General features: G+C 36.3%; 2 protein-coding genes and 1 pseudogene across 2 annotated transcripts; 1 reads left to right on the top strand and 2 right to left on the bottom strand.

The window, feature by feature from the left end:
* The first annotated feature begins 69,741 nt into the window (after positions 1-69,741).
* Positions 69,742-184,684, top strand: LOC131166276 (uncharacterized). The gene is made up of 15 exons (XM_058124678.1): positions 69,742-70,290; positions 87,576-88,097; positions 88,791-88,889; positions 88,997-89,049; positions 108,438-108,495; positions 108,905-108,987; positions 121,899-121,976; positions 145,293-145,372; positions 147,364-147,557; positions 154,728-154,802; positions 160,153-160,193; positions 160,447-160,552; positions 161,604-161,686; positions 184,143-184,216; positions 184,304-184,684. Exons 1-15 carry the CDS (start codon positions 70,102-70,104, stop codon positions 184,411-184,413), a joined length of 1,845 nt encoding a protein of 614 aa, XP_057980661.1. The 5' UTR covers positions 69,742-70,101; the 3' UTR covers positions 184,414-184,684.
* Positions 184,685-241,055: 56,371 nt separating this feature from the next.
* On the bottom strand, positions 241,056-256,003 carry LOC131166226 (YTH domain-containing protein ECT4-like). Its single transcript, XM_058124575.1, has 8 exons — positions 255,496-256,003; positions 252,844-252,881; positions 252,545-252,719; positions 249,588-249,664; positions 248,980-249,495; positions 246,882-247,430; positions 243,271-243,483; positions 241,056-242,003 (listed from the first exon to the last, which is right to left on the bottom strand). The coding sequence occupies exons 1-8, from the start codon at positions 255,539-255,541 to the stop codon at positions 241,731-241,733; spliced, it is 1,887 nt and encodes a 628-aa protein (XP_057980558.1). The 5' UTR covers positions 255,542-256,003; the 3' UTR covers positions 241,056-241,730.
* A 27,584-nt stretch (positions 256,004-283,587) lies between these two features.
* Positions 283,588-288,358, bottom strand: part of LOC131166825 (squamosa promoter-binding-like protein 12) — an 8,172-nt pseudogene continuing 3,401 nt past the window's right edge.

Genomic DNA, 288,358 nt, shown 5'->3' with positions numbered 1-288,358 from the left:
TAATAATTTTTTTTACACTTATATGTATATTATTTTTGGGGTCATTACAAAAGTAACCTCTATTATGTAGATGCATTTATATTGAAACATCAGAGAAGTATGTGTGTGTTGTTTGTGTGAGTTGTTGGAATTGGTGTGATCCCAAGAGAGGGGGGGGGGGGGGAATTGGGTTTTAAAACATTTTTCGCTAATTTAAATAATTACGCTGATTCACCACAGTTCATATCCCATTCAATATTGAAAACATGTACGTACAACGATTAAGATATCAGTGTGTACATACATACACGTATGCTGCATATCTCATTTAAATTGGTTTTGTGTGCATGCAATATGGTTATATCAAAACATGTACAAGCATACACATACTGAAATTTAAGTGCAGAAATTTAAATAAGATAGAGAGAGAATGACATACAGATTTATTAACGAGATTCAGCCAATACAGCCTATGTCCCCGCCTTGAGCATACCCCCCAAGGATTCCACAAAACCTGCTCACTTAACCGGGTGGAGCAAAAGCCTTTTACATCCTTTCCTTATGGGGTAAGGAAAACGTCAGCTCAATTACTAGACTGAGCCAAACTAGTCTCACTTACGGGGCTGAGACTCCTCATTTCAATTTCGGGCTGAACCCAACCATATAATAAAAATATTTTTGTATATAATACAGTGCTTCTAAATACAAGCAGGAATGTACACAATAAAACTCAATACAAGCACTCTAAAATGATATGCAATGATGCTCAGTAGATTAAGGGTGCTTTTCTAAACATAATATTTTCAATCTTTGCAAAGTTGTGTATATGATATGCACAACAAAGATTTGGACTCTAATAAAATATTATCTCTAAAATATTTTTCAAAAAATAATTGGAGAACTTAGGGTTTTGATTTTTCAAATGATTCTTGCAAGATAAACATTTTCTATGAAAGCATGAATACAAGAAGTAAATGCCCAAATAAAATGTATGCTCTCTTTGAAAAAGATTTTCTAAAAAATAATAAAGAGAAATTTGGAGAGTAAAATATTTGCCCCAATGAAAGAGTTTTTGCAATAAAAATGTTTTTGGGGGAACTTTGATTAGGATAAAATTAGAGAGAGAAGTTGGCTAATCAAAGTTACTAATCTTGGCTTATGAAAGGGTATATATAGACTTAGGGAAATTTTTATCTGTTGGGGACACGCTGGGTATTATTAGAAAATTTTAATTAATTTTTAACCCTCATTATCCCAATTAAAAAATTGCAGTCTGAGAGTTTTGGTTGCTCGAGCCATAGGTTCGGTTGCTCGAACACTCATAAAGAGAAAATGCATTTTTGAAGTTCGGGTGCTTGAGTTTGGGTTTGATCGGCTGAACAAAAGACAGAATGTTTCTGTCCGCGATTCGGGTGCCCAAAGCTAAGTTCGGTTTACCGAACTGGCGTGTTCGGTTGCTCAAGGCCATTTTGAACGTGAAGTTCGGTCACCCGAGGAAGGTGAAAAGTGATCGCTCTAAGGTTCGGTCGCCTCGGGATGCTCAGTTCAATTTGGTTTGATTGCCTAAACCAAGTCAAACTTTTGATCGGTTAGTTGTTCGGCTGACTGAGGCAATTTTGCTTGCTTAGGTTCAGTCGCCTAAAACCTCACAAAAATGTCCTATTTGGTATCTTGAACCTATTCAACCATGTGTGAATAAGTTATGGCATTTTGTGCAAAGGGCTAAGGGTCCTAGGGTCAGACTATGATCTAGGTCATTTGATTAACCTACGGTCTGACTACAACATTTCTGAGCATCCAAACATATCATGCAAATGCATGCAATATTACAGACTAGAATAAAAAATAAATGTATTAGAAATGAAATAAAAAATGTCTTCTTCTTCCTTTTGCTCTTCAAGCCTCCATGGAACGCGCTAAAATGATGATAAACTTGAAGTTCCTCTTGTATTCCACTTCCCTTTATATGTGTGTTGAATTATAACCTGTTCAGTCACTAGAATACACACATAAGTAACATGTTTGTTTGTCAGTATCAAAACAGAGATCGACTCAAAAAGCCAACACGAGTAATGATCGACCCAAAGGAAGGTCATTGCTAGGCCAAATAACTTGCACACTTGCGGTGATAAATACGTTACAATTGTTAGGTTATCCATGTGAATAATAAGTCGGTCAAAAGAAAAGCTTGTTGTTTGACAAGACTTATTTTAAGTATTTGATCACTACATGAAGGATACCATTGACAAATTAATATTTTTGTCCAAAGATAGAATATTAATGTTGTACTAGGTATCTTCAGATGGGGCCCACTTTTATTTGTTAATAAACCTATCATTTATATATGGAACTGATTTAGGAATATAATATGACTTGTATATTATGACTGAGCATGTTGTTTAGTTTTTTGTTCTACATTCAATTACTGCATCTGCTACTAGGATTTCTGCCAACATAAATTCCATTCCGATGCTTAACGGCTCCAACTTTAAGAAATGGAAGGAAAACTTCATGATTTTTCTAGGCTGTATGGATCTGGATCTTGCGCTACGGACAAAATGACCTCTCGCTCTTACGGATACAAGCACCTTTGATATAAAGAGGGACTTGGAGAGGTGGGATCGTTATAATCTCATGAGCCTAATGGTCATGAAACGCTTTATTCTAGAAACATTTAGGGGCGTAATGTCCGTTGAGGATGATGCTAAGGTATTCCTTGAGGAACTACAGAAACATTTTGCAAAAAACAAAAAGGCTGAAACAAACAAGTACCTAGATAGCGGAAAACTACAAACTAGTACATCCATAAAACCATACTAGGGTCTATACAAAACAGGATCTAGTCCCATAATACAAAACATAATCCCTGGTGTTGATCTTATAGGTCACACCCTGTAATAACCCGAAAAAAAAAATTAATAAATTAAAATTATTAATCAATTAATTAGTTAAACATTATTAAAATAATGTATTAAATGAACAAGTAAAAAGAAATAGTGTGAAAAAAAAATTGAAATAAAGATATGTATATTAAATTATATATGTACATAAGGTTATAAGTTAAAGTATTACATATATATATATATATATATTTATTTATATATAATATTAATATAATAATAAGTGGATATGTAAGATTGTATTGTAATCTGAAGATCAAATTTAAAAATTGAAATCTAATCTTTCTGGACTTTCGCCCAACGCTTAGTTCTCTCTCAGTCTCCACGTGCTGCCGTCTCGCCTCTCTGTCTCTGTCTCTCCTCAATTTTGTCGGTCTAATGAGCGCCGATCAGAAAACAGAAGGTGTCGTTGGATTCCTAACTTCGCCACCGACATTTCTATTGGAGCGGATTTATTGTGGGAGCGGCATAGGCACCATTCCTGGGGTAAGTTAACTTTCCCCTAATTTCTCAATATCTCATTAAATTTGCTGTTGAATCGACAATCAGGCACCACCATGGGGTCCTAGTTGTGATCGTCGTCATTTTGACATGAGTAAATTTCCAATTGGGGCTTTCTAGGCCCCACTCTAAAGTGAGAGTGGGATTTGGGAAATTTGGTAATTTGACTATATTTAAGGGCTTATTTATTTATTTAGAATTTATGGGTTTATGAAATATTAAAATAATATTTTATTCTGGATTAATTACATGGAACTAGAATTTTTAATTTCAGGGTCCGGGTGAGCGCCGCAGGTATTTTTCGGGGTCCTTGTTGGCGTAGTTCAAGAAACCAGGTAAGGGGAAATTATATATTAAATTAGATTTTATGAAATTAAAGGTAGTAATTTATGTTATATTTTATTTATATGTATATTTTGGTGTGAATTATTAAAATGCCAACCATGTAAAATTGTGATTTTTGAGCTTAGGACCACTTATTTAGTTATGTATTTATGGAAATGAACTGAAAAAAGTGGAAGGAATTTTCTGGATAATTATGTAAGAAATGAAAATTGTATTTTCAGTAATTAAATGCTAAATGTGGGTTGACCTATTTTATAGGAATATGTATGAATTTTACTGTTAAATTATGTGGCATAAGATTCTGTGTCGATACATGTTAAATGTATGAGATGCAGGTTAAGTAAGTAAAGCATTGAGAATAAAATATGAAATGGACCATGTTGCTTGTGTATGTTAAATGCAATGATGTAAACGTAAGTTAACTGAAAGACAACCATGTTAGCAGATCTAGCACACTTCTGTGTAGATTAACTGATGACAGCTAAAAGGAGCTGTAGACTAACTGATGATGGCTAAAGACTAGCTGTAGTACAAAGAAAATAAAATGAAAATGTTATGCAATGACTATGAAATGACCAAGATATGAAATGACAAATGTGAACGATGAAATGTTGAAGATCACGTAAAGTGAAATGCAATAAAATGTAGATGTTATGAACATGAATATATGTGTATGATTGAATAATGACAAAAAGGATAATGTATTATGATACTAGAAGTACCTATGTACATAGAACATATTATGACTGGGTGGGGCGTACTCTTTGCTTGAGGGCTTACTGAGAAAGGCGAGTGCACTAGTAGCTGCATTATGTACTAGGGCAGAGGGAACCTACTTGTGTGGGCGGGTAGATTTCCCTATCCTTAGGGCCTTTTCCGATAAACTATTGTTGAATGCGTGAGTACAAGATCAAGTTAACAGTTGAGGGCTTACTCAGCAAGGTGAGTGCCCTGGTATGATTTAGTTGTGACCTTTAGGTTGCCTAAGTATTAAAGTAGAGGGGTGTTACTTGTATGGGCGGGTAATCACCCCCATCCTCAGGTAATCTCGTGGGTTAAATATTTTGCATGTGTTTGATTAGGATTAGAGAATGATTTCAAAAATTGTGTTAACAATTTTTAAATGTTAAATATTATGTTGTTATATACCTCATGTTAGCCACACGCCACTATATGGTTTCTTCCTTTACTAAGATGTGTCTCACCCGAATATGAATTTATCTTTTTCAGGATTTTCTCGAAATCGAGCTTTGAGAGCTTGAGGTTTTTATAGCATTATTGGGAAATAGAAAAATAAAATGGTATATTTTTATGTTAATTTCAGGGAATGTAAATATTTATGTTTTATGTCTTTATATTTTAAGGCTATTGAGTGAGGAATGATTGTGAAAATACTGAAATGTTTTGGGAGTTATGTAGATTGATGGAAATGCAGGTGGTGGATGATTTATTGTGGATTATAGTTAGAATTAGTAAACTCTGGTATTATGTTATATAAAATTATGTTTATGTTTTTTGCTGCATATATTATGGATTATGGGTTATGGATTATCAGGATTTTATCAGGTATAACGCGCTGAACCCGGGTTTAAGGGTTCGGGGTGTTCACACCCGGTTTTGATAATGACAAATACTCTAGTATTTGATAGTTTTAAAGTTTATGTGCAGGTTTATATTAGCAAATCAATTGTTGGCACACGAAGTAAAGCCTAAAGACTCTGAAAATTATTTCTTGTTGTAATTTATATTATTTGGGTACGTAATAATTTGTATCGGTCTGTAATAATCTTTGCATATCATACATGTAGGTTTTGTAAGCTAAACATGACCATAGACTGACCATAGTGTATCGAATGTCATTAGGGCACCCTTTAGTCGACTGACGCCGAATTTTTGGGACTATCTCAAAACGGCCTTAGAAAAGACTCTAGTAAGACCTTAGGTCCCAAACATTCATGCACAAATATCATTCACAATCACGAGTGTTAAATATGAATTAAATTGAACATTATAGGGAAGTTTGAGAGAGCTCGGGCGATCGAACCCCAGGAGTTCAAAACTCCTCGGGCGCTCGAACTATTGAAAAGTCAATAGTTGACCAAGCTCTCGGGCGACTAAATATGTTTTAAACATTTCTTCCCCGGGCATCCCAACCCTCTGAAAGGGACCGCTTACCAACTTGGGCTGCCAAGGAAAATCATTCAAAATAGGCCCGGGTGACCGAACCTTTGAGTTCGGGCTGCTGACCCACTGACCGGGCACCTGAAACTCCAAATGAATGCTACTAACTTTGGTTCGGGCTATCGAGCTATTATTCAGGCTGCCGAAATGTTTTAAAACATTTTTTTTAAAAAAATGAGTCTGTTTGGGTGACCGAACCTCGGTTCAGCCACCCGAACCTTCTCGGGTTAAATTTATTTTACCCAAGGTAAATAAGGGTTAAAATGGGTTAATTACTCTTTAAGTATTTTTAGACTTTTCTAAGAATACCCAATAGGTCCCAAACAGTTATATTTTTGACATTGTCTATAAATATGGGTTCATTTGTGAAGATTAAGATGAGATTGGCCAAAATCATTAGCAAAAATCCTCTCTATCTCAAAATCTCATTTGGCCCAAAATACTGTCAAATATTCATTCCCTTGATACATCTTGATATTGTGGGAGTTTATTGATTGTTCTTGTGTTTATTAGATAATGCTAACACTCCTATTTGTTTGGTTGATTGTTTGATATTATTTTGGAGAGTTTAGCTAGGTTTATCCCATAGATTTGAATATCATAAAACTTGTGTTGGGATAAACTAACAAGCTTAAGGATCTTTGCATTGTCATTGCAAGATTCCTATAGATTTGATTTTGTTGTGCAAAATATTTTTGTACAAGCTAAAATATTTTCAAACTACTTTTGTACTCATTACAATGAAGGAAAATATTTTGAGTTAAGTTTGAATATTTGATTAAAATCTTTGAAACTCTGATTTGCTATTGAGATTTCATTTAGCATGTTTCAAAGATACAACTTGTTTAGAACACTCTTGAACATTATTGTGATCATATCTTGTTGAGTGTTATTTGCACATATATGCACATCACTGAGCTTACATTACCTATACTGTTGATGTGCATGTGATAGATTATATTGGGTACATATCTGCTTTACTTGATAAGCATAATCACTATACCAGTTATGTTGTGAAAAATACTGTTGTATTCCACGTATGGCCTGAGGGGGCGATAATCCAGCCCAGTAAGGATTATTTGTAAAGGTTGAGGTCAGCCCTGTGTTAATTGACCTAGTTGTTTTGGTGCCACTCCACCCGTTAAGTGAGCCCATAGTGTAATCCTTGTGTGGGTGTGCCAAGGTGGGGACGTAGGCAGTATTGGTCGAACCCCAATAACATATTTGGTGTCAATTTATTTTCTGCAACCAGGTAAAACTTTTAATGTTAATTCTTCTGAAGAACTATAGGTAATTGCGCCAATAACTTCCCATCACACGTTAGTTCGTAAAGAAGCACATTTCCTGGACACGATGTTGAATAAAGACCCTTTCTTGTCCACACACGAGGGTTAACCTGCGCACGTATTGTTTGGAACTTTGACGTGTATTAATTTAGTTGAGGTTGATTTTCGTGCAGGTTTGAAGACTAATCGATTATGGCAGCTCAAATTTGGAGAACCGCAGGTGCATTTTATAGACCTGCGACCACCAGACGAAATTCCTCCAGAGCCTCTGCCAGATAATTGTAATGTTTTTCTTTTCGTTCTTGTCCTTTTATTTTATTTTATTTTATTTTTAGTTAGTTTTCAGGTTTATTTTCTCGTAGTTCAGTTTTTCTTTTCCATTATCCTGTCACTCAGGTACGCTTTACTTTTCCTGTGCACAGTCTTTTCTATTTCCCCTATACTTTCACATTGAGGACAATGTTCCACTTTAGTTAGGGGGGATGAGCATTCGCATGTGACACTATGCAAATACATGTACTGGGTTTTAAAAAAAAAATCCAAAAAATCAAAAAATAAAAATAAAAAGAAATAAAAAAGAAAGAGAGAAATAAAGGAGGAGCACTGAGGAATTACACTGCACTATGCCATGCTTAACACTGACTCATACCTTTCACATAATCGCGTATAATTTAGGAACTACACATTTGAGTCAATCATGCGTAGTTTCTCTTTATATGATCTTTTGACTCCATGAAGATTCGATTGGTAATACATTCGCATTAATTTGGCTATATAATTTCTTATATCTACATGTATCTCATGAGGCTAAATAATCACATTCACGCGATTCATTGCACTTAGGGTTCCTGTGAGCACTAAAAGAACACCCGTGGCGACTATAACACCTTTGTGAGATATCCTTGAGCTATTTATCGTCCTTTTGATTGTTAATATCAAATCAGAGTTCATGAATCTCAATTCTCTTTTTTTGGATGATTTCTTGTACACTAGTCTTTGTTTTTGATTTGCTAGTCTAGAGGTGACACCTAATGGGGAGATAGAAACCTAGGTCTCTTAGCCTACTCAAAATGTGAAGGCTGAGCCACCCCTAGAGATAGACTTAATTCATGGACCCCTATTCGAGCTCAATTCCCATTGATGGTATGAAGATTACAAAAGAAGTGTTATGATTGTCCTAATTGATCAAGAAGAGATAGAAAATGAAGAATGAGCAAAAGGAAGAATAAGCAATACACATGCGCATGAAATGAAATGTCAATGCCGGTCCAAATACATATCACAAGGACACGACACATATTTTCCATGTATGAAGATTCTTCAGCCGATTAATGCCTCAGATGTATTCACGACAAGTTTGTGAGTAAGTTGATCTAGGGTGGTCTCCGTTGGATATGGCGAGTAGGTGAGAAGATGTAAGGATGAAGGACCCGACACCTCATAGATAGGCTAGATCCTTTCCAGACTAGTCCACTCCATATACTTAGCGTTTGTTCCTTTTAATATATGGGATGTTTGATCGCGACACTCCTCCTCACATATGACGAGTGAACCCATCTTCTTTGAGTTTTTTTTTGGATATACCAGTTAGGCCGAGTCAAAGTGACCGTTCTATAGGTATCCATTGGTATCCTAGGTGTATTGAGTCACACACATCACACACACCTCGAGAGTTTACCTGTTTATACTTGAACTTATATGACTGCATTAACTCTGAATAGTGCCACTGGTTAACTTCATGTGAGTACACTGCACATAAATGACATGTAAACAATGAAACTTGCATGAGTGATGTGTTTTGGAGTTGTGTGTACTGAATATGAACAAGCCTGTGTGACATTCAGTTATGTTCTTGTATGTGAAACGGTATACTTGTCTCGCATGTGCATTGATTTCATGATCACTGGAGTTTGTAGTTATAGACACCGCTCCTGAGATTCATTCACGTCATTTGCTAGAGACTAGCAAAATGTTAGTTGGAGGGTGTGATTACGCGCCAAAACTGCGTAATTGGACACTGTAATATGATCTTTGCGGCTTATATTTTTAATTAAGTGTCCAAATTTTTCCAATATTTTAATAAAGTGCCAAAATTATCATTCTTGAGTTTTATTGTGTAACTTATGAATTTTTGGTAATATTTTATCGCAGGAAAATTCTTGATAACCAAAACCGACACCTGTTCGTATTTCGTGTATAACTTTTCCGTCCAAGCTTCGATCAAGATGATTCCAATTTCTAGAAAAAGAGAAAAGGATTATCTACAACTTTTGTGTTTTGAATTTTCAAGAAACCTGCTCCAAAAGGGTCAAAATTGGCGATGAACAGATAACAAAAAAAATGAAATATATATATATATATATATATATATATATATAGGGGTATGTGATGTCACCCGGCCATGCAAGCCGGGTCAGATCCAATTGGGTTATCCAGGTTAGCTCTCTCCAGCGCGGGTCATAGGGTTTCTTTTTCCCCTCCTTTAAATCGTTCTTTCTTATTCTTTTTTTGGTAGTTAGGCACTGCCCCCAGCCAACTCTCTTCTCTTTTCTCTTTCTTCTTCTCTTCTTCTTCTCTTTTCCTTGATTTATTCCCGTCCTCTCTTTCTCTGTTTCAGTTTATCTTTCTTCTTCCCTGTTCTCCCTCTTTTTTTATTCCCTTCCCCCTTTGTTCTTTCATTCTATCCATCTTTTAATCTTCCTATCCTCTTTAGCCTTAGCCAAACCTGCTTCCCCAGCCTCCCAAGTTACAACCACTCCAGCATACTCTCAGCCACAAGCTATTCCAACACAGCAAAGCTCCAACATAGCAGAGCAACTTCTCGATAGCAGCTGCTCCAGTCCAGCCACCATCCTCTGCTCCAGTCTCCATCCCAGCCACAGCGAGAAACAGCAGCACAAGCAGCCTAGCTCTCGGACAGCCACGAGCCACCAGACTTCTCTGCAACTCCAGCCAACAACTAGCTTCCATGGCCAGACCACTCTGCCATGGCTCTCTGCATTTTCTCACTTTATCTCTCTGTTTTCTTTTTTCTTTCTTGTTCTCTCTCTCTCTCTCTCTCTCTCTCTCTCACTTTTATTTATTTTTGTTTAGTCTTTAAATACTGAATAAAGTTTAGTTTTTTTAATGTTATTTGAAATTTCTTTTTAAGTTGGGACATTGTCAAGTGTTTAATTCTTGTTAAAATTATTTATTTGTTTATCTAATTAGTGGGAGTTTTAATTTAGTTTTTTTAATTAAGTCTGGTCTGATTTCTCGTGTTTTTATTATTATTTTTGTTATCGTTTATGGGTTAAATTTTTGTTTGTTTCATGTTTAAATTGTGATTGTGGTTTGAGTTATTGCTTTGGTTAAAGATTTAATTTTTAGTGTGTGTGTGTTAAATCTGATTAAGTTTCCATTGCGTATTTTTAATTCCATGTTTAAAGTTTCCATTTTTAGTTAATGTGCTCTGGTGTTTCCTTGAGTAGCCTAAGGTTTCCCTTATTGTTATTTATTTCTGTGCGTGCTAGTTTTAGGACTTTAATTTGTGTTTTCATTTAAGTCTCCACAATCTTGAAAACCCTTGAATCTGAACTGAGTTCAGTAACTTTTAATTTCGATTGGAAGAACGTAAAATTTGAGATTAAACGCATTCCCTGAGAAGACGATCTAGCCCTTGGGCTTAATATTAAATGACAGAACTCCTATACTTGGGATAGCTTCCGAGTTGCTCATTTTTCAAATAAGTTAACCACCACACTCTCGAACCGCTATGACGCTAGGGTCGGCTACTCGAGGAACTTGAAAAACATTTGTATGATAGGGGTGAGACATTTCTCAGTAAGGGAGAAACAGGTTATATCAGTTCGTGGCATATGAGTGTTTTTTCAAAAGTAAAACATAAACATTTTACAATTCTAGTATTTTCACAAATAGTTCCAGTATACATCTCACAAAACATCTCGGTCTAGTGTCGTCACACTCTTCGGCCTAAGCCGGCCACATGACATGGCGCCCCCGGTAACCTGGCGTAGCCTAAGCCCCACAGCGTTAAACCGGTGCAAACGTGGTACAAACTCATACCCTTCGGTGACCAACCGGTATCATAGGTGGTACTGCACACCATCGGCCTCAAGCCGGATATCGCCGCCTATGGTATTATTCCAGCATGCCTCATATCTCAGCCTTCGGTTGTTAACCAGCACGCTTCGATTGTCGTAGGCTTTCGGTTTTATCCCAACTTGGCATTTTCACAAAACCTGGACAAATTAGAAATCACGTTCCTGTATCTCATTTCAAGTACTCACAGCCTATGGTAGTTAACCGACACGCTTTTCCGCTCATTCCGCACTTATTTGGGTATACAAATAATCTCATATCAGGTATTCCAAAAGTACAATTTAAAATAATCAAAGGTGCGATCATCTCTATATTACAGTCTAACCAAATATATAGTTTTCCAACAGAAATGGAGAAGATACCTGAAACCCTTAATTTTTCCAAAAAAATGTATACCTGAAAATCCCGTCATTTCACCCGATAGATTTTCCCAAATAAGCAGCCAAAACATCCGCTTATTCGTAAAGCATAGTTTTACAGATTCATATTACAAAAATAACTGATATAAACAGAAACCCCTTACCTTTCCCTGAAAACTGAAAGACGAACTATACTGCTCCTAAATAGCGAACCGAGTTCCCAAAACCTAAAAATCGAAGAACACATCTTCAATATAATCCTACCTACTACACATCTACCGAACCAGAAATGAAATCATACCCTTACCTCAATTTTGGAACAAAACCCAAAAATCCTCGAAACGAAATTTCGATTTGCTAAAAACGTAGAGATTCTCCTCATAATCCACATGGTAATGTCGGATTGTTAATTCAGATAATAGACAACCCAAAACCCAAGAGAGAGAGAGAGAGTGGTTTGAGTTCTAGAGAGAGAGAGAGAGAGAGAGAGAGGATTTTTATGTTTCTTAACAATGAAGCAATCAAAAATTCAATTTATAGACCTTTGACCCGGCCAGACTCGTCAACGAGACGATGTCCTTTTCGATGAGCATAAGGAGGGAGTTCATTGACGACGGGGTTGCCTCATTGACGAGCCTGAGATTTCAGAATTTTCCAATTCCCTTGGCATCCTTTCGTCGACGAACCTCTGAATTTTGTTGTCGAGCTGTAGAAGGGACCTCGTCGACGAGAAAAGGAGCCTCGTCAACGAACCCTTTTAGTTTCCCATTTTTAATTTCCTTCCTCTTTTCTTATTTATTTAATTCAAAATTCTTGGGTTGGGTTCTTACCGTCTAGTTGTTAAGGGATTCACTCAGAAGAATGACATTGATTATAAAGAGACTTTCTTTTCAATTTCATCAAAAGACTCTTTCAGGATTATAATGGCGTTGGTGACTCATTTGGACTTAGAGCTTCATCAAATGGATGTAAAGATAACATTTCTCAATAGTGGCATTGATGGAACAATTTATATGGTGCAACCTGAAAATTTTATATCTGGAAATTTAGAAAATATTGTCTGCAAATTAAAGAAATCCACTTATGGGCTCAAGCATGCTTCTCATTGATGGTATCACAAATTTCATCAGGTAATCATGTCGTATGATTTTAAGCTAAATTTGATTGATGATTGTGTGTACCATAAGGTCAGTGGGAGTAACGTTATATTCCTAGTTTTTTATGTCGATGACATATTGTTGACGAGTAGTGATATAGGCTTATTGCGTGAAACCAAGATATTTGTGACAAAAAATTTTGAGATGAAAGATCTCGGGGATGCCTCATTCATATTAGGAATTTAGATACATCGAGATTGCTCTTGAGTTATACTTGGGTTACCACAAAAGAGCTATATTGAAAGGGTACTTGATAGATTTGACATGAAAGACTGTCACCCCAGGAGATACACCCATAGTTAAGAAAGAAAGGTTTAGTCTCAGTCAATGCCCCAAGACTGAGGTTGAAAAGAAGGAAATGCAGAAGTTTCCTTATGCATCAGCTGTAGGAAGTCTTATGTATGCTCAGGTATCCATATGTCCGGATTTGGCGTACATAATTGGAATTTTGGGCAGATATTTGAGTAACCTAGGATTGGATCATTGGAAGGCAGCCATGAGAGTTATAAGGTATCTTTAGAGAGAAAAATACTACATGCTCACCTACAGGAAATCAGATAAACTTGAGATCATTGGGTATTATGATTCTATTTTCACTGGATTCCAAGATAGGAAGAGATCCACTTTAGGCTATATCTACCTGCTGGCTGGAGGTGCTATTTCCTGAAAGAGTGTTAAGCAGTGTAATGACGCAAGGAATAATTGTATTTAAATAATAATTAAGAGAGAGGAAAATGGGAATAGTAAAGAGGCGGCAGCAAACTTAACGTTCGTTGATGACGTTGCACTTTGGGCTCGTCGACGAGGGTGCGCTTCGTCAATGAGAAGGTACCGAGAGGGGGTTTTGGGCAACTCTGAATTTCGTTGATGAAGGGGAGAGTTCATCGATGAATTGCTTCTTGACCTTGTCGACGAGGTGACGTGGCTCGTTGACGAATCCCATAGTATAAATAGCCTAAAACTCGGTTTTTACGCAGGAAAAATCAGAAAAATACCCTCTCTCTTTCCTCTATGGTTTCTCTCTCTTCTCTCTTCGATTTCAGGTCCATCTTTTGGTGAATTGACGATCTGAGGCCACCACGACGCTCCTGAGGAAGTTCTCTCTAAGTCTGCTGGAGCCAATCGTTAGTGGGACTGAGTTGAAATTCATCCCTGGTTTAAGGTAAGACTTTTTATGTAAAATTTGGTCTTGCCGTAGTTATAGGAAATGTTATTCAAGGAAAAATACTGAAGTTTAGTTCTAAGAGTTGTCGTTTTCAGGGTGTTGAACGGGGAACCCTACGGATGCAGGACGAGTGCATTTTAGGGGGTGTCTTTTCAGTTTCTAGGAAGGGAATAAACTAAAGTAGTTTTTTTTAGCACAAATTATTATTATTTATCAGCAAATTAATTTTCAGGAAAACATGTATTATATTTGAATATTATTGAGAAAATGCGTATTTGAGAAAATAATGTTGTTATACAGGAAATATGATTTTAGAATGAAATGTATGATTTTACTCAGCATTGTGTGTCATGAATATTATTTTACATAATAAGTATTATGTTATGGCAATTTTATGAATGAAATATGATTTTCAGTAGTTATGAAATATTGCAGTGCATTATAGTTTTAAAATACATGATAAATAACTTATTTATTTAGAATGATATGTATAAATTATTCCGCGCAAGGTTGTGATTGATAGCCGGCGCAAGGTCGCGTATGATGTATGGTTTCGGAGCAAGGCCATATGTATATGTATGATTTTGGCGCAAGGCCACAGATGTGAAAGTAATCGGCTCAAGGCCGTATGTATTTTGTTCTCACAGAAAATGCTATCAATCTATTTACGCTAAATTGTATATTATCATGTATTATATATTATTAGAACCCGGATGTAAGTTTAGTTCAGTTACAGGAGCACGGTACTGTTGCTATACAGATAAGATATTATGTTCAGACTAGTGCTAACCGCCCCACAAGGGGGTGGGAGATGGATAGTCGATATGACTTTCAGTGTAGAGTTATAGACGTCTACCTTGTAGTCCAGACCAGGGTATGGCGGGCCCATCATACTTACAAACATTTTTGACTTGGCAGTGGTCGGCCAGCCATTGTCGGGTCCCACCTTCGGGTTGCATAACTCGTCATGGGGGTTAATACATGATATTAGCTAACAATAAATCCTGGGTAGATTTCCATATTATCAGTTATATTGGACATTTCATGATTAGTATGACTTATTAGAAATTATGAAAGTATATGATTATTCAGTATGTTATGATGAATGTTTTCAAGTATATGAAATGTATTGTATATGTATTATTGCATCAAATATTCATGTTGCCACACAGTTGTATTTAGTTTATTTTCCCTTACTGAGAAGTGTCTCACCCTTTAACTTAAATAATTTTCAGGAAACCCAAGAGGCGGATCAAGGCCGCTGTTGAGTTTATTGTGCTACCCCATTAGGAGGGTAAGTTTGAACTAGGATCAAGAGATCTTGATGTGGGATCCTAGAGTTATTTTTGTATTTTTAGGAGATTGTATATAAACACAGTGTTTTGGATTATAATTAACTCTGGTATTATGTATTTGTGGTTATGAGAATGTGATTTACATTTACTGCTGCTTAGTTTTCTGTTATGAATGTCAGATGAGTTCCCGTTACCCTCGGGCTCGGGTGACCTTATTATTAAATATATTTTATTATATGATTAGATTAGCAGGTCATTACAAGCAGACTCTCATAGCTCCTTTGACCATGGCAGCAGAATTTATAGCATGCTACGAGACATCTAATCAAGGAATTTGGTTGCGAATATTTGTCATGGGGCTGCATATCTTGGATGGGGTTGAAATATCGCTCAAGATCTATTGTGACAATAAGTCTGCAATGTTGTATTCAAATAACAATAGATGCTTCACCAAGTCAAAGCGTATTGCATCAAGTTTCTGGTGGTTAAGGAAAGGGTTCAAAGTCGTCAAGTGTCGATAAAAGATATTGGGACAAAACTCCATGGTTGCATATCCACTCACCAAAGGTTTATCGCCCGAGGTGTTTCATGAGCACACTGCTCGTATCGGTGTTGTCTTGTTTGATGATGTTGTGGTTTAGTGGGTGTTTGCATTTGTTTTTGATGTTTTTTCTTGAAGACACTTGTTTCGGATTATTTTCTGTAGAAATAAAGTAATAAGGGAATGCATTTTTTATGTATTTGTGACTTTGAATGTTATTTTCTTTTTGGAAGAGCTAAGGACTAAGGAACTAAGGTTGATCTCATAAGGAATAAGGTAAGACCAGTGGGGATCTGCATGTTAAGGTTAGGGAGCATGCATATTACCATGCTACACATCCATACTCGATCTATGTCGTTGAGTGTATTAGTGCGGTGACCATTGAAGGGTTTAGTTACGAATATGAGTGACGAATATCGCTTTGATTCCATGTTAGTATATGAGATGAATTAGATTGAATTAAGGAGATGTTATAAGGATAATAGCCATATCGTGTGCACTTAAGGTTTGTTTAATATAATTGTTTTCGATATTTATGTGTCACTCAAGTGGGAGATTGTTAGGAAATTTAATTTTCCTATTGTGGGCTTACATATTTAAAAGCAATTATGTTACTAGCCTACTAGGTAATATTAACATCTATTAGGTATGGGCTTTGTAATGTGTAGAAACCCAATGCTAAGTTAATTTAGGACTGATGGGCTTCTAAAATAACCTAGCATATAAGGAAAACATAATAGGGTTATGGTCCCCAAGTCAGATCAGAAACAATTTCATGTTCTTTCTTTTCCCTATCTAAAAAGAAGAACACAAGTGAGACACTTAGGGATTTGACCATGGAAGATCAAAATTCTCCGTTAAAGGCCTTTGGACAATCAAATTGGATACATATATGGATCCACGTATTTATTCCATGTTTAGTATGGATCCGGATATTTATTCTGCGTTTAGTTTTTCTTAATTGAATAACATGATAATCTCCGGTTATCATATTTTATGTATTAAAGTTATTTCTAACGAATAGGACTTTAAAAGAATTCAAGTTAGAGAAATGAACAAAGCACTTTAAAAGAATTGAAGTTGAAAAAATGAACAAAACTTGAAGACTTGTTCAAAACTTTTTATTATTTATATATCATTATTATTTTTGTATTTATTGAGTTGTTATTTGTATAAATTTTGAAGAATATCTTGATTGTCAAGTTGAAAAAATGGACAAACTTGAAGATAGTTTCGACCTTTCAGCCTATGGTGGTTGTTAACACTAGTTTTTCTTCCATTGTGCGAAATAACAAGGATGCGATGGAGGGATAAAATGTGACCAAGCAGAGTTGCCACCTTAATTTTTAAGGAAGAGGCAAAATAAGAGAAACCTTAATGATTTATGAGCAAACCCTAATGATGTATGAACTAAGAGATGAGTTCAAGAGTCTAGTTATGCATTATGAAAGTGTTAGGCCCCTTACTACATCTATTCTAAAAATGATTGTCATTATTGATTGAGTGTTCATCCTATTTTTTTTGAAATAAGAAAAAAAATACATTGATGAGATGGAATATCCCTCTTGCATGCCCAAACCAAATACCAAGGATGATATGATTTTGGGAAGGAAGAAAGTGGCCCAAGAGCCTTCCTTGTTTGCCCAAAGGCTTTACATGGAATTTATTCAAAAAGGAGGAAATGAGTCTGCTCTCCTTTGATTACCCTAATCGAACATAAATGACAATGTGATCAGGGATGCAAAGGGCAACTCATGTTTTTATGAAATTTTATATCGTTTAAAAGATTGGATTAAAAAGAATAAAGCACTGGCTAACCTCAAAATCCCAAATGAGAAAGGTAAGAATATGATTTTTGAAAAAGTATTTAAAATTTGAAATGTAATAAAGTTAAAAGTGATTCGAAAAGAAATTTGAATTGGGGTTTTTTTTTTTTTTTTTTAATAAAAAAAGGGGACTTGAGATGTGAATTTAAAATTTTGAATTGGAATTAAGAAATAAGAAGGAAATTCTAATTCAACAATTAAAAATACAGTTTCCTAATTAGGGCAACATTATTAGCCACAGAAAGAAAGAGAAAAAGAAATAAATATAAGAACAAAAACCCCAATTAACATCTAAAGTGAAAACTCTAACCTAGAAAGGTCCTAAAGCTTAATTTTTTTAAAACTTTTTTAATTTTTATTTGTTATAGAATGCTATAGATTTTTCCTATTTTTGGGATTTTAAAAGATCATTTGTATTTTTTTTAGATTTTATAGCAATTTTTATGATGAATAAATAAATAAGAAAAATATATGAAAGAAGAACCTAAAGAAAATGAGTAAAAAATAAAAAATAAAAAACAAAAAACAAGAATGGAAACTTGTAGAGACCCGGAAATGATAATAAGTAAATAATAGAGAGAAAGGAAAATTAAAAGGGGATAAAGTAGGGTTCGTCGACGAACGCCCTGGTTTCGTCAATGAGCTCCCATGTAGTGTTCGTCGACGAGTTTCAGTGCTTTGTCGACAAAGTGATACCGAGAGGGGGTGTTTTAGATCCGTTGGTTCGTCGACGAGCTCTTCATCTTCGTCAACGAACTCCCTTCTTCTGTTTTTCGACGAGTCCACGTGTCTCGTCGACGAAGTCATATTGCTAGCCACCTATAAATTTGGAAAAATCAGATTTTGGGCATGAATTTTAGCTGGGTTCTCTTTCTCTCTCTAGATTTTTGGTTCTCCCACCTTCTCTCTAAGATTCTGGCCCCATTTTTCCACGTTTTGACGATCAGAAGCTACCACGTTGATCTTGGGGAGATTCTCTACAACCTACCCGGAGCAAAATCTTGATTTGAGAAGTTTGGGCACCATCCCAAAATCAGGTAAGTAGATTGTTTTAGGGCTTTGTAGCTATCAAGCTTTTCTGAAGTCAGATTTTGTATAAGATGGAAATATACTGCTGTTTGGGTTGATTAAACTAGGGTGTTGTGATTTCAGGGTTTGGATTTCCAAACACCTCAGGCATGGGTTGAGTATCCCAGCAGGTGTTCCTCAGGAAATCAGGTAACATTGATAAATGATTAGAATTTTATGGATATAATGGGATATGGGAGCCTGGGGAAAATATGAGTATAAGTATTATTTTGAGTTTGGGATAATTGAATTGGGAAATGTATGTTTTTACAGGATTTTGAGTTTGGTATGGTGTGGGTTTTGAGTTTTGAATTGGGTCAGGTTTTTCAGTCAACTAGGTAAGGGAAATATGTTATGCCAGTTAAATTATAAATTTTATTAGTAAAGCATAGTATTTAATTATGAGTTACAGAGCATGATTTTTTAACAAGATCAGATTGTGAAAATTATTCAGTAATACAGATTATATTTAATGAGTTTTATCTGCGTGGCATGAGTAATACTAGTATATTACAAAATTTTATATAGATTACAAAATTACGATTAAACGGTTTTTACAGAATTATGCTATACAGATTGTACAGTTTTATTTACGGAGCTACGACTATATAGTATTTTACAAAACCATGATTATATAGTATTTTGCAGAACCATGACATACATAAATAGAGATTATACAAATTTACAGTTATTACAGTATCATGGTTAATACAGAGAATTACAGAATCATGGTTAATATAGTTTATACAGAATCATGGTAAAACTGATAGATGTTATATAGAAATAGTATTATATAGTATTAGACCCTGATGGAACAGAGCAATTTACAGATCACGGTACCGTAGCTATATAATATAGACAGTGCAACCATACGTCTTAGATAGAGTATGGTATCGCCGATTGTGCCACAGGTATGGCAGAGGGCTCCCTGGCGTTCATACTAGGTGGAGCTGGCCTTTTGAGCTATAGGCATATGCAGACATATGCATACAGTTAGGCTAGCACTGGTAAGCCAACCAGTGTTTAGTCCCCCATGGGCTGCATAACCCTGTCATGAGGGGTTAAATCATGACATACAACCATCTAGGGAAGTTTTCATAATTATATACATATATAGCATGTATCGACCTGCAAATTTTCGCTCAATTTCTCTGATACCACCTGTATTGACCTAAACATTTCATATAAAGGAAGACCTTAATAACCAATTACCAGAGTACTAAATCATCTCAATATAATAATATCATCTATGACATCACAAAACACATCCCTACTGCTCAGAAATCATTAATACATAATAAAATAAAACTATTCTAGATAAAACCTTCTATCTCACCCACGATTCTGCTGTGCTACTTTGATTACTCTTATCCTCCACATGAATCTGTAAAATGTTAAAGTTTTCATGGGGTGAGACACCTCTCAGTAAGTGGTGATAAATTTTTATCAATATGTGGCAGATGAGTTGTCAAGTAAGCAGGATATAACGATTTATTAATGCACTTTTACTGTAATATCATTTATACTATTCTCACACTTATATACATATATCTGAAAATACATATTTCCATTTCAGTACGTATTTTAGTTCACCAAATACTTTATTCTCATAAATCTATATACATGCCTATAGAACTGTAACTTGGTATAAGATCATATTGCTGTACGTATATATAACCTTGTATAGATTCACATTTCTATATAAATAATCATGACTTTATACAACACTGTTGAACCGTATTACTGCATAAAATTATCATAACATAATTCTATAATAATTTGCCATACACATCCTCATGTTGACATGTATACGATGAGGATACAATCTGATGCTGGCCCGTATACAGGGAGGGACTCTAACATACTCATCCTCATGCTAACCCGTATACGAGGAGGATAACCTCACGCTGGCTTGTATACGAGGAGGGACTCTACTATACTTTATACTCATCCTCATGCTGACCTGTATATGAGGCGAATAATCTCATGTTGGCCCATATGTGAGGAGAGACTATACCCTATGCTCTATACTCATCCTCATGCTGACCCGTATACGAGGAGAATAATCTCATGATGGCCCATATGCGAGGAGGGACTATAATCTATACTCTATACTCATCTTCATGCTGACTTGTATACGAGGAGAATAATCTAATGCTCTCCCATATACAGGGAGGCACATTGCTATACTTATCTTCATGCTGACCCGTATACGAGGAGGATAACCTCATGCTGGCCCGTATATAGGGAGGGACACTGCTATACTCATCCTCATGCTGACCCGTATACGAGGAGGATACAACCTCATGCTAGCTCGTATACGAGGAGGGACTATGGTATACTTATCTACATAACTCTGTATACAATCGTATTTCATACTGATCATGGCATAAAGCCAACCATATCATAACTTACTGAATATAAAATTTCTGCTCTATTAACATAATATTTTTAAACCATAGTTCCTGTATTGTTTTACGGTTTTCCTAAAAACTTATTATAACATGCTTATTATGGGAAATCGCAGTATTTTGATATAACATAATTTTCATAGAAAATCATACTCATGCCACACAAGTATAAGTAATATTATAAACATAAAATCTGTACTGATATCATATTCTCTAATAATACATATTAAATCTATTTTCCTGTTCAATAGCAGTATTCCCAAACATTGTACTATAACTTATGTAATTTCTGAAAATAAATGCTATATTATAATTATTTACTCATGCCACACAACTTGAGTGATAATTCAGTTATAATGATCTGCCTAGAATACCTATAAACTTCTCTTGGAAATAATCATATTTAATATTTCCATAATCACATGCTCTATTAAATTAGTTAAACTTCTAAAAATACCTGACATAATTTAATCCGCTTGCCTAACAATTAGGCTCGTCTTCTAAATTTTAACTCATGCCCAAACGCCCATAATACAAAAAATCCTAATATTACACATACAATCTTCCCTTTCAATCAACTAAATTTCCAGAATAGTTCTCAAACTCATATTTCCTAAATTATAAATTATTTATTATTTACTTGGGTTCCTGGAAACACCCACTGGATTCCCCAACCTGCCTGCAATAAAAGCCCCAAAACCTTGAAATCATAACATCCTAATTTTACTCCACAGAACTCCAGTATATTCTCATACAACACAAAATCTGAGCTTAAATAAGTATGATAATACTGAAAATACCTAAATAATCTATTTACCCAGATTTTGGGATGGTGCCCAAGTTGGCCTGACCAACAATCTACTCTAGCAGACTTGAAGAGAATCTTCCTAGGAGTAACGTGGCAGCTTCCGATCATCGAATTGGCAAAGAAAGAAGTCAGAATCATAGAGAGAAGGAGGGGGAGATGAAACTTAGAGAGAGAGAGAGAGAGAGAGAGAGAGAGAGAGAGAGAGAGGATTTTTGCATGCAGGTTCTCGCTGAAGCTCAGATTTGGCATATTTATAAAGTGCAAATTCATCGACGAGGCATGTCACCTCATCGACGAACTTCGGGCCCTAAAATCAGCCTTCTTGGTAATGTCTCATCGATGAGACATGTGTCCACGTCGACGAGCCTAGAAGCCTGTTCATCGACGGAAGCGTTGCGCTCGTCGACGAGTCCCTACTGAAAATTCTTTTTTGAAATTCCCTTTTTCTTGTTCCTTTAATTATATAATTCCTATAATTCTTCGGGTCTCTACATTCTCCCCTCCTTATAAAATTTCATTCTCGAAAATTACTATCTGCATTGAACACCATCCTTTGAGGAAAAATCGACTACTTATTTTGTTACTTACCCTCACTTGTGGCAGAAGAATACCATGATTACATTCAGGGTTCTGAGAGATTACATAATATACATAATATAAAATTTCTCCCAAAATCAAAACACTACCTACTAATAAAAAATTATTACAAGTACTTAACTAACCTGCAGAAAATAAACTTAACATATTTACCTGCATTTTTCCTATTTACTTTTGATCCCCACTAAAATAGATTCAGGTATTTCTGTCGTATTTATTCCTCAAGCTCCCATGAAGCTTCTTCCACTGCATGATCCCTTCATAGAACTTTCACTGATGGAATTCTCTTATTACGCAATTCCTATTCTTTCTTGTCTAAGAACTGTACTGGTATCTCCTCATAAACCAATGAATCTCTGAGCTCTATGTGACGACTTGCTTAACTTAATATAAAATAAAACATAATAAATAAAATAGTCAACCCAAACCCATGGGTAACGGGGACACCTATCATTCACAGCGGAAACCTAAGCAGCAGTAAATATAAATCACATACTCAAAACCATGGAATACATAATACTAGAGTTAACTATAATCCATCACGTTCTATATTTATATACAATCTCCAAAATATCCAAAAACACCAAAAAGTATTTCCTAGGATCCTACAAAAAAAACCATTGATCCTAGCACAACACTTACCCTCTTAGTGGGGTAACTCAGTAAACTCAACGGCGGCCACGACCCACCGGTCCTTCTAGGTTTCCTGAAAATCATTTAATATTTGGGGTGAGACACTTCTCAGTAAGGGAAAATAAATTAAATACAGTTGTGTGGCAACATGAATATTTAGTGATAATATAGATATACAGTACAATCTTCATACTAGAAAACATTCATCATTTAATAACTGTAAAAGCATATACTTTCATATTTCTAATACATCATACTAATCATAACTGTCTGGTATAACTAATAATACTAAAAACATACCCATGATGAATAGCTATCTGATGTCATGTATTACCCCCCATGACGGGTTGTGCAGCCCGGAGGCAGCACCCGACAATGGCTAGCCGACCACTGCCGAGTCAAAAAATGTCTATAAGTATAATTGGCTCGCCACACCCTGGTCCGGGCTGCCAGGTGGACGTCTACACTCTACCTTGAAAGCCACATCGACTATCCATCTCCCACCCCCTCGTGGGGTGGTTAGCACCAATCTGATCATAGATATCTGATCTATAAGCTACGGTACCGAACTCCTGAAACTGAACTAAACTAGCATCCGGGTTCTGATAACATATAATACATGATATTATATAATTTTTCATAATTTCATAAATATGGCCTCGCGCCGAAAATCATTTCTTAAATACAGCCTCGCGCTGAAATGATTTCATATATATATATATATATATATACATACGGCCTCACGCCGAAATCATTTCATACACATCATTCTGAAGATAATCAATTATTATGTACTTATCAAAATCATCATAATATACTGTATCTTTTCACAACTCCTAAAAACATGCTTTATTCGTAAAATTTGTCATATCATTACTTTTTATGAAAAATAACATTCATGCCACGCAAAGTCGAATAATTCCATACATTTCATTCTAAAATCAAATTTTCCGTATAATAGCAGTATTTTCTAAATAACATACATTTTCTCAATAATATTTAAATATCATGCATGCTTTCCTGAAAATTAATTTACTGATAAATAATAATAATATATGTGGAAAATAACTGCTTTAGTTTATTCCCTTACCTGACACTGAAAGAAACCCCTTAAAAATTTCGGTCCTGCAACTCGCAGGGTTCCCCATTCAATTCCATGAAAACAATAACTCGCAAAACTAAAGTTCGATATTTTCGCGTGAATATCATTTTCTATAACTACAGTAAGACCAAATTTGGCATAAAATGCCTTACCTCAACCTAGGGATGAATTTCAACTTGCTTCCACCAACGATCCGTTCTGGCAGATTTGGAGAGAACTTCCCCAGGAGCGTCGTGGTGGCCTTAGATTGTCGATTCGGTGAACAACGGAGCCGAAATCGAAGAGAGAGGTGAGGGAAATCGAAGGGAGAGAGAGAGGGAGATTTTTTCCTTAATTTTTGCATTAAAAATCCGATTTTTTACTATTTATAGGGCCGAATTTGTCAACGAGACACGTCACCTTGTCGACGAGTCCTGTAGAGAGTTCGTCGACGAACCTACACCTTCGTCGACAAATTTCAAATTTCTCAAATCCTCTCTCGGTATCTTCTCATCGACGAAACTTGTCTTCGTCGATGAGACCCTCTTGTACCCTTGTCGACGAATCCCCTATGTTCGTCGACGAGGACCTGATAAGTTTCCTTTAGTTATTTTTCCCAAAATGCAATGTCGTTGACGAACGCTTCGCGTTTGTCGACAAAGTCTGCTGCCTCCTTCTATTTCTGTTTCCATTTCCCTTCCTCTCTATTAAAATACCATTTTTATTATTTGGGTCATTACATCTATCTCTGCATAACTGATCACGTGGGAGAGATCTAGGATGTATTTCCTCAACATAAAAACACGAAATACGTCGTGTATTCTGGAAAAACTTGGTGGTAAATCTAGCCGATAGGCAACTGACCCCAATCTCTTAAGTATCTTGAATGGGCCAATAAATCTAGGGTTCAGTTTACCCTTCCTCCCAAACCTCATAGTACCTTTCAGTGGCACTATTTTCAGAAACACATGGTCCTCCACTTTGAATTCCAACTTTCGGTGGTGATTATCTACGTAACTTTTCTGCTGACTTTGAGTTGCACTGATTCTTTGTCTAATAAGTCGGACTTATTGTATGCTGGTTCCACTATTCTTGGTCCCAAAACTCGCCTTTCACCTATCTCATCCCAGTATAAAGGAGAATGACATCTCCTACCATATAACGCCTCGTCAGGTGTCATGTCGATGCTGGTCTGATGGCTGTTATTGTATGCAAACTTTACCAACGGCAGATACTGGGTCCAGCGACCCCCAAAATCCAGCACACTTGCCTATAGCATATCCTTTAGTATCTGAATCGTACTTTCTGACTGCCCATCCGTCTAAGGATGAAATGCCGTGCTGAATGACAACTAAGACCCCACAGTTTCCTGCAAGCTCCTCTGAAACCGTGACGTGAAACGTGGGCCTCGGTATGAAACTATAGACACTGGCACCTTGTGATCATACTATCACTTAAAATATATATTTTTGCTAGTCTATCCATGGAGTAGTTGACTTTGATAGGGATAAAGTGCGGTCTTTGTCAATCGATCTACGACCACCAAAATAGCATTCTGTCCCTATTGTACCGGCGGTAAACCAGTCACAAAGTCCATAGTATTGTGATCCCACGTCCACTTAGGGATGCAAAGTGGCTGCAACTATCTTGCCGGTCTCTAGTGCTCAACCTTAACCTGTTGGTACATCAAACACTATTACACGAATTCTGCAACCTCCCTTTTCATGCCGCTCCACCAAAGAAACTTCCGAAAATCCCTATAGATTTTAGTATTGCCTGGATGTACTGTGTACAAGGATGTAGTAACTTGCAGGAAAAAAATTAATTAAAAATAATAATAATTAATTAATTAAAATTAAAATAGTTAAATTAATTAATTAAATTAAAGGGTAAAATGAATAGTATGATAAGAAAAAAAAACATATTGAAATAGGATATATATATATATATGTAGGTAAGATATTATAATATATATGTAATATATAAGTTAAAGTGTAATACACACACACACACACACACACACACACACACACATAATGGTATAAGCTTTAGGAAGCTTATTTTCAATTTCACTGTTTCAATCCAATCCGAATTGGATTTCCTGCGTTGCGCCAGTGCTCTCAATTTCTCTCTCAATATCTCTCACTTCTCGTCGTCTTCTTGTCTCTTCTCTCCCACTCTCCTCAATTTCTTCTCCAATAATCGGCCGATCGGAAATCCGAAGATACCGTTAGGTTCCTATCACCTCCATCGACAATCCTACTAGAGCAGATTTGTCATGGGAGTGGCGTAGACATATCTCCTAGGGTAAGGCCAATTCTCAAATTTACCTCAATTTGTATAAAACTATAAGCCCAATTAACAAATGAAAATTTTCAGGAGATTCTTGGGAAGATTCTCTACAATCTAACTGGAGCGGGTTTTCGAATTGAAGTTTCGGGGTACCAATCCTAAATCGGGGGTAAGTTTAATAATTTAGGCTTTATTAGGCTATTTAGGGTATTCAGAGCCTAGGGGAATTTTAGAGAAAGTTTCTCTAGGGATTGTGATGAGTAATGTAATGAAGTTTGAATTTTAGGCTTTCAAGGATTTGGAACGTCGTAGGGTGTAGGCCGGGGTGTTAGTGGGCTTTTTTAGGAATCAGGTAAGGGGATTAAGTTAAGTCAGAAATTTTATTTTATTTGAACTGATTAAATTTATTTATTTATTAGAGAATTTGAAGGTTATTTCAAAAACCAACCGTTCGAAATGGATTTACAAACCTAGGATATATGGTATGGTATTTTGAATAGAAACGAGCGGTGGAAAGTTTGGTTGTTTGTACGGTTATGTTTAAATGTTAAAATCATGTGGGCGATGATTATTTGGTAGGATTTATTGTTTAACTGGATTTGAGTTTGTTTGCGAAATAGTGGAACTATTTGTGAAATATTGGCATTGTTGCGAAAATATTGAAATTGCTTATGAATAATGCAGGAATTTGGTATGACGGCCGAGGGCCAAGTTTTAATTAACGGCTATACACCGGGTTGTATTTTGTGACCGAGGGTCAGGGTTTTAGAATAACAAGGAATATATATGAATTAATGTTTTAAATGACATTTTCTATTATCTAAATTGCATGATATGCTTTAAGAACCCTGGGGACTAATGTATTGTGAGCATGGTACAGTTGCTAGAGATTTGTTATGTGGTCGTGTGCGCCCACACCTGTGCTGAGAGGTGTAGGGTGGTGTTGTTCGATTAGCCTATAAGAGGTGAATGCACCCCCCCTGGGTGAGGGCAATTGGACCAACAGTTGGAGTTGCGTATACCGTGGAGTATGTTAGCGGAGAGTACAAATGACTATTGTCTGGGTTTGTGAATTAATGTTTTAAATGGTATTTTATATTATCTATTGAAGGAATTCTGTGATTTTCTAAATTAGTCATGATTTCAGAAAATCATGGTAAATCCATCGATGGTTTCGTTTTTTGATTGAGGGACTGGAACTCCGAAAATTTAGGGTTGAATGTTAGGATGAGTAGGTATATGTGTAAAGTTAATGTTAGGATGAAGATTTTTACCTCAATGGTTTTGTAATAGAATTAGAATATGAATTATTAAATTAGAACCTATATATTATATCAATTCCATTATTCCATATTTGCATTAATTATGTTAAATGTGAAATTTCTAAGTCAGGTTATATCCTATTTACATGCTGTCAGATAGTTCCATTGTGTTATTTGATTCAGGTGCAGCTCATTCGTTTTTGTCTCGGGGATTTTTTAAATTATGTGGGTTAAAGGTTCAATTGTTAGGGACCGAGTTAGTAGTGGGCACACCGACAGGGTCAGTGTTAGTATATCGCAAGGTGATCAGGGATTATCTGGTAACGATTCAGGGGAGGGCATTGTTTGCTAGTTTGATAGTCCTTAATATGCATGGTTTTGATATTACTTTTGGCATGGACTGGCTAGCATCCATCTACGCGAGCATTGACTATCGCAAGAAGGAGGTGGTATTCAGACCTCCTGGGGAGCTGGAGTTTGTATTTGCTGGGTCGTGTGTGCGTTCGGCACCACTTATAATTTCTACTATCTAGGCGAAGAGGTTACTTTTGGGGGGATGTCAGGGTTACCTTGCAATTGTGAAGGAAGCTTTGAAGGAGAAGCTCAAGTTGGAAGATATCGCAGTGATAAAGGAGTTCTTTGATGTTTTTTTAGAGGATTTACCAGGGTTGCTTCCTGATTGGGAGGTGGAATTTGCAAGTGATCTGATCCCAGGGATAGCACCAATCTATAAAGCCCTATACAGAATGGCTCCAGCTAAACTAAAGGAGTTAGAGGAGCAACTAAGGGAGCTCTAGACAGGGGATTTATCAGACTTGAGTGTATTGCCCTGGGGTGCACCAGTGTTGTTTGTGAAGAAGAAGGATGGGTTGATGAGGATATGTATCGACTACCGAGAGATTTATAAGGTAATGGTGAAGAACAAGTATCCATTACCCTGAATCGACGGCATGTTTGATCAACTTCAGGGTATGCAGATTTTGTCTAAAATCGATCTGCGATCTGGATATCATCAGGTGAATGTTATATAAGATGGTGTATCGAAGACTGCTTTTCGAACTCGGTATGGCCATTAGGAGTTCTTGGTTATGTCGTTCGGGTTGACAAATGCTCCAGTGGTATTTATGGATCTGATGAACAGGGTATTCCATGAGTACTTAGACCAGTTTTTTATTGTGATCATAGATGATATTTTGGTTTACTCAATGAGCCCTGAGGAGCATGAAGCTCATCTGAGACTAGTACTTCAGGTACTTAGGGAAAAGAAGTTATTTTCTAAACTTAAGAAATGTGAATTCTGGCTAGAGCAGGTTGCATTTGTGGGTCATGTGGTATCCAAGGAAGGGATTTTAGTGGATCTAAGCAAAGTGGAGGCTGTAGTTGATTGGGCAAGGCTGAAGAACGTGCTGGAAGTAAGAAATTTTCTAGGTCTTGCAGGATACTACTGCTGATTTGTCAAGGGGTTCTCTAGATTATTAGGGTCTTTGACATGACTCACGAGGAAGAATGTGAAGTTTGACTGGATCGATGAATGTGAGAAGAGCTTTAGGGATTGAAGCAACGTCTAGTCACTGCCCCAGTGTTGAACCTTTCATCAAGTGAGGGTGCATTTATAATTTACAGTGACGTATCGTAGAAGGGACTTGGTTGTGTTCTAATGTAGAAGGGGAATGTCATTGTGTATGTGTCTCTCCAGTTGAAAAAGTGCAAAAAGAACTATCCTACGCATGACTTAGAGCTGGCAGCAGTTGTGTTTGCGTGAAGATCTGGCGACACAACCTTTATGGTAGAAGGGGTAAGATCTTTATTGACCATAAAAGTCTCAAGTACTTCTTCACCTAAAAGGAGTTGAATATGAGGTAGTGCAAATGGCTCGAGTTGATAAAGGATTACGACTGCACCATTAGCTATCACCCAGGAAAGGCAAACATGGTAGCCGATGCATTGAGCCGGAAATTCGGGGGTACGTCAGCCTCAGCAGTTAAGGCTTCGCACCAGATCGTGATGGACTTGGAGAGGTTGGGTGTAGAATTGATAGAAATGAATTATCAGGCGTTCATTTCTAGTCTGGTGGTTCAATTGACTTTACGAGAGAGAATCAAAACAGTTCAGTTGAAAGATGCAGAGTTGATGGAGATTGTAGAGAAAATACAAGATGAGCAACACACAGACTTTAATGTTGCTGAGGATGGATTTATCAAATTTCACACTTGATTGTGTGTGCCAGATGACACAGAGATAAAGAGGACGATTCTGGGGGAAGCTCACCGTTCTCTCTATACTGTTCTGTAATAACTCGAAAAAATATTAATTAAGAGTAATTATTAATTAATTAATTAATTAAACATTATTAAAATAAATAAATAAATAATTTTAAAAAAATTATTATGAATTAATTAAGTATTATTAAATCTGATGTATTAAATAAATAATATGATATATATATATATAAAATATAGTATTATTATATTATATGTAAAGTAAGGGAAAGAAAAAGAAAAGAAAGAAAGATGAAGAAGATTAAAGAAGGTTAGCTGTGAATTCCAGCGCCTCTCTGTTCGCACTCTATCTCTCCGCCGTCTCGAGTCTCTGTCTCCACTTCTCTCTCTGTCCTTAATTTCGTCGGTTTAACAAGCATCGATCGGGAAACAGAAGGTACCGTTGGATTCCTAACTCCACGACCGACATTTCTACTGTAGCGGATTTGTTGTGAGAGCGGCGTAGACACCATTCTTGGGGTAAGACAACTTTCCCCTAATTTCTCAATTTCTCGTTAAATTTGCTGTTAAATTGACGATCAGACACCACCACGGGGTCCTAGTCGTGATCGTCGTTATTTTGACATAAGTAAATTTCCAATTGGGGTTTTCTAGTCCCCACTCCAAAGCGAGAGTGAGATTTGAGAAATTTGGTAATTTGACTATATTTAAGGGCATATTTATTTATTTAGAATTTATGGGTTTAGGAAATATTAAAATAATATTTTATTCAGGATTAATTACATGGAGCTAGAATTTTTTATTTCAGGGTCCGGGTGAGTGTCGTAGGCATCTTTTTGGGGTCCCTGTTGGCGTAGTTCAAGAAACCAAGTAAGGGAAAATATATATATTAAACCAAAATTTTTATGAATTTAATGGAAAAATAAATTGTGTTATATATACATGTATATGTTTCGATATGGGTTTAAAAATGCCAACCATTTAAATTACGTTTTCCAAGCTTATGGTTGTTTATTAGATACGTATATGCGAAAATGAACTAATGAAAATGAAAGATATTTTTGAGATAACTATGTAAGAAATGAAAGGTATATTTTTAGCATATAAATGTTAAATGTGGGTTGACTTTATTTTAGGCAATGTATGAATTTTTCATCTAAATTGTGTGGCATGAGTAGAATTGAATTTTGTGTGGAATTATGTTATATATATGAGATGCAAGATATACAGAAAATGAATTGAGTATGAAAATGATATATGAAATATGTTGCATGTGAGTGTTAATGCAACCATGGAAATAACAACGGCTGAAAGGATGCTGAAGCTAACTAACCACGGCTGAAAAGATACCGACCATGGCTGAAAGGATGTCGAAGCTAACCAATCACGGCTGAAAAGATGCTGACCACGGATGAAAGGATGCTGAAGCTAACTAACCACGGCTGAAAAGATGCTGACCACGGTTGAAAGGATGCCGAAGCTAACCAACCACGACTGAAAAGATGACGAGTATTTATGAATTAAAATAAAAAATGAGTATGAAATGAAAATGAATGAAGTGGAATGAAATGAAAAATGTGAACGATGAAATGTTGACCATTACGTAAAATGAAATGTAATGCAATGTTTAAACTATGAACATGAAGAAATGTGAATGATTGAATAATGACGGAAAGAATAAAGTGTTATGATATTAGAAGCACCTATGTACATAGAACATGATGTGATTGGGCGGGGTGTACTCTTCGCCTGAGGGCTTGCTGAGAAAGGCGAGTGCACTAGTAGCTTCAGATGTGGCAGTAGCCGCATCACATACTAGGGCAGAGGGAACCTACTTGTATGGGCAGGTAGATTTCCCTATCCTTAGGGCCTTTGCCGGTAAGCTATTGTTGAACGGTATAAGTACGAGATCAATCTAACACTTGAGGGCTTGCTGAGTAAGGTGAGTGCTCTGGTATGCTTAAGTAGTGACCTTTGAGTTACCTAAGTATCAGAGCAGAGGGGTGCTACTTGTATGGGCAAGCAATCACCCCTATCCTTGGGTAATCTCGTGGGTTAAACCTTTGTATGTGATTGTTTAGATTCAGAGAATGATTTCAATGTTTATGAAAATGCTTTACAAATGTTTTTAAAATGATATTTATATACCTTATGTTAGCCACACGTTGTTTTTAATATATTTTTTCTTCCCTTACTGAGATGTGTCTCACCCGAATATGAACTAATCTTTTTCAGGGCCCCCACGAGATTGAGCTTAGAGGGCTCGAGCTGTGATAACAATTTTGAGGATAAGGGTATAATTTTGATAATAGTTTTGGATGTAGATATTTTATGTTTTATGTATTATGTTTTAAGTCTGCTGAGAAAGGAATGATTGTGAATACTGAAATGTTTTGGAGATATGTGTATATATGGAAATGCATGTAATGGATGATTTATTATGGATTATAGTTAGAATTAGTAAACTCTGGTATTATGTTATATGGAGATTATGGTGATGTTTTTTGCTGCGTATATTATGGATTATGGATTATGGATTATCAGGATTTTAGCAAGTATAACGCAGGGTTTAGGGCATTACATGTTCACCTGGGTAGCACGAAAATGTAAAAAGACTTGCGTGAAACATTCTGGTGGAGTAACAAGAAGAGGGAAATTGCTAAATTTGTGGATCAGTGCTTGACATGTTAGCAGGTGAAGGCATAACACCAAAGGCCAACGGGACCACTGGACATCCCTACGTGGAAGTGGCAGCATATCTCGATGGACTTTGTATCAGGATTTCCTTTAGCGTTGTATGTGCAGAATGCCATATGGGTAGTGGTTGACAAATTGACGAAGACTGCCTATTTCATTTCAATTAGAACTAGTTATTCGATGGATAAGCTGGCAAAACTCTATGTTTAGGAGATAGTTAGAATACATGGCGTGCCCGTGTTCATTGTTTCAGATCGAGACCCGCAATTCACTTCCCGATTCTAGAAGAGTTTACAGGGAGCATTAGGTTCTCAACTCACTTTCAGTACTGCATTTCACCCTCAGACGGATGGGCAGTCTTAACGAACCATTTAGATTCTTGAGGATATGCTACGGGCATGTGTGTTAGGTTTTGGTGGCAGTTGGACCCGATATCTGCCATTGGTTGAGTTTGCATACAATAACAGTCACCAAGACAGCATTTGAATGGCACCATATGAGGCTTTGTATGGTCGCCGGTGCCGATCTCAGTTGTACTAGGATGAAGTAGGCGAGCGGCAGATTTTGGGGCCAGACTTTGTTCAGCAAGCCTTTGCAAAAGTCGAGCTTATCAGGGAAAGTATTAAAGTAGCCTAGAGTTGACAGAAGAGTTATGTGTATACTCGCCGATGAGAGCTAGAATTCGAGATAGGTGATATGATATTCTTGAGGATTGCTCCGATGAAAGGGGTGATGAGGTGTGGAAAGAAGGGCAAGCTGAACCCTAGACACATTGGGCCGTTCGAGTTTCTGGAGAGGATTAGTTTGACGGCGTATAGGATAGCACTACCCCCAGCGCTGTCTAGGATACACGACATGTTCCACGTATCCATGTTGAGGAGGTACGTTCTAGACCCCTCATATGTGATCAGTTATGAATCGTTGGAGATCGGGATACTCTGGCATACGAGGAGGTACCAGTTCAGACTCTGGATTGAAAAAGAAAGGAACTGCGCACTAAGGATATACCGTTAGTGAAGGTGCTGTGGAGAAATCATGCAGTTGAGGAGGCTTCTTGGGAGTTAGAAACGGAAATAAGCCAGAAGTACCTATAGCTGTTTAGCGAGGGCTAGTGCCAGACGGGTAAGGGTATGGTTGTATATGGATGGATTAGAGTAGGTTGTGTTGTTAGTTGTTGGTAGTTTTAATTGTGGATAGTATTTGGGAAAATTAGTTTTGGTTATTATAATTTCCCAAAGGCAGTATTGTAACTACGGTATTCCTCCGCCATAAGTGAGGGTAGTTAATAAATTTGCGATGGGGCCGTTATATGAGTGGTTATCGACTCTTCTGTAGACAGGGATGGTGAGTTAAGAATGTGATTGGTAATAGTTAACAAATTTCGATGACGAAATTCTTTTAAGCGGGGAGGAATGCAATAACCTGCAGGAAAAAATTAATTAAAAATCATAATAATAAAAAAAATTAATTAAACTTAAAATAATTAAATTAATTAATTAAATTAACGGGTAAAATGAATAGTATGATAAGAAAAAAAATATTGAAATACGATATATATATATATATATATATATAGGTAAAATATTATAATATATATGTAATTTATAAGTTAAAGTTTAATATATATACACATATGATGGTATAAACTTCAGGAAGCTTCTTTTCAATTTCACTGTTTCAATCCAATTTGAATTGGATTTCATGCGTTGTGCCAGTGTTCTTAGTTTCTCTCTCAATCTTTCCCACTTCTTGTCTCCTCTCTCCCTCTCTCCTCAATATCTTCTCCAATATTCGGCCGATTGGAAATCCAAAGATACTGTTGGGTTCCTATCACCGCCACCGACAATCCTACTAGAGCAAATCTGTCATGGGAGTGGTGTAGGCATATCTTCTGGAGTAAGGCTAATTCTCAAACTTACCTCAATTTCTCTTAAACTATGAACCCAATTAACGAACGAAAATTTCCAGGAGATTTGTGGGGAGATTTGCTAAAATCTAGCCGGAGCGGGTTTTCGAATTGAAGCTCCGAGGTATCAATCCTAAATCGGGGGTCAATTTAATAATTTAGGCTTTTTAGGGTATTTTGGGTATTTAGAGCCTTGGGGAATTTTAAAGAAAATTACTCTAGGGATTGTGATGAGTAATGTAGTGAAGTTTGAATTTTAGGCTTTCAAGGATTTGGAACATTCTGGGGCATAGGCCGGGGTGTTAGCGGGCTTTTTCAGGAATCAGGTAAGGGGATTAAGTCAAGTCAGAAATTTTATTTAATTTGAACTGCTTAAATTTATTTATTTATTTATTTGAGAATTTGAAGGTTATTTAGAAAACTAACCGTTCGAAATGGATTTTACAAACTTAGGATATATGGTATGGTATTTTGAATAGTAACGAACGGTGAAAAGTTTGGCTGTTTGTATGGTTATGTTGAAATGTTAAAATTGTGTGGCCGATGATTATTTGGTAGGATTTATTGTTTAACTAGATTTGAGTTTGTTTGCGAAATACTGGAGCTGTTTGTGAAACACTGGCATTGTTGCAAAAATACTGGAATTGCTTGTGAATAATGCAGGAATTTGGTATGACGACTGAGGGCCGAGTTTTAATTGACGGCTATACGTCAGGTTGTATTTTGTGGCCAGGCGTCAGGATTTTTGAATAGCAGGGAATATATGTGAATTAATGTTTTTATGGTATTTTCTATTATCTAAATTGCATGATATGTGTTAAGAACCGTGGGACCAGTGTATTGTGAGCACGGTATCGTTGCTAGAGATTTGTTATGTAGCCGTGTGCCCCCACACCTATGATGAGAGGTGTAGGGTGCCGATTTGGCTACACGAGGTGAATGCACCCCTCCTGGTGAGGGCAATCGGACCAACAGTTGGAGCTGCGTATACTCGCAGATTATGTTAGCAAAGAGTACAGATGACTTTTGTCTAGGTGGATTCCCTAAGACATTAGTCTAGCCTTCGGACCGCACAACCTGTGCCATGGAGGAAGTAAATGGCATGTTTGTTATAGGGATGGTCTTATATGCATATTTGTTAATTTATGTGAATACGAATAATTAATAAGATAATTTCGAGGGCTTACTGAGAAAGGCGAGTGTCTTAGTAGCTATAATGGTATTAGAACAGAGAAAAGCTACTTGTATGAGCAAGTAATCTTCCCTATCCTCAGCTAATTGTGTGTGTGAGTATAAAATAAGAATGTTTTCATAAATGTGTTTATCTACTTAGTGAACTGGCTATTTTCTATACACTGAATGCATGCTGGCCACACACTGACATTAACTTAGTCTTTCCCTTACCAAGTTGTGCCTCACCCCTACTTTACAAACTATCTTTTCAAGAAATCCTAGAGATCAGGTCTAGTGGGCTTGAGGAGTTGGGCCAGAGGTGTAAATTTATGTAGGTAGTGTGTAAATAGAAATTTTATTTTTGTTTAGTTTTATGGGATGTAATTATATGAAAATGGATATATTTGTGTATAAAGATAGTTTGAACTCTGGTAATATAATTTAAGGATTTTGTATTTTATGTCCACTGTATGTATGTATTTTATATATGATGAACAAGGTATTAGGTACACAGACATCACTAAAGTAGCATTCTGGACCCACGTGGCGGGTTAGGGTCGTTATAACGGATTTATAAGCCTCTTCTAGGATCTTCCTTCTGATATCAACTTCTATAGACATACACAGCCTGGTACAGAAACTTAGAGCTCCATCTTCTGAAATGCTAAATTCCTCTCGCTGTCCATCATGCACTTTAACTATTAGCTCTGCTAATTCTGCGTCGTGCATCTGTGTTGCCTTAATTTTCTCTAGCAAAGTTGGTTGAAGTACTAGACTAGAAATAAATGCCTGGTGATCTTCCTTTACTAGCTCTATCCCAATTTTTCCCGATTCCATTTGGATCTATTGCTGTATCACCCCTATTGACATAGAGGCACCCCCTAATTTCTGACCTAACACATCAGCTATCCCATTAGTTTTTCTTGGGTGGTAGTTGATGGTACAGTCATAATCTTTGATCAACCCCAGCTACCTTCTATGCCTTATAAAACCTTCATAACTTACCATCCACCTTTTGAGCCACGTGCTTGGGAAGTTATTCTTTATATTGCTATTCCTACAAACATTTATCCACTGCTAATGGAAGCAAGAATAAGCCTTGCCAAAACTGCTCATACTATATTACTAGATTTCCACAAAATATAGAAGTACATCCAAGTATCATTATTACATCACCTATATGTATATGTACACACACACACACCACTGAGTTACACAAGCCCTCACTTGCAACTATACTTCCTCAGTCTTGCCCTGTAATGCTAGGCTCTATTGTCTGAAGGTTTTGAACATTAAAAAGCTTATTGAGGTGCATTATCCATCAACCCATGACATTCTCATGCAATGTCGTCGAGTCTACCGCACTGATAACAGGTATCTGTTCCAACCTGATATTCCCCCTTATGCCTCTTATTACATTTAGTACAAATAAGGCGTAATGGATTACCCTGTTCAGCTTGGTTTCCATCTCCTGTCTCTGACCTTCACTATTTCTGTTCCTCTGACCTTCACTATTTCACCTTGGAGGTATGGGCCTCTTCCTCTGGCTCCACATTCCAACTCCCCTCTGCCTGCTCTCCTTTATTACAGAAGCCCTATCTACCAGTTCTAAGAAATCCTGTACCTTTAAGACTGCCACCTGTTCATAGATTTCTTAACTCAATCCTATCTCAAACTTATTTGCTTTTTTAGTCTCATCTGAGACAATGTAAGGGGCAAAGCGTGACAGCTCAATAAACTTTGCCGCATATTGCTGCACCGTAAGATGCCCCTGAGTCAAATTTAGAAATTCTTCCACCTTGGTTTCTCTGAGGTGGAAGGAAAGTAACGATCAAAGAAAATTTCTTTAAATTGGTTCTAGGTCATAACTTCTAGTGCCAGCTTCTGTCCCTCCAGTAATCTCATAGCTATCGAGCACCTTTCAGCCTCTTCTGACAACCTATATGTAGCATAGAAGACCCTTTGCTCATCAGTGCAACGTAGTACTGTCATGATCTTTTCAATCTCTTGCATCCAGTTCTCTACCATAATTGGGTCTGCACTTCTTAAAAAGGCCGAAGGATTCATCCTGATAAACTACTTTATAGTGCAGCCCTAGTTCACTGATGGACAATCCTGCTCTCTAGGACTCCGTGCTATCTTAGCCATAACCTGCTGAGCAACACTGCGTAGGACTGTACCAGAATTATGGCCGTCCATACTAGAGGGCCTTGCATCATCACCACCAGCATGAGCATTGTTATTCTTAGGGTCCATCCTGAAAAATAGAACAAAACAATCTTAGAATCTCATTATCATAACACGATCGATACAACCGTTTAACTAAGAAAAAATAAAATGCACTATTTTCTCATGCTCAAATTATTAAGCTTTCTCTTAGAAACTTTCCTCACACAACCAACCAACTTACCTATTAGCTTTGGTGTATTCCTAAGAGGGGGGGGGGGGGTGAATTGAAATTTAAAATTTAATCCTAGGTATAACTAGTTCAACAGTAGTACATTCACAACCTAGGGTCTGTCTATGCAGTTCCAAATGTGCAGATAATATGCAGAAATTTAAATCATGCACAATATTCACACTATAACATACACGTGCGGTAAATATAAAGTGCAAAAATATAAATAAACACACGATATGTTATCGGGGCTCGACCAACTGTACCTACGTCCCCGCCTCTAGATCACAAGCCCGATTATCCCACTAATGGCTCACTTAATGAGTGGAGCGGCACCTAATACAACTAGGTCAATTACCACAGGGTTGACCTCAACCTTGACCAGGTCAATTAAAGGGCTGACCTCAACCAACACGCCTTACTAAGATGGCACACCTAGCTTTCCTAACCGGGTCAAAGCCAATCTGGGATTATTTCAAAGGGCTAGTCTTCCTCTTCAGACCCGTGCCTGGAAATACAACAATGTTTTTCTAAATCAAGTTGGTACAATGATTGTGCTTTCATGTAAAGCAGATATGTACCCAAATACGCGCAGTATACTTAATCAATCATATACACATCAACAATGTAGGTAAATGTAAGCTCAGTGATGTATATTTTTGTGCAAGCTACAGTCAATAAGATATGATCGCTAATATGCTCAAGAGTGTTCTTAAACAAGCAGTATCTTGAAATTTAAGCAATGCACAGCTCAGTAGCAAATTAAAACTAGTTCAATAAGATTTTCCTCAATGAAATACACACAATACTAGTTTGAAAATGTTTTGCTTGTTTGAAAAATATTTGCCCAACAAAAACCAAGCTATTGGACACTTGCAATAATAATGCAAATATCCTAAACTTACTAGGTTTTTCCAACACAAGATTTATAGTATGAAAATCTGTGGGATAAACCTAAGCTAAACTCCCCAAAAATAATATCTCAATCACACAAGCATACTGGGAGTATTAGCAATACTTAATATACACTAACACAACAAATATACTCTCACAATACTAAAATGTATCAAGGGAATAGAAAATTTGAGAGTATTTGGACAAAAAGAGTATTTGAGATAGAGAAGATTTTTACTAATGATTTTTGCTAATCTGTTACTAATCCTCACAAATGAACTTATATTTATAGGCAGGGGTAAAATTATAACCGTTGGGGGACTTGTTAGGAATAATTAGAAAAATTCAAAATGTTAAAAGCTCACTAACCCAACTTAACCCAATTTTACCATAGTTAATTTAATTTTAACCCGCCGAAGTTCGGGTGGCTGAACCGAGGTTCGGTCGCCCGAACAGACACGGGAATAAAAGTGATTTAAATAGGTTTGGTCGCCCATGTCATGTTTCGGCAGCCTGAATCAAAGTAAGAAAGTTTTCTTTGTAACTTCGGGTGCCCAATCCAGGGTTTGGTAGCCCGAACTCATATGTTCAGTCGCCCGAGGTCCTTTTGAACTGTATGGTTTGGTAGCCTGAGTTGGTGAGGAGTCCCTTTGAAGGGATTCAAGTGCCCGAGGACAATAAGGTGAAAATAGGTTCGGTCGCCCGAAGTCTAGTCAAACTGTTGACTCTTCAACAGTTCGGGTGCCCGAGGTGATTTATTCACCTGGGGTTCGGTCGCCCGACCTCACACATTTTATGCCTTTTAAGTTCATTTTCACTTTGATTAATTCCCCTGATATTATAAGTGATATTGGGGACTTTGTGCACTAAGTGTAGGAACCTAAGGTCTTTTCAAGTATGCAAAAAAACCTGGCATCGGTCGACCGAAGGGTGCCCTAAGGTCATTCAGTCTCTATGGTCAATATATGGCATTTCTGAGCTTATAGAAACCTACATGCATGACATGCAAAGATTATTACAGACCTTATCCTAATTACTATTGCAGACCCAATAACATTACAACATTTAATAAACATTCCGGGTCTTCAATTTCTTCAAGTTGCCATGTGCCATGAATATGATCTTCTAATTATATACCTGCACACAAACTCAAAAGTCATCAAATACCAAGAGTATTTATCATTATCAAAACTGGGTGTGACCTATATGGTCAACATTCACCACTCATGCTCCTACTTTATGGTTAAGTCCTACTACTCAGAAACAAAACCGTCAATGGTTTGCCTTGGCTTTTCTGTAACAGTTGACTGTTACAGAAAAATCATAGAAAGTCGTCAATGATTGTTTGCTTCCAAGCTGCGGAACGAAACCCAAAATTTTAACTTGTCTTCAAATAATGATGTAACGACCCCGACTAGCCATGTGGGCCCGGAGTGCTACTTTAGTGATGTCTGTGTACCTAATACCTTGTTCATCATATATAAAACACACATACGCAGCCAAAATAAAATATAAAATCCTCAAATTACATTACCGGAGTTCTAACTATCTTTATGCACAAATATATCCATTTCCACATAATTACATCCCATAAAACTAAATAAAAATAAAATCTCTATCTACACACTACCCATATAAAATTAACAACGCTAGCCCGGCTCCTCTAGCTTGCTAGACTCGATCTCTAGGATTACTTGAAAAGACAGTTTGTAAAGTAGGGGTGAGACACAACTTAGTAAGGAAAAGACTAAGTTAATGTCAATGTGTGACCAGTATGCATTTAGTGTACAGAAAATAACTAGTTCACTAAACAGATAAACACATTTATGAAAACATTTTTATTTTGCACTCACACACACAATTAGCCAAGGATGGGGAAGATTACCTGGCCATACAAGTAGCTTCCCTTTGCTCTAATACCATTACTGCTACTAGGGTACTTGCCTTTCTCTGCAAGCCCTCAAAATTATCTTATTAATTATTCGTATTCACATAAATTAAAAAATATGCATATAAGACACTCCCTGTGACAAACACGCCATTTACTTCCCCCATGGCACGGGTTGTGCGACCCGAAGGCTGGACTAAGCCTAGGTGATCCAGCCCAAACAAAGTAAAAAAAAAAAAAACAACATCCTCTTCAAACACATCTGCAGGCATCCATAACAAAGCTGTAGGTCCGACGCCCTTACTTCAACCTCACGCTGGCAGTTGGCTGGACCCCCTACACTTCTATCCAGAACAGTGTGGGTGCACATGGTCTAACTAGCAACGGTACCGTGCTCACATTACACTAGTTCCTAGGGTTCCTAAAGCATATTATGAAATTTAGATAATAGAAATCATCATTTAAAATATTAATTCACATATATTTTCTGTTATTCCAAAAACTTGGCCCCGGGCGACAAAATACAATCTGACATATAGCCATGAATTAAAACTCGGCCCTCGGCCGTCAAATAATATTCCTGGCCCTTGGCCAATTAAACAATACCCAACCATTGGTCGTGAAATCAAAGTCCTGTATTTTTTTACATGCAGTTCTAGTATTTTCCACAACCATTCCAGTATTTCTTAAATAATTCAGTATCTCACAAACAATTCAGTATTTCAAAATCCCCAAATCTAGATATACAATAATCCATACAAATTAAATCATTTGCCACACAATTTTCCACATTTTAACATATCCATACAAACAACCAAACTTTCCACTGTTCGTTTCAATTCAAAATACCATACCATATATCCTAGGTTCGTAAAATCCATTTCGAATGGTTGGTTTTCGAAATAACCTTCAAATTGTTATATATATATATATATATATATATATTAATTTAATCGGTTCAAATTAAATAAAATTCCTGACTTAACTTAATCCCTTTACCTGATTTCTGAAAAAAGCTCGCTAACACCTCGGCCTACGCCCCATGGCGTTCAAAATCCTTACAACCCTAAAATTCAAACTTGACTACATTATTCATCACAATCCCTTGAGTAACTTTCCCTAAAATTTCCCTAGGCTCTAAATACCCTAAATAGCCTAATAAAACGTAAATTATTAAATTTACCCCCGATTTAGGATTGGTACCCTGGAGCTCTAATTCGAAAACTCACTTCGGCTAGATTGTAGAGAATCTCCCCACGAATCTCCTGGTAATTTTTGTTCGTTAATTGGGCTTATGGTTTGAGAGAAATTTAGGTAAGTTTGAGATTTGACCTTACCCTAGGAGATATGCCTACTCTGCTCCCACGACAAATTCGCTCTAGTAGAAGTGTCGGTGGCGGCGAACAGAGCCCAACGGTGAGACGAAGGGAGACGAAGGGAGCTACGTGCCTCTTCTTTCTACAATCCTGATATTGAAATCTCAGGATTGTTTCCCTTATACATATCCTATATATTATTATAATATTATATTATATTAATTAATTAATAATTATTATTTAATTAATTTCTAATTTTTTAATTAATTTTTTAATTTTATTTTTACTTTTAATTTTAATTATTTTTAAATTTAAATTTAATTTTTTTTAGGATCACTACATTCTCCTCTCCTTACAAAAATTTCGTTCTTGAAATTTGTTAACTATTATCAATCACATTTTTAACTCACTACCCCTATCTACAGAAAAGTCGGTAGCCACCCACATAGCAGCCTCGTCCCACGTTTATTAACTACCCTCACTTATGGCGTAGGAATACCGATGTTACAATATTATCTTTGGGAAATTACAATATCCATAACAAAATTTCCCAAAGACTATCCGTAATTAAAACTATACACAACTAACCACACAACCTACTCCAATTCCTCTATATACAACCATACCCTTACTCGTCTAACACTAGTCCTCGTTGAACAACTGTGGGTACTTCTGGTGTATTTCCGTTTCTAACTCTCACGAAACCTCCTCAACTGCATTATTCCGCCACAAAACCTTTATTAGCGGTATATCCTTGGTGCGCATTTCCTGTATTTTTTGATTCAGAATCTGAACTGGTACCTCCTTGTATGCTAGAGTATCCCCAATCTCTAACGATTCATAACTAATGACATGTGAGGGGCCTGGAACGTACGTCCTCAATGCACAGTTCCTATATTTTCTTATTTATTTTTTCAAGCATTTTAATGGTATACAGATATTCCCAATGCAATTCATCATAAGAAAGCATTATATTTTCATTTTCTGAATCACTTGAATAGTAAGATGAAGCAGAACAAAAAGATTGTACCACATGGTCATCGTGAGCCATTAGCATAGATTCGCAATCTCATCATCACTGGATTCAGATTCTGAACTAGTGGTACTATGAGTATCCCAGCCCACCTTTAGAGCCTTCTTCTTCTTCTTCTTAGACACTTTCTTCAGCTGGGGACAATTCGGCTTGATATGTCCAAATTCTCTATAGTTATAACACATGGGAGGATCATCTTTTTGCTTCCTTCTGCTTGACTCTCCCTTTTTTGTTTTTGAGCCCTTGAATTTTCTAGTGTATTTCTTGTTCTTTCTTATGAACTCTCCAAATTTCTTAGTGATGAGTACCATCTTTTCATCTGATTCTGAATCACTTCCCTCACTGGAGCAGTGAGATAATGTCTTAAATGCTCTTGCTTTCTTTACTTTAATTTGCTCATTCTTCCTCTCATCTATAGCAAGCTTATAGGTGATGAGCAATCCAATTAGTTCATTAACAGACATCTCCTTGAGATTTCTCCCTTCTGCTATTGCAGTGCTTTAGCTTCCCAAATTGGCGGTAGTCCCTTGAGTATTTTCTTGATCAACTCATGAGTAGGGTAAGATTTACCAAGAGCATTTAAAGAATTCGTGATGTGTGTGAATCTAGTGTACATGGATTGAATAGATTCATCAGCAGTCATTTTAAATACTTCATACTCACTAGTGAGCATGTCTATCCTACTATCTTTTACTTCCTTAGTACTTTCATATGTAACTTCTAATTTTTCCTAAATCTCCTTAGCAGTGTTACATGCCATCACCCTATTAAACTCGTTTACATTTAGTGCACAAAATAACAGATTCATTGCAATAGTATTTATTTGCACAGATTTCCAGTCCTCTTTAGTATACTCATCTTCAGTTTTGGGCACATTAACCTTATCATCTACTTTCATAGGGACATGGTTTCCCTTGGAAAAAATTTTTCACACTTTCCAATCCATATTTAAAAGATATATACTCCTCCTGCTTTTACAATGGGTGTAATTTACACCATAAAAAATATGTGGTCTAGTGGATGAGTGTCCCTCACCTAGTGGAGTTGCACCGATGTGTACCATGTGATCTTTTTACAAAATGAACAATTAAATCTATGTAAACCCTCTCTGATACCACATGTTAATTCAGGTGTAATCCCAAAAGGGGGGGGGTGAATTAGGTCTTTTAAAATTCTTTAAGATTATTTACCACTTAATCCCTATTTCTATATTTAACAAATTAATAGCAGGGGTTTGAAATTGATTCAAATTATTATCTCAATAAATTCGATTTTACCCAATTAATTATTAAGTGCGTATGGGGTTATTCAACATATACCCATGCGAGATAGGTAATGAAATGTGTTGGCAAAATTAAAAGGAGTAAAGGGAGAGAGAAGGCAAACACAATTTTTATGAGGTTCAGCCAACCCGGCCTATGTCCTCGCCTTGAGCAACCCACTCAAGGATTCCACTAAATCCCTACTCCTTTAACCAGGACGGAGCTTCCCTTACGTCCCCTGCTTACAAGAGGCACAACTTCCTCCTCACTCGGTTCACAACCTGAACCGTGATTACAATATAGAATTTCAAATCTGTAAAACAACTCAATATTGCTTCTAACAAAGCTAGTAAGTACAATGGAAAACCTAACACATATCCATATGATAAAACTTGAAGCTCAGTATGTATGTAACGATGTAATCGTTATAGGAATGATATGCTTCACAAAATTTCCCTTTACTCAAATCTCCCAAAATAATTACATAAGTAAATACTTTGGAGAACTTAGCGTTTTAGTTCAACTTACTAAATGCAAGAATACCGAATGTGATCTTATTAAAAAATTGGTCTTGAATATTATGAAGATCTAAGTCCTTGGTATCAAATAATTTGTGAAGTTGAATCTTTGAATAAATAAAAGACTTTGAGTATTGTAAAGATTTAAACACTACTTGTCACGACAATATTTCTCACAAATGTATATTGAGAACCTTTATACTTTTCAATTAGGCAGATTTTGCAATGACAAAGTATTGAGTCTTTGAATGAAAATAAGAACTTGAAGATCACCAAATATTCGTTGTTTAGAAAATCCTTTCACAAATATATTTATATCTAATAACACAAGGATTTTTCTTCTTCAATAAGAGTAATAGATGTATGAGTATGAGATATGAAAAATTTTCAAGATATCTATATATTCAAAATGCAAACCAATCCCTTGTTTACCAAACCTCAATCACTAAAGCTTGCTATCAAGTTGTGTAAATGAAATACCTTCGTTTTACTGAGATGATTTGCCCAAACTTGATAAGTATAAGTCGGAGTGTAGGCAATTGTATTGCAGTATGTTTAAAAGTCTCTCAATTCTATTCCAAAAATTGGGGCACTAGGGTTTAGAGATTGATTATATAGGTAAACTTGACCTTAGGATAAGTCTTGACTGTTGGATTAACTTGATTGAAAAAATAACTCACGTGTTCTCTCGTTAAAGGTCTATTTTTTTAAACTTCCCGCAGGTTCATACGATTGAAGATTAGGGTTTAGATGACTAAAGTTTCTTAAAGCTTTGAAAAATTGAACTAGACATAGGGTCAGATATCAAAAGTTGCAGTTCAGACTTTTGAAGTTGCGGGTTCAGACGACTGAAGTCAAGGTTTAGTATTCTGATGTGCTTCTGCTTGATTTTTTGTTTCTCTAATAAATCTTCACATGACTGAACTTAATCTTTGGTCTTCTGAAATAATTCTTCAGACGACTGAGCTTAAACTTCAGTCTTCTGAAGTTGAATCTTCAGATGATTGAGCTTAAACTTCAGTCTTCTAAAGTTGAAACTTCAGACTTCTGGGCAGTGACTTCGGTCTTCTTAACAGTACACTTTCTAGTTTTTTTCATTTTAGTTTCAAAAATCTATTTTGCTATCTTTCTTTGCTCTTTTATAAAAATTTTTCTGAGGTTTTAAAAAAGGTCTCTAAGTCCATAAATATCCCCTAATGATTTTCATGAGATACATGAGTCCTAAGGTCAATCTAGGGTATATTTTGAGCTTCAAATTAAATCATATGAAATATGTAAATACATTTAGTTCTAAATACCCATTCCCATGATGATCTTGAACTTGCCGCTTGCATCTTCATTCTTCTACTCTTTTAGTTCCATGGATTGTGCCAAGATGTATATAATTTAATCTTCATCAATTTCATGACTTTCTAGCCTTCCGTGCATGCTAAATATTGTTCATGTTCACAATCTCAATGCACAGATCATATACCAAGTGATTTGTCATTATCAAAATAGGATTGGATTCATAGAGTCAACATAACAAGTGAATGTTGACAGCAAGAAAGATATAGAGATAAATGATCTCAAAAGTCAAATTGAAGATAAAGAAAAGATCATTAACAACTTACTAAAGGAAAATAAAACTTTGATAGAATGATAGGAGCACAAAGAATGTCTCTAAATAAAGAAGACATAGGATTCAATTGAGTAGAAAATACAACGAAAAAGAACCTCTATATGGGGTACTTTGCAAAGGCCTCTAAAGATTATGTTAGAACTTCCTCTAATGCCTATACTCACACCACATGCTTCCTATGTAAGAAGACGGGACATATAAAGTTTGAATGTCCATTAAAAAGAAAGGGTGTGAAAACTAAACAAGTTTGAAGAGTAAAAGAAACTTCTCTTGTTAAACCGTCTGGACCCAAGAAAATATAGGTACCAAGATGAGATAAGAAAAAATCTCAAAGATGAGTTTTTGACAAATGAAAATAATATTGTTGGCCTCAATCAATGAATGAATCATACAAGGCTTAACTTAGAAAGTATTAAAGATGAATTTTAGGAATTTATATGAAGTCAAAAGTAAGAAAATCTTTGCATGAGTTTTAATTAAGAAAAGATACTTGAGAATGAGAAACACTTGATCAAAATTGTAGTACGATGGAAATGATAATGATATGCTCCCTGCTTATGTGCTATGCTGATATGCTACATGCTTACATGCTGATATCTTGATAATGCCAAAGACATGAAAATGATTTGACTTATATTGATGATTTATGGCTCACTATATATTAAAAATTTGAGCATGACAACATAATTATATCCATGAGCATGTTATGATATTGATAATATTGACATGATATTGGTATTACTCTTGATATTAGTATCCATGAGCACATACATCATATAAATCAAAATTTGAAGCATGAGATAATAAACTTAAAAGCATAATTGGTATCAAATATGAATGTATTAAATTCAGGGGGGGGGGGTGTTATGACTTATTGCTTGTATTATGATTTTCCCTAATTTTCAATTGGTATCATAAAATAAACAAATTGGTATCATGAATTAATGTCAAAGAGGGAAAGAATGTTGAAAGCAAAGATGAACTATAAATGACAAGTATGAAATATGCATGATGAATTTTAGCTAATATGAATGTTGTGCAACATATGCTTGATTGTGAACTTAAAGATGTTACAACACATATGCAATATGAATTACAAATATGAAATATGCATGACTATTTGACTATTGAAGCACACTACATTGCAATATATTGGGAAATGCGTGTTCATGTGATATACTTGTTTATATATTCATATGCTCAAAATGTGATTTTATTTGAACTTAATCATTTTTTATATCTTACTCTTTTTGATTAATGTCAAAAGGGGGAGAAGTTTTAAGCAAAAATTGAGCTTGATATTGTTAAATCAGGGGAGAAGTATTTGAACTTGAATGTTGATATTGATCTTAAATGATGTAATTTTGATATATAAGTATAATACTGAAATTAACATTGAAATTGACCTTGATATTACAAATATTGTTAAGGTGATGCTTATTGTAAGAGGGAGTCTTTTTAAGGCTCACTTAAATTTTTGCTCTTTGTTTGTCATCATCAAAAAGGGGGAGATTATTAGCCTTATAAGGCTTAAAATCTTGTTTTGATGATAACAAACAAGATGAACTTAACATATTTGGTTAAGTGATGACATTTGAGGACTCAACTATGAGGAAGTAAGGTCAAGTGTTCACAAGGATCCATTGAAAGCTTATATTTCAAAGAAGGATAATCAAATGAAGTTTAAGGCATGGATTCCAAGAGGATCTATTAAAACTTGAAGAATATGAGAGCATGGATATTAAAGAGAAAGCTAAAAGTATATTAAAGCTTGAAGACAAGATGGAGCCAAAGCAAGCATGAAGACTTACGTGTTTAGAATGTCAAAGTCTTATGAAGTCTTTATGTAAGTACTTCATGTTTAAATATCTTATGAAATACTTTGAAACTCTTTAGGATGCAATCAAGACTCAGAGACTAGATTGCACTATGGTTCCTCAGCCGATTGACCTTCCACAACCTTTAAAACCTTTAAATTGAACTGTCTAGCCGACTGACAATATTGAACTGAGTTCAGTCAGCCGACTGACAATAATTTTCTAAATTTCTCAGAAAGACAGAATGGTCTCAGCCGACTGTCCTGCCGATGGACCCTATACCAAAATGATCTAGTCGAGTGACCCACCCGACTGACCTTGCGGGAATTTTAAATTTTGAACTTCAACGTAAAAATTCTAAAAATTAGTTTTTCAAATCTAAACATTATAAAAACTTGGGGGACACTCCAAGCAACTTGGGAAACAAGGAAACTCACTTTAAAAACTCTATAAATACTCCTTTAACCCAAGGAATCAAATTACCAAGCATACAAATCAAGCAATCAATCATTCTACTTTCAATCTCTCACAAAGCTTTCTCTTGCTCAAATTCTTGCTGGGAGAATTCTACCGAATTGTTGTTGATAAAAAGCCTATGGTTCTAATTTGCAACTAAGCTTTCTCAATTCCTAAAGAACCTCTAGTGAAATCTAATCTTGAGCTTCATCTTATTTCACTTTGATATTTAAATTTTGAAGTGCATAGTGTTTGAATTTGTACTAATCTGCTTTGTGTGAAAGCATTATTGTACACAACTTTTGTTTCCTGTTTCTTGATGATTCCAAGTTCTTGGATCTTTACCCAAGCGTGGGGAATCGCTTGGAGATGTGATTACTCTAGCTTATTGAAGGGGTGCCCAAGCATGGGGTATTGCTTGGAGAGGTAATTACTCTAGCCTATTGAAGGAGTGTGTAAGGTTTTGTTTCGCCCGGCAAGGAACAGATATAATGGAATCCTTAGGTGTTTTGCCTAAGGCGAGGACGTAGACTGGGGATAAGCCGAACCTTGTAAAAATCTCATTTCACTCTTTTCTCTACTCTCATTTAAATTCCTGCATATATTAACTGTGTGGATGAATTTTAATTCTTAATTATAAATACTACGTGGATTGGAAATTAAATAAACCAAGGTTTAATTTGGTTTTGGGATTGCGGAAACTGAAAGGGAGTATGTTGGTTGATCAATATTAATTGCAAAAAAACCTTAAAGGGAGTACGTTGATTGGTTAACACTCAAAGACAAATTAACTAAGAGTTTATTTAAATTCTGAGTTGTTGGAAATTCGAGTTGTGGTTTGCATTGAGGAATCAAATTTCATTTAATACAAGGCTTGAAACAATTATACACACAGGGCTATCAACAAAAGCTGAAATTACCAAAGTGTTGCAAATTATATTTGCTTGAGTATTTTGTTATTGAATACTTAGATGTTGATGTGGATGTTTAAGTTTTGATTACTTGTGCTTGGTAAATCAATTGGTTGCTCTTCATTACTTTGTATTAATCTTGAAACAATTTCATTAATTGAAGTGTGATTTGTGCTTGGCCTATATAAGCATTGAATATCAAACATTCTTGTGTGAATGTAAAACAAGAGGTTAAGAGTTCATAAAAAAAAGATTTAAAAGAAAATTTTAATAACCCAATTCACCCCCCTCTAAGGACTACACCTCAACTTTCATAGACCAATACTAGAAACAATTATAGCTTTACGTAAATGTATAGATATGCATGAAAGACACTCCCTAGAACTGCTCGCCATGTATAAACCCCCGTGGTCAGGGTTGTGCAGCCTAAAGGCTGGACTAAAACTCGGGGGATTAACGCAAGCCAAGTCAACTCCCTGCTTATACTTCAGCAGGCTTTCGCAAGCTCACTTACGGGTCTGATTGCATCTCGGTCAATCAACTAGGACCACCCAACACCACTCTCTCATAAATGTGGGCGCATGCGGTCAAATGGTGAAACTCTCTCTAGCAACGGTACCGCGCTCACAACAACTAGGTTTTCAAGGATCCTAAAGCATATCATGCAATTTAAGTAATTAAAACTCATTTCATATAATAAACTCTGACCTCGACCGTCCAATACAAACTCGGGCCTTAGCCCCCTCATAAAATACAAACTCAGGCCTTGGCCCCTTTGTTACAACTCGGCTCTCAGCCTCTGAATAAAACTCTGTTATTTTATAATTCAAGGACTCGCGTTGTTAAATACAACCTTGGGCCTCGGCCCCTTTTCGTTACAAACTTGGGCTTCCACCCTCTCACAAAACCCCTACATTTCTCAAAACAGTTCTAGTAAATTTGAAAAACAGTTCAGTATTACACAAACATACCCATTCTGGTATTTCCGTAATTCTCAAAATAATATTCACCTGCCACACAATTTTTCATATTGAAAACATAGCCCGTAGGCAACCATGAAAACATTGTATAAATGGTTTATAGAATCAAACTGAACTTTCCACCTTTCATTTCTACTCAAAATATCATATCATATATCTTAAGTTCAAAAATGAGCCTTTTGAATGGTTGGTTTTCAAAAGAATAATTGAAAACATAACATACTCATTCCAAAACATTTCTATCGGATCAAAATCATTAAAACACTGCATTAAACATAATCCCCTTACCTATTTCCTGAAATAAATTGAAACGCTCAAAAACCTAAATCCTGACTTTTCATGAAAACAAGAATCTGCTCTACTAGTATTGTAGATCTTAGCTCCCTTATCCTTGCAGTAACTTCCGATCATTAGAACAAGCAACAAACGACAAAGAATCGTAAAGAGAGAGAGAGAGAGAGAGAGAGATAGAGAAAATTTTGGGTTTTTTAACCCTTAAGCAATGAAAAATGCTATTTGTAGGCCTTTTGAAACAGTCAAATTCGTCGATGAATTGGTCCCTTGTCGACGAACCATAGAAGACTATTTGTCGACGAACCTCCTCCTTCGTTGACGAACCCAAGCCATATATTTTTCCCTGTCGGTCGGGATCTCTTCGTCGACGAGACTTCGAATTTTGGTGGCAAAGCACTGAAGGGCCTTCGTCGACAAAGCCTACAAAAATTCCCTTTTTACCCTTTTCTTATTTTACGGGTTCGGTTCTCTACAGTAAAGATGTCCGCCAATTGATCATTTGTATTCACAAATTCAATAATTATTTCCTCTTTTTGTACGTGATCTCTCAAGAAATGATGTCTAATATTGATATGCTTTGTTCTTGAATGAGATATTGGATTTTTGGAGATATTTATAGCGTTGGAATGGTGGAATATTCTAAATTGTAGTCCTTTAATAGTTGTTTCATATACATGGTTAGTGCACAACAACTCCCAGTTGCTACATACTCAGCTTCCGCTGTGGATAAGGTTACTGAGTTTTGTTTCTTAGAAAACCAAGACACTAGAGATCATCCTAGAAAATGACAAGTCCCACTTGTACTTTTTCTATCTATTTTACACCTTGCATAATCGGCATTCGAATAGCTAATCATTTCGAATCCGGTATCCTTAGGATACCAATGTCCGGAATCAATTGTTCCTATCAAGTACCTTATGATTCTTTTAATGGCTATTTGGTGTGATTCTTTAGGTGCTGATTGGAAACGTGCACACATGCATACATTCAACATTATATCAGGCCTGCTAGCTGTTAAGTATAGAAAGCTTCCAATCATGCCTCTATAGTATTTCATGTCTACCATTTTCCCTTTTTCATCTTTATCAAGGCTTATTGAAGTACTCATGGGAGTACCTATGGGTTTACTACTTTCCATATCGAATTTTTTAAGCATATCTTTTATGTATTTGGACTGACTTATAAAAGTTTCATTTTTTTCTTGTTTGATTTGTAATCCTAGGAAGTAGTTTAACTCCCCCATCATACTCATTTCAAATTCCTCTTACATACATTTGACAAATTCTTTATATAGATTATCATTAGTGGCACCAAAAATAATATCATCTACATAGATTTGGATTATGAGCATTTCATTTTCTTAGATTTGATAAACAACGTACTATCAACCTTACCTCTAGAAAAACCTTTATTCAGTAGGAATCCATTAAGTCTTTCATACCAAGCCCTAGGGGCTTTTTTTAAACCATATAGGGTCTTAGTTAGTTTGTACACATATTCAGGTTTTTGTGTGTCTTCACAACCTGGTGATTGTTCTACATATACTTTTTCATTAATATAACCATTTAAAAATGCACTCTTTACATCCATTTGATATAATTTAAATTCCTTATGAGATGCATAAGTTAAGAGAATCCTAATTGCTTCCATTCTAGTTATGGGAGCAAATGTTTTATTATAGTCTATCCCTTCTTTTTGGTTATATCCTTTAGCTATAAGTCTTGCTTTATTTCTAACTACAATTCCATTTTCATCCTTGTTTCTAAATACCCATTTAGTTCCTATAATTGAATGATTATTCGGTTTGGGGACTAATTTCCATATTTTTACTTCTCTCAAATTGATTTAATTCTTCTTGCATGGCAATTATCCATGAGTAATCACTTAAGGCTTCTTCTACACTCTTTGGTTCATATTGAGATAAGAAAGCATAGTGATTGCATAAATTTTTCAAAAAGGATCTTGTAGTTACTCCTCTTGATGGTTCTCCTATTATTTGATCTTTTGAGTGATTTCTTATATATTTCCATTCTTTTGATAGTTCAATATTTTCAACAACATCATTTGGTTTTTCTTCATTTTCTTCTTCTTTTGTTTCTACAAACTCATTTGTTTTTGAGTAGCTTGTACTTCTTCAATTTTTATTGGTTTATTGAATAAGCTCTCTTTATCAAAGGTTACATGAACTGATTCCAAGATTGTAAGAGTTCTTTTATTGTATATTCTATAGGCTTTGCTTTTTAATGAATATCCTAGGAATATCCCTTCATCAGCTTTTGCATCAAATTTGCCTAAGTAATTTTTATCATTTAATACATAGCATTTACATCCAAAAACATGAAAATAAGAGATGTTGGGCTTTCTTCCTTTCCAAAGTTCATAGGGAGTTTTATTCAAATTTGATCTTATAGAAACTCTATTTATTATATAGCATACAATATTTATAACTTCAGCCCGAAAGTATTTTTATAGATTATGTTCATTCAACATTGTTCTTGCCATTTCTTGAAGTGTTCTATTCTTTCTTTCAACAAGTCCATTTTGACATGGAGTTCTAGGTGCTGAAAAATTATGATTAATTCCATGTTGATTGCAAAATTTATCAACGTCTTTGTTGTTGAATTCTCTACTTTGATCACTTCTTATCTTTGAAACATTATATCCTTTTTCATTTTGAAGCTTCTTGCATAGATTTATCAACATATTACAAGCTTCATCCTTGGAGGTTAAAAACAATACCCAAGTAAACCTAAAATAGTCATCAACTTTTACAAAGGCATATTGCTTATCCTATGCTTTGGGTTGTAGTAGGACCAAACAAATCTAAATGGATGAGTTCTAAGGGTCTACTGGTAGATATATGTTTCTTCGTTTTAAAACTTATTTTGATTTGTTTTCCAAGTTGGCAAGGATCACAAATTTTATCTTTTATGAACTTTGTATTTGGTAAATCTTTAACTAAGTTCTTTCTAGATAGGATTGATAAAAGGTTCATGCTTGCATGTCCTAGCCTTCTATGCCAAAGCCAACTAACTTCATTTATGGCAGCCAAGCATGTTACATCTTAAGAGACTAAGTTTTCAAGGTTTATGCAATATACATTGTTTACTCCATAAGCTGTGAATAGAATTTTATGATTTCTAGGATTTTGAACTATACACTTATCATGCTTAAAGATTATGTCATGACCTTTATCACTAAGTTGACTAATGCTTAAGAGATTATGTTTTAATTCGTCAACTAGCAAAACATCATCAATAGTAAGTGAAGGTTCTTTACCAATTTTACCTATTCCAACAATTTTACCTTTGGCGTTGTTACCGAAGGTCACATAGCCTCCATATTTTTGAACTAGGGATGTAAACATTGTTCTATCTCTCGTCATATGCCTTGAACACCCGCTATCCAAGTACCATTTTTCCTTTGATGGAGTAGTCCTAAAGCATACCTACAATGAAGGATTCATGATGTTACTTTTGGAACCCAAACCTTCTTAATTCTTTTAAAGTCATTCCTAGTTTTAGTGTTTACTTTCCATTCATTCTTGATTTTTGACATATTTATTTTTAAGTGGGCAATTGAATTTTATGTGTCCCTTATTTCTATACAAGTAGCAAGTAGTGTTTTCATGTATATTTGTAGAAGATGTGCTTGCATAGTATTTAGCTTCTTTTACAAAATATCCCATAAATAATTTTTTCTTCTTTTTATTTTCTATTTCATTGTAGCCTATTCCTTCTTTATTACTTATCATCCTTTGTTGACCAACCATCTTTTCAAAATTCTCTTTAGCTTTAGTAATGTTGTAAATGATTTTATCTTTATCTTCAATTTTGCTTTTAAGATCACTTATCTCTAGATCATTCTTGCTTTCATCATTCACTTTTAGTTTTACTAATTCTTGAGACATATTGTTATTTTTCTTCATTAGATCATCAATATGAGAATCTTTTTCTTTTTCAACCGATTTAGAACTTTCAAGTTGATTTTTAATATTTTCATTTTGTTCTTTTAAGGCTATGTTTCTCTTAGATACCTTGATAAACCTATTGTGTAAGTTGAATAGTTTAGCTTGGATTTCTTTGTAAGAAGGCATACTTTCACATGAATTATTAGTAGATTCTCCACTAGATTCTTTGGATGAACTAAAATAAGAATTTACCTTAGCATTGTGTGCCATAAAGCACATATTGGCAAATTCTTGTTCACTTGAGTCATCCTCCAATTCGTTTGAGCTTGTGTCATCTCACATAGCTTTCATTGCCTTCTTTTTCTTCTTCTTGTCCTTCTTTAGTCGTGGACAATCGGGTTTGATGTGTCCAACCTTCTTACAATTATAACATGTCAATGGATCATTCTTAGTTTGCTTTGTGTTTGTTTCTTCTTTGTTAGTTTTAGATCCTTTAAATTTCCTAGGGAATTTTTTATTTTTCCTGAAAAATTTTCCTAGTCTTTTAGTGATAAAGGCTAATTCTTCATCATCCAAGTCATTATCTTCATCCTCATCACTAGAACTTTCTTTACTAGCCTTAAGCGCTATTTATTTCTTGTTTTTATTATTGTTCTCTGAATTTCTTTCTTTCATTGCCATTTCATATGTGAGTAGAGAACCTATCAATTCATCTAGGGAGGTGTTTTTCAAGTTTCTTCCTTTCGTAATGGTAGTGGCCTTAGGTTCCCAAATTGGTGGTAGACCTCTAAGGATTTTTCGGATCATTTCATAAGTTAAGCAATTTTTCCCTAAGGCATTGAGGGAGTTTGTTATGTGAGTGAACCTAGTGTACATATTAGTGATGGTTTCATCCGGGTTCATCTTTAAAGCCTCATACTCGCTTGTGAACATGTCAATTCTACTATCTCTAACATTTATAGTTCCTTCATAGGTTACTTCTAGTTTGTCCCAAATTTCTTTGGCTGACTTACATGCCATGACCATATTAAATTCATTAACGCCTAAAACACAATATAGTGCATTCATGGCACTAGAGTTTACTTGCATCATTTTATAATCATTGTCCGTCAAGTCTCTTTCTTCTTTAGGAACTTATTTGTCATCTACTAGTTTAGTAGGAATGTAGTCACCATGTGTAACAACCCTTCATGCTTTCCAATCCATGGTTTGAATATATATCCTCATTCTTTATTTTCAAAATGTATAATTTAAAGCATAAAAGATAGGCGGTCAAGTAGATGATTGGCCTTCAATAAAAGGGGAAAGGCCTAGGTGTGCCATTTAGACCTTTATATAGCTTCTAATTAGGATTTGCTATAACTAGGCTTTGATACCAATTGAAAGTCAAGGTGTTATCCCAAAAGGGGTGTGAATTGGGTTTATAAAAATTCTTTTAAGTGTTATTTCAAATTTTCATCTTTTTGTATATTTAAACAAACACACAAGAATTACTTAATTTTAAATCAATCACAGTCCAAACATAAACCAAATACCAATCACAAACACAAATAGTAACCAATCAATCAACCACAATACTTAACCACAATTTGAGAAAGCTTTGCAGCACTTTCTTTATTTTCAGCATTTAGCTTATAGCCCTGAATGTATGATTTTTAAGCACTTCTTTTAATGAAGATTTTCACAAATGGTTAATCAACGTACTCCCTTAAAGGTTTCCGCAAAATATTAACCAACGTACTTTCTTAGATTAAAAGGTCATCTCAATCTCAATTTTCAGCAACCCTACACTTTGAAACACAATTTGTATATATGCTGAAATTTAAATAGAAAAGGGTAGAGAGAGTGAGACCGAGATTTTTTATGAGGTTCGTCTTATCCCCAGCCTATGTCCTTGCCTTAGGCGAGACCACTTAAAGATTCCACTAACTCATTCCTTTCCAGGTAGAACAAACCGATTACCATCCCTCCTTCAATTAGGGTAGAGCCCACTCTCCAAGCGATACCCCACGCTTGGTTACAATGATCCAATAGCCCTGAATCGTTAAGAAAACAAGAGATAAGAAAGAATTCTTGTGTACAAGAAGCACTCTCTAAAAGAGCAAGTTAGTACAAGTTTAAGCACAAAGTATACTTCAAAGTAAATATTAATATGCAATGAAATTGAAGCTCGGAGTAAACTTATCACTGGTATGATCTTTCTATGATTAAAAGATTCCGAATTTATGCTCAATTTCAGTGTGAGAATTTCAGTAAAAATTTAGTAGAGAAAATTAGCAAGATGTGAGCAAGATAGCCTTTAAGAAATGAGAATACTTGAAAGTATTTAATTGCTGAATAATTTCTTGGTATTTTAAAATCTTTGCCTTGTGGGCTATATATAGAGTGTAAAAAGTGTATTCCTTGTTCCTAAAGTTTACTTGAGGTGTTTCCCAAATTTGCACAAAATTTGGAGCCCAAGAAATTAAATTTAGAAACTTTCCCACATTGAACTTTTAAAAAGTTTCAAATGGTAGTTGCCTGTCTTAAAAGGGTTAGGCAACTTTCTAGTACAAATCTAGTTTTATTTAAAAAGTCAATGTATAGTTAGTCACCTGACAAAACAAGGTCAATCTCCTCAATTGTCAAGGTCAGGCACTTGCCAGGGTAAGTTGAGGCGCCTGACACCCTTCTGTCTGTCAATCTTAAAAAAAATAAGAAAGGTTGGTCACCTATCTATTTTAGGTCAGCCGCCTGAGCATTTTAAAAAACTTATTTTTTAAGACTTTTATTTCAAAAACTCTTTTTGCTCTTTGGACCTTTTAATTTATAACTTTGAAAAATATTTTTCAAGGTCTTAAAAATAGGTCTTTAGGTCTTTATTATTATTCCTAAAGAGCTTCAATGCATTCATATTGAACTTTAAATTGAAGTACTTACATAAGACTTCCCCTTAAGACACTAAAACTTTCAATTCTTGAAGTCTTCATGTATGCCATTTTTTTTATTTATTTATCAGTAAAGGGTAAATATATTGCTCAAAATGGAATATGTACAAATCATACACCGATTGAGGAAACAAAGTTCCCCATCCAGATAACATGTAACAAAGAATACATTAAAACTTAGGCATACCCAGGGGCACGAGGCCATTTTACATATAACTCAACAGAGCATCCATACATTCAAATGGAGACCTACTCAACTAGTATATTACATTCAAATCATGTGCAAGTCAAACTTGTCAAACACAACTCTATAAATATGTCTTTGGATAACTTCAATCAATTCCTTAGTTCCAATATCCTTGTGCTCAATCTCTTTTTATTCCTAAAGTGCCATAGGAAGAAAACAATAGTAGCAAGACCAACCCTTTTCCCCACCGCACCAATACCATTTCCTTTTACCTCTTTATGAAGCCTTTTCACTAAAGCTTTTAGTGTAGACATGGATTCTTCTAATCCCAACCACCTCCTAATACCATCTTGGACCTATAAGGAGAAGCTGCAGTTAAATAAAACATGATCAATAGTTTCAGTTTCTTTATTACAAAAAACACAGTTATGATCATCATTTCCCTAACATATCTTATCACTCGTGAGTAGTTTCCTTTTCATCCCCAACCATAGTGTGAAGGCGTATTTTGGAGTGCTACCATTTTTCTAGACTTCTTTCACCCAGTTAACTCTACCCTCCTTTTGCCTCCAAAAGTTGTAGCATTATAATGGTGCCTTGTTATCTAAATCCCACTCCTTCAACATTCTCTTAGCCTCATCAATTTGATTCCCACATTTCAGAAGTAGTTGGTTCTTGATATCAATCATTTTTTTGAGAAGGGGGGCAGTCTTCATGCTTCGAGTTCATCCCCCAAATACTTGAACCTTTTAAATAAAATTGATTAACCCACTTGGTCCATAATGAAACATTTTTGGACTGTATATTCCAAAGGGTTTTCGTAAGGAGAGTCTTATTCCAAGTTCTGAGATCCAAGACTCCCAACCCTCTTTCAGATTTTGGGAAGCAAACCTCCTTCCATGCCACCAATGGTTTTCTCCTTCCACCCCATAGGAAAGCCATGCAGAGTTTCACCACCTGTTCAAGGACATTATATGGGATGGGAAATATAGCCAACCAAAAGCACTATATGCCCTAGATAACAGAATTTATTAATTCCAGCTTACCTGCACAAGATATCGTATGTCTAGGTCAATTCTTAAATAATTTAGCAATTCTGTTTACCAGAGGATGATAATGTGTTTCTTTGAGCCTAGATGAAGCAAAGGGGATGCCAAGATATCAAAGAAAAAAAAAACACCTTCATTAAACCCAATCAATTGTTTGATTTCCCTAAGATTATACTCCTTATTTCTAGCATGGTAAAGATTAGACTTCAGACAATTTGCAGATAGCCCCGAGCATTCAGAGAACCTACCAAGACACTCCATTAGTAGCTTGACTGAATGACAGTCCTCTCTAAAGAAGAGAACTAAGTCATCTACAAAAGCCAAGTGAGTAATTTTCAATTTATCACATTTCGGGTGGTAATTGAAATCTGATTTTTTCTCTGTATCCTTCAACAACCTTGATAGATATTCCAAGCATATCACAAACAACAATGGGTATGGGGGGTCACGCTGTCTTAGGCCTTTCCTTCCCTTAAAGAACCCATGAAAGTTTCCATTTAGGGACAGGGAGAATGACGTGGTAGAAACACACTCCATGATCCAATCAATTATTATATCTGGGAAATTTAAGTACCTCAACATTTCTTTTAAGAAGCTCCAAGAGACTGAGTCATAAGCCTTCTTTAAGTCGATTTTAAGCATGCACCTTGAAGATACCCTTTTTATGGCATACTTCCTCACCAATTCTTGAACCAGATAAATGTTTTCCACCATACTTCTCTGATGTATGAAAGCAGATTGAGCTAGGTTAATGATCCCTTCCAATCTTGGTTTAATTCTGTCAGCTATAATTTTTGCAATCACCTTATATAAAACATTACAACAAGATATCGGTCTATAGTCAGCAACTGATGTAGCATGATCAGATTTAGGAATCAAGGCTAAAACAATGTGGTTGATTTGCTTAAGTAATTTTCCAGTCAAGAACTCCTTGACAGCTCCAGTGAACTCCCTTCTCACAATGCTCCAAGCTTTCTTGAAGAAGCATGCAGAAAAAACCATCGAGGCCTAGTGACTTACTATCCCTAATGCTGAAGAGGGTCTTTTTAATTTTTTCATCTGCTATGAGAGCAATCGTACTCTTTTTTTTTTAGGGCCATTCAACAAAGGACCATTTTCAACAATGTGTTTCTCAACCCCAACCGTACTCACCTCTATCCCTAGAAGTTGGTGTTGTGAAACTTGAGATTGTTCCACCTAACTTTACCACATTTTACTATTGTACAGTATTGACCTTATAGGTCACACCCTGGGTTTGATAATGACAAATACAATTGTATTTAATAAATATCTAGTTCATGTGCAGGTTCATATTAGCATATCTTCAGTGGCACGTGAAAAGCTTAAAGACTTGAAGACAATTTCATACTCTTAATTGTAATAGTTTTTAAATGAAATTTGTCTGTAATAGTAATTAGGGTTTTCGGTTTGTAATAAGCTCACACACATCACATGCATGATTTAATTTGTAAGCTCAAACCGAACCATAGAAAGACCTTAGGGTGAACCATAGGTCGACCTTTGGTCGACCGACACCGGACTTTTCGGTGTTTCCAAATTGGACCCCAAGTGACCTTAGGACACGCACATATGCACATATGTTTATTAGGCACTTGAAATAGACTTATTTGGGTCAATTCGGGACCGAAATGCACACTTGGTGCACTTTCGGTCGACCGGCCAACTCAGTTCAATCTGGCCTGATCGACCGAAACCGGTCTGGGTCAACTGTTTGACCCAGGCCCGGTCGACCGAGCCCTTATAGGTCATTTGACCTCAGTCGACCGAACCTCCTAGGAGTCAACTTTTTGACCTCTCGGTCGACTGACCAGATTTGTACTCCAGCTACCTGGTCGACCGAGGGGTCTTGGGAGAATTCCGAACGGCCTGGTCGACCGAGCCCTGTAGTTCAAAAAGGCCCCAGTCGACCGAACCTCAGAAATTTGGCAAATCGCCCTCTCCGGTCGACCGAGCCACTCAGTTCAAAATTGCCCTGGTCGACCAAGCTACTTGAGTCCTGGTCGACCGAACCATTTCTGGTCGACCAGACCTCTCGGGTTGCTCCCATTTTTTACCGCAGTTAATAATTTTTTAACGGGGTTAAATTATCTTAAGTGTCATTAATCTTTTCCAAAAATCCCTAATAAGTCCCCAACGGTCAAAATGTTTAGTATGTCTATATATACTCCTTCATTTGGTGATTTAAGTACGGATTAGCAAAAAGATTAAAAAAATTTCTCTCGAGCCAAAATACTCATTTTTTCACATTTCTTTTGATACTTACTCAAGCTTACCTTCCTCATCTATCTAAATCATTTGTAAGTGTATTGAGTATTATTGCTTAGAGGTTTGCTCTCCATATTGTTGCATATTTGAATCGATTTTTGAGAGCGTAACCTAAGTCTTCTTAGGAGGCCTTGCCAATAAGCCTACCCTAAGAAAGACTTGTGGTGACTTCCCAAGTATTGCATTATCATTGCAATATCTTTGGAAGTGTGTATTTGTTTTGATTTGCAAAAACATATTTCAAGCTTACTCAAATATCTTGTGGAATTTATTAAACTATTTGTGAAAAGATATTTATGCTTGTTACACTAATCTTTGTGGTATCATTTATATAAGTATATATATATCATCTGCCGAAAACAAAGATTATATATATTTTGCAATCCAAGCATATACACATTCGTATAATTGACACATTCTATTAATTGATTATGTTTAGGATTGTTTGATACTCTGTATGAACACGCTTAATTGAACATTTTGAAGTACACAGATTACTATTGACACTCTCATGTGCGTACGTCACTTATAGAAAAATTGTTTGAGAGTCGAACCATCTAGACCACACTGAGCTTACATTATTTAAATCATCTGTGGTCTTTGTGTGTGTGCGCATTTGTGGTACAAATCTGCTTTACGTGAAAGCACTCTTGTATTGTACCTTTGATTGTATATCTGAGTGATTCCAGGCGTGGCCTGAGGGGGCGGTAATCTAGTCCGGTAAGGATTGTTGTAAAGGTTGAGGTCAGCCCTGTGGTAATTTGACCTGGTTTGTATAGGTGCCGCTCCACCCGTCTAAGTGAGCAAGGTATTGTGATAATCCTTGTGCTGGTTAGCCAAGGCGGGGACGTAGGCAGTTGGCCGAACCTCGATAACATATCTGCGTGTCATCTTCTCTTTACTGCTTTCTGGTGCTTGAATGATTGTTTAAACTGCTTTATTTAATTTCTGGTATATTTACATTATTTGCACTAGATTGACCCTAGGCTTGTGAACATACTGCTATTAGGAGGAATACCTAGAAGATAAAATTTTAAAATACCAATTCACCCCCCCCCCCTCTTCGGTTCACGGTAAAGCTAACATACAGGTAAATAAAGAGTGAATAATTGTGCAAAATTACACTAGGTAAATTCCTAGAGAAGTGGGGGGTCACAACGGACCGCTTAAATCCCTCTTTCCTAGACAGAATTTTCCTTAGACGTGTAATTAACACAATATATTACTACAACTATACCTGAAAAAAGCTAACTACTGAATAGATGAAAGGAAGAACACCAGAATTTAACGAGGTTCGGTTAATTGTGCCTACGTCCTCGGACACTATCAACTAATATTCCTCTATTGTAGAAATATTACAAAATGAGAGAGAGAGAAGAGAGAATGTGCCTAAGAGAGAAGTAGGCAAATTTGGGGATGAGATTACAAATTGAGGTGATGGGTTTATATAGGTTAGAAAATACCACTATTACAACCACTCATCACCTACCATTGAAAAACTAGCCCACCATTGAAGACTTCAATGGTGTGCTTCTAAACATGAGCCATAATTCAACAAATCTCCACCTTGGTGAAATTTCATCTCTTAACATCTCTCATGGATTCCATAATGTCTTCAAACGTGCTTGTAGCGCCAATCTTTCAATTTTCAACAATGTTGATCAAGTTCAAGCAATGTTGAAAATTGACCACAGTCACCACTTTTGTCATCATATCAGCATGATTCTCAGTGGTTCGAATCTTCTGGATTACTACTCCACTTTCTTCCAGAATTTCTCGAATAAAGTGATATCGAACATCGATGTGCTTTGTTCTTGAATGGTAGACTTGGTTCTTTGCTAGATGGATAGCACTTTGGCTATCACAATGCACCTTGATGTGTTTCTGTTCAATTCCCAAATCTTCCATCAATCCTTGAAGCCAAATTTCCTTTTTCACAACCTCTGTGATTGCCATATACTCTACTTCTGTAGTGGACAAAGCAACTGTTGACTGTAAGGTAGACCTCCAACTAATCGGCGCTTTTGCAAAAGTAAAAACATAGCCAGTAGTTGACCGACGCTTATCCAAATCACCAGTATAGTCGGAATCACAGTATCCAATAATACTATGATCATCTTGCTTATCCTGCTCAAATATCAGCCCAACATCTACCGTATAAAAAATGTATCTTAGAATCCATTTCACAACTTGCCAATGTTCCTTTCTAGGATCATGCATATACCTACTCACAACTCCAACGACTTGTGAAATATCGGGCCTTATACACACCATGGCATACATCAAGCTACCAACAGCACTTGAATACGGTACTTTTGATATGTATTCTCGTTCTGTTTTAGTTTTTGGAGACATAGATGCATTCAGCTTGAAATGAGGAGCAAGCGGAGTACTAACATGTTTTGACTTCTCATTCATACCAAAAACGCTTCAGTACTTTTCTCAAATATTGTTTTTGAGTCAAACAAAGCCTCCTCAATTTTCTATCTCTACTTATCTCCATATCGAGAATTTTCTTTGCTTCGCCTAGATCCTTCATCTCAAACTCCCTATTCAACCGAGCCTTCAGTTTGTCAATTTTTGTCTGACTCTTGGAGGCTATCAATATATCATCAACATAAAGAAGAAGATATATGAAAGATCTATCTTGTAGCTTGCAAAAATACACACATTGATCATATCTGCTTCTTTTATACTTTTGCCCCATTACAAACTTGTCAAATCGTTTGTACCACTGCCTTGGGGATTGCTTTAATCCATACAATGATTTTTCAAGTTTGTACATCATATTTTCTTTTCTAGCAACTTTGAAACCTTCTGGCTGAGTCATGTAGATTTCCTCTTCCAAGTCTCTATGTAAAAGTGTAGTTTTTACATCTAATTGAACTAGTTCCATATCCAATTTTGCTACCAAAGCCAATAAGATTCTAATGGAGGAATGTTTTAAAACTGGAGAAAATTCCTCATTGTAATCAATTCCCTCCATTTGTGCATAGCCTTTAGCCACCAACCTTGCTTTGTAGCGAACACTATTCTTGTCAGGAAATCTATCTTTCTTTGTATATACCCATTTACACCCAATTGCCTTCTTTCCCTTCGGAAGAATAACAAGCTTTCATGTTCGATTTTTATGAAGGGACTACATTTCTTCATTCTTGGCTTCCCTCCACTTTTCTTCTTCTGAACTTTGGATTGCTTCATTGTAAGTAACAGGAGTATCATCCTTTGCAATTGGAGATGCGTAAGCCACCATGTCAACAAAGCGAGCAGGCTTTCTAATTTTTCTCTTTGGCTTACTCAATGCAATAGATTCATGTTGCTGTGGAGGTTCTTGGGTTGAAACCTCTTCTTCAGGCGACTCTTCTTCTACCATAGGAGAGTCTTCATTTTCTGGGTAAACAATTCTTTTATCAAACTCCACCTGTTTTGGAGCACCATATTTTTGCTCAACACTTTCTTTTGTCACCTTTCTTAAAAAAGTAGATTCATTAAAGGTAAGATCCCTACTAAAGATTATTTTCTTTGTTTCTGGACACCAAAGACGATATCCCTTTACTCCAGAGGTGATTCCCATAAAGATTGCTTTCTTTGCCCTCGGATCCAGCTTTGATTCCTTGACATGATAGTAGGCAGTGGAACCGAATACATGTAAGGAATCATAATCTGTAGCAGGCTTTCCAAACCATTTCTCCAATGGTGTTTTACCACAAATAGCAGTAGATGGTAGGCGGTTGATGCGGTGGCAGGCATATGTTACAGCCAACAATGTTCGATTCATACGTTCTGCGACTCCATTCGGTTGTGGTGTACTTCTCACTGTGAAGTGTCGTATAATACCTTCATCTTCGCAGACTTTAAGAAATGGATCACTTATATATTCTCCACCATTATCTGTACGGAGGCGCTTGATCCTTCTACTTGTTTGAGTTTCCACCATATTTTTCCATTTGAGGAAGACTCCTAACACTTCATCCTTAGTTTTCATAGTATACACCCATACTCTTTGAGAAAAATCGTCAACAAAGGTCACATAGTAGTGTTTTCCTCCCAATGAAGTTATCTTGGAAGGTCCCCACACATCAGAGTGAACATAATCTAGAATACCCTTGGTATTATGGATTGCAGTACCAAATTTCACTCGTGTTTGCTTCCCTTTGATGCATTGTTCACAAAAATTTAGCTTGCAGGTCTTTGCTCCCTTTAATAATCCTTGATTTGTAAGAAGTTTCAAGGAATTTTCACTTGTATGCCCCAAGCGTATATGCCATAACCTAGTTGCTTCTATTTCCTTATCATTAGAAGAAACTGTTGCTGTCGTCCCAATAACTGTACGACCTTGATAGTGAAACAAGTTATTGTTCTTACGAATTCTCTTGATTACCATGAGTGCACCAGAGATGATCTTCATGACTCCGTTTTATGTTGTTACTTTGAATCCCTTTGATTCTAGGGTTCCCACAGAAATAAGATTCTTCATCAAACTTGGTACATATCTAATGTCAGTCAATATTTTGATTGATCCATCTTGATTCCTCAAGCGGACTGAACCAATCCCATGTGTGGTAAGAGGGATATCATTTGTTGTGTAGATGAATCCACCTTCTAGTTCTTTAAAATCAAAGAACCAATCCCGATTGGGACACATATGATGGCTACACCCAAAATCTAGTAGCCATATACTCGAAGAACTAGTTGATGGTGTAACAGCAAGTGAAAGATCTAAGCTTCCATCTTCGTACTCAGCCACCTTTGAGATGGCCTTTCCTTTATTAGGTTTGCCTTTATTCTTTAGCTTCAGACAGTCTTTCTTCCAGTGCCCCTTTTCTCGACAAAAGGCACATTCATCTTTGTTTGGTCTGGACCTTGACTTGGATCTCTCTTTCTTTCTTCTATTTTGGCTTTGTGAACTGCCTCAAACTACTAGAGCCTCGTTGGCTCCACTTGTGCTTTCAAGCTTGTCCTTCTTCCTCAATTCATAGCTGTATAAAGTAGCACAAACCTCGCTAAGAGACACTTTATCCTTTCTATGGAGTAGAGTAGTTTCAAGCTCAAACTCCTCAGGAAGGGATCCCAACAACATCAAAACCAGGTCTTCATCTTTAAAAGTCTCATCCAGATTAACTAGATCAGTAACCAACCTATTAAAGTTGGTGATATGATCATTCATAGTGGTACCCAAGACATAAGTGAAGCGAAATAGTCTCTTCTTCATATGGAGTTTGTTTTAAGAGCTTTTCTTCAAAAACTTTTCCTCCAGTGCCTTCCACAACTTGTTTGTAGAAGTTTCCTTACATAATGCATACTTCTGCTCTCTTGAAAGACATGATCAAATTGTACCACATGCTAACCGATTGATGGTCCCCCATTCTTTCTTCTCAATATTTTATGGTTTCTCTTCTTCAATGGCAATGTCTAGACATTGCTGAAAGAGAGCATCTAGAACCTCACTTTTCCATATACCAAAATGACAGGTGCCGTAAAAAATCTCCACTGCAAATCCGGCATTTGTCACAGTAGTTCTTGCCAAAATAGACAAGTTTGATGTGGATGTTTTTGCACTATCTGCCATCTCTGCCATAAATGCTATTCAATAGTTGCCAATGTGGAATGCCAATAGCCCAAGGAAAACTTTTCTGATGTGGGAGATCATACTAAGCTGCAACCACATAACATACTAAGAATAACCTTGGCTCTGATACCAATTGTTGTGAAACTTGAGATTGTTCCACCTAACTTTACCACAGTTTACTATTGTACAGGTAAATAGAGAGTGAATAATTGTGCAAAATTATATCAGGTAAATTCCCAGGGAAGTGGGGGGTCACAACGGACCGCTTAAATCCCTTTTTCCTAGACAGAATTTTCCTTAGACATGTAATTAATACAATATATTACTACAACTATACCTGACAGAAGCTAACTACTAAATAGATAAAAAGGAAGAACACTAGAATTTAACGAGGTTTGGCTAATTGTGCCTACGTCCTCGGACACTATCAACTAATATTCCTCTATTGTAGAAATATTACAAAATTAGAGAGAGAAGAGAGAATGTGCCTAAGAGAGAAGTAGGCAAATTTGAGGATAAGATTACAAATGGAGGTGATGGATTTATATAGGTTAGAAAATGACACTGTTACAACCACTCATCACCTACCATTGAAAGACTAGCCCACCATTGAACACTTCAATGGTGTGCTTCTAGACATGAGCCATAATTCAACAATTGGTAATAAAATCCTAAGAATTCCTCAACCACCTGAGAGTGAGAAGTGGTTTGCTCCCCATTACTTTTATATATTGCAGATATATGGTTTCTACTTACATGTCCTCGCATTAGTCCATGAAAGAATGAAGTGTTTTTGTCGCAATCCTTCAGGTATTTGGATTTGGAAATTTGTGTTGTGAAATCCTATTGGCCTCTGCAAGTCTTGTGGCCACAACCTTTTTATCCTTCAATTCCTTTTATAATTCTAAATCTGTAGGGGAGTCATGCAGCCTCTATTGCAGTTCTAATACCTCCTCGTTTACTTTCTCAGCTCTATTAGAAATATGAGAGAAGTGAGCTGCATTCAAGGATCTAAGAGGTATGTTAAGAGCCTGAATCTTTTTAATGCTTTGAGTTCATCTTGTCTTGAGCTTCTACTTTCTTTGAGCTTTCATAATATTTGTCAAATTTTGATCTGAGCTTTATCGAACTTTGATATGAGTTTTTTTTGAATCACTTGTTTTTAGGTGTACAATGTACTCTTGTGATTACTTGATCTTGAATTTTCTAATACCTGATTCCTGGAATATCACCACTTTAAAAAATATTTTAAATTCCCTTGATTTCTTATCATCAAAATAAGAGTCATAAGCCTTGTTAGGCCAACAAAGATGATGCTGTAGAAATGCCAAAGATTCCTAAACCCTTTCCTCGTTTGACACTTGTGAGCTTGATTTTGAAAGTAATGAACGAGAGGCAGAGCTGGAGGGAAGGACAGGGAAGCTTTATGGGAAAGCAGGCAGAGACGACAATGCAAGGAGGAAGAAATGACAACGGTGACTCCAGGGAGGAAGAAATGTCGAACGACTAAAGGGAGGAAGAATGACCACCTAGCAGTAAATATTCACGATCGGCTGCTCTGATACCATGTAAAGATTCAGACTTCCAATACAAAAAGAGAGAGAGAGAGAGAGAGAGAGAGCGAGAGAGAGGAGAGAGAGAGAGAGAGAGAGAGAGAGAGAGAGAGAGAGAGAGAATGGCTGTGCAGGCCAGCCTCAATTTAATGTCCAGAACACAAATACAAAGAGACTAAATACACAATAAAAATAAACCTAAACCTAATATATGTGCATAGACTAAAATTCCCTTAGTCAAATATACATATTATCTAACAGAGCTATCAATTTTGAAATTGGGTCAAAACTTATAAATATGTTAAAGAAATAAGTACTTAGAGAGCCTAGATCGAGCCTATTAGTGAGACCATTATTAAGCTCCTTTGCAAGCCTAATAAACAAGTCTATTCAAGTCAGTTATTGAACTATTCATGAGTTGAAACGAGTTAAGTCTGCTTATGCTCACACTTAGCTTGTATAAAAACTGAGCCTAAAAATTGAGTTTGAACTCCTTTATTTAGATAATAAATGAGTCCTTATATTGAGTCAAACTTTTGAGCCGCTCGTGAACAATTTGATTCGTTTGCAACTGTCGTTAGAATGATGTAAATAGCATGTATTTTATTGGGTGTTATACATTTTTTTATAGGTATATATTTCACTGTAAAAACAAACAAGATTTGAAAGTGGAATACTTGGAATTAGTGAACTTTAATGAGTTTTTTTGTTTGTTTGTCTTTTCATGGTTATTATGTGTCATTTGTATTTACGTAACTTATTTACGTGGAACAGTTAATTTTTTTCATCAATTATTATGTTATTTTAATATATTTTAAAAAGGTTTGATAAAAGTGATGAAAGTAAAAATTAGGCAAAGTTTTTAACTTTTAAATATTATATATATATATATATATTTATATATGAATGTATGTATGTATGTGTGCGTAAAAAAAAAAAAAAAAAAAATGCTCTAATCCTTCATTTTTATTACACGGACGTTGTTTAACATAGCAACGTGAGCCGTTTTTACTTTGGATTTTTGCGGGTCACTAGAACTAACCACTAAAATATTCTTCTTTAATATATGTGGCCGCGGCAATTTCCCCCATGCCAAACTAGAGAAGTAATTTGTGGCTTGTAACTTATTAATTGAAGAGCATGGCGAATGCTGAGCACAGCTGGTGACAAGCTGACACCTACAAGCATGGCTGACGTCCCGCCCTCCCTCCTAAGGTTGGGTCATATAATAATCATTTCTCCTTAATTGGAGAAGAATCTTGGATTCCAGATGCTTTCTCGCTTTGTAAACTTTTCGCTCTTTTTTCCTTTCCGCTATTTCTGTGGGAAATTCTACTGATTGGAGGCGCTTCAGACCGAAAAGAGAAAGGATTGTTCAAAGCATTTTTGAATGTACAGGGTTTGGATCAAGAAGAAATTAGTGCAATAATAAAAAGAGGAATAACAACTATGATCAGCATAGGAATGGAGTGTGCAGATTTGAGCGGTCTCTCCTTGAAGCTTCGTGCATGGTCTGTGAATCCAAGGCTTGTAGTGAATGAGAAGAGCAAGAGACTAAGTACTCACAAGTGTCACTCTTCCAATTTCAAAATACAACCACATCATGTTGCTGCTGATGCCCACCGTCTCTCATCAAAGGTGCTTCTTAGTTCTTGCCCCCTCCCTCCTCCCCCTTTTTGCTTCCTCTTCTGTAAATGTAGATTAGTTATATCCTCCTACTTGTTCAAAAGTAAATAAATAAATAAAAGGATTCCCATTTTTGTCGTTCAAGTTGTCTATTTTTAAAAATTAAAAATTGGTTTTTAATTTTTTGAAAGGCAACTGTAATTGTTGATGTTGTTGTTGGAATACAAACCCACCTCCTCAGTTCAATCATGGGCAGGTATGATTTGGTCCTGTTGCTATAGAATTCCCATTTCTATAGCTAATCTTGTTTTATTAACTTTGACATTCCAAGTACGCTCTTTGATTACAAAGGGAGTCCCAGGGCCACAAGACACCGAATTGTGAGGGTAGGGGGAGGGTCATCCTAGTGTACACAGCCTTACCCTGATTTTTATGCAGAGAAGCTATTTCCTCGAACTTGAATGTGTGATCAACCAGTCACAGAGGAGCAACCTTATTGTTGATCCGAGGCACGCCGTCATGCCATTTGATTATATCATAGGAAAAATGAAAAATAGCTTGCTCTTATATAGGTTCTCCTTGAGACCTGAAATGGCTTCGAAACATGGTAGAGCACTTGTTAACCATCTATTACTTCCAAAGCCGCCCAAAGAAAATCAAAGAATCATAGGCAAATAGTAAATGTGATATAACTTCCCTTCTTTGTTCCTTTCTAATAAATAAAACCAGAAATGCAGTTAGCTTATATTGATTTGTCTTCCTACCATCAAGCTTAGAGCTTCCATTATCATAACAATCATGTGGAACAATACATGAGGAGTGACTTTCATGAGATGCCTACTTTTCTTTCAGCAACTCCATTTTGTTATGGAGTGCTTGAACAAGATGATAGATGGACAATGCTAGAATTAGTCATGCAAATATGAAATGTCATACAGGAACTCTCAGGGTGTTACCATTGCGAAGTATACGAATGATAACATGACTTGAAAGTCAGACCCCAAACATGAGGATGAAGTAATGAACTAACAGAAAGGGACTCGATACTCATTATTGACTCAGCAAGCAAAAGGAACATGATGATGCTTTCCCAACTGACAGGACTCACTTTAAAAATTGACAAACAGCTCAAACTAGGGACTACCTTCTTTTGAATTCTTCAAACAAGGATGTCAAAGACAATAATGAATCTGCACTGGCGAAACTGAAGTGGAACAAGAAACCAAAGGAAGCAACAAGTTGAAGTCATAAAGATCATTGGATTCATGCTCTCTACTTATCATCTCCTTGCTCTTCAAATCTTTAATGACAAGACAATCATAAAAGAAAGTGACTGAGCAATGAAAATGCTTAGTAAGTTGACTAACAGACATGTGGTCAAATGGTAAAAGAAACAATGTGTAAGACAGAAGATAACACGCTACAGGTTACCTGGCTTAATCAACGATGCAATAAGAAGAAATGGTTGTTGGGCTGCTTTATACTACAGGAACTAAGCATATTTATCCTCTTACACTAGTGCAGCTTTTGGTTCTACATCAATAGGAGGAGATGAACTAGATCTGGAGGTCTTCCATGTCACAACATTAGCATCCCAGTATGACCCACCAATCAAATACAAACACCATTCACAAGTATTATTCTCCAGTTGACGATGAGTGCATGTGTGAGATGGACCTCTACCATGACTACCTCTGCCACGATATTTACATTGCACGCCCTAGAAGTCTCAACCACCATTGGATTGGTCATTTCTGTGCAATGACTGAGTGACCCATGCAACTTCTCCATGTCAAAGAAGGATCACCTAGTGAAGCATCTCTAGATGAACTATCTCTTGAAGAAGCATGAAATACCTGAGATAAATTACTGCAAATGAGGCAAGTTTTGCTTGAGGTCTTAAATTTCAATTTCAACTAAAATTTCAAGGCTTTGAAAGTATGGAACTTTTCTATGCCGATGTCACTTTCGACTTTGAATTTTTTTTTAAAAATTTTGGAAATATGCAGTAATGATGAAATTCTTTTATGAAACTTTAGAAACTATTAATAGACATAATAATGCAAAATTTAGAAGTGAAATACTATGCTTAAAATACATCAAGGACAGGTATGTGGTGTATAAGGTGCAATAATTGTAATATAATAATCATGTTAAAATTATTCAATTAACATGAATGAAATTCGTAAATAAGTTAAATATTATTTGTTATGCAAATACAGGCAATCTATTATTTATTATTTCTCAAAAGTTTGAGAGCCATTCACATCCTTCTTGTAATAAACTTTAGTTTCAACAAATTAAGATAATTTGTGAGAGAAATTTAATTTGGGTTTTGAATCTCAAATTTCAATTTCTAGGAAATTTCATTCTACAGTTAAAATTTTGGCAAATTTTGCTGAAATTTTGAGATTTTAATAATTTCGAGCTATTCATGAAAATTTTGATGGAAATTTGTAAAATGGAAGTTGTTACCATTTTGATTTTGAGGGTGGCGGAGATGGGAATTGTCAATGAAATTTCAGCAATTTTGTGGAAATTTAAGACCATTGCTCCTCCCAAGATCTGAGATCTTACAGGATCGTATTCAAGTTTCTAACGAACTAAACACTTGAGGATCACCATCTGTTCTCTTTGCATTTTGATCACTTTAACTACAAAGAATGAAGCACATTCAACTCTTCATAGACCCATTTTACCTCTGCAAAATATTCTAAAACTGATTTATCTTCGTGCCACAACTCAAAGAAGTCTAAAGAGAGATCATAAATCCTCATTAAGTTATTGGTAAATAGTAAGTTAACATAATCCCATGTCTCCTTACATGTATCTAAATGTGCATGCAGATCAACAATATAGGGCTCCATAGAGTTCCATAACAAATTAACTATTTTAGCATCTTCTTTCTCCCCATCAGTACGTGCTTTATCAGTTTGATGACGTTTGACGAGTGAGATAGATTTTAACAGTCTTAGATCACTGCATGTAGTTACTACCACTCAACTTAAATATAGTTATTCGTGGAGTAGCAGTGTAAGCATAGTCATTTGCATAGGGTTCTTGGAATTCAAGAGAAAATCCAAATCAACATGAGGAACAAGAGAAAATCACACTGATACAATCATACAGCACTAAACTAAAGCCTGACACACTAATATGGTAAGCAAGTTACTACAGCAGCAACAACAACCAAGCCTTATGCCCCACTAGGGCAGGGTCAGTGTGATGATCTTCTTTTTATTTTTATTCATTTATTTATTTTTTATGCACATTCTAGCTCAACATCCTCTAATCCTTGCTATCTTGGTCCAAGTTAGTCTAGGTCTACCTTTTCCTTCCCTACTTCTACTTAATAGCTCACTCACTCCTCATGCATTATTTGGCCTAGGTTGCAAGTGCCTGAAGCAATTGCCCATTTTACGCAATCTTCTCTAACTCTATGTATTACATCTTCTTCAATTTTGCCTTCAAGTTGGATAATAGATCCAAGGGACCAAAGTCTAGTGCTAAGAATTTCATTATCATCAATTTTAATAGTATCTCCAATATTCCTCCTAAACTTATTAAATTTACATTTTATGTACTCTTGTCTTATTTCTAGTTATCTTAAAACCTTTATATTCTAATGCTTCTTTCCATAATTTCAATTTAGATTCTACCCATGTTAATGCATGGAACCTCATCTTGGATATTCCTTGTAGTTCATCCATAATTAAAGCAACAGGATAAGGACTTAAAAAAGTAGATCCTTGACGTGCCCCTATTGTGATTGGAAATTTCCTATCCTCTCCACTTGTAGTCCTTACTCTTGTCATTACCTTCCCTTGAACCCACTGGATTTTCCCAGCTATCCTATTGTAGGCCTCTCTAGGTCAATAAAAACCTTTTAAATTATTATTATTATTATTATTATTATTATTATTATTATTTTTTTTTTTTTTTTTTCATATTTTTCTGATAGCAAAAAAAGAAAATTCATTTTGATAGGTTAAAAATATTTAAAAAGGAGAATAAGATATCTCCTAAGAAAAATCTGGGAAGATCCAAATAAAAACAAAGAAGAAAGACAAAAACAAAGAAAACAAAATAAAAAACCAGCAGCACTAAAAATTCAGCAAAAGACGCCTATCTCACTGAATATCTAGAAAGCTCACCCCCTTAAAGTTCTTATGATCCACACACCAAAGATAAGCCAAATAATGAATCCTCTAACAAACCTGCAAATATGACACTTTCTTCCTTAGAAAAATATGCATATAATGTTCCAGCCAGAGCCCCTAGAATACTGCAAAAGAAGCACACTTCCATAAAGCTGCACTTTACTTTTTCCTTCCAAAATGACAAAAGAAACTGCCAAAAAATCCGTCATTGTCTCTGGACAAACACAACATACTCCAAAATAATCAAATAACTTGTTCCAAACCCTCCAGGGAAAATTGCAATGCATAAAAAATGCAAAGCAGATTCTGAACAATTAAAGCAAAATACACAAAAATATGGAGAGATAGTCTTCAAGGATCTCCTACTCTGCAACAAGTTGTTCATATTGATCCTATTAAGTGCAACCAACTTTTATTTGATTTCTTTTTTTTGGGGGGGGGGGGGGGAGGGGGGGGGGGCTTTGGCCTTCCAAATAGCTTTATAAAGAGGAAAGGAAGAGTCAGTATTAATAAAAAAAAATCACAGAAAGATTTTCCAGAATAAAACCGTGAGTAATGCAAAGACTATGGCTGACTATTTGCTTCCAAAATGACCCTACATTAATCCAACAAGATTAGGAAAGAGGATAACTCTTTCGTTTCCCCATCATTCATGGATCTCCAAAAATAAAAGCTCCAAGAAGGTTAAGGACCACCTAGATCAACAATAAAGGAGGAAATGGAACCATTTTGCATTGAGCTCAAACTGAAGAGTTGAGGAAAAGAGGTGGACAAAATAACTTCCCCTAACAAAAGCTCTTTCCAAAATAACTTTACACCCTTTGCCCAATAAAAATCTAGTAAAGGGAATAAAGTGGGGATAAATCTAAGAGATAGCTTTCCATGAACTTTTTGAAGAATCTGTGGATGCCAAATTAGTATCCCAACCATTCTCGTCTAGTCCAAACTTGCTTTAAACAACTTTATGCCCTGAGGAAAAATCCTTTATGGGGAATTTTCAAGGCCATTTGGCCATGAAAGTCATGTCCTTAGAAACCATGTTTCCAAGACCCAAACCACCCACTAGTTTAGACCTACACACTACCTCCTAGCTTGCCACATGATCCCTAAACCCCCCTACACTTGGCCATAGGAAATCCCTCATAATTCTCATTTCTCTCAGTTTTACTAGCAACCTCCACGAGAATTTTAAAAAAAGACAAAGAATAAAATGGGATACTAGAAAGACAAGCCTGAATGAGAGTAGTTCCTACCTCCAAGAGGAAAAAAAAAAAAAAAACCCTTCCACCCATCTAAATGCTTAGATTCTCTCTCACAACCGGATCCCAAAAACTAACATATGTAGGATTTCCCCCTAAAGGAACCCCTGAATAGGCAATCTCCAATCCAACACAATGCACCCCAATAGGCAATATCATCACATGTAGTATTGCTTTTGGATACCAAGGAAATTGAGGAAAAAGTCCCAAGAAAAGAGTGGAGGAGCTGAATCAAATTGACAACATTCAACCAAACCGAGAGAGAGTTAAAGGAGTTGAACCCTTGGAAGATCAAAGCAGCAAAAGAACTATGTGTGCTGTGTACAAGAAAGAAGTGTGAGTGTGTGCTATGTGTGGGCAGCAAGAAAGTGCTGTTTAAGTGAGAAAGCTAAGAGTGCTAGGTGCCGTCTTGTAATTGTGAGGCATATTAGAGTGCATAAGGGTGTTTGTCGTTTCATGTGAGTGTTGTATTGTCTGTTCAAGTGTAAGGTGCTGGACACCTATTTTATTTCGTCAAATCAATAAAGCTAGTCTTTCTTGTGGTCCCCCACCTTCAATTTCCTAATTGCTTATCGGAAAGGTACTCAAACATGTGCTCAGCAATCCTTAGTTGCCTAACTTACACCTTCATAGTCCTATGCATTCTTTTGCCTTGTTTATAGCCTCAATTTCTATCCCTTCCTTGCATGTTGAAGGATTTGTTAACCCTAGGTGGAAGCATGCTATGGATGTAGAAATGGATGTCTTGACCATTTGAGGGACATGAGACTAGGGGGATCTTCCTCCTGCTAAAGTGTTAGTTAGGTGTCATTGGGTCTACACCATCAAATATCTTCCTAATGTGCTCTACCGTTTGGCTTAAGGCTTGGTTGGTTGCCAAGGGGTACACCCAAACGTATAGTATTTATTATTTTGAGGCCTTCTCTCCTATTGCTTGATTAAATTCTGTTCATGTATTGAAAAAATTGGCAGTTAAATTTAATAGGCGCTTATATTAGTTGGATTTAAAGAATGCCTTCTTGTACGAAGACTTGCAAGAGGAAGTATACATGGAGCAAACTCTTGGGTATGTTGCTCAGGGGGAGGAGGATAAAGTATGTAAGTTGCATAAGGCCATTTATGGTCTTAAACCGTCTCCTTGAGCTTGGTTTGACAAATTTAGCGTTGTAGTCTTTGCATTTGGCTTTATCCAGTGCTAATCTGATCATTTAGTTTTTGTCTGCAAAATGGAGACAGGTGTGGTGTTTCTAATAGTTTGTCTTGATGATATCATCTTCATTGGCACCAACGATAGTGGGATTGTAGATGTTAAGTAGTGACTTCGTGCAAAATTTCAAATCAAGGACTTCGGTATTCTACGTTACTTTCTTGGTATTGAGATTGTATGGTGTACCTAAGGGTTGTTTCTATCTTAGCAAAAATATAGGTTGGGCTTGCTAAGTGAGATTGGCTTGTCAGGAGCTAAAACTAGTTGATACTTTTATGGATCCCAATGTGAAGTTGTCTAAGGATGTTGGATTGGACATTGAAGACAAATATCGATATAGGTAGTTGGTTGGCAAGTTGATATACTAGACTGTCACTAGACTTGATATATCTCTTACAGTAGGGGTGGTGGTTGGAAAAATGAATTTGAAAATAGGATTCGATAAATAAAATAAAAAAATCTTATCGGTTGAGGCGTGCGTAGCGCTGTCCTTAGGGAAGGTTTTGCCCCTCCAATATGGTGTAGAAGACTTGTTGGCATCTACTTATAGGATACAACAACCTTTCCAATTGATGTGCACTTACCAATTGAGCAACAGGAACAACATGACTTAGCTAACCCAAACACATAAATGATCACATGAAAGAAACCACCGATTGGACCAATAATAATAAAAAATTTAGCTAAAAGATTTTGTCAAGGAGAAGAAAACCATAGCATTTTCTTACTTCTAAATCTACACACACACACACAATTAAGTTTAAAAATGTCACCAAACAGTCAGAAAAGTTTAATAATAATGGTCACAAAATGGTTACAATCATTTTTATAATTGTTAATAAATTTAAATAAAAATAATTTAAACGACCATTAGGAGAGTAGTAAAGGCTTTTAAAATACCTTTACACAAAATGCAACAATAGGCTTTTAAAATACCTTTACACAAAATGCAACAATCTCCCTATATTTCAAAAGACTAAAGTGTATTTGGGTTAACCAACTACAATGTAATGTATCATACCTGTTGCCTTTTGCGATATGAACCAGACCTAAGAAGATGAGTCCTGATCCATGAAAATTTGTTGAAACATTAAGTTTCTATGGGTTATAATTCTGATTGTAAGTCAAACAAGCTTACCATCTACAAACATGCTTACCACTAGTGGATTTTTTCTCATCTAAATCAGAGATCCAATTATCATTGTTGTGACCCTTTAATACAGTAGAAAATCCACTACACATGATACCTTAGTCCATGGTACCCTTCAAATGTCTAAATAGTCTTTTTGATGCTTCTAATAGTCTTGGTTAGGATTTTGGTTTTATCTACATAATCTACAAAATTGCATATGCTATTTCAAGATGAGTATAATTCATTAAAAGCAACTAGCTCGCAATTACCTTAGCATATACTTGCATTCTCCTCCATCTCTAGATTCCAAGGATTATGAAGATTGGATGAAAGAGAATGACATATTACTTGTATGGTTATGGCATAGCATGGAGCCTCGAATTGCTGAAAATGTGATGTTTCATAGAACAGCAAAGGTCGTATGGGATGATCTCTGCGAAAGCTTCTCACAAGATAAAACTCGAACTCGTGTTTTTGACCTATATAAGAAGTTCTTCAAATATGACCCAGAAGGTGAACCTATTAGTGAGTATCATAGCACTCTAAAGGGTATGTGGGAGAAACTCAACATTTATTAATTGATAGAAAAAGAAATTCATTAGATAAAGAAAGAATGTTCAAATAGGAGAAAAGACATTTCATTAACGAAATCTGAGAATCCCCATAAAACAAAACTAAAAAAGGAAAGCACAAAAAAACAGCAATCTCAAATCAGCATGCCCTTAGAAGTGACTCCCAATCATGCTGAACATCTGTCAAACACATCCCCTTAAAAGTTCCATTGCCCACACACCACAAAGAAGCAATAATTTTACTTTCTCCCACACCAACCAATATGGGATCTTCTTCCCTGAAAAAACATGTAGATTATGTTTCTTCCACAAGCCTCATTACACTGCAAATAAAGTACAATTCCATAATGCAATACCTTAAAAGAATATTGCCAAGAACTCCTCCACTGTGTTTGGACAAACCCAACTTTCTCCAAAATAATTAAATAACTTATTCCAAACCTTTCATGCATAATCGCAATGCAATAAAATATGAGAAATAGATTCCGAACAATCCAAACAAAGCATACAAATATCAGGTTATAAAGCCTTTAAAGGTCTCCTCATCTGCAGCAAATCATTAGTATTTATTCTATTAAGCACAACCAACCAAAGAAACCCTTTGATTTTATGGGGGATTTTGACCTTCCAGATTACTTTCTAGAGTGGAAAGGAATGATTAGTACGAACCAAGAATCAAAGAGGAACTCAACATTTATCAACCAATTAATTCTGACAATGAGATGATTAAGAGGCCATGGGCAGAGTTCTTGGCTGCCAAGTTTTTAGCTGGTTTGAGTCCAGGGCTTCAACCCGTTCACAGTCATATTCTTGCTGGTGAATCTATTCCGTCTATGAATGAAGCATATGCTAGAATACAAAGAATCACCAAAAATGTCTCCCAATCTTCTTCTTAGGCTTCTTCACATGATAGTTTAGCCATGGTTAGCAGTACATTTAACTGTGGTCGGGGAACTGTTAAGAGGATGAGGACGAGGCTTGGAAGGCAGTGGTGGCAAAAGTAGTGTATCAAGACAAGGAGTTCGTCATGGAAATTCTTGCATTTGCACACATTGAGGCAAGGACGGTCATACTATTTGATCGATGCTGGGTTCTCCACAGGAAATCTACTTGGGCCAATAAATCTCTTGCTGAGGAGGAGATGGCTGTTTCCTGGAGTTACATTCAGCTCCAGGTCTGCCCTTTATATTTTAATAATAAAAAAGCTTGAAGGACAAAAATACCCCTACTTACACCATATAATTACTAAAATATTCTATTTCTTCTAACACTACTCTTACTCAGAATCACATTCCCATAAAATTCTGCAAAGGCTTTAAGCAAGTCGTCCTTAACAGTATCCAGTGGTCTTTGGAGAAAAGCTAGATTAAAACCATTTGGACCCCGAGCCTTATCCCTTTCCATCCCAAAAACAAGCCCCTCATCTCCTCCTCCTCAAATGGTCTATCTAACCGAAGCATTTGATCTCTAGAGGTAGGATCCCACTCTAAACCCTCAACCACTGGTGTACAAACCCTTCTTCAGAATAAATATTATTGACAAAATCTCTGGGACCATACTATCAGGATCATTAATAATTCTCCCTCCTCACACCTCCAGCTTCCTAATCATATTTTTACTCATCTTTCTTCATTAGCTAGCTTATGGAAGAAGCTAGTATTACAATCTTCTTCCTTAATCCATTTAAATTTGATCTTCTATCTCCAGCTCCTCATTTCCTTGAAAATCATGTTTTGAAATTGTTCTTTAAAGAGGTCCTTTTTGCCTCTTCACTCTCCGGAAAGGTTAGTCTCCTTCTCCTTTCTATCCAAAAAATCCAGCTCACCTAAGATGCTGATTTTTCTAATTCTAACATCCCCAAACACCTCTTTGTTCCAAATTTTCAGGTTCTCCTTGAAAAGTTTCAACTAGCTCACTAACCTGAACCTTTCCTAACCCCTCTCTATGTCTTCATCCCACGAGCTCCTCACCAAGGGCTTAAAAGAAGCATGGCCTAGCCATATATTCTTAAACCTAAAAGGAGTGGGACCCCATCAAACCCTACTTGATTCCAACTTAATAAGGAAGTGATAAGAAGTAAGCTTTGGGAGTACAATTTGTGGAAGGTTAGGGAATTCATCCTCCCAGTGACTACAAAATGGAAATCTATCCAATTTACTAGTCACTGCTCTGCCAAGGGAAGATCTCTTAGGTCACACTCCCTAATAAGTTGATCAAATTGCTACATATACTAGCACTAAGTTTGCCACCCCCCCCCCCTTTTTTTTTCTTCTCCCCCACAAACCTACCTACATTAAAATCCCCTCCCACTACTCTCCTAGGTGAGCAAAACTTTAAAATATAATAAAGCTCATACAAAAAAGCACTTCTAAGAGTTCATCTAGGAGGACAATACATAGAGTATATCCACCATAATAAATCTCATCCAAAAAAGCACTTCTAAGAGTTGGTCTAGGAGGACAATACATAGAGTATATCCACCATTGGCCCCATCCTTTCACTTCGAAAAGGGAAAAGTACCCCACTAAATTATCCACTTCAGAAATAGACCGAGAATCCCACATAACAAGAGCGCTACCAAAGGCACCTTAAGAGGGTAAGAAGTCCCATTCCCTACAAAGACCTCCCCAAATGCTCCTAATAATCCCTTGATCATTCATCTCCATTTTAGATTCCTAAATCCAAATGATGTCCGGGGAGTAATTAGGAAATATTCCCTTCATTAGGCTCCTTTTCCTCTCACCCCTTATACCTCTCTCATTCCAGCTAATAATCTTCATAACTTAACTCACTTTCTGCCCTTCCTAGTCCCTTTATCCCCCAAATAATTAATAGAGGAAACCAACTTTCTTATTTCTTTTTGAACATTCTTCTTCCTTCTTTCATAGGTTCTAGGGCTCAAACCCAACCTCACCTCCTTTCCTAAGGGATCAACTAGTTTTAGGCCAAGATCTTCTAGGAACTTGTGTGAGTCTATCAAGTCTCTCTCACCTACCTTAGAGCTAAACTTATAGCCCTTCCCCCTACAAGAATCTTTCCTTTTATATAAAGTATTAGAGATAAGATGAGGCTTATTAGGAAGGGGAAGGATGCCAATACCAGTTCTAGAGGAACTTGGATCACCCAAAGAAACATCTGTCTTTTCATCATTAAGCTCTCCATTGCCCAAGGAAGGATCCAAGTTATTGAAACGAAGGAGATTAAGCTTAGGGTTAGAAGACAAAGACCCCCTTTCATTCAAGGCATTCAATTAATCTGAAAAGTGATTAATAGAGTCCTCAATTGTCTGTGTACAAGTAGGACCCCTATGTTAGTGATTAATCTCTATTTCTAGTGATATGTTACCAGCTAATGCATTCTGCCTCGAGCCATATAGATCCTCATCTTCACTTGCTCCTTTGAATAATCAGAGTAACCTGTTATCTTCAGAAAGTTCAAACTTAGCTCTCAACTGTTCAACTTGCTGGAGTAAAATCTAAATCCAAGTGAAGGCTAACCCTCTCCAAACATTGAGAAATCACCACTGGAATGTTGGCTTTATCTGATCCATCCTCTTCATGACCCCCTTAAAGCCTTCAGACATCTGAGAGCACCCTCCCTTTTCAAAATGAGCTCTCAATTGATCCACCAAAAGCTCCTCCTCTGATTCACACATACTGCCCATCTCTTCTTTCTAATATCGTGAACATCCTCTCTAATGGAGTTGTGATTGATGGTGCATCTTGGTTGCAAATATCAAATTGCTTCTTGTTGCTTGCAGAAGCCTCTTGAAAGTAATGCTCTGCAACTGATTTTTTTGGATCCATACCCAGAACATCCAATTTAACTTGATCAAGGCTGTGCTTCTCTGCCTTTGCTGGCCTTGATTGCTGCATTTTTGGATTTGTACCTTTTCCATTGTGGCTTGCTCCACCCTTCATTGGTTGTACTTAACACCCTTGTCAACTTCAATACCCACATGAGTTCCTCCTTTTCTAGTACGATGAAAAATACAAGCTATCTTCTTCTTATACTTGTTTTTTTTTTTTTTAATAAATAAAAGAATTCCATTTCTTGGCTTTGGGATCTATAATGTTAAAGATGTTGAAGGACAACTCTTAACGTGTAACTTATAGAGCCCGAAGGGACGGCACATTACTAACTCTTGTGTGTCGCTCGAGCCTAATGACTATTTAGTACCTCGTTGCTAGCTATGAACTTATTTTTTAGAGGTAATAAAAGAAACTATATTAGATAGAAAGAAGAGAAGGTACAACATCTGGGGAAAGGAGTCCACCAATAACAACAAAGACAATCAAAGAAGAGAGCAAAAAGAAAAAAATAAAGAAGGCAAAAAACTCAAGATCACAAAATAAAACTAGACAAAACTAACCAAGGAAACCCCTTTTCCAACCCCTTCTATCTTAATTTATTGATCTCTTCAAATTCGCTAATTCTCTTTGATCCTTCGTCTTTTTAATTTTTACTAACATCCAATGGCACTTCATTTCCTCTAAAATCAGTCAACTTGTATGTTATAACTCAACTCGTAACTCATAGGTGGGACCATTAGCCCCCTACCCCTCCTTTTCCCCATACGGGCACAAACCTCCTAACTTATAACATATTGCTTTTCATAGCTTACTTGTTGAAGGCAATGTAGAAACCCGAACCCAGAAAATAAAAAGGAAATAAATAAGAAAAGAAGTAAGGAAAATTTAAAAGGGCAAAGTAGCAGGACTCGTCGACCAAACCCCTGTTTTCGTCGATGAGTTTCCTTCTGTGACTCATCGACGAAGTTCAGGCATCGTCGATGAAGAAATCCTGAGAGACGGTAAATATCAGGCTTAAGGTTCGTCGACGAACCCCACTTTCGTCGACGAATGTGCTTCTGCAACTCATTGACGAATGCTCCTTTTCGTCGACGAAGGTGGCCGGGTCAATGGCTTATAAAAGAAGTTAAAGCAGATATTTTTTTTTAGAAAATGATATATCTCTCTCTCTCTTTCTAACCCACGAACTCCCATCTCCTCTCTCTTCGATTTCTCGCCGTTCGTCGCCCAAATCGACGATCGGAAGTTACCACAAGGATCTAGGAGCATTGCTATACAAGTCTAGCAGAGTAGATTTTTGAGCTGGACTTTCCAGGCACCACTCTAAGGTTAGGGTAAAATTTAGAGAATTTAAAAAATTTGATGTTTTTGGAAGTTTAATAATTTATTTGGAGTTTGTGGACTCGTGGAATGTTCAAATAGTATTTTACCTAGGGTTGAGTTGATTAAACTAGGATTTATGAATTCAGGGTTCGTGTGAGCGCCGCAGGCACAATTTTGGAATCCTTGCAGGCGTAGTTTCAGGAAAACAGGTAAGGGGATAATATTATGTTAGTTGTTTTTGAATTATGGGCCGATTAAATTGCAATGTATGTTTAAAGAAACGGTATATATGATTTTCTGAACGAATCAGGTATATGAAAAGGGTTATTTGGACTTTTATACGTTTTTGGGAAAAACTAACGTGATTGGTTTGAAATCTCCTATTTTCAATAAAATATGTAGTTTAAGTTAAATAAAACCCTGGAGATGCTCAGACTCTGTTTTCAGCAACTTGTATGTTTCCCCGTCAGTTTATTTATTTATGGTTATTAGATGAAAATTGTGTGACATGAGAACAATTTTTAAATGGTATATCTAGGCTGAATATTTTTACTAATATTATACAGTAGGATATAACGGTCGGGGCCGAGTTTTGATATAACGGTCGGGGGCCGGGTTTTACTAAATGTCAGGTTTTATACGAAATGAGTTATAATACAATTTTATTGTGTGAATTGCCATATATGATTCTAGAACCCTGTGGATATGAAATGTGATATTATGAGTATGGTACCGTAGCTATATGTTGGCAGTGAGTGCAATCACACGGGCATGGAAGTGTGATATGGGATAGTCGATTGGAGACTTAGGCCGCAGTACTATCTCGAGGTCTGTGCCGGGTAGCCCCATCCAAGGTAGTTCCGGGTGACCATAGGTAATCACAATCTTACTTACAACCTTAAATCTAACTCAGCTATGGTTGGCCGGCTATGAGTTGAGTCCAGCCTTCGGTGGCACACAACCAATCATGGGGGGAAAGCATGTCATATGAGTAGTAATTTAACTGTCAGGTTGTGTCTTTTATGCATGTATGGGCAAATTTACTATAAATGGGTTATATTGAGCCGACAATTTATTATTTTGAAATTATGTATTTTTAGATATACAATGCAGTACAGTTTTAAAATTCCATTTCATATACAATTAAATAATGAAAGTTTTATATTCACGGGAACTCATGGTAGCCACACATTGGTAATAATATAATCCGTCTTATTGAAAAGTGTCTCACCCCATTATACAAATTATTTTTCCTCAAGTCCTTCAGGGAACCATGCCTAGCTTACTACGGGGTAGGGATTAGCCTTTTGGGGGTGATAGATAGAACTGGAGAGTCACTAGCGGTTTCATTTTGTTGTTTGGATGGGTTGTATAATATAGACAGGTAGTTGTATGTATGTATTTGGGAACAGTTAGAACTTTGGTAAAGTGCTTTGGTGTTTTAGTATCTTCCGCTCTATGATTTTAATTCCAGTAATGATAGGAGCACCCGGGATTCCCTAGTTAGGGCAGGTTGCAATATATATATATGTGTGTGTGTGTGTGGTATCAGAGAGACTTATATGTTTTACTTGCACTCCGGGCCCACGTGGTGGGTCGGGGCACTACAGGCAAGTAGCTTTGGTTAGTTGGAGTCTAACATCTAACTCCTAACTCTTACGACTCATTTGGTTTTGGTGGAATATTTATTACTTGGAATAAGATGGAATATGGTTTAAATTTTGAGAGTAAAGGGAATAGTTATTCCTTTATATATTCCTAATTATTTCATTCAACATGTAATAAGAAAGGAATAGATATCTCTATAATGAAATTTGAGAATAGTTATTCCTTGTCTATTCCTTATTATGGACTCTTAAAATGTTTTATATTGTTATTTGCTTTATAGTAACAACATAATTTCTTATGTAACTAATTGTAAATAACCTACCAAAACTAATCTAATCCTTGGACTAGGCATTCTACAAACCAAACGTAACCTTAACTCTTGAACCAAAAGACTATGGGGGAGGAGGGGGGGGGGGGGTGGCGGCGGCATATTACTGGCTAAACACTTGACTTCCAAGGGGGAAAGGAGAGAAATAGTTGCTACCTGTGTGTGCATGTGTGCATTGTATAATGATATATTATCATTGTAAGCTTTAGGACTAACCCAAAAATTTCCATTTAGGGTTTTCTTCTAAGCTTATTTAAGGAGGATGAGCACTAATGATATTTATTATCTCTTTTCCTAAGACTATTTTTTTTCATTTTTTCTTTTTCTTTTAGAAAACCATCTTACCTTTATGTTTCTACGCCCTGCTCTATTAACATATGCAACACTTTCTTTCTTTTAGGTCTTTGTCTACTATAATGCCTACTACATTTTTATGTTTTTCTTTTTTGTTGTACCAAAGTAAAATCATCATTTAAAAATTGAATTTTCCCCACACCCAGTTGGTTTCTTAGAGGCAAATAATGTCAATTTTTCTTGTAACCATCATGTCAATTACTTTCATAGTTTTACAAAGTTGCTAATCTGACCCTAAACTCTTGAAGTACCTTCTTTACCTTCCCACATCCAGAATGATGCGGGAATTCTTGCGCATTTGGCACGATGCTTGGGTGCTGACAAGGTCTGTTGCTTGCGGTGGTGATCTAGCCCTTTTGCCATTTCTTTGCTACACTCAGATGGTCAAAGTGCTATGTGACGCCTGTAGAGCATCATTGGAAAATAGTGGGAAAGGATTCATATCATAGAGATGTGACAAGTATTATTCTGGCTATCAGCTGCCTAATGCAACCCTCCTCCTTTCCTAGGCTTGGGATCAGCTGTATGCGGAAAGAATTAAGACACTAAGTGTGACACAGGTGGAGTTGAACTAAACAAGTGACCGACTCACTAATATTGCATTAAAAAATCACTCAAGTGCTGCTGGCACGTGCATCAGAACCTGAACTACAAAGAAATAGAGCACACCAGTTGGCTCCGATTTGCTATTTGGACTCCCATGATGCCTCTTTGATCGATTGAAATCAACACATTTCTAAGGATTCGATCAATAACTTCAGACAAATTTAATCAAGGGAAGAAAATTGCAGCAAACAAGCAGCTAAACTGCTGTAGATTTGAAGCCAACCAAAAAATTATGGCTGTAGTTCTGGTCTAAAAAAATTCCAAGTTGACAGCTTAAGAACTTTAGATCCACAAATGTCTTGAGGGGTGTTGTGGTTTGGTGGTTGGGCTGAGATATATATATATACACACACACATAAATTCCATTTCTTGTTTTTTCCTTGTTGGTTGGAATAACTCCAACTTTTGCAATTGTGTCCAAATTTTCAGCCCTTCTGCTATTTCTCGACCACATCAGCAGAAGAAATGTATTCTTGTTGTAAGAAATGGACTATTCTTGAGAACATATACGGTTTGGTTGTTTTTAGTACCATCTACTGTGTTCATTTGAGACTAAAGATTTTGGTCCTGGAATTAATCAGAATGCTGGAAGGAATTGCTAAATTTCTTGCTCATTATTTTGTCAATGTTGAATAGCCATACACTCTCTTGGTCAATTTCGCAACAGCTTAAACTTTAGGAATAATCAGTGATCCAACGGTCAAGCCATATGCTAGAAATTTCTTATAGATGGAAAGTCCTTTCCAGTTGAAAATTTTAAATTTCTTGATGACAAAATGGAATCCTTATTGAAAATTAATAGCTCAATGTTGTAGTTGGTGTTTGCAGGATTGCAGTTCACTCCCATGTAATATGCTATAGAGAGTAGTACTTTGAAAAAGAATATGCCTTTTCTTTTCTTTTTCTTATTGTATATATTCTCATTATTATTTACAGGTAGGAGGTGAAAAACTCGTGACTTCAGGTGATTCTAAATATGGAGATCTTACATGGCCTTCTCCAAATGACAAGATCCCATTCTGGATGAAAAGCTTCCCCTCATTGGACATTAGCTCAGATTTTCCCATTAACATAGAAAGGGATTCTGATCTTATGCACACAATTCACATTACAGCTGAAATGGCGCCAATAGCAAAAGTAGGTGGGCTTGGTGACGTTGTAACTGGGCTTGCCCGTGCTTGCCTATCACGAGGCCATAGAGTGGATATCATGCTTCCTTTCTATGAGTGCATTCAGAAGCATCAGATTAATGAATTGGCTTTAATAACAACATATACCTCATATCATGATGGAAACTGGGTTCCTACTAATGCATATTGTGGAGTGGTTTCTGGCATTCCTGTGATATTTATAGAGCCATCCAACCAGTTCTTTAAGGGTCAATATGTATATGGGGGATCATACAATGAGCTGGAGGCATATTTGTTTTTCAACCGTGCTTGCCTTGAATGGATGCAGGTTAGTGGATCCTTCTCCCCCCTCTCCCCTCCCCTCTAAAAAAAAAATAAAATTTGGGGTTTCCATCTGTTTCTCATTATGGGGTTCAAGCTTTGGGTCTGGAATTGTGTGGCATTCAACAAAACTCAATACAATTTTGTATTGTGTTTTGTTCAAATCTGCAATGTGAAATTGAGGCTCTAAGTGTGCCCCCAATCATGTATAAAATTCAACTGCTATTTTCCGAACTTGTGTATGAGTTGCATTAAATTATAAGAAATTAATCTCCTGATTTAGATACATAACAGCCACATGCTAGAATATCTTCTTCTTTTTTTTTAAGAGGTCAGATGCTAGAATATCTTTGATAGTTTGCTCTGGGCGTTTATAAGTGTTAATGAAAGGATCTGCATGCTAATAAATGTCAAGTAAGCGTTTGAGAACTAAATAGCATTGAAAATATTATAAATGGAATTGAATTGACTTGAATGAGACACTGAAACTATGCAACAAGACACACGGTCATGCAGATTCCCTATCAGATCCACAGAACGTGGAATAAATTTATTTAGGGATGTCTGAACTCAGAAGCGTTTTGGACGGGAAGCTCGTCAAATTGCTATGATGCTTGGTTATATTTATTGAGTTTCTTGTCAACTTTCAGTTCTCGAGTCATGTTCTTTCTATTTGTAACAAGCAAGTATATCATAGCAGGTGACTGGGACACAGCCTGATATCATTCATGTCCACGAATGGCAGACAAGTACCTTACCACTGCTTTACTGGGATATGTACCATCATCTCTCACTTAAGGTATTTCTTCTGATGTCGCTGTTCTGTATTGGTGCTGCTTTGAGTTTTTGTTACTATATCAGAGAAGTTTGTTGAGACTCTACAATTGTGTAATGTCAATTTTGTAGAAACCAAGACTAGTGTTGACAATCCACAACATGGAGCACTATGGGGAGTGCAGGCAAGTTACTTTTGTTTTTTTCTTGTGGTTTGAGTGGCAACGCTTTTATTTTTCATTTTCCAAATTTATGCTATGCAAGGAGCAAAGTTTGGCATTCTCATCCTGAATAGGAATCTTTTTACACTTTTCCCCCTTATTGAGTTGGATTTATAGAAACATAAAAACTATTGCACTAGATTGATACCGATTGAGTGGTCAAGTGTTAGATGGATGCTGTCAATCTCTTTGTTGCTGCTTTGACATGCTCCAGTTAACTCGCGCATTTTCAGTCTGTTACTAAATATGCTAGTATTGATACTTGCATTGCGCTTGTGTAGCACAAATTATCTTTGTACACAACCAGTTCTAAGCTTGGGCAAAGGAGCATGGTTGCGTTTGGTAGATGACAGCCAGTCTAAAACTTGTTAGATCTTTATAACATGAATCCTTACCTAATTTCTCTGGGGTGCCTCCTACAAGCCATGTGTTGCACATGTGTTGCACTTACACCACTTGGGTGTAGTGAAAAATTGACAAGGGTGGACTAGACTAGGTCATTCTAGATGGGGGAGGGCTAAGAAGTTTGCACATGAAACTAGGATTAGATTAGCAACTTGGAATACAGGGACATTTACGGACAAAAGCATGGAGATAGTGGAGACAATGAATAGAAGGAAAATTAACTTAATTTGCATTTAAGAGATGGTATCGGTAGACAAGAAAGCTTGAGAAATTTAAAAATCAGGATTTAATCTTCGATACATTGGAAAAGAGAAACATAAAAACGGGGTGGGAATCATTATAGACAAAGACCTAAAAGATAATGTAGTGGATGTTAAAAGAATAGGACACAGGATCATAAAAATTAAGATAGCTCTAGGCCTAGAGATAGTAAATGTCATTAGTGCATATGCTCCCTAACTAAGCTTAGTAGAAAACCTTAAAAGACAATTTTGGGAAAATATGGATAATATTATACAAGGGATACCAATGTTTGAAAGGACATTTATAGGAGGTGATTTGAATGGACACATTGGAAAGGACAATATAGGTTAGGAGAGGATATGTGGAGGCCATGTATATGGAGATAAATTGATAAAATGAGCTTGGTGATACAATTTTAGATTTTTCCATGTCCTATTATTTGGTTATAATGTTATATTGAATTCTTGCTTTATAAAAAGAGAACATTTAATAACTTCCAAGAATGGGAAAAATAAAAGTCAAGTTGATTTCTTCTTCACTAGGAAGGGGGATCGTCTGTTGTGTAAAGTTTGTAAAGTTATTCTAGGTGAAAGTTTGACTGCATAACATAGAGTCCTAGTATTACACATATATATGAGAAAATGGAAGAGAAAAAGTAATGAATCAATGCAAGAGGACTAGGTGGTGGAGCTTGAAGTGTGAAAATATAGTACAATTCAAAGATAAAATGATCAAAGAGAGTGATTGGACAATAAGGAATGTGAACACTATATGGAATAGAATGGGTACCTCTATCATAAAGATAGAAAAAAAAATTCTGGGTGAATCTATAGGACGATACTTGAGTAGTAAAGAGAGTTGGTGGTGGGCTCAAGATGTCCAAAAAGCCGTAAAGACAAAAAGAAACTGGTATAAAACATGGCAAAGTTGTAGAAATATAGAAAATCTTGAAAAGTATAAAGAGGCAAGAAAAAATGCAACAAAGGCCATTTGTGAAGCTAAACATAGAGCTTATGATACTTTATATACTAGACTAGATACAAATGAAGGAGGAAGAGACATTTATAAACTTGCTAGAGCTAAGCAAAGAAAATGTAAAGATTTAGGTAATGTAAAATGTAGAAAGGAGGAGAATGATAATGTATTAATTAAAGAAGACATAAAAGGGAGGTGGCAAAGATACTTCAATAAGTTGTTTGATGTAAACCAAACTAAAAGCTTGAATTTTGAAGTTGCAACTGAGAAATAAAATACTAAAAATAGGATATTTATTCGCAAAATTAAAATCCTTGAAGTTAAAATGGCTTTAAAAAAAGATAAAAAGTGGAAATCTATCGGACTTGATAACATACCAATTGAAGTTTGGAAATGTTTAGGGGATAAAGGAAGTACACGGTTAACTAATCTATTCAACACTATTATAAAATTAAGTAAATGTCGGAGAATGTAGGAAAAACATGTTAATACTTTTATACAAAAGCAGAGACAATCTTCAAAATTGTAATAACTATATGGAATTAAGATTATGAGTCATATGATGAAATTATAAGAAAGGGTGATTAAGCAAAGGCTAAGACTAGAAATGAGGGTTTCAGAGAATCAATTTGGTTTTATGCCTAGGAGACTAGCAACAATAGCCATTTATCTTTTAAGACGATCAATGGAAAGGTTAGGGAAAATGAAAGGGACTTACATATGTTTTTTGTTGTTCTAGAGAAAGCTTATGATAAAGTACCTAGGGAAGTGCTTTGGTGGGTTATAGAAAAGAAGAGAGTAAGTAGTAGATGTATTAAGGTCATTAATGATATTTATGATAGAGTAATGACTAGCGTTAGGAAAGTAGGAGAGGAAATTGAGGAATCTAGAGAATTTCCCATCATAGTAGATATATATCAAAGTTCTACTTTGAGTCCTTATCTTTTTGTTTTAGTGATTGATGAACTTACTATGAAGATCCCAAATGAGATCCCTTGGTGTATGTTGTTTGCAGATGGTATTGTCTTGATTGATGAAAGTAGGAGTGGAGTGCAAAACTAAGTTAGAACTTTGGAGAACCAATTTAGAGGCTAAAGATTTTAGGATAAGTTGGAATAAGACAGTGTATAAAATTTTATTTCAAGAATGCAAGGAGTATTGGAGAGGAGATTAAACATGATAATAAAGAAATTAATAGAATTAATAAAAATTCCAATATCTTGGATTTATTATGCAAGCGGAAGTGGAAATTGAAGAGGACGTAATACATCGAATTAAAGTAGGTTGACTAAAATGGAGGAGTGTGTTAGGTGTGTTGTGTGATTGTAGAATACACTTAAAAGTAAAAGGGAGATTCTATAAGAAGGCTATAAGTGCTTTATGACTTAGAATGTTGGGCAACTAAGAAACATGTACAAAATGTAAAAGTTGCTGAGATGTGAATGTTAAGGTGGACGAGTGGTATGACATTAAGGAATGGATATATACACAATAAACTAGATATAGAACCGGTCGGAGACAAGATAAGGGAGGGGCAGCTTAGATGGTTTGGGTATTTGAAATGCAAGCCTAGTAGCGCACTTATGAGAATGAGTGAGTTTTTGTTTTTGACAGTGTTTTAAAAGGCGAAGGCGTAATGCGAGGTGTAACCCTTGAGGTGTAAGCCTTTTGAGACTTTGGTTTTTATATTTTAAAAATTTAAAATAAATTATATATGCAAAAATAATATGAAATTTATTAAAATAAATTGTGAATTTGGTTTTTGAATTTTAAATTTAAAAATATAGTTCAGAAAAAAAAAAAAAATCGGACCAAGTCATCTTGGTTTGTTGCACGGTCTTCTACAGGTTGCCCTCATTAACTAAATTGGTCTTCGTTGTTGCATGGTCTTCTACAGTCACGTTCCCTTTCAGGTTGCTTTCCTACCCATTAAAAGCAAAAAGTTTTGCCTCTCACATAATTTTTTCTCCAAACGATTACCTCCATCAAAACTCAGTGTAGAAGGAGAGAAACTCGAGATGAGAGCAAGGAAGACTTGAAAGCAACCCAATTGTCCTGTTGGAGAGAAGGAGAATGGGAGAGAGAAAGAGATCATCAGTTGAAGAGAGATGGAAGCGCAGTCATCCCATCGGAGGAGCTTGCTGAAGGGAGTGGCTCTTTTTTGAAGTGGGGTACTTGTTGAAGGGAGAAGCCTTTGATCATTGGATTCTTTGTTGACAGAAGCACGGATGAAAGGACATTCTGCTCTATTTTGTAGTTTCTTTCATTTATATATATATAACAAGTTAATGGTTGATCCCAAAAAAAAAATGCACCTTCCTCTTAGAGGCGTAAAAAACACATTTTTTTTAGTTGAGGTGTACATCCCAGTTCAGAAAGCGTATGCATTTCAGGACTTTTTCCTTTTGAACTATGCCTCAGTGCATTTTAGCCCCAAAATGCCTTTAAAAACATTGGTTTTTAATATTAGGTGTAGGCCTAAAATAACCTGGAACGAGGTAGTAAGGAAGGATTTAATAGCTCTTAAGCTAGTGGAGGAGAGTGCTCTCGATTGGGTGAATCGGCTGAAAAGGATTCGTGTAGCTGACCCCACCTAGTGGGACTTAAGGCTTGTTGTTGTTGTTGAACTTATTGTACTAAATATGCTAGTGTTTTAAGAAGTGCAATCATGTTCCAAGTTTTTCTTCTTGCTGTACCTCTTACAGTCATAAACATGGTCTTAAATTTCCACTAAATGTTCAAAATCTCTTTTGAAGTTTCTGGTTTTCTGCTTTCCACCATTGAAATAGATATGACAGTCAATTTCTGTTTTACAAATTGAAATTTCCCATAATCACTTGAAATTTCAGCTAAATTTGTCAAAAAATTAACTATAGAATGAAATTTCCTTGAAATTCAAATTTGAGAAAACCAAATTAAAATTTCTCATAATTTATCTTTTTTTTTTAGATTGAAACTAAAGTTTATTGCACAAGGATATGAATAACTTTCATACTTTTGAAATTATATGAAAAATAAAGCTTTGATACTAGCTACAACATTTTATTTGACTATTTATATCTAAATTATTTGTATTTGTATATGTAATATTTAACTGATTTATGAATTTTATACTAATTGATTGTGTTTATTATTAAATTTTGATAAAAGAGAAGATATATTAAGGAAGAGAATGCAAGTGAAGGTGCACAAGGGATCCTAAAAAATAAAGCTAAAACGAAGAAAGAAAAACAACCCCAAAGCATGACTGCCCCCTAACCCAAAGAACTAATTAACCCTGCGGAAGAAAACCCCTTTTTAGAACCTTTCCATCATAATTAATAGAGCACAGAAAATTCCACGAATCCCTATAACCCTTCTGAATCAGCTAAAAGAAAACCATATTATCCAACATTTGTTGAAACCAAGAACCAGGAACAGGCTCAGTTTGCTCATCCTCACCTATTCTGCCCTCCTCTAAACCTGAAACTCCCTCAGAAGAATCTGATTTAGGCCCTAGCTGTTCACAAACCTCGTCAGAAAGTAGCACTCCCTCATAATCAAATTCACCATCCAACTCACTCTTCTCATCTGAAACATCACCTTTTTTCTTCTTTTCTATAGGATTTCCTTCACTACCTTTTTTGTAGATCGATTTTTGACCCAGTCAAAGGCTCCTCAATGTAAAAGCTACCATATCTGTGTTTTGTCAAAGAATTTATCTTTCCTCGCATCTGTATTAGAAGACCTCTCAATTGAAATGTCGGAGTACCTTTCTTCCATACTCTTCTGGCCCCGATGAGAGAAAACCCATGGTCATGCTGACTTTTTGATGATTTGAGATTTTGTCTTCCTATCCATCTGTATCATTTGAACTTGCATTGTCTTGATTTCGAGCCTGATCTAAAACTGAATTAGCCTCATTTTGCACATTGAGGCCTTCTCCTCCATAGGACCCCTTTTGAGGGCTCATTAGATTTCATAATATTCGTTCCCTCATCTCTCTGCCCACCAAATGAACACATTCCCTGCCCACTCACAAAAATCCTTTTTGTTGGAGAGAATGTATTATGAAGCTGATTCTTCTCCACTTGCTTGCTCTGCCCTAATCCAAACTTGCCGTTACCTTCCTCTTTGAAGCCCTCTGTATCATGAGCCTCTACTATATAGCCCTCAGCATTCCCAATTTTTTGAAATTTCTTTTGAGCTTGAGGAGTGTTTAATTGCACAACCTCTTTACTTGTATATTGGCCCTCTGGAGCATAAGCCTGTAAAGAGGAAATAGCCCTTTTCTGGGACTGTAAATCTCTTTTGCATTAGAAATTTCAAAAATTTTTAATACCTCCTTCAAGATCTTAAATTTCGATTTCAATTGAAGTTTTGAAACTCCAAAAGTATGGAAATTTCAATGAAAATTTCGATTTCGATGTGAATTTCGATTTTGATTTGAAAAAATAACAGAAATCAGTAGTAAAGCATGGAATTCTTTGTGAATCTTTAGAAATGGTTAACAAACATAATAATGTAAGTTTTAGGACTAATATATTACAAGTTAAATACATCTATATTGTGTATGAGGTGGAAAATTGTAATATAGTATGTGTATCAAACATATTTGTAAGATAATGTGCATTAAACATATTTAGTTAATACAAATGAAATTCATAGATCATTTAAATATTATTTATTTTACAAATAATGATAATTTAGACATGAATGGTTAAATAAAATGTTGTTGTAAGTTTATTTTTTCATATAATTTCAAAAGCACTTATAATAGTCTTTTGTTTTGATAAAATAAATAAAATAAATTAAGAGAGAAATTTTGACTTCACTCCTAAAGGTCTCATTTGAATTTTGAGGAAATTTCATTGTGTAGTTAAAATTTCGATAAGTTTCGCTAAATTTTTGGGATTTTGATAAATTTCGGATGATTCTTTGAGATTTCGACGGAAATTATGCCAAACGGAAATCGATTGCCATTTCAATTTCGAGGGTGATGGCAACCGGAAATTAAGACTGAAGTTTCAACAATTTCATGGAAATTTAAGACCATGACCTCCCTTAACAGGCTTGTAGAGTGGTAATGTTGAGTCGTTGACTTTCTGGTGATATGAGATTTTGCCCCATCTGTCCTCAATATGTTACTCCCAAACTCGCATTGTCTCAATGTCCAGCTTAATCAGCAATGGATTAGCCTCCTCCTGCGCGTTGAGACCTTCATCCTGCATAGAAGCCCCTCTTAAGGGCTCTTTAGATTTGATAATATTCCTTCCCTCATCTCTCTACCCACCAAATGAACACATACCCTGCCCACTCATGCAAACCCCTTTTGTTGGAGAGATTGTGTTACAATGCTGATTCTTCTCCACCTACTCGCTCTGCCCTATTCCAAACCTGCCATTCCCCTTCTTTATTAAGATCCTGTGTCATGAGCCTCAGTTTTGCAACCCTTGGCACTCCCAATCTGCTGATATTGCAATTGGGCTTGGGGAGTTTTAAATTGCACAGCTCCTTTACTTGTACATTAGGCCTTTGGAGCACAGGCCTGTAAACAGGAAATAGCCCCATTTTGGGCCAACAAAATCTCTTTTGCATTACAAATTTCAACTCTCCGGCAGTGTTTGGTATTAAGGCTTGATATACATGGTTGGCGCACAACCTAATAACGTAAGTTTTTTGGTGAAGTGGTATTAGAGCCATGGCTTCCAGGAGGTCTTGGGTTCTAGTTTTGTTGCCCATGTTTATTGTTTGTTTTTAAAGAAATATCTTATTCCCTATAATAGGTGTTGTTTATCGTTTGTTTATGTCTCCACGTGCTGTTGAGTTGCACATGTGACAGAGTGTTTAGGCCTGATATGCATTGTCTACAACCTAATAGCTTAAGCTTTTAGGTAAATTTGTAATTCAATAGGGAGCATCAATTTCAAGTATTGGATTTGGATTTGTGAGGATTGGATGAACCTTAATTTAATTTTGTATTGCATTTTGTCCAAATCCATGCAAATCCAAATTCAAGGCCTGAAATCCAAGCTCCCAAATGCAGGGTGGGTTAAAAGCTCCCTTAACAGCTCGCAGTTGTATTTGGGCCAAATCTACCTTAAAAGCCTATGGTTTATTTCCCAGAAGATGGGCCAAATGGATAGTGATACTGAGAATATTTGGCCCAACCTAATTGAGGCCCACTCCACCTGGAGCCTTGCAATCATCCCCTTCCCCTCGGAAACTCTGATTTTCCTAAAAGCTCCTGGACCACCAGCCACTGGCACTCTACCATTCACCCATTGAGAACCTCTGCAATTTCCACATTGCCACTCACCTTTCGTTGTATCTTAAGAACCATACAGTAGCTCCTTGCAGCTCTGGTGGTCATGATTGCTTAAAGATTAAGCCACAATTGTAATCGTCTTCTCCAAACCCACAATCCCTGCCCTTCTTGAATTAATCCTTGCCATTTAATTTTAGGCTCAATTTTGTACACTTAGATTCTAATTTGCTTTGCTTGCCACCCAACCTTTATCGAAAATTTTGTAATGAGTGTCTCTTCTTCGATTCGAAAGCAAAGGAAAGCACTCGCAAGTTGCCAGGGGTATCTGAATCCATCGGCTGTGAATCTCGGTTTTCACCTCTAGGGGAACAAAATCCCCAACTCCAATCTTTTCTTGTTGTAGATTAAAAGACTTTCTTTTGATCTCCACTATTTCGTGGAAGTTAACTTTCATATCAGTATATATTGTTATCCATCTAGATAAATGAAAGAAAACTAGAAAGGGGATTAAGAGCTAAGAAATGATTGAGCAAATGTGAGTCCAAGGGCAAGAGCAAGAGTTGCCTTCTCTCCCTAGTCACATTTTAATGAACTCTCTTCTAAAATGCATAATTAGCTTAATCTTTCTTGTTTAATTATTATTAGGAAAGTTCTTAATGAAACGGGCTCATGTAGTATAGCGTGACTATTGTTATTACATGTTAGAGATTATTTATGTCTTTTAGTATTATTATTATTATGTTAGTATGTTAATTAGAGTTAGTAAGGGTATTATTGTCATTAGAATATATTTAATTTGTATTATAAATAGAGGGAGTGACTTATCTTCAAGTAAGGTCATTCATTTTAATCAAATCTTAACATGGTATCAAAGCGTGATCCAACCTAAACCCTATTCCCCTCAGCCATCGCTGGAAAGCGCTATTCCTACAGCTGTCGTTCCCAGATCCACGTCCATCCCATATTATTTCACAAAACCAACCCAACACCCATAAATAGACCCCCCTAGCTGATGACTCACCCCAAAAACTGGAGGATCCCCTATGCACCCCATGCACTGGGCAAATGCCAGCAGGGCCGACCCCATGTGCCGGTGCGTGAGTGAAGTTCCGGCCACTTTTTCCCTTCTTTTTTTTTTTTTTCCTTTTTCTTCCTCTACCATGCTTTGATAGGCCAGTGTTTTGCTAAACAATTCAACCTTTTTCAACTATGCACTCGCAGCATTCTGTTAATTTATGTTTAAGGTTTCTGAAGGCGTCTTTGTGATTTTTTTGGAGCTGTGGCAGTGTTCATATGTTCAGTTGTGAGACTGTGGCAGTGCTATATCTGTCAATGAGGTCACCTTGTCCGTGGTTGTGTTGGTGCTTCACATAGTTTCTGATTGTCCCGATTAGTTTTGATTGCTCTTATTTTTTTTTGGTGGGTTGCTGATTTGTGAGTGTTGGGATGGAATCTATGAATCCTAAAAATTTGTTTCCTACATCACTGCCACGAGTAACGACTCAAAATTTGGATGCAAAGAACTCAATGGTCTAAGGCTGTTCGTATTTATTTAGCAGGATTAAGGACATCTAACCACTTGCTCCAATCTAATCCTTTTGATGAGAAGAGAAAACATATGTGGGTTCAAGAAGATGCCTTGATTGTTTCCCTTTTATGGAAGTTGATGAAGCCACAGATTGCATGGATGTGTATGCATATAGGTACGTGCAAGGAGATTTGGGATTATGTCAAACTTCTATTCTCCAGTAACATTATACATATGTATGATTTAACCTAGTAGTACTTTCAGTTACATCAAGGAGATAGGAGTACGACAGATTATTTTGGAAAGATGAAGTGCATTCATGAGGAGCTTAACGTCGTGCAACCTATAACTGCCGAAGTTCATGAGATGTAGAAGCAGAGGGAGAAGATGACAGTTCTTCGTGTTCTAGCAGGCTTGAGACCTAAGTTTGAGGTAGTTTGGTCCCAGATACTTTGTAGTGCTGAGCTGCCATAATTTTCCAATGTTTATTCTCATGTCCTTCGTGCTTCCTTTTCCACGCATTCTCCTATTCTTGCATCTTGCTCTGAGAGGACAGCATTTGCTGCACTGGGTGATTCTAGTCCTCTACCCAAAAACCGCAAAAGTTATTGTGGTGCTTCAAGTGGTCGTAGTGGTAGAAACGGATGAGGTAGAGGTACTCATCGCATGTTTACTTATTGTGGACAGAGTAATCATACTATTGAGCTGTGTTGGGATCTTCACGGCAGACCTTCACGTAATGCCAATGCAGCCACCACTAAATTCACACTTGTGGGGGCAGCCGATGCAGTCATTTCTGAATCCTCACCTTTGGGGCCGAGTGGGGGGCAATGTATTGTACCCATGTCAGATGAAGAGTATTCCACGTTTCGGTAGTATCAAGCATCACAACAAGCTTCACTTCCCATTGCATCTCTTTCCCAAACAAGTAAGCACACAATATGCCTATCATCTAGTACTTCTCGACCTAGTCCTTGGGTCATAGACTCCACTGCCACTGATCATATCATACGTATACCTAGCTTTTTCTCCACTCTTCAATATCCTGCAAATTTATCTTGTGTTACTCTTGCTAATGGATCCACTACTGTAGTTGAGGGAATTAGGACAGTAAATCCCATTTCTTCCATTTCTCTTCTTTTGATTTTACATTTTCTCAAATTTCCTTTCAATCTTATGCTTGTTAGCAAAATTACTAAATCCATGAATTGTTCAGTGACATTCTTTCCCGCTTCTATGGTTATTTAGGATTTAAAGACGAGGAAGATGATTGGCGGAGGGCATTGTTAATGGTTATTTAGTCATTTAGCATTATTATTAGTTGTTAGAGTTGGTTTGTAATAAGTGTAAGTTAGTAAGGGTGTTATGGTCATTCCAATGTGCTTGACATGTATTGTAAATAGAGAAAGAGACCTATGATTGAGTTTAGGTCTTCCATTTTACCCAATTATTCAACATGGTATCAGAGCATGATTTTGAAACCTAAACCCTAAGTATTACTACCACCATCAAACCGAAGCCTAAAACTGAAAATCCTCTGCATGTCTATAATCATAGAAGATTTTTCAGCTATTCTATGACCCTAGAAAACAGCTAGTAGCGGCAGAATGTCAGACCAATCATTGGAATTTTTGAGCCACGCTGCCAGTTTGAGAACATCAAATCCACTATAGATTTGTCAAAACCAACACCATAGTCACCCACAAACATTGCCAATCTGCCCCCCACTGAAATCCCACCTCCAGGCAGTGTCTTACGCACCCTCATGCGTCGGATGAAGGCTGCCAGGACTGACCCCATGTGCCGGCTTGTGAAGCCACTTTTAGGTATGGTTTTTACCTGAAATGATCCAGCAGTGATCCAATCTCTCTATTAACATGTTTTTGGAGTTTATCATAATGTTTTTTGCCCAAAGATCTCACCTTTTTTAATTGCTCAAGTGTGGCACCCAAGGAATGGTTGTTTAAAGCTTCGTGAAGCAGTTTATCAACGGTTATTGAGTTTATTGGGTCTAAAGCAGTGGGATTTGCGGTGTTTTTTGATTCAATAATCTAATTTCTTTAATATATCAAAATATCAAGCTTTTGGACATGTGTTTTGCTCAAGGATCCAATCTTTGTTTAACCATGCACTCATGGAAATTCATTAGTTTTTGGTGTTCATAACAGTCATTGGTGACTTTTTTGGAACAGTGATAGTGCTCATAAGCTGCCTTTTTATTTTATTTTTTAAAATCTTTTTTCAGTGAAGCAGTGGCAGTGTTATATAACTTAGTTGATGATTTCTCCATGGTTGTTTCAGTGGTTCACTTCCCCAACTATTTTAGTGTTGTGAGTTGCTTTCTTGGGGCTATGTTTGAGTTTCTTGGTGCTGTGGAAGTCTTGTACTGATTTGTTGTGACTTGGTCATGGTTGGTCTCCTTGGGTTATTAATTCTGCTGCCGTTGACCATATAACAGGTGCAACCAACGTCTTTTTTGATCTCTAGCATACTAAATCTACCTCAAGTTACCCTTGCTGATGGGTCCACTATTGCTGTTAAGGGGATAGGAACAGTAAATTCTACTCCTTCCATCCCTCTTTCTTCTGCTCTATACATTCCTAAATTTCTTTCAATCTCATGTCAATTAGTAAGCTTACAAAGTCACTAAATTGTTCTGTCACATTCTTTCCTGATTCTGTGGTTATTTAGTATTTGGAGACGAGAAAGAAAATTGGCAAAGGGCGTGAGGTTGGTGGACTTTACTACTTTGAGTCGCCTTCTCCACCTATTGCCTGCATAGTTGTAGCTACACCAATTCAAATCCATTGTCGCCTTGGTCATCTATCCTTGGACAATTTGAAACAGCTAGTTCCTACATTGAGTTTTGTGTCTAATCTTGAGTGTGACTCTTGTCAATTGGGCAAGCATCATCGTGTTCCCTTTGCTTCCTGGGTTGACAAAAGAGTGGTTAGCCCTTTCATGCTAGTCCGTTCCAATATTTGAGGTCCTAGTTGTGTCACACCAAAGTTGGGGTTTCGGTACTTTGTTACATTTGTTGATGACTACTCTAGGATGACTTGGTTATATTTAATGAAAGATCATTCCAAGTTGTTTGATATCTTTTGTGCCTTGTTCCCAAATAAAGACTCAATTTGATATGCTAGTCAGGATACTTCATAGTGATAATGCTAAGGAGTACTTTAGTTCCCAATTCAGTACTTATATGACTAGCTCTGGTATGATCCATCAACCTTTTTGTGTCCACACTCCATAACAAAATGGGGTTGCAAAGCAAAAAAATAGACATATTCTTGAAGTCACTCGTGCCCTATTGTTTCAAATGAATGTCCCTAAAGTTCTTTGGAGTGATGTTGTGCTCACAACTTGCTCCCTTATCAATAAAATGCCATCCTCTGCCCTTGTCGGAAAAATCCCATAGTCAATTATCTTCCCTTAGGCTTCTTTGTTCTCCCTTCTTCCTTGTATATTTGGTTGTGCATCCTTTGTCCGTTAGTTAACTCCAGGAATGGATAAGTTGGATCCTCGTGCTATCAAATGTATCTTTTTTGGCTATTCCTATACTCAAAAAGTATATCGATGTTATAGTCCTACTTTACATAAATTTTTTGTCTCTACTATTGTCACCTTTTTTGAGTCTACACCATACTACTTTGATTCCTTGAGTTATGTTGACCTTAATGAGTCTCTTCCTTTGCTTTGCCTTCCAGATCCAAACCTAGTATTTGTGCGTGATCCTCATATATCTTCATTTAGTTTGAGTCCTTCTCGTCGCTTGGATCATCCCAATTTGGAAGTATACACACGGCGACTCATGGGGGAAGTGCCTTCTCTAGCTTCTACTACCGTGCCTTTAGTTTCATCGTCGGATGATCTTATTTCCCATGATGTTAATCCTTCTATAGCTGTTTGAAAAGGTAAATAAACTTGTACCCAACATCCAATCTCTAATTTTGTTTGTTATGATTTCTTGTCGCCTTGTTATTAATGTTTTGTTAGTACTCTGTCTTCCGTCACTCATCCAAAATATATTTTTGAAGCCCCATCCCATTTTGGGTGGAGGACAGCAGTGGTTGAAGAGATACGTGCACTACATGATAATGATACTTGGGATTGGGTACTCTTACTCTTGATAATTCTGTGGTTAGTTGTTGTTGGGTGTATACTATGAAAGCCAATCATAATAGTTTTGTAGCTCGTTTGAAGGCCTGCCTTGTTACTAAGGGGTATACTCAGGTGTGTGGTTTGGATTATTCAGACACATTCTCTGTGGTCGCTAAACTTGCCTTAGTACGTTTCTTCATTTCTTTGTCACCACTTATCATTGATCTCTACATCAGTTAGATGTGAAAAATGCTTTCCTACATGGTGATCTTCATGAGGAGGTATATATGGAGCAACCACTTGGGTTTGTTGCTCAAGAGGAGTTAGGCTCAGTATGTCGACTGAAGAAATCATTGTATGGATTAAAACAATCTCGAAGGACATGGTTTGGCCATTTTAGTGCCGTAGTACTTGAGTTTGGCCTTCATCGGTGTGCAATAGATCACTCTTTTTTTTTTCATTGTCATACTCCATTTGGAAGAATTTTGATTATTGTGCATGTGGATGACATTGTGATCATTGAAGATGATGATTGAGGCATCCAAGATCTAAAGCTTTTCTTACAGAGTAAGGTTCAGACCAAGGACTAGGGACCATTGAAGTACTTCTTGGGTATAGAAGTATCGATATCTCGTATGGGAACTGTATTGTCACAAAGAAAGTATGTTCTTGATCCTTTAGATGGGATGGGGTTGTTGGGATCCAAAGCTATTGATACACCCATGGATCCTAATAGTAAGTTAGTGCCAAATGTGGGTAATTTGTTGCCCAATTCTGGTCAGTACAGGAGACTTCTTGGAACATTGAATTATCTCATGGTCACCCAACTAGATATATTCTTCACGACAAATGTTGCGAGTCATTTTTTCGATTACCCGGGAACAAGTCATAGGGATGCAGTAATTCGCATTTTGAGATATCTCAAAGGTGCACTAGGGAGAGGTCTTTAATACTAAGATCAAGGTTATACTCATTTTTAAGGGATATACAGATGCAGATTGGGTTGAGTCACCTTCCGACTGAAGATCCACAACCAGGTATTTTATCTTTATCGCTGGTAATTTGGTGTCTTGGAAAAGTAGAAACAAATTGTGGTGGCCAGGTCAAGTGCTGAGTTAGAATACAGGGCTATGGTGCACACTACATGTGAACTTGTTTGGCTGAAGAACATGTTAAAAGAACTAGGTTTTCCCCATTTTCAGCCTATGGGGTTGAACTATAATCGAGTTGCTATTCATATTGCCTCCAACCTTGTCTTTTATGTGCGGAAAAAGCATAGTGAAGTTGATTGCCATTTTATTTGAGAAAAACTTGTATAGAAGCTCATTACAACCACTTATGATAAGTTCGAGTTTCAGCTTGCTGATTTGTTCACTAAAGCCTTGGAGGTGCTCGTGTGAAATTCATTTGTAACAAGCTAGGAGCATATGATACATATGCTCCAGCTTGAGGGGGAGTGTTAATGGTTATTTTGCCATTTAGAATTATTATTAATTGTTAGAGTTTGGTTTGTAATAAGTGTAAGTTAATAAGGGTATTTTGGTCATTCCTATTGTACTTGACATATAATATAAATAGAGGGAGAGACCTATCATTGAGTTTAGGTCTTCCATTTTACCAAATTATTCAATAGGCATGAAGCTGGTGGACTCAATCACTTTAAGCTGCTATCTCCTTCTACCGCCTGCACTACTGCTGCCATACCTTTCCAAATTCATTGTCGCCTAGGTCAGCCTTCATTGGAAATGTTAAAATGTCTTGTTCCTAGTTTGAATTATGTGTCTGGTCTCGATTGTGATTCTTGTCAATTGGGAAAATACCATCTTGTTTCTTTCGCTTCCCGAGTCAATAAATGGGCTGCAAGCCCTTTTATGTTAGTTCATTCAAATGTTTGGGGTCCTAGTAGGGTTGAGTCCAAGATGGGTTTCCGGTACTTTGTAGCTTTTGTGGATGATTATTCAAGAATGGCTTGGTTATATTTGATAAAAGATTGTTCTGAGTTATTTCATGTATTTTGTGCCTTTTATTCTAAAATAAAGACTCAATATGGTTTGCCAGTTCAAATACTTTGAAGTGATAATGCTAAAGAGTTTTTTAGTGCACAATTCACTACTTAAATTACTCAGTTTGGTATTGTTCATCAATAATCCTGTGCCCACAATCTTCAACAAAATGGGGTTGTAGAGCAGAAAAATATACATCTTCTTGAAATCACTCGCACCTTACTTTAACAAATGCATCCACCTAAAGTGTTTTGGAGTGACTTAGTACTTGTTGCTTGTTGTTTGATCAACAGAAGGCCATCCTCTGTTTGTAGTGGTAAATTCCCTACTCCATTCTCTTTCCTAATTCACCTGTATTTTCTCTTCCTCCTCATATATTTGTGTGAGTGTCGTTTGTTCATCAACTAACTCCTGGGGTGGATAAGTTGAAACCTTGTGCTATAAAATGTGCCATTCTGAGTTATTCATATACTCAAAAGGGATATCATTGTTATAGTCCTGTGCTGCATCGCTTCTTTGTTTCTACCGATGTTAAATTCTTTGAGTCTACACCTTACTAAACTCAATCATTGAGTGCTTTTGAGCTTAATAAGTTTCCTCCTTTGCCTAATCTTCGAGATTCTACTTTTCTGCCCTTGCCAAACCAACCATTTGAGTCTCCATGCAGTTCGAGTCCTTCTCATCATCTTGATCATATTAATTTGCAGGTATAATCACGACAATGACTCCAAGGAAGGGAGTCCCCTCTAGTTTCTACGAACATACCTATGGTTTCCTTGTCTGATGATCATACTTCCTATGATGTTGGTCCTTTTATTGTTGTTCAGAAAGCTAAATGCACATATACTCAACATCCCATTTCCAATTATGTTTCTTATGACTCTTTATCACCCTCCTATTATTGTTTGGTTACTACTCTATCACCCTCCTATTCTCACCCTCCAATTATGTTTCGGAAGCCTTGGCCCATTTTGGGTGGAGGGATGCTATGGTTGAAGAGATGAACATTTTACATGACAATGGTACTTGGGACTTGGTACTTCTTCCTCTTGACAAGTCTCTAGTTGGTTGTCACTAATTTTACACTATGAAAGTCAACCTAGATGGTTCTGTGGCTCATCTAAAGGCCCATCTTGTTGCTAAGGGATACACTTAGGTGTATGATCTAGATTATTTTGATACTTTTTCTCTGGTTGCCAAACTTACATCAGTATGTCTATTCATCTCCTTGGCTACTAATCATTGGCTTTTGCATTAGTTAGATGTAAAAAATGCCTTCTTACTTGGTGGCTTTGAGGTGGAGGTTTATATGGAGCGACCACCTGGGTTTGTTGCTTATGAGGAGTCAGACTTAGTGTGTCATCTCAAGAAGGCGTTATATGGTTTAAAACAATCTCCCAGAGCATGGTTTGGTCGTTTCAATGCTGTAGTACTTGAGTTTGACCTTTGATTGTGTGCTATGGATTATTCTGTGTTTTATCGTAACTTCATCAAGTAGGATCCTTCTTGTTTTTTATGTGGATGATATTTTTGTTACAGGTGATGATGATAAAAGTATTCAGAGTCTCAAACCTTTTCTACAGACTAAGTTTCAGACCAAAGATTTGGGACCGTTGAAATACTTCTTGGGTATATAAGTATCTAGATCTCATATTAGAACTATTTTGTCATAGAGGAAGTATGTTTTTGTTTTGTTGGATGAAACTGGATTATTGGGATCTAAACAGGTTGATACACCCATGGATCCTAACAACAAGTTAATGCCGGATATGAGTGATTTACCATCTAATCCTGGACAATACCGAAGACTTGTTAAGAAGTTGAATTATCTCATAGTCATTTGGTCGGATATATCTTTTGCTACAACAGCTGTGTGTCAATTTGTATATTCTCCAAAGACAAGTCATTGGGATGCTGTAATTCGCATCTTGAGATATCTCAAAGGTGCACTTGGGAGAGGTCTTTTATATCGTGATTAGGGTCACACTTATATCCATGGATATACAAATGCAGATTGGGCTGGATTGCTTTTTGATTGGAGATCCACCACTAGAAACTATATCTTAGTTGGTGGTAATTTGGTTTCTTGGAAGAGTAAGAGACAAACCGTGGTGGCAAGGTCAAGTGCTGTATCAGAATATAGAGCTATGGCCCACACTGTTAGTGAACTTGTTTGGTTGAAGAACATGTTGGAAGAATTTGGTTTTTCGCATTCTCAGCCTATGAAGTTGATGTGTGACAGTCAAGCTGCTCTTCATATTGCCTCCAACCTAATCTTTTATGAGCGGATGAAGCACATTGAAGTTGATTGCCACTTTGTTCTGGAGAAGCTCATTACAACTGCTTATGTGAAGTCGGGCACGCAGCTTGCTGATTTGTTTACCAAAGCGTTGGGGGGGGGGGGGGGTGGTTGTGTTAAATTCATTTGGAACAAGCCTTGAGCGTATGACATTTATCCTCCAGCTTGAGCGGGAGTGTTAAGAGGTTATTTATGTCTTTTAGTATTATTATTATTGAGTGTGTTAATATGTTAATCAATGAGAGTTAGTAAGGGTATTATTGTTATTAGAATGTATTTAATTTGTATTATAAATAGAGGGAGAGACCTATCATCAAGTCACATCATTAATTTTAATCAAATCTTAACATTATGCAATTGTTAGACCTTAAACACTATCTATGACTCATTCTTGATGTAATTTAGTTATAATATTTTAGTTCTAGATCCAATGTTATTATCTCCATTAAAAGTTTCTGAAGGTTCATAAAAGAATCCCGTTTTTTCTTCTAATTTTCATCATTTTTTTTTTAAAAATCAAAATCAAAATTGACATCGACATTGAAACACCCGTCTAAATCTCCATACTTTTGAAGCCTCGAAACTTTAGTCAAATCAAAATTTAATACCTTGGGACTCACAATGATGCCTTTGCCTGATTTGTGGAATCCAACATAGTAAAAATTGGATTGCTACAGCATTGCCTTTCAAATTATCTTCATCATAGTTGGACTAGAACCATCTAGGCACTTATATCCTTATGCATTGGAGTGTTAGAATGGTAGAACCTACATAATAGAGGGAAAGGGCCGAAATTGTAAAAGATATCTAAACTATTGAAAGCATGAGTTTGCTGTATTTTATTTTTGTGTTTTCTTTTTATGTTTTGTTTTTCTGGGGATTCCCAAATTTCGTTAGGAGATGTCCTCTCCTGATTGTACATTCTTTCTTTATCTAATGAATTTCTTTTTCTATCAAAAAAAAACTATTGAAAGCATGGGAGACGTGTTCTTCTTCATGCTTCTAAGGTTTAAGTTGGTGATTATCTAAAGGCATCAGTGCTTTCGATGTCACAACAAGGGTCTTTATGGCTTTCTTCATCCTGAAGTTGGATACCTTTTAATATCCCCTTCAACTTTTGGAACTTCTATGTTGCTGAAATATGAATCTTCTTTTTTTGCCGTCTTCCAATATTGTTGTATTAATAAGGAATTGATATATCAGATCCAAAAGAGGAACTGCTAAGGATGTATTATGCAGGAAGATTGATCTTAGTGCAAGTGTAACCATGTTTGAGTGTTTCATTAATAAATTAAGTGGTCCTCAGTCACGTACGAGAGCAAATTAAGTCTAGTATTGAGTTTGAGTATTCTTTTGAAAAAGTCATTTCTCCTCATCAGAATTTTTATTTTAAGCCACCAAGTGGACTTTTTCCTATTTTGAAAAGGAAATATTATCCCAATATTTCATATGCCACTTGCACTTGATAGCATAGAAATGTTGAAGAATTTTATGAATTCTGTCAAGTTTGGGAAATCTTTTTATAAGGCTGTCTGTTTATGTTGGCAGCAAAGAACAACTCAGTAAGTGTGGTCTTGATGGATCTATATATGCAACTGTTGAGAAGGTAAGCTATTTATGTTGATAATAATTTTTCTTTCTACCTGTGCTTATGTGCGATGAAGTTAGCATTAAGAAGTTAAAATTCGTGGACTATGTTGAAGATAGTCTTGTGCACGTTTACTTGTTTGGCATTAAATGCTTGAAGTAATATCATGCTGTCCATGGCTATGAATCTCTCAAACGGAATAAAAAGTTGGTTCCTTGGTTTAGCCAAATTCTTATTTTTATGAGGGAAGACAACTCCTAAAGATATTTGACTAAATATATTATCTTTTGAGCACTTGCACACTGCTAGCATCTTGTGATTATGTTTCTGTTCTTGTTGTTAGGTGTCATTCACTCTCTTCTCCAGTAAATGTCCTGAACTTGTAACAGCTGAAAGTTCTTTCTCCTTTGTTTTCTAAATATGGCAGGCAGTTGATGATCGAACTATTGGCCATAACCCTGAGAGGTTGAGTTTGCTGAAAGGTGGAATTGTGTACAGCAATGCAGTGGTGTAAGTAATCCCCCATAATTTTTTTGTGATGTGGGATTTTTAACTTAGTCTATTATGTTTTAGTATCTGTCTGAAATTTATTTTCACTTGCACCAGAATTAGATGCCTTTGATTGTTATATTAAATTGTTTTACTTGTAAAGAAGGGTTTTTACAATTGCTGTAAAGTTAGAGATGGAGGAGAGAAGAAGAGAAGAAGAGAAGAGTAGAAGAAGAAAAACTTAAAAAAGCTGGGCGTCAGTTCCCTGGAGTTTACATAGCTCCATTTCTGCCCTTTTATGTATTATTAATTGTTAAAATTTGATTAAAACGAATGACCTAACTTGAAGATAGGTCTCTCCCTCTATTTATGATAAAAATTAAATGCATTCTAATGACAATAATATCCTCGCTAGCTCTCACTAATTAACACACTAATACACTTAATAATAACAATACTAAAAGACATAAATAACCTCTAACTCTCCCCCTTAAGCTGGAGCATAAATGTCATATGCTACTAGCTTGTTTCAAATGAATTTAACATGAGCACCCCCCAACGCTTTGGTAAACAAATCAGCAAGCTGCATATCCGACTTCATATAAGCAGTAATAATGAGCTTCTGCACAAGTTTCTCCCGAACAAAGTAGCAATCAACTTCAGTGTGGTTCATCCACTCATGAAAGATTGGGTTGGAGGCAATATGAAGAGCAGCTTGATTGTAACAGATCAACTTCATAGGCTGAGAATGAGAAATACCCAATTCTTCCAACATTTTATTCAACCAGACAAGTTCACAAACAGTGTGAGCCATAGCTCTATATTTTGATTTAGCACTTGCCCTTGCCACCATAGTTTGTTTCTTACTCTTCCAAGAAACCAAATTACCACCAACAAAGATACAGTACTCAGTTGTGGATCTCTGGTCAGAAGGCATTCCTACCCAATCTATGTCTGTATATCCATGGATATAAGTGTGACCTGATCACGAGATAAAAGACCTCTCTTGGATGCACCATTGAGATATCTTAAGATGCGAAGTACTGCGTCCTAATGACTTGTCCTTGAAGAATCTAGAAATTGACTCACAAGACTTGTTGCAAAAGATATATCTGGCCGAGTGACTATGAGATAATTCAATTTCCCAACAAGTCTGCTGATATTGTCCAGGATTAGGTAGCAAATCATCCATATCTGGCATCAACTTGCTATTAGGGTCCATGGGTGTATCAAACAATTTAGATCCCCACAATCCAGTTTCATCCAACAGATCAAGAACATACTTTTTGACAAACAAGTTCCTATACGAGATCGAGATACTTCTATGCCCAAGAAGTATTTCAATGGTACAAAATCTATGGTTTGAAACTTAGTCTGTAGTAAAAGTTTTAGACTTTGAATACCTTCAACCCGTATTAACAATATCATCCACATAAACAACAAGAAGGTTCCTGCTCGATGAAGTATGACAATAAAACACGGAATAATCCAGGCACAACGTCAAGGACCAAACTCAAGTCCTACGACACTGAAACGACCAAATCATGCTCTGGGAGACTGTTTTGAACCGTAAAGAGCCTTCTTGAGCCAACACACTAAGCCTGACTCTGCTTGAGCTACAAACCCAGGTGGGTGCTCCATATAAACCTCCTCCTCAAGGTCAACATGCAAGAATGCATTTTTCATATTTAACTGATGTAGAGGACAGTGACAAGTAGTAGACAAGTAGAGGGAGGAACATATTTCTCTTTCAAAAATATTTCATTTCATGCCAGGTGGTGTTCCAAAATACCTTGTCTCATTTGATATTTTTCCAGTATCCTTTAGCCATTTAGTCTTAGCAAATTGGATGCACTGCAGTTAGAATATCCATAAAAGTTTACATCAATTAACCAAATGAAGAAATAGTGAGGGTCTGCACAACCATCAAAACCAAAAGAGTGCCTAGGTTTATTCACTTCTTGAGAATTGCCAACCTCTTGATAACCAAATGTGTTGAAGTTTTCATTTTTCCCCCCTTCAGCCCTTGGAAGGGATGGATATGTGATGAAAAGAGGAGAAAAAAAAGAGATAAAATTAAGATTTGATGCAAAGGAGGAAGGCAATTGTTAGATTACCACTTTACCTAAAAGCTTAAGTTAGTAGGTAGTGGGCCAATCATGTATATCAAGCTTTAGCACTCCTCCGCACGTGCAGCTTGATAGCACATTGAGAGATAAACACACGATGAGTAACACCCATCATAATGTATATTTCGATTTTATTTGTTAGATTTCGATTTTACCTAAAAGTTTAAGCTGTTAGGTTGTGGGCCAATAATGTATATCAAGCTTTAACAGCAATAAATTTTTTTCTTTTGTCAGTGCAAGAATGAGAAATATACAGAAGTATGGACCTAGTGCAAATTCACACACTAACCGATTAGAAATATACAGAAGTATGGACCAAGTGCAAATTCATGCACTTACCAATTAAATAAGAAATAGAACTCAAATTTCTAGGTAGTGCAAGCACATACTGAGGTCGATGTTCACCAAAGTGTCTGTAAGTGCGCTGATTGGAGGAATCTTTTAATCTGATTTTTTCCATTTTTTATTTGTTTTATTCATTTATTTTTTCTAGATTTTTCCAGATTTCTTATGGTTGAAGTTTTTTTCTCTTTTTTTATAAATTCTTCTCTTCTCAATGAAATCTCATTTTTGTTATAAAAAAAAGTTTAGTTCTCGCATTTATAGGAGCCGCATGTAGCCTTTCCAAAGTGTCCATAAATAGCTAATGAAAACTATGAATTCTTCACAAATATTCTCAATATCTTGAAGCTGCTTGTGTATTTACTGCTTACAAAGTCCCTTTAATCTTGCTTTCGACTTCAACTCAGCTTTTCATGTCTCAGGAACCAAATCAATTTCTCTTAGCGAACAGTCAATTTATTGCCTAAATATCCACAATATCACACAAATATGGAATGGATGTTTGCAGACCTGTAAATCTGTAACTCATGCTGGCAGATTAATTTCTTGTCATTATTCTGGAAATCTTCCTGCAGATCTATAATTTTTTGCAATCAAACTCTAGCAGAAAATTCCAATTTTTACTCCTAAGCTCAGTCAAAATATTGTTTAAGATCAGATTATTGAGTCAAAGTCAGTATGTCATGGGATAAGCTTCTGGACCTTTCAATTCAGACTGCAGCAACATTCCCCCCCTCCCCCCCCCCCCCCCCCCCCCCGGGGAACTTTCTCTGAATTTTAGAACTGGCAGCAGCATACTTTCTTTTTTTTTCTGGAATCTTCTCTAAATTCAGAATGTCAGCAGTTTCTTTTTCCTTTTGTTTTTCCTGCTTTCTTCTAGAATATTTTTTTCCTGTCTTCACAGCAGCAACAAAGTTGTTATTGCCCCTAGGGCTTTGAACGTAGCTGGCAATGTTCTAACACTGGCCTAGCAATGCTCCTGGGCTCTCTGTCTCACGAAACACCTTTCCCTCCCTTTCTCACGAATCTCCCTGGGGTTTCGAAGGTAGCCGGAGCTGCTTCGATGACCAGAGGAGTTGCTGCAGCAGAGGTAGATCAGAAGCAGTGACTCATTGGAGGAAGATTTTTCTTCTTCAACTCATTGGTTCTGGTACTTCCCAGTTGGTGCAATGATAAGCTCTTTAGAAGGTAGTGGAAACCTACTGCATACAAGAATGCAAGTTCATAGCTTCATATTCATGAAAGCCCTAGCAAGGTCAAAGCTTCTTCTTCGAATGTCATCTGCAGGGCTCAGAGCGGGAAGGTCAGGGATGTTTCAATTTCTCTCTCTAGTTCTCTTTCTTCCTCTCTTGCTTAACAACTTGCATATGCTGCTATGAAGCTTATTGCTATAGATTGAAGGAAAATCCTTGGACAAGGGCAGGGCGGGTTTTCTCTTTGCTTGTGGTTGAGAATAATGCTGTCCGAAACAGGTGGGTTAAGTTTTCGCAAGAGACTATATCCTGATTTGCTGATGGATTGTCGGTTTCAGTCGGATCGATTGAGGATTTTGATGTATGTGTAAGGGTATCACATAGTATTGGCTGTCTATTAGGTGGACAAAGGTGAGAAATTTTTGGAGTTAGAATTGAGATGGAAAGGTAAGAAATCTTCAGTATTTATTCCTTGCGGCACAAAGGGCGAGGGGAGGTGTTACTTTGCTAGAGATTTCAGCGAGTTGGCTAAGGAATTTCAGAAGGATTTTGGTGGTGTAGCTGCAGATGGTTGTTCTTGTCCCAGATTGTGGAATCAGGTGCTGCCGGAAGGTAAAAAGGGGGAAGGTGAAAGATGCAGAAGTCAAGATCTATCTGAAAATCAGGATAGGGAGGTGGGAAGAGAAGAGCAATGCTGTAGGTGTGGAGATACAATATAGAAGAAGGATTATGGGTTCTCGGAGCCTGTTTCCAGTGCTAACCAACCAGAATCAACAGACCAGAATGCAAACGAAACTAGGTTCCCAAGGAGAGCTGCACATATCTATGAGGCACCTAGGGTTGTTTTAGGGAAGGAGATCATGAAGAGGAGTGGACCGGGTGGTTTTTCTCTTGTGTTGTACCTGGCCCAAATAATTGATAAAGTAGGTACATCTGTCTTGTGTAAACTGGATCAATCATTTTAGCAGACCCAGTGTTTAGGTAAGTCTGATGTGGGCAGTACTATGGGGATTAAGAGAGGACCAAGGTCTCAAATTTTGATTTCGACTCAAATTTCGAAGCTCCAAAAGTACGGAAATTTCAATTTCGATTTTGATTTGAAAATATAACCGAAATCAGTAGTAAAACATGGAATTCTTTGTGAAACTTTAGAAATGGTTAATAGGCAATAATAATGTATGTTTTAGGACTAATATATTACAAGTACATCTATGTTGTGTGTGAGGTGGAAAAGTTGTAAAATAGTATGTGTATCAAACATATTTGTAAGATAATGTGCATTAAATATATTTTAGATTAACAAATGAAATTCATAAATCATTCATTATTTATTATACAAATAATGGCAATTTAGACATGAATGGTTAAATAAAATGTTGTTATAAGTTTATTTTTTCATATAATTTCAAAAGCACTTGTACTAATCTTTTTTGGTTTGATAAAAATAAATAAAATAAATTAAGGGAGAAATTTCATTTCACTCCTAAATCTCTCATTTGAATTCCGAGGAAATTTCATTGCATAATTAAAATTTTGACACGTTTCCCTAAAATTTCAAGATTTCTATAAATTTCGGATGATTCATTGAGATTTTGATGGAAATTATGCAAAATGGAAATTGACTGCCATTTCGAGGGTGACGAAAATCGGAAATTTAGATGGAAATTTCGACAATTTCGTGGGAATTTAAGACCATGGGGAGGACCACATCTTTTGGGTTCCACTTTGAAGGATCTAGGTGATATAAGTACTTCCTTGCTGGATCCCAATAATGGGCAGGCCCAAAATACCGTTCCTAGTGTTCTGGAGTTGATAAGTAGGAAGGAGGACTTTTTACCTTTTGATAATGGTCTTCTTTTACAAGCTTCAGTTCTCCAACATACAAATCGAAAGGATCAAGCTTCAGAGCAAAATAAAAGTTAAAGATGAGACTAGTGTCAAAGAGGGATTAAAAGGGGGGGGGGGGGGGGGGGGGGGGGGGGGGGGTTTGTTCAAATTCTAACAGATTTTGAGGGCAACATGGTTTATGCTCATCAGAAGGCAGCTCTTATGGGTGCAGAGGTGAGGAAGGTGTTTGATGATGATAAGAGAGAAAATTCTAGTGAGTCAATACAAGCCTTAAGTACCACTAGGTGAGGTCGGCTATATGAATCCATTTTCGCCAATTTACGCAATCATGGACAATTTCCTTCAACAAATTTAGGGCTATTGAATCCTTTCTCACTATCTCATTCCAAGCTATTTTAGATCCATCCCTACCTCTTCTACTGCCCCTCACAGTAACTAACTCACTCTTCCTCACTAGCACACTATGTGGCCTACGTTGCTAATGCCCAAACCACTTGAGCCGTCTTACTTTTATCTTATCTTCTATAGGAGCTATGCCTAATTTACCGTGAATATTTTCATTTCTTAATTTATGTTTTAACGTTACATCACGCATCCATCTAAGCATTCTTATCTTGGCAACTTTTACTTTTTGGATATGTTGTTTACGTTCTGATTCATATAGCATAGCTGATCTTACAACCGTTCTATAAAAACTTCCCTTTTTAATTTTAAGGGTATTCTACGATCACAAAGCACACTTGAAGCATTCTCCATTTTACCTAACCTGCTTTAACTCTGTGCATTACATCCTCTTCAATTTTTTCCTCAGCTTGCATAACAAATCCACGATATCGAAATCTACCAGTGCTATTGATTTCTTCATCATCAAGTTTAACTTTGTTATTACTGAAATTACATTTTGTATATTATGTCTTATTTCTACTTATCCTAAAGCCTCTAGATTTTAAAGCTTTTCTCCATAATTCTAACTTAGACTTTACTCCACCCATCGTTTCATCAATCAAGACAATATCATCTGCAAACAACATACTCCATGGAACCTCATTTTGGATACTCCAAGTAAGTTGATCCATCGCTAAAGCAAAAAGATAAGAGATTGAAGCATATCCTTGATGTACACATATTGTGATTGGAAATTCTCTAGTTTCTCCACCTATAGTGCTAACACTAATCTTTACTCCATTGAACATATCCTTAGTGACATCAGTATACTATATGCCTACTACATACACATTTTTTTTTTCCCTAAAACCCACCATAGAACCTCTCTAGATACCCTATCATACACTTTCTTTGAGTAATAAATACCATATGCAACTCCCTCTTCTTTTCCCTAAACTTTTCCATTGATCTTATTAAAAGATATATAGCTTTTGTAGTAGATCTCCTAAGCATAAAATCAAATTGATTTTTTGGGACCTTTGTTTCTAGCCTTAATCTTTGTTCAATTATCCTTTTTCGTAGTTTCATTGTATGACTTATAAGTTTAATTCCACGATAGTTATTACAAGTTTGAATATCTCCTTTATTATTGTATATAGGTATTTTAAAGTGCTTGTCCTCTATTCGTCTAACATTTTCTTAGTTTTTATAATTGTGTGAAATAAATCAGTTAACCATGTACTTCTATTATCACCTAAGCATTTCCAAGATTCAATTAGGATGTTATCTAGTCCTATAGCTTTTCCATTTATCATCTATTTTAGTGCAAACCTTATTTTATTAACTCTAATCTTGTATTTTTAGTCTTTTCCTCATTTGTCAATACTAAGTTGAAGCCTTCTACTTAGTTTTCATTAAATAGCTTAAAAAGTCACTTCACATCTTTCTTTTATGTCTTCTTCCTTAACCAAGACAATATTATCCTCACTTTTTATACATTACATTACCTTAGTCCTTACTCTTTCTTTCTCTTGCTCTGGGAAGTTTAAATATATTTCTTTCCCATTCTTTTGTATCTAAACTAGCATACAAATTATTAAATGATCTATGTTTAGCTTCATTAACAGCCTTTTATGCATCTTTTCTCGTCTTTTTATACTTTTCAAAATTATCTACGTTCGTTCTACATTTTTGCCATGTTTTTTACCAAATTCTTTGTCTTTAAGACTTTTTGGACATCTTGATCTCACCACCAACTTTATTTGCTATTTAAGTTTTATTATGCCCACTTTTGGAGGTTATTAAGTATTCTCTCGTCTTCTTAAAAGAAGTATTCATTGTAATAAAATCATATGACATGGCAAAGTATAAGATCATCTCCGCAGTCTCATTTTTGTCTCCATATCCGTCCTCCATGTATCCTCTCACGACCTTTATTATCCCTTTCAACATGTCCATTTAGATTTGATCCTATGAATATTTTCTCAGCCTTTGATATGCCTCGTATAATACTACCCATATCTTCCCAAAGTCTCTTAATATTTTATGCTAAGCCTACTTGAGGAGCATAAGCACTAATGGTATTTATTATCTTTTGGCCTAAGAGCATCTTAATTTTTATAATTTTATCCCCTACTCTTTGGACATCTACAACTCTATCTTTTAAGTATTTTTCTACAATAATTCCTATCGTATTCTTATGTTTTTCTTTTCTAGTGTACCAAAATTTAAATCTTGATTTATTAATTTCTCTAGTTTTCTCCCCCACCCACTTTGTTTCTTGAAGGAAGATTAGATTATTTTTTCTTCTAATCATTGTGTCCATAATTTCCATGCTTTTACCCATACCTATATTCCAAGTTGCTAATCTAATTCTATTCTTTTGAATTAACTTCTTTACTCGCCCTTGTTCAGAATGGTGTGGGAAACATTGCATAGTTGACCTCATCCACTTTTTGCTACACTCGAGTGATATAAGTGCAATGTGTTGCTCATAGGGGACGCCTCAGCGAATAATCGATAGGATTCATATTATAGTGATCTGACAAGTTTTACATTGACTATCAACTACCTAACGCAACCCTCCTTCTTTACCTGGGCTTAGGATCGACTATGTGAAAAATATGGGCATTAAGTGCATCATGTGCACAGTTAAAAATTTGGTGAGTCAGTTTCAAAGATTTTAAAGGGGGATTTAGCATGGTGGAAGACTAAATTGGGGGTAGGCTGGTAGCAATGGGGCAAGTGATGGAAGGGAGATAAAGAAATGGGGGTTTTTTTTTTATATTCTGAGAATGATGAAATTAATGAGTTCGATTTTGGTGGGGGATTGCTGTTGGATGAGTATCAAGAACATTATGGTTATGTTTATGATTTTTGTTAGGAACCACGAGATTTATCTTATGTTAATCCTTCCCTGTTGGAGGGTTTAGAAGCAGTATCTATTTTTGAAAGTGATCGGTTGGTTAATGATTTATAGCATAGAGATGGAATTTTGCCTACACCAAGTAGAGGAGATGCACTATGGAGGCGGTAAAAGCTCAAGACCTTTTGGATAAAATGGATTTAAAGTTGACAGATTTTAGAGGAAATGAAGTGCGATTGGATGGTCACAAAAGTCACAAGATGAAGGGTCAAAGAAAGTTTGCAAATTTGAAGAGCTTGATAAATTATGATGGAAAGGTTTTAAAAGAGGTTTCCTTGGTTTATTTAGCCTAGTTTTATTTTGTGATCTCGAGTGTTTTGCTTTCTATCTTATTTTCTGTTTTATTTTTTCTTTGATGATCTTTTGTTGTTATTTGGTGGATTCCTTGTCTCCAAGTGTTGTACCTTCTCTTCTTTCTATATAATATAGCTTCTTTATTGTAAAAAAAAAAATACTATTATTTTATGTTAGATCAAAAGGCCTTCGTTGTTCTGGGGAATTTGTAGATGGGGTTGTTAAGGCTTGATTACATTGTTGGCCCACAACCTAATAGCTTATGCTTTTAGGCAGTGTTAAAAGGCGAAGGCGTAAGGTGAAGCGTTTAACCCTCCTTAAGGCGAGGCGTAAGCCTCAAGGCGCTGAGGCATAAGCATTTTGGGACTGTATTTTTTTAAATAATTAATAAATAAAATCAATTTATATACAGTAAAAAAATGAGAAAAATTTAGAATAATGGTGAAAAAAATAAAAACATAATTTTTAAATATCATATAAGCCAATTTTAGATAACAAACACAAATAATACATTTTAAAAAAGTAAACATGAGCCACATTATCAAAAGAAATGAAAAATCCAAATTAAAGCATCATCCAAAAGAATAAAAAAAGCCAAATTAAAGTCATCCACTAATTTCTAAGAATACAAAACTAAATGAACAAAGGTAGATCAAATTGGAAGGGTCCACAACTCGTCGGAGAGAGACGAGAAGCTTGGAGGAATCATCAGAGAGGGAGAAGGTGCTTGAGGAAAGCTACGGAAGCTTCGTTGAGTCATCGAGGATGGAGAAGGAGCTGGAGGGAAGCTACGGAAGCTTCGTTGACTTGTCGGAGAAACTAGAGGCTTTGTCGAGAGACCTGAAGCTTTGTCTAGAGGAATCGTTGAGAGAGGAGAAGACTGGAGGCTTCGTCAAGAGAGCAGAGGAGAAGAAACTTCGCGGGAGAGAGAGGGATGAAAGCATATGCCTTGACACTTGAGGTGTAAAAAGGCATGTTTTCTCACCTGATGCGTACACCTTTTCACCCGATGCGTACACTTTTTTGGAATTACGCATTTCCACTTACGCCTTTTAAATCACTGCTTTTAGGTGAAGTGGTACTCTAACATGGTATCAAAGCTGGTTACGAAAAGGTTCTGGATTCTAATCTTGTTTCTTGCATATATTGTTTGGTGTTTAAAAATATATTTTGTTCCATGTTATCATGGGTGTTATTTATCATGTGTTTATCTCTTCACATGCCCTCGGGCTGCACGTGTGAGGGAGTGTTAAAGCTTGATATACATTGTTGGCCCACAACAAAACAGCTTAAGCTTTTACGTGGGGTAAAGGGATTCATGCTTGATTTCTAGGGGCTTTGGTAAATTGAAGTTTGGCTTTGATACCAATAGATGTAAGACAAGAAAGGGAAAATGTGAGGAGAAAGAACAGAGACAAGCATAAGATAAGAGAGAAATAAGGAGACAAGGGAAGAAAGAGAGTTGACGTAGAGCAGATTCAGTAATCATCCAAAATCAATTATCACTTGCATCTTAAGCCTTTTCTTTGTAGAGAAACCTTAAGGAAAAAACAATTAAAAATTTAAAAATAAAACCAAAATAATTAAAAAAAAAATTATGAAATAGCCTCAAATTAATTTTAATATCAAAACAAACCTAAAAACAATTATTGTCGGCCCATGGCCTAACAAACTTTTAGGTAAAGTGGTATTAGAGCTAGTTACCGGGAGGTATTAGAGCTAGGTTCCATTCTTTTTGCCCGCATTTATTGTGTGGTGTTTAAAAAATTATTGCATCCCATGTAATAGGTATTTATTGTGTGTCTATCTCTTTATGTGCCATCAGACTGTACGTACAGGGGAGTGTTAAAAATTGATATACATTGTTGGCCACAGCCTAACAGCTTCAGCTTTTAGGTAAAGTGGTATTCTAAAAAACTAAAATATCTAGAGCAACCTAAATTAACTAAAATTCCTAAATATCTTATTTACTAGACAAAGACAAATCCCTAATTTATAAATCTTCGATTGGAATATGACTGCCTAGAATTAATCAAACAATGTTGCATCACTTATCCTTGTCTCTGCGATTCTGTTTTTTTCTCTAGAAATTTCTCTTGTCTAAAAAAAATATTTTTTTTGTACTTGAGCTGTTACCCTTTCGTAAAAAATGTAGACAAGATAAACTTCATTAAAGAGAAGAAAGTTACAAATAATGGAGGACAAGATATCTTCCTAAAATTAAACATTTATGCCCAACATTCCTATCACATATGCTAAATGCTTGATATGCATTGTTGGCCCACAATCTAACAACTTAGGGGCCGTTTGGTATCACTATAAAAAATTATAGAAACGAAAACAGAAGCTAAAAACTAGAAACCAACAAGCCATTTGTTTAATATTTATAAAAGTAAAACAAATCAAAAACTAAATTATACATGCTCATTTTTGTCTTTAAATCAAATAATAGTATAAAAAATATTATTAAAATAGTAAAATTGCATAATAATACACATTAATAGATACTATAATAAAAATAATGATCAATAATAATTTTTCTTAATTGTTATACTTCCAAAATTGACTTTATAATAAAAATTTTATTGGACATAACAATTGAAAAATTGTAAAAATATTTTGTGTTTGGATATATTATTATTTTTAAAAATTTATCTATATTTTTATTTTAATTATATTTAAATTTATATAATCATTTAATTTTAATTTTAATTTTAAAGTGTATAAAATGAATGATTTAATTCAAAATAAATATTTTTGGATATTAAAATTTCTAGCAATGGGTTGTCAAAACAATTGAAAACCACAAAATCTGGTTTTTAGCTTTTTCGCGCACAAGCCCTTAAGCTTTTAGGTAAAATGGTATCTAACATGGTGCCAGAGTTGGTTACCAAGAGGTCCTCGGTTCTAGTCTTGTTGCTTGCTTTATTGTGTGGTGTTTAAAAACTATTTTATTCTTTGTAATTGATGTTGTTTATCATTTGTTTATCTTTCCACGTGCTATCGAGCTGCATGAGCAGAGGGGAGTGTTAAAGGCTTGAAATACATTGTTGGCCTACAACCTATCAGCTTTAGGCTTTTAGGTAAAGTGGTATTCTAACAACATATTTTTTGAAATCAATTAGTTTTACAAATTAGTAGTCTAATTTTTATAGAAATTAATGCTTGCTTGTATGCCTACTAGAGATATTAAATTGTGCATAGGTTTTCATTTGATATTCTAATTTGATTTAATTGTATTACTGCCTTTAATTTGGAAAAAAAGAATATAAATCTTATAATTCTTGTCGTATTTTTTAATTTTTCTTACCACATTATATGGATGTTAAGTGGGTCACAAAACCATAATAGAACCTGGAGATATTTATTCATTTATTTCATGTTGTTGTGGAATCTTTTAAACAGGGGCTGGTTCAATAAGGATTTATACTATATTCTATAATGAATATAATATTTCTTTTGTAGCAGACTTTTCTAAATTTTTGTTAATAAGATCTGTAGTTATTTTCTCCCTGAGATAGACCTGTTATCTTTTGGTTACGTTGGTGTAGAAATTTTCTTGATAAACTGTTTATCCTATGAGAAGCTTCACTGCCTTCTGGTGTAGTTTGCTCCAAGGAATATTTAAAAATTAATTGAAGTGACAATGCATACTAATAAATTTTAGCAGAAGTCAGGTAGTTCATGTAATAGTTTTAGTAAACAGGGTAAATACAGGGAGGATGCTTTGTATATAACCCTCTTGGTTCCCTCTCCAATGTGTTTCTTACAAGAAGTATCTTTGTCATAAACTTTTCATTCTTTTTTCATTTACAGGACAGTCTCTCCTACTTATCTTAAAGAGACACTCTGCTCTGGGTGGCTTGCCAGCACTTTGATCAGAAATCGTGATAAGTATGTTTCTCCACCTGTTGCAGTTCTGAACCTTCTGATTCAATATATATTTTTTTTCATTGCATTGCATTAAACTCCTATGTATCTTTCTTTTGAAGTCTCGTTCATCTATCTATGAACTACTAGGGTTGCTCATTGGCCATAATTTTGAATTACTACCTCAGAAAGGTTTATAGTATTTATTTTGCTCAAGTCCTAGCATTTTACATCTTTTTTGTTTTATAAAAACAGTATAGTTTTTATTGTTACTTTTGTTAGTTATGATAAGTTATATTTATGTTTGAAAAATCTTCTTTCTTTACTTGAAGTTCATGAATTTATAGTTGTTAGAAGAGATGGGCTATTTTAGTAATTGTGCAGTCCAAATGGGAGTATTTTTGCCATTCAAGTCATTATTTGTTAACTATCTATGCTATAGAGCCATCCTGGTCTGCCCTTTCCCTAGAAACCGCACAAGTGGGAGCTTTATGCACCGAGCTATTTCGACCAAGTATCCTTATCTTTTGAAATTAAGACCAAAAATTCCTAACAAAAGTTAATTTCAATAGTAGGTATAGAATTATGAATAGTTAATAACTGAATATCAATTTATGGGCAAAAGTATACTAATTTTTTAGAAGGGTGACTAAATATTCAAAAAAGAAATAAATTTTCATACTATATATATGACTAGAAATTGTGTTAACCATTTTGTGAACAAAAGTATTCTTATCTTTTTAAAGTAAGACCAAATATTCTCAAAGGAAGTAAATTTATATATAGTGAAGTAAATCAACCAAAATTATATAAATTTACATTTAGATTAAGGGCTATTAAATCCTTCCTCACCACCTCATTTCAAGTTATTTTAGGCCTACCCCTACATCTTTTCATGCCGGAAATAATAACTAACTCACTCCTCCTCATAGGTGCTCTAGTAGGCCTGCCTCAAATAACCAAGCCATCTAAGCTGCTCCTCCCTGATCTTGTTTTTAATCAGTGCTATGCCTACATTATTGCATATATGCTCGTTTATTACTTTATCTATTAATGTTAGACCACTCATCCACCTTAACATTTGAATTTCAGCAACTTTTACTTTTTGTACATGTTGTTTCTTAGTTGCCCAACATTCTAAACCATAAAGCGTGGCTGGCCTTATAGTCGTCTGATAAAACTTTCCTTTTAATTTTAAGGGCATTTTACAATCACACAACACACCCGATGCACTCCTCCATTTTATCCAACTTATTTTAATTCTATGTACTACATCTTCTTTAATTTCCCCTTCGGCTTGCATACTAGATCCAAGATATCTAAATCTATTAATGCTATTAATCTCTTGATCATCGAGTTTAATCTTCTATCCGTTGCTACTCCTTACATTATTGAAAATACATTTTGTATATTTTGTCGTATTCCTACTTATCTTAAACCCTTTAGACTCTAATGTGGCTCGTCAAAGTTCTAGCTTAGATTGCACTTCACTCCTACTATCATCAATCAACACAATATCATCTACAAACAACATACACCACGGGATCTCATTATGGACATTCCTAGTAAGTTCATCAATTACTAAAGTAAAAAGATAAGGACTCAAAGTAGAACCTTGATGTATACCTATTGTGATTTGAAAATCTCTAGATTCCCCACCTATAGTCCTCACGCTACTCACTACTTTGTCATATATATCCTTAATGACCTCAGTATATCTACTCCAAACTCCTTTTTTTTTTTCTAAGACACACCAAAGAACTTCCCTAGGTGCTCTATCACATGCTTTTTCTAGGTCAATAAAAACCGTATGCAAGTCCCTCTTCTTTTCCCTAAACTTTTCAATGAAACTTCTTAGAAGATGAATAGCTTTTGTTGTTGATCTCCTAGGCATAAAACCAAATTGATTTTCTGAAATCTTCATTTCTAGTCTTATTTAATGTTCAATTACCCTTTCCTATAATTTCATTGTACGATTCATAATCTTAATTCCACTATAGTTATTACAGTTTTGAATATCACCTTTGTTTGTACAAAAATAGCTTAAGCTTTTAGGTAAAGTGGTAATTGGTAATCTAACATGGTACCGGTGCTGGTTACTAGAAGGTCCTAGGTTCTAGTCTTATTGACTCTATTTATTATGTGGTGTTTAAAAATTTATTGTATTCCTTGTTATGGGTGTTGTCTATCATGTGCTTATCTCTCCACGTGCTGTCAGGCTGCACGTGTAGGGGAATGTTAACATACATTATTGGCCTACAAATTATTAGCTTGAGCTTTTATGTTAAGGAGTAATCTAACAAGTTATATCTCAAAATAAAATAGGTAAGTTCTTATTCTAAAATTATTATGGAGTGTCTAACATCATTTGAATGAATACTATTTTAACTTCTAAAAAATAAATTTTTGAAATAAAATGATAAACCTAGAACTACCCCAAATAATTTATTTCAAATTTAAAAAAACTCCTTAAATGATCGTTAAGTAAAGAAAAAAATAATATTTGTTGAATAATTGGGTAAAATGGAAGACTTAACCTCAATGATAGGTCTCTCCCTCTATTTATAATATACATCAAGTACAATTCTAATGACCATAATACCCTTACTAACTTAGACTTGCTGAAATAAATCAAACACATAGTAATAATGATACATGCTTGGGCAATTGGTTGGGTGTTTGTGCTCTTTTGCCTAGTGGAACATAGTTTGTATTTTTGGTTGCCTGATCACGCATGGGTATGTGGGAAGGGAAGGAGATAGTCGGACATGCTACCGTGAAGATTAAGAGAAAAATTTTCAACGTTAATTGTTAGGATAGTTTAGCTTACAGGCTATTTGAATTTGTAGAGATATTCTTCACTTATATCTTAGTGAAAAAGTGGAGTTCTTATGGATATTAAGATCCCTAGCGGTGATGTGTTTGGGTCCATTAGAAGCAGCAAATGTGCGAGTGGGGAATGCTCTTTTTCGTAAAGAGGGAGTTAGGATTTGTATGGAACTGAGGAGCAATGAGAGGGGTAGGTTTATTTGTGTTGAGAAGCGGCATCCTGGAGGTCAAAGATAGGCACTTCATATCCTAGAAAGAAATTAGAGCAAGGGATGGCACAAATTTTAGAAGCCTTGATGAAGTTGTTTATTGACTTCGAGGGTAATCAAATTATCAGATGTGTTGATTGTGGCTTCAAGAACATAGTTCTTTTGGAACAAACTTCAGAGAAACAGAATTTGTTTCATAGACTCTTGGATAACATATCACTCTCCAAAGTGGTCAAAGAGCAATTGATGAAAGGGAGAAAAATTGGGCAATTCAAGAGTAGTTTCTTCCCTAATGATAGTAAATGGGATTGCAAAGGTGGGCTTTTCAATAATAGGTCGAGAAGGGTTGTTTGCAGATGGGTTGAAATGGGTAAAAATAATATGGTATCAGAACCTAGAGGTCAAATGAGTAAGCAAGGTGGATTGGAGTTGGGTGGAGAGTTAGAAAGGGAGGACGAGCAAAGTTCTCTGGGAAACTTGAATGGAAAGGTATTAAAAAAACAGTGCTTGGAAGACTTGAAGGGGATAGAGGAGAATATGAGGACTTTTGTTATCAAGCCACACTATCTTTAGATTCCGCTGGTGGGACATCAAAAAGGGAGCCAGAGGTTCCTTAGAGTTGGGGGGGGGGGGGGTGGGGGTAGAGGATTTATTTGATATCGAAGATGACTTGAGCAGCTTTTTTGAATCTTAGAAGGAATTGTTGGTGGATCAATTGAGAGCTGATTTAGCCTTGCATGAAAAGGAAGCCTTGGCTCAATTAACTGAGGAAAGTTCCAAAAGAGAGGGAGTGAAAGTTTTAGGACAAGGTGATGAACTTACCCAAAGTACACAGCTGTATGGGGAAGAATGTATTCCATTGTTCTCCGAAACTGCGCAAGGGGGGACTAATGATATTGAGCGCAATTTAAACCAAATGAAAGAATTGATAGATAAGGGGCCTTTGTCTCCTATCCCTAAGACTAATTCTGATATGGTGGACTTAGTTGATCTTCCTTTGGATGGGGGAGGGAGGAGGGGGGGGGGGGGTTAATGATGAAGAGGCAGCTTTTCTATGGTTGGTCTAAAATTATCAAAATTTGGAAAAGGTAATCTTCCCTTTCTTGCTCAATTTGTTATTGTTTCCGACACTTCATGCGACAAGGAGGGTTCTTCTGGGGTTAGTGCTTTTGTTATCGGTCTGGTGGGGGGGGGGGGGGGGTTGTGAGAAAGACATTTCTGACCCAAATAAAACCCTTGAGGACCTAGGTTTGAAATTAGTTAGTCCAGTGGGGATTGAGGTGAAATTGTCTGAGTCCTAGAACTTATGAGTGAAGAAAAAAAAGAAGGTGCAGAAATAACTTAAGAATTTGGTTTCTTCTATTAACTATGGAGGAGGGAAGGGAGTTGGGAACGGGGGTAAACAAGTGAAATTATGAAAATTGTTAGTTGGAATGTTAAAGGGCTAGGAGATTATAGAAAGTGGGGGACAATAAAAGAGGTCCTGCTTAGATACTTCCCTGATATGGTTTTGATTTAGGAGACCAAACTTAAGAATGTTGATGGGGGTTGTTAGAAAGATTTGGGAAGGTAGCAGTAAGGACTGAGCCTTCTTGAGGGTCAGCGGGTGGTATTTTGGTAATGTGGGGTACTCGTTTATTGTTGAAGTGGATAGTCTAGTAGGTTTCTTCTCTCTTTCCATTTTATTAGATACGAGAGGTCAGGGTCAATGGTGGGTTTCGTTAGTGTATGGTCCGTTTAGACCAACCCTTAGGAGCTCTTCTTGGGATAAGCTTGGTTATATGTATGACTTTTGTGCCCCTAATTAGATTGTGGGAGGTGATTTTAGTGTGGTGAGGTTTCCTTGTGAGAAGAAAGGAGATGATAGAGTTATTGCTACTATGTTGAACTTTGATTCTTTTATTAGGGAGTGTGGTTTTGGTTTGAGAGGGCCTTCCTCTTGATAATGCTAATTATACATGGTTGGTGGGTGGGGCTAGAGCAATGGTAAGTAGGCTTGATAGATTCCTTTTTTGGACAGAGTGGGAGGATGATTTCCCTAACCTCTCTCAGTCTATTTTACCTAGGCCCACTTCTGACCACTTTGCCAACTTGTTGGGATTGAGAAAGGTTACTTGGGGACCTACTCCTTTTAAGTTTGAAAATATGTGGTTGGAAGTTGGATCACGATTCCTTTCAGCCCTTTGTCAAGAATTCTTGAATAAGGATGTGGAGAGGGGTTGGGAAGGTTTTAGATTCGTGAAAAAACTTAAAAGGTCAAAATAGAAGTTGAAAGATTGGAATAGGGAGGTGGAGCATCCTTCGTGACAGCGAAAATGGTGAACTAGTCTGGACATCCTTCTCCTTTATCTTCTAGCCTAAATATTAGTCTCTCAACTATCCCTGACCTGAAATTGAATCGTAGATTCTACACCTTTAGAGAGTTCGAACCTTATAGCCATCAACGAGACTTGTCGTCTTCTCGTACAACCCCTTTGATGCATGCGGCAAGTCATCCTTGGCTTTAGGATTTGCGTAGTTCCATCAAAGACAGAAGGTGATAATTTGACTTTACTATAGTCGATCATTTATCCAACTAGTTGAATGTCCTATGAAAATCCATCAAGCCCCATTTTCCTTTCTTTTTCCATCCTTTTTTTCAGAAAACCCTTTTGACTCCCTTCATAACATCCTAGAAAATCTTGGACTCCCTTCAAGGAAAATTATCCTTGGCTTTTAGAGATTACCCAGTTGCAAGTCTTAGTCTCAAGTTTGGTGAGGGTGGTTTTTGGCTTCTTCATGACTTAGGTCGATCGGAGGTGGTATTGAAAAATGGGTGGGATCAACTGCTTATCAGGTAAGAAGTTGTTTTGGTGGGGAGGAAATTCCTCAGTTCTGGTCAATAGTAAAATATTCTATGCTAATCATATCGGGTTTTTAGACTTTAGAATTTCAGAGTTTGCAATGATAAAGTTCTCTCACATTTTACTAAAGAAATAGGAACTTCTTTGGTTCGTTAAGTTATTTGGGGTGATTTGCGAAGGAAATCAAGGAGTAGATGAGCTCTCTCTCGAAGGCTTATTCCTACAAGACGAAGGATCTTGGGTCTTGATCAATTTGCGATGCAATCCTAAAGGAAGGTTCCTACAAGTTGAAAAGGGGATTGCAAGAGTAAAATGAAGCTTTATTTGTGTCCTCAAGAGTAAGAACAGTGAAGGTTGGAGGGATTTCTTCGAAGCTCTATTGTAGTTGTCATCTAGACAAGGCAAATAGATTGTATTTAGATGTTTAGACAATGGTTTCTTGAACATAATTAACCACAAGATGTTAATGAAGGAGTAGAGTGGGATTTTGAGGCTACTGAAGAGATGATCCTTTGCAGAAGTTGCCACGATGTGCCGAAAAGGGGAAGGAGGGTTTCAAAAAGGAAAGTTGGTGAATCTCATGATATCAGGAAAGATTTTCCAACTTTCCTACCTAGACACAATTTTAAATTTGCTCCTAAATATAATTCTAGTCTTGGAAAAGGGAAGTTTGGCCCTATTACTAGTGGGCCTCTTCTAGTCACTAAATGGGTAATTAAAAGGAAAGAGAACAGTGGGCCAAGTGTTATCCAAAGGAGTGTTGGGCATGTCTTAGAAGATAAGAGATCAGAGCTTATTACCCAAGCTCAAAAGAATGATGGAAAAACAAGCAAGGGAAATACTGAGATCAGAAATGTGGAAGAAAATACAAAAATCAGCCTAGAGATGAAGGCTTCCAATGAGCATACTTAGGTTAATTTATCCTTAAAGGATATGATTGATCTTCCCAAAGACCTGGATATGGAATCAAGGATGGAGAAGGCTGAAGTGGCTGAAGAGGAGGTAGAGATTACTAACGATGTAACTAGGCAGCAGGTATGTATAAAGGATCTAGTACAACAATCATCGCAGCAAAAAGAGGGCAGGTTCTCTTATGAAGCTGACCCAAGTTGCAGAAAAAGGGATGCATTCAATTGTATATGAAGACACTAAAATTGATGAGTTCAGAGAGGATGAGAGGAGCTCTGAAGCAGGTGATGACCTAAGTAGATTTTGTGATTTTGAGTCCAACCTTCTAATCGATCAATTGAGAAGGGAGTTAGATATGGGAGGAGAAGATAATTGGGGAGAACTTCTTGGAGATATTTGTTTTGGAAAAAAAAAAATGGAAGAGTTATTATTAAGTAAGAAGCAATCTCATATACCCCAACTTGCACAAAAAGAGAGTTCTTTATTGCCATCTACTGTCAGGAAAGGATTAGATAGTTCTATTAAGCACAAAAAGAGAGTTCTTTATTGCCCTCTACTGTTAGGAAAGGATTAGATAGTTCTATTAAGCACAAGTCTAATGAAAAGACAACTTTGATTGACAAAGGGTATTTGTCCTCTGCTCATGAGCTTATTCCTATTAAGGTGGATGTTGGTGTTAGTTCTTCAGGTGTCGGAAGGGGCAATATGATGAGGAGATAGTTGCTCTATTGAGCGATTCGAATTCTTAAGAACTTGGAAAAGGTATTTCTCCTACTCCTATATAGTCCTTATTTTTTGATGATTCTTTATGCCACAATGAGGGAACTAATGGGGGAGTGACTTTGGCGTTGGTTGAGGGGTTAGTGAGAGGGACTATAGAGACCCAAACGACCTTGTAAATTTTATGGGGTTAAAGTTAGTGATTCCTTCAGGAGTTGAAGTTAAACTGGGGGCATGGTCTTAAATTTCCATGAAATTGTTGAAATTTCCATCGAAATTTCCAATTTCCATTACCCTCTAAATTCAAATGGTAGTCGATTTCTGTCTTGCATAATTTCCGTCAAAATCTCAACCAATCATCTAAAATTTATCGAAATCTTGAAATTTTAGTGAAACTTGTCAAAATTTTAACTGCACTATGAAATTTCCTTAGAATTCAAATGAGAGATTTAGGAGTGAAGTGAAATTTCTCTCTTAATTTATTTTATTTGTTTTTATTGTTACAAAGATTATTACAAGTGCTTTTGAAATTATATGAAAAATAAACTTACAACAACATTTTATTTAATCATTCATGTCTAAATTATCATTATCTTTAATGTACAATCTTACAAATATGTTTGATTTACATACTATATTATAACTTTTCCATCTCATCCATAATATAGATGTATTTAACTTGTAATATATTAGTCCTAAGACTTACATTATTATGTTTATTAACCATTTCTAAAGTTTCACAAAGAATTCCATGCTTTACTACTGATTTTGTTTATTTTTTTTATTCAAAATCAAAATTGACATCGAAATTGAAATTTTTGTTTAAATTTCCATACTTTTGGGGCTTCGAAATTTGAGTCAAACTCGAAATTTAAGAACTTGACTGGGGGTGAGCCCAAAAACTTATGAGAGGGAAAAAAGGGCGGAAAAGGAATCAAAAAATTTTATTTCTTCCATCAATTATGAGGGAGGGAAGGGGATAGGGAAAGCAGGTAAGCATGTTACAATATGAAGATTATTAGTTGGAACGTTAGGGGTCTAGGGGCTATTAGGAAGACAAGTTTGATTAGGGAGGTTTTGTTAAGGAATGCCCCTGATATTGTCTTAATCCAAGAGACTAAGCTTGATTTAATAGATGAGGATGTAGTTAGAGGGATTTGGGAAGAGCGGTTTAAGGATTGGGACTTTGTTCCTTCTCGAGGCGCAATAGGTGGCATTCTAGTGTTGTGGGACACTAGGTCTATTACTAGAGTGGACAGTAGTGGGTTTTTTCTCTCTTTCTATCTTGCTTGATATTAGAGATAGGGGTCAATGGTGGATTTTCTCTGTGTACGGTCCTTCTAGACATGCTTTTAAGGGAAATTTTCGGGATGAGCTATTTTTTGTTTCTGGATTATGCTTGCCTAGGTGGTTTGTGGGAGGTGATTTAACACAATCAAGTTCCCTCAAGGAAAAAAGGGGGTGGCAAGGTTAATGTCTCTATGCAGCAGTCTGATTTGGTTATCAAGGAGTGTGGGTTGAGGGATCTTCCTTTGGGCAATGCTAGTTTTATATGGTCAGTGAGTGGGGCTAGGAAGGTCATCAGTAGAATCGATAGGTTCTTCTTTTCTATTGACTAGGAGGAGTTTCCTAATCTTTCTCAAATGGTGCTACCTAGACCTACTTCTAATAATTTTCTTATCTTGTTGGATCTAGGAAAGTGCCTTGTGGTCCCACCCTCTTGAGGTTCAAGAATATGTGGTTAGAGCATGGCTCCTTTTAGACCTTAGTTAGGGACTTGTGGAGTACGGAACTGGAAAGGGTTTAGGAGGGGTTTATATTTATGAAGAAGTTGAAAAAAAATTAGGAATTGTGGAATAAGGAGGGGTTTGGAGACATTAGGATTAAAAAGTCTATTATTCTAGGAGAGTTGGAAGAGTTAGAAAGAAAGGAAGAAGGAGTGATTCTTTCTGAGGAAGAGGTTAAAAAAGTTTCTCTGAAGAACAAATTGGAAGAGCTAATTTTTAAGGATATGAGAAGTTGGAGGCAGAAGACAAAGCTTAAATAGGTTAGAAATGGTGACTGTAATTATAAATTTTTTTCATAGGATAGCCAATGGAAAAATGAGGAAGAATTTGATTAGGGAATTGGAGGTGGATAAGGGGGTTTTTATCTCAGATCCTAACGTAACTTCCTTTATGATCACTAATTTTTATTATAATATGTATATTGAAGAGGATGAGATTACACTGATGGTGGAAGGATTAGAATGGGAATATTTGCCTATTTATAAGATAGCTTGGTTAGAGACACCTTTTGTGGAAGAAGAAGTTAGGGCTACAGTTTTTGGGTTGGAGAGGGATGACTCTCCTAGGCCGGACGGTTTTAATTTAGCTTTTTATCAAGATTGTTGGGCGGTGGTGAAGAATGCCCTGACGAAGGTTTTCAATAAATTATATTGGAATGGGGTTTTAAGTTAGAGTACTAATTCTATGTTTATAACTTTTGTACCTAAGAAAAGTAGGTCCATCAAGATCTCTAACTATAGACCGATAAGTCTAGTTTCAAGTGTTTATAATAAAATCACCAAAGTGCTAGCTAAGAGGTTAAGTTTGGTGCTTGATAAGACTATTTCTAAGGTCTAGAGTGCTTGTGTGGAGGGTAGACAGATTGTGGATGCAATCCTAATTGCGAATAAAACCATTGAGGACATAAGGAGGAGGAAGAAGGGGCTTGTTTTTAAGTTGGACTTTGAAAAAAATTATGATAGAGTAAGTTGGAACTTTATAGATAAGATTTTTATGAGAAAGGGATTTGGAGAGAGATGGCATAGATGGATGAAAGGTTGTACGCCATCATGCCCCTTATGCCCTCGGTGACGCACGTGCTACAATGGCTGGGACCAGGATACTTTATCTTTGCTTTGAACCATTAGGTTATAGGTATCATCGAATCAATAGCAATAAGCCCAATTAACTCCCCATGAGGTAACTATATGATTTTCCAAGGTAAAAGAGCCCCTCATGTGAATTTTGGGTGATAGTGAATGGTGAGCCCAATTCTTGGTTTAAGGCCACGAGGGGGGATTAGACTAGGAAATCCTCTTTCTCCATTCTTGGTTGTGCTAGTGGCTGATGTTTTGAGTAGAATGCTAGAAAGTGCTGTGGGTAGAGGTTAGTGAAAGGCCTTAAAGAGGGTAGGGAGGAGATCATGGTGTTGCACCTTTAGTTTGCGGATGATACTATTTTTTTGGAGGATTGCAAACCTTCTTTTGTTAATATTTTGGGGCCCCTTAAAATCCTTGAAAGGGTTTCGAGGCTTAAGATTAAATTGGGTAAGAGTGGTATTGCAACTATTAATGTGCCTGCAGGGCGTGTTAAGGTTTTTGCCTTGGAAGTTGGGTGCACTGAGCAGGGTTGCCCATTGTCTTATCTTGGGGTTCCTTTGGGAGGTAATCCTAGATCATCTAAATTATGGGATCCTGTGGTGGAGAGAGTGTTCAAGCATTTAGATGGGTGGAAGGGAGCCCTTTTTTCTTTGCGAGGGAGGATTACTCTAATTCAGGCTTGTCTTTCTAGTATTCCATTGTATTTTCTTTCTATTTTTGAAATTCCAGTGGGAATCCCTAGTAGGATTGAGAGACTTATGAGAGATTTTCTTTGGTCAGGGGTAGTGGATTCCAGGGATCATTTGGTGAGTTGGGAAGTGGTTTTTATGACTAAGAGGGAGAGAGGTTTGAGTCTTGGAAATTTGGTGTCTAGAAACACAACTCGTTTGGCTAAGTGGTTCTAGTGGTTCTCGCTAAAGGTTTCTTCATTGTGGCATAGAGTTATCAAAAGTGAATTTGAACTTTATGGGAATGGATGGGATACTAATTTGGTTTTAGATGCTTTTTGGAGAGTCCATGGAAAGCTATATCTCATATTTACTCTCTCTTTATTCCCTATATAAATTTGTTTTGGGTAAGGATTGTAATATCCATTTTTGGAAAGACCTATGGATGGGGAATTTTGTTTTGTCCATCTCCTTTCCTCACCTTTTTCGATTAAGGTCAGGGCATAATGATCCCATTTCTTCGTTTAAAGTAGACTTGGATGGTCCTTCACCCTCTTAGGATTTCCATTTTAGGAGAGCCTTGAATGATAGGGAAACTATTGAATTATCATCTTTATTGGTTATGTTGAATAGTTGTAGAGTATCCCACGAAAATGATATCCGATATTGGTTGTTGGATTCTTCTGGAGTCTATTCTTGTAAATCTTTCTTTGAATTCTTGGCTCAGACAATTCCTCTTTTCCTCTTTACGAGGTTATATGGAAGGTCAAAATTTCCCCTAAAATCAAAGCATTTCTTTGGTTGGTTGTGCTTAATAGGATAAATACTAATGACTTGTTGCAGATGAGGAGACCTTTAAAGGCTCTCCTTCCTGATATTTGTATGCTGTGCTTTAACTATTCAGAGTCTGTTTCACACCTTTTCCTGCACTGCGATTATGCATGGAAGATTTGGAACAAGTTATTAAATTACTTTGAAGAAAGTTGAGTTTGTGCTAGAACAGTGGAGGAGTTCTTGGCAATTTCTTTTGTGGGTTTTGGGAGGGAGAAGGAAGGAATTGCATTATGGAATTGTGCTATATTTGCAGTGTTTTGGGGCTTGTGGAAGGATCATAATGCACATATATTTGCAGGGAAGAAGTTACCATATCTGTTGGTGTGGGAAAAGATTCTGTTTATGGCTTCTTTATGGTGTATGGGCTATGGAAATTTCAAGGGAATGTGTGTTTCAAAAGTTCCTCATGATGGGAAGTCTCTTCTAAGGGTATCTTGAGCTTTTTTTCATTGTTTATCTTTGCAATTTTCCATTTGGTTTTCGTGGGTATTATCAGACTTTGATAAGGAGATGTCCTCTCTCCTGCTTGTAAATTCTATCTTTATCTAATGAATTTCTTTTTCTATCCAAAAAAGAAAAATTTTTTTTTTATAGGAATGGCATTTTAAGCAGGAGTATCAATACTTTCATAACTCTCATGCTGAAGAAGAATAAATCTATTAAGATTTTGGACTATAGACTGATTACCTTAGTTTCTAGTGTTGATTAAATCATCACTAAAGTGTCAGCTAATAGGCTGAGTAAGGTGCTTGATAGGAATACTTCTAAGGCTCAGAGTGCTTTTGCGGGGGGTAGGCAAATTTTGGATGCCATTTTGGTTGCTAATGAGGTTGTGGAGGATATTCGAAGAAGGAAGAAGAAGGTTATCATCTTTAAATTGAATTTTGAGAAAGCTTATGATAGAGTGAACCGGGAGTTCCTAGATAAGGTCTTTGTGAGGAAGGGGTTTGAAGAGAGATGGCAGTGTTGGATTAGAGTTTATTTGCTTATTGTGAGCTACTTGGTATTAGTAAATGTGGGAAAACCATGTATAATTAGTTAGCTATTTTAGGATATTCTTTTAATAACAGATTGTATCCTTAGAATTAGGCCTATACAGCTAAGTTTCCTATTCTGTTAGGGTGTCCCATAAATCATGGGATTTCCTATTCTGTTAAGGTATCCCATAAATCCTGGGATTTGATTTATTAATTTACTTTTTAGGAATGCTAGGATTGTTGTATATATTCACATGTAATGTTCATATCAATATATAACTCTTTTCAATTTTTGACATGGTATCAGAGCCAATTTAGGCTCCTTAGGGTTTCAATTTTTTTCAGCCTTCATCACTGATATTTCCAGCCTTCATTGCTGGTTTCTTCCCATCTTTGCAGACCTCTATTCTACTCTATTTTTTAAGCTCTTGCACCTCTGTTTCTGCCAAACAGGGCTTGTTTTGTCAAAGCCTTAAAAACTTCTGTTTGCCTTCATTGCCAATTTTTCTCTTCTGTGCGTCACTTTTGCCCAGTCGTCATCATCATTTCTGCTTCCGGCTGACATCATCATTGATTAGCTGATTGTTCAAGCCTTCAAGATGTCAGAAATCGTGCAGATTACTACTACAGTCCAATCAGAAGAGGTAATCTGACCCCAACAAGCAGGAGAATTGCAGAATATTCATGCCTCCTACAGGTTAGATGGAAAGAACTACCTTAAGTTGTCTCAACTCATTTGCACAGTGTTCAAAGGCAAGGGAAAGATTTGCCATCTCACGGGCACAGGTCCTAAACCAGGGGATCCTAAGTTTGAAGCATGGGATGAAGAAGACTCTTTGATCATGGCGTGGTTGTGGAATTCCATGATTCCAGAAATAAGTGACACATGCATGTTTTTGGCTACTGCAAAGGACATCTGGGATGCGATTCAGCAAACCCATTCCAAAGCTAATGATGCGGCACAAGTGTATGAGGTCAAGGTAAAAACTATGGCTGCAAAACAAGGGAATAAAACAGTCACTGAATATGCAAATCAACTGAAATCCTTGTGGCAGGAATTGGATCACTACCGGGTGATAAAAACAAAATTCTCCGATGATGCAGTGGTTCTAAAGGCCTTTATTGAACAAGATAGGGTGTATGATTTTCTGGTTGGACTTAATCCAGAATTTGATCAAGTGAGGATACAGATTCTTGGGAAGCCGGAGGTTCCAAGCTTTAACGAAGTAATTGCTATGATCCAAAGTGAAGAAAGTAGAAGAGGGTTGATGCTTGAACCACAAATCACTAATAGTTCGGCTATGGTGGCTATTGGTAACAATAAATCAGCCACAAGCATGGAGAAAGGAGCAACACTTGAAGGAGAAAAAGGTGGCCAGCTGAAAACCCAAAATTGTGACGGATTATGGTGCACTTACTGGAAGAAGTCTCGTCACACCTGTGAAAAATGCTAGGAACTTCATGGAAAGCCTCCAAGCCAAGAATGGGGCCAAAAAGGAGGACAACCACGGAACAATGGACAAGTCCACATTGCTGCAGGACCACAAGGTGAATCGACATCGCTGGAGCTTAGTAGTTTCAACCAAGAAGAGATTGAGAGGCTGAGATTCTTATCAACAGTCTTGGAAAACCTGAAGGAGCTCCAAGTACTTGTTCTTTGGCATATTTAGGTGAGCTTCCATCTTCTGTTGGATTAAATGTCTCAGATAAAACCTTTATAAACTCCTAGGTCATGGACTCGGGAGCAACCGATCATATGACCCATTTATCGAATATTTTTTCAACCTGTACTCCATGCCCAAGCAGTAGGAAAATAGCCACAGCAGATGGATCCTTGACCACCGTAGCTGCTTTGGGGATCTGAAAATAAGACCATCAGTAACTTTGTTCATGCTCCTAAATTGCCCACAAATCTGGTCTGTATACATAAACTCACTCGATTTATGTTGTAATGTGATTTTTGATAGTAGTAATTGTATATTTCAAGACAAGGATTCGGGGAAGAGGGACGTGCTAGGGAAAGGAATAGCCTTTACTATCTTGAAACACCAAGTGAGTTGCACATGACCAAGGACAGGTTATCTTCTTCCTTTATGTTAGAGTTTGTTTTATCCAATAAAGAAAAAATTTTACTTCATCATTGCCGACTTGTACATCCATCGTTTAGGGTTATTAAAGTTATGTTTCCGTCCTTCTTTAAGGATTTAGATGTTGAAAACTTTCAGTGTGAGGTATGTGAACTTGCTAAACACAAGTGTGTACCTTTTCCAATTAGTTACAAAAGAAGCTTAATTCCTTTCTATCTTATTCACAGTGATATTTGGGGTCCATCTACTATTTCTAATGTTTTTGGGGAAAGATGGTTTGTTTCTTTCATTGATGATTGCACTTGTGTTACCTGGATTTTCTTGCTTAAACATAAATCTGATGTTAGTATTGTGTTCCCAAATTTCTATTCCATGATCAAAAACCAATTTGGGGTCAATATCAAAAGGTTTAGGTTAGATAATGCCAAGGACTATTTCAATCAAATTCTTACCCCATACTTTCAGACAGAAGGAATAGTACATGAGTCATCTTGTGTCAATACCCCACAGCAAAACGGGGTAGCAGAGAGGAAAAATGGCCATCTCCTTGAAAAAACCAGAGCTTTGTTGTTTCAAAAAAATGTGTCTTAAGGTTTTTTGGGGGGAAGCAGTTTTGATAGCCACTCATCTGATAAATCGTTTGCCTTCAAGAGTCTTGGGTTTCACGAGTCCTATGGACATACTTTCCACATTCTACCTAGACCTAAGCACTACAAACAATTTGTTCCTAGGATTTTTGGGTGTGTGTCATTTGTCCCCGTTCATAGTCACAACAAGCGGAAATTAGATCCGAGGGCTCTAAAATGTGTCTTTGTGGGCTATTCTTCGACTCAAAAAGGATATTAGTGTTACCACCCTCCATCAAAGAAGTTCTATGTCTCGGTGGATGTGACGTTCAATGAACGAGAGTCTTATTTCACTAATCCTTATCTTTAGGGGGAGAATTCAACTAGGGAAGATAAGGAAGATTTTTTACTTGATTTGCCATCAATTCCTATGTCTAAAACCTCGAACCCTGTACCTGTACCTCCTTGTTCATTTTTTTCCAACCGTGTACCTGAGAGTTCTTCTGAACCTGTGCCTGAAACACCAAATGAACCTAAAGAAAAGACCGATTCTGCTCCTAGAAATACCATATTTGGCAAGGTGTTCACAAGAAGAAAGATGGCTGTTCCTGAGCCAATGCAGGTCCAAGAGTCCAACTCAGATCATTTGAATGAGGTAGCAATTGTTAACCATCCATTGCAAGATGAAACTGAATCTCATGTTGATAATGATGACCAGGACCTTCCAATTGCCATTAGGAAAGGAACTTGAAAATGCACAAAGCAACCATTGTACCCTCTTGCACATTTTTTGTCATTTAAGAATTTTTCACCATCCCATAGAGCCTTTTTTGTAAGCCTAAATACCATCACCATTCCCACCACATTATCTGAGGCTTTGTCCAATGGAAAATGGAGACAAGCTATGAATGTGGAGATGGAGGCATTGGAAAAGAACAAGACTTGGGAGTTGGTGAAGTTACCGGCATGAAAGAAACCGGTGGGCTGTAAGTGGGTATATACGGTGAAGTATAGGGCAGATGGGTTGATTGAGAGATACAAGGCGCGGTTGGTAGCCAAGGGGTATGGGATTGATTATTTAGAGACCTTTGCTCCTGTTGCAAAGATGAACACGGTTAGAGTATTATTAGCACTAGGAGCTAATTATGGTTTGGAGTTGCAACAATTTGATGTCAAGAATTCTTTCTTACATGGGGATCTAGAGGAAGAGATTTATATGCAGGTTCCACCGGGATATGGGAAGAATTTGGCTGCTCACACTGTGTGTAAATTGAAAAAGGCATTGTATGGCCTTAAGCAATCACCACGAGCATGGTTTGAGAGATTTGCAAGAGTTATGTTGGCTATAGGATACAAACAAAGTCAAGGGGATCACACATTGTTCATTAAACACTCTCCTTTAGGAGGAGTTACAGTCCTTCTAGTGTATGTTAATGACATAATAGTGATAGGAGATGATGCTAAAGAGAAATAGGTCTTGAGTCAATATTTGGCTAAAGAGTTTGAGATTAAAGTGTTAGGGAGATTGAAGTATTTTCTCAGGATTGAGGTTGCTCACTCTAGGCAGAAAAATTTTTATCTCTCAACAGAAGTATGTAACAAATCTTCTCAAGGAAACTGGCAAGACAGCATGCAAACTAGCAAGTACTCCCATGGATTCTAATCTTAAACTTGGAAAAGTTGAGGAGGATGTCGCAGTAGACAGAGAAAAGTATCAATGCCTGGTAGGAAGACTCATTTATTTGTCTCACACACGACTAGATATAGCATCTACAGTGAGTGTGATTAGTCAATTTATGCATAGCCCGAAGGAAGTTCATTTACAAGCAGCCCATAGAGTACTAAAGTATCTCAAGGGAACACCAGGGAAAGGTATCATGTTCAAAAGAAATGGAGGATTGGTACTTGAGGCATACGCTGATGTTGATTATGCTGGATCAATTGTTGATAGAAAATCAACCTCAGGATATTGCACCTTTCTCGGTGGGAATCTTGTGACATGGAGAAGTAAAAATCACAGTGTGGTAGCTTGATCGAGTGCAGAGGCTGAATTCCGGGCAATGGCTCAAGGTGTGTGTGAACTACTTTGGCTGAAGATCATCCTTGAAGATTTGAAGATCAAGTGGGATGGTCCCTATGAGACTTCATTGTGACAACAAATCTGCAATCAGCATAGCTCATAACCCAGTACAACATGACTGAACGAAGCACAATGAAGTTGACAGACACTTTATTAAAGAAAAGTTGGAGAGTGGATTGATTTGTACACCTTACGCGTCTACACATGGTCAACTTGCTGATGTCCTTACCAAAGGGTTGAGTAGCTCTTTTTTCCAAACTATTGTTTCCAAGATGGGAATGGAGAATACCTATTCACCAACTTGAGGGGGAGTGTGGGAAAACTGTGTATAATTAGTTAGCTATTTTAGGATATTCTTTTAATAACAGATTGTATCCTTAGAATTAGGCCTATACAACTAAATTTCCTATTTTGTTAGGGTGTCCCATAAATCATGGGATTTGATTTATTAATTTACTTTTTAGGAATGCTAGGATTGTTGTATATATTCATATGTAATGTTCTGATCAATACATAACTCTTTTCAATTTTCGACAGTAAATGGTGAGTCCAAATCTTGGTTTAAGGCTACGAGAGGGATTAGGCAAGGATACCCTCTTTCCCCGGTTTATTTTTATTTTTATTTTCCGTTTTAGTGGCTGATTCTTTGAGTAGGATGATGGATTGCGCAGTGGATAGAGGTTTAGCGAAAGGCTTGGAAGTGCGGAGAGAGAGGGTCAAGGTTTCACACCTTTAGTTTGCCGATGATACTATCTTTTTTCTAGAGGATGAGGATCATAAACTATCCTTTAAGAATATGTTGGGTCTCCTTTATGTTTTTGAGAAGGCTTATGGGCTTAAGATTGATATGGGTAAGAGTAGTATCACAACTATCAATATGGATGTTGAGAGTGTTAGGGAGGTTTTGGTGCAGGTGGGTTGTAGTGTTCTGGATTGGCCGTTGTCCTATCTTGGGGTTCCTTTTTTTTTGGGGGGGAGTAACCCTAGATCTGCTAGTTTTTAAGATCTTTTCATTGAGAGAGTTTGTAAGAGATTGGATGGGTGGAAAGGTGCTCTTTTTTATCTTGGTGGTAGAGTTACTCTTATCCAGGTTTGTTTTTCTAGTATCCCTTATATTTTCTATCGATTTTTAAGATTCCGGTACGGGTTCCTAACAAGATTGAGAAGATTATAAGGGATTTTTTATGGTCAGAGGTAGGAAGTAGTAGGGATCATATGTTTAGTTGGGGAGTGGTGGGTAGGCGTAAACAGGAGGGTGGTTAGAGTATTGGAAATTTGGAATCTAAAAACACATCCCTTTTGTTTGGCAATTTCTATTAGAGAACTCATCTTTGTGGCATTTGGTTGTTAAATGTAAGTATGGATTAGATAAGAAAGGGTGGGATACTAATTTGAGATTTAGATGTTCTTTAGAGAGTCTGTGGAAAGCTATCTCTCAGAGTTATTCCCTCTTCATTCCCTACATTAAATTCCTGGTGGTCGAAGGTAGTAATATCTAATTTTGGAAAGATCCTTAGTTAGGGAATGCAGTTTTGTCCACCTCTTTTCCACACCTTTTTCGCCTAAGCTCAGGGCAGGATGAGTCCATTCCCTCTTTTGTTGTTGATTCGTATGGTCCTTTGCCTTCTTAAGATTTCCACTTCTGCAGATCATTAAATTATTAGGAGATGGGAGGGTTATCCTCTTTGCTAGTCTTGTTGAATAACTGTCGATTTTCTTTAGAGGAGGATAGGTGGTCTTGTGTTGGCCTAACAAGGCTTAATCTCGTTTTGATAATGACAAACTAAGGAATCTAATTGTGCTTTCAAGTGAATTTACAGGTATTATATCTTACAAGCACAATGGACCACATTTAAGTTTGAAAGCCATGAAGAAAACAAGAAAAATGAAGAATGGCTAGAGCTTGGATGAAGATTAAGCTTCAAGACATGAAGACTTAGATTTTATTTCATGTGGAATGTAATATAAGTCTCATGTAAGTACTTCTCAAACTTATGTTTGTTTATGAAGCTCTTAGGATTAATTATTGGACCTAGAGACCTGCTTTAAACTTGGAAAATATTCTTTCAAAGTTCAAATATCTTTTCAAAAGGATACAAATGAGTTTTGGAATAAAAAATAAAGAGAACACTGAATTTCAGTGTGTTCGGGCAACCGAGGCTTATGCTCAGTCGACTGAATGCAGGAATCTGAACAACCTAGTTTGGCATCGGAGAGTTCAGGCGACCAGACACATGGTTCAGTCGACCGAATGGCTACTGCCAATGTTAAAGTCCAAAAGGTTCAATCAACTAAAGAGGTTCAGGAAACTGAACCTAAAGTTTAGTCGACCGAAAGTCTACTGTCTGTTCAAAATTCATGATTTTAATTGGTTCGGGCGACCGAACTCCTAGTTCAGTCGACCAAAATGTGAGATGTATTTTGCGAACAGTGCAATTTCTTTCTGTTTTTGAAAGATATTGTTACCAAAACTTCGGCAAATGGCAAGATTTCAAACCTAGCTATATAAAGCTACCCCTAATTGTGTTAGGGCAACCATATAGCGTCAAAATAGATTGATTTCATTCTTGAAAATCTGATGTGCGCCGTTCCTCTTCTTTGAATTGAATTTTTGGTTTTATACTTCAAGTTTCAAGCTTTCAAACCCAGAAAACCTAGCAAATCTTTGTAGCAAATTTATTTTTAAGAGTATCCTAGTGATTTTAACGTGTACAAATTTGCTCTTTGAGGGAGTTTCATTCTTGTACAAAATCTGCTGCTGATTTACTTGTAAACTGACGATTCTGGAGTGAATCGTTGCCAAGAAATAGGGCTGTTCTTGCTTGAGAGGTGCTCCACCTACTGAAAGGAGAGTTTAGTAAAATCCTCATAGCGGTTTGCTTGAGGCAAGGACGTAGGCACGTTGCCAAATCTTGTAAAAAATACTGGTGTCATTCTTTCCCTTACCTTTTTTCTTTCAAGTACATATATATTGAATTTATCTGCTGTGAATGATTTATTTTGATTTGGGAATGCTATGAATGTTTCAATTTGAGTTGTGGATGCCGAGAAAAATTTGAATACCTACTCTGATTTAAATCTGTTGTAGCTACAGGTTTCCACTTTGATTTAATCTGCTGAAATTGAACTATATTGATTCATCAATTATTCTAATACTAGCATAAATATTTGAGTATTGTTATTAACATTAATCTGCTAAAAATATTGTAAATCTTGTGATTTGGTTTCATACTTAGGATTGTTGATTGGTATAGTTGTTTGCTGAATAGATTTCTGTGGTGATTATAATATTTAGAGCACATGTTAAATAAGTTTTAACATTAATTATGTTTCCGCACAAAAATTTTAAAATGCCCAATTCACCCCCTTTTTGGGATTACACTTTAACTTTCACTTGTTCTCTGGATCCTTTAGGGGTTTATTTGTGTAAATTTTTTGTGATTTTTGAATAGGTTGAATTTTTCTTTTTCATGCCATAGTTCCATTTGGAAGGCCAAAGTCCCCTTTAAAATTAAGCCTTTTATCTGGTTGGTTGCATCTGATAGAATTAATACCAATAACTTCTTACAGATTAGGAAACTTTTGAAGGCTATATCTCCGGACGTATGTGTTCTCTGCTTTAATAGTTTAGAATCATCATTGCATCTGTTCATTCATTGTGACTATGCTTGGAGTGTTTACAATAAGCTGTTTGGTATTTTAGGCGACTGTGGGGTGAGTTCTAACTTCGAAGACACTGGAGGATTTTTTAGCAGTGACTTTAGCTGGATTTGGTAGGAAAAAAGAAAGGGCAGCGCTTTGGAAATGTGCTTTTTTTGCAGTTTTTTGGGGATTGTGGATGGAGCATAACACGCACATTTTTCTAGGGAAGAAGTTGGCTCAGGTACTGGTTTGGAAAAAGATTCATTATTTGGCTTCCATTTGGTATGTGGGACAAGGGATTTTGGGTTGAGCTTTCCTGATATTCAGTGCGATTGGCGTCATGTGTTGGACTGCTAGTTCGGCTTTGTTTTTTCTCTTTTGTTCTTTAGTCTCTAGGTTTTCCTTTGTGTGTTTTTTTGTTTTTTCCTGGATTTTCCAGACTTTGTTAAGGAGATGTCTCCTCGGTGTATATTCTTATTCTATTAAGGAGACAGTGGGTGCTGATTGTTTAGAATTCAATAGGACCACCTGTATCCATTTTCCGTAGTGACATTGGAATCCAAAATTTAATTTAGGAATTATTTTCTGGGTTATTCCCTCCACCAGCGCTATATGGTACAACCACCTCCTTTTGAACATCCTCTTCTGCCATACCCTTTCCTTTGCCTATAACGACATGATCTGATAATGTTTCTCTCCCATCTGTCTGACTCCTTAACCCCACAGAAAGACCCAATCCACTACCCAGTTCAGCCAGCTCTCTTGGTTCTGTTAATGAGCCCCAGCCCACTATTTAGCTTCCCACATTCAATCTTCTTTCGTTTGAGGCAGTTCCACCCTACTACTTAATCCTATTTTTCTCAACCCACTTCCGTCCGAACTTCTCTCCTATAATATGGCAGGCCCAATTTTGAAACCTCATTACCCTTTATCCCAACCCAATTGGGCTCATACCTGCAAGGCCCACCTATTTTTACTGAACATCTTCAACCAAATCTTCTTTCTCTAACAGCCAAAATTGTTTACTGATTCTTGGCAGGAGGTTTCCATTTGTTATGAAAAACTCCCTTGCTGGTGCAATGCACAGCCTTTGCTGCAGATTGAACCAGAACATTCCAAACACCGCTTTGACAATCTCTGGAATATACTGTTCTGATTCGACATGCCGATATTTTCCAATCCACAATCAGGACAGAACTGCACCTCCCCTTCACCCTTCTTCTGACCATCCTCCCTGTTAGTGAGTATCAACTTCAAAGTTGAAAGTAATTTCCACCATCCTATCACGTGTTCACCTTCTAGAACTCTTATGGAGCAGTTCCCATCCTTTTCCTCTAAACTTCTCAAGGCAAAGGAAATGGAACCCCATGCAACCTTCATCATCACGAGGAAGCCTTGTGGAGAAGATCAGGATGGAGATGCAGAAGGACCTTTTAGAGATGACATCTTTAGAGTCAACAATTTCCTCTTCTGCAAAGTTATACAAAGCCTTGTAGCCATCATCACTGAAGTTGTATTGATTTTTATTCAGATTTGTTTGAAATGACTTGCTTTAAGGAAATTGAATGACAAGAGTTACTCAAGTAACTACATGAGTATGTTCAAAAACAGTCTCATGATGCATGCTGTTTGTTTATGTCTTTTTTGTGATAATACATTAGGGTAAAGTTAAAACTATGTGCAGTTGCTCTTGAATGAAAGTTGTTTTTTCAAAGCAAAATGATTATTAAAAAAGGGCGGGAAATTGTGAAGATTAATGACCAGAAGACACCAAAAGTTGACCATGTCCATTAGCTATCATCTTTTTGTTGAATGTGGGAAATCTGTTATGATTTTGAAAATTTGAGAATGTTACAATCAGTTTGTGTTAGCTCCATTGCCAGGTTCACATACCTTTAAATAATATATCATGAGTAGAGGATGCTAAAAATCACTCATCATACATGGAATGTTCGTGTTGCAATTTCTCTTTTCGATCTCTTTCTTTGGATTTGCCATCAAGGTTGCGACACATTTCTTGATTTGATTTTTTGTGGGCCTTCTTGTTTCATGCATTAAACTTGTAATATCCTCCTGGCTACTGACTTCTTATTAATATGTTCTTTTGTAGGTACTTTGGCATTCTAAATGGGATAGATACTGCAATGTGGAACCCTGCTACAGATAATTTCTTGCCTGCTAAGTTTCACTGTAACATTCAACTTGATTACAGTCTCCGCCTAGATGTGTATTTTTTGTTTTTCAAAAACTTCTTGATATTTTTCGCCATTATTGTACTTTCTCTCCTGCTAGATTATAGTGGGGAATACATCATTACTTGGAGGTAGAACTGAAAAAAATATATATATATTGGCAAATAAGCTTGATGGAGAACTGCCACTCCAGCCATAAAAATCAGGGTGAAATATTTTCATTTTAAAGTTTTAGCTATATTTTGTTTTGTTTGTTTCATGATTTCTTTGTTTCATTCAGTGGCAGATCGAGGAATTACAACTAATGGGGGAGCAAGTTATATTAGTTTTTAATAGAAAAAGAAATTCATTATATAGAATAAAAATGTACAGTCAGGGGAAGAGACATTTCCTTAATTAAGTCTGGGAAACCCCAGGGAAAACAAAATAAGAAAACCAATGAGGGTGAAAAAACAGCCCAAGGAAATTAGCCCAGCCTAAGGAGTCAACAGAGAATGCCAATCCTGCTCAATATCTGAGAAGCATTCCCCCTTGAAATTACCATGACCCATGCACCACAGAGAAGCTAAAAATGAATCTTCTCCCACACCAACAAAAATGCTAATTTCTTCCCTGAGAAAATACATGAGTTTCATTCCTTCCATGAACCCCAAAATACTGCAACTAGAACACTAGTCTATAGCACTTTTCCTTCCTTCTTTCTACCAAACCCTACAAAAGATATTGCCAAAAACCCCTCCACTATTTATTAATAATATTTAAAACTTTTAACAATATCTAAAAAAATTCATTCTTAATAGACTAATATTATTTCATATGCCAAAAAAAAAAAAGATGTATTTTTAATGGCATTTTGGCATAATGACAACTATATGTCATTTACCCAATTAGCCTATGTTTGGGAGCATGGGTTTCAGGGTTTAGATTTGGATTGGATCTTTGGATCGGTTAGATTTTCAAATATTTTTGAGCAGCCCTACTATCAATGACCAATCTACCTCAAATTAACAATATAATAATTCTACACTACATAAATTCACAAGAAACAACACTACCCCATGCCTACATATTTACAAATTATTAATAAACATGTATATTATTATATTAACATAATAATATGCTAACAGGATACAATCTAAAAGTATAAATAAATAAACTCAATAACCCGTAAGCTATAACCCTCACCAATAACCAGCATGCTGTAATCATAAAGCCATTACCCATACCATAAAAAGTAAGCCCATGCAATCATAGAGCCACATACCATAAAAAATAAACCCTTACTCATTTACCATGCATCATTGCGTATTTGCACACAATGTACGCAATACATTTTTTTTTTCCCTAATTGTGTTTTTGTGTTGGCATAGGGGTGAGGGCACTGGGGGGTGGCGCTGGTGGGAGAAGGGCCAATGGGCAGAAATTTCACAAACTAAAAGGGTAAATTGAGCACTTGATGGAAGCTTCAGGGGCAGCTGCCCCTCCAATGCGCCCCCCCCCCCCCCACACACACACACACATACACACATCCACCACAGGTTTCATTTTTATTTTTCTCTATTAATTTAGGGTGTTATAAAGGATTAAAGGTTACATTGTGATTGCAGAGTCTTCAGCTCTAATTCCCCATTTTCTCTTGAATTGATTCTCCTCTCTCCTCTTTCATATCTTTCTCTCCCTTCTCTCTCTCTCAATGCCCCCCTCTCTCTCCCTTGTAGTTTTCTGTTTGTTCTTTACTATCGTAATTATAACTTTGTAGACATGATTTGTTTACTCCCCCCCCCCCCCCCCTCTGATTGTGTGTGGTTGAGAATTACCCTTGATTGCATATTAAATGTGCGGCAACCTAAGACTTTTTTTTTTTTTTTGTTATTATAATTTCATGGTGACTGTTCTAGTTCTCCCAACTCTCTGTGATTGTATGTTATCAAGGTTAAATATAGAGATTCATCAGTATTATGAACTTTTTTATGTTTTTATGTCTTGCAGCTCAAAATACAGAGGGCAAGAGAACTTGCAAACAATATGTCCAAAGAGGACTTGGTTTGGCTTCAGAAAGCATTACAGGTGGTAATGCTCCTTATAGTACAAAAAAGATACCTTTGCTTATTTGCATTACTCGATTGGTCGCTCAAAAGGGTCTTCATTTGATCACTAATGCAATTAAGCATGTTGAAGAACTTGTAAGTTCAAATTTTATTTATTTCTCTTCATGCACTCAAGCACCTGTGTATGTGTGCACACGCATGTGCATGTGTATGCAGGGGCATGCATTTATGGCTACGGGGCTGTAACTTGGGTGGGACAACCAAAACATAAGTGGCATAGACAAGTTGTATCATAGAATTTGTAGGAGAAATAAAATGGTTGCTGCTTGGAAAAGATTGTATTTCATTATTTCAGTTATAAAATATGGAAAATAGAATGGCATGCAATCTTTAAGTGTGTATTTTTTCGTTTCCCCTGAACCCAATGCTAACTTGTAGGTTCCATATCTTGGCCTTGGTTTTAGCCTGGTTGAACATGACCGTTGGTTACCGAATCCTCCTAAGTTGTAGTACTATATGGTTTTACATAAAGCGGGTATATACCCTGCCCATGTGAAAAATTATTTCATGATGAATGTAGGAAGAACATGACACATCTTCAGCTCAGCAATAATCAATGCTGCAAACTATATTCTATCATTCAAATGGGATTGCACCAGACTTTTAAAGCTGATATGAAGGTGTTTTAACCTTGATTGTGCAGCAGACTCTCTCTCTCTCTCTCTCTTTCTTGCTTTCCATTTATCTCTTGTGGAGCAAGGCTCAGGGGACCTACTTCTACTTGGTGGAAACATTACCAAGATGATAGTGAGAACAGAGGAAAAGGAAAATCATAAGATGGGACTAGATAAAAGAGAAACTGAAGGCTCAATCCCTACCCTGGGATTATGAGCAAACCTTGTACTGAAGGGTTCAAAACTTGAGGCAGCGTAGGAAGTCAGTCAAGGAGTACACCCAGGAGTTTCATAGGATTCAGGTGCAATCTTGCTGATATCGATGCTCAAAGGGTTAGTTGCTATGCGAATGGTCTTAAATGACCATACAAGACCAAGTAAGCTTGCAGCATCCTTATAAGCTGAGTGATTCCTTTCTTCTTGCACTAAATATTGAGTCATGAGACTCACGACTTACCCGCTACATGCCTAAGAAGCTTGGGACAGAACACAGCAGTGGTGCGTCAACTATTAAGGTGGGTGGCAGCAGTACAGGTGGTTTTGCAGTTGCCCCTACCTGTGCTGATCAACCAACCAGAAATTTGGGATTGAAAACTAAAAGACATCCACAGCCATACCAAATTATGTGGCTCAACAAAGGAAGTGAGGTTCTTGTGTCTTCAAGATGCCTTGTTAGTTTCTCAATTGGTTCCTTTAGAGAGTCTGTTTATTGTGGGGTGGCTCCCATGGATGTATGTCGTATTCTTCTTGGGTGACCTTGGCAATATGACAAAGGCATCCATGATGGCATCAAGAATATTTATTCATTTTTTGTGAACGATGGTGAGAGAAAGAAGAAGCTTGTGCTGAAACTGATGAAGGATGATGCTGTTAAGAGGCAAGAAAATGGTTGTACACTTTCTTAAATAAAAGGAATTTTGCTCAAGAAAGTAAGTAGGCTGATTTACGTCCTCTTTCAAATGGAAGGACCCTAGATGAGTTACCTCCCATGAGGGATATACAGCATCAACCTCATCTTTAATCAGGTGCTACGTTACCTGATTTGCCCCACTATGAATGAACCCAAGGGAGCATGAAGAGCTTCAAAATCAGGTTAGGAACTTCTTAGAAAGGCATTTATCCAAGAAAGCCTAAGTCCTTGTGTTGTACCAGCTTTACTCACTCTAAGAAGGATGGAACTTGGAGAATTTGTGTAAACAGCAGGCTATCGAAAAAATCACCATTAAATACAGGTTTCCTATTCCAAGATTGGATAATATGCTGGACATGCTAGCTGGATCTCAAGTTTATTCCAAGATTGACTTAAAGAGTGGTTATCATCAAATCAGAATCAGACCTGGAGATGAATGGAAAACAGCCTTTAAGACCAAGGAAGGGCTCTATGAGTGACTCATCATGCCCTTCGGGTTGTCCAATGCACCCAGTACCTTCATGATGTTTATGAATCAAGCGCTAAGACCATTCATTGGGAAGTTTTTTGTTGTTTATTTTGATGATATTTTGGTTTACAACACAGACAGGCAAAGTCATGTTACCCATTTGAGGGTTGTCCTATAGCTCTTGAGGCAAATCAACGTTTGCCAACATGAAGAACTGCAGATTTATGGTGGACTGGTTGGGCTTCCTGGGTTTCATTGTCTCAGTAAAGGGAATAGAAGTTGATCCATCGAAGGTTGAAGCTATAACTAGCTGGCCTACTCCAAGAATTGGCCACTTTTTAGAGAAGATTTATAAGGAATTTCAGCACTATAGTTGCTCCTATCACTGAGAGTCTCAAAAGAGGGAAGTTCAATTGGACTTAGGAGGCTGAAGAGAGCTTTTGAGGAGATAAAGAGGCTGATGACTCAAGCACCGATTTTGGCTTGACCTGACTTCGAGAAGCTCTTCATAGTTGATTGTGATGCATCAAAGATTGGAATTGGGTCTGTCTTGAGTCAAGAAGGAAGACCAGTGGCTTATTTCAGCAAGAAACTCAACAAGGCTTGGCAGAACTACTCTACCTACGACCAAGAATTTATGCTATTGTTCAAGCATTGAAATACTGGCAGCATTACCTTATTCAAAGGGAATTTATTTTGATATCTGACGACAAGGTCTTGAGATATCTCAATTCCCAAAAGAAGCTAAGTTGGGGGCATGCTAAATGGTGGTATTCTTGCAGGAGTACACTTTCACATTGAAACATAAAGCTGGCTTGCAAAACAAGGTGGCTGGTGCATTGAGTAGAAAGGCTTATTTGATAAAACCATGTCTACTAGTGTTGTTGGGTCGAAGTTGATCAAGGAACAATACAAACCAGACCCTTATTTTCTTGAAATTCTTGATAAAATTTGCAGCTAGGGATCGTGATGCGTGTGCAGAATTTGTGGTGAAAAATAGCTGTGTGTTCAAGGGTGTTAAGCTATGAATTCCTTAAGCTTTGCTAAGGGAATACTTGATATCTGAATTGCATGGAGGAGGTTTAGGAGGTTATCTTGACATGGTAAAGACACTAGATTTAGTGGCTGAAAGGTACTTTTGGCTTTTCATGCACCAAGAAATGTATAAGTACTCTGATCTGTGTCGCACCTGCCAAGTTTGAAAGGGGCAGCAGCAGAACATAGGTCTCTACACTCCTTTACAATAATACAGCCCTGTGGGTTGTTGTTAGCATGGATTTTGTGCTCCAATTGCCAAGAACAACTAGGGGTGTTGACTTCATCTTTGTAGTTGTGGATCAGTTTTTGAAGATGGCTCACTTTATTGCATGCAAGAAGACATTAGATGCAACCCATGTGGCAGTTCTTTTCTTTCGGGAAGCGGTCAGATTACATGGGGTACCAAAGACTATCACATCTGCTTGAGACACAGTTCCTTGGCTACAAAATTGTGGTACAGAGTTCTTTTCTTTCGGGAAGCGGTCAGATTACATGGGGTATCAAAGACTATCACATCTGCTCGAGACAGTTCCTTGGATACAAAATTGCAGTACAGCAGTGCCTATCACCCTCAAACAGATGGGTAACTGAAGTTGCGAATAGAAGTTTGGGAAATTTATTGCAATGCTTGCAAAGGATAACATTCAGAAAATGGATTTGATCTTAGCACAAGCTGAATTTGCGTACAATAGCACCATTAACAGATCTACAGGTCAAAGTCCTTTTCAGGTGGTGTATGGTGGAAATCCAAATCAGGTTGTTGACCTAGTGGATATCTCTAACCAGCCAAGGCCTAGTGATGATGCTTTTGCTTCTGCTGAAAATTCATAAGAAGTCCAAGAAAGGGTCTGAAGTTGGCTTGAAAGTGTGAACCAACTCTACAAGGAAGCTGCTAATCAACATGGATGGTTCAAGGAAATTCAGGTTGGTGACTGGATGACGGTTTGCATTTGGAAAGAGAGTTTCCAGCAGCGCTTACCACAAGTTGAAGAGTCAAAAGATTACACCATGCAAAGTTCTGCACAAATTAGGTGAAAATGCCTATGAAGTTGAATTCCCTCATGGCTTGGATATATCACCAATCTTTAATGTGGCTGATTTGTACCATTCCATGGTGATATATCATGCATTGAGTGCAAGAACTCCACCAAAGTCTCTTCTAGCAAGGTGGCAGAAATTGAGGATGTCATACATGTGCAAGAGGTGAAGACTAGGGCTGGAATTTATTTCAGATTCTTGATAAAATGGGCTGGCAGACGTGATTATGAGAATTTATGGATTAGTGAGGAGGAATTCATGAAGATTGACCCTGACATGTCCCATGCAGCAAAGATTTCAACTCACACGGAGACAAGTCCTTTCTAAGAAAAAAGGGGGGGGGGGGGAATTATGTTTATGCAAACAAAATATAATTTTCTATTTATGTCAAGTGTTGTTATTTTTGGGTGTTAGAGGTATTTTTGTAATTTCATAATTTTGGGATTTATTTTGGTCAAATTAGCTTTGGAGGGTCAATTTGTAATATTCAGGGGTATTTTTGTATTGAGAGTTATTTTTAGTGGGGCTTTAGAAGAAGTGTTTTCTAGAGGGATTTATGTGCAAAATAGGAGTTGGATTCTCTTAGAAGCCTTAGGCCTAGTATAAATAGGAATCTTCGGCCACTTTTCCAGGAGGTTTTGGGCATTTATCTTTGAGAAGATCTCTCACCAGAGCTCAGCTCCAGACCAGCTAGGACTGTGAAGATTTGGAGGCTAGGGTTTTAAGAATTCAACCCCACGGTGCCTACCAGTCCTTCCATTGGTGCTAAAGGTGCAAGAGGCTCACAGAAAGCCACTATTACCTTTTTGAAACAGTGCTGAAACATGTATTGATTTGAAGACTAAGTTGCTGTTGTGTGAAGAAATTTTCTTATTTACAACAACAAAACCAAGCCTTAAGTCCCATTAGGTGGGGTCGGTTATATGAATCCTTTTCTGTCAATTTATGCAATCATGGACCATTTCTTTTGACAGATTCAGGACTATTAAATCCTTACTCACTATCTCGTTCCAAGTTATTTTAGGTCTACCCTTACTCCTTCTACTACTCCCTACAGTAATTAACTCACTCTTCCTCACTGACGCACTATGTGGCCTACTTGCCAATGTCCATACCATCTAAGTCGTCCCTCCCTTATCTTCTATAGGAGTTACACCTATCTTACTGCGAATATGTTCATTCCTTAATTTATCATTCAGTGTTATACCACTCATCCATCTAAGCATTCTCATCTCGACAACTTTTACTTTTTGGATATTTTGTTTCTTCGTCGCCCAACATTCTGATCCATATAGCATCTCTTTATCATTTTACAAGTGTAGTAGTTATGTGAGTCAAAGAAGGTTGCTAAAACACAATTCTGAAATCTCAGTTTTGTTTATGAATTTTTCTTATATTCCTACACCTATTTGCATCAAAGTTAAAGTAGGGACTGGTAGGCATTGTAGGGTTGAATTCTCAAAATCCAAGCCTCCAAAAATCTTCACAACCCTAGCTGGTTCAAAGCTGTTATACCTGAAAAATATTCTCAAAAGAAAATAGCTGAAAACTTCTTAAAAAATTCATTGAAGACTCATACTTATACCAACCCTAAGGCCTTCCAAGAGAAGCCAACTCCCGTTTTGCACATAACCTCTTCTAAAAACAACTTATCTTCTAAAGCCCCACTAAAAATAATTCACATCACAAAAGCACCCCTAAACAGCACAAAATGACCCCCAAAAACTAATTTGACCAAAATAAACCCTAAAATTCATAAATTACAGAAATACTTCCGACACCCATTAATAACAATGCTTGATATAAACAGAAGTTTCATAAAAATCGTAGACTGGCATTACATCCTCAGAAAGTTGATTGGGTTAGTCTTCATATTCTCCTACTTGTTGATAATCCTGGTTCCTTCCATTTCCTTGATTATTTATGTGAAGACCAGCTTTGTAGGGTTTGAATTTGCTACCAGAAGTTGCTTAAATCCTGGATCTTCGACTGCGATTTCCTCTAGTACCGGAAGGAGAACCTGCTCCGATACCAATTTGATGCAGCGTACATGCTGGAGATAGACTGTAGGATTTAGGATTAATTGCAGGGATATTTAGTGGGAAATAGAGATCTTCTTGTGCACAAATGCAGTGGTGAGGGCTATGGAAAGAGCCACTAAGTGCGTCAACCACTTTTCCAAATTGCAGGAAAATTTTGAGCAAATCAGAATTGTTAAGCAAAAATGTAAAGAGAAATTTCTGTACAGTTTCTTCATTATCTGGACAAACATAAATATAAGTACATGACAGCCTTGCAAATTAAATGTGCCAAGGAGCATGAATAGTGGCTACACCTGTCTTGACTTCTCTAGACTCAAAGACCTCATAAATGCACTTTGGAGCTAGACTCATTAATGAATTTTGTAAATAAAGTTGGACTTAGGAAATGACACACTTTGACTAGACCATAATAATGACACCTAGAAAACAGTGGTCAATAAATATTATGGCAAATAACTAGGCAAAGAGCGGAGTGACCTAGAGAATTTTACCTGCTACTTGACTGGTTCAGCACTGCTCCAGAAAGCTTCATATTTGCCCAATAATGGCAGCAAACAAATATTTTTTGAAGGACATATGTTAGAATTATGATGAATTATCTTTTTTAACAAGTCATGATGAAATTCAGATAAAATAAATTAAACAGATTTATCAAACATTATACATGGACAAAAATATTGTGACTCAAATGAGAAAATTTCTACTACGCTATTTTTCTTACCATACCCTTGGATAGTTTTAGGGTGCTGCAGATATTTAGTGAATCTGTTGCAGGAGTCATTGTAAGAAGTGCATAAAGTGTTTCTGGTGACTGGGATCTAATGCAGTTAACATTGTGACCTCCAACAAATGTTAAAATGAAGTTATGGATGCGAACACAGGGTGAAACACTGATATGGATGTATCGCTTAGAAAGTGAGGGAATTCTAGGAGTATTCATTTTATGTAGGTTGTATCTGTTGATCACGATTTTTGTGTCAAGTTTGTAGCAGTTTTTTCCCTCTTTATTTATTTATTTATTCTTGAAATTTCAAACTTGATGCCAGAATATATATATATATATATCCCATTTGGCCTTGTCACATTAATTGGTACCTATTTGATATAGTAATATTAGTTTGTCTTCCTTTGTAGGGTGGACAGATGGTTGTACTTGGAAAAGCTTCAGATGGTCGGGTTGAAAGAGAGTTTGAAGAGCTTGCAGACCAGGTAATTAATTTTTGAATGATGTTTATGTTATGCAAGAATCCTTGTTAGTAATGTTTCTTCGAGTCCATTTAGGATGCAGATACTAGTAGTTTTGCATCAACTTGATTTTATTTTTTTTTCTTCCCTGCCTTCTTTTCTGGACAGTATTGACCAAGATGTTTCCCAACTTGGTCAACCTTGATTTAGCTACCCCAATTTTTTTTTTTTAGAGTCCTTGAAAATCAAGGTTACAGAGCACTTCTATCAACACAAATTTATGAAACAACTTGATTCATGCCAGAATGTGGCTTGCCCTTATGGGAGTCATCATACTGATTGAACCCAGTGATTAGTAATAGAGGCTCTGCGGTGTATGTCTTTGTTTTTTTCCCCACTTCCCAGATGCTGTTCCAAAATTCCAGTTCAGAAAGTATTAATAGGGTAAAAATCACTGACCACCCTCAGGTCTCTAAAAACACTATTAAACCCCCAAAAGGATTTTTTAAAACAAAACCAAAACAAAAAAAACAAAAAAAAAAAAAAAAAAAAAAAAAAAAAAAGAACAAAAAATCCCCTAACTTGTTATCATTCCTAGCAGAAAAAAACCTAAACTAAAAAAGGTGATCTAAATGCTGGCAGAGCACTATGACAATTTTCTTCTCTTCTTTTTCCTTGCTGAGTCAACACCACTAAATCTAATATGTACAATTACTTTACTATTTTCTAGTGGAATTCCTTTCCTTTCAAGCCAAGCAAGGTTCAAAACTTCTTACACTAACTTAACTTTTCTAATTACAATCAGTAATAAAGAAATGGTCTAATTGATCCATATTGTTCGCATTTCACATGTTTAAGATGATTATTATACTACAATTATTGCACCTAATACCCCACATGCCTGTTCTTGATGTATTTTATTAATAATATCAAGTTCTAAAAATATTGCCTTAGTATGTTTATTTGTAGTTTCTAAAGTTCCATAAAAGAATTCCATGTTTTACCTCTAGTTTCCATAATTTTTTAGATTTGATATCAAAATTGTCATTGACAGCCAAATTTACATCAAAATTTCCATATTTTTAAAGACATGAATTTAGTTGAAATTGAACTTCAAGGCCTTGAATGCAACTTTTAAACCAATAAAGACCCAAAGGACTGTCATCTGCTCCCTCCACTTCTGCATCTCCCATTGCTTTTACATCTGGTGGACATCAAGTTCCATAACTGGGAGACAGTCTATGTCTAGGTGTGTAATCGGTTCAAATTGAATTGGTTTTGATCAAAACCGATAACCGAACTGAAATAATCAGTTTTGAAATCTCAAACTGAGACCGAACTGCACGCTGATGGTTTAATTGAACCTTACACCAAATTTTTCTGATTCGATTTGGTTTTATCTTGGTTTTTTAATGCTTCAACATTTTTTTTTATTCAAACACACAGGCCCATGAACAAGTTATATAATTGATTAACGTCCCAATATATAAAGAGGCCGAAAAGCCCAGAACAGCCCATCTGCAAAGCAGACAACCTTGGCCCACCAATGCAAAAAAAACTTGTGGGACTAATTGAGGTGCTGTGAGGGAAGGTCTAGATTGAATTTTATAGGAGAGGAAAGGACGTTCCATTCTTCCTCATGGCGATGTGGGACAAAAAGTCCCAACACAAGCTGGGATCTTCCATTCTCCACTCTTCTATCCTTTCTTGTTGTTCAGCTACTCCAGTCTCCACTCCTCTCTTGTCCCACATCTCCGAGAGAAAGAAATCTGAAGGCCCTTGCTTCTTATAAAAGCCCTCCCCAGTCTCTACTACATTCTTATCCTTGCAAAAGTTGGACTGTAGTTCAATTATAATAAAACAATTAATTTAATTAATAAAAAAAATTTATATAATCAATTACTTAATTAAAGAAGCGAAATATAAAGCAATATATGTACGTGATATTAAAATACATTTATAGTAATCAATTTTTTGGTTTCTTCAATTCTGTTTTCTTGTAAAACCGAAATTAAAACGGAAACTGAAAATTAATGAAATTCAAAACTGAAACCAAAGACTGAAACTGAAACAACGAACCATGGTATTAAATGTTTCGTTTTCATTCTGGTTTTCAGTTTTTTGGTAAATTTTGTACACCCTTCTTTATGTCATTCTGAACCCATACTTCTTTCCATTGGTTGTCATAGAGCCTGGACTGAAACAAGTATTCAGACTTGCCTAAGCCTGTCAAATTCATATGGAAAGCATTAGTACATAGTTACTTCCCATTCAAGTTCTTTGTTGTTATAAGCTGCTGTGATGAGGTAAACATACTTTTGGATTTGTGCACCCCATCGCAACAATGAACAAAATAAGCAAGCGAATCACGAACACATGACACAGCACTGCCACAACACCAGTAAACTCAACTGCCAATGACAAACAGCCTCTAATGGCATTAATGGAGTGTCGGGGTGATTAACCAAAAAATTTGGATCTTGAACTAAAATCCATGGCCAACAAATTGATGTCATGGTTTACAGAGGGATTCAAAACATGTGGAAACAAACTGGGTAAAAAACAAGGCTTAGCGAAACCTCACTTGCCAACCTGTGGAGCTAGAGCCATCAGCCTTTGAACGGCCCCTGAGGGTGCATGGAGGACTTCCAGCAATGGGATTTTTCAGTGGGCTATATATCGGTGATGTTGGTAGGCAACTCTGATGCTGGTTTCACAAGGACTTGTTGCTGTGGTCTCCTAATCTGCGACAAGTCCTAGCTAAAAAAGCCATAATTTCAGAAGAACTTCTAAAGATGCAAACTCTGTAGATTAGAACTAAGATTTATAGCAGCAATCCCACTCTTCCCAAAATGAATTTCTAAACCAAAAATATGCTAAAAATTTTGGAGAGTAAGAACATTCAAAAAAGATTCTGTATGAGCACCTAAAAAAAACAGCATCATCTGGTCAAGGTGTTACACAACCACCCCCTCTCTTCCCACTCCAAGCCCTCTCACTAATCCCTTATCCGCTGCCGTCTGTGAAAGTATACTCAAAACATCAATAGGTACAAACAATAATGGAGATTGCAGATACCTTGTCTAACACACCTCAACACCCGAAACCACAACTTAGTTTCACCATTAACAATTACAGAAAAGAATGCATTACGCAAGCAGTGCATCCAAAACCACCACCGCCACCTCTCACCAAACCCTTGCTAACAAGGATCTCACCCTAAAAGTTCCATATCATAAGTTTTTTCAATATCCAATTTAAATATAATCCCCTTCTCATTCCTCCTACATAAGACCTCCACTACATTTTTCTACCAAAATAGCATTTGCTTACCACCCCCCCCCCCCCCCCCCCCCCCCAAATAAAAAATAAAAAATAAAAAAAAGAGAAAAGAAAATCACTTTGAGCCCAAGAAATAGTTAGATGTGGGTGATTTGTTGGCTGATCCTAAGCAATACCAGAGACTTATTGAAAAATTAAACTATCTCATAATCACTCAATGAGATATATTCTTTGCAACAAGTCTTGTGAGCGAATTTCTTAATTCTCCCATAACAAGTCATTGGGATGTTTTTATTCATATCTTGCAGTACCTCAAAAGTGCATAGGAGAGGTCTCTCCAAGGTTGGTGTAACACTCGTGTTTAGGGATATACAAGTGCTTATTGGGCTCGATCATCCTCCAACAGAAGATCCACTATTGGGTACTGTGTTTGTTGATTGTAACCTAGTATCCTAGAAGATTAAGAAACAAATTGTGGTGGCCTTGTCAAGTGTTGTGATAGGCCATTGTCCACACTACATGTGAGCTGGTTTGGCAGAAGAATATGCTAAAAGAACTTGGTTGTTCACAGTAATAATCATGTTGCTATTAATCTTTCCTTCAATCCATTAGAGAATGAAACATATTGAAGTTGATTGTCATTTTGTTGGGAGAAACCTATGCAAGAGCTCATTGCAACCACTTGTGAAGTCAGATTACCAACTTGCTGATTGGTTCACTGACGCTTTGGGGGTGTTTGAGTTGAATCAATTTGTGAGAAGCTAGGAGCATATGATACTGTACTCCAACTTATGGTGGACCGTTATTGGTTACTTAGTATTCTGTATCACTTACGTTAGTAAGCTTGAGTTAGTTAGGTTATTATGTTTATTGTGATGTACTGACATATACTATAAATAGAGAGGGAGACTCATCATTGTTATTGGGTTTTCCAATTTACTAAATAATCTTTACAAAAACCAATCACACTTCCCAAAATGGAAATGTTAAGGCTTGATATACATTGTTGGCCTACAACCTCACAGTTTAAGATTTTAAGTTAACTGGTAATATAACATGGTATCAAAAGCCATGATTTCCAGGAGGTCCTAGGCTCTAGTAATTGGTTATATTAAGTGTTCACTTGTGTCTCCATGTGCCATCAGGATGCACTTTAAGTCTGAATATTCATTGTTCGTCCAAAACCTTACAGCTTCAGCTTTCAGTTAACGTGATTGTTTTTAACGGGAAAAGGGGTTACAAAAAACTGCTGAGCTCCCTGACAATGGAGAGACAAATGTGTACTCTACTCCCCACATTTGGAAAAAGCCATTAGTATCAATTCTGTTAAGAACAGAAGTCCAAGTGAATGCCTTCATCTTAGAGGAAACCTTTTCCTTCGAAATAGCTCTCTTCAAGGGAAAAGAAGAAGGATGGGATTTAAACAGCTGCAAGGTAAGGCTGCGTACTATAGACCCATTGTGGTCCGCCCCTTCCCCAGCCCTGCATTCACGGGAGCTTTATGCACCGGGGTGCTTTTTTTTTTTTAAGAGGAAAGTTTTGTCAGAAAAAATTACCAGAATTATGCTCTTTCCACTTTGAACACCATGCCTAGGTTCATGCTTTAGATTAGGGAATCACCTCCATTTAGCATTGAAAATATTTCTTTTCTGTTTTGTCTTTGATTTTTACCTCCCTTTCAGTTTCATATGCATTTACGGTTCAAAAACTATAATCTAGTAATCTACATGCATGTTTTTCTTTCGCTAAAAAATTACCTGTAAAGTGTATAGTTTATCAAGGATCAAAATCCTTCACAGAGAAAGTATGTGAGCTTTTTTCTTTTTTTTCTTAATTCACTTTTTATTAAAGCAATACTGTAATGGTGAGGTCGGAGGCTGATTCCTGGTTGGATGTTCAATTATTTATTGGCAAGAGTTATCAAGAGAAAAATTGATATTCAGCATCTTGTGAAGTATTAAATTCTCATAGATATCATTTTTGTTTTCCCTTTCTTGGTTTTAAAAAATATTTTGTGATATTCTGAACTATGGAGAAGGATGGCAGCAACTTGATGAGCTGACAAACAATTCATTATCTTTCCTTTCTGTAGCATAATCAAGGTCCCAGCATCCGGATCCTTTTGATGTATAGGTAAATTATCTTGGAGCATCTATAACTAACTACCAAATTTTGTGAAAGCCCTTGTTTTGTCGAGCTGTTTGACTGAAGATTTTAAAAGTGATTTCGGAACTCTACTTGTGTCACTAAGATGGAAAGTGCTCTTTTGACGCACAGATGAAGTATTTTCCCTGGAAATAGAAATTATTTTTTATCCTCATAGAACACTCGATGGAATGTTGTGGGTCACTCACTCATCTTGCTTGTGTTTTATTTTGTTATGCAGTGAGGAGCTGTCCCACATGCTCTATGCTGCAGCAGACATGGTATTGGTTCCTTCCATATATGAGCCTTGTGGACTTGCCCAGATGATTGGAATGCATTATGGAGCGGTATATACTTTCTACTGCATCAATTGCAATGAGTATACAATTGGCTCACTTTGAACCAACAAAAATCATAGTTTAAATGAGTTTGCGGTCCAAGTACTTATCCTTTGACTCAATCCATTTTCTTAAAGAAAAGGTTATGTGAGGACACTATGAGAAAATGAAAACACAAAACGCATTAATTGATAGATCGCGGGTTTATATAAATGACTATCCTAAACAAAGGAGAAAATTTAATTAGAAATAAGCACCATTCCATGCCACCCTTTCATCAATTTCAATATGATCCTAATCTTTGAAATTGCTAGCGAGATAGCAGTGCAACACTTTAAACCATGTTACCAGACAAATATTGTCATTGGTGTTTCAAACTTCCTAAAGTATGTATTATGAGATTTCCAAATGGTATTTGTTAAGGCTTGATATATATCGTGGGCCCATAGCAGCTAAAGCTTTTTGGTAAAGTGGTAAGATGACATGGTATCAGAGCTATGGTTGCCAGGTGGTCATGGGTTCTGCTCTTGCCCGCATTTATTGTTTAGTGGTTAAAAAAAATTTGGGTGTTATTCATTGTTTGTTTCTCTTCATGTGCAATTGTGCTGCATATGCAGGGGAGTGTTAATGCTTGATATACACTGTTGGCCCACAACTTAACAGAGTAAGCTTTTAGTAATGTGGTAACTGGTAATCTAACAGTATTCTTAGAAATCTTATTGAATATTTTCTTAACTTAATCAAACAAAATAATATAGTAATTAATGTTATAAAAAGAACTCATTTGGTCAAACTGATATTGTATTCTTGCATCTATGGCTGACTTCTGAGCAGCAGTTACTTAAGCAGAAGATAAATGGACTAGATTAGGAATGGTGATTGACCATACAAACCATAAATAGATATTGCAGGTCATCTATTTGATTGGAAGTCCCTTTGAATAGCATGACTAAAAGGATGGCAACTAATTAAAATAAAAGCAATCCAGCAACCATGAGTCTAGGAGAGAGATATTTGTGCAAAGTGGAAGATCTCATTTTTATTATAATGATTGTTTCAGGTTCCAGTGGTTAGGAAGACTGGTGGTCTTGCTGACACAGTCTTTGACATGGATGATCAGTCTAACCAGAAGATAGCAAATGGGTATTTTTCTTTCCCTATCGTTTCCAAGTGTTTATTAATCCTTTTTCTTACACCTATTTGCTTTATCTAGGGCTAAATAATTTGTAAGATAGTAAAAAAAATTTTTTCTTTTTTGTGCTTGCATGTGTTGATATCTTTTCCTTGTTTTTTTGTGAGAAATGCTTTCAGAAAAAGGAAAATAAAAATTTGAGTGGGAACTTTTACAAGTGGAAATGAAAGTGAAAGATGAATGACAACAGTTGAATGGCCATGTGTGTACTAGTTTTGTCATTATGAGTTGCAGACATGCAGGTCTTCACTCAGATATTTTGTTTAATATTCATCCCTTTTTAATACTGTTAAGGCCTGATATATGTTGTTGATCCACAACCTAACGGCTTAAGCTTTTAGGTAAAATGGTATGAGAGCTTGGTTATCAAGAGTTCCTAGGTTCTAGTCTTGTTGCCCGTGTTTATTGTTTGTTTGTCTAGAATTATCTTATTCCCTATAATAGGTATTGTTTATCGTTTGTTTACCATGCTCTCAGGCTGCACATGCAGGGGAGTGTTAAGGTCTGATATACATTGTTGGCCCACAACCTAACAGCTTGAGCTTTTAGGTAAAGTGGTAATCTAACAAAGAAAAAGAGAAAGAGTTCAACTCTCAAGGAAAAAAAATGCTCAAGATTGATAGATTGAAGACGCTCTTAAGCGCAAAGCAAAAGCTTAGGAGAAATTTTTATTATTACCTCTTTCCTTAGATGAATGAAAATAAGGTTCTCTTTTGAAAATCTTTTCTGCTGTTTATTGAGGTTTTGATGAATGATGGGACAAGCATCCATGTGATGTCATACTTCAGCCAGTGACATAGATAATTTTTCCAGAACAGATTTTTTTTCTGTAACTTAGTTTTGATCCATGTCACGTCATGCTTCATTAGAGCTGCATTGTAGATATTTTTTCTCTTTCTTTTCCTTTGTTGTTTTCATCGACTACTTAGAGGATACCTTGTTCTCTGGAGTCCTTCTTTTTCTTTTGTTGTACTTCTTTCTTCATCTCTTTCTAATAAATTTCATTGTTTATCAAAAAATAATAAATAAAATAGATAAATAAAAAAACTAAGTACTGATCTCTCTCTCCCTATGTGTGTGTTGTGGGGGGTGTTTACGCTGATTAGAAACTGTTGCAAATGTGAAACTTCTAGGTTGATTAGTTAAGTAACTAGAAAATTTAGATTTGTGCAAGATGGAGAAGAAGAGAGAAGAGGATAAGGATGGGACAATAGCCTGAAGAGAAAACCTATCCAAAACCAATTGAATGTTATTAAATATTTCCTAAATAACAGCAACAACAACAATCAACTAAGCCTCGAGTCCCACTAGGTGAGGTTGGTTACATGAATCCTTTCCCGCCAAATTACACAATCATGGGCAATTTCCTCTAACAAATTCAAGGTTATTAAATCCTTACTATCTCCTTTCAAGTTATTTTAGGTCTACCCCTACTCCTACTGCCCTTCCTAGTAACTAACTCACTCCTCCTCGCTAGCGCATTATTTCGCTTACATTATAGATACCCAAACCATCCGAGTCATCCCTCCCTTATATTATCTTCTAAAAGTGTCATGCCTAAGTTACCATGAATATGCTGATTCCTTAGTTAATCTTATTTTATCACCCATCCGCCTTAGCATTTTTGTTGCAGTAACTCTTTAATTTTTGGATATGTTGTTTCTTAATTGCCCAACTTTTTGATCCATATAGAATAGCTGGTCTTACAGCCATCCTATAGAACTTCCCTTTAATTTTAAGGAAATTCTACGATCACACAGCGCACTTGAAGCACTTCTCATTTTTACCTAACCTGATTTAACTTTAGGATTGTCCTTCAACTTGCATAATAGGTCCAAGGTATGCTAATCTACTAGTGTTATTGATTTCTTGACCATCAAGCTTAACCTTCTCTCGAATATTCTCCTGTTATGACTAAAATTCCATTTCATATAATTTGTCACGGCATAAAAAATATATTTTTTTTTCGAATGACATTCCCAGGAATTTCATTCCTACGAATAGGATGCCTTTCCTCATGGGAATATTTTTGTTTGGTTCCCGTTGTAAGAATCCCAGGAATGCACACAAGATTCTCATGTCAATGTTTGTTTCAACATGGAAATCCTAGTAGGTATTTTAAAAAATGACTATTATACCCTTAACACGTGTGTACATTATGAAGAAAAATTGTGTTTTTTAACACAAAAACCTACAAAGAATATGTACTTAATTAAATCTATTTTCTAAAATTTTCAACAATTATAAATTTAAAACATTTAACATTTAATAATCGATTAACCGAAATAATTGAGGTAACATAGTGTCTAAATATTAACTATTATATTAAATGTTTAAAAAACAATAGTAATATTATTTTTATTTAATAAATTACAAATGTCAATTAAAATTTTAATTAACTTAAATATTAACACTTGTAATAAATATTTTAAATATTGTCTAATTAAAAAAATAATTAAATTTTCTAATTAATATTTGCAGCTAACATTTTTAATATTTATAACTAAAAAATTAACTAAAATTTAGGTTAATTAATATTTTTAATTGTCATTTTAATGTTTTCTAATTAAAAATTTAATTCTTGCCAAATTAATAATTAATAAATTTTAATTAAAACTTATAATTCATATCTTTAATTAACATTTTGTATATTTTATAATTAAAATAATTAGTATTTATGCTAATTAAAATTTTTTACTTTTAATTTATTTTTAAAAGTAACAATAGAGCGTGATTATATTATATTATATTATAGGGGCATTATTGTCCGAAAACCAAAATAGTGAGGACAATTTAGTTCAAGTGGTAGAATTCCCATGGGAATATGGTTCTCATGAAACTTACCCATGGAGGGATGTGAAAATAGGATGCCCAAGTTTCATGGGAATCCTTGCATTCCCAAGAATATGAATATGTCCATCATGTCAAATTTCCATGTTCAAACAAATGTAGGAACTAGATGCCATGGACATCACATTCATTGGAATCTTAAAAAATGTCGCAGAACAAGCCCCTTAGATTCTAAAGTTTCTCTGTAATTCTAGCTTAGATTCCACTCCACCCCTAGTTTCATCAATTAAGATAATATTTGCAAACAACATACACCATGGATCCTCATTTTGGATACTCCTAGTATGTTCATCCATCACTAGAGCTAAAAGATAACGATCCAAAAGCAAATATTTTTAAATTTAAAAAAAAAAATAAAAATAAAAATAAAGAAAAAAAAAAAAAACCAAAGTGTTTAAATATCACCTAACCCTATCTTGTTACAGCAATTAGGAAGGTGAGTTTCAACATGGCCTTTGTAATGAGATATTCACAATCTTCTTTGTCACAACATTTCTCACGAAGTGTCAATCAACTTCAATGTGCAGTTGGTCCATATTCAAGAATGACATGAGAAGTTTCATTGGATTTGGTTAAAGAACATGCAATAGGAAAAAAAAGTAGGTGATGGGAGCATGTGTTAAACAAATGGAGAAGTTATCATCTCAAGTGGATTCTCAATAACATGCTCAATGACTAAGGAATCTTAAATCAATTCTAGACTAACCAATTTTGGCTCCTTCAGTTCGTCCTTGGGTTAACAGCGAGCAATTGTGGTTTGGGAATTGAGTCATTGACAAGCATCTGAATATCTGTAGTGGCAACTCATCTTGATGAACTAGTATGTGGTCAAGCCAAGGCCTAAGCATACCCTAGAAGAAACATCAACTCTATTTAAGGTCATTAATGCAGTCATGATACTCAATTATACCCTAATTCTCACAAAGACTTGAAACAATGGTGTACTTATCTTTAACAAGTTGAGCCCTCTCCTGAAAATTTTGACAAGTTCATGACTATCTCTTGGTCTCTTAAACTTGGAAGTTGATGAAACTCCCTACCATAAGTTATGTTCTTGTGATTGGAAAACTTGAGAAACCTCTCAACTTCCAAAGCCAATGGTGGTTGAAGTTTTATTTTTTATTATTTTTTTTATGAACAAAGAATTTTATTAGAAGAGAAAAAACAAACAAAAAAAAAAAGAAAAGAAAAAAAGGCGTACAAGATATCCTCCCTTTACAAAACGAAAAGCATGACAACTCAATGAAGCAAAGTCAACCAATCCCATCATAAGTCTTCCAAAGAAACATGGTGAAAGAAATCATTTGCCGACACACATAGTGGCGCAAGATAAACCACCCTACTCAAAAACAAGTTATTAGGAGTAACCTCACCTTTGAAAACTCTGCCATTCCTCTCCAACCAAACACATCATGTAATTGCCATACCAATGCACTACAGCAAAGTTTTCCTATCCTTTCCCCTGGCAAACCCCCTAAATGTAAAGTACGAAAAGCCTTCAGCATGGATAAAGGGGATTCCCCTATCTTAGACCCTTAGATGCACAAAACCAAGACTTAGCATTGTCATTCACTAAGACAAAAAAGCAACAAAAAGTACACACCCCTGAATCCATTTCCTCCATCTCAAACCAAATCCTTTTCTATTGATAACCTTGTCCAATAGGTCATCATACCAATTCCAAGGAGGCTCAGATCATGATTAGAGAATGATAGGGGTTGAAGCTTATTCCAGAGGAAAGGATGTGTTCAAAGAAGATGCAAGGTACTTAAAGGGTGTAGCACCATTAGAAAAGCACAATAAGAAGAAAGTGAAGTAAGAACAAGGAACTACTAATTGGAGTAAAGGCTCGAAGAACTCCAAAACTGTATAAATTGATCACCTGGTGAACTAGGTTTCTAACTGGACATTGATATGGTATGAAGCTGAGCATTGGTAAAGCCATCATCCAATAAACCAACTTGAAATCTAGCAAACAAACACATTTTGGATCTTAATTTTCTGAATGATTTGCCTAAATAAAGGACTTGTCACTATCTGCATCTTTGTTATTTGAATTTTAAATGAGTCAAAATAAAAAAATTCAGGGCCCAAAGGCAAATTATTCCCCATTAGTCATAGGCTAGGAGCTATACAAGGGCAGGAGATTCGAAATGACTCCATTGGCATAGCACTCTACAATCCAACTATGCACCCTTTAGCATGCTTTGTATTATTAAGTGTTATGCATGGGGAGTAGAAAATTATGAAGTCTTGATATTGAAAGGCTAACTTGGTATACTGTGGCAGTGTAGGCTAGAATTTAGAAGTCTGCACAACAAGAAAACTATGCATTTTGATAGTTTTGATCTAGGGAAAAGAAATTTAAGTTTCAAGTTGTGCATTGAATCTATCGTGATCCACTTGAGAGGCAATCCAAAAAAAGAAAAAGCATGTCATTTGCAGTCAACATCTTGTCTAGTGTGATACACTTTTCATTTGCATCAAGCTCAACATATGCATGGCATCTTCAAAATAAAAAGGGCAAAAAAACAATATTTGCATTCAACATTAAGTCTAGTCAAAAGTTACATGTCTCTTTGCCAAGTCGAGATCAGTGTATCATCTACCATAGCAAGTCATCCCCTCTACAAGGAAACATTGCATGGATTGGTGTTCATTCTTAGCCAAGCCATTTTTGTCTTTGTCAAGAGATTTTGAAATCCAACCACAGGTAGTTGACAAGGTCCAACCATTGTTTCCTCTTCAATTTAACCCTAGGATGGTGGCACATTTCCCACTGGTAGTTACCTTTATTCTAACCCTAGATTTGTGGTGTATTCCCCACTAGTGGTTCTCTTTATTCGACCTCAGAATGGTGGCACATTCCCCATTGATGATTCCTCTTCAATTCAATTCCAAGTTGGTGCTGCATTCGTCACTAGTGGTTCTCTTTATTTGATCTCAGGATGGTGGCGCATTCCTCACCAATGGCTCCTCTTCCATCCAACCCCAGGACAATAGGAGATTCCCCACCGGTGGTCATTTTTACTCCAACCCCAGAATGATGGTGCATTCCCTATTGACGATTCTCTTTATTCGACCTTGGGATGGTAGTGCATTTTCTACTAATGGTTCCTTTCCATTCAACCTCGGGATGGTGACGCATTCTCCACCAGTGTTTATTTCTACACCAACCCCAAGATGGTTGTGCATTTCCCACAGGTGGCTCTTTATCATTTATTTCGGGAAATCCTTGTGTAATTTACTAGGAACTTGCTAAGAGGTCATATATTCTTTCATAGAGATGGTTAGTGGTCATCTAACTATTGCATCTTTTCAAATGTAAAGAATGTTAGTAATCATCCAGCCTCTGCTTCCCTCCATCAATTGGTTTAATAAATACTCCTTTTCCACCACATTACCACACCTCTCATCTTATTTTCTTCCATCCTAGCTAAGCAAGTCTAGTCCATAAATCTCGCCATGGTCATGTAAGCTTTATCGATCGATCCTTCTCAACCATGTTTCCACCCTAGCGCTTATTTATGTGATTGGTTAAATCAATATTTTAAAAGGCATTCCTGAGGCGAGCCTCTTGATGTGTTTTGGGCATAAAATGCCCTAAGGCATAACTTAAAAGGCGAAACTCCTCAAGTGCATTCACCTCAGGGTTTGATGCGCATGCCTCTGACCAAAAAGCACAACTTTTATGCCTCAACTAGAAATGTGTACACCTTTTGGGAGCAGACCCAATAATATGAAAAATATTCAAAAAATAATAATAAACAAATAAGAAGATAAGTTAGGGATTGACAAGCATCACCCCCCTCTCGATGACTGAAGGACTTGCACAGAGCTTTTCCTTATTCCAAGTCGCCATCTCTGTTTGACGACTCCTTCCATCCTCTTGTTTCTCTCCAGTACCCCCTACAGTCTGTTGTCTCTCTCCTGCGAGACCCCTACAACCTCTTGTGACCTCGTCTCTCTTTGACAACCTCCTCTAGTGTACCTCTCTCACCGATTGTCGCTCTCTGCTTCAAGGCCTCTTCTTCGACTGAGGTCTCTTCTCCAACTGATTTGACTCTCTCTCTCTCTCCAGCTTTGTTCGTCTTAGGTGACTCTTGGCTAGCCTGTCTCAAATTTTGCTTTTTCTCTTATTTTTAGTATGTTTATTTAAGTGTTTAAACTTTAAAGCATGAAAATGGTATCCATTTTTGTGATGTTATGGCTCATGCTTGTCATTTTACATGCATTATTTGAGTTTGTTAGCTAAAATTGGCCTATATGATACTTAAGAATTTTGTTTTTATTTTTTTCTCCATTATTCTAATTTTTTTCTCATTTTTATACTATATATAAATTAATTTTATTTATTAATCATTTAAAAAAATACTGTCCCAAAAGGCTTACACCTTGCCTCTCTCACCTTACGCCTTCACCTTTTAAAACATTGGGTTAAATTGCCCCTATGACCAAATAGTGGTCTTTGTCTTTATATATTTCCTACTATATGAGGCTTTGGAAGGAACTTCCTCAATACTCATGGTATACAACATATGAAGAAGGGTAACTATTGGCACCTTATTTTGTTTGGGATCAATTTATCTAATATGTGGGTTAATATAGAATTAATTGGACAATCAAGGGGTGATTTTGAATCTTGAACAATTAATTAGAGCCTTGTTCTCCTTTTCGGTGTTTTAGTGTGAAAATCATGGGTTTGGAGCACTTTGGAGCCTCAATTTCATGTTTCAAAATCATTGTTTTTTAAAATTGGGTGTTATCCTTGATTTAAATAAAGTTCCAATTGAGAATAGGGATTGGGAGTTGCCCAAACACCTTACTTAGGACAAGAAAAGAAGCTTTTTTTTTTTTTTTGTCTTTTTTTTGTTTTTAATAGCATCTTAGGAAAGTGGGGTGATAAGCTCAAACCCTAACCTTTAGTCTATTTAAAAGGGCGAGAGAGAGAGACTCCATTAAAGGTTAAGACTCGAAGAAGAAAAAAAAAAAAGGTACACCCCTCATCCTCATGAATCTTAATTGTGTTCATAGATATATTTTGAGAACTCTATGGTATGAACTATCTTGAAATTCCTTTGATTTCACACTAAAGCTAAAATGTTACCTCCATGGATGTATGAAAACTTTGATTTTTATTGTGTTTTCAAGCCAAGCTTCAAGATCTATTACACAAAAACCCTGAACTTCCTGATGTATGTGTGCCATGTTTAATTTTGTAGAATTGTGTTTGGGTAGTCGAGTTTTCATATTTGATTCACACTGGAGTCTATGAAATATGTTGTTGGACTTCTTGGGGGTTGCTAGGTTTCAAATAGTGAGGAACAAGAATTTAAAATATATATATAAGATAATTGAAGTGGAATAGAGTAGCGAAATTTTTTTTTTTTTCATTGTGCATGACTTGGGTCGTAGGTTTTATTGAGGCAAGGAAAGGTCTAGGGAGTATAAGGAGGACTTCAAGAGGTTAGATAACCCTTTAGATGGTCAGAGACTTAGGGGAGTTGCCATTGTCGCCAATAGAAAGAAAAAGAGGTAAGGGAGGTCATTTTCGGTTATTTCTTGGCAAAGCAGGGATGTCACAGCGGTGATGGGACTCCCAGATGCAAACAATGGCAAAGTGAGTGAATTTTTTGGCATCAGGGAGGTCGGAAAACATTCAAAGTAAGATGGACTGTGCACTGGGGTTCCAGTGAGTCTCCAGCGGCTTGCCGGAGAAGACAAACGGTGATTCAAGGGGCAAGGGGAAAGGGATCTTCTTGCACAAGTCGCGTTGCGCATATGGCCACTTAAAATGGTCTAATTGGACCGGTCAACCAATCCACACGGACTAGTCAATCGGTTTTTTTCTTTTTAATTTATTTCTAAATTTTATTTTATTTTATTTTAAATAGTTTATAGTTGTGAAAAATTCCCAAAAATGGGAAAAATTATTTTATATATATATATATATATATTATCTTGGGATAGTTTTTACAAATTATTGCTATTTACGTTATATTTATATTTATTTTCTCTTTATTTAGTTATCTTAATTAAAACTTATTTTTTTAAGTGTTAAAAAATTTTAGAATAAAAATATCATGATGTTTTTCTTTAATTTATTAGGATTTTCTTCTACTTTAGTCTCTTTTTTTAGTTTAGTTACCTTATTTCTTGAATTTTTAATTATTATAAATTGTTTAAAATCCAAAAAAAAAAAAGCAGAAAATTTAAATAAAATATCAAAAAAAATCTGCTTTGATTTCTAGTAAGTTTGGAGTTTTGGGAGTGTTTTGGGGCTAGGTGTGGACTTAAAAAAGAACATAGGTCAAAATCTAAAGAAGAGGGTTGATAGAAAATGCAACTTCGTATTTTGTACATAAGAGTATTACCATGTTTTTTTGTGAACTTGGTTGTTGTTAATTTCATGCATAGATGATGGTGAGTTGCACAATTTTATTTGCATTGATGAAGGTATGTATGTGCGCTCAACTCATGTCCTTGTACTTTCATTGAATGTATCATTCCATGAATTGTGTTATGCATGGTGCGTTTGGATGTTATATGATGATGAATTACGTGTTTCAAAAAATATGGAAACTTGGATCAGGAATGACTCGGCCTCGGGTCTTTTGAAACTTGCTATTCGTCTTAAGAGAACTAAAGTTGCATTACGTGCATGGAATAAAAATGTCTTTGGGAGAGTGGGAGAAAACTTAAAAGCTCTCGAGGAAAGGATGGAATATCTAGAAAATCAGCTACAAGTAGGTTTTTCTAAGGACGTCGAAGCTGATTACTTGACTACTAAGTTGGAGATTCAGGTGTGGGAGAATAGGGAAGCATCTCGCCTAGGACAAATTGCAAAAAAAAAAAATTGTTTGATTGAGGGGGATCAAAACTCTAAATTCTTCCATTCAGTTATCAATCAGAAGCGGAATAAGAGTTGTATAGACCGTAAGGTTCTGAATGACGGGAGGATATTGGAGGGTGCGGAAGCAATTCATAATGAAGCAACTGTTTTTTTCCAGAATTTTCTTTCAGAGTCTTCAGCGGTTGAACCATGCGATCTCTCCGAGTTAATTCGAAGGCAAATTTTAGATGGTTATTGTAGACACCCTAATTTTTACCATGCCTTTCTGAAAAGACCTGGTGTAATAAAGTTGACTTTAAATCTAATTGGAGTCCCGATTGTTCCAATTTTGAGTCCTTTTCATAACTGGGGTCCCATTTCTGGAAATCCCAGTTATCTCAAGATGGTCTTGTGATTTAGAGTTGAGTCCCGGTATTCTAGGAAAAGCTTCTTGAGTCCTTTCTACTATAGTTTTAGACTAAATTTTTCATAAGATTTATTCACAAAATCAAACTAAACTGAGAACCCCGAATTTCAAAAATTTATCCTTCCTGCTTTTTCAAAAAAATAATAACACTAATAAGTCCCAACAGTTCAAGTCGAGTCTCGGTGTGCTAGGAAATTTTCGTTCTTTGAGTCAAATTTCGAAATTCAACAAGGTGTTGTCAAAGTTGAGCTTAAATGTTTAAATGGCCCTTTCAAACTTTTAATGAGATTTTAATTGAGTGAGTCCTTTAATTTAAAAACCCGGTTTCTGTTTAGATGTTAAATTCATGCTTTAATCACCAGGTTCTTCTAAGACAAAATTTGTCAACTTGTTTGGTCAAAATTGGTCAACACTAGGGTACATGCATCATTCATTCAAAGAAGGCAGGTGTGCACACATGCATGTGCAGACTTTTAAACATACATAAAGGAAAGTTGCAGCATACATAGCGAAATAAAACACAGCTGATAAGATGTACAAGTTAATGTTGCAGAAGAGAATTCCCGGGGGTACATACAGGATACATCAGCCAAAAAAAAAAAGCTAAAAAAAAAAAAATATAAATACAAAATAAAAATAAAAATGCTCAAAGAAGATGCCATGCCCTCCAATGCCCTTTTGCCAGCTGGACTTCCCTAAGTTACCTGCGCACAAAAGAAACAAGAGGCTGTTAGAAGAAGAAATCCAAAAAATAATAACAGAAATAAAATCACATGCACAGAAGAACAAAGTGGTTAAGGAAATATTCCCTCGCCAGCTCAAGGGAATTCTGTTAGGATAGAGGAAATTGGGGCCAATTGAACCCTCGAGCCTCACTATAAATAGGGAGGCTCACACACTGCAAAAGGATACCCTCGGAGATAGAAAAAGAAACCCTGGTGAAATTGAGAGAAGTAAGAAAAAATTCAGAGAAGAGGGTAAGCTCTGGTAAAACTCAGAGCACACAGCACACACCCCTCGGAGAAACTGAGATACCCTGCAAAAATAGAGAGGGGGAGAGCTAATAGAGGCTCTGCCATGGGGAGAGAGAAATTAGAGAGAAAGAGGAGGCTATGGCAGTATAAAAGAGCAGAGGGAGTTCAAGGAGCAAAAATCAGAGAGGGTAAGCTCTGGTAAAGCTCAGAGCACACAGTACACAACCAGAGAACCCAGACCAGAAACCAGAACAGACCAGCTCAAACTTACTCGCCGGAGAAGAAGACTGGCAGAGTACAAGACCTGAGGTAAATCTCCCTTCCCTGTCCTAATTCGGAGATGACAATTTGAGCTAGATGGTGCACTGTAGGTGTATGAATGCAGGCGTCCAAGCCCATTTTGAGAAGTACCCGTACCCATTTCCCCAAACCAGAATCCAAATTCGAATTCAAGCACCAAGTCCACCTTTTTAACAAGACTCTCTCAAACCCCCAGGCCCAGTTTGGTTTTAAAAATGAAGGCTCAGTGATAATTTAAAAAGCCCAGGCCCGGTTTGGTTTTAAAAATGAAGACTTGGTGATAATTTAAAAAGCCTAGGCCCGTTCTAAAACTCACCATGGCCCGTATCTCATTTTGGAAAACCCCACAGCCCAAATTTCGGATCCTTCGAAGCCCAGGAAATGAACCCCAAAACAATTCTTTTTCAGAACTTAACCAAAGCCCCATTTGATCCTAAAACTCCACGGCCCGGTTGTGTTTTAAAAAAGGCCCATTGCAGAAGCTATCCAAGCCCAGCTCGGTTTCAACCCATGAGACCCATTTTAAAATTTCAATACCAAAACCCCCAACCCATCTCAAGCTTGACCCGAGCCCTATTTTAAAATATAACCGGCCAGCCCGTTTTTAAAATCACCTCAGGCCTAGCCTGTTTGCAAAATCAATCCGGGGCCAGCCCATTAGAAAAATCAGACCAAGTTCACCTGAGTTTTAAACCAAACCTAAGACCCGATTAAAATTTTAAAACAAAGCCCATTTTGAAAATAAACCCCCAGGCCCATATGCCGTTGCACACCTCTAAACCATCCCCCAAAAACCAACCGGCCCGATTCCAAAGCTTGAGCCTAGTCCATGTTAAACTTTAACTTAACTAGGCCCATTTGAGCTCACCCCCACAAGTGCCCATAGGCATGTGACCCGTTTTAAGTCCAACCAATTCCACACGATTCACCCAGGGTTGACTCACACAGGTCAACCAAGACTCTAACCCACTGAGTTGAAGACAAGTCCACTCGTCTTCAGCCTTAGTCCTGTGACCATGCCCCAACCTCGATCAGAGTACTCGGAATCACTAAAACCAACAATCACACTCAGGTCATTGCCCAAGTAACACACAACATTTAGAATGACTAGTGTTCCCCACACACGCCCATCCAATCAAACAAACAAAAATGAAAGGAAAAAACAAAAAGAGAGAAGGGATTTAGAGGTTCTTAGCTTTCTGCCACGTATTCAACCATCCAAGCAAACCCCGGTTTGAACTTGAATCTAAATCACGAACTGCAGCTTCTTGGAGAAAGAAGGAAACTGTGAAAGAGGAGCCTGAAAGGATGTGTTTTAGAATCCTAGGAAGAGAGTCTCTAGGGGTGGTGAGTAAGGTAAAGCTGTAGGAAATCAGAGTAGCTAGAAGGATGTTAGAAGGATCATAGGGTTTGAGATTTAGGGCTTCGAAGAGAGGTTTAGAGATCTAGGGTTCGTCGAAGGCTCGGGTCAGTGAGAAAGCTCCTAAGGGTATTAGGCTTATGGTCTATGGATACAGAGGGAAAAAAGGAGTAGAGAGGATCAAAAGAGAACATGAGAGAGAAAATGAGAAATGAAAAATGGGAAAACCTAAAAATTTTGGTTTAAGTATTAACAGTTTTGGGGACACAAGATTAGGACGCGTGGCGCTCTATTGTCTGTTCGATGAAGATGCGATGTGTTTTAGTCCCATCTATTAACGTTGTGTCTTCTGCGTACGATCAAGATTCGGCCACGTGTGTAGTCCGCGTGCGACACATTGACCGCCCTAGGATCTAGATCTTATCGCACGGCTGAGAATTGACCGCGTCATCAACTCACGAGCTCCCCACCTTGGCCATCGGATTGTGTTTTAGTATTAACGGTTCAGTTCAACCCATGTCAAGAGCATTAATGAGGGCCTGCGTACTTCCAATCGCCTGGTGACACGTGGCCACCACTATCCTCCTGTCATCAATGCATGACAGTCCCTTCATATCAGCCGTTCGATCCACACTCCAAAGGATGGCCAAGATCCCCCAGCCGCACTTGAGTGCCTCTCTGGATTCCCCTGCTTCTGACGCATGGCAAGTTGTGTCCCCGAAGCATTCAATGCCTCCCCTTGGCAGCTGTTTGATCTCCCTCACACCAACGATTGAGATCACTCATGTCAGAAGCATTCATGAAGGCCTGAACTCCTCCGTTCGCCAGGTGACACGTGTTGCCCTTGTTCCCCGCGCCATTAATACGGGGGAGTTCTGTTCATCGTAACCGTCTGATCACTGATATGCATCGACGACCAAGATCTCACGCGCGTCAATGACAGCCTGCCCCATCCATTCGCGCGTCGCCATGTGGCCACCATCGCCCTCCTCCCCAAATTAATGTCTAACAACTTCTCTATAGTAGCCGTTCGATCCATACCCTGATGAACGGCCAAGATCACCACCGATCAGAAGCTTCCTCGAGTGCCTCTCCGGATTTCACACACTCTTGACACATGGAAAGTCTTGTCCCTGGGTCATTAATGTCAAAAACAGCTCATGGTGAGCCGTTGGATTACGGCTCAGATAAACGCACCAGATCAAGCCACGACGTTAACCCACGTCGGTTCCATCCCGCGCCGTTGATCTCCGATCCCTATCAACGGTGGAGATCATTTGCCTCAAAAGCCAATCACCGCACTCGTCTCCTCCGCCCGATTGTCGCCACATGGCGCCTTTACTCCTTATCTTCAAGGCTCGACACAACTCGATGTTGGCCGTCGGATCCTGGCATTCTTTGAACGCACAAGATGACGCCACGTGCGCAACCAACTTCCACCCACTCTGCTACGGGCACGTGGCACACTCCCTTTGATTGGCCCCGACCAAGCCTTAAACCGGTTCTTTCTAGACCGGTCAAAGTTTGACCGGTCCGTCTCCCTGAACCAGGTCACACTGGTTCTTCCCATTTTCTTTTAATTTTAAATATATATATTTCAAATAATATTCTCAAAAATTCAGAAAAATTACCCAAAAATCTAGAAAAATAAGAAAAAATTCTCAAAAATATTTTAAGTCATCTTTGAAAATAATTCCATACTCATACCCTCACACTCACACACACACATGCATACATGTACACATCCACACACTCACATAGCTACGCATTCACATACATACATGCATATACGTAACACTCTCATACACACACACATGTACATGCATGCACTCAACACCTTCATATGCACACATTCACTTAGTCATGCACATACATGCATGTATGCATTCACTCTTAAACACACATACTCTGGTTACATGCACATGTGCCCATTCATAAGAACTCACACACATGCTCATAATACATGCGTGCATACATTAATGCAAAACTCACACATTCACATTCATGTTACATGCATACATACATTCATCCGTACACAACACATTCACATACTCATGCACATGCATGCATACGTTCATACATGCACGCATACGTTCATACATGCACCTATGTCTACACATACTCATGGCCATGCATTCGTGTATGTACGTACACTATACTCACACCACCCACATGCACGTACGCATTCATGCATGCACATACATTCACGCATGCGCCCATTCGTGCATGCACACACATCCATGCATGTGCTCATCTATGCATGCACCCACATTCACATCCATGCGCTCAACATCCATGCTTGTGTCCATAAACATACTCTGAGCTCATTGGTCTCGACCAAGACCTTAAACTGGTTTTCCCTTGGACCGGTCAATGTTTGACCAGTCCACCCCTCCCAAACCGGTTGGCACCGGTTTTCTTCTTCGTTTTATTTAATATTATTTCAATGTTTGAAAAGTTCACAAAAATCCACAAAAAATCTCAAAATTTTTAGAAAATCCCAAAAATATTTTTCAACTTTGACTTCCATGGTTTTTGTCTTAATTTTATTTGTGTTATTTTAAGGTTCGGGAAAAATATTGAAAAAATCACGAAAAATCACAAAAAATGTTTTCACACTTTGAAAAAATCATAAAAAATATTTTTAGGCCTAGAAAATCGTTTTCATCCCGAACAAATTTCAAAAACCTCCCGGAATATTACTTTTCACTTAGAAACTTCTACAAAGATTTTTTAAAAACCCCAGGAGTGTATTTTCGTAAACTGTTTTCTCGATTTTCCATTTCGATGATTGCAACAAAGGGCTTGGACTCTTCTAAGTATTGGATCGACCCTTTGTGCATTTTCTTTGATTTTTGAAAGGGAGTAATTTTTAAAGGCTTATTAGATTTATTTTGGGATAATTTTCAATTAATTTGGTACCATTCGTAAGAACAGGCACGTAGGGGTACCTTCCCCTTGCGTAGCCGTACTCTCAAGCCCAACTTTGGTAATGCAAACCGATTCTACCCCTAACTGTGTAGCAATCAAGTGTTATAACCACACTTCAAAAGGTTAGTGGTGACTCCATCACACATTGTTTATCCACAAAAATATTATTTTCAAAATTCACATCCATTTTTCCCAGTTCTCAGCTGCACCCATTTTGCCAGAGTGGTTTTCTGGCGGGTTCGAGACATTGCGACATTGATAATAATTTCCTCTACGCCGAACTGATAGAAGAAGAAGTTAAAAGAACGATGTTCTCTATTCCCAAAGAAAGTAGTCTGGGACTGGATGGATTTGGCTCTGAATTTTATGAATCTTGTTGGCACATTGTAAAAAAAGATGTCTTGGATACGGAAAAGGATTTTTTTTCAGGGCACTACTCTTTCCAAGTTTTTTTCCTCTTCATTTATTGTGTTAATTCCGAAGGTGGATAATCCTTCTAGCTTTGATAAATTCCAGCCTGTTAGTTTATGCTCTGTGGCTTATAAAATTCTTTCCAAGATTATTGTTTTTAGACTAACCGAGGTTGTTGATAAGTTGGTCTCACATGAACGAGGTGCTTTTATTCCTGGGCGTAGTATTTTTTAAAATATTACGCTTGCTCAAGAATTGGTTCAATCTTTGCACAAAAAAATGGCTAGCAGCAATGTGATGGTAAAACTCGATATGGTTAAGGCTTATGACAGAGTGAATTGGAATTTTCTTTTGGAGGTTCTTAAGGCTTTTGGTTTCTCTGAGAGGTTTTGCAAGCTCATAAAAAATTTTGTGGAGTCCCCATGGTTTTCTGTTATGATGAACGAAACTTTTAAAGGGTTTTTTCAATTTACGAGAGGCTTGCAGCAAGGGGATCCACTCTCTCCTTATTTATTCATCATAATGGAGGAGGTTTTGACAAGGTTGCTTAGGAAAAACTATGAGACAAGTCGGATTGGTCAATTTAATCATCCGATTGGGGTCCCATTGGTTTCGCATTTGCTATATGCGGATGATATTCTTATTTTTGCGAATGGTGGGAAGAGGTCTATTAGAAATTTAGTTTACGTTCTGGAAATGTATGAAAAGTGGTCAAGTCAAAAAATCAGTACAACAAAGTCAGCGTTATTCCTTTCAAAATACATCACTCCTGCTCGGAAACATGGTTTATTGAGAATCACAGGTTTCATGGAAGATAAATTTCTAGTTACATATTTGGGTGCGCCTTTGGTCTCTGGAAAATTGTCTTCCAGGACATTGGAGCCTCTTGTGGAGAAGATTAGAAAAAAAATTGTAGGGTGGAAATCTAAGTTGCTCTCGCAAGGTGGAAGATTGATTTTATTAAGACATGTGTTGTCTAGCATGCCTATTCATTTGATGTCTGTTATTAAGGTTTCGCAGGTTACATATTCTCGCGTTAACTCTCTTCTTTCTAATTTTTTTATAGGGAGAGGTGAAAGATAAAAGGAAGATTCATTGGCGCTCTTGGGGGAAAATTTGTAAACCTACCTTGGAAGGGAGCATGGGCCTGAGAGATCTTAAGGAAGTTCAGAAATCTCTTCGTATGAAATTTGCCTTCAGATTGCTCACCTCTAATAATCTGTGGGCAGGTTTTTTTTAGAGCTAAATATTGCAAAAATGATCATTTATTAATAAGGAAGGGGAGACCAAATGACTCTCGATTTTGGAAATCAATTATGGCCACCATTCCAAAAGTTATGGATAATGTTAAAGTTTTGGTGAGAGGTGGAAACTCTTCTTTTTGGTTTGACAAGTGGCTGTCATCAGGTCCGTTATCTATGAGCACTAAGGATATTTTGAACAAGAAACTGTGTATTAAGGATTGCTTGTTGAATAATAATTGGAACTCTGATTTATTACTAGATTTGGTTGGTGCCGATAAAACAATGGAAATTTTGCATCAGTTGCTGGCTCGTAAAAGTAGGTAGGATATTTTTGTTTGGAAGCCTGCCCCTGATGGTAATTTTTCTACAAAAACGGTTTGAGAGGCAGTGAGGAGCAGAAGTAATAATTTTGTGGGGAATGACTAGTTCTGGCATTCTTTATTGCCTAAAAGAATTTCATTGTGTTTATGGAGAACTTGGTTTAGATGCTTGGCTATAGATGATAGAATTCAAGTCAAAGGAATATCGATAGCTTCGGCTTGTGATTGTTGCATTCAGAGCTTTCTTTAGGCGAGGTGGCTTCAGAGGTTTGGCGTCGAGCTAGTGTGGTGTTGGGGATTCCTTTCCAACGATCTCTTCCCTGGAAAAACAAAATGGCAAATTGGTTTCACTATGCTCGAAAATCGTCTATTAAAGGTATTTTAATTGGGCTGATTCTATGTTTGATTATGTGGTGCCTGTGGAATCGAAGATATAAAACGAGAATGGAAGGAGTTTATCAAAGTGCAGATCAAATATGGAGAAGTGTTCGATTCTGGGTTAGTTTTATAGCTAAGAGCACCAATTCTTTTCAAAAATTGAAGAAGTCGAACATTACAATTTTGAATGAGTTTCAAATTAAGCATCAGGGAGTTTGTGATAGGCCTGGAAAAATTATTTCGTGAGTTAAACCTCCAGTAGTGTGGATAAAACTTAATTTTGATCGGAGTTGTAAGGGCAATCCGGGTAGTTCAGGAGGTGGAGGAATTATTCGGGATTGCCATGGCATGGCAAAAACAGCTTTTTCAAGTTATCTTGGCAATGGTACAAATAATAGTATGGAATTAAAAGCAATCAGGGAAGGAATTCGTTTGTGCAAACGTTTGCATTATTTTAATGTGATTATTTAAAGTAACTCGCGAATTGTAGTTGATTGGCTTCGGAAAGGTAGATGTACTTTGTGGTATCTTTGGGATTTTGGGCGGAGCTCGTGGTGGAGTTAGGAGTGAACGTCATGGTGATGCATCAATATAGGGAAGGCAATAGTGCGGCTGATTTTCTTGCTAAAGAAGGAGAAATGGGAAATAATATAATCTACAAAGAACAACACATTCTACCACGTTATTTGAAAGGTATTCTTCGGATGGATAGGTGGGGTCTCGTTTCCGTTTGTCGTTAGTTTAAATCTAGATTTTTGTTTGGTGTATTTTAATTTGTTTTTGGTTGTGTTTATGTTTTTATCTTCTTTGTTAGTTATGTTTTAGTTTTGTTGTCCTGGTTTGGTTGGTTGTTGGTGTTGTTTTTTTGGGAGGGTTTTTCTGTATTCTCCCTTTTGCTTATCTTGTAACCATGGTATTCCTCCGCCAAAAGTGAGGGTATATTAATAAATAAATGGAGGTGCCGCCCTCTTTTAGTAAAAAAAAAAAAAACCAATTGTGTATAATGAATTTCAAAGCTTAAGTTGTGAGTGAATCAAATTAAATGAAACCAAAAACTTTAAAATCAATTAATCTGATGATGGAACCCTAGAAGTGGCGTGATAACATTCTTTGTGGGATTCTTGAGGTAAAGGAAGTCTTACGACTTTGACGAGTATCCAGTGGTTGTAGTGTGGAACAATATCTAAAGGAAAGGTAACCTAATTCGTTAAAGTGAAGAGTCTAAGACCATGCTTGAATAATGTTTGAACATCCCAAGTTTATCATGGTACCGTTCAAAAGAATGGGTGTGTAAGGAGTGCTAGTTCCTTTCACTCACATAAATGATCTCCCAAAGTTTGGCTCTAGCATGTAGACTATAGATTATGAGATCCTTTGATCCTGGAATTAACTAGAGACTAATTAATGGTTAGTAGTTTGGTGAACTTAGCTACACCTAAGTAAAAAAGGTTAGTGGCAACTCCGTAGAACCTATAAAGTGCAAGATAAAGGTCAAACAACACATTTTGGATAGCCATCCCCATCAAGGCATCAGATCACGTCTCGCTCCACACGTGTTAACATTAGGTAGGCTCTCTCTTCAAGTCTTCCTAAGTACCAAGTCTACACTCTAACCATTTTGAATCCTATCATATTTGTTACACCTACCACAGTTTGGCATCCCCACCTTAATTACATAGTAGCAAACACTTTCGCCTCCTCTAAGGTTGGCCCGAACCAAACAAGTAGTGTTCCATGTTACATAAGAAGTTGTCCAACTCCTTAGCATCACAACCGCCATCAAGTGATCTTGGTTTTGGTACCCTTACTCTCCCATACTCTATCCTTATAGGATTGACATTCCCAAGAGCACAAAACATAAGGTTCATCTAGTAGGAACCTTACCTAATGGTTTTGTAGAACTTCCACTGTACCTTGGAAGTCTTTTAAAAATTCATGAGTGAAACCTTGTTGCTACTTTTGGGATCTCCAATACATTAACATAGTTTATGAGATAGGTACTTATTGACATAGGTACTTATTGTAATATGTTAGTTACATGTTGAAGTATAATAATATTATTAACATGATAATAATACATATTAAAACAACACCTAAAATAAAATTGGTATCCAAACACTACTTATTTAATGAGTGCTTGTAATAACTAATTTTTTTGAAAATCAAATAGTGCTTAGGACTTTCAGCACTTTTTAGATAAGTACTTTTTTATAAGTGCTTCCGAACAATCCCCAAGTCCTAATATAGTGCATGGTATGGTTCTCTTATAAATGCTTCACACAATTCCACAACCCAAAGGCAATCAAATCACGGAGCAATTAACCAATGCTCTTAACACCAACTGTCACAAATCAAATACTTCATTCCATGTGAAGGGTCGTGCGACACTAGTTGTAACAATCTTAACTGCTAAGCTGAAAGAAAAATTAAATGATCATACATAAATTTCAAAAAATAATTATAAAGTCAATTATAAAATACTTTACTATTTTCATTTGTCATGTCCAATAAAATTTTTATTGAACAGTAAATTTTGAAAGTAGAACAATCAAGTAAAATAATTATAATAAATTTTATTTTTTATTATAGTATTTTTTTAATGTGTATTATTGGTAATTTTACTATTTTAATCATATTTTTATAATATTATTTCATATAAAAATGAAAATGAGAATTTTTAATTAAGTTTTTACTTTGTTTAGTTTTATAAATGTTAACCAAACAAGAGTTTGGTTTCTTATTTTTGGTTTTTGCATCTCTAATTTTTGACAGTGATACCAAACATCCCCTAATTTGAGTGGGACTTGGGTTCTCAATATAAATATGGGCACATGGCCAAGGGGTATGTGATTAACAGTGAAGGCCTTTGTGGCTGCTCATCTCCCTCCTTCACGTTGCCTCTCTCCTTACCATATGTTTTCTCTCCCTCCTTTGATTATTCTCTCTTCCTCCCCTCTTGAGCTAGTAGCCGTATGATCAAGGTTTTGTATGGACACACAAAAGAAAAGTCTGGTAGCCTCCTCATCATCCATGGAGATTTTTGGATCAAGATTAGGAGATTCAACAATGCTTGATATACTAAGTATATCAAACCAACACTTCTGGCATTGTGTTATTGGCTCAATTTCATTCGAATTAATTTCAGGACGTCAGCGTCTACTAGAGTTTATTTTCAGGTTCTAATATAAATACTTAGTGATGTTTGGCTGCTTTTAATAGCCTTTGAATAGAGGCCAACTTTTGATTGGTTCTACCCAAATGAGCTGAGCTTGTTTGGAAAACTTGTTATTGTTGTCAGTGTTCCTCGATTGGTTTTGACCAAATCAGATTCTCCTATCACCCAATGTCACGAGCCAAGCATGTTCAAGGCTTGCCTGTCTTCTGCATATTAGGTGGGTAACCATCATGTAAATACTAGTAGAGGGTCTAATCTAGGTTGTGTAATGCGTTAGAGATAAATTGATTTTCCCTTGTGCTAGAGTAGCTAGGAATTGCATAAGAAGCTCTTTTGGGGAGGGTGAATTTTCATCAATCTTTTACTACTTACTAGCAATTATAAACTTGTTTAGCCTACTTACTACCTTTGCTAGAAACACATTGCCAACTGCTCGATTTGTCTCTACTTTTATGCTTGCTCATTGCTTTCGCATAACTTGTATTCGATACTTGTGAACTTGTTCATGTGGTGAATCCGCGGTTTATGAATAATTTAATTCAAAAAAATTATTTGCGGTTTTTAAAATTTCTGAAAACAGGTTGCTAACTAAAAACTAGCAACAGAAATAGAAAATAATACATAAACGAACATTTTTTTATAATCTGTTTCTTCACTATGGAGAAACAGAAATAGAAAACCAAAAACATCAACAATACCAAACAGATCCTTAGGTTCTCAAATCATATATCAAAGCTAGAATTACTGAAATACCAGCCCATATCTGAAAATTTGTATGGAGGATCCATAATTTATGTGGACACTCCAATGGGCAGGTCCAATGACCAGGTCTACTTCCTGTAAAAGCAATTGACAGATGTGTCTCCCTTGGCTTATCAGGGTTTCGCTTTGCTAGGAGTGCTTCCTTTTAGAGCTAACCTTGAAGATCCACCAAAAAATTTTGAAAGAAATGTAATTGAGAATTTTTAGAAATTGTGTTCTTATGTTGGATGATAGATTGGTGGAAAAAGAAGTCAGGTAGGCTGTCCCGAGTTATTGGGAGCGAGGCTCTGTTCAATGGTTTGCTTGGATTGACAAAGAGATGTGGTTAAGAACTGGTTAAATTTAGTAGAGTGAGGAGGTTATTGCGTTGTCTATGATTTGTGTATGGAAAGTGTTTCAAGGTTTAATGCCATAATGTCTTTTTCTTCATATGTTTTTTGAAGGTTTGTTTTTGAAGGAATAGATGAAGGATCCTTGAACGGCGCTCTAGATCGTGCATTTTTTCATTATAGAGAGAGTAAGCTCTGCTTGGTTTTGAATCATGTTTGACTAACTTCAAAGAAGATGGAATAATCCCAGTTTTGCTTTGTGTATTTCTATGCAGAACCTGATGAATGGAGTGGCATGGTACAGAAGGTTATGGAAATTGACAATAGCTGGAATAACGCGGCTGGAAAATACATTGATGTCTACAAGTCAGTGAGAGTGAGATGAGAATTATTGTTCATGCAGTTAAAAAATGTACACATGTTCTCAACAGGAATGCCGCATGCACGGAAGAAGCAGTAGAGGCGTGTTATCAATGTCCTCAGGGCTAAGAATTTTTTAATTCTGGAACCGAACTTTCTGTAATACAAACATCCCCAGAAATTATTAATAATTATGCCTAAAATAATACTATTTACTCTTAAGTAAGATGTAAACAATAGACAGACAAACTATGTTTACAATTTTTCGCAATGCATGTATCATAGTATTTTAAATCTGTTCTGGTATCTATACTAAGGATGACATTGCAGTTGAATGTGAAATTTTGAGTACCTAATTGTGAACTAAAATATCGAAAAGTTATGTGCGATTATACAATGCTTCAAGGGCTTACTATCTAATAGTTTACTTTTTTACGGCTAATATTAGATTAACTTAAATAAGCAAATGGAAAATCATAGGCTTCTACTAGACTATTAGATTATCTAATAGTTTACCGTGCGTTACTAAGTTATAAAAAAGGTTAGTTATTTTTCAATCTTTCAAGGCCTGCATTAAAAATATAGAAAATGAAGGTATCTCGCCGACTCGAGGGAAGGCGTCCTCTAGGTAAAACCAAAACAATATCGAAACAAAAATTAGAAACCAAAACCTGTTTCATTAATTACAAAATTGAAGCAGATCAAAGCCTATCAAACATATGTTCATTTTCATTCTTAGCTCAAATAGTATTTAAACATTAGGCTATACTTCAATTGCTAGAAATAATTTTGTTGTCAAATATTAAACATAACTTTTTCCTTAAAAAAAATTACCTAAATAATTATTTAATTCACAAATATGAATTATGGATACTGAAACATTTTAACAAGTGGCCATAACAATTTTAAAGATTTAAGGAATCATTTAATAGCACTATCAAATATTCATTAAACACAATAAATGAAAATATTATTAAAATTAAAATGCAAATAACACAATTGAAAGAAGTTTTAAATGTTAAAACTAATTATCGCCATTTTACTTATTTATCATATTTTTAAATTCACTTTATAGTGCCAAAAACAATCATATTGTAAAGGACATTTTTCAATTTTAAAAAATTTTAAATTTATATTTTACTTTTAGTTGTTTTAAATTCAAATGAGAACTTTAATTTAATTTTTTCAAAGTGTAAGCAATGATTTTACCCACAAAAATTATTCTTGATATTAAAATAGTGTATCAAGAGTTTACAACTGCAAAACCAATTGAAAACCAACAAACTGAATAGTTGCAATAAAACAAAAATGTAAGCTATGGTATATCATCATATAAAATCATTAAGACACAAAATACTTGTTTTGTCAATCATCCAAAAAAATTAAAAAAATCCAACATTCTCTCCCTTCGTATAATGAAAAAACTTTACCAATTATATGATGCTCCGCTCACCCTTAATTTATGCATTATATTTTAAAGAAATCATCTCAAACTTTTAACATAATTCTAATCAAAACTTTAAAACCTAAACCAAACTGGCCAATCTGACCTAGTTGGACTAGAATCAGTCACATTTCTAGTCTAGGTGATCCCATTAAACCAACTATAAGATGAATCACGGTCAACCTAGTCAGACTCAACGATCCAGTTGTACCCATTGAACTAGGCAAGTCAACACAAATACTATTAATAGGCGCACTACCACTAAGCCAACGATAAACTCGTGCATTATATCTCAAGAACTATTATATCAATTCTTACACCTACGCATGCTTCCATTATCATAACGGCATAATTTAAATAGACTCTTATATTAACAGGAGTTCCTCTAATACGATTCTAGCCACATATTCTGCTTTTAATATTTTTATGACTTCTAATGTGATATTTTACTATTTGAATAAATTTTAAAAATATTTTACAAAATAAAAAATTATAAATTTTATCTCCACTTTTTTACTAATTATATAATTACCTGATAAGTAATTATGAATCTAGCCACATATTTTTATACAACTTTTTATGATAACATCGCACGCGCGCGCGCACACACACATATATATGCTAATATCACCAATTCGATCACCTGTTTGACTTACAGTCCAACTGGGCCGATCACTAGTATGGATTTAAAACCATTATTCCAATACATATAATAACCATTTAACACATCAATTCATAATATTCAAAAAAAAATGATCATGAGAGATATTTAATTATCATATACAGATCACAAAATATAGCAGTATAGAGTATCACACATATTGTAGTACAAATAGAATAGTAAAAAGTAGCATGCATAGTATGGCACAAACAAGGTAGTACGGACTAGCATAATATAAAATTACCCCTTTTTTTTTGGGGAAACCAAATAGAATGTAGCAAAATTAAGTGTTAACACTTCCATGTGGATTGTTGGATTGGAATTCAAAATGGATCATCACTCTTGTAAATAGGATAAGGTTGAACCAAAGTGAAAATCTATTTATTCTGCTTTAGAATATTTTCCTGATTCTCAATGATCTTAAAACATAGGGCATTAATATTGCCTACTTTCTTAGCCAATGAGTACTATTTTTCATTCATAACATACATCTTGCTCTGAATTTCGTAAATGCGAGCATAGATGTAAGGCTATATTTCAAGAGATGGTCCAGTATTGGGTATAGAGGAAGGCTTTTTTGAATCATCATTCTTTATCCATTCAGAAAAAGTTTTGACAAATCTCATACAATAAGAGAATGCTCATTCTAAACCTACCTAGTGGTACTGAAATATCCTTGAGCAATTTACAAACTATTTGTCCATAAGATAGAGGGGTAAATTTCTTCTAGGTAATTGCCACCATATGATTTATTATGGAAACAAGAATATTAATTTGCTTCTTTTTTTATCATTCCTCAAAGAAACAAGAGATCAGTATCAATCACCATAGCTACTAGTCACTTTCTTGGCAATAACAAATTCACAATAATATGATGGATCACCCTATTTTTAACACTCAACAGAGAAGCATCAAGTTGAACTTAAGAGGACCTAAATACAACCTTAAAAGCCTTCTTTCTTTAGAAATTCTCCTCTAACAAGGTACTTCAAAAACTTCCACAATGTCCTTTAGTTCAATATCCTTATTTACACCATATACATAAGATCTCAACATGGGTATATAGGTATATATATATATTGCACACCCGCGGGAATATAGTAGGAGTAAAGTTAACAAATTTGCCCCACCTTTGAGCTTTAAACAATTCTTTTATACTGAAATCATTCTTTAAAAAATAAAAAAATCAAAATCCATCATCCAAGTTTAATAGTTTTTTGAGTAAACTTATCTATATATCTCATTTTACCATCAGGAATAAGATAGAACTTTGCTTTTAAACCTTTTATTATAAAGGAGGGAAACCTTTCTATCACCTTATTAGTATCACTAGAACCATTCTGTAAAGGTTCCTTCTCTTTGCTTGTAGTTAACGCTTGAGATTGTACTTGAATTTTAGGAGATTTAGTCGGACTTTTACCTCTCTCCATTTAAGAATCATTTAAAAGTTCAATAGTGATTGTCTTTTGCTTCTTCAACTATCCTCAGTTCGAAATCAACTTTTCAACCTATAAGATTTTCCCTCTCACTTTTTGAGGCATTTGAACTCAAATTTGGAAGAGAATTTTTTGTGGTTAGGGTTTGGAGCAAGAAAGACACAATTTAAGACTTTTTTCGATAATAGCTTTTCTAATAACCATTTGCATGCTCCGTTTTTCAAATATTTCATTCCCAAAAATGTTCTTTAATCAAAGTAACACATTTCAAGATCCCTAAAAAGTTTTTATTTTTTTCTTCAAATAATGCCTTAGGGAAAATATAAGCCAACTAGTTCTCAGTACACACGTGTTCTAGTATGATATTTCCATTAGAAACATGTTCTCTTTAAAAAAAAAAAAGAAGATGTCTAATATCAATATGTTTGGCTCTGGAATAGCTACTAGGATTTTTTAGATAACAAATAGTACTAGAATTATCACAAAGAACATATATGAAGCTAAGACCATAATCTTTCAATTAATTTATCATCCACAGAATTTGAGCATAATAACTTCTAGTAGCAATATGTTCATCTTTTGTAGTACTCAAAGCTACTAAAGTTCATTTTTTACTTGTTCAACTAACCAAACATAAACCTAGAAATTGACATGTTCCACTTGTACTTTTTCCGTCAATCCTAGAACTAGCAAAACCTACATCTATATGTTCTGAAGTTTAAATTCAATATGTTTAGAATATCATGGCCAAGACTAACTATCCCTATAAATATATCTAAAGATTCTTTTTACAACAATCAAATGTGGCTCTGTAGAATTAGGTTGATATCTAGCACATAGACACCACTATATATAGTGTCAAGACCACAAACAGTGAGATATAATAAGAATTCTATCATTCTTCTAAATAATTTATGATCCCTTTTTTCTCTTTTCATCATGATCTATTAATTTCAAAGATGTTCTCATTGGAGTACTATAAGTTTTATATTATCAATTTCATACTTCTTCATGAGTTCCTTTTCATATTTAGATTGGCTTATAAAAAAAACCCACCATTACATTGCCTATTTGTAATCCAAGAAAATAATTCAACTCTCCCATTAAGCTTGTTTCAAATTCATTTTAAAATTCCCTCTAACAAATTGATTTTGCAACAAGAAATTCCTTAATCTTTAATACCTTGCTCTAGGAGCTTGTTCTAATCCATATAAAACTTCATTTAATTTGTAAACATAATTAGGAAAAGCATGGCACTCAAATCCTAGAAGTTGTGAGGCATAGACTTCTTATTCAATATAACCATATATAAAAAATACTTTTTACATTCATTTGAAACAATTTAAAATCCATACAACATAAAAAGTTAAGTAGAATTCTAATGTAACCTTACCACTAGTGCAAAAATTTCATCAAAATCTATTCCTTCTTCTTGTAAATATCCTTGAACAACCAGTCTAGCCTTATTTCTTATGGTATTTCTAGTCTCATTTAGTTTATTTTTAAATGTTCATCTAGTTCCATTAATAGAATGGTTCTCTAGTCTACATACTAGGTTCAATACATTATCTCTTCTAAATTGATTCAACTCTTCTTACATAACTAACTTTTAAAATTCATCACGTTCAACTTCTTGAAAGATTTTTGGTTTAAGTTTAGATATGAATGCATAATTTCACAGAGGTTTCTCAAAGTTGATCTAGTTTCCACACCAGAATTTGTATCACCTAAGACTTGATTTAAAGGATGATGAGGATTTACTCTGGCTGACTGCTGTGGTATGAGTTTGATAAAAAAATCTATTCTAGCCATGCATTTGTTGTTGCTTCTGTTACTGCTTTAGTTCTTACTTTTGATCTAGCATCTAGTCTTGCTTTTATTCTTGCATCTGTTGTTGCACACACTCTTGCTTCTACCCATGCTTATGTATTGTTGTCACCAAATGTTAAAATCCAAAGGCTCTTGGTTAAATAAAGAAAAGTTGGATCTGCCAACAATCATGTCTCATGAACATGCATTGTTCAAGTACCACTTCTCTTCCTTCTTTGCATGTTCCTACAAAAAAATATAATCCCTTTTTGATTTTGATACCTAGAGTGTAACGCCCCAAGCCTGGAGGCCCAGAGTGCTACTGAAAATGAATAAAACAAAAATAAATAACGACATCACACATCTTCATTACCTGCTAACTTTACATCTCTGATACCATATTTCCAAAAGAAATACCACACATGCATTAGATCAAAACCCTGTGGAGTCAATACATCACTGTTCATAGATGAACAAATTCACAGCAGAAGCAAAAACATTTTCACCACTAACATTACTAGAGTACTATCCCAGCCTGAGGACTAGAGTTTTCAGAATATATACATATATCCACCCCAAAAAAAAACCCAACCAACACAAAAACCCAAATAAGGAAATAACATCCTGCTCGCACTCAACCTCAACGAGATTGTCTACTTTCTTGCACTGGAGCTCCTAGGCTTGACACCTTGAGGGTCCTGAAAGTTCACATTTGTAATGGGGTGAGACACCTCTTAGTAAGATGGAAAACATTATTGTCAGTGTGTGGCAGAGGAATTATGCTATCTAATTTTCTTTTCCTTTATACTAAATCCTTAGACTATTACTGAATAGACATGTCGGGAGTTTTTACAACATGGCACAGGTCAAATAAATCTACTAACAGAGGTTTTATGACATAAACAAATAATAATGAACAATTGATAGAACAGGAAATATAAGCAGTAAATAAGATAGCAAATTAAGATAGTTGATAAGGCAGTAATTACAAATAGTTGATAAAGTAAGTACCACTAAGCCACAATTTATAGTCATTCCATCCGCCTCTGCATCTATATAGGCACACACACCCCAATAATAGATAGGCCACACAGGCTAGTCCGCATCTGTATAGACTTCACACAACGTTTCTATACAAAGCACCTAATATTCATACATATAGGCCACACAGGGTAGTTCACATCTGTATAGACTTCTCACAACATTTCTATACAGACCACCCAATATAATTAGGTCCCACCTGCCATTGCACAATTACCCCACAATTCCAATATTTCACATATATCACCATGATTACAGTATCTCACCTATATCACAATATTTCAGTATTCCACAAATATCCACAATTAATGCTCACCACTTACTCACAATAACATACTATAAAATTTACAGCAATTTCATATAAATTCATCCATTAATTGATCTCGTGCCACACAGCTATTTTTATCCAAATGTTCATTAAGGTCTAATCCATTTGTTTCCTCCTCAAAATTCTATTTGATTAGTCATGCCATCTTCCTAACATAGAGGCACACAAACCACTCTCCAAGTTATCCCCAAACATGTAAAACACTCAAAATGCCCAATCCTTAAGCCCAAACCATACAAAAACTCAAATACGGCGTATACATATAATATACTAAATTTTAATCGGTTTAGAATTTTTAGAAAATTAATATAATGTATTCTCTTTACCTATTTATGAAGAAACTTCCTAAAACCTTCAAAAACCACGAAGACCTAGCTGTTCGAATCTGCCGACGAACGATGGTCTACGTGCCGAGAGGGGGGGAGAGAGGATCAAAGAGCACTTGCGGAGAGTTCCCGAGGCTAGAGAGAGAGAGCGAACCAAAACCATAATTTTTAGAGAGAGAAAAAGAGAGAGAGTTATGATTTTTTTTATAAAAATTTCATGTTACTTCGCACTTAAGTAACTCAGCCCACAGGAAAACCATCGACAATTTTTCTGAGCTTGACAAAACCGTCGACGGTTGGGCACTTAAATTGCTTTCTGAAGTTGTAACCTTTGACAAATTTTCTGAGCCTCCCTCAAACCATCGACGGTTTGGTCCTATGCCAACCTATTTCCTCTTTTCTTTCCATTTCCTTTCCTTTTCTTTATTTCTCTTATTTTCTTGGTTTGGGTGACTACATTCTCCCCTCCTTACAAAAATTTCGTCCTTGAAATTTGTTGTCCAATTCTCATTATCAATTCCGATATCATCAATCAAACCCATCATCAATTCTAAAAAGAGTCAGTAGCCACCCACAGAGCAGCTCCGACCTAAATTTATTACCAACCCTCACTTATGGTGGAGGAATACCGTGGTTACAAAATACAATCTCTGGGGAAATTACACATAGCCAAACCAAACTTCCCCCAAAGCCATTTAATACACATACATATCCCATTTAACATAAACACATACACTGAAACCATTACCACCGTAGACTTACACGCACACATACATACAATTGTATCACCTGCACAAAATAAAATTGAAATTTAAATTAACCACTTACCTGCCCTATTACACTAACCGGTCTACTGCTGGGTTCCATTGAATAACTGTGGATACTTTTGGCATATTTCCTCTTCCAGTTTTCAAGAAGCCTCATCAACTACATGATTCCACCACAGCACTTTCACTAAAGGAATTCTCTTGGTACGCAGTTCCCGCACCTTCCAGTCAAGAATCTGCACTGGCACCTCCTCATAAGATAGAGTGTCCCTCACCTCTGAAGGCTTGTAGGTCAACACATGTGAAGGATCGGGAATGTACTTTCTTAGCATTGATACGTGAAAACATTGTGGATCCTAGACAATGCTAGGGGTAAAGCTACTCGATATGCAATCGGACCAACTTTCTCTAGAATCTCAAATGACCCAATATATCGAGGACTCAATTTACCTTTCTTTCCGAATCTCATAACCCCCTTCATCGGCGCTATCCTAAAAAAAACCCTAGTCCCCACGTCAAATTCTAAATCTCGTCGGCGAGTATTCGCATAACTCTTCTGCCGAATATGATCTATCCTAATCCGGTCTCGAATCAATGTGATTTTCTCAGCCTATTAAATCAATTCTGGCTCTAAAATCTGACGTTCACCTACCTTGTCCCAATACAGTGGAGATCGCCATCTTCACCCATACAGCGCTTCATATGGTGTCATCCCAATGCTGGCCTAGTAACTATTGTTATACGCAAATTCAACCAACGGCAATTGTTGAATCCATCCACTGCCAAGGTCCAAAACACATGCCCGAAACATTTCCTCCAATATCTGGATCATCCTCTCCAACTATCCATCCATCTAAGGGTGAAACATCGTACTAAACGTCAACTAAAACCCTAAGGCTCTCTATAAACTTTTCCAAAACTAGAAGGTGAACTGTGGGTCTCGATCTGACACAATGGACACCAGTACACCATGGAGTCTCACTACCTCATGCACATAGAACTTATCCAACCTACTCATAGAATAATTGACCCTAATCAGAATAAAGTGTGCAGGCTTCATCAGACAATTGACAATCACCCAAATGGCGTTTTATCCGTGCAGTACTGAGGGTAACCCTAAAAAAAATTCATGGAGATATATTCCCACTTCCACTTAAGAATGTATAGCGGTTGCAATAGCCCTGCTAGCCTCTAATGTTCAACTTTCACTTGCTAACACGTAAGACACTGCTCCAAAAATTGAGCTATCTCCCTCTTCATACCACTTCACCAAAAAGACTCTCTTAAATCCTGGTACATCTTAGTGCTTCCTGGATGCACCATATAGAGGGAGTGATGAGCCTCCTCTAGAATCGTCCTTTTTATCCCGGTGTCATCTAACACACAAAGCCTAGCACGAAATCTGAGAATTCCATCATCTGAAATAGAGAAATCCATTTTCGATCCCCCCTGTACCTTACCCTTAATCTTTATCAATTCAGCATCTATCATCTGTGCTGCTTTTTGAACTACCAAACTTGTAAAAACTACCTGATGACTTCCTTCAACTATCTCCACACCTACCCTTTCATGATCCATTCTGATGTGATGCTGAACTACCAGTGCTGAAACCGATGTGTCTCCCGACTTTCGACTTAGAGTATCAACTACCATGTTAGCTCTCCTGGGGTGGTAACTGATGGTGCAATCGTAGTCCTTAATCAACTCAAGCCATCTCCTTTGTCACATATTCAACTCCTTTTGGGTGAAGAAGTATTTCAAGCTCTCGTGGTCTATGAATATTTCGCATCTTTTACCGTACAAATAGTGTCTCCAAATCTTCGATGCAAAAAAAATAGCTGCCAACTCTAGATCCTGTGTTAGGTAATTCTTCTCATATTCTTTAAGCTTTCTGGATGCATATGTAGTCACCTTACCACGTTACATTAACACGCACCCAAGCCCTTTTTTACGCATCATTATAAATGACGAAATGTCCTTCCGCTGAAGGGATAGTCAACACCGGTACAGTAATGAATTGCTGCTTTAAATTCTGAAAACTATGCTCGCACTCATCGGTCCATTCATACTTAAAATTCTTCCTGGTCATCCGAGTCAGAGGACATGATATCTTGGAAAATCCCTCCACAAATCGACGATAATATCCCACCAATCCCAGAAAACTCTAGACCTCGTGGACATTTTTCGATCTTACCCAGTCCACATGTAACAACCCAGCCCTTTATACGGACCCAGATTGTTAACATTAATACCAAGTACCTGTACCTGATAAAAATACATAGACAACCCACCCTAAACAGGGACATACGGGTATAACTCATAAATAACAATAATGTAAATGTTGCAAAAAACATAAACATCCATCGGGATTTCCACTAGACATATACCAGAGTTTATTTGTGGTGTTCTTAATTACAGACATTCATACCTAAAACATAACCAATACTTAAAATCTCCAAAAACTCCAACTACGTTTATTACACAAGTAAAAACACTTATGTAAGCTATACTAAAAAAAAAAAAAAGCCACCTTCGCAGTCCCACTAGCAACTAGGACCGACGTCCTGAAGGACCTGAAAACAAAGGTTGTATAATAGGGTGAGACACTTCTCAATAAGGTGGAAGGTATTACAACAGTGTGTGACTGCATATGCTTATTTCAATTAAATCTGATACAAACAATGAACATTTTCAATATTGTGAAGCAACAGGTTAACAACGTATATGCTATAAAATTTCTCCATAAAAACTTTTAAATCATTTATATGAAGATTAGAACAACGATCAGCTTGGTATGACATAATTACGCCTATTTACCCCGTGGCACAAGTTGTGTATTGATAACTCTAACATGCCCTGCTTGTGCAGACATTATTAAGCATCTATTCTATACTCCGACTACCCCCAACTAGTCCATTATTTCACTAGTGATTTCATTACTCCTGCAAACCGACTATCTTGGTAACCACACTAATTCACATGTGTGATTGCACTGTACTTTACTAGCTACGGAACTGAGCCTTTGGGAGTATCTTTCAACCCCTCTGTACTGAATTATGTTTCAACTCCTCTAACTAAAGTATCTTTCAACTCCTTTGGTAGCAAGTTGTGGTTCCATTTACCATATATACGATTTATAATGAAAACATATTAACCTTTGCAGTTCCAGTATTTTCACAAACTCATACAAACACGTTTGGGTATAAACCAGCACACATTCTCTCAGTTTACCCTTTTTACGTATATAGCTCGGTATATAATCGGCACATGTTTTCCATATTTTCCTGTAAAGCAAAATGGAACTCAAGTTCCCATAGTTTATAATATTAGTGCAAATAAAGAGGTTTTGTAAAGTTTGGAGATCATACGCCAAAATTCTCATTTTTACCAAAAACTGTAGAATCGTAAAATCGGCATTTCTACCGAGTGAAATTTAGCAAATAAGCAGTCAAATTATACATATAAGCGTAAACTAACTTTTTAGCGGTTTAATTTTATAAAAATGTTTTTGTAAAAAAATTCCCCTTACCTTAAACTCGAAACTAGAAACACAAACGGAACGGTCCAAAACAATAACCTGGGATCCTCGAAACCTAAAAACCACAGAACATTACTTCTCTACAATCTCGACTACCATACAACTACCTAATCAAAATCAAAATCAGATCCTTACCTCAATTTTTGGGAAAACCCAAAAATCATCAAAATGACAATCCGATCCGTTATATTTTTAGAGTTTCCTCCTTTGATCTACGCAAGAACCTTCGATTGTTGAAACAATTGACAAACTGCGAAGGATCATAGAGAGAGAGAGAGAGAGAGAGAGAGAGAGAACTCGCTGGTTCCAGAGAGAGAGAGAGCTTTTGGGAGTATCTTAGCCCTTACGTAACCAAAATGGATATTTATAAGGCCCTTGACCGAGTCAAACTCGTCGACAAGGTGGCGTTTTCATCGATGAACCCCATTCAGATATTTTCTCTAACTCGCTCGGTATTTCCTCATCAACGAAGCTCTGAATTTCACCGACGAGGCACTGAAGGGACTTCGTCGACGAACGTGCTACCTTCGTCACCGAACCCTATAGAAATCCCCTATTTCTTTTGTTTGTTTCTTATTTATTTCCTTATTTATGAGTTCGGGTCTCTACAATCTCCCCTCCTTATAAAAATTTCTTCCTCAAAATTCATTAACTGTTGCTAAATATAATCTTATCTTATAATTCCATTCTACTGAAAAGTCGGCAGCCACCCACAAAGCGGTTCCGACCTAAATTTATTACATTCCCTCACATATGGCGGAGGAATACCGTGGTTACAATATAACGCTTCAAAAACGTGTAATAAAAACACAAAACACATCAACATATATACATTCTCTTACCTAACTAACTCAACCATCTTTAAACAACTGAGGATACTTCTAACGTATCTCAGTTTCTAATTCCCATGAAGCTTCTTCCACTGCATGGTTACACCATAATACCTTTACCAGCGGTATCTCCTTGGTCCGTAGTTGTTGTACCTTTCAATCTCACACCTACACTGGTACCTCCTCATATGACAAAGCATCACTAATCTCTAGAGGTTCGTAACACAGTACATGCGATGGATCGGGTACATACTTCTTCAGCACCGAGAAATGAAACACGTCATGGACTCTGGATAGTGTTGCGGGTAAAGTCACTCGATAAGCAACCGAACCTATCCTTTTAAAGATCTCGAAAGGCCCGATATATCGAGGACTTAGCTTCCCTTTATTTTCGAACCTCATCACCCCTTTCATCGAAGCGATCCTCATAAATACCATGTCTCCTACCTCAAATTCCAACTCCCGTCAACGAGTATCAGCATAACTCTTTTGTCAACTCTGAGCTGCCTTGATTCTCTCCCTAATCAACTCAACCTTTGTAGAGGCCTGTTGAACCAGTTTCGGACCCAATATCTGCCGCTCACCTACCTAATCCCAGAACAGCGAAGATCGACACCGATGACCATACAGTGCATCATAAGGTGTCATATCTATACTAGCATGGTAACTGTTTTATATGCAAACTCCACAAGCGGTAGATATCATATCCAACTATCACCAAAGTCCAATACACAAGCCCGCAACATATCCTCTAGCATCTGAATAGTCCTCTCCGATTGTCCATCCGTCTGCGGATGAAAAGACGTACTGAACGTCAATTGTGACCCCAAGGCATCCTGTAAACTCTTCTAGAAATGAAATGTAAAATGAGGATCTTGATATGAAATAATAGAAATAGGGACACCATGGAGTCGTACTACCTCCTGCACATAAAGCTCTACCAGCCTATTCAGAGAGTAGCTGACTCTGATTGGAATGAAATATGCATTCTTCGTCAGCCAATCCACTATAACCCATATAGCATTCTGCCCATGCATCGCCGCAGGTAAACCTATCATAAAATCCATCAAAATGTGCTCCCATTTCTACTCAGGAATGTCAAGTGGCTGAAGTGATCCTGCAATCTGGTGCTCTGCTTTGATCTTCTGATATGTCAAGCACTGCTCTACAAAACGAGCAATATCTCTTTTCATGTTGGACCACCAGAAAGATTCCCTCAAATTTCGGTACATCACGACATTCTGCAAAACCTAGCAACCTAGGCTCTGATACCACAACTGTAACGCCCCAAGCCCGAGGGCCGAGAGTGCTACTAAAAATGAATAAAATGCAAATAAATAACGACATCACACACCATTATTACCTACTAACTATACATTTCTGATACCGTATTTCCAAAATAAATACCATACTTGCATAACATCGAAATCCTGTGGGGTTTATACACCATTGTTCATAGATGAACAAACTCACAACATAAGCAAAAACATTTTCCCACTAACACTACCAGAGTACTATCCTAGCCTGGGAACTAGAGTTTTCAAAATACATACATATATCCACCCCCAAAAAAAACCTAAACAACACAAAAACCCAAATAAGGGAATAACATCCCGCTCGCACTCACCCTCAATGAGATCCTCTACTTTATTGCACTAGAGCTCCTAGGCTCGACTCCTTAAGGGTCCTAAAAGTTCACATTTGTAATGGGGTGAGCCACCTCTCAGTAAGACGGAAAACATTATTGTCAGTGTGTGGCAAAGGAGTTATGCTATCTATTTTCTTTTCTTTTATACTAAATCCTTAGACTATTACTAAATAGACATGTCAGCAGTTTTTACAACATGGTGCAGCTCAAATAAATCTACTAACGAAGGTTTTACGACATAAACAGATAGTAATGAACAGTTGATAGAACAAGAAATATAAACAGTGTATAAGATAGCAAATTAAGACAGTTGAAAGGGGCAGTAATTACAAACAGTTGATAAAGTAAATACCACAAAGCCACAATTTATAGTCATTCCATCCACCTTAGCATCTATATAGGTACACATACCCCAATAATAGATAGGCCACACAGGCTAGTCCGCATCTGTATAGGCTTCACATAGCATTTCTATACAGAGCACCCAATATACATACATATAGGCCACACAGGCTAGTCCGCATCTGTATAGACTTCACACAGAATTTCTATACAAAGCACCCAATATTCATACATATAGGCCACACATGCTAGTTCGCATCTGCATAGACTTCACACAGCATTTCTATATAGAGCACCCAATATAAATAGTGTGACAACCCGAATAATAATAGGATTTAAAGAATGAAAAGGAAGGGAAATGGAAATAGTAACAGAAGGAGGAAGTCGACTTCGCCGACGAAGGTATAAGAAAATTCATCGACGAAGACAGGATTCATTGATGAGAAAATACCGAGAAAGGGTTTTGAGCTGACTGAATTTCGTCGATGAGGAGTGGATTTTGTCGACGAAATTATTGAAGGACTCATCGAGGAATGACGTGGCTCGTCCATGAATCTAGTCCTATAAATATCAAAAACCCGATTTAAATGTCAAAAATTTGGAAAATGTCATTCTCTCTCTCCCCCCTTCGGTTTTCTCTCTCTCTCTCTCTCTCTCTCTCTCTCTCTCTCTCTCTCTTCGATTTTGGCCCGAATTTATGCCGGTTCAACAATCCGAAGCCACCACGACACTCCTGGAGAAGTTCTCTCCAAATCTGCCGAAGCGGATCGTTGGTGAAAGTAAGTTGGAAATCATCCCTAAGTTGAAGTAAGGCTTTTTAAGCCAAATTTGGTCTTACGGTAGTTATAGGAAATGATATACACGCAAAAATACTAAAGTTTAATTCTGGGAGTTTTCAGTTTCAGGGTATTGATCAGGAAATTCTATGGGGGTAGACCAGGATATTTTAGGAGCTTTCTTAATAGCTAGGTAAGGGAATAAATTAAAGCAGTTATTTTCATGTCAATTATTATTATTTATGAGAAAAGTTATTTTCAGGAAAGCAAGTATAATATATGTATATTACGAAGGAAATGCACGTTTGGGAAAAATACTGCTATTATGTTGAAATGTATGTATATGTATGAGATGTCAGAAACTATGATTTCAAAATACAATGTATGGTTTTATACAGCAAATGTGTGGCATGAATATTATTTTACATAGAAGAATATTATGTTATGACAATGATACGAATGAAATATGTTCTGAGAAATTATGAAAGAATACAGTACATTATGATGTTGAAAATACATGATAGAATGATTATTTTCAGAGTGATATACATTTATGTATGATTTCAGTATTACCAGTATAACAAATGTTTTATGTACGATATGATTTACTAGAAAGTATGAAAGTATATGATTATTCAGAATGTTATGATAAATGTCTACAGATATATGAAATGTACTACATATGTATAATTGCATTAAACGATCATGTTGCCACATAGCTGTATTTAGTTTATTTTCCCTTACTGAGAAGTGTCTCACCCCTGAACTAAATATATTTTTAGGAGACCCTAAGTGACCGGCGGGTCATGACCGCTGTTGAGTCAGTGATATTACCTCGTTAGGAGGGTAAGATTTTGTACTAGGGTCAGAATTATTTTGTATTTGATCCTAGAGTTATTTTGATGTTTTTGAGGATGTATATAATTACAGTTTTATGATGTTGTAGTAAACTCTGGTATTATGCTTTATGGATGGATGATTTAGACTTTTTTTGTTTACTGCTGCTTAGGTTTCCGCTGTTATTGACAGGTGTCCCCGTTACCCACGGGTTCCGGTCGACTTTTCTATTTATTATATTTCATTTTCTATTGAGGAATTACAAATAGGTCCCACCTGCCATTGCACAATTACCCCACAATTCCAATATTTCACATTTATCACCATGATTACAGTATCTCACCTATATCACAATATTTCAGTATTCCACAAATATCCATACTTAATGCTCACCACTTACTCAAAATAACATACCATAAAATTTCCAACAATTTCATATAAAGTCATCTGTTAATTGATCCCATGCCATACTGTTATTTTTATCCAAATGTTTATTTAGGTCTGATCCATTTGTTTCCTCCCCAAAATTCTATTTGATTAGTCATGCCATCTTCCTAACATAGAGGCACACAAACCATTCTCCTAGTTATCCCCAAACATGTAAAACACTCAAAATGCCCAATCCTTACACCCAAACCATACAAAAACTCAAATACGGCGTATACGTATAATATACTTAATTTTAATTGGTTCAGAATTTTTAGAAAACTGATATAATGTATTCCCCTTACCTATTCTTGAAGAAACTACCTAAAACCTTCAAAACCACAAAGACCTAGCCGCTCAAATCTGCTGACGAATGACAATCTATGTGTCGGGAGGAGGGAGAAAGGATCAAAGAGCACTTGCGGAGAGTTCCAGGGGCTAAAGAGATAGAGAGAACCAAAACCCTAGTTTTTAAAAAAAGAGAGAGAGAGAGAGAGAGAGAGAGAGAGAGAGAGAGAGAGAGAGTTATGATTTTTTTATAAAAATTTCATGTTACTTCACACTTAAGTAACTCAGCTCGCAAGAAAACCGTCGACGATTTTTCTAAGCTTGACAAAAATGTTGACAGTTTGGCACTTAAACCACTTTCTGAAGTTGTAACTGTCGACGGTATTTCTGAGCCTCCCTCAAACCGTCAACGGTTTGGTCCTGTGCCAAACCCATTTCCTCTTTTCTTTCCCTTTTTCCTTTCCTTTTTTATTTCTCTTATTTTCTTGGTTCGGGTTACTACATTGAGGCTGATGGGTTCATAAACATTATTAGTCTTTCTTATTTTTTATTTTTTTTCTACTATCTTTTGTTTCTCTATACAATCTCTTACAAGATGTCCCATTTCTTATAAAAATTGCACCGAGTAGTAATAGGATTAATTTGAACTAATTGCAATTGTATTTTTATATAGAGAAGATCCAAACCCAATTCATCTCTTGTCAAAGCATGGTTTCTAATTTATTAAAATTATTTTCAAACTCTCTTGCCCTATTGAAATTATTCAAAAGCCTCACTAAGACCAATTATATGATTATTGACTCTATGAGTCCAATCTTATTTTGATAATGACAAATTACTTGGTATTTGACCTGTGCAATTGAGTTTGTGAACAGGATTATGATTTAGAATGCATGAATGGTAAGCTTGATATGGAAGCCACGAGGAACCTAAAGTACATATCATTTGGCTCAATCCATAGAACTAGAAGAATAAAAGGATGAAGAAGCAAGCTTCAAGTTCAAGATCTTCAATTGGAATGGGTATTTAGAATTTACTGTATTTATATATTTCATATGATATAATTCAAAACTCAAATATACCCTAGACAGACCTTAAGACTCATGCATTTCATGAAAGATACATTTACATTAGTTTTAGGTTAAATAAATTCTAGAGGCAAATTTTAGAGGCCTCGTCGATGAACCACCTGGCCTCATCGATGAATGCATGAATTCTATATAGCTTGTATGTTACATGTTTAGGCTATGTCATTTAGATGACTTTATTATGCTCACTAATAATGCAGTGAGTTATTTGTGCGTAGTTTCACATGATATAGCCAATTTACCTGTTTACCCACTCTAGGAGGGTTGACTAGTGGTTCATTCGTTTTAATACTGTTGTATAAGTTCTTGTATTCATATGGTACTTCAAAAGGTTAGGACGCACTTTCACATGATTTATAGCACTAAGTGTTAGCTTTACCGTAATCCCAAAAGAGGGGTGAATTGGTATTTTCAAATTTTATATCCTAAGTCAATCCCCTAACAGCAGTATTACACAAACCTAGGGTCAATCTAGTGCAGATAAGCAAATCAATATAAATATACAGTGGAAATTAAACTGCACAAATAATTTAGCTAAGCATGCATGACAAAGTAGTAAATAGAGATAACACTCATAAATGTTATCGAGATTCGAAAAACTGCCTACGTCCCCGCCTTGGCTAATAAGTACAAGGATTACCACTATAAGCTCCCTTAATGAGTGGAGCAGCACCTAAACAATTAGGTCAATTAACACAGGGCTAACCTCAACCTTTACATACAATCCTTACCGGGCTGGATTACCACCCCCTCAAGCCATGCCTAGAATACAACAGTATTTTCATAATACAAAGAGGGTACAGTGATTATGCTTCTTAATCAAATAGATGTGTACCAAAAGTAATCAATCAACCACACATCAACAATATGGGTAATGTAAGTTCTGTGATGTGATTTTTGTGCAAGCAACACTCAACAAGATTTAATCATAAGTATGGTCAAGAGTGTATAAACAAGCTATTTCTTTGAAATGGAGATATATCAATTCTCAATGCTAGATTAGGGTTTCAAATATGCTAATCAAATATTCAAATCAACTCAAAAATTATTTTCCTCAATGAGATAGGCACAAGAGTTGTTTGAAAAATTATAGCTTATAAAAACCTTTGCACACAAAAAATTATAGCTATAGGAATTTTGCAATGAAAATGTAAAGATCCACAAGCTACTAAGTTTTTCCCAACACAAGATTTATCAAATAAAATATGTGGAATAAACCTTACTTAACTCTCCAAAATAAATTAATCAATCAAACAAGAGTAATGGGAGTGTTAAGCAATCTATGCTAAGCAATAACACAAACAAGAACTCTCACAAAGCTAAGATTGATCGAAGGAATGAAGGTATGAGAGTATTTGGAAGTATTATAGGAAAAATAGGATTTTTGAGTTTTATAGGATTTTGCACTAATGATTTTGTTAAAAATGGTGCAATCCCAAGAGGGGGGATGAACTAGTATTTGACAAATTTTATCCCCTAGGTCAATCCACTAACAGCAGTATTACACAAGCATAGGGTCAATCTAGTGCAGATAAGTAAATGAATACAAATATATAGCGAAAATTATACTGCACAAATAATTTAGCTAAGCATGCACAATAAAGCAGTAAACAGAGATGACACCCAGAAATGTTATTGAGGTTCGGCAAACTGTCTACGTCCCCGCCTTGGCTCACAATCACAAAGATTACACTAAGGCTCACTTAACGGGTGGAGCAGCACCTAATACAACCAAATCAATTAGCACAGGGCTGACCTCAACCTTTACAAACAATCCTTCCGGGATGGATTACCACCCCCTCGGGCCACACCTAGAATAGAACTAATGAATATGAAATTTTGTGTACAATTTAAGCGCTTCTACACAAGCATATATGTTCTACAATACAGTCCAGATAAATATGCACTCACAGATGATATGAATTTAATGCTCAGGTGAGATCCAATATGTAAACTCTCTAAGATGTGTGAGTGTATGCATATGTGAGAGTTCAACCTTTGATTCAAGATAAGATATTCAACACACAAATAATCAAAGGAAGTTTAACACAATCCAAATCAAATATCTCAAGGATATTCTAAATGTAAAGTACAATAGATATTTTTGGATTGAAGCTGGCAAAAACAATATCAAAAATAATATTAAAGCTTAATATTTTTGCAAATCACAACCCACAAGATTGATGAGTCTTGTAATCAAGATGTAAAGACTCACTAGCTATAAGGGTATTCCCGCTCAAAGATTTATTGTTTAAATCAAGGGAAAATCCTAGTTAAGAACTTTCAATGAAAATAATCAATCAACAAACAAGGAGAGTTTTAGTAATGTAAAACACTCAATAACACTCTTGGGAACTTGATCTATCAAGGGAATAGCAAAATAGAGAGTGTATGGAAGTAGTATGAGGTAAAATGAGATTTGAAAATTTGAGAGAGTTTTTCCTTAATGATCTTGCTAATCAATACTTAATTTTGCAAATGAGAAGATATATATAGGTAAGGGCAAAATTATGACCGTTGGGGACATAGAGGTCATTATTAGGAATGTTTTAAAATCAATCAGGAAAATTAACCCCATTTAAATAAACGTAAACTTAGTAAAAAATAATTAATCTTGAGAGATTCGGGTGCCCAGTCTAAGGTTCAGGTGCCTGAATCTCAATCAAAAATTCTGTTTTTAAAGGTTCAAGTGCTCGAAGTCAAGGTCGATTGGCTAAACAAAATACAGAAACTTTTTTTCCACGGTTCAGGTTCCCAAAACTAGGTTCGATTAACCGAAATAACAAGTTCGATCGCCCGAGGCCTTTTTAAACGTGAAGGTTCGGGTGCCCGGGTTAGTGAAAAGCATCCTGACACAAGTTCAATCGCTCAAGGGAGAAACGTTCATTTTAGGTTCGGTCACCCAAAACCAGATCAAAATGCTGACTTCTCAGCGGTTCGGGCACCCGAGGTGTTTTGAACACCAAGGGTTCGGTCGCCCAACCTCTCACAATTTTTGCCCTTTTAGTCTTATTTTAATTCAATTGTTTCCCTTGATAGTATATGTGATTTTGGGGACTAATTTAAGTATAAGTGCAGGGACCTAGGGTCTTTTCTAAGGCCTTTTGAGTTATTCCCAAAAACCTGGCATCGGTCAACTGAAGGTCAACTAAAGGGTGAACCTTAAGGTCAGTTTATGGTCTTTGAGCATTAAACCTATCATGCATGATATGCAGTTATTACAGACCATATTATATTACAAACTCAAATGAATTGAATGCTATTACAAAAAATAAAGAGTCTTCATTCCCTTTGCTTCTTCAAGGCCCATATAAAGCTTGAACTTTATGGTTCGTATGGCTACCTTGAGTTCCTACCAACAATGCATGCTAAGGATAAACCTATTCAAGAAGTTCAATTCACATGTGAGAAACATTGATTTTGTCATAATCAAAATGGGATCAGACTCATAGAGTCAACATATTTTCTTAATTTTTTGCTAATCCACACAAATGGGGCCCTATATATAGAAGTTGGGCAAATTATAATCGTCTAGGACATGTAGGGTATTATTAGAATTGTTTAAAAACAATTTAGAATTTTTAACCCTATTTAATCATTTTAACTTCGGTAAAAAAATAAGCAACTCAAGAGTTTTTGGGTGGCTGAACCTTGGTTCGATCTCCTGAATAGTCTCAGTTAAAAAAACAACTTTTAAATGTTTGGGTACCCGAGTCTGGGTTCGATTGGCTGAACCAAGGAGAAAATCATTTTGCCTGCGTTTAGGTCGCCTGGACTATACTTTGGTTGACCAAACTCAAGTGTTTGGTCGCCTAAGGCCATTTTGAAACCTAAGTTCGGGTGCCTAGGTTGGTAAGAAGGTGTCAGGTCAGGAATTCGGTCACCCATAGATGTTACGTTCAGTTTTGGTTTGGTCGCCTGAAACCAAGTCAACCTGCTAACTTTTCAATGGTTCAGTCGACCAAGATGTTTGAACACCTAGGTTCGGTGGCCCGACCTCACACAGAATTGCCTATTAAGTCCAATTTATTTCAATTCAATCCCCTGGTAGTGCAAGTGATTATGAGGACTATTTTGTGCACTTGTGTAGGGACTTTGTAATAACCCGAAAAAAAATAATAATTAAAAAAAATTAATTAAAATTATTAATTAATTAATTGGTTACACAATATTAAATTAATGTATTAAATAAACAAATAAAAATAAATTGTATGAAAAAAAAATTTATTAATTAATTAATGAATTAATTAAATGTTATTAAATTAAATAAATAAATAGTAAAAAAAAATGGAATAAAGATATATATGTAATATTTATGTAAACTTAAAATATATATATATAAGTAATGTTAAGTTAAAGTAAAGTTATAAAAAAAAAAAAAGAAACAATGCGTGCTTCTTCTTCTCCCAGTTCCCTTCTCCCACCCTCTCTCACTCCTCCGTCTCTGCCTCTCTTTCTTCTTTTATTTCTCGACGAGTTTATGGCGGATCGGAAAACGGAAGGTGTCATTGGATTCGTAACTCCGCTACCGACATTTCTACTGGAGCAGATTTATCGTGGGAACGGCTTAGGCACTGCTCTTGGGGAAAGGTAATTTTTCCCTAATTTCTCAATTTCTGGTTAAATCTGCTGTTGAATCAACGATCAGGCACCACCACGGGGTCCTAATCGTAGTTGTCGTCATTTTGACGTAGATAATTTTTTAATTGGGGTTTTATAGACCCTACTCCAAAGCGAGAGTGAGATTTGAGAAATTTGGCAATTTGACTAAATTTAAAGGTATATTTATTTATTTAGGAATTATGACCCTAGAAAATATTTAAATAATATTTTATTCAAGAATAATTTATTAGAACTAGGAATTTAATTTCAGGGTCCGGGTGAGCGCCGCAGGTATTTTTCGGAGTCCCTGTTGGCGTAGTTTGAGAAATCAGGTAAGGGGGAAAATATATATTAAATCAGAATTTTTATGAATTTAATGGAAAAATAAATTGTGTCATATGCATGTGTATATGTTTCAGTATGCGTAAAATGCCAACTATTTAAATTATATTTTTTTTCAAGTTTAGGGCTGTTTATTAGATATGTATGTGTGAAAATGAACTGATGAAAGTGGAAAAATATTTTCAGGATAATTAAATAAGAAATGAAAGGTATTTTCAGTATATAAACATTAAATGTTGGTTGGCCTATTTTACAGGAAGTGTATGAATTTTATTGCTAAATTGTGTAGCATGGGAATCTGTGTAAATATATATTAAATCTATGAGATGCAGGCTAAGTAAGTAAAGCAATGAGAATAAAATATGATATGAACAATGTTGCCTGTGTATGTTAAATGCAACCATGTAAATGTAAGACAGCTGAAAAAGAGTCATGTTAGCAGATCTAGCACACTTCTGTGTAGACTAACTGATGACAGCTAAAAGGAGCTGTGTTAGCAGATTTAGCACGTTTCTACGTAGACTAATTGATGATGGCTAAAGACCAGCTGTAGTACGAAGTAATGAAATGAAAAGTTATGCAATGAAATGACAATGAAATGAAATGACAAAGGTAAATGATGTAAATGGGAAAGAGTCACTTAAAGTTAAACGAAATGCAAAGTTAAGTTATGAACAGGAATGAATGTGCATGAATGTATAATGACAGAAAAAAATGATGTATTATGATAATAGAATTATATATGTATGTAGAACATGTTACGATTGGGCGAGGCATACCTTTCGCCTGAGGGCTTGTTGAGTAAGGCGAGTGCACTAGTAGCTTCAGATGTGGCAGTAGCTGCATAACGCACTAGGGCAGAGGGAATCTACTTGTATGGGCGGGTAGAATTCCCTATCCTTGGGGCCTTTGCTGGTAAACTATTGTTGAATGCGTGAGTACGGGATTAATTTAACACTTGAGGGCTTACTGAGTAAGGTGAGTGCCCTGGTATGCTTTAGCTGCGCCCTTTGGGTTGTCTAGGTATCAGAGCAGAGGGGTGCTACTTGTATGGGCGGGTAATCACCCCTATCCTCGGGTAATCTCGTGGGTTAAACATTTGCATGTGTTTGATTAGGTTCAGGGAATGATTTCAGAAATTATGTTAAGGATTTTCAAATGTTAAATAATATGTCATATATAAACTCATGTTTGCCACACACTGTTTTAATATATGGTTTCTTCCCTTACTGAGATGTGTCTCACCCGAATATGAATTCATTTTTTTCAGGATTTCTCAGGATCGAGCTTGAGAGCTCGAGATTTTATAACATTTTTGGAAGATATAAGAAAAATGGTATATCTTTATGTTAATTTTAATATGTATATTTTATGTTTTATAATTTATGTTTTAAGTCAGTTATGAAAGGATTGTTGTGAAACATACTGGTATTAGTGAATAATGGTTTGGAGACATGCATATATTTGAAAAATGGTGGATGATTAATTTATTATGGTTGGTAATTAGAATTAGTAAACTTTGGTATTATATTATATTATATGGAGATTATGGTTATGTTTTCCGCTGCATATATTATGAGTTGTGAATCATCAGGATATTATCAGGTATAACGCACCGGACCCGGGTTTTAAGGGTTGGGGCGTTACAGACTTAAGGTCTCTCTAAGGTCTATGAGCATACAATTAGCCTATATGCATGATATGCAGAGATTTATTACAGACCTTTTTCCCTAATTACTATTACAGACCCAAATTGAATAATAATGAATTACAACATAAAATGATCTTCGGGGTCTTCATGCTCTACTTCATGTGCCATCAAAATATCTGCGAATATAAACCTGCACATAAACTAGATAGCCCTCAAATACTTGAATATTTGTCATTATCAAAATCGGGTGTGACCTATGAGATCAACACTTAGGGTTCCTTAAGAACACTGAGAGAACAACTGTGGCGACTATGACACCTTGTGAGGTTATGCTGATCCTTTTATCTTTTCTTTAGAGTTATTTACATGAACTCTAAGTTCACGGAACTCAACTTTCCTTCTATGGATATTCTTTCTGTTTTTGCATTTGTTAGCCTAGAGGTGATGTCTAGTGGGGAGATATAAACCTAGGTCTTATAGCCTACTCAAAATTTGAGAATTAAGCCACCCCTAGAGATGGACATAATTCATAAACTTCTTTTCGAACTTAGTTTCCTATCGGTACCATGAAGATGACAAAAGTTGTGATGATTGTCCTAACTGGCGACAAAAGAAAAATGTATAAAGAAAAGAATGAGCAGAAGAAAAAGAAATGAAAAATACAAAGAATACATGCTTTAAATACAAAAGGGTCAAGCTGGGGACACAAAACACATATCCCTACACGTATGAAGCTTCTTCAGTTGACCGGTGCATATGATGTATCCATGCCTGGTTTATGAATAAGTCAATCTAGGGTGGTTTTAGTTGGACGTGGCGAGTAGGTGAGAAGGCACTAGGGTGAAGGACCTGGCACCTCAATAATAGGTTGGATTCCATTCTTGTGAAACTAGTTCACTCCATTTTTAGCATTAGTTCTTCAAAATATGTGAGATGGTTGATCATGCATGTTTTTCCTCACATACGAGAGTGAATCCATCTTCTTGAGTGTTTTTGAGAGTTACTAGTGAGGTTAAGTCAACACGACCGTTCTGTATGTGTTTAAGGGTGACCCGAGTGTGATAAATCATTCACTTTATACCTGCCTTGTGATTATGCCTATTTGTACTTGAATTTGTATGATATTTTTAACTTTGAATAGTAATTTCTGGTTGATTCTCTATGAGTCATGATTTACTTGACGATTATACACTATTGAAAATTGTATAAGTGATCTACTTTGGAGATTGTTTGTATAGTGAAGTTATGTATGGAGGAGCCTGCTTGTAGTAAGGTTTTATTCTTGTATGTGAAATGGCATAATTGTGTTATTTGGTGATGTAATGCCCCAACCTGGGTCTTCCAGGGAGTACTGCATCTCTCCTCCTCCACCTAGGCCAGACAACAGGGAGCGGACCTTATCGGACAAATGACTGGCCCCACAGACCAACACGTGTTCTTTTCAGTGTGTTTTATCCTCACTCACACACTTCCTGAGAAAACTTCTCAAAAGGTCACCCATCCCAATATTACTCCAATCCAAGCATGCTTAACCATGGAGTTCTTATGAGAAGGCTCTCAAAAAGAAAGGTGCACCTTGTTGATACAGATAGTAACATCTAATCCTTTTAAGTCGTTCTTCCACTGGATATCACAGGTGATCTTATTTAATGTCCACTGAGATTGGTATTTATGGGTATCGCCTTGAAAACCCTCAAGATACTATAACTCGTCCACTAGGGTCACCTAGGGGTTTAAAGTCTTGTTGCATATGGTAAATGCAATCGTGCTTCCCACGAAAGAGGATGTAGATAGGATTTTGGTTAGTTTTTATAGTTTTCTTAGTTTTGCTTTGCTCGAGGACTAGCAAAGTGTAAGTTGGGGGTTGTGATGTGTCCCTAAAATGTACTATTTTAGACGCCTATTTACTTATGTTTTATCCTCATTTATCATGTATTTACCCTTTGTTATCATAGTTCAGAGTTATGCATGGTTTGTTTATGTTTTAGGAAAATAAGATTAAAATCAAGGAGTTAAGCAATGTAAGAAGCCAAGGGAGTAATTGGGAAGCACAAAGCTCAAATCAAATGCTCAACCAAACCCCTAAAGCCTCAATCATCAAAGCAACTAAGGCCTTGCTCAACCATGTGGTGCGACTAGCTAACACAAGTGGCGACCAAGTCACATAAGAAAGACTCTAAGGTTCAGACTAAAAGCGAATTGTTGTAAGGTTTGACCATCAACTCAACCAAGTGACCCTAAGGGGAGACCAGGTCGAGAACCTAAGACTAACTGAGCTAGAAATACCGAGAGTCTCAACCAGGAAACCTTAAGGGGTAACTAGGTCGAGATCCTAAAGAATTACTCAAGCTAAGATCTTGCAAGTCTCGACCATCAGCGTGACCAGGAGTATCTACAAGCATGAGTAGGTCGAGAATGCCTAAAGTTTGAATCCTAGAACTCCTGCGAGCCTCGACCAGGGTGCGACCAAAGGAAGACATGGATGCAACGTGGTCGCCAGACGCGAAATGCTTTGCGAGATTTTCTGCAGAATTTTCTTGTTTTGAATTCAAACCTTTGTAAACCCTTTTAGGTATAAAATCTAGCTTCGTCTATGTGTCTAGGGTTCCCCTTTGGCCACTCTTTGGTTAGTGACAGACCTAGAGAGTCTTTGGGTGCCACTTAGAGTAGGATTTATTGCTTTGATTTCAATTCCTTGTACTAGTTTGTGCTTGGATTCTTCAAAGGCCTATGACAACCTTTGAGTTTCTTGTATTGCAGCTTAGACAGTTGGTCCTTTGGTTGTATTCTTGATCGCTAGTGACAGGGTGTTGAGTTGTAATTGAAGCCATTTTTACATGCTTTCTTTACTCTGCTTTCATTTAAATACATGCACTTTAAATTCCATGTCTTTACTTTCCATGCAAGTTTACATATTTGATTGTGAAGAGACCCTAGGGTAAAGGATAGCCTAGTTAGGGATTCAATCACTTATATGGATAAGACTACGATTCATGTACGAGGTGTTCTCGTGATCACTGGATAGGTTATACCCTAGTTCCCAATTGTGCTCCATACAATTGGTGCACCTTCACTATCCTATGTCACTCAAATGGTTCACTTAACTGTTTAGCCTAGTATGGATAGCTGACCAGACATAGCTAGCGCACACGACAGCCTAAGCTTAATTCATAATTTAAGACTTGCTTTCTAGGAGTAGTGTTAACATAGTTTCACATGCTTTCGTAGTTGAAAGAAAAACCATTTCAAAATATCACTTTTTTCGCTTGTTGACTCTATAAGTCCAATCCTGTTTTGATAAAGACAAATCACTTGGTATTTGATCTGTGCATTGAGATTGTGAACAGGAACAATATTTAGCATGCATAGAAGGATAATAAGTCATGAAAGCCATGAAGATTAAATAATATACATCTTGGCACAATTCATGGAACTAAAACAGTTGAAGAATGAAAATGCAAGCGACAAGTTCAAGATTGTCATGGGAATGGGTATTTAGAACTAATGTATTCACATATTGCATATGATTTAAGTTGAGGCTCAAAATATACCCTAGACTAACCTTAGAACTCATGCATCTCATGAACATCATTAGGGTATATTTATGGACTTAGAGATATTTTTAAAATCTTGAAAAATATTTTATAAAAGAGCAAAGAAAGAGAGCAAAGCAGATTTTTGAAACTAAAAAGGAAAATTCTAGAAATTGGTTAGTTCAGAAGACTGAACTTCATGTTTGGTCGTCTGAAGATTCAACTTCAAAAGACCAAAGTTAAGCTTAGTCGTTTGAAGAATTTCTTCAGAAGACCGAAGATTAAGTTCAGTTGTCTGAAAAATTAATTATGAAACACAGAACCTGGTAGAAGCACATCATAAGACTGAACTCAGATTTCAATCGTCTAAACCCGACACTTTAGAAGACTTAACCCTAACTTCATTCGTCTGACCCTGTATCCAAGTTAATTTTTCGAAGCTCTAAGGAACTTCAGTCGTCTGGGCTTTAACCCTCAGTTGTCTGAACCTGTGGGAAAGTTTTAAAACTTCATTTTTAATGAGAGAACACACGAGTTATTTTTTGATCCAATGGTTAAGATTCTTTCTAAGGGCAAGGTTACCTATATAATCAACATCTAAACCCTAGTGCCCTACGAGAGAAAGAAGAGAAAGAACCTTTGGCAAACGACTGAGCATATCGTAAGATTAGCACAACTTTCAGAATACACTGTTGAGTTCTTGATTGGGATTTCAAATCGTATACTTCAAATCTGAGCTAAAGCTACGTTGATCTTCAAAAGATTTTCTTGTGATTGTTGTGCAATCATTTTGGTATTGAGGTTTGGTAAATCAATCTACTTGTTAATATTTATTCTCATAGAGTTTTTTCATCTAAGCTGATTTGATTGTTGATATTTATTCTTCAAAGAGCTTTTCATCTCAAAATTCATTATTGAATATTTTTTGAGAGGTTGATCTTGAGTGTGCATATATTAAATCGTTTTGATAAGATCACTACTTGAGAAAAGCTTTAGCCATTGGTTAATTATTTTTTATTCAAGTGAGTTTTCATTTAAAGACTTTATATTTTCAATATTACAAAACTACTTGATAGAATACCCTTAGTGTTCAAAACTCTATATATTATTGAGGGATATTTTCTGAAAAATATTATATTAGATTTTGATCTTTGGAAATCATATTATATATATGCATATTACAAAGATCAAATTGTGGTTGAATATTTGGAAGAGAACTTATTGTTTTTTATCGTTATAATATTCAAGACAAATCTTTTGATAAGTTCACATTTGGTATTCGTGCATTTAGCAAGTTGAACTAGAACCCTAATTTCTCCAAAACTTTTACTTATATCATTATGTTGGGAGATTTGATACAAAGGGAAATTGTGTGTTGAAACATATCATTCATTTAACGATTGTATCGTTACATACATACTGAGCTTCAAGTTTCATCATATGGATATGTGTTAGGTTTCAATTGTACTCACTAGCTTTGTTAGAAGCAAATCTTGAGTTGTTTTGTAGATTCGCAATTATATATTGTAATCACGATTTGGGTTGTGAACTGGGTGAGGAGGAAGTTGTGCCTTTTGTAAGCAGAAGATGTAAAGGAAGTTCCGTCCTGGTTAAAGGAGCAGGGATTTAGTGGAATCCTTGAGTGGGTTGCTCAAGGAGAGGACGTAGGCTGGGTTGGCTAAACCTTGAAAAAATTGTGTTTGCCTTCTCTCTTCCTTTACTCTTTTTATTTTCCGCACTGCATTTCATTACTCATATTTCATGTGTGTATGTTTGAATAACCTTGCACGCACTTGATAATTAATTGGGAAAACACTCATTGATATAATAATTTAAATCAGCCTCAAACCCCTACAATTAATTTGTTAAATAGAGAAATAGGGATTGAGTGGTAAATAATTTTGAAGGTTTTTTAAAATACCCAATTCACCCCCCCCCCCTCTCTTGGGATTACATCTCAATTAACATTTAGTATCAGAGCGGGTTTACATAGACTTAATTGTTCATTTTGTAAAAAGATCACATGGCACACAACGGTGTAACTCCATTCGGTGAGGGACACTCATCCACTAGACCATTAATTTTCTATGGTGTAAATTACACCTATTGGAAATGTAGGATGAGCATATACCTGTTAAATGTAGATCGGAAGGTATGGAAAATAGTTACTCAGGGAAATCATGTTCCCATGAAAGTAATTGATAAGGTCAACGTACCTAAAATTGAAGATTAGTATACAGAAGAATACTGGAAGTCGGTACAAATAAATGCCACTGCAATGAACTTACTTTTCTGTGCACTAGATGTAAATGAATTTAATAGGGTAATGATATGTAACTCTGTTAAAGAGATTTGGGAAATATTAGAAGTTACATATGAATGAATTAAGGAAGTAAAAGATAGTAAGATAGACATGCTCACCAGTGAGTATAAAGCATTTAGAATGACTGCTAATGAATTTATCCAATCCATGTACACTAGATTCACACACATCACAAATTCTTTAAATGCTCTTGGTAAATCTTACCCTACTTATGAGTTGATCACGAAAATACTCAAGGGACTACTTCCAGTTTGCTAAGCTAAAACTACTGCAATAGCAGAAGGGAGAAATCTCAAGGAGATGTTGGTTGACGAACTAATTGGATCGCTCATCACATATGAGCTTGCAATAAATGAGAGGAAGAATGAGCAAAGTAAAGCAAAGAAAGCCAGAGCACTTAAGACATTTTCTCACTGCTCAAATAAGGGAAGTGACTCGGAATCGGATGACAACCTGGCACTCATCACTAAGAGATTTGGAGAGTTCATAAGAAAGAACAAGAAATACACCAAAAAATTCAAGGGCTCAAAAACGGAAAAGGGAGGATCAAGCAGAAGGAAGCAAAAAGATGATCCCCCCATGTGCTATAATTGCTGAGAATTTGGACACATCAAGCTGAATTGTCCCCAACTAAAGAAAGTGTCTAAGAAAAGGAAAAAGAAGGCTCTAAAAGTGGGCCAGGACACACACAATACTAGTAGTTCGATATCTGAATCCAATAATGATGAGATGACAAATCTATGTCTGATGCCACACAATGACCACGAGATGTGCTTGAGATTGTCCTCCTTGAAGGACAAGTGGTATATAGACAGCGGATGCTCGCGACACATGACAGGAGATAAAGCTACATTAGCATCTATCATATCCAAATATAAAGGATTCGTTACTTTTAGGGATAACTCTGAAGGTAAAATCATTGGAGTTGGTAAAGTAGGTAAGGAACCTTCACTTGTCATTGATAATGTGTTGCTAGTTGATGGACTAAAACATAACCTATTGAATATAAGTCATCTATGTGATAAAGGTTATAAAGTTTCATTTGAACATGACAAATGCACTATAGAGAACAAATCTAAAAACAAAATATCGTTTACTGCTAATCGTCATGAAAATGTATACATCACTTGCCTTGATAACCTTGCTTCTCAACATGTTACTTGTTTTTCTACCATAAATGAGATTAGTTGGATTTGGCATAGGAGACTAGGACACGTAAACATGGACTTAATATCTAAGCTTGTTAAAAAAGAATTAGTTAAGGGATTGCCTAAGACTAAATTCGTGAAAGATAGAATCTATGATGCATGAAAGAAGAAAGAAATCTCTAATGCTAGGGAACTTTAAATGCTACATTTAGATTTATTTGGTCCAAACCCAATTTAGAGTTTAGGAGGAAAAGCATACGCATTCGTCATAGTTGATGATTATTCAAGATATACATGGGTCATATTTTTAGGTCACAAAGATGAAGCATGTGAACAATTCATAAATCTATGTAAGAAAATTCAAAATGAAATGGGTTATACTGTCACTAAAATCCGAAGGGATAGAGGTAGAGAATTTAAAAATCAAAGCATGGAAGACTATTGTAATTCAATAGGAATTGCTCATAATTTTTCAGCTCCTAGAACACCACAACAAAATGGTGTAGTTTAAAGGAAGAATAGGTTCATGCAAGAAATGGTCAGAATTATGCTTAACGAACATAAACTACCTAAGTACTTCTGAGCTAAGGCAGTAAATACTGCCTGCTATGTTCTAAATAGAGTTTTGATTAGACCATCTCTAAATAAGACTCTGTACAAATTATGGAATAGCCATAGACCAAATATATCATGTTTTCATATCTTTGGCTGTAAATGTTTTGTGCTTAGAGACAATGAACATTTAGGAAAGTTTGATGTGAAATCAGATGAAGGTATCTTCCTAGGGTATGCCTTAGATAGTAAAGCCTACAGAGTATACAACAAACGAACATTAACCATTATAGAATCCATTCATGTAGTGTTCGATGAGTCAAATCCCTTCTCAAAAAGAATTGATGAAGATAAAATTGAGATAAATAAGGAATTTTAAAAACTATCCATTGAGAATGATTCAGGAAAGAAAATTGAAATTAAGGAACCATCTGCTGAAACTAATCAAATTGAAAATGAGGTTAATAAACCACCTAGAGAATGGAAATACATAAAGAATCATCTCATTAATCAAATAATAGGTGAACCATTACATGGAGTAGCCACACGATCCTCACTTAGGAATATGATTAGTCATTTTGCCTTTCTATCTCAAGAAGAACCTAAGAATGTAAGTGAAGCAATTGAGGATGAATCGTGGGTGTTGTCCATGCAAGAAGAGTTAAACTAGTTTGAGAGAAACAAAGTATGGACATTAGTTCCTAGACTTGAGGATAAGACAATCATTGGAACAAAATGGATATATAAGAATAGGAAAGATGAACATGGGATAGTTGTAACGACCTGCTTAATTTAACATTAATGAAACATAAATAATAACAATCTCAACCTGAACCCATGGGTAGCGGGGACACTTCGTCAATCACAGCGGAAACCTAAGTAGCAGCGAACACATAAAATTTGAATTATCCATCTCAAAGCATAATACCAGAGTTATCTACATTTCCAAAATACTATATTTACTTACATTCTTCCAAAATATATCAAAATGCATCTAGAATCCTATAAAAAAAACAATTCTGATCCTAGTACATTGCTTACCCTCCTAACGGGGTAGCTTAGTAAACTCAATGGCGGCCACGACCCTCCGGTCACTTAGGGTCTCCAGAAAAATAAATTAATGTTGGGGTGAGACACATCTTAGTAAGGGAAAATAAACTAAATACAGTTGTGTGGTAACATGAATATTTAACGTAATTATACATATACAGTACATTTCATATATCTGTAAACATTTACCATAACATACTGAAAAATCATATACTTTCATAATTACTGATAAATCAATATCGTACGTAAACATCTGTTATACTGATAATACTGAAAACATACCCAGGATGAATAGCTAGCTGGTGTCATGTATTACCCCCCATGATGGGTTGTGCAGCCCAAAGGTGGGACCCAACAATGGTTGGTCGACCACTGCCGAGTCAAATATGTCTGTAAGTACGATGGGTCCGCCACACCCTAGTCCGTACTGCCAGGTGGACGGCTACACTCTACTAAAAGCCACATCAACTATCCATCTCCCACCCCTTCGTGGGCTGGTTAGCACTAATCTCATCATAAACATCTGATCTATAAGATATGGTACCGAGCCCCTGAACTGAACTAAACTAACATCCGGATTTTGATAACATATAATACATGATCATATATAACATCATTACGGCCTCGTGCCGAACATATCGTAATTACGGCCTTGTGCCGAATATATCATAATTATGGCCTCGTGCCGAACATATCATAATTACGGCCTCGTGCCGAACATATCATAATTACAGCCTCATGCCGAACATATCTACATATCATTCTGAAAATAAATCATTTATTATGTATTTCAAAATTATCATTTACTGCATTATTACATAAACCCCTGAAAACATGCTTTATTTGTAAAATCTTTCATATCATAATATTTTTCATGAAAAATACCATTCATGCCACACAAGTTGGGTAAATCATGTATTTTCATTTTTAAATCCTAGTTCTCGTACAATAGCAATATTTTCCAGTAATACACATTTTCTTAGTAGTATACAAGAATCATACATATTTACTGAACATTTCTTTGCTGATAATAATAATAATAATACGTGTGGAAAAATAACTGCTTTAGTTTATTCCCTTACCTGGCTATTGAGAAAACCCCTAAAATATCTTGGTCTAACCCCCATAGGATTTCCTGATCAATACCCTGAAACTCAAAACTCTCAGTATTAAACTTCAGTATTTCTACGTGTATATCATTTCCTATAACTGTCGTAAGACTAAATTTGTCTTGAAAATTCTTGCCTCAACTTAGGGATGATTTCCAACTAACTTTCACCAACGATCCGCTCCGGCAAATTTGGAGAGAACTTCTCCAGGAGCGTCATGGTGACTTCGGAATGTTGAATCGGCATAAATTCGACCCAAAATCAATGAGAGAGAGAGAGAGAGAGAGAGCCCAAGGGGAGAGAGAGAGAGAGAGAGAGAGAGAGAGAGAGAGAAGTGAGTTAGCTTAATCTTGAAGTAAAATCCAGATTTTTCTATATTTATAGAATGGATTCATCGACGAGCCACGTTATTCGTCGACGAATCCTTTAATAATTTCGTCGATGAAATTCAGTCCTCGCCGACGAAATTCAGTCGCCTCAAAACCTCTCTCAGAATTTCTTCATCGACGAAATTCAGTTTTCGTCTACGAATTCTCTTAAGCCCTTATCGACTTGTATTCATCGACAAAGCCCTGATGATTTCCCCCGTTTATTCCTTCCCAAAGTGCAATGTCGTTGTCGACGAAGTTGACCTCCTCCTTCTCTTACTGTTTCCATTTCCCTTCCTCTTTATTATTTAAATTTCATTATTATTCGGGTTGTCACATTCTCCCCTCCTTATAAAATTTCGTCCTCGAAATTTGCTATTCATGTAACTCATCATCCCTTATTAGGCAAAATGGTCTACCTATTTTATTACTTACCCTCACTTATGGCGGAGGAATACCCTGGTTACAACTCAAGTTCTGAAAGAAAATTTACCCCAAAACTAAAATACCATATACTAACTAAGGTATTATATGTACCTACAAAAGAAAACTATATATTTACTTACATTTTCTAATTACATTTAAACTTCCTGAAATAATTGTGGATAATTCTGTCTAATCTATTCCATGATCTCCCAGGAAGCCTCATCTATCGCTTGATTCCTCCATAGAACTTTTACCAGAGGAATTTTCTTACTACGTAGTTCTTATTCCTTTCTATCCAGAATCTGCACTGTTACCTCCTCATAAACTAGCTAATCACTAAGCTCTAACTCACCATAGCTGATAATATGAGAAGGATCTGGGACGTATTTTCTCAACAAAGATACGTGGAATACGTCATGTATTCTAGATAGTGAAGGCGGTAAAGCTAACCTATAGGCCACCGGCCCCACTTTCTCTAAAATCTCAAACAGACCGATAAACCTAGGGCTAAGTTTACCATTTCTACAAAACCTCATAACTCCTTTCAATGGAGTTATCTTCAAAAATACGTGATCACCCACGTCAAACTCTAAATTTCGGCAGTGATGGTCGGCATAACTCTTTTGTCAGCTTTGAGCTGCACTGATTCTTTCCCAGATAAGCTGGACCTTATCGTATGCCTGTTGTACCAACTCTGGACCCACAACTCGCCCCTCACCTATCTTATCCCAATACAAAGGAAATCAACATCTCCTACCATATAGTGCCTCAAACGGTGTCATGCCAATACTGGATTGGTAACTGTTATTATACGCGAATTCCACCAGTGGCATGAACTGAGTCCAGCTAACCCCAAGATCTAATACACATACACAGAGCATATCTTCTAGTGTTTATATCGTCCTCTTAGTCTATCTGTCTGACTGAGGATGAAATGTCCTACTAAACGATAGCTGAGATCCCAGAGTCTCCTGCAAGCTCCTCCAAAATCGTGACATGAATCGCGAGTCTCGATCTAACACAATAGATACAGGCATCCCATGAGAACGAACTATTTCCTGAACGTAAATATCTGCCAATCAGCTGAGGGAATAATTGATCTTGATAGGGAGAAAATGGGCAGACTTAGTCAACCGGTCTACAATCACCCAGATCACATTTTGACCATGTGATGTCGACGGCAGCCCTGAAACAAAGTCCATGGATATATGATCTCACTTCCACTCTGGGATAAATAGCGGCTGCAACTGACCCGCTGGCCTCTGGTGCTCAGCTTTTACCTACTAGCATATCAAACACTGGGCTACATACTCGGCAATCTTTCTCTTCATACCACTCCACCAATAAACCTCTCGCAGATCCCTGTACATTTTCGTACTGCCAGGATAAACTGTATACAAGGATCTGTGAGCCTCATCCAAAATAATCCTTCTAATATCAGCATCAGCAGGAACACACAGTCTAGAACGGAACTGCAAAGCTCCGTCATCTGAAATGCAGAATTCCTCTCCCTGACCACTCTGCACTCTGTCCATTACCTCTACCAATTCTGGATCATCTTTCTGGGCAGCTTTAATTCTTTCCTACAGAGTAGGCTGTACCACTAGGCTGGCGATACACACTGGAGTATTACTCTCTATCAATTTGATGCTGAGTCTTTCTAGATCCATCATGATCAGTCGCTAGATCTCCATAACTGCCAACGCTGATACCCTAAACTTCCTGCTTAGTGCATCAGCTACCATGTTTTCTTTTCCTGGGTGGTAACTAATAGTACTGTCAAAATCCCTAACCAACTCTAACCATCTTCTCTCTCTCATATTCAACTCATTCTAGGTGAAGAAATACTTTAAGCTCTTGTGGTCGGAGAAAATCTCACATTGTTCACCATACAGATAATGCCTCCAAATTTTCAATGTGTATACCACTACAGCCAATTCAAGATTATGGATAGGGTAGTTCTTTTCATATTCTTTCAACTATCTAGACGCATACGCCACTACCCTGCCATGCTACATCAGTACACAGCCAAGTTCCTTCAAGGACGCATCACTGTAGATAGTATAACCTTCACCCCCAGATGGGATGATCAATATCGGCACTGTGACTAACCTCTGCTTCAGTTCCTAAAAACTCTGCTCACAGCTGTCGTACCATTCAAATTTGGCATTTTTCCTAGTCAGTCGTGTCAGAGACCCTGATAAAGATGAGAATCCCTCAACGAAACGACAGTAATAACAGGCTAACCCCAAGAAACTCCTAATCTCTTGGACGTTCCTCGGTCTAGCCCAATCCACCACCGCCTCAATCTTACTAGGATCTACAGAAATTCCGTCTCCTGAAATAACATGTCCTAAAAACACAACTTTCTCGAGTCAGAAGTCACATTTACTGAATTTTGCATACAACTTCTTCTCTCTAAGCATCTACAAAACCTGTCTCAAATGTATCTCGTGCTCCTCCTAGCTCTTCAAATAGACCAGTGCATCATCAATAAAGACAACCATAAACTGATCTAAATATGGGTGGAAGATCCGATTCAATAAATCCATAAATATCGCAGGAACATTCGTCAGACCAAATAGCATAACAAGAAACTTATAATGCCTATACCTGGTCCTAAAAGCCGTCTTCGATACATCTTCTGCTCTCACCTCTACCTGATGGTAGTCTAACCTGAGATCGATCTTGGAATACACCCGTGTACCTTGGAGCTTGTGATGACCCAAAAAAAATATATATATATATATATATATATGATTAAAGTACAATAATAATAAAATAATAAAAATAGTCATTAAGTTAATATCAATATAGAAGTGTTTTCTGTAGGATCCTTGATTCCATGTTTGATGCCTAAGAAAGACCTTGTCTTAGCGAGTGCTCAGAGACCATTGCGGCTCAGTCGCTCCCTGGAGGTCGGCCTGGTCAAAATGGAATTTCATAGGATAAACAGGATAGACACTGTTTGTACACGTAAATAAGTATATATACATAAAATAGTGTTTTGACAGACATAATTTGTAAAAATACATAATAAGATGATAATAATATAGGTATCATATGTGGGGCCCAAGAGACTATGTGGGGTCCACATGAGTCCCGGAGCCACAAGACACTATTTATATACGTAAATAAATACACAAAATAATGTTTTGACTGATATAATTTGTAGAAATATATGATAAATAATAATAATATAGGTATCCTATGCGGGGCCCACAAGACTGTGTGGGGCCCACATGAGTCCCGAAGCCGTATGGAGGTTTACACGAGTCTCAAAGCTATGTAGGATGCATAAAATCATATGAGAGTTATTCGAGTGACGTAGGATCCATTTGGGTCTCGAAGTTGTGTGGGGCCCACATGAGTTTTTAAAATTCAAATTTAATTCTTATTCAAAAAATAAAATAAAGAAATACTAAAAATAGTTTAAAAGTAATAACAATGATAATAATATTGATAATAATGATTAATAAAAATAATGAAATAGTAAAATAATTAATTAACTAATTGATTAATTAGGTAAGTAATTAATTAAAAAAAAAATTATTTAATGGGAATGGTGGCAAGCACTCCCACATGGTCTCCATCCCCATCCCATACTCAACCCATACCTTGCCCATCCCTTGCCCATTCTTTAATTTTTAAAAATTATAATTTCACCCATCTCCCCACACTTTTATAAATTTCATTCTTTCCCCAAAATTTTCCTATAAATAGGGAGCTCTCAACCTTCATTTTTCACAACAATTTTTCAAGGAAGAGAAGGATTAGTGAGTGAAAGAAATTGTGGTGGAGAGAGAATTTTTAAATAAATTCTCAATCACCCACTCTTTCCGATCTCATTTCTTAAAGATAGTTATTGTGTTCGTAGCACGCGGTAAAAGAAGAAGGTAAGTAAATTTTGATTATGTTAGTTTCTTTTTATTTTAAATTCATACCCGAGTTTATTATGTACGTAAATTTTAATTATGTTACTTAGTTCCACAAAATTTCTATGAGTTTATTTTTACGCATATTTAATTATACCAGTTCTATCTTTAATATACTTGCATCTATATTTGGGTTAAGAAATGTTCTAATCCCCTCGGGTAAATTTTCAGCATTTATTTCTATTCAAAAATAAAATTATATATATTTTTAACACAAAAATTGTGTGGCATGAGTATTTTTACGTTACATTTTTATGAAAATATGAGTAAAGATGAGATTTTCACGATATTATTTTTAAATTGCATAAATTATAATAAGATGATTTTAAAACCCCTTATGGCAACGAAAGTTTAAAGTTACAGATGCTCGGTACCGCAGCTTAAAGTTTATACGGATCAGAGTGCACCCACACTGTTTACAGAGTGGTCATTTATGTTAGTGGATTTCTCCTGAGTGAACACTTGGTTCCGGACCAGGACTTAATAAGGAAAATCTCACTTAAAGTTTACGTACGTTGATTTAGTTTGGTCGGCCAGCCAGCTAAGTCCAGTCTTCGGACCGCACAACCCAGTCATGGGGGTAAACATGACTTACGGCAAACAGGCCTAAGGGTGGGTTTTTATAATATATATTTATACATATTTAATTACGTGTACAAAGTTACTGATGATTTGAAGGAAAAGTGTAAGTTTACGTGAAAAGAATCATTTTGGTACTTAAATGACGATCTAAGGAAAACGTATAAGGAAAAGTATATGTATGTTTATCATTAAATATTTTTACAGTTTTAAGTTAAAAGTTTAATTTAGCAGTTATAGTATATGATTGTAAAAATTTACTGTTGAAATTGATGACAAAAGTTTTATGCAGAAATTTTTAAATTTATGTTTATTCTAAAAGCAGTCTTGAAGTTATAGTATTAAATATTATTTTACGAAATTCTTTAAAAGCTCATTTTGGCCACACACTAATAATAATCTTATTTACTTACTGAGCGTCGTCTCACCCCAATCATATTTTATTTCAGATAACTCTGAAGGACATGTCGGAAATCAGGCTTAGCAAGCATGTGGGTGGGGATTAGAAAAATAAAGATTAATTAGAAATATAGTATGATTTCAGATATTTACGTTTGTGTAATTTTCTTCTTTGGAAATAAGTGATTGTAACATGAATAATTAGCGCTCTGGTTTGAATAAAATTGAGTTTATTTGCTTCCGCTGTAAATTAGTAGTAAAAAGTTAATATCCCAGGCCCCTCGGGGTCAGGGTGTTACATTTGGTATCAGAGCAATAGGTTATAGGTTCTGTAGACTTTAAAGAAATAATTTTACCAGAGCATAGGATATAAGTTCTGTATAATCTAATATATAAATTTTATCAGAGCATAGGTATAAAATATGATTTGGGTAGGATTGGGTAGTTTAGAATATTTATTGTAGTTTGTTATATTATTATACGTTAATAATAGATTTATGATTTTAAAATAACATTTGATTATTATTTAAGAATTGATCCTAAAGATAGTAGCATTGGAGGAAATGAGATTTACGTGAAGGCTCCCAAGGATAGGTAATAATTATAAATTCTCTGAGAAAAATAGTAGTATTATTGAAGACACGTTAATTAATTTAAATATGTTATTTATGTTTGTAGAAACACGTACCCATATTGATAATTCATAATTAATTGTCAAATGCAATTAATAATTTAAATTTTTTTTTTTATATATAAATATAATAATAATATCTGAGATTTAATTATTTTTACTGTTGTTATTTTCACTAAATTTATAAGAAATAACTTATTAGACCCTACTGAATTTAGAAGTGCTACACATACAAATAGATATGAGCAAATGGTCTATTATGAAATCTGAATTTACCCAAAATTTCTTTGCATGTATAAGTTGGATATGAATATGTATTTTTTTTTTACATCACATATTCAGTTATCAACAGAACATTCAAGCTTAATTTAGGAAAATATATTTTAGCAAAATCTTTAATTTTAATTTTGTATTAATTTATAAGGAATTAAATATAATTTAAATATTATATATATTTAAATTCAATATATATATATATATATATATATAATCCCTTAGCATGTGCAAGTTAAATATATCTATTTTTTTTTTTCATTACATATTCAATTTCCATCAAGTATCCAAGTTTAATTTAGGAGTACAAATTTTGATGAAACCTTTAATTTTGTATAAATTTATAAAAGTTAATACAACTTAAAATTTTCTATATAAAAAAAAATATACATATATATTTTTTTAATGAAAGCAATATAAAAATTTACTAATTTCTTTCAAATAACTAACCAATGTCAAATCATCAATTGGCAAAACATGCCCAACATATATTTGATCTAATAATAATAATAATAATAATAATAATAATAATACTAATGTTAATGGAATATATATATATATAAAAGGGGTACTCTTGTAGTTATAAAAAAAAAAAAAAAAAGGGGCCTCATGGGTGGAAATCATCGGCTATAGCTCACTTACCCCCGAAGCAAAGTCAGGGCATGAGACCACTTGGGCGTAGTGGGGACTCGAACCCGCGATCACATGGATGCACGGCCGGTTCCTTACCACTAGGCCACCCACCCAAGTGGTGATCTAAGGATGAAATTAATTATAGTTAAAGCATTAACAAAGATGTAAAAACATAAAAATAACCTAGAGTTTGCAAATTTTGCAATACGTGTCACTCACTCAATTTCCGTGACACATGTCGCTATCCCTTGATTTGTGCAAAATGCGTTGCTCAATATTTGTGACACGCGTCGCTCTCTCTCGATTCTTGTGACACACGTCGTTCTCCCTCGATTTGTGCAAAACGCGTTAATCGATATCTGTGACACGCGTCACCCCCTCTCGGTTCTCACGACACACATCGTTATCCCTTGATTTGTGCAAAATGCGTTGATTGATATCCATGACACGCGTTGCCCTCTCTTGATTCTCGTGACACATATCGTTTTCTCTCGATTTGGGCAAAACGCGTTGCTCGATATCCGTGACACACGTCGCTCTCTCTCGATTTCCACAACACGCGGCCATTCCCTTATAAAAAGGGTACGCCCTCCTCGAACTCTAAGCATCACAATTTTCTATCATCTTGAATAATCACATTTCGGTTTGTAGTGATTAGCTCTTCCCAACTTGTCTCTTAGTTGTCTCATTACTCGAAAATGTTGCCAAATCACCCAACTCCCCAAGTTGCTGAGAGCAGCACTAGATCGTCGATTCAAAGATGGAAACCCAGTAAGCCACAGCTGGAGATTCTAGAGGAGGCCTTCCACAACAATCAAGGGGAACTTCCTTCAGTGGAGCAGACTATCTTACTTGCAGCACAACTCCGACGGTATGGTCCAATCGAGCCGAAAAATATACGCTGTTGGTTTGAGAACCGTAAGCGTAGGCGGGGATCAGTTGGAGAAGCCACTATCTCAACTACTACCCCAACAATTCTCCATATTACCTCCTCCGCCACTACCGACCCGAGCAGTGCCCCTGCCATTCTTCCAACCCTCTTCCCTATCGAGAATATTCCGACTGTGAAACTTACAACTAATATCTCACCAATGAGTCATATCCCTTACAATGGCAATATCGCAGTCACCACACTAAGGGTTTCGGATAATGCTGGTCTACTTCACCATTTCAAGGAAACCCGATTCGCAATAAGACTCATATACGGTCCACCAATAACTCGGGAAGAGAGCATCTCTTCCTCCTTCGCCGAACAAATGGGCGTCCTCTCCCTTTTTCCGACCCAAGCCGGCGACATTATAAGAGGTCAACTCTGTCAAGAAAGAACCCAAACGGTTAGCAGTGACACCGCTAGTACTGCGATAGATGTTGACGTTGATCTAAGGCTCTAAAGGCCAGATCTCGTATATTTTTATTTATTTATAGGACATGTATAATATATATACATATATATAATTATCCTTTTCCACATCTTCTGAATTTCTTTTCCATTTCAACCACTATTAGACCGACGATTCACACTTCAATTCCCAAAATAAAATACTTCGTCAAATTGACCCTCAATCTATTCTAAGACTTAATTAAATCGTTAATCAATTTACTCTTTCTAATAGCGCAAACCAATTATATAGTACTCATTTTAAATTACCAAATTTCGAGGACGAAATTTTTATAAGGAGGGGAGATTGTGATGACCCAAAAAAAAAAAAAATATATATATATATATATATATGATTAAAGTACAATAATAATAAAATAATAAAAATAGTCATTAAGTTAATATCAATATAGAAGTGTTTTCTGTAGGATCCTTGATTCCATGTTTGATGCCTAAGAAAGACCTTGTCTTAGCGAGTGCTCAGAGACCATTGCGGCTCAGTCGCTCCCTGGAGGTCGGCCTGGTCAAAATGGAATTTCATAGGATAAACAGGATAGACACTGTTTGTACACGTAAATAAGTATATATACATAAAATAGTGTTTTGACAGACATAATTTGTAAAAATACATAATAAGATGATAATAATATAGGTATCATATGTGGGGCCCAAGAGACTATGTGGGGTCCACATGAGTCCCGGAGCCACAAGACACTATTTATATACGTAAATAAATACACAAAATAATGTTTTGACTGATATAATTTGTAGAAATATATGATAAAATAATAATAATATAGGTATCCTATGCGGGGCCCACAAGACTGTGTGGGGCCCACATGAGTCCCGAAGCCGTATGGAGGTTTACACGAGTCTCAAAGCTATGTAGGATGCATAAAATCATATGAGAGTTATTCGAGTGACGTAGGATCCATTTGGGTCTCGAAGTTGTGTGGGGCCCACATGAGTTTTTAAAATTCAAATTTAATTCTTATTCAAAAAATAAAATAAAGAAATACTAAAAATAGTTTAAAAGTAATAACAATGATAATAATATTGATAATAATGATTAATAAAAATAATGAAATAGTAAAATAATTAATTAACTAATTGATTAATTAGGTAAGTAATTAATTAAAAAAAAAAATTATTTAATGGGAATGGTGGCAAGCACTCCCACATGGTCTCCATCCCCATCCCATACTCAACCCATACCTTGCCCATCCCTTGCCCATTCTTTAATTTTTAAAAATTATAATTTCACCCATCTCCCCACACTTTTATAAATTTCATTCTTTCCCCAAAATTTTCCTATAAATAGGGAGCTCTCAACCTTCATTTTTCACAACAATTTTTCAAGGAAGAGAAGGATTAGTGAGTGAAAGAAATTGTGGTGGAGAGAGAATTTTTAAATAAATTCTCAATCACCCACTCTTTCCGATCTCATTCTTAAAGATAGTTATTGTGTTCGTAGCACGCGGTAAAAGAAGAAGGTAAGTAAATTTTGATTATGTTAGTTTCTTTTTATTTTAAATTCATACCCGAGTTTATTATGTACGTAAATTTTAATTATGTTACTTAGTTCCACAAAATTTCTATGAGTTTATTTTTACGCATATTTAATTATACCAGTTCTATCTTTAATATACTTGCATCTATATTTGGGTTAAGAAATGTTCTAATCCCCTCGGGTAAATTTTCAGCATTTATTTCTATTCAAAATAAAATTATATATATTTTTAACACAAAAATTGTGTGGCATGAGTATTTTTACGTTACATTTTTATGAAAATATGAGTAAAGATGAGATTTTCACGATATTATTTTTAAATTGCATAAATTATAATAAGATGATTTTAAAACCCCTTATGGCAACGAAAGTTTAAAGTTACAGATGCTCGATACCGCAGCTTAAAGTTTATACGGATCAGAGTGCACCCACACTGTTTACAGAGTGGTCATTTATGTTAGTGGATTTCTCCTGAGTGAACACTTGGTTCCGGACCAGGACTTAATAAGGAAAATCTCACTTAAAGTTTACGTACGTTGATTTAGTTTGGTCGGCCAGCCAGCTAAGTCCAGTCTTCGGACCGCACAACCCAGTCATGGGGGTAAACATGACTTACGGCAAACAGGCCTAAGGGTGGGTTTTTATAATATATATTTATACATATTTAATTACGTGTACAAAGTTACTGATGATTTGAAGGAAAAGTGTAAGTTTACGTGAAAAGAATCATTTTGGTACTTAAATGACGATCTAAGGAAAAATTATAAGGAAAAGTATATGTATGCTTATCATTAAATATTTTTACAGTTTTAAAGTTAAAAGTTTAATTTAGCAGTTATAGTATATGATTGTAAAAATTTACTGTTGAAATTGATGACAAAAGTTTTATGCAGAAATTTTTAAATTTATGTTTATTCTAAAAGCAGTCTTGAAGTTATAGTATTAAATATTATTTTACGAAATTCTTTAAAAGCTCATTTTGGCCACACACTAATAATAATCTTATTTACTTACTGAGCGTCGTCTCACCCCAATCATATTTTATTTCAGATAACTCTGAAGGACATGTCGGAAATCAGGCTTAGCAAGCATGCAGGTGGGGATTAGAAAAATAAAGATTAATTAGAAATATAGTATGATTTCAGATATTTACGTTTGTGTAATTTTCTTCTTTTGAAATAAGTGATTGTAACATGAATAATTAGCGCTCTGGTTTGAATAAAATTGAGTTTATTTGCTTCCGCTGTAAATTAGTAGTAAAAAGTTAATATCCCAAGCCCCTCGGGGTCGGGGTGTTACAGAGCTGGTCAAACAAATCATCGATACGAGGTAGAAGATACTTATTCTTGATTGTTACTTTATTAATTTCTCTGTAGTCTATGCACATCCTCATAGACCCGTCCTTATTTTTCACAAATAGCACTGGAGCTCCCCACGGCGATACACTAGGTCGTATGAAACCCTTATCAAGCAAATCCTGCAACTGGTCTTTCAATTCTGCCAACTCTGCTGGCTTCATTTGGTATGGTGCTTTTGAGATAGGCGTTGTACCTGGAAGTAGATCTATGGGAAAATCTACCTCTCAATCAGGTGGCAAACCTGGTAATTCATCCGAGAATACGTCTGTAAATTCTTTCACCACAGGCGTATTGATAAGCTTCAATTCATTTCCTGACATTTCTTTCACAAAAGCCACGAATCCCAGACAGCCATTCTGAAGTAGTCTCCTCGCCTGAACAGCTGAGACCATCTGAGGTAAGGATTGCACTCGTGACCCTGTAAATCTAAATTATGGTTTCCTTGGAGGTCTAAATATCACTTCCCTTGCACGAAATTCTATAATAGTAGACTTAGCTGCTAGCCAATCCATGTCAAAGATAATGTCAAATCTATGCATATCCAGCACCACCAAATTAGTAGATTAAATTCTCCCCTGAACATCAATTGGGCAACCACGGAGCATCCTACTACATCTCACTGTTGACGCGGTTGGTGTCGCCACTAACAGTTCAACATCTAATGATTGCATTTCCGCCCTACATAATTTAACACATCTCCAAGACACAAACGAGTGTGTGGTACCAGAATCAAAGAGTGCAATAACTTTAAATGAAAACATACTAACAGTACTTGTCACCACATCGTCGGCCGCCTCAGCATCGCCCGGCGTCAAAGCAAAAACCCTAGCTGGGGCCATATTCCTCTGCTGGCCTCCACATGGTGCCTGGTAACCTTCTCGTGCAGGTCTAGGAATAGGAGCAGCTCCAATCTGTGTCAGACACTCCCTCATCATATGTCCTGGTAACCTCCTTGCACCTGTAACGGACACCTCGCCCGACATGACACTCTCCTGGGTGCCTCTTCCCACAAGTCGGGCAAACTGGAGATGGCTGTGCACCCTAGAAACCTCGATTCCCAGTCTCCTATCTCCGGTCCCTATAGTAGCCACCTCTCTTCCACGAACCACATCCAATCCTCTGCTAGGAACAAGAAGGTGTTGATCTCTTCTTCTGCCTCTGCTCCTTAGCCTCCAATCGCTCACCAATCTCTGCCATAGTTCTATCCACTAGCTTACCAAAATCCTGCAACTTCAGAATCGATACCTGCTTGTATATTTCTCTCCTCAGGAATCTCTCAAACTGTCGTACCTTCTTCATCTCATCTCGAATGATGTACGGGGTGAAGCGAGATAGCTCGATGTACCTCGCCGCGTACTACAGTACTAACAGCTGTCCCTGCTTCAGATTCAGGAACTCCTCAATCTTAGCCTCCCTGGAAGAGGCTGGAAAATATCTGTCGAAGAATCTCTTTAAACCGCTCCCTCATTATTTCTACAGGTATAGTCCTATGCTGCTCTAAAATTCTCACTGTTGACCACCATCTCTCGGCCTCCCCAATCAATCTATAGGTGGCAAACAGCACCTTCTGCTCTTCTAAACACTGCAGCACTGCAAATATTTTCTCTATCTTCTATGCCCAGTTTTCAGCGACTGAAGGATCTGTCCCTCCTGAGAAATCTAGAGGATTCATCTTTATGAACTTCTCTATCGAACTACCGTGGCCTACCGATAAACCACCTTGTTCCTTTGAACTCCTGAAAATTTCTGCCATAACCTGTTGTGCTACGTTGCGTAAAACGGCATCTGAATCACTACCCGCAACGCCTGAGGGTCCAGCACCCTCACTCCCACTGGCGTGGGCACTATTGCCACCAAGGTTCATCCTGAAAGACATGTAACTCAACTCAAAACCCCTTCACTATACATATCACTCAAATCATATAGTATATTCTCTTAATTAACTCGTCACTCCTGATCTTAATTCAAGGCTCAATCCTGCAATCTAGATACCCAACCTGACGATAGTTTACAATGATTTTCCTAAAATCGTCACCCCATGAAAATCACACAAACCACCACGGAAGTCTTGCATCTAGACTATAGAACAGACCTCAAATTCACTTATCCTATACTCTGGTATTATTACTGCTGCACTTTAGAGTCTACGGAACCTAGTATCCTAGGCTCTGATACACAATTGTAACGACCTGCTTAATTTAACATAAATGAAACATAAATAACAACAATCTCAACCTAAACCCGTGGGTAGCGGGGACACTTCGTCAATCACAGTGGAAACCTAAGCAACAGCAAACACATAAAATCTGAATTTTTCATCTCAAAGCATAATACCAGAGTTATCTACATTCCCAAAATACTATATTTACTTACATTCTTCCAAAATATATCAAAATGTATCTAGGATCCTATAACCAAAACAATTCTGATCCTAGTACATTGTTTACCCCCCTAACGGGGTAGCTTAGTAAACTCAACGACGGCCACGACCCGCCGGTCACTCAGGGTCTCTTGAAAAATTAATTAATGTTGGGGGTGAGACACATCTCAGTAAGGGAAAATAAACTAAATACAGTTGTGTGGTAACATGAATATTTAACATAATTATACATATACAGTACATTTCATATATCTAAAAATATTTACCATAATATACTAAATAATCATATATTTTCATAATTGCTGATAAATCAATATTGTACATAAACATATGTTATACTGATAATACTAAAAACATACCCAGGATGAATAGCTAGCTAGTGTCATGTATTACCCCCCATGACGGGTTGTGCAATCCGAAGGCGGGACCTGACAATGGCTGGCCAACCACTGCCGAGTCAAATATGTTCGTAAGTACGATGGGCTCGCCACACCCTGGTCCGGACTGCCAAGTGAACGTCCACACTCTACTGAAAGCCACATCGACTATCCATCTCCCACCCCCTCGTGGGGTGGTTAGCACTAATCTGATCATAAACATCTGATCTATAAGCTATGGTACCGAGCCCCTGAACTGAACTAAACTAACATCCGAGTTTTGATAACATATAATACATGATCATATATAATATCATTACGGCCTCGTGTCGAACATATCATAATTACGGCCTCGTGTCGAACATATCATAATTACGACCTCGTGCCGAACATATCATAATTACGGCCTCGTGCCGAACATATCTACATATCATTCTGAAAATAAATCATTTATAATGTATTTCAAAATTATCATTTACTGCATTATTACGTAAACCCCTGAAAACATGTTTTACTCATAAAATCTTTCATATCATAATATTTTTCATGAAAAATACCATTCATGCCACACAAGTTGGGTAAATCATGTATTTTCATTTTTAAATCCCAGTTCTCGTACAACAACAGTATTTTCCAGTAATACACATTTTCTCAATAGTATACAAGGATCATACATATTTACTGAACATTTCTTTGCTGATAATAATAATAACACATGTGGAAAAATAACTGTTTTTGTTTATTCCCTTACTTGGCTACTAAGAAGGCACCTAAAATATCCTAGTCTAACCTCTGTAGGGTTTCGTGATCAATACCCTGAAACTGAAAACTCTCAGTATTAAACTTCAGTATTTCTACGTGTATATCATTTCCTATAACTATCGTAAGACCAAATTTGGCTTAAAAAACCTTACCTCAACTTAGGGATGATTTCCAACTTGCTTTCACCAACGATCCACTCCGGCAGATTTGGAGAGAACTTCCCCAGGAGCGTCATGGTAACTTCGGAATGTTGAACCAACGTAAATCTGACCCAATATCTATGAGAGAGAGAGAGAGAGAGAGAGAGAGAGAGAGAGAGCCGAAGGGGAGAGAGAGAGAGAAGTGAGTTGGCTTAATCTTAAAGTAAAATCTGAATTTTTCTATATTTATAGAAACGAATTCATCGACGAGCCACGTCATTCGTCGACGAATCCTTTAATAATTTCATCGAAGAAATTTAGTCCTTGTCGACGAAATTCAATTGGCTCAAAACCTCTCTCGGCATTTCTTTGTCGACGAAATTCAGTCTTCGTCGATGAATTCTCTTAAGCCCTCGTCGATGAATCCCCTGTATTCATCGACAAAGCCTTGATGATTTCCCCTGTTTATTCCTTCCCAAAGTGCAATGTTGTCATTGACGAAGTTGACCTCCTCCTTCTATTACTGTTTCCATTTCCCTTCCTTTTTATTATTTAAATCTCATTATTATTCGGGTTGTCACAATAGTTGTTAGAAATAAGGAAAGACTAGTAGCTTAGGGATATAACTAGGAAGAAGGAATAAATTTTGAAGAAACCTTTGCACTTGTAGCTAGAATGGAAGTCATTCGAATGCTTTTAGCCTATGTTGCTTCTAAGGATTTCAAGTTATATCAAATGGATCTCAAAAGCGCGTATTTAAATGGCTACATAAGTGAAGAGGTACATGTAGAACAACCCCCAGGCTTTGAAAACCATAAGAATCCAAATCACATATATAGACTAACTAAAACCTTGTACGGTTTAAAGCAAGCTCCTAGAGCTTGGTATAAGAGACTAAGCGGCTTTCTACTGGACAATGGATTTATCAGAGGAAGGATAAACACAACACTTTTCATAAAGTCTAAGAAAGATGACTTGCTCCTAGTTCAAGTATATGTAGATGATATCATATTTGGAGCTACAAATAAAGACTTGTGCAATGAGTTTGCTAGTACTATGCAAAATGAATTTGAGATGAGCATGATGGGTGAACTAAATTTCTTCCTAGGACTTCAGACCAAACAAGCGAAACATGGAATCTTTATAAATCAATCAAAATACATTAGAGATCTGCTCAAAAAGTTTAATATGGAAGATGAAAAAATACTAGGAACACCTATGAGCACTTCTTTGAAATTAGACAAATATGAACAAGGTATTCTAGTAGATGTCAAGCTCTATCGTGGAATGATCGGTAGCTCATTATATCTGACTGCCAGTAGACCTAACATAATGTTTAGCATATGTTTGTGCGCAAGATTTCAGGCTGCACCAAAAGAGTCACATTTGTTAGCTGTTAAACGAATACTTGGATATTTGATAGGAACCGTGGAAATTAAGTTATGGTATCCTAAGTATACATCTTTTGATATTATCATCTATTCAAATGCTAATTTTGCTGGTAGCAAAGTGGATAGGAAGAGCATGAGTGGTACATGTCGGACATTCGTTAGTCTCTTGGTTTTACAAGAAGCAGAATTCAGTAGCTCTTTCCACAGCTGAGGCAGAATACATAGCGGCAAAAAGTTGTTGTACTCAAACACTATACATGAAGCAACAATTGACGGATTTTCGATTAAGCTATGACACAACACCTATAAGATGCGACAATACGAGTGCAATAAACATATCAAAGAATCCTATATTACATTCACAAACTAAACATTTAGAAATAAGACATCATTTTCTTCATGATCATGTGTAAAAAGGAGATGTGACACTTGAGTTTATATGCACAAATAAACAATGGGCAGACATATTCACGAAACCACTTGTGGAGGATAGGTTTATCCAAATTAGGCGAGAATTAGGTCTGATGCATAGTCGAGAGGTTGCCTAGAATTATATTAGATGACATAATTCAGGGGGAGCAATGTCACTTAATATTCACAATTTGTTAAAAATTTCAATTTTGGCTCATTTGTTCTCATTTGGTATCACAATTGTTAACATTTGGTATCATATTAATTAACATTTGGCATTAAACTCATATCATGATAAGAGGTTATTGACTTACACATGTTAATCATCAATTAATCTTTGCCATTTGCCACACTGTATATGTTCACATTGCAATTTATATTCAACAACACAACTTTTTGCGTTAGCAAGGGGGACAAGTAAAATTTTTCAAATCTGATGGTTGACTAAGTTCAAAACTTTAAGATTAAAAAGGGGAGAAGATTATAAGATTATGTCCACTCATGTATTATTATTATACACTTTTTTGTTAATGTCAAAAGGGGGAGAAGAATCAGACTATAGCGAAAATGGGCAAAATTGGTTGGCAAAACTAATTGTGTAAAGGGGGAGAAGAATCAGGCTATAGAAAAAATGGGCAAAAATGATTGGAAAAACTAATTGTATATTTCATATGAGCATATTTCATTTGGCATGAGCATATTTCAGTTGATATATTTGTGCATTATTTGAGGGGGAGCCTTGTTAGGCGTAACCCACTCTTTATTTTTGCTCGTGTATTTGTCATCATCAAAAAGGGGGAGATCATTGACTTTATGAGTCCAATCCTATTTTGATAATGACAAATCACTTGGTATTTAATATGTGCATTGAGATTGTGAACATAAACAATATTTAGCATTCACGGAAGAATAACAAGTCATGGAAGTCATGAAGATTAAAGAATATACATCTTGGCACAATTCATGGAACTAAAAGAGTTGAAGAATGAAGATGCAAGCAGCAAGTTCAAGATCGTCATGGGAATGGGTATTTAGAACTAATGTACTCACATATTTCATATGATTTAAGTTAAGGCTCAAAATATACCCTACACTGACCTTAGGACTCATTCATCTCATGAACATCATTAAGGGATATTTATGGACTTAGAGATATTTTTAAAATCTCGAAAAATATTTCATTAAAGAGCAAAGAAAGAGAGCAAAGCAGATTTTTAAAACTAAAAAGGAAAAATCTAGAAATTGGTCAGTTCAGAAGACCGAACTCCATGTTCAGTCGTCTAAAGATTCAACTTCAGAAGACCAAAATTAAGCTCAGTCATCTGAAGAATTTCTTCAGAAGACTGAAGATTAAGTTCAATCCTCTAAAGAATTAATGGTGAAACACAGAACCTGACAGAAGCACATCAGAAGACTGAACCCCAACTTCAATCATCTGACCCTGTGTCCAAGTTAATTTTTCGAAACTCTAAGGAACTTAAGTCGTCTGGGCTCTAACCCTCAGTCGTCTGAACCTGTGGGAAAGTTTTAAAATTTAATTTTTAATGAGAGAACACGCGAGTTATATTTTGATCCAACAGTTAAGATTCATTCTAAGGGCGAGGTTACCTATATAATCAACATCTAAACCCTAGTGCCCTATGAGAGAAAGAAGAGAAAGAACCTTTGGCAAACGATTGAGCATATATAAGATTAGCACAACTTTGAGAATACAGTGCTAAGTTCTTGATTGGGATTTCAAATCGTATACTTCAAATCTGAGCTAAAGCTACATTGATCTTCAAAAGACTTTCTTGTAAGATTGTTGTGCAATCATTTTGGTATTGAGGTTTGGTAAATTGATCTACTTGTTAATATTTATTCTCATAAAGTTTTTTCATCTAAGCTGATTTGATTGTTGATATTTATTCTTCAAAGAGCTTTTCATCTCAAAATCCATTATTGAATATTTGTTAAGAGGTTGATCTTGAGTGTGCATATATTAAATTGTTTTGATAAGATCACTACTTGAGAAAAGCCTTAGCCATTGGTTAATTATTTTTTATTCAAGTGAGTTTTCATTTAAAGACTTTATATTTTCGATATTACAAAACTACTTGATAGAATACCCTTAGTGTTCATAACTCTATATATTATTGAGGGATATTTTCTGAAAATATTATATTAGATTTTGATCTTTGGAAATCACATCATATATTTATATTTGTATATTACAAAGATCATATTGTGGTTGAATATTTAGAAGAAAACTTATTGTTTTTTATCGTTATAATATTCAAGAAAAATCTTTTGATAAGTTCACATTTGGTATTCGTACGTTTAGTAAGTTGAACTAGAACCCTAATTTCTCCAAAACTTTTACTTATATCATTATTTTGGGAGATTTGATAAAAAGAGAAATTGTGTATTGAAACATATCATTCATTTAACGATTGTATCGTTACATACATACTGAACTTCAAGTTTCATCATATGGATATGTGTTAGGTTTCAATTGTACTCACTAGCTTTGTTAGAAGCAAATCTTGAGTTGTTTTACAAATTTGAAATTATATATTGTAATCACGGTTCGAGTTGTGAACCGGGTGAGGAGGAAGTTGTGCCTCTTGTAAGCAGCAGATGTAAGGGAAGCTCCGTCCCGGTTAAAGGAGTAGGGATTTAGTGGAATCCTTGAGTGGGTTGCTCAAGGGGAGGATGTAGGCCGGGTTGGCTGAACCTCGTAAAAATTGTGTTTTCCTTCTCTCTTCCATTACTCTTTTTATTTCCCGCACTGCATTTCATTACTCGTATTTCATGTGTGTATGTTTGAATAACCTCGCACGCACTTAATTAATTGGGAAAACACTCATTGATATAATAATTTAAATCAGCCTCAAACCCCTGCTATTAATTTGTTAAATAGAAAAATAGGGATTAAGTGGTAAATAATTTTAAAGCTTTTTTTAAATACCCAATTCACCCCCCTCCCTCTTGGGATTACACCTAAATTAACATCCATTTTTCACAAAGTGTAGTAAATTAAGCTAAAAGTGGCAAACAGCTGGACTAGAGTCCCTGAGGATCGACACCCGACTTACTCATTATTCTACCGAACTTGGGATAGTTAGGTTTATAAATATTATCTTTGGTACTTAAGAACCCAAGCCTTGGCGAGTCTACCAGGGTTTGAGAGTGCATTTGTATGTAGGGAAGGTGGAAAACTAACCATTCCAAAGGAAATTAGCTAACCAACACCCTACCAACACCCATTCTTAGAACAATTACTGCTTTGTGTGTGTGTGTGTGTGTGTGTGAAGGAAAATAAGAAGTTTCCCTTTTTGGGTCATTCAGCGAAGTATCAATGTCCAAGAGTCCAAATAATAAATTTGAAAACCATGACACACTCTTATTTGAAAAGGGGAATTTGGCCTTAGATAACCCTAAATTTTGAAAATATGAAGTAAAATATAAAAAAGTAGTTTTGATTTACCGCCACATGTAAATTCAAAGACGACTCTTTTAAGAAAGTTACAATAACATATCTTATTTCAATCAAGTACTAGATGAGGTGGATCGGATTATTGGTTGAATTTTGAATCAATGGAAATTGTGGTCTCAGTCCCATGATTGAAATTAGAGAGTTTAATGTTAACAGGGTTGGAAATCTTCTGAATGAAATCAAGTTTTAATGAAGAGTTGGAGGCAATCAATCATTAATGGATTTGCAAAGTCTTTTAATTGGAAATTAGGATATGAATGTCATTGAAGTCAATCATTAATGAAGGTTTGAAAAGCTTCTAATTGACAATCATGGTTTCAATAATTGAAGTCAACCCTTACATGGGAGATTTGAAATCTCCTGATTGTCTATTAGAGTTTTAATGACTGATTAATTAAACTCTTTAATTAAAGGTTTGAAAATCCCAAATTGACATTCAGGGTTCTAATGTTTGATTGGAGTTAATCTCCTAGTTGACAATTAGAAAATCTCTAATTGACAATTAAGGTTTTAACGGCTGATTAAGTCAACTATTTAATTGAAAATTTGAAAATCCCTATTTGACAATCAGGGTTTTAATGTATGATTGGACTCAACTCTCTAATTGTAGATTTTAAAATCCCTAATTGACAATCAAGGTATTAATATCTGATTGGAGACAACTCCCTACTTAAAGATTTGCAAATCTCTAATTGACACTAATTAAGGATTTGGAAATCCATAAGAAAACAAAGGAATTTAGTTTAAAAAATGATAAATCATCGAGCAATCAAAGCCAAGACATGAATCCAAACCATTCAAGATTATAAAATATAATGATTCAATTAAACTACAAAAGGTCAAGGGAGCATTTAGGTGTTAAAAAAATGGTGCAGCAATTTATAGTGCTAATCAAGCAAAACAATGGGATGGCTTAGGAAACTTGCAGGGCCAACAAGACCCCCAGCATCTTCTTCTTTTACGAAATTAGGATTTCATAAGAAACCCTTGCAGCCCACCTATAGCCGCACCCCATCACCAATCTAGATGTGAAGGCTTTCCTTCCATAGCCACCAGGAAAACACCAAAACCTTAGCCACCTTATCATTATAGCTGCACACTCAAGCCATCTTCAACCACCACGCAACAATCCCAAGCTTCATTATGCTTCCTGCTGCCCTAGACAATCCCAACCCATAGTTCCTGCTACTGTGGCAGCAGATGTTAAGGCGACAGCAGCCCCTACCTCCCTTAACCAAACATCCCTTAGCCTCGCCAAAAAGCAAACCCTACCTGCCAATAAGACTGAATATATAAATTGTAATTTAAGTAATAGTAGGAGGAACATTACAAATAAAGTTAAATTTGGTGATGAAAAAATAAATAGCAATGGTAGATTTCGATACCTTTGATCTGTTGTGCAAGCTGAAGGAAAAATTGAAGAGAATGTAATGCATAGAGTTGAAGCAAGTTGGGTAAAATAAAGAAGTGTTTCAAATGTGCTTGATGATTGTAGAATATCCTTAAAATTAAAAGGAAAATTTTATTGGACAATTATAAGACCAGCTATGTAATATGGATTAAAATGCCAGGCGATTAAGAAATAACATATTTAAAAACTAAAAGTTGCCGAGATAAGAATCCTTAAATGGATAAGTAATATAACATTGAAAGATAAATTAAGAAATGAAAATATTCACGGCAAGTTACACGTAACTCCTATAAAGATAAAAGACAATTCGAATGGCTTGGAGACACTTATAATGTAAGTCACATAGTGCATCAGTAAGGAAAAGTGAGTTATTATAATGGGCAATAGAAAGGGTAAAGGTAGATTTAAAACAACTTGAAATGAAATAGTGAGTAAAAATTTAATAATTCTGAAAATTTATTGAAAGAAATTGTCCATGAATGCATACATTGAAAAAAAGAATTCATGCAACCTATCTCACCTAAAAAAATTTAGGATTTGATTTTATTATTATTGTTGTTCATGAGCACGGAAGCACGGGTGTTACAGCATTTTGAAGGTATGCAAATTGTCGTTGGATCATTATTTAGCATCACTGCGATGGTGCCAGTTACTTTTAAGGGAGCGACGTTCTCTGATTTCCAATGGGACTTGATTGATGTTGTCTTTCATATTTTTTTTTTTTAATTTCCTGTTTCAATGAGGAAATTGTCATTGGATCATTAAGGGATTCTTTTATTATCACATATACAAACAAGTACAAAAGTTGAGTAAACATATACTGACAGCCGAACAACGTACCAAAAATAATTGAAAATGCAACAAGCGGTAAAGGACGCGTGGATTCTACCACCAATGGAAGTGCCCTATAACTAGTAAATTGATGGAAATTATTTCAGTTCTGTTGCGAAAATATATATATATATTAATGCAGCTCGAGACTTTCTTGAGTTTGCACCAAACCATTATTATGAAATCAGACTCACAGCAGCTGCAGTACCTTGCTGTCTACATAACAAAGACAAAGTGGTGGGGATAAATATGTTTTTGCATCAACAACAATTATTTTGCCGCAAAACATATTTTATTTGGCTCCCAAAGTTGGGACTATTGCAAGTCCTTGAGATCATTAAACAAAGAAGGATATATCCAAAACAGTGAGGTGCTTGACCCCCAACCAGCCCAACCTCCAATGATACAGTCCTTACCTACTTCCCAAACAAGACTAACCCCCTTGAGACAACAATTTAGAGGCGAGGGCAAAAATTAGAAGTACAAGTCTTGAAGAAGCACCTCAGATTCCAGACTGCGCGGGAGTGCCTAACATACCGCTTAACTGCTCTGAGCAGCAGAGAACTTTCTTGGCAGGGGGAAAAAAGAAAGCATTTGTGGATCATGGCTACACTTGTTAAAATGCCTGAAAGCCCTACTTCTTACGAGCAGGAATAGGATTTTTAAAATCACAGAAGAGCCATTAGACTACAACTTGATTGCCAGATCTTCCAAAATAACTAAATCCAAACGCTCCATTTAGCACAATTATTGCTACCTTGTTGACAATGCTTCACTCAGGTTCCTACCATCCCTTTGGCGGTGGTTTCTACTTCTTTACCATCCTCTTCCAATTTCAGGTTTCGAGCAAGGTGATCAGACACATGGTCTACGGGATCACCAGAATGTAAAGCTGGAGCATCAGTTGTACACCTAGCTAGCTGTCTGGCCTTCCTTTCCTGCAAGGATCGCTCCCGTTCATCATAGTAAACAAAATCGTCTAAGATGGATGTGCGTGCATCATAATCCTTGAAAATTTTCAACATTTCAATACCCTGCTCCAGTTTCACCTGCAAAAAAATTGCAGTAAGAGAGGTGAACACAAACATTTCCAAGTTGGTTTGGCCAGAGACATCTTCCAGGAAAGTGAAAATACACAGCAACAAGTTGAAACATCTCGAGTAACAAGGCTTAAGAGACATTATGGTTGGATCAGGGATCTTAGGAGAAAGGATCACAGCCAGTTTTTTCAACTAGATAGATCTTACAAGTGAGATGGGGTGAAGTGTGCAAAGAAAAAAAATGAGGTGAGACAAGTGGGGGAGGGGAAGGTGATGAGAAAGGGAAGAAAGGCTTCACATCCAGCAAAAGGGATCACAAAAGTCTGATACCCTCCAGTGTTCCATTAGCCAATGCAAAAATTAAAAGGTGATAATAAATCATAAAAACTGACAAGTAATTGTACACTACATTGCATCACCAGAAACAATAACAAAAGGAAGAGAGAATAACGATCAAATCAATCTATTCACCAAACAAAATCATTCAGATTTTCTTTTATTGGGGGAAAAAATTCTTTGGGGTCTACAATCCATCTTGTTATCCCACATTCATTAAGTGCCGCTGATTCCTTTTGAAAATATAAGGACACATAGATCATTAGCTCGAGGTGAGCCAAGAGACTTTCCCTAAATACAGCACCAAGTATTGCCACGTAGAGATTTTCTAGGACTGAATTAGACTTAGTATTCAACTGGATTGGTTATGATAATTATGCTATCTCATGTTTCATGTGTCATACATAAGAGACAAGGGCACAAGTAAATTTTCATTTTAGATTTTCAGAGATCGTTTGAAACTGCTTTTAAGTACTTTCTGCAACAAGTACACAATAAACTAGGCTTAGCACTAGTCAAACACAACATAAGGGAGGGACAGCTTAGATGGTTCGAGCATTTGAAATGTAGATTCCAAGTTATTTGAGGTCTACATTTGAGTGAATTAGCAGAAAAGAATTCATATAGCCTACTCCACCTAGTGGGACTCGAGGCTTGTTGTTGTAGTAAGTTCAAATATCTTGCAACAATCATTAAAAATAAAAATAAAAATAAAAATAAAAATAAATGAAGAAAGAAGATGGAACCACTGCACTAGATAATGCAACCAAAGAAACGTGGACACTACAAAATGGAAATTGCAAATTGGCAATTACAAACCAACCAAAGAATGTAATAGTATCCAGGAACACAATAATCCCAGAATAAGCACAATGATAATCCTACTCTTCAAACAAATTGCAATTTCTACACGCATATTTAATTCTAAATGGACTGCTACCTCCTGAGTGTCTCGGCTGTGAGTAACAGGCTTGTTCTCATTATTCTCTAGTAATATGTGACGGAATCGACTGTTGGGGACATCTTTGACAATATGCCACCGGACTGGAAACTGCCCATTCCACCTATCTTGTTGCCAGTAATTTGCATTCTTCTTAAAATCTACAGGACCAACCATTTCAGCTAACCCACAGAATTGTGAACTAGAATTAACCTGTAAAATTTCAACAAAAATTAACTAAAAAAAAAAAACCAGAAGCACAGCAGCATCAGAAAAAAAAAATCAACATAGTGAACATACTAATGGCAAGATCTCTTTACTCTTTAGATTGTTATCAATTATAATAACAGGAAATTTTTTCTCTATATATGTATTGAGCTGGCCTGCAAGGGTACTGCTTCAGTAGCAACATAATCGCAAGAACAGAAGTGTAAGACAGCTGAGAAACAGCCAACAGTTCATCTTATCTTACCACATGCTTTATAACCCTTCACTTTATTCCACTAATAGCAACCATCAGTACAAATATAATATTGAATTCCAAGAAATCTTCTTAAATTTCAATACATGGACCAGTCCAACAGTATGAAATAGAACCAGCATATTATTGTGACATCAAATCCCACCCACATTTCATCCTCAAAATCAATCAATAAGCACTGTCACATTGGAAAAAACTGCTCTAACACATAACAGGGCCATAGCGACAGTGCAGATTGTGGCAGTTTCCACAAGAAATATAGACTCACAAATGCAATCAGCGCATGAAAATATCAAGCATCCTTTATGAACCCTCTAGGAACAGGAAAATGGAGAACTAAAAGGGAATAACAGTCATTTCTAATACATATACTCATCCTAGACCTAGCAAAGCTATCCTAGTGGGTAGAAAACAAGATGGTAGTATACAGATAGGTTAGTTTGCAAAGACCATTTTCTGTAAACAAACTCATATGTACATATATGCATCCATAAGTGATATATGCTCCTGTATGCATGAGCTGCAGCTATTCTCTCTTTGCACTTTTAACAATCTGGTAAACTCCACAATGAAGGCTTTTATTTCCATAGGATCAATACTAATGATTGGTTTCAGGTTAGAAGACCTTCAAAGGCTTCGGCTCCAACCGTTTCTCAAATGACCATGTCGATTCTTTTGCTACCAATTTCACAATATTGTGGATTTTTGAGTCTCTCGTCTTAAAATTAATTTGGGCAAGAGTTTTGTTGGGCCAGTTAGCCAAACCCATGAGAGGGTTTTGGAGCTGACTCCCTAGAGTATTTTAGAGTGGCCTTTGGTCTATTTAGGTGTCCTTTTGGGAAGTAAGCTTTGTTCCTTACAGTCTTCCTACCATACCTCTATATTTTATTTTTTTTTCTTTTTTTAGGTTTCTAATAGGGGCAACTCAAAACTTGAGAGGGTTACGAGGGATTTTTTTTTTTTGGTCAGGTGTAAGAGAGAGGAGAGACATTCGATGAAGTGGACAGTGATGTGTAGATTGAATGAAGAAGGATTGAGCCTTGATAATTTGTTATCTAAAAACACTGCCCCTTTGGCTAAATGGTTATGGCAGTTTCCCTTGGAGGTGAATTCCCTTTGGAACAAAATAATAAAAAGTAAATATGGCATACAAGATAATCAGTCACATGCTAATTAGGGCTTATGAAGTTTTCCAAAGTCATTGGAAACTCATTTTTCAGTTTTAACCTTGTTATTTCCCTTAGTTTGAGTTTCAATTGGGTAGAGATAGAAGATGTATAGGTGGGCGAAATGCTCTATAGTGTTCCTTTTGCTCACTCGTATCATCTTTCTTCTCATCACAATGATGTGATTTCCTCTTTTCTTAATCTTGAGAGGGATTCCTTTTTCTTGGGACTTTCATTTTAGAAGAGATTTAAATGATAGAGGTTTTGACAAGCTGTCTTCCTTGCTCATTGTACTGGAGGGTTGCCATATCTCTAGTAAGAATAATGGTAGAGTTCAGTCTTTGGATTCTTCAAGGGATTGTTTGTGTAGATCTTTCTTTTCTCACCTTAAGGTTGATATGGTTTTTTTCCCCTCTAATAAGCTCCTTCTAAGATAAAGGCACTTACATGGCTAGAGGCACTTGATGGAGTTGACAGTAACAATCTGCTAAACCCTTGTCTACCAATATGTGAACCGGGTGGGAACAGTTCTGGGGATGCAACTCATTTGCTTCTAGATTGCTCCTTTGATTGGGATTTGCGGAATGTTCTTTTTTTGGAATTTTTGGTGAAGTGTGGATCTGTCCAAAGTTGGTGAAGGAGCTCTCGAGTCCTGACTATATGTTTTACTGGTTTTAGGAAAGGTAAGGATGAAAGAGGTAGAGGATGTGTGCTCTTTGTGCTGTGTTATGAGGGATTTGGCCACAAAGGAATGCCAGAATTCTTTTTTCTGGAAAGAGATTATCAGTGGGGCTTCTTTGAGATAGAGTGAGGTATTTGGCTTCTCTTTGGGCTTATAGTACGGGATGCTTTAAGGGATGCTGCTTCCAAGATGCCAATCAGGACTGATGGCTTTATTAAATGGATTTTTTTTATTTTTTTTTATTTTTCTGAGTGAGGACTTCTTGTTCTCCTTCACTGTACCTGTTTCTCCTTTCTAATTCATGAATTTTCTTTTTCTATCAAAAAAATGCAGCAAAAGGAATGCAATTTATTCCCTTTCTGAGGACATTTGTAGCACTCCTTTTGGTGTGTGGGAAGAATTGTGTGTGCCTTCGTTCTTTGGAAGGTTTTTTCCTCAGGCAAATATGGAATTTGGAGGTAACATGGAAGTGAAAATTCTTGGAAGTTGAGCTACTTTTGCTGTTGTGTGTGGTGTATTTAGTTGGAACATAATTCTACAATTTTTAAGGGAAGGGTGATGACTTCAGATTTGGTTGAACAGGGTTCTTTTTTAGCTTCTTTATGGTGCTCTGATATTAGTTTGCTTCCTCAATGCTGCTCGTTGATGTGCAACAAGATTGGAGGCTTTTGTTATTTTAGTTGTATAATTTTTTATTTATTAATTTCTTAATAATATTTCTTTTTTTATCTAGCGAAAAGCCCCACCCCACCTTAGCTGTTTTTATTTAAAAGGGGAGGAGGGATATATTTGGCACAGCATGTATTGCTCTCTCAAACGTGACGCAAAAATATTGCTTTCTTTTTGCAACTCCATAAAAAGAAAAGAATATAGAGTTCTAACTTGATAAAAAAAACAATATTTTCCATTAGAACCAACTGGGTTACACAGCATGACCCATGAAAACTTTCATGATGAACAACAATACTCTTGGAAACAAGCTATGAAGATTGGTATAATGAATCTGCCATCATGAGAAGAGTCAACAGGATTATGAATAACAGCAGAACCCTAAATGCAATGGCAATTTCACATGCTAAAACAGGAACGGCTTGACCAAATAATCCCTATTTCATGTTCCAACCACCGCATTCTATGCATTGCATCATCATAAATTCTATCCCCCCCTCCCACAAAAAAAATTACAATAATAATAATAATAGTTCAAGCAGGGTCCAAAGAGTCAATCTATTTCACCAGTTAAAATAAAGATAAGCTATGTTTTGGAGTTCAAGTGAAGTACCGAAAACAAGAGAAATACAGGACAACTGCCTTTTATCTCCTTTGCCTCACTAAATGCAGCATCTAATTTCCCATTTCCATGTGGTGTGCTAGCCCAGACACCATATTTGATGCTCTTGTGAACATTGTCTTCACTGAAGGACTTGATGATAAAGAACTTGGCACTCTCGTAATGAGTGACAAAATCTGGGCGATTGTAGAAATCACGTTTAGCTCCGAACATAGATGCATCATTTTTGCTAATACCAGATGAAAGGCCCTGTTCAGCAGTACCCTTACCCTTTAACTTTGATGCCCTTGGTCCTCGGTTACGATCACTGGCAATATCATGTGAATCAAAAGATGTATAGACTGAATCGCAGTCCCTTTCACGTCTTCTACCCTTGTCAACAATGAGTCTGTTTTGCTCATTAACTCTGGCATGAGAGATGGATGTACTACCAAACTTAGAGACAGGTTGAGACTCTTGCGAACCCTCATGAAGGTACTGCTTACCATACAGAGTTGATATCGACCCAAATCCCTGCGATTGCCTCAGTTGTGGGGAAATCTGCAGTAACGTCAAAGGAGAGAACTCAATAAGTTTATTTGGCTTACCCTTATGTTGAACATAATATTACAGGCAGGATTAATACAACGCAATTGTGATGAATAATCAAAAAGCCACAAAGCTTCCATTGCCATACTCTATACATTATCCTAAAAGGAACAAAATCTGTGCAGGCCGTGTAAAGTAAAGCATATAAGAAGCATCCCATATGACCTGGCAAAGCTTGGCCCTCAAAAGGAAAGTTCAACCAGCCACTTGTTCCATAAATGCAGGCACAATGTGACCAAGAAAAACATTATTTACTATCAAAATGATATTCTAGCAGAGTTTTTTCACGCACGTCCATTTCTGTTACTGTTTCCCTTCTGTCCCAGCCTCCCAGGTCTATTTGACCATGAGCTTGCCAGCAAAATCACAAATTTCAAGGCTATTGACAGCAACATACGGAGATTTAAGTTGGTATGTGGGCTGTTATACAGAATTGGCCAGGCTCTCAATTGTCCATGAACAGCCTATAGTCAAAGTCTCCAGCCTAATAAAGGCATGAAAGATTGGCATAGAGTGGCATGATGGGTTATTAACATTATTCGTTGAGCTAGAATCAAAATTCTTTTTTTTTTTTTTTGGTTTAAAAAATATTTCCATTGTTCCAAATCTTAAAATACCAAAAAATTTACAATATGTACACTTTTATTTTTGGCTCTTTCGACTTTTTTAAAGGTGAAATGGTATTTTGATGAAAGAGAACTAATCAAATTAGGCTTTCAAAGCAAGCCAATTTTCTAGAATTGAGAAAGAAATCTAAAATATAGTTTACATTTTTGGCTCTTTCGACTTTTTTAAAGGTGAAATGGTATTTTGATGAAAGAGAACTAATCAAATTAGGCTTTCAAAGCAAGCCAATTTTCTAGAATTGAGAAAGAAATCTAAAATATAGTTTACCTAAAATTGAGAAATACTACCAATTCAATCCCACTCAACAAAGTCTCCGCAATTGCTTGGTCGGCAACAAAAATACCATTTCACCTGTCAACCCTATCTAAGGCCATTTCATTAGTCAAAATGTTAAATTGTCCATGAAAAATCTCATCCATGCTAAAAAACAATGCAAGTTGGGTCTTCAACTATTGTGCACTCAAGCAGGGGCGTAAACAACCATAAATCTTAAATAAATTTCATAAGTTGGCCCAACAAACTTAAAAAGTTAGCTAAGACATAGCATCAGATTCGAGAGAATAATAGAAATTTTCTAAAGAAAAAAAGAAGTTATAATATCTAATAAACATCAGGCAACTTTCTCCAGAAAGGGAAGTGCGGTAACTTAATCCAAGATGCCTTACCCTTTTAGTATTGGCAAACATACAGTCCATGTTAAGTGCCAAAGTCATCTGACTCATCACAACACATTAAGTGACAGTTTTGCACCAATGACAATGACAAGAATAATGACATAAAATTAACACTGATGAACTGTGTTACATTTTTAATTCTCTAAGAACATTTCTGTGCCTTGAGGATGACATTACTCTAGATTAAAAAGAAAACAAACCTGTCGAACATTGTGCTCATATGACCCAAGTATGCCAATAGGTTGGCCACAAGTTCCTGGACATGTCAATGAAGTCAAAGGCCTATTTGCATCTGATGTATTTGATTGATTTGAAAAAGGTTCAACAGGTCCCGACACCCCTTGCAGATTGTAAATTCCAGAATTTCCAGAAACATCTCCTCCACCACTTAGGGATCCAAACTGTACAAAGTAGCCTGATCCTGATCCAAAAGGCATGTGATCACCAACACCTTCTTGGCCACTACTTTTCGGCACCATCAACTCAGTCTGTGAAACTGTGGCTGATGAAGAAACATGAGGAACAACAGGAGGAAGAGGTTGTGGGTAATAAGGAGAAGGGAGAGAGAATGGGATCTGCTGTGGAGTGTATAACTGCCCATCTAACATTACAGAAGCCAGAGGTGTTGCAGCAGGGGAATATTGTCCATATGCCATTCGGGAATTAAATCCATAATCAGGGTGAAACACAAGAGAAGAATTATCACTGTAGATGACCTAAGAAAGATCAGATTAAAAGAAACATCAGGTAAGCTTTATCCATCAAGAAAACATGTACAAAGAAGATGCAATGAGAACTCCATCCTCACCGAAGATACAACTGGCAAATTGTCAGCACTAAGATAGTGAGGATACCCATTCCAAGTACCAGTGCTATTCGCATAAGCTGAAGCCAAACAGAGATAAGATGCTTAGTGAATATGCATATCTTAAAAGCCCTAGAGCCTAGAAAAAGTACTCCAGCAACAATTGCCTTTTTCACTCACATATCAAGTCAGGTAGTTCCAAGGTTTCAAATTACCATTAAAAAAAAAAAAAAAAGGTGCAGACTAAAAACAAAAGAAAATCAAAATATTTTAAGAACCTTTTTTAAAATTCCCTCAAAATGTATGGGATAAGGGAACAAGGTTGAGACACAAAAATTTCTCAATACTATGGGGATGCCACTTTTTATTTTCAGCTCAAAGGGGCCTTTTTTTAATGTGCTTACTAATTTTCTCAACTTTTTTGGCCATTTTCAAGTTTAAAATTAAATCTGAAGAAGAGTGCGAAAGAACGTATTAATCAGAGTAATACAAGATCTTTGGAGTTAGCTTCTTTAGCTGGGTGTGGTATCCTAGATTGGCTCTTTGACTTATTTAGGGGTTCCTTTGAGTGGACTAGGCCTGTTGGTTCTCTTTTTTCTCTAGGTGGTTGCATCACCCTTATTCAGGCATGTCTTTCTAGTATCCCTCTTTATTTTTTATCCATTTTCAGAGTTCTAGCAGAGCTAGGAATATTGAGAGTCAAGAGTGATTTTCTTTGGTTTAGGGTTGGGGGAAAGGAGGGATCATTTGATTATTTGGGAGGTCAGTTGTAGGGTCTTGAGGGGAGTGTGTGGCCATTTGGATCTTGGTAAGTGGGCATCTAAAAACATTGCTTCAATATACAAATGGCAATGACAGTTTCCCTTAAGAGGAAAATTCTCTTCGGCACAAAGTGATTAAAAGTAAATTTGGCATGCAGTGATGCAGGTGAATGGCTAGGATGCACATATGGGAATAAGTCGTTCCTCTAAGAGTCCTACAAGTTTGTATTTTGCAGCCCTACATTCTATCCCTTATAACAAATTTGTTGTGTAATGGTTTTTGCATTCACCTTTGAAAGACATTTTTATCTGCTCTCCTTGTTGCACAATGGTGTTATCTCCTCTCTTTTGATCATTAATTGGGAAACTTCTCCTAGGATTTCCATTTTCATAGGTCTATTAATGATAGCGAGGTAGAGGAAATCCCTTCCTTGTGTTTTTATTGGACCGTAGGGTCACCATCCTTCCAATTCGATCTAGGTTCTAGATCCATCAGGAGGGTTATTATTGTAAATCTTTTGTTTGAGCATTTGATTAGTGAAAACATGTCCTTTCCTCTTCATCATAGTATTTAGAAGGCCAAAGGGCCCTCCATGATTAAGTCTTTTTATTTGGTTGGATGTTCTTAATAGAGTTAACACCACCAATCCCGCTGCAAATTAGGAGTCCTTCTAAGGCTTTATTTCTTGGCATGCATACTCTTTGTTTTGACAGTTTAAAATCTGCTTCTCATGTTTTCATGCATTGTTCTTTCTCATGGAGGGCTCTGAATAAGTTGTTTGGTTTTTTAGGGGAGAACTGGGTTTGTGTGGAGTTGGTGGAGGATTTATTGGTATTTCCTTTATGGAATGCTCGTATCTTTACAAGAAATAACATGTCTTGGTCTATGCTCTGGGATAGGATTTAGTATATAGCCTCATTATGGACTTCTGCAGCTGGTTGTTTTGAAGGGATGTGTTTTTTGAATCCGTAATGTAACTGAATGTCTGCGTTATTCTAATTGTAGTTCTTCTTCATTCTCTTTTCTTTCTAGGAGGATTTCTCATGCTTCTTTATCTACATTCTTTCTTCTTTAATGAAATCTCTTCTTTTTCTATTTAAAAAAAATGACTCGATAATGAAATGACAATGTTTCTTTTGAATAAAATAAAATGATAGTATTCCCACTTTAGGATTTCATTTGGCGCAAGGTAATTTGCAGCAAGTACGGCCTTCAATGAAATGGTCAGGGTGATAAACAAGGGTCAGTGGCACCCATACTAGTCCCTAGAAATTCATTTCATAGATCTAACATTTGTTCTTTGCTCGGATAAAATTTGAAGCTGGTTCTGAAAAGAGGGTTTGGTTTAGGGCAGATTGTTGGGTAGGGGAAGCTCCTTTATATAATGTGTTTACCCATCCTTATCTGCTCTCCAGTCTCCATGATGCTCCTATTGTTGACTGCAACTCTCAGCAGGAAACTCTGCCTTCTTAGAACTTCCATTATGCATAATTTGAACCAAACGGAGACTGAATGCCATTCACTCTTTTCATTTTTCAAGCTAAGTGATTGTAATCTTGGGTTTTGGAATCTAGGAATTTTTCTTGCAAATCATGCTTCATTCATGCATGCTCCTGATCATTCTCATTTTCAGATAAATCCCTTTGCTTGGAAATCTGAGAGTCCTTCCAAAAACAAGGATTTTATGTGAACTGCAGCCCTTGAAAGAAATAATACTAACACTTTTCAGAGGAGAAAACCAAATGAAATTGTCTTCTGGTTTATTTTTTCCTTGTCACCAGAGTGCCAATACTGTGAACCATCTGTTTTTGCATTGAGGTTCTTAGAGGGCAATATAGAATAGGTTATTTGGCCTTTTTGAGGAGCAATGGGTTTGCCCTTCCTTGGAGAGCACATTTTCTCTTTCTTTTTGGTTTGCTAGTATGGAGAGGAAGGCTTTGATGAGAAAGAGCTCTATTTGCTACTATTTATTGCATTTGTTTGGAGCATAATAATCGTATTTTCAGGGCTACCTCAGTTTCAGTTGATCATTTGCAGAGTAGGGTCATGGTTTTGTCCTCTGTTGGACTACAGAAAATGGTATTGTAGAGAAATTTCTTCAATAACTTGCAAAGGAACTGGTATTCATCACAAGTGACATCTATGCAAGGCTCCCCAATTCTTCAAACTGGTAACAGCCAAAACAGAAAGAAACTGACCTCCATAATGAAATATTTGCTCCTGAGATGCATGGACATTGACTGGGTGGACAGCGCTGATAACTCCACTACAAACTGAAGATTCATGTTGGCCAGTGCCATCCCTCAATGGCCCTATGACGGCTGCATTCGGAGAAGGATTTGCAGAAACAACTCTCTCATCTTTGGGCGAAAGCTGATGACAGTTTGAAAAATGAAGAACTAATGGAAAACCTTTACCTATGCTAACAAAAAACATATACAAACAAATATAACTAAAATACTACCGTAAAAGCATAAAAGCGCTCATGACTAAGTACCTGTTCACTCAAGTTATCGGGGCCAACAGGTCTCTCTCCTGCATTATGCAGCAGCAATACATTCAATGATTCCACTAAACGAACAAAGGCACTACAAACAACCGGTCAAGAAGCCATAGAATAATAATTAGGAAGATACAACAAAAGTGCACAAACGAAGATCACTCCAGCGCACATCTGTCCAACACCTAGACACGAACATGCGATGGAAAATATTTGGTGCCCAGAAAATCAAGAACACAAGCAAAATTTGGAAAATTGATTTGAATTGGTTTTTTGAAAAAAAAAATACTCATTCCAGGTAAAGAAGAAAATGGAAAAGACATCCCCAAAAAAATACAATAAAAAAAAATATCTGAGGGTTTCATTAGGGGACCAAAAATATCTTTAAAACAAAATTAGGAAGTGATATTTTCCACAAAAAAATTGGTTCATGGGACATAAGCTAGAAACTTTTAAATAAAAAACCAACTGAGACCTCTTACATACTACATGAAGCAAATGTCATGGAAAATCAGAACAAACAAAGTATGGCTTGCTGTCAGAAGCTCAATACAAGAAAAAATTGTCAAGTAATACTATGTTACATATGAATAGTTATCAGCACAGGCACCGTTTGCAAAGGCCCAAAAGCATAATTAAGTTAATAAAATGCACGTGGGGTGGGCATTGGAAAAAAAAAATCAATATGCAAGATTCCATGAAGCATGTATGAGCATATGGGTGTGGCTTAATGTATCTAAGACTGGTTAAACATGTCAGATTCTTGGTTTCCTCTTCCTAGGTTAGAAAAGAGGAATTTTAAGGGCAACAATGATATATAGCACAGGTTTGAGAACACAGTTCAGACATCAATGCTCCAGGATTTAATGTACAAGTGCACAACCAAACTTCCATTCTTTATTTGTCCAAATACTTATTATTTACCATTTATTTGTGCAAAATTACCTATTATTTACCAAAGTGCAAGATTCCATGAAGCAAATAAGTGTCAGAATTTTCAATGCAACATAAGCCAAATTTAGCTAATTAATCCACCATCCATACGTAAATGATGTCATTACAAAGGTGTAAGCTTTTTTAATCTAAAAATGCATGATAAGTGAATACTCATTTTTTATGGCTGGGAGGGACACCCAAAGAGAACTCATGCTTTGATATAGTCATAGAAGAGTGAACAACAAGTTAAACAATGCTTATTCAATAGTTTGTTACAAGAATCTGGAGTTATTAATACCTAGAAGTTGGTGTGCGAATTGGGAAACAGACTAACATATTGCTTTCTCCTTTCACTAGTCCACTAAAATATCCTTTTAACCTCCCTTACAAACATTTTACTCATAACTAAATCATTAAAATGAACTGTAAAGGAGGCTCCCCATCTAAGACCCATTAGACTACCAAAGAACCCCATTAATCAAGGTAGGGAATGATACCAAGGATATGATGCATGCATGAATCTTCACCACATTTTCGAAAAAAAATCATCAAACCAACAAATAAGTATGAAATCCTAATGAATTTGGCGATGAGAATATTTTTATATTGAGCCTGCGCAGGGCAAGCCAAGACCCAATGATAAGCATTTTACACCAAGACCTGAAGGTCACAGGTTCAAGTCTCAAAAACAGCATCTCCCCGTTGGGAATTAAGGTTGCATACATCATGCCCTTGCCAAACCCCCAACATGGCGTCAGAGCCTTGCGCACTAGGTGTTGCATATATATAGCTTGTTGAAGGACTTGCAAATGCTCTCTGTCTCAGACAATGGAGGAAGTTATTACATCTAGCACTAGGAGTATAGTGTAGAGCTATATGGCCACTAAATTAGAACAAATTCATCTCAATATCTCTGACAATCAGCTCAAACATGTTATTCTCATCTTTTTGGATAACATGTTATTCATGTAACTGTTCACATCCCTCTCCCTTTACACATGCAGTTGCTGATTGCAAGAAGTTGCCCAACTAAGAAGCTTTACCAGTTTTACCTGCACTAACTAAACTATAAATAAAATTGCTCCTCTTGTTTCTTTTGTGTCTAGAGCTTTGGCAACAGAAGGAAAAAGATTAGCTCAAGTCTCCACGCATATTGTCAGTTGTCCCCCACAAGGCTAAAGGAGTAAAATAATTGCAGGATTTTTCCCATTTCCCCTTTTTTTGTGAAATTACTTGTTTAATTATTCATTCATTAGGATTTTTTTATGAACAAGCATTAAGAGTGGAGTGTCTTAGAATTTTGGGTGAACCAGCAGGGTGATACTAAAGACATGAGCAGACACAAGACCCTAGCAAGAGAAAAAATTTACCCAAGAACCCCACTATGCGAACCCTAAAAAGGTCTCTGCAAACCACATACATATGAGTAAACACGCTAACCCTAGAAGTTCTGCTTCTACTATAACAATGCCATGAAAGGAAACTAGCGTTCAGTCGAATCGAAAAATGCAAACACAATCACATGCAAAGAAAACAAAAATAAATCATGCGTTAAAAATAACTATCAAATACAAAAACGCAGAAGCAGAACCCTTCTCCGAGAAATATTCGGGGGAGTAATAAAAAGTAAAAACATAAAAGTTTTGAAACAAAGAATTTGAAGAATAAACAAATAAATAGAAATAAATAAAGCGTTCGCGTCCGCTTGCTCACCAGTTGAGGAGGTTCGATCTTGTGTCTGCTGAGCTACATCCATCATCAAAGAAAGATCAAAAGATCCAAAACAAAAGTAAAAAAGAAAGAAGAACAAGAACAATAACAACAACAACGCGAAACAACAACAATTCGACTATCAACGGATTGATCAAATCAGCAATCAAATGTAATGTAATGTAACCTCAGGCTAATCTAACGGAGAAACAATTACTGATTCAAAAGAATAAAAGAACAGAGAAGAGAAAGGAATAGAAATTTTTAGAGAGAGGAGAGAAAATATCAGGGCTGAGGGTCTGAATTTGTGAGGTTGATCAGGAGAGAGGGTTTTGGTTCTGGGGAGGGAGGGACGGAGGGAGAGAGATTCTGGATTGGAAGAAGAGGGGCGGGGGGAAGAGGGGGAGTGGGAGTTGGGGGGGTGTAGCATTTTGAGAATTCGCATTCAGGCGGTTTCGTTCAAAATTATGCAGAATGGGTAACAGGGTTTTGGGTTTCTTTCAATCCGCGTACTTCTATTACTATTCATATTTACTATTTATTAATAATTTAAAAAAGGTATAAGCAATTTTTCTATCATTTTTTTTTTGCATAGTCATAACGAAAATACAATTTTCAAATAATATTTAAGTTTATTAATTTAAAATTTTATAAATAGCTTTATAAAAACATATTTTCCTATTTTATTAATTTTAGCATGTACGACAAAATTTTATTATTTTTCACAGTAGACTCCGAACATGGAAAAAAAAATTTCTTTTTTTCACGTCCTCTAGATAAGGAAACTTCGTAAGTATCGAAAGTATTAGTCACGTGAATTTGCACGTTTCAAAAGAATCCAAATATGCTACCTATTTGAAAAAAAAAAAATTACTTCTAATTTTAAAGTATTTAAATTCTTCAACAAGCAATCATTAGGCTTTGTTTAGAATTTAAAAAGAAAAAAAAAACTAAAGAAAAGAATAAAAACATGAAGAAATCTTTTTTCCGTCATGTTTACAAATCAAAAGGAATTGGAAATTTTAATTTTTTTATCTTTAATAATGTTTGATATAGAAACAAAATATTTGTATATTTTTGCATATTTATAGTTGAAATAAAATTTTTATATAAGAGATGAGTTAATCCGTTTATAAATAGGTCTATGAAAATACATTTTTCTTTTTCTCTCTTTTTTATTTTTTGCATATTGCAAATACAAAAACTCATGATTATTGAAAGGTGGTCAGGTGCATTGCATTGCATGTTCCATATAAATCCAAATATATATTATATATTATTTGAAAGTATTCATTTGATTCAACAAACATAGGACAAGTTTGGATCATGGTTTTTCTTTGAAAAAATAAAATAAATTAAAAAGAAAACTTATTTTTTGTTATATTTTATCACTTCATCAAATAATCATTAAAAATAGAATAAATTATTATAATATGAATGAAAATTAGCAAAAAAAAAATATTAATGATGTGTAATATCAAATTTTTATTGTACGTTTTACTTGCCTTTTCATCTTTCTCAAATATATTTAAAGTTTTAAACAAACAATTAAGTTTTGTTTAGAATTTGAAAAATATTAAAGAAAAGTATAAAAATATGAAGAAATTATTTTATTGTGTTTTTTTTCATGTTTGGTCATTAAAAGAAGCGAAAAAATATAAAATATGTAACAAATCAATGACTAAAATTTTACTTTTATATGCAATTAATATTTGAATTTTTTAGTTTTTAATCATATTAAAATAATTTTTTATCTTTAATAGTATTTGATATAGAAACAAAATATAATGAAAAATGATTTATTTCTTATTTTTCTTTTCTCACCTTTTCTCAAACAAAAACATTAGTGCCCCACTTGGAACTCAAAACATATTGAGGAAAGGAAAGGAAAGGAAAATATCATACAATTCATGTTTTCATGTTTGGTTATTGAGGAAAATAAAAAGGAAAATAAACAATGTACTAAATTCGTGAACAAAATTTTGATTTTATAATATAATAATATTTTATTTTTCATAATTTTTAATCATATAAAAATAAACTTTCATTTTTTATAGAGTTTAATATAGAAGGAAATTATAATGAAAATGAGTTTCTTCTTTATTTTCCTTTCCTTTTATTTTCCCAAGTAAAATCCTTGATCCAAACATACCCTAAATCAAACGGAATATTAAAATGTCAGGGTATATTTAGTCACAACATTTTTCTAGAATCTTGGAAATGTGATGCTCATGTCATCTCATTCCAACATTTGTTTGAATTTAGAAATTTAATGTGAGAGGCATTGTGACGCCCTGAACCCAAAAGTTGGGTCCGAAGGGTTATTCTAAATAAATTTTTGATACCATAATATAAAACAACAGAAGATCTCCATAATAAAATATCAGAGTACTAGTTTATCCCAATACATTACAATATCCATCTCAATATGGACAATAAAGATCTAAACTCATCAAAATACAAACACATAATAATAATAACAATTCTAAACAAGATCTTCTATCTCACCTACGCTTCCACTGCGCACTCTGATTACTGTTATACTTCTTATACATTTGAAAAATGATATGATAATGATGGGATGAGACACCTCTCAGTAAGGATGAAATAAATTATTATCAGTGTGTGACAACATGAGTTTTATTGTATACAAAATATAATCATCTGTTAAACGACAACAATTATTAAAACACTTATAGACTGTATTCACACATGCAACATCATTTAAAAGCGAGAGTTCCCGAGGATTTGGGAGATTACAATCCCATAACATGTAACGCCTCTTTGCTCTGATACCTTATGTAACCTTACCCATTTAGTTTGGGTGTGACTACAACTAATACCTATCAGGGCACTCGTCTTACTCAGCAAGCCCTCAGGCGGAGAGTTTACTTCGCCCCAACCACACGTAATAGCACATTATAAATTATATTTAATATTTTACTATAAATAACTTTCACATGCAAAATATAACTCACATCTATATAAATACTATAAACTATAAGTTGTTAATACTTTTGCAACTATAAGTTGTATACTATAAATATTTTACAACTATACTCTATGAATCGTAATCTCTGAAATACTCTGCTCCGTTCTACTCTGTTAAATATGCTTTGTTTTTATATACTCTACTCTGTTATACTTTGATTAAATCTACAAATATGAATATAGAAACTCACCCCTGAATGGATAAACGACATACTTCCCTCATGACAAATTGTGTGGCCCATAGGCTAGACTTAACCTTGGTCAGCCTGCCACCAGGCTAAGTCAACTATGCTCAATCTCTACTAATACGACTAGCCTTCCCATGCTATTCTAGACTCCAGGGGAAATTTTGCACTTTACTGGCCCAATCAACTATTCAATACCAACACTCTCCTCAAGACGTGTGGTTGCACTAACTCTTCATTACTATAGCTACGGTACCAAGCGTGTTATGGTCCATTAGAGTTCTTAAACCATACATTGCAATTTAACAATAATAATACTTTATTCATTACTTTCTTTTCCACAGTTCCAAAATAGTATAATACCCACACATTTCAGTATATCAATATATGCAAGAACCCGACCCGAGGTATGTATATTGAATAAATGAAAAAGGGTAAAAAGGTAAATTTTGCCGGCTTCGTCGATGAAGCCATTGTTCTCATCAACGAAGAGATACCGAATGTGTTGTAAAATATCGGAATAGGGCTCGTCGCTGAAGGAGCCAATTCGTCGACGAAATATATGGATGATTCGTTGACAAAGGTGCTATCTCATCGACGAGGTTGGCTAGGTCAAAGGGGCTATAAATATCCTATTGTTTTGCTTAGTTGCTAAGAAACCTCAATATCTCTCTCTCTCTCTCTCTCTCTCTCTCTCTCTCTTCGATTCTTCGTTGTTCATTGCTTGATTCAACGATCTAACATTACTGCATAGATCAGGGGAGGAATCCCTACGTTTTTAGCGGATCGAAAAGTCATTTCAAGGATTTTTAGGTTTTGACCCAAAACCAAGGTAAGGGTCTGATTTCAATTTCGTTTCGGATTATGTGTAGTAGTAAGAATTATAGTGAAGTATAGTTCTTCATTGTTTAGGTTTTGGTGACTCGGTTCGTAGTTTTGGAGCTGTAGAGTTCGTATTTTGGTATTCAGGAAAAGGTAAAGGGATTCTGTTTATATCAGTCTATTTTTTAAATTGGGATCGGTAAACCTGTAGTTTACAATCGTATATATGTTTCGATTACTTATTTGGGAAAATCTAGCAGGTGAAAATGTGGGATTTTCGGGTTACAGTTTTTGGGAAAATTTGAGGGTTTTGGGTATCATCTTTATTTTGTTGGAGAAACCGTATGTTGAATTAAAACTGTAGTATTGAGATGACCGTACCCATATTTGTATTAAATTATATTCTTGAACTGAAAACGATATGATTTGTCGTATACCAAATAAGTATGAAATTAACCTTTTTATGTAAAATGTTCCAAGGTTTTGTAAAACAGTTAGGGGCGGCTAATTACCGTACACTGATAAGTATAGGGACATGAGTTCCAAAATTGTTTCAGGTTTTGCAAATCAGTTAGGGGCGGCTAATTATCATACACTGAATCAACTAGGGGCAGCTAATTACCGTATGTTGACGCCATGTCTCAGCTAATTACCGTGGGCGAGAGTGTCTAACTCTATATCCGAGAGTGTGAAATATCGCATGTTCTTTCCAGCTAGTCACTAATGGGTGTGAGCTACACCGTAGTGGCAACGATATTGCTGTGAGGTTTCGGTTATCGCAAGTTATCAGGTGCTCGTATTAGCAACGTTATCGCTATGAGGCTTCAGTTATCGCAGGGTAATTGGGTGCTTAGTGTGACGACACTAACCATATGTTTAGGTATCGTATGTACTGGAATGGATTTGTGAAAGATACTGGAATTGTATTGAACTGTATTGTACTATATTGTATTGTGTTATGTTTTACACTGAAATAACACTCGTATGCCACACTGATATAAATTGATTTCTTCCTTACTAAAAGGTGTCTCACCCCAAATATACAAATGTTTTTTAGGTCCTTCGAGTAGCCAAAACTAGCATCCTAGCGTCCGGAAGCAGGGGTGATGGTTAGCTACATTTAGTACCTGTGTAAGTATGAGTTTTGTAACTGGGTTGTCATTGTTGGGTTATGTAGACACCCGAAGTATGTACAGTAATTTTGGGAACGTATATTCTAGCTCTGTATAGACTCTGGTATGGTATGATGTATGTATAGAAAAAACATTTTTCGCCGCGTATTTGATGAGTATGAATATGTATGTGAATGTGTATAGGGTTTACGTGTACCCCACGGAGTCGGACGCTCATTCAAAGTAGTATCATGTACGTTTTACTTGATACAGAGACAAGTTAGGTTACTATACACACTTGGGACCCATCTGCGGGTTCGGGGCATGTAAATATATCATACTATAAACTCGTAACTTTAATTAAACAATAATATTCTTTCTCATGCCACACGATTTGAGTGTTTCTCATAATTATATAAACTACTGGAAAACCGATCGTTTTATTTTTAATATTTGTTTTACCGAAAACACAAGTTTAATCATCTCCACAATTTATCTAACTCAAAAATATTTATTTAATAGAAAAACGGAGATAACCAACCCTACTCTCTTTAATTATTTTACAAAAAAAAAATATAATATATCAAACCAATAATTTTAATAGGTCAAATCATTCAGAAAATCTACTACAATAATCCAGAAATGAAATACTTTAATTCAGTCTGTTAAACTTTGAAATACAATTATTATAAAATCCCTAAGCTCATAAACACTAATTTAATCAATTCATAATAATAATAATAATTCAAAATATTTAGAAAAACGTGTATATAATTCCTATAATCTCATATTACAATTTATTCTATTAATTTATAAAAATTCTAGACATAATTTATTTTCCTTACCTTAACCTTGGAGTGGTGTCTAGGATCCCCAAATGATGATTCCACTCCGATTAAAATGACGAGGATCGAAACTAGGATCCCGTGGTGGTGTTCGTTTTTTTTATTCGACTTATAGATGGAGAAGTAATAAAGAGAGAGCATGAGGAGAGAGAGAGAAAGAGAGTGGCGAGAGTCTTCTCTGGGGGAGATCTCAGGATTTCTTAATCCTGAAGGACTGTTATTCCTTCAGGTTATATTATTTATGTATATAATATTATTATATTCATATATATATATATGTGTGTGTGTGTGTGTGTGTGTCTATATATATATATATATATATATATATATATATATATATATTAAATTTATATTATGTATTTATTTATTTAATAAATTAATTAAATTTTTTTTTTTGGTCATTACATTCTCCCCTCCTTATAGGAATTTTGTCCTCAAAATTTTGCTAACCAATCAAACTTTTCCTTAGCTTATCAACTTAATATACTAGATTATCTTGTTACACAGATGCAATAATTGTAACTTCCAAATCTGGGATGACTGGTACAGTTACATAACAAAGAAACCAGTTTAAAATTCAAATCCTCAATTTAAACATCAAACACCTAACTTGACCACAAAACCTAATCACAACACCTAAATTACCAAAATTCTCTTTCAGAGACTTATCCCCATAAATCAACCAACCTAATCTTTTAGTTCTAATTTCAAGTTTCAATCTCTCTACTTGAAAACATCACCGTCGATGGATTTACCATGATTTTTTGAAACTCGCGATTGTTTTAGAAAATCACAGAAGACCATCAAGGGGTTTTCGCCTCCAGGCCACGAAACAAACCTAAAAATTTCCTACTAGTATCCTAATCTACCTATGTTGGGCTTTTGTGGAGCCTAGTTGCTTTAAATATGGATGATGACCTGACTTTTCTTTAATGAAAGATTTCTATCCTAAGACTTAGTCCATGGAGCGAAGGATTGGGCCAAAATTTTTGGGCTCATTTTGTAGCCCATTCAGAACCATATGCACAACATATAAAATGATTGTTTTTGGGTGATTAGGGTAAGCAGTCACACTTCGAGAGAGAGCGAGAAAGAGAACATTGTACCGCCGCACTCTCTGTATTTTTCTTCCTGATAATAGTGAAATACCTGCAACTTCGTGGACATAGGCAAAATTGCCGAACCACGTAAATACTGTCTTGTGCGTGTGATTGATTTTTATTTGGCATGTATTCTTTCTCTATTTTGTTTCTCACACGTTTCGAGAAGTTGTTTTTAATTCCCAACAACTGGTTTCAGAGCCTAGGGTTAGGTTCGAGTGGGAGCAATGGCAGAGGAAGCAGGAAAGGCGTTTGGAATAGAAAAGTTTGATGGCACAGACTTTGGATTTTGGAGGATGCAGATTGAGGATTATCTCTATAGGAAGAAGTTACATATGCCGCTTTTAGGAGAAAAACCTGCTACTATGAAGGATGAGGGATGGACTCTCCTTGACAAATAGGTATTGGGAGTTATAAGATTAACTCTGTCTAGGTCTGTTGTACGCAATGTTGTGAAGGAGAAGACTACAGTAGATCTGATGAAGGCTTTGTCTAGTATGTATGAAAAACCGTCAGTAAATAACAAGGTACATCTGATGAAGAAATTGTTTAATTTGAAGATGGCAGAGAATGCATCAGTAGCACAACATCTGAATGAGTTTAATACTATCACAAATCAATTATCGTCTATAGAAATTGATTTTGATGATAAGATTTGTGCATTGATCATTTTGGCTTCGTTGCCAAACAGTTGGGAGACAATGAGGATGGCAGTAAGCAACTCTACTGGAAAAGAAAAACTGAAGTATAATGATATACATGATTTAATTCTGGCTGAGGAGATTCGCAGAAGAGATGCGAGTGAAACCTTAGGATCTGGTTCTGCCCTAAACCTTGAGACAAGAGGTAAAGGTAATGACCGAAATTCAGATCGGGGTAGATCAAAATCCAGAAACTATAATTGAAACAGAAGTAAATCTAGATCTGACCAAAAGGGACAATGCTAGAACTGCGGGAAAACGGGTCACTTTAGGAGACAATGCAAAAGTCTTAAGAAGAAGAATGAGGATTATTCTATTAATGCTGTAACAAAAGAGGTATAGGATGCACTACTTCTTGCAGTAGATAGTCCACTTGATGATTGGGTTTTGGACTCAAGAGCTTCGTTTCATACCACTTTACACCATGAAATCATACAAAACTTTGTAGCAGGAGATTTTGGTAAGGTGTATTTGGCTGATAGTACAGCCTTGGATGTTGTGGGTATGGGAAACATCCAGATGTTGTTGCCCAATGGGTCTGTTTGGTTACTAGAGAAGGTACGACATATTCCTGACCTGAGAAGGAAATTGATTTCTGTCAGACAGCTTGATGATGAAGGGCATGCAATGTTGTTTGCTGGTGGCACTTGGAAGGTTACAAAAGGAGCCAGAGTATTGGCTCGTGGAAAGAAATCTGGTACTCTATACATGACCTTAAGTCCAAGAGACACAATTGTAGTTGCTGAAAGAAGTACTGATATAAGCTTATGGCACCGCAGACTTGGTCACATGAGTGAGAAAGGGATGAAGATGCTGCTGTCAAAAGGGAAACTACCAGAATTGAAGTCTATTGATTTTGACTTGTGTGAAAGCTACATCTTAGGAAAGCAGAAAAGGGTGAGTTTCTTGAAAATTAGCATAACTCCGAAGGCTGAAAAATTGGAGTTAGTGCACACAGATTTGTGGGGGCCTTCTCCCGTTGCATCCCTTGGAGGTTCAAGGTACTACGTTACTTTCATTGATGACTCAACCAGAAAGGTATGGGTTTATTTTCTGAAAAATAAATATGATGTATTTGAAACTTTTAAGAAGTGGAAGACTATGGTTGAGACAGAGACAGGTTTGAAAGCAAAGTGTTTGAGGTCGGACAATGGAGGAGAGTACATAGATGGAGGGTGGTTCGGAGAGTATTGTGCTGCACATGGAATCAGAATGGAAAAGACCATTCATGGGACACCACAGTAGAATGGTGTGGCTGAGTGTATGAACAGAACTCTTAATGAGCGTGCTAGGAGTATGAGGTTGCATGTTGGACTACCAAAAACTTTCTGAGTTGATGTTGTTAGTACTACAGCTTATCTGATAAACAGAGGACCTTCAGTTCCCATGGAGTTCAGACTTCCTGAAGAGGTTTGGAGTGATAAATAGGTAAAGTTTTCTCACTTAAAAGTTTTTGATTGTGTTTCTTATGTTCATATTGATTCTGATGCTCATAGTAAACTTGATGCAAAGTCCAAAATATACTATTTCATAGGCTATGGTGATGAGAAATTGGGCTATCGGTTTCGGGATGAACAAAACAGGAAAATCATCATAAGTAGAAATGTGATATTTAATGAATAGGTTATATACAAGGACAGGTCAACTGTAGTGTCAAATGTCATAGCAATAGATCAGAAGAAATATGAGTTTGTTAACTTAGATGAGTTGACTAAAAGTACTGTCTAGGAAAGGGGTGAAGATGATAAGAAGAATGTAGAATCAATGGCAAATCAGAATACACCTGTAGCTACGATCCATAGATCTTCCAAAACCATTAGACCTCCACAGCGTTATTCACTTGCTCTAAATTATCTCCTGCTAACTTATGGTGGTGAGCCAGAGTGTCATGATGAAGCCTTGCAGGATGAAAGTTCAAGCAAGTGGGAGTTAGCCATGAAGGATGAGATGGATTCCTTATTGGGGAATCAGACAGGGGAACTGACTGAATTTCTAGTAGGGAAGAAGGCTTTGCACAATAAGTGGGTATACAAAATAAAGAACGAACATGATAGTAGCAAGCGCTACAAAACTAGATTAGTTGTCAAAGGGTTCTAGCAAAAGGAGGGCATTGACTTCACATAAATATTTTCTTCAGTTGTGAAGGTATCGACAATTAGATTGGTACTGGGAATGGTGGTTGCAAAAAATCTACATCTTGAGCAATTGGATGTGAAAATGACATTCCTTCATGGTGACTTAGAGGAAGGCATCTACATGATTTAGTTAGAAGGGTTCATTGTCTAGGGACAAGAGAATTCAGTTTACAAACTGAGAAAGAGCTTGTATGGTCTAAAACAAGCTCCAAGATAGCGATATAAGAAATTTGATAGTTTTATGCATAAAATTGGGTTCAAGAGATGGGAAACTGATCACTATTGTTATGTTAAGTTCTTTGATAATTCTTACATCATTTTACTGTTATATGTAGATGATATGCTCATTGCAGGGTCTAGTATTGAAGAGATTAATAATATGAAGAAGCAATTGTCAAAACAATTTGCAATGAAGGATTTGCGAGCTGCAAAGCAAATCCTTGGAATGAGAATCATCAGAGACAAGACTAATGGTACATTGAAGCTTTCACAGTCAGAGTATGTGAAGAAAATTCTCAGCAGGTTCAACATGAATGAAGCTAAACCAGTGAGCACACCCTTGGGTAGTCATTTCAAACTAAGCAAGGAATAGTCGCTGAAGACAAAAGAAGAAAGGGACCATATGAGCAAGGTGCCCTATGCCTCAACTATTGGCAGCTTGATGATTGTTATGGTGTGTACAAGGCCAGACATTGCACATGCAGTGGGAGTTGTGAGCAGATTCATGAGTAGGCCAGGAAAGCAGCATTGGGAGGCAGTCAAGTGGATTTTGAGATATTTGAGGGGTTCATCATATACATGTCTTTACTTCACAGGTGCAAGTTTGAAACTGCAAGGTTATGTAGATGTTGATTTTGTTGGTGATAATGATAGTAGAAAGAGTACTACTGGGTTTGTATTTACTCTGGGTGGTACAACTATATCTTGGGCTTCAAATTTGCAAAAGATTGTTACTTTGTCTACTACAGAAGTTAAGTATGTTGCAACAACTGAAGCTGGAAAGGAGATGATTTGGCTACATGGTTTCTTAGAAGAATTGGGTAAGAAGCAAAAGATGGGCATTCTACACAGTGACAGTCAGAGTGCAATTTTTCTTACCAAAAATTCGATTTTTCATTCAAACTCGAAACATATACAGAAAAAATACCACTTTATCCGTTACCTTATTGAAGATAAACTGGTAATACTTGATAAAATCTGTGGATCTAAGAACCCGACAGACATGCTGACTAAGGGTGTTACTATTGAGAAGCTGAAGCAATGTGCAGCTTCAGTTGGTCTTCTAGCTTGAGGATAGGAGGATGAGTTACAGGGATAAGGGAATGTTCATTTGGAGGATTGCAATCGATATTGGTGATTGAACTAGTCTCCAAGTGGGAGATTTGTTGGGCTTTTTGTGGAGCCTAGTTGCGTTAAATCTGGATGATGACCCAACTTTTTTTAATGAGAGTTTTCTATCTTAAGGCTTAGTCCATGGAGCAAAGGATTAGGCCAAAAATTTTGGGCCCGTTTTGTAGCCCACTTGGAACCTTGTGCGCAACATATAAAATGATTGTTTTTGGGTGATTAGGGTAAGCGGTCACACTTCGCGAGAGAGCAAAAGATAGAGCATTGTACCGCCGCACTCTCTATATTTTTCTTCCTGATAATAGTGAAATCCCTGTAACTCCGTGGACGTAAGCAAAATCGCCAAACCATGTAAATACTGTCTTGTGCATGTGATTGATTTTTCTTTGGCATGTATTCTTTCTCTATTTTGTTTCTCATGGGTTTCGAGAATTTGTTGTTAATTCCCAACAAACTATTCCTATCCTCATCCTAACTCGAACCTATACTTTGGTACTAATTTGCCCTAGAGTTTGCAGAACCTAACAACCTAAAGCTCTGATCCCACTTGTGACACCCCAAACCCAAAAGTGGGGTCCAGAGGGTTATTCTAAACATGTCTTTAATACCATAATATAAAACAGCGGAAGATCTCCATAATAAATTACTAGAGTACTAGTTTATCCCAATACATTACAATATCCATCTCAATATGAACAATAAAGATCTAAACTCATCAAAACACAAATAGATAATAACAATAACAATTCTAGACAGAATCTTCTATCTCAGCCACACTTCCAATGCGCACTCTGATTACTACTATACTTCTCATGGCATCTGAAAAATGATATGATAATGATGGGGTGAGACACCTCTCTGTAAGGATGGAATAAATTATTATCATTTTTTGGCAACATGAGTTTTATTATATAGAAAATATAATCATTTGTTAAATGACAATAACTGTTAAAACACTTATAAAATGCATTCACACATGCAACATCATTTAAGAGCGAGAATTCCCAAGGATTGGGGAGATTACAAGCTCATGACATGTAACGTCCCTTTGCTTTGATACCATATGTAACCTTACCCATTTAGTTTGGGTGTGGCTACAACTGATACCTATCAGAGAACTCGCCTTACTCAGCAAGCCCTCAAGCGGAGAGTTTACTTCCCCCCAACCACACATAATACCACTTTGTAAATTACATTTAATACTTTGCTATAAATAACTTTCACATGCAAAATATAACTCACACCTATATAAATACTATAAACTGTAAGCTGTTAATACTTTTGCAACTATAAGTTGTATACTGTAAATATTTTACAACTATACTCTGTGAATTGTAATCACTGGAATACTCTACTCTGTTATACTCTATTAAATATGCTCTGTTTTCATATACTCTACTATGTTATACTTTTGTTAAATCTACAAATATGAATATAAGAACTCATTCCCGAATGGATAAACGACATGCTTTCCCTAATGACGGGTTGTGCGACTCGTAGGCTAGACTTAACCCTGGCCGACCTGCCATCAGGTTAAGTCAACTATACTCTATCTCTGCTAGTATGACTGGCCTTCTCATGCTGGTCTAAACTCCAGGGGGAACTCTACACTTCACTGGCCCAATCGACTATTTAATACCAACACTCTCCTAGAGACGTGTGGTTACACTAACTCTTCATTACTGTAGCAACGGTACCGAGCGTGCCATGGTCTATCGGAGTTCTTAAACCATATATTGCAATTTGACAATAATAATACTCTATACTTTACTTTCTTTCCCACAGTTCCAAAATAGTATAATACCCAAACATTTCAGTATATCAATATATCATACCATAAACTCATAACTTTAATTAAACAATAGTATTCTTTGTCATGCCACACAATTTGAGTGTTTCTCATAATTATATAAACTACTGGAAAACTTGTCGTTCTATTGTCAATATTTGTTTTACCGAAAGCACAAGTTTAATCATCTCCATAATTTAGCTAACTCAAAAATATGTATATAATAGAAAAACGGAGATAACCAACCCTACTTTCTTGAATTCTTTTACAAAAAATATAAAATAAATCAAACCAATAATTTTAACCTTTCAAATCATTTAGAAAATCTACTATAATAATCCAAAAATCAAATACTTTAATTCAATCGGTTAAACTTTGAAATACAATTATTATAAAATATCTAGGCTAACAAACACCAATTTAATCAATTCATAATAATAATAATAATCAAAAATCCAATTTCCATATACTAGAATATTAAAAAAAATGTGTATATAATTCTTGTAATCTCATATTACAATTTAATCGGTTAATTTATAAAAATTTCTAACATAATTTATTCCCCTTACCTTAGCCTTGGAGTGGTGCCTCGGATCCCCAAATGACGATTCCACTCTAGTTAAAATGACAAGGATTGAATCTAGGACCCTGTGGTGGTGTTCATTTTTTGATTCAGCTTACGGATGGAGAAGTCATGAAGAGAGAGAGTGGGAGAGCCCGAGGAGAGAGAATGGCGAGAGTCTTCTGGGGGGAGATCTAAGGATTTCTTAATCCTAAAGGAATAACATTCCTTCAGGTTATATTATATATGTGTATATATATATATATATATATATATATAATTTAATCGATTAAATTGTAATACAAGATTATAGGAATTATATACACGTTTTTCTGAATATTCTAGTATATGGAAATTGGATATCGGTGTTGACCCTGGTAGTAAATCCACAGCAAATTCTATCTCTCAATCTGGCGGTAATCCAAGTAAATCTTCCGGAAAAACATCTGAAAATTATTTGACTACCGGAATATCAACTTGTTTCAATTCTTCCTTTGACATTTCCTTTATATAAGTAACATACCCCTAGCAAGCACCCTAAAGTAACCTCCTCACCTGAATAGCCGACACTAACTGTGGTGAGGCGCGTACACGTGACCCCAAAAATCTAAATTCTTGCTCACCTGGGGGTCTGAAGATCATTTCTTTTTTATGGTAATCAATGTTGACGTAATTAGCTGCTAGCTAGTCCATACCTAATATCGCATCGAATCCCTGCATGTCTAATATTACGAGATCGGCTGGTAATACTTTCTCCTGAATGCCCATTGGATAGTTTTTAAGTACCCTTCTACACCTCACTACTAATCCAGTCAGCTTGGCTATTGACAATTCAACATCTAACAGCTATCCCTCAACCCCAGATAATTTAGCATATCTTGATGATACAAAAGAATGGGTGGCACCTGAGTCAAACAAAATAACAACTTTATATGGTAAAACATTAATAACACTTGTTACGACGTCACCTGTAGTCTCCGCCTTTCCCGGTGTCAATGCATAAACCCTCACTGGGACTGTGTTCCTCTATTGGCCGCCACCCCTAGGTGCCTGATTATGTCTCTAGATCTGTCTAGGGACTGGTGCACTGTTTGGTGGCCAATGACATTTTCGTGCTATGTGTCTGGGTCTACCACATCTGTAGCAAACATTGTTTCCCAACTGGCATTCTCTCATATGTCTCCTACCACAAATAGGGCAAATAGGGTATCTCACCCTGGTACCCATGATCTCCCATCTCTTGTCTCCAAGCTCTGCCATATCTATCTCCCCTCCAAGGGCCTCGACTGGACCCTGCCTGAAATCTCAGAGGCATGGGCTTCTTTCTCTAACTCGGGCTCCCCGCATCCCTCTAGCTACTCTCCTCTGCCACTGTGGCTCTGTCCACCAATTTGAAAAAATCCTACACTTTTAAGATTGCCACCTGTTTGTAGATATCCTGCCTCAAGCTCTTCTTAAACATCCTCGCCTTTTTAACCTCATCTGGGACGACGTATGGGGCAAAGTGTGACAGCTCAATGAACTTTACTACATACTGCTGGACCGTGAGATTTCCCTGAGTCAATTTTAGAAATTATGCTACCTTAGCCTCTCTAACGGTGGCAGGAAAATAACAATAAAGAAAATTTCTTTAAATCGGTTCCAGGTCATAGCCACTGGTACACGTCTCTGCTCCTCCAATAATCTCGTAGCCGTCCTCCATCTCTCGGCCTCGCCTGTCAACTTATACATGGCATAGAGAACCCTCTGCTCATCAATGCAGTGGAGCATCGTCAGTATTTTCTCCATCTCTTGCACCTAGTTTTCGACAATTACAGGGTCGGCTCCTCCTAAGAATGCCGGGGGATTCATTTTAGTAAACTTTTCAATGGTACAACCCTAGTTTATTGATGGGCCTCCTTGCTCTCTAGAACTCCACGCAATCTCAACCATAACCTACTGAGCTACATTCCATAGAACGGCACCAGAATCCCCGCCGCCCTATGCTAGAAGGCCCAGCACCATAGTCACCGCTAGCATGAGCACTGCTATTTCTTGGATCCATCCTGCAACAACACCAAAATAATTTGAGAATCTTTACCTCATAACATTTTCATTACATTAATCTAAATAAGATATCCCCTTACCACTTAGTTCTAATTTATGGTTCAATCCTACCATCCGGAAATAGAAACCGACGATAGTTTACTATGGTTTTTCCAGAATCGTCATCCCAGGAAAAACACAGAAACCATCTCGAAGTTCCTGTCTCCAAACCGCGAGACAAAACCCTAAATTCTCACCTTAACTTCCCAACATTAACTCACTGAAATTCTTATCTATCCCAATTTCCATTCTCTCCCAAATCTATTCCTATACTCTAGTATTGTTTTCTGTTGTACTCTATAATCTATAGAACCTTGCATCCTAGGCTCTGATACCAAATTTGTAACAACCCAAAAATTCATGCCATTATATATATATATATATATATATATGCTATATAATCGTATTACTCTGATACCACTAATAACATCTACTATAACATTTCAATCCCAAAGTGGGCACCGAGGAATACCTGTTCATAAGATAACACACCTATGGGATGAAAAATATAAAATCATAATACCATAAATACAATACCAGAATTTCAACATTTTCCCCAAAATATACATACACATCACTCCAGAAACATCCACTAGACCTCCTAATATCTACTAAAAAACACATCTCCCTGAAACACTTACTCTGTAGACAGGGCAGTACAAACATCCCCTCTAACTTCAAGCTTGATCTGCTCGTCTAGTTGAGTCACCTGAAATGTGTTAAATTACTAGGATGAGACAACTCTCAGTAAGACGAAATATGCTATTACCAGTATGTGGCACCTAAGTTTACATGAATGATATACTATTAAAACAACTGAAACTGAGATAGCATGTAAAATAATATACAGTATAACTCACACCTATGTGGCTTAAAATACAATTGTTTTTTAACTTTCTATTTAATTATACTTTAAGTAATTATAAATATATCTGCTATTTTTCTAAAAATCTATATATATACATAATTGTGAAAACTTCCCTAGATGGTTGTATGTCATGATTTAACCCCTCATGACAGGGTTGTACGGCCCGTAGGCGGAACTAAACACTGGTTGGCCTACTAGTGTTAGTATAACTATATATACATATATGTCTATAGCACGAAAGGCTTGCTCCACCTGGTCTGCAATCCAAGGAGCCCTCTACTCTACCCGTGGCACAATCGGCATTCAACACCACATTCTATCTGAGATGTATGGTTGCACTACTATATTGTATAGCTACGATACCGTACTCTGTAAACTGTTTTGTTTAATTAGGGTATAATACTAAGTAATACTATATCTATATAATTTCTATCTGTTTTACCATGATTTTGTATCAATTGTAATTACCATGATGCTGTAATTCTCTGTTTTAACCATGACGCAATAATATAACTATATATCTGTATCAACTGTATTTCTGTATGTCATGGTTCTATAATCTGTATATCATGGTTCAGTATAACACTATATAATCATGGTTCTATAAAACACTATATATATATTTATATATATATATATATATTCATAATTCAGTAAAATACTATATATTCATGGTTCTACAATCTGAATAAACTGTAATATCTGAATATAACTATATATCTAAGTAAACTATAATATTTGTATAAAAATGTATATCTGAGTAAATTGTAACATATGTATAAAACTGTATATCTGAGAAAGTTGAGTAGAATTCTGTACTATACTCATATTACTCATGCTACACTTTTAAATAAAACTCATTAACTATAAACTGTAATACCGTACAATTTCTTTCTCTAAAAACCCATAAACACATACTACACTTTACTAGTAAGAAATTCTGATTTAATTGGCATACCATATTTCCCTTACTTGATTCCTATAAAGCCTGCTAAACTCTAAATCTACACCCCTACGACATTCGAAGCTCAAATCCCTGAAATTATATTTTTCCCCAAATCAATCAACCAACCTTAGAATAACAACTATACTTGCCTTCCCCAGGCTCACATATCTCTTAATCCCTAAAATTCTAAACTACTAATTAATTATCAATATTACCTGAATTCCTAAGAAAACACCCACCGGAATCCTCAATCCATGCTTGTGGTGTTTGGAAACCCAAAGCCTGAAATCACAACACCCTAATTTAATTAACTCAAACTTTAGTATATTTTCATCTAACTCAAGATCTGAGTTCAGAAAAGCCTGATAACCATGAAAACCCTAAAATCACCTACTTACCTTGATTTTGGAATGGTGCTTGAACTTCTCAAACCAAAATTCTGCTTCGGCCAAGTTGTAGAGAATCTCTCTGGGATCATCGTGGTAACTTCTGATCATTGAATTGGAGAAAAACAAGGTCGAATTCTTAGAGAGAAGTGAGGGAAACCGAATTTCTAGAGAGAGAAACAGGAAAGTGAGGTTTTTCTTGCCAAAATATGATTTTTCACATATTTATAGATGGCTGGCCACGAGGCTTCGTCGATGAGACACGTGGACTCATTGACGAACCGAAGAAGAGAGTTCGTCGACGAAGGCGTTGAATTCGTCGATGAACCTTAATGTCCTGTAATCCTGCTCTCGATATCTCTTCATCGACGAGACACGTGTCCTCGTCGATGGGTCAAAGAAGTCTATTCGTCGACGAGCTCAAGGCGCTCATCGACGAATCCCTATAGATTCTTCTTTAAAAATCCATTTTCCTTCTTTAATTTCATAATTTAAATTTTCGGGTCTCTACACGTATCATAGAGAGCCCCAATCAACCGGCCTTCAAGCCTGACCAACTGAATCATAAGGCCCGACCGACTGTTTCTCATGGATTGGAATTTTGCCAAAGGCCAGCCGACAGTCGCTTTGTCCAGTTAACTGGACCTCTCGGACTTTTGAAGGTAAGCCTAAGGCCAGTCGACTAGGACCTTTCCCAATCGACCGGACCTCACGGGTTGGCCACTTTTTAGCCAAAAAACGGTCATTATTTTTTAATTGAACAAATTAGTAAATACCTAATGTGTCCCTAACGGTCATATTTTGGGAGAATCTATAGATAGCCCCTCATAACTCTTTTATTAGCTAATGCTTATATTGAAAATCCTTAATCCTTCATTTTGAAAATCATTTGTAGAGAGTAAAGTTTGAATTTCTCCACATATTTTTCTTGATAAATATTTTTAGAGAAACCTTATATAGCTTGTGAATCTTTTTACACATCCATTGCAAGATTCAAAAGCTCACATTATTTTTTTTTTGCAAAAATATATTTGAGCAAAAACCCTAATTTTCCTTGAACTAAATTTTTGAATATTATTTTTGAAGAAAGTCTTTGGGTGAGTGAAGAGAACCTTGAGCATATATTTATTAATATATCTTTGCTTGAAAGGTCTCTTACTTTTTGATATTAAGAAAATCATTTTTCATACTTTCGGTTTAAACTGAAAAATATTTTTGAGAGAAAAATATATCTACTTTATTGAGCTTAACTTCTTATCATCTGAGAGTGCATATAGAGCCTTATATTTGTACACATTTGCCTATTTTAGACACACTTTATTTGTACACAATATCTTCATATCATTTGAACGGGTTTGGCTCCACCTAGTTAAGTGAGCTAGGGAGACTCGCCCTTTAAGGAGAACCAATTTGGCTCCACCGAGTAAGTGAGTTAGGGAGACTCCACCCTGTAAGGAGAAATGGTTTGGCTCCGCTCAATTAAGTGAGCTAGGGGGAATCCACCCTGTAAAGAATATTGTAAACAGTTTGGCTTTACCTATTTAAGTGAGCTAGGGGGACTCCACCCTGTAAGGAATATTGTAAACGGCGTCGCTCCGCCCCGATTAAGTGATCAAAGTAGTGGAATCCTCAAGCAAGTTAGCTTGATGCGGAGACGTGGGTAGGATTGGCCAAACCTCAATGAAAATATTATGTTTGCTTTCTCTTCCCTTATCTCTTTAATTTCAGCACTTGAATGCTATATTTAATTTGTTATGCATGATTTAATTATTTGCATATATTGATATTTATTTGTGAGATTGTATAGATAGACCCTATGTTGCGATATATTGATTGTGGTTTGGAATTAGATAAAAAAGCGACGTAGAATTTTTAAATCTCCAATTCACCCCCCCTTTTGGGATTACACCATTCCTGTCACTCTTGAATCGCGACCCCTTCAACCCAGCAACGCTGCCGACATGCTCACGCCCAGCGACGATGTAAGCACTGGTCTCGACAATATGTTTGTCTGAGAACCACAACCAATTGTTGAAACGTACGTAGACGACAGACTTAGGTCACTCTGACTCAAGCCAATTCAGGTATTCGTCCTTGATCGGAGCTGGCTGTACATGAGGCATAGTACCAACGCCAATAATTCAATGATGATCAGAGTCAACTTCTATGACATTAACATCTTCTTGCCGTTGTGACCTCCCTTCAGTGATCCACTCATGCCAATTCTAGATTTTTTGTCTCTCTGAACATTCATATTGGGCTTTCCATGATGGTTTTTTGACCCCCAAACCATTCTTCCCTGTGGCCGTGAATTAGAGTTACCGACGACTCTGTCACCTTCAGACCACATGGAATCCATGGTAGAACACAATGATGCGATGCAAATTCACAAATCTCAGACCAAATCTGTTATTAATGATCTGACGACCAAGATGATGAAAACCTTGACCAGAGCTCAGACCTCACTGCACACATCCGCTGCTGATTTTTTAGTGGCTTCAATCGACATCAAGTTTGACGGCTTTAACTATGCCTTATGGTCCCAGGTTGTTGAGATGTATATCTCTGGCAAAGACAAGCTGGGATATATCAATGGAGACTCTCCCCAACCTCAAGAAACCGATCCATCTTTCTGGAGGTGGCGAACTAAAAATACAATTGTCAAAGGATGGATGATCAATTCAATGGACACCTCTTTGATCACTAACTTCATTTGCTACCCAACTGCAAAAAATGATTGGAACTCTATGGCTACAACTTATTTTGAAGGGACTGATAGGTCTCAAGTTTATGATCTTCGGCGTTGTGTGACTCGCATAAAACAAGCTGGCGAGCACATTGAAAAATATTACAATGATCTTCAAGGCTTGTGGCGAGAAATCGATTTTCGTCATCCCAACCCAATGGAATACGCTGTTGATATCCAAAAATACAATTCAATTCTATAGGAAGATCGAGTTTATACCTTCCTAGATGGATTGGATGATTGGCTGGATAAGACTCGAAGTGACATGCTCCAATTAAAACCATTTCCTACAGTTGAACAAGCCTATGCTCATGTCCGATGAGAAGATATCAGGCAGACCGTAATGAAATCAAGTGAATATGCCACTCTTGGAGTGGTTATGGCATCCAAGGGAATCATGGCAGGCCACTGTCATACATCGCCAAAAAAAGAGGTTCCCTCTCCAAGCAATAGAAAGTCAAATCCACCCTCCAAGTCCAAGGCTCCATATAATGGTATGAAATGTACTCACTGTGGAAATACCAAACATACCTGTGAAACCTGCTTCAAGTTACATGGGTATCCTGATTGGTGGAATGATCTTTAGGCACAAAAAAAATGTGAGACTCTCGACAGCACGAGGAGAGCTACCGTGGTCACCGGTGAACCTCTACTATCCCTCTGCTATCCCTCAACCCCCAAGTGGAATCTTCACATGCTTCCACACGTTTCAATAATCCAAGTACCTATAGTGAAGCATTTCTTAGTTCTAATCACGATGATAATGTTGATTGGATTCTAGACTCCGAGGCTACAGACCACATGCCATTTGACTCCAATGATTTCTCTCATACAACTCCGCCAAGACGACAATGTATTGCCAATGTTAATGGGGTCACTTACTCGGTTACAAGGGCAGGAACTGTGACTCTATCTCCTTCTCTCTCATTATCACATATGTTAATCATTCCATCTCCAACCAATAAACTGATGTCTATAAGTCAAGTTACTGCATACCTTAATTGTGTGGCATTAATATATCCTAATTTTTGTCTTCTTCTGGATATTCTCACCAAGGAGATAATTAGGCATGGTACTAAGAGGTAGGGATTATACTACGGGGACAACTTCAGTCCGGGTAGAGCTAACCACATGCACCATACGGTTAGTAACAAGAAAAGGTAGATCTATCTATGGCACCATCGCTTGGGGCATCCATCATTTGGTTGTCTAAAATACTTATTTCCATAATTATTTTCCAATGTATTGAACACGAATTTTAAATGTGATACTTGCATTTTAGCCAAGAGTCATAGGATTCCTTATTCCGTGAGCATGAATAAAAGTGCGATTCCTTTTGCTTTAATACATTCTGATGTATGGGGCCCTTCCCTAGTAACTACGTCTTATGGTCATCGTTGGTTTGTGATTTTTGTCGACGATTGCACTCGAATGACATGGCTTTACTTTCTGAAACACAAAGATGAAGTATTTGGTGTGTTTCAGTCCTTTCATATCATGGTTCAGATACAATTTTCAGTTAAAATTCAGATCCTCTGTTCTGACAATGGAGGTGAATATATTAATCAACAATTTCAGGCATACTTCCGTAGTCATGGTCTTCTCTATGAAACATTGTGGTCTACGACCCCACAACAAAATGGCATTGCCAAGAGGAAAAATAGGCATATCTTAGAAATTGCACGTGCTTTATTGGTCGGGGCACATAAGCCTAGTCGCTACTAGAGTTATGTTGTCGCCACAACCACGCATTTACTGAATCACATGCTTACAAAAGTCTTAAACTTTCAAACTCCATTAAAGGTGCTTTTGAATCATGTCTCATTACCTACTATTCTGATGATTCCTCCCTGAATTTTTGGCTATGTTGCTTTTGTTCACCTTTATAAGAATCAACGCATTAAGTTGGATCCATGTGTGGTCCGGTGCCTATTCTTGGGGTATGGATTACATAAAAAAGGGTACCAGAGCTACAATCCCATCGCCAAACGTACCTACATCACCATGGATGTTACTTTTCTAAAGTCTGATACCTTCTTTCCATCACCAACAAACAATTCCACTCTTTAGGGGGAGCTCATAAATGAAAAGCATAATTGGTTAGGTTGTGAAGGGATGGGTGTTGAAGACAATCTAGCAATAGAATCGGATGTTCAGGCCTCTTTAGGAGTTGATATGTCTCCAGACTTATTGGAGTTGATTTGTCTCTAGAAGTTGATATATGTCCAAGAACTAAACCTGTATCATCAAAAAATGAGGAATTTGAAGATAAATCCCCCTCAAAACCCGACGACCCTTCTTCTAAGAATATTCCTGAGGTAAGCTCTTCTACCACACCTTTACATACTAATGCCATGGATACATCTATGGGTTATGTTTTACCCAATGTTTTAAAAGGCGAAGACATAAGGCAAGGCATTTTAACCCTCAAAAGGTGAGGCATAAGCCGTAAGGCGTTGGGGAGTAAGCCTTTTGAGAATTTATTTTTTAAGATAAAAATTTGTTAAATAATTTATATATATTTAAAATAAAGTAAAAATTAATAAAATCACAAATGTACTATAGAAAAGAAAAATTAGATGTACTTCGCAAAATACTTATTGGCTGTTTAAAAATTGTTAACTTGAATACATGACATAAATCATGACAAGAGATAGCTATACGTAACGCCTCGACCCCTTAAACCCGGGTTTGGCGCGTTATACTTGATAAAATCTTGTTAATCCATAATCCATAATATACGCAGCGGAAAATATAAACATAATCTCCATATAACATAATACCAAAGTTTACTAATTCTAACTATAATTCATAATAAATTATCTATCATCTGCATTTCCATAAATCTACATAACTCCCAAAACATTTCAGTATTTTCACAATCATTCCTTACTCAACAGCCTTAAAACATAAAGATATAAAACTTAAATATTTACATTCCCAAAAATTAACATAGAAATATACCATTTTTTTTTTCTAATTCCCAATAATGTTATGAAAACCTCGAGCTCTCAAAGCTCGATCTCAAAGAAATCCTGAAAAAAAATACATTTATATTCGGGTGATACACATCTCAGTAAAGGAAGAAACGATATATTAAAACAGTGTGTGGCTAACATGAGTTTATATAACAATATAATATTTAACATTTGAAAATCATTAACACAATTTCTAAAATCATTCTATGATCCTAATCAAACACATGCAAAAGATTTAACCCATGAGATTACCCGAAGATAGGGGTGATTACTCGCCCATACAAGTAGCACCCCTATACTCTGATACCTAGGCAACCCAAAGGTCACAGCAGAAGCATACCAGGGCACTCACCTTACTCAGTAAGCTCTCAAGTATTAAATTGATCTCGTACTCACACAGTTCAAATAAAGGTTTATTGGCGAAGGCTCCCAAGAATTGGGAAATCTACCAGCTCATACAAGTAGGTTCCCTCTGCCCTAGTACGTTATGCAGTTACTGCCACATTTGAAGCTACTAGTGCACTCGCCTTTCTCAGTAAGCCCTCAGGCGAAGAGTATGCCCCGCCTAAATCATAGCACATTCTACGTACATAAGTACTTCTAATATCATAATACATTATTCTTTCTGTCATTATTCAACCATTCACATCTGTTCAGGTTCATAACTTTAACATTTTACTTCATTTCACTTTAAGTGACTCTTTCCCATTTTACATTGATCACATTTCACACTTCATTTTCGTTCCATTCATTTCCATTTTCATTTCATTTCATTTCGTATCTAGCATCTTTCAACTGTTTTACCCAGCATCTTTCAACCGTTTTACCCAGTATTTTTCAGCTATCATACATTTACCCAACATCTTTCAACTGTTTTATCTAGCATTTTTCAGCTGTTACACATTTATCCAACATCTTTCAACTGTTTTACACAGCATCTTTCAGCTGTTTTACCCAACATTTTTCAGCTGTTTACTTAACATTTTTCAACTATTTACATGGTTGCATTAACACACACAAGCAATGTAGTCCATTTCATGTTTTATTCACAATACATTACTTACTTAACCTGCATCTCATACATTTAACATATATTTGCACAGAATCTCATGTCACACAGTTTGACAATAAAATTCATACATTGCCTGTAAAATAAGCCAACCAACATTTAATATTTATATACTAAAAATACCTTTCATTTCTTACATAATTATCCTGAAAATATTTTTCCACTTTCATCAGTTCATTTTCGCATATACATATCTAATAAACAACCCTAAATTTGAAAAAATATAATTTAAACAGTTGGCATTTTACCCATACCGAAATATATACACGTATATATAACACAATTTATTTATTTTATTAAATTCATAAAAATTCTTATTTAATATATATTTTTTCCCTTACCTGGTTTCTTGAACTACGCCAGCAGGGACCCTAAAAAGATGCCTGCGGCACTCACCGGGACCCTAAAATTAAAAATTCTAGTTTCATGTAATTAATCCTGAATAAAATATTATTTTAATATTTCCTAGGGTCATAAATTTTAAGTAAATAAATATACCTTTAAATTTAGCCAAATTATCAAATTTTCCAAATCCCACTCTCGCTTTGGAGTAGGGCCCATAAAACCTCAAATGAAAAATTACCTATATCAAAATGACAACGACGATGACTAGAACCCCGTGGTGGTGTCTGATCGTCGATTCAACGACAAATTTAATAAGAAATTGAGAAATTAGGGGAAAGTTACTTTATCCCAAGAATAGTACCTACACCACTCCCACGACAAATTCGCTCCAGTAGAAATGTCGGTGGCAGAGTTAGGAATCCAACGACACCTTCCGTTTTTTGATCGGCCGAATATCCATCAAGAAATTAAAGAGAGAGAGAGATGGAGACGAAGGAGTCGATGGAAGAGAGCAGGAGAATGAGAGAAGGGAGGGGCGTAGAACTGAATTGCTGAAAGTAGAATCCAAATTCAAATTGGATTCTGCTTCCTTTAATAAACCATATATATATATATATTGTGTATATATATATATATATATATATATATTACTTATCATATATATTTATATACTTATATATATCTATCATACCATTTATTTAATTATTTTAATTTAATAATGCTTAATTAATTATTTGATTAATAATTAATATTTATTTCTTTATTATTATTGTTTTTTTTCTTTTACACTATTCCTTTTTATTTGTTTACTTAATTAATTAATTTAATCATGTTTAATTAATTAATTAATTAATAATTATTTTTTTTCCGGGTTATTACACTATATACCGTTACAAAGTTCAAACTATTTTCATGATACAAGAGACAACTCTCAGCTATTTTAGAAAGGTTAAGTTTTAAGAGTTTTAAAAATAAACTCATATTATGACATTTCTTTTATACAAACATAAAGTTAAAATTTTCTAATCAATTCTAACTTGAGAATCACACACCCAAAATACGTAAGCCTCAACTAAAAAGGCGCAAAAAGGGTGCTTTTTTTTTTTTTTGTAAAAATGCGTAAGCCTTAGCATGTAATGTATTAGCCTTTTTGGAATTTGGTATTTTAGATTGAGCCTCAAGGCATTTTAAGGATGTATTGCCTTGAGGCGAGCCACAATGCAAGCCTTGATTAAGCCTTTTAAAACATTGGTTTTACCTTTTAGACACAATCCTGGTAAGCCACCAACTCGATACTGTCCGAACGTAGAAGAAAGACGAGCTAAGTATCCGATAGCCAACTATGTGTCTACTCAAAGATTATCCAAACCTCTCAAGGGATTTGCGCATATACTTTCCTCATGTCATATTCCTAGTAGTATTGAGGAAGCTTTATCATATCCAAAATGGGCTCAAGCTATAAAGGAAGAACTGAAGGCTCTGCAGAAAAATAAAACATGGGCATTAGTCGAATTACTTGAAGGAAAGAAGACAGTGGGCTATAAGTGGATTTTCTCCATTAAATACAAAGCAAATGGGTCTATCGATCGATTCAAGGCGAGGCTGGTGGCAAAGGGATATACACAAACATATGGCATAGATTATTAAGAAACTTTCTCACCTGTAGCCAAACTAAATACTATTAGAGTTCTGTTATCTATTATAGCAAATTTAGATTGGCCATTGTACCAGCTTGACGTGAAAAATGCATTCCTTCATGGAAATCTTAAAAAGGAGGTGCACATAAACATTCCACCAAGATATACTGCTTCCTCAAAGGCAAAGGTTGCATGTAAGTTACAATGGGCATTGTATGGATTGAAACAATCACCTCGGGCATGGTTTGGTCAGTTGAGTACAGCTATGAGAAAATATGGCTTTCAACAAAGCAATTCGGATCATACCCTCTTCCTAAAACGTATATTATGAAAAGTGATAGCTCGTCCATGTAGACGACATGATTATTACCGGGGATGATGCAGAAGAGATTTCAAGACTCCAAGAGAAATTGTCAACCGAATTTGAAATGAAGAACTTGGGAGGACTCAAGTATTTTCTGGGGATTGAAGTAGCTAGGTCAAGACAAGGCATATTTCTCTCTCAAAGAATATATGTACTAGACATGTTGTCAGAAGTAGGAATATTGGTGTAAGCTAGTTGATACTCTAATTGTTCAGAATCATAAACTTGGAGAATATTTAGATCAAGTGCAAGTGGACAAAGAGGGGTACCAACAGTTAGTTGGGAAGCTCATCTATTTATCTCATAGCCGTCCAAATATTGCTTACGTTGTAAGTGTATTGAGTTAGTTCATGCACCGTCCTAGTAAAGACCATATGGATGCAATAATTCTGATCATTTGTTATTTAAAGTCCTCTCTTGGAAAAGGGCTTACTTTCTTAAAAAAATAATCATTTGGATGTTGAAGGCTACATAGATGCTGACTAGGCAGGAAATATACATCGAGCTACTTCACATTTGTAGGAGGCAATCTTGTTACTTGGAGAAGCAATAAACACAAAGTAGTAACATTATCCAGAAGCTAAATTTCGAGGAATGGCTAAGGGTCTTTTTGAACTTTTCTAAAAGGTTGCTAGCTGAGATTGGCTTTGCTCCTAGCTCTGAAATGAAGTTATTTTGTGATAACAAGGTAGCAATTGACATCGCCCATAATCTTGTCTAGTATGATCGCACTAGGCATGTTGAGGTGGATCGGCATTTTATCAAACAGGACCTTGAAGAAAAAATTATTCAGTTTCCATTTTTCAAATTAGAAGACCAATTGGCGAATATACTCACAAAGATAGTATCCACAAAAAACTTCTATAACTCACTCGACAAGTTAGGCATAAGGGATATCTATGCACCAACTTGAGGGGGAGTGTTGGCGTGAGATGTTATATTTGGGAAATTATAGGAACCTATTTAATGTAAAATCCCATATTTCCAGGATCAACCATGATTTCAGCAAACAAAATTAGTGTGTAGCCTAGAATAGCTCCTCTGTATCTATATATATGTGTACTCAAGTTATAAAGAGGATATATAGAAACAAGGAGTAATCCATTTTAACAATATTATGATTCAGTTAGTCGTGTATGAACCAAAAGGTACATCAAAGTGGGGGGTTTTTGCACAGGAAGAACTGATTTGATTCCAAAAATCAGTTGATTTGATTGGAATAAAAGCAACCAATGTCATAAGGTGCTTTGAATAACTGGAACTCCTGGAATTGACTGCTGCCCCTGTTCTTCTCGGAAGATAGTTGTTCATCCTGCAAACATTCTGACGAAGAAACAGCCCAGCTCTGTGATTCTGCATGCAGCACGGCCTGGGAGACACTGGCTTGATTTGCATGCATTAACTGCTCCAGAGAACTGGGTTTGTGGTCATTCAAACCCCACGAATTATTTGACAGAAGAGAGAGAGCACGCTGACGATCTGGTGCTGCATCCAAATTCGAAGCAATAGCATTTGCTGCTAAACCTGTAAAAGATTGTCCTGCATAAGCGCAACAGAAGGAAGAGAATAGAAAGCTTGGCAGATCCATACACATAAACTACATTATATGGCAAAATCATCCTTCACTGTGTCTTGAATTATTATTTTACTACATTTTCTAAAATCTCAACTGATTAGTGGATATGCAAGGAGATGTCTGAAAAATATGTTAGGTTACAAAAGTTGAGTCTTCAAATTTTTTTCTGTTTCCATACCTAGTCCCACCAGCATTAAGAGGCAAACCATAATCATCCAAAGTAGAGTTGACCTAAGGTCCCTCAGTTGTTTAGAATCTAACCAGCTGTCAACATGATAAAGTGCCCAGCATAATAAAAACTACTTACACATATCTAAGCAACAAGCAAGAAGGAATTGAGGAAAAAAAATGCAACAATCACTTAAACAAACATTGGGGTATAGTTCTTATCTATTACCATTCTGTTCGAGTTGGTCATTAGATCTTTAATTTCTTTTTTTAAAGCAAGGATTTTGCTCCAAAAGCTCAGATTTACTTTTATTAAGGAACACCAGCTAACAAACATAACAAAGCTGTAAGTTATGAGTAAACCCCAAGTTTCCAACTATCTGGTCCTGCTATACACATACACACACATACACATGTAAATATATTTATGAATATATAATTAAGATGGTATTAAGCCAATTGATTGGTATTGTTTACTAAATCAAGTTTTCAGAAAAAAAGGTTCAATTGAAGATCTAGCTGATAGTTTTATGAAACTTCTGTCACACTCAAGACACTGGGAAACATTCCGATAAAAAGGAAACTGTAAGGACAAATAGTTAAAATTTCGTTATAAAACAAATGAATAAAACCAAACCCATCTGAATGATCATTATTATGGTTAACCTATCAGATGAAACCTACCAGATGGTGAATTGATCCTTATCCTTTATACCAAAATATCATTTAGTAGCAGTTATTGTAGAAGCACTTACAGAACTTATCACTTAAAATAAGTGCTTGTGCAATAAAGTGGATCTGCTATGTTTCCAAAAAGTACTGGAAGAGAACCACTTTTTAAAGTGGTTTTTGTGAAGCTAAAAAAATGGCTTTTGGCCACCTGAAAAGTGGCATTGTTCATGCACAGTGGTACGATGTTAATTTTATCCTCCGCCTCTACATGATGCCGCACACTGCTGCTGTGGGCCCTTTCATCCTCCTTGTGCTTGTGGACCTGTGTTGGCACTGCCACCACAGTGGCTCTGCCAAACTTGCTTTCTCACTACTCCCGCAACAAGTTTAATATGGATTCAAGGCGACTGTAAGCATCTAGTTCCAGACTCGAACCATAGGCATCAACAGCAAGGAGTCCAGGCCAGATGTAGGACACCACGAGCCAAGAGATCTTTCTTGCACTGTAACCACCACCTACTACTGCAGCACCATTGGGGCGCTGTGTGAGAATTAGATTTGATTTGGTGAACTATGGAATTGCTTTTGCGTATTTGGTGTTGACAGGATTAGTGAAGGGTTTTATGCAAAAATGATAGGATTTAGATTGTGTGGGGGGAGGGGCGTAGAGGAAAAAAAGCAAAGGGCAGTGATGAATTAAAATAATCCAAGCTTATTATGTCAATAATAACTTAACTAATAATAATACAATTAACATAATAACTCAGACAATATTAATTAAAAAAGAATTTAATTAATAATAATATTACTAACATGCTTTAATAATTACATATTGTTGTTGACAAATTTTACTGGAGCTTAACTTCAAATGGCACTTATTCTTTTCATTCCGCTTGGGACAATATCAGGGGAAAGAAGAATCCTGTCATGTGGGCTAGTGCTGTTTTGTTGAAAAACAGTATTTTAAAGCATGATTTTGTTACATGGTTAGCTGTTTTAAACAGGTTGAATACCAAAGATCGAATCATGGCTTGGGGTAAATGCAATGACCCTAAATGCAGTTTGTGTGGAAATGATGTTGAATCCAGGAACCATCTATTTTTTGAAAGCCCTGTTCTTGGACAAGTTTAGCATATTGCAAATTAGAAGCTTCATTTGAAGGGGCTTTGTTGAGTTGGGAAGAGAACTTGAATGGACTCTGGTGTTATGGGAAATTTTAAGATGGAAATTGTTGCCAAAATGAGTTGGGCAGCAGCAATCTATCACTCTTAGAAAGCCAGAAATCATTTTATTTTTGAAGGAGCACCAGTTCATCCAGATCTAATAGCCAAACAAGCTACTAATGATGTTATCTTAGCTTGTTCAAGGAAGAAGGACTTCGAATTCTTGTCTTAGTTTCATGGTTGTTTTGTTTTACTGTTTGTTGTTACACAGTTAGCTATTTGTTACATGGTTAACAAAAGCACCAGTTTATGCTTTTGTTACATGGTTAGCTGTTTGTTGTTGTACTGGATTGCCACTTCCCAGCTATTTATTTGATGTGCTTAATTCTTCCTAAAACAAATAATTACATATTATTTTAACATTACAAATTCATAGTTATATAATATTGTATTATTTATTGTATGAATCATATGTCAAAATATAATATTATTATTCATCATAACTTATTTTAACATCTCTTATCTAGTTTATCACTTACCATCAACACTATCAAATTCAACACTTTTTTTCAGTTTCATCACTTTTCCATAGTTCTGCAGAATGGCCCCTTAAGTGCATGAGACCTAATGAACTTTATGGGTCAAACTACACCTTAGGCAAGTCAAACTAACAAACATGATAACAATAACAATAATAATAATAATAATAAAATCGCTATAGGCTTACTGCCAGAATTTGTAACTTTCTTTATATATCCAAAATAATTTTAATTTTCTAGTAGATAGAACAAGGTTGTTTATGTCATTCAAATCATATGGAGATCCATTGAGAAACTTGGGACTTGAAATTTTAACATTTGCTATATTTTCCTCGCAACAGAGATGCCTAAGCAGTAAGAGAGTTAATATTATTGCAGGGGAACTTTTGAGAAAAAAGGGTGACCATATCAGGAGAAAATATCTACTGCGAGGCGGTGATGGCATCAATGGCATAACAATAGAAGCTAGGCTGTGGCATTTCCAGGCCAGAAAGTAGATGCATCAAGATTTTTGGTATATATAGCAACATTGTCAGTAATGGAGTTTTAGAATAGGAGCAGCAGGGGTAGTGAAATCCAAAAACAGACACTGAAATGCACTCATCCAATTAAAGATTTGGGATAATAAAAACTGAATATCAATTTGATGGAATAAATGACCATTAGAGGTAAAATAAAACTGTAAAAGCCAGCCATCATTATTGGGAATTAAAGTGTGCTAAATTTGGAAAAATCTTAATCCTAGTTATTGCATCATTACGAAGAACTTTCCTTTTGACAGAAGCGGTAAAGGTTCAACACAGTACAGTTTTGAGGAAATCTACCTTGATCAAGGACATGATTGGTACCACCCTTGAAAGATGAGACCCCATGCGAGTCAAAGTGTAGTGTAGAAATGGCATTTGACATTTCATCAGCAGGCAAATGCAGCTGTCTACCAATACCTCCTACTTTTCCAGAACCCAGCAGGGAACCGCTGCCTGGCGTCACCATAAAGCTGCATGCAGCTTGCCATGTTGAATTTGCAGCAGGAACAGGACCCCTGTTCAAAACATAGTTCATTGGCTGCCTCTCACCTGTAGAAATTAAAAGAAACACGAGTAAACAGCAGCTATTAGTACCAGAGTAGATGGAATTTTGATTCCAATATGCTGACAAGCTCCTTAAAAAAAATAAACAGAAATATATACAATATGAAAACTGGTATTAGCACCATATAATGATGAAGACAGCACTGCAGACTTGAACTGGATTGGATCAGGCTGTGGCCTGCGACGCCGTGCATTGTGATCAAAAAGGCGCCTACGACAGCTTCGCTTTTTATCGTCAAACTCCGATAAATCATGGAACCTTCAACATGGATACCAAAGCATTTGGTATATAAACATTCTTAAACAACAATTTAAAGCTAACATCAATTGAGGCAAATTGTTGCACAAACAAAACAATAACATGGAGGCATTTTGAACACCATGCAATCAAGCTCAATCGTGGGTAGTCAACAAGAAAAGCTATTCAAAAATTATTTTCATTATTAAGGTTCAATCAACAAAGGTTCATATAAGAAACTTGCCTGCTGCACTGTTGACAAAACCGGCGCTCCATGCCAGCTACAATGACCTTTGGACTTTTGGAATGGCTTTCACAGATTCTATGCCTGCGATGGTAATCTTTAGCTGATCTGAGGTCAAGATTGCATCCTTCAACTTGACAATGAGGGGTCTGCGTTCTTTGA

The sequence above is a fragment of the Malania oleifera genome, chromosome 10, assembly GCF_029873635.1.
Source record: "Malania oleifera isolate guangnan ecotype guangnan chromosome 10, ASM2987363v1, whole genome shotgun sequence".
Lineage (NCBI taxonomy): Eukaryota > Viridiplantae > Streptophyta > Magnoliopsida > Santalales > Ximeniaceae > Malania > Malania oleifera.
The sequence above is the reverse complement of the archived record's forward strand: the minus strand, read 5'-3'. Positions and strand labels throughout refer to the sequence as shown.

Bases quoted from the DNA above. Each gene is read 5' to 3' on its own strand.
- LOC131166276 (XM_058124678.1), top strand. From the start codon at position 70,102: ATGATCAGCATAGGAATGGAGTGTGCAGATTTGAGCGGTCTCTCCTTG. The intron at 145,373-147,363 runs GTAACATTCAAC...TATGTCTTGCAG, and splicing joins CTTGCCTGCTAAGTTTCACT to CTCAAAATACAGAGGGCAAG. The intron at 184,217-184,303 runs GTAAGCTCTGCT...ATTTCTATGCAG, and splicing joins ATTTTTTCATTATAGAGAGA to AACCTGATGAATGGAGTGGC.
- LOC131166226 (XM_058124575.1), bottom strand. From the start codon at position 255,541: ATGATGGATGTAGCTCAGCAGACACAAGATCGAACCTCCTCAACTG. The intron at 247,431-248,979 runs GTTTGTTTTCTT...ACGTTACTGCAG, and splicing joins ATGAGCACAATGTTCGACAG to ATTTCCCCACAACTGAGGCA. The intron at 243,484-246,881 runs GTACTTCACTTG...GAAATTTTACAG, and splicing joins CTGTATTTCTCTTGTTTTCG to GTTAATTCTAGTTCACAATT.